This window comes from Eutrema salsugineum, unplaced genomic scaffold (genome assembly GCF_000478725.1).
Source record: "Eutrema salsugineum unplaced genomic scaffold, Eutsalg1_0 scaffold_10, whole genome shotgun sequence".
Classification (NCBI taxonomy): domain Eukaryota; kingdom Viridiplantae; phylum Streptophyta; class Magnoliopsida; order Brassicales; family Brassicaceae; genus Eutrema; species Eutrema salsugineum.
The window spans coordinates 10,472,142-10,692,476 of record NW_006256908.1 but is presented as its reverse complement, the minus strand read 5'-3'; the positions used below and the strand labels follow the sequence as shown (position 1 = coordinate 10,692,476).

General features: G+C 35.7%; 47 protein-coding genes, 1 long non-coding RNA gene and 1 pseudogene across 59 annotated transcripts in view; 24 read left to right on the top strand and 25 right to left on the bottom strand.

Annotated features, from left to right (window-relative positions):
• The first annotated feature begins 1,793 nt into the window (after positions 1–1,793).
• LOC18027507 (putative BTB/POZ domain-containing protein At2g40440) lies at positions 1,794–2,525 on the top strand. The gene is made up of 2 exons (XM_006411214.1): positions 1,794–1,958; positions 2,073–2,525. The coding sequence occupies exons 1-2, from the start codon at positions 1,794–1,796 to the stop codon at positions 2,523–2,525; spliced, it is 618 nt and encodes a 205-aa protein (XP_006411277.1).
• Positions 2,526–20,316: 17,791 nt separating this feature from the next.
• On the top strand, positions 20,317–21,563 carry LOC18027505 (ethylene-responsive transcription factor ABI4). Its single transcript, XM_006411212.2, has one exon. The coding sequence runs from the start codon at positions 20,394–20,396 to the stop codon at positions 21,366–21,368; it is 975 nt and encodes a 324-aa protein (XP_006411275.1). The 5' UTR covers positions 20,317–20,393; the 3' UTR covers positions 21,369–21,563.
• Positions 21,564–22,506: 943 nt separating this feature from the next.
• LOC112081645 lies at positions 22,507–23,004 on the top strand. The gene is made up of 2 exons (XR_002896572.1): positions 22,507–22,597; positions 22,688–23,004. It is a non-coding gene; the product is annotated as an uncharacterized LOC112081645 (long non-coding RNA).
• LOC18027504 (transcription factor bHLH51) lies at positions 22,789–24,420 on the bottom strand. Its single transcript, XM_006411211.2, has 2 exons — positions 24,007–24,420; positions 22,789–23,701 (listed from the first exon to the last, which is right to left on the bottom strand). The coding sequence occupies exons 1-2, from the start codon at positions 24,298–24,300 to the stop codon at positions 23,225–23,227; spliced, it is 771 nt and encodes a 256-aa protein (XP_006411274.1). The 5' UTR covers positions 24,301–24,420; the 3' UTR covers positions 22,789–23,224.
• Positions 24,421–27,960: 3,540 nt separating this feature from the next.
• LOC18027915 (GDP-Man:Man(3)GlcNAc(2)-PP-Dol alpha-1,2-mannosyltransferase) lies at positions 27,961–30,234 on the bottom strand. The gene is made up of 7 exons (XM_006411210.2): positions 29,904–30,234; positions 29,385–29,671; positions 29,100–29,286; positions 28,940–29,008; positions 28,631–28,824; positions 28,420–28,529; positions 27,961–28,320 (listed from the first exon to the last, which is right to left on the bottom strand). Exons 1-7 carry the CDS (start codon positions 30,201–30,203, stop codon positions 28,079–28,081), a joined length of 1,389 nt encoding a protein of 462 aa, XP_006411273.1. The 5' UTR covers positions 30,204–30,234; the 3' UTR covers positions 27,961–28,078.
• A 356-nt stretch (positions 30,235–30,590) lies between these two features.
• On the bottom strand, positions 30,591–31,899 carry LOC18027914 (probable F-box protein At1g60180). Its single transcript, XM_024148402.1, has 3 exons — positions 31,870–31,899; positions 31,573–31,716; positions 30,591–30,863 (listed from the first exon to the last, which is right to left on the bottom strand). The coding sequence occupies exons 1-3, from the start codon at positions 31,897–31,899 to the stop codon at positions 30,591–30,593; spliced, it is 447 nt and encodes a 148-aa protein (XP_024004170.1).
• Positions 31,900–32,689: 790 nt separating this feature from the next.
• On the bottom strand, positions 32,690–34,265 carry LOC18027913 (probable protein phosphatase 2C 30). The gene is made up of 3 exons (XM_024148121.1): positions 33,435–34,265; positions 33,155–33,334; positions 32,690–33,063 (listed from the first exon to the last, which is right to left on the bottom strand). Exons 1-3 carry the CDS (start codon positions 34,263–34,265, stop codon positions 32,959–32,961), a joined length of 1,116 nt encoding a protein of 371 aa, XP_024003889.1. The 3' UTR covers positions 32,690–32,958.
• A 6,340-nt stretch (positions 34,266–40,605) lies between these two features.
• LOC18027912 (em-like protein GEA6) lies at positions 40,606–41,322 on the top strand. The gene is made up of 2 exons (XM_006411207.2): positions 40,606–40,812; positions 40,920–41,322. Exons 1-2 carry the CDS (start codon positions 40,698–40,700, stop codon positions 41,081–41,083), a joined length of 279 nt encoding a protein of 92 aa, XP_006411270.1. The 5' UTR covers positions 40,606–40,697; the 3' UTR covers positions 41,084–41,322.
• Positions 41,323–42,361: 1,039 nt separating this feature from the next.
• LOC18027911 (protein trichome birefringence-like 30) lies at positions 42,362–44,147 on the bottom strand. The gene is made up of 5 exons (XM_006411206.2): positions 43,590–44,147; positions 43,322–43,493; positions 43,045–43,247; positions 42,801–42,962; positions 42,362–42,716 (listed from the first exon to the last, which is right to left on the bottom strand). The coding sequence occupies exons 1-5, from the start codon at positions 43,979–43,981 to the stop codon at positions 42,362–42,364; spliced, it is 1,284 nt and encodes a 427-aa protein (XP_006411269.1). The 5' UTR covers positions 43,982–44,147.
• Positions 44,148–44,672: 525 nt separating this feature from the next.
• On the bottom strand, positions 44,673–46,547 carry LOC18027910 (protein trichome birefringence-like 28). The gene is made up of 5 exons (XM_006411205.2): positions 46,095–46,547; positions 45,830–46,001; positions 45,536–45,735; positions 45,274–45,432; positions 44,673–45,196 (listed from the first exon to the last, which is right to left on the bottom strand). Exons 1-5 carry the CDS (start codon positions 46,433–46,435, stop codon positions 44,815–44,817), a joined length of 1,254 nt encoding a protein of 417 aa, XP_006411268.1. The 5' UTR covers positions 46,436–46,547; the 3' UTR covers positions 44,673–44,814.
• A 1,972-nt stretch (positions 46,548–48,519) lies between these two features.
• On the bottom strand, positions 48,520–51,064 carry LOC18027909 (zinc finger CCCH domain-containing protein 29). Its single transcript, XM_006411204.2, has 2 exons — positions 50,890–51,064; positions 48,520–50,567 (listed from the first exon to the last, which is right to left on the bottom strand). The coding sequence occupies exon 2, from the start codon at positions 50,560–50,562 to the stop codon at positions 48,760–48,762; it is 1,803 nt and encodes a 600-aa protein (XP_006411267.1). The 5' UTR covers positions 50,563–50,567; positions 50,890–51,064; the 3' UTR covers positions 48,520–48,759.
• Positions 51,065–54,863: 3,799 nt separating this feature from the next.
• Positions 54,864–58,950, bottom strand: LOC18027908 (protein SMAX1-LIKE 8). Its single transcript, XM_006411202.2, has 3 exons — positions 57,620–58,950; positions 56,548–56,737; positions 54,864–56,399 (listed from the first exon to the last, which is right to left on the bottom strand). The coding sequence occupies exons 1-3, from the start codon at positions 58,807–58,809 to the stop codon at positions 55,041–55,043; spliced, it is 2,739 nt and encodes a 912-aa protein (XP_006411265.1). The 5' UTR covers positions 58,810–58,950; the 3' UTR covers positions 54,864–55,040.
• A 1,980-nt stretch (positions 58,951–60,930) lies between these two features.
• On the top strand, positions 60,931–61,806 carry LOC112081615 (glutathione S-transferase T3-like). The gene has a single exon (XM_024148401.1). It carries the CDS (start codon positions 60,931–60,933, stop codon positions 61,804–61,806), a length of 876 nt encoding a protein of 291 aa, XP_024004169.1.
• An 834-nt stretch (positions 61,807–62,640) lies between these two features.
• On the top strand, positions 62,641–63,770 carry LOC112081640. Its single transcript, XM_024148473.1, has one exon. It carries the CDS (start codon positions 62,724–62,726, stop codon positions 63,768–63,770), a length of 1,047 nt encoding a protein of 348 aa, XP_024004241.1. The 5' UTR covers positions 62,641–62,723.
• Positions 63,771–76,162: 12,392 nt separating this feature from the next.
• LOC18027907 (serine/threonine-protein kinase ppk15) lies at positions 76,163–79,040 on the top strand. The gene is made up of 7 exons (XM_006411201.2): positions 76,163–76,703; positions 76,860–77,412; positions 77,497–77,776; positions 77,858–77,965; positions 78,049–78,327; positions 78,432–78,575; positions 78,660–79,040. Exons 1-7 carry the CDS (start codon positions 76,433–76,435, stop codon positions 78,837–78,839), a joined length of 1,815 nt encoding a protein of 604 aa, XP_006411264.1. The 5' UTR covers positions 76,163–76,432; the 3' UTR covers positions 78,840–79,040.
• Positions 79,041–80,255: 1,215 nt separating this feature from the next.
• On the top strand, positions 80,256–82,538 carry LOC18027906 (CTD small phosphatase-like protein). Its single transcript, XM_006411200.2, has 6 exons — positions 80,256–80,677; positions 81,366–81,494; positions 81,601–81,721; positions 81,805–81,886; positions 81,980–82,133; positions 82,243–82,538. The coding sequence occupies exons 1-6, from the start codon at positions 80,378–80,380 to the stop codon at positions 82,417–82,419; spliced, it is 963 nt and encodes a 320-aa protein (XP_006411263.1). The 5' UTR covers positions 80,256–80,377; the 3' UTR covers positions 82,420–82,538.
• Positions 82,539–82,729: 191 nt separating this feature from the next.
• LOC18027905 (putative B3 domain-containing protein At4g03170) lies at positions 82,730–83,524 on the bottom strand. Its single transcript, XM_006411199.1, has one exon. The coding sequence runs from the start codon at positions 83,522–83,524 to the stop codon at positions 82,730–82,732; it is 795 nt and encodes a 264-aa protein (XP_006411262.1).
• Positions 83,525–85,865: 2,341 nt separating this feature from the next.
• LOC18027904 (phosphoinositide phospholipase C 6) lies at positions 85,866–88,467 on the bottom strand. Its single transcript, XM_024148090.1, has 9 exons — positions 88,069–88,467; positions 87,768–87,964; positions 87,536–87,671; positions 87,198–87,455; positions 86,914–87,113; positions 86,722–86,839; positions 86,424–86,576; positions 86,247–86,333; positions 85,866–86,159 (listed from the first exon to the last, which is right to left on the bottom strand). Exons 1-9 carry the CDS (start codon positions 88,465–88,467, stop codon positions 85,866–85,868), a joined length of 1,842 nt encoding a protein of 613 aa, XP_024003858.1.
• A 1,134-nt stretch (positions 88,468–89,601) lies between these two features.
• On the bottom strand, positions 89,602–90,550 carry LOC18027903. The gene is made up of 2 exons (XM_006411197.2): positions 90,227–90,550; positions 89,602–90,126 (listed from the first exon to the last, which is right to left on the bottom strand). The coding sequence occupies exons 1-2, from the start codon at positions 90,393–90,395 to the stop codon at positions 89,801–89,803; spliced, it is 495 nt and encodes a 164-aa protein (XP_006411260.1). The 5' UTR covers positions 90,396–90,550; the 3' UTR covers positions 89,602–89,800.
• A 729-nt stretch (positions 90,551–91,279) lies between these two features.
• On the bottom strand, positions 91,280–92,919 carry LOC18027902 (protein yippee-like). 2 transcript variants are annotated; one of them, XM_024147994.1, is made up of 6 exons: positions 92,808–92,919; positions 92,591–92,686; positions 92,012–92,055; positions 91,794–91,902; positions 91,605–91,660; positions 91,308–91,523 (listed from the first exon to the last, which is right to left on the bottom strand). In XM_024147994.1, the coding sequence occupies exons 2-6, from the start codon at positions 92,684–92,686 to the stop codon at positions 91,436–91,438; spliced, it is 393 nt and encodes a 130-aa protein (XP_024003762.1). In that variant the 5' UTR covers positions 92,808–92,919; the 3' UTR covers positions 91,308–91,435. The 2 variants fall into 2 exon arrangements, with proteins under 2 accessions (XP_006411259.1, XP_024003762.1); XM_006411196.2 differs by having other exon boundaries at positions 91,280–91,523; positions 92,591–92,911.
• Positions 92,920–94,414: 1,495 nt separating this feature from the next.
• Positions 94,415–95,808, bottom strand: LOC18027901 (chlorophyll a-b binding protein CP29.3, chloroplastic). Its single transcript, XM_006411195.2, has 2 exons — positions 95,244–95,808; positions 94,415–94,909 (listed from the first exon to the last, which is right to left on the bottom strand). The coding sequence occupies exons 1-2, from the start codon at positions 95,754–95,756 to the stop codon at positions 94,592–94,594; spliced, it is 831 nt and encodes a 276-aa protein (XP_006411258.1). The 5' UTR covers positions 95,757–95,808; the 3' UTR covers positions 94,415–94,591.
• Positions 95,809–96,773: 965 nt separating this feature from the next.
• LOC18027900 lies at positions 96,774–99,094 on the bottom strand. 2 transcript variants are annotated; one of them, XR_002896517.1, is made up of 4 exons: positions 98,727–99,094; positions 98,204–98,484; positions 97,322–97,548; positions 96,774–97,120 (listed from the first exon to the last, which is right to left on the bottom strand). XR_002896517.1 is itself a non-coding variant. In XM_024148025.1 (3 exons), the coding sequence occupies exons 1-3, from the start codon at positions 99,004–99,006 to the stop codon at positions 97,480–97,482; spliced, it is 630 nt and encodes a 209-aa protein (XP_024003793.1). In that variant the 5' UTR covers positions 99,007–99,094; the 3' UTR covers positions 97,131–97,479. The 2 variants fall into 2 exon arrangements, 1 of the variants encoding a protein (XP_024003793.1); XM_024148025.1 differs by lacking the exon at positions 96,774–97,120 and having other exon boundaries at positions 97,131–97,548.
• Positions 99,095–102,192: 3,098 nt separating this feature from the next.
• LOC18027899 (putative ABC1 protein At2g40090) lies at positions 102,193–105,186 on the top strand. The gene is made up of 8 exons (XM_006411193.2): positions 102,193–102,435; positions 102,892–103,046; positions 103,164–103,289; positions 103,395–103,490; positions 103,626–103,726; positions 103,809–103,845; positions 104,012–104,230; positions 104,346–105,186. The coding sequence occupies exons 1-8, from the start codon at positions 102,252–102,254 to the stop codon at positions 105,042–105,044; spliced, it is 1,617 nt and encodes a 538-aa protein (XP_006411256.1). The 5' UTR covers positions 102,193–102,251; the 3' UTR covers positions 105,045–105,186.
• Positions 105,187–105,403: 217 nt separating this feature from the next.
• Positions 105,404–106,304, top strand: LOC18027898. 2 transcript variants are annotated; one of them, XM_006411192.2, is made up of 3 exons: positions 105,404–105,508; positions 105,786–106,016; positions 106,106–106,304. In XM_006411192.2, exons 2-3 carry the CDS (start codon positions 105,791–105,793, stop codon positions 106,168–106,170), a joined length of 291 nt encoding a protein of 96 aa, XP_006411255.1. In that variant the 5' UTR covers positions 105,404–105,508; positions 105,786–105,790; the 3' UTR covers positions 106,171–106,304. The 2 variants fall into 2 exon arrangements, with proteins under 2 accessions (XP_006411255.1, XP_024004200.1); XM_024148432.1 differs by having other exon boundaries at positions 105,421–105,508; positions 105,791–106,016.
• Positions 106,305–107,542: 1,238 nt separating this feature from the next.
• LOC18027897 (DNA replication complex GINS protein PSF3) lies at positions 107,543–109,655 on the top strand. 2 transcript variants are annotated; one of them, XM_024148131.1, is made up of 7 exons: positions 107,543–107,606; positions 107,946–108,040; positions 108,133–108,201; positions 108,310–108,410; positions 108,621–108,713; positions 109,079–109,218; positions 109,301–109,655. In XM_024148131.1, the coding sequence occupies exons 2-7, from the start codon at positions 107,996–107,998 to the stop codon at positions 109,408–109,410; spliced, it is 558 nt and encodes a 185-aa protein (XP_024003899.1). In that variant the 5' UTR covers positions 107,543–107,606; positions 107,946–107,995; the 3' UTR covers positions 109,411–109,655. The 2 variants fall into 2 exon arrangements, with proteins under 2 accessions (XP_024003899.1, XP_024003900.1); XM_024148132.1 differs by having other exon boundaries at positions 107,572–107,606; positions 107,929–108,040.
• A 1,215-nt stretch (positions 109,656–110,870) lies between these two features.
• Positions 110,871–111,589, top strand: LOC18027896 (protein EARLY FLOWERING 4). Its single transcript, XM_006411190.2, has one exon. The coding sequence runs from the start codon at positions 110,969–110,971 to the stop codon at positions 111,314–111,316; it is 348 nt and encodes a 115-aa protein (XP_006411253.1). The 5' UTR covers positions 110,871–110,968; the 3' UTR covers positions 111,317–111,589.
• Positions 111,590–112,861: 1,272 nt separating this feature from the next.
• On the top strand, positions 112,862–116,671 carry LOC18027895 (mucin-5AC). Its single transcript, XM_006411189.2, has 5 exons — positions 112,862–113,508; positions 113,613–113,727; positions 114,429–114,543; positions 114,960–116,090; positions 116,209–116,671. Exons 1-5 carry the CDS (start codon positions 113,319–113,321, stop codon positions 116,467–116,469), a joined length of 1,812 nt encoding a protein of 603 aa, XP_006411252.1. The 5' UTR covers positions 112,862–113,318; the 3' UTR covers positions 116,470–116,671.
• Positions 116,672–116,722: 51 nt separating this feature from the next.
• Positions 116,723–118,478, bottom strand: LOC18027894 (clathrin light chain 2). Its single transcript, XM_006411188.2, has 3 exons — positions 118,075–118,478; positions 117,556–117,709; positions 116,723–117,228 (listed from the first exon to the last, which is right to left on the bottom strand). Exons 1-3 carry the CDS (start codon positions 118,362–118,364, stop codon positions 116,893–116,895), a joined length of 780 nt encoding a protein of 259 aa, XP_006411251.1. The 5' UTR covers positions 118,365–118,478; the 3' UTR covers positions 116,723–116,892.
• Positions 118,479–118,688: 210 nt separating this feature from the next.
• Positions 118,689–128,325, bottom strand: LOC18027893 (DNA-directed RNA polymerase V subunit 1). Its single transcript, XM_006411187.2, has 18 exons — positions 127,590–128,325; positions 127,103–127,199; positions 126,626–126,752; positions 126,424–126,539; positions 126,266–126,313; positions 125,946–126,110; positions 125,319–125,477; positions 123,340–125,220; positions 123,075–123,250; positions 122,901–122,976; positions 122,652–122,779; positions 122,303–122,460; positions 121,764–122,038; positions 121,447–121,620; positions 121,210–121,350; positions 119,662–121,112; positions 119,423–119,537; positions 118,689–119,329 (listed from the first exon to the last, which is right to left on the bottom strand). Exons 2-18 carry the CDS (start codon positions 127,181–127,183, stop codon positions 118,976–118,978), a joined length of 5,625 nt encoding a protein of 1,874 aa, XP_006411250.1. The 5' UTR covers positions 127,184–127,199; positions 127,590–128,325; the 3' UTR covers positions 118,689–118,975.
• A 1,996-nt stretch (positions 128,326–130,321) lies between these two features.
• Positions 130,322–132,484, bottom strand: LOC18027892. 2 transcript variants are annotated; one of them, XM_006411185.2, is made up of 6 exons: positions 132,305–132,484; positions 131,987–132,041; positions 131,495–131,593; positions 131,241–131,417; positions 130,828–131,032; positions 130,322–130,748 (listed from the first exon to the last, which is right to left on the bottom strand). In XM_006411185.2, exons 2-6 carry the CDS (start codon positions 132,008–132,010, stop codon positions 130,558–130,560), a joined length of 696 nt encoding a protein of 231 aa, XP_006411248.1. In that variant the 5' UTR covers positions 132,011–132,041; positions 132,305–132,484; the 3' UTR covers positions 130,322–130,557. The 2 variants fall into 2 exon arrangements, with proteins under 2 accessions (XP_006411248.1, XP_006411249.1); XM_006411186.2 differs by having other exon boundaries at positions 132,350–132,484.
• Positions 132,485–134,853: 2,369 nt separating this feature from the next.
• On the bottom strand, positions 134,854–137,287 carry LOC18028115 (auxin transporter-like protein 2). 2 transcript variants are annotated; one of them, XM_006411183.2, is made up of 8 exons: positions 137,192–137,277; positions 137,045–137,061; positions 136,530–136,672; positions 136,261–136,446; positions 136,068–136,180; positions 135,702–135,983; positions 135,411–135,618; positions 134,854–135,306 (listed from the first exon to the last, which is right to left on the bottom strand). In XM_006411183.2, exons 3-8 carry the CDS (start codon positions 136,662–136,664, stop codon positions 134,860–134,862), a joined length of 1,371 nt encoding a protein of 456 aa, XP_006411246.1. In that variant the 5' UTR covers positions 136,665–136,672; positions 137,045–137,061; positions 137,192–137,277; the 3' UTR covers positions 134,854–134,859. The 2 variants fall into 2 exon arrangements, with proteins under 2 accessions (XP_006411246.1, XP_024003807.1); XM_024148039.1 differs by lacking the exon at positions 137,045–137,061 and having other exon boundaries at positions 137,192–137,287.
• An 890-nt stretch (positions 137,288–138,177) lies between these two features.
• Positions 138,178–140,249, top strand: LOC18028114 (60S acidic ribosomal protein P0-1). Its single transcript, XM_006411182.2, has 4 exons — positions 138,178–138,628; positions 138,735–138,803; positions 139,392–139,883; positions 139,973–140,249. The coding sequence occupies exons 1-4, from the start codon at positions 138,371–138,373 to the stop codon at positions 140,105–140,107; spliced, it is 954 nt and encodes a 317-aa protein (XP_006411245.1). The 5' UTR covers positions 138,178–138,370; the 3' UTR covers positions 140,108–140,249.
• A 163-nt stretch (positions 140,250–140,412) lies between these two features.
• Positions 140,413–142,572, top strand: LOC112081614 (annotated as a pseudogene).
• Positions 142,573–149,762: 7,190 nt separating this feature from the next.
• On the top strand, positions 149,763–151,312 carry LOC18028113 (nematode resistance protein-like HSPRO2). The gene has a single exon (XM_006411181.2). The coding sequence runs from the start codon at positions 149,857–149,859 to the stop codon at positions 151,171–151,173; it is 1,317 nt and encodes a 438-aa protein (XP_006411244.1). The 5' UTR covers positions 149,763–149,856; the 3' UTR covers positions 151,174–151,312.
• Positions 151,313–151,839: 527 nt separating this feature from the next.
• LOC18028112 (eukaryotic translation initiation factor 3 subunit F) lies at positions 151,840–153,871 on the top strand. Its single transcript, XM_006411180.2, has 6 exons — positions 151,840–152,163; positions 152,445–152,524; positions 152,638–152,867; positions 153,114–153,235; positions 153,333–153,446; positions 153,544–153,871. Exons 1-6 carry the CDS (start codon positions 151,918–151,920, stop codon positions 153,631–153,633), a joined length of 882 nt encoding a protein of 293 aa, XP_006411243.2. The 5' UTR covers positions 151,840–151,917; the 3' UTR covers positions 153,634–153,871.
• A 10,672-nt stretch (positions 153,872–164,543) lies between these two features.
• LOC18028111 (uncharacterized acetyltransferase At3g50280) lies at positions 164,544–166,211 on the top strand. The gene has a single exon (XM_006411179.2). It carries the CDS (start codon positions 164,617–164,619, stop codon positions 166,066–166,068), a length of 1,452 nt encoding a protein of 483 aa, XP_006411242.1. The 5' UTR covers positions 164,544–164,616; the 3' UTR covers positions 166,069–166,211.
• A 548-nt stretch (positions 166,212–166,759) lies between these two features.
• LOC112081613 lies at positions 166,760–171,662 on the bottom strand (the record flags this gene model as incomplete). Its single annotated transcript, XM_024148400.1, is given in 5 exon segments — positions 166,760–166,812; positions 166,815–166,886; positions 166,889–166,963; positions 166,966–167,113; positions 171,648–171,662. Coding segments are annotated over 5 exon segments (363 nt in total), but the record flags the coding sequence as incomplete, so codon positions are not given.
• Positions 168,448–171,441, top strand: LOC18028110 (peroxisomal nicotinamide adenine dinucleotide carrier). Its single transcript, XM_006411178.2, has 11 exons — positions 168,448–168,741; positions 168,841–168,926; positions 169,036–169,113; positions 169,265–169,339; positions 169,515–169,645; positions 170,026–170,080; positions 170,263–170,370; positions 170,504–170,572; positions 170,665–170,766; positions 170,860–170,983; positions 171,063–171,441. The coding sequence occupies exons 2-11, from the start codon at positions 168,846–168,848 to the stop codon at positions 171,254–171,256; spliced, it is 1,017 nt and encodes a 338-aa protein (XP_006411241.1). The 5' UTR covers positions 168,448–168,741; positions 168,841–168,845; the 3' UTR covers positions 171,257–171,441.
• A 78-nt stretch (positions 171,663–171,740) lies between the features above and the next one.
• On the top strand, positions 171,741–173,913 carry LOC18028109 (probable signal peptidase complex subunit 2). Its single transcript, XM_024148486.1, has 5 exons — positions 171,741–172,038; positions 172,131–172,282; positions 172,574–172,655; positions 173,418–173,560; positions 173,670–173,913. Exons 1-5 carry the CDS (start codon positions 171,937–171,939, stop codon positions 173,770–173,772), a joined length of 582 nt encoding a protein of 193 aa, XP_024004254.1. The 5' UTR covers positions 171,741–171,936; the 3' UTR covers positions 173,773–173,913.
• Positions 173,914–174,741: 828 nt separating this feature from the next.
• LOC18028108 (myb-like protein U) lies at positions 174,742–178,682 on the top strand. Of its 3 annotated transcripts, none has more exons than XM_024161047.1 (5): positions 174,751–174,782; positions 175,038–175,356; positions 175,440–175,555; positions 176,989–177,232; positions 177,325–178,545. In XM_024161047.1, exons 2-5 carry the CDS (start codon positions 175,249–175,251, stop codon positions 178,543–178,545), a joined length of 1,689 nt encoding a protein of 562 aa, XP_024016815.1. In that variant the 5' UTR covers positions 174,751–174,782; positions 175,038–175,248. The 3 variants fall into 3 exon arrangements, with proteins under 3 accessions (XP_024016813.1, XP_024016815.1, XP_024016814.1); XM_024161046.1 differs by lacking the exon at positions 174,751–174,782 and adding an exon at positions 176,334–176,381 and having other exon boundaries at positions 175,041–175,356; positions 177,325–178,682; XM_024161045.1 differs by having other exon boundaries at positions 174,742–175,356; positions 177,325–178,682.
• A 1,157-nt stretch (positions 178,683–179,839) lies between these two features.
• Positions 179,840–183,061, top strand: LOC18028107 (coronatine-insensitive protein 1). The gene is made up of 3 exons (XM_006411175.2): positions 179,840–180,703; positions 181,361–181,841; positions 181,991–183,061. Exons 1-3 carry the CDS (start codon positions 180,216–180,218, stop codon positions 182,792–182,794), a joined length of 1,773 nt encoding a protein of 590 aa, XP_006411238.1. The 5' UTR covers positions 179,840–180,215; the 3' UTR covers positions 182,795–183,061.
• A 345-nt stretch (positions 183,062–183,406) lies between these two features.
• LOC18028106 (isoamylase 1, chloroplastic) lies at positions 183,407–188,784 on the bottom strand. The gene is made up of 18 exons (XM_006411174.2): positions 188,359–188,784; positions 188,083–188,265; positions 187,860–187,952; positions 187,529–187,681; positions 187,298–187,389; positions 186,792–186,933; positions 186,609–186,716; positions 186,317–186,402; positions 186,137–186,208; positions 185,928–186,054; positions 185,690–185,776; positions 185,498–185,590; positions 184,933–185,088; positions 184,551–184,634; positions 184,344–184,424; positions 184,190–184,272; positions 183,926–184,043; positions 183,407–183,817 (listed from the first exon to the last, which is right to left on the bottom strand). The coding sequence occupies exons 1-18, from the start codon at positions 188,698–188,700 to the stop codon at positions 183,554–183,556; spliced, it is 2,364 nt and encodes a 787-aa protein (XP_006411237.1). The 5' UTR covers positions 188,701–188,784; the 3' UTR covers positions 183,407–183,553.
• Positions 188,785–190,964: 2,180 nt separating this feature from the next.
• Positions 190,965–192,599, top strand: LOC18028105 (uncharacterized protein At2g39920). 2 transcript variants are annotated; one of them, XM_024148516.1, is made up of 6 exons: positions 190,965–191,037; positions 191,123–191,170; positions 191,280–191,368; positions 191,471–191,906; positions 191,980–192,171; positions 192,266–192,599. In XM_024148516.1, the coding sequence occupies exons 3-6, from the start codon at positions 191,305–191,307 to the stop codon at positions 192,429–192,431; spliced, it is 858 nt and encodes a 285-aa protein (XP_024004284.1). In that variant the 5' UTR covers positions 190,965–191,037; positions 191,123–191,170; positions 191,280–191,304; the 3' UTR covers positions 192,432–192,599. The 2 variants fall into 2 exon arrangements, with proteins under 2 accessions (XP_024004284.1, XP_006411236.1); XM_006411173.2 differs by having other exon boundaries at positions 190,996–191,170.
• LOC18028104 (uncharacterized protein At2g39910) lies at positions 192,421–194,782 on the bottom strand. Its single transcript, XM_006411172.2, has 8 exons — positions 194,677–194,782; positions 194,068–194,584; positions 193,876–193,962; positions 193,569–193,759; positions 193,260–193,455; positions 193,093–193,157; positions 192,882–192,983; positions 192,421–192,796 (listed from the first exon to the last, which is right to left on the bottom strand). The coding sequence occupies exons 1-8, from the start codon at positions 194,715–194,717 to the stop codon at positions 192,700–192,702; spliced, it is 1,296 nt and encodes a 431-aa protein (XP_006411235.1). The 5' UTR covers positions 194,718–194,782; the 3' UTR covers positions 192,421–192,699.
• Positions 194,783–195,115: 333 nt separating this feature from the next.
• LOC18028103 (LIM domain-containing protein WLIM2a) lies at positions 195,116–197,281 on the bottom strand. 2 transcript variants are annotated; one of them, XM_006411171.2, is made up of 6 exons: positions 197,066–197,281; positions 196,549–196,786; positions 195,984–196,083; positions 195,854–195,891; positions 195,676–195,765; positions 195,116–195,571 (listed from the first exon to the last, which is right to left on the bottom strand). In XM_006411171.2, the coding sequence occupies exons 2-6, from the start codon at positions 196,684–196,686 to the stop codon at positions 195,326–195,328; spliced, it is 612 nt and encodes a 203-aa protein (XP_006411234.1). In that variant the 5' UTR covers positions 196,687–196,786; positions 197,066–197,281; the 3' UTR covers positions 195,116–195,325. The 2 variants fall into 2 exon arrangements, with proteins under 2 accessions (XP_006411234.1, XP_024004206.1); XM_024148438.1 differs by having other exon boundaries at positions 196,549–196,713; positions 197,066–197,272.
• Positions 197,282–197,653: 372 nt separating this feature from the next.
• LOC18028102 (proline transporter 3) lies at positions 197,654–199,984 on the bottom strand. Its single transcript, XM_006411168.2, has 7 exons — positions 199,837–199,984; positions 199,532–199,756; positions 199,350–199,444; positions 199,075–199,264; positions 198,843–198,967; positions 198,341–198,556; positions 197,654–198,159 (listed from the first exon to the last, which is right to left on the bottom strand). The coding sequence occupies exons 1-7, from the start codon at positions 199,919–199,921 to the stop codon at positions 197,782–197,784; spliced, it is 1,314 nt and encodes a 437-aa protein (XP_006411231.1). The 5' UTR covers positions 199,922–199,984; the 3' UTR covers positions 197,654–197,781.
• Positions 199,985–200,507: 523 nt separating this feature from the next.
• LOC112081422 (proline transporter 1) lies at positions 200,508–208,756 on the bottom strand. Of its 2 annotated transcripts, XM_006411166.2 has the most exons (8): positions 208,433–208,756; positions 202,837–203,037; positions 202,027–202,251; positions 201,836–201,930; positions 201,566–201,755; positions 201,348–201,472; positions 201,035–201,250; positions 200,508–200,930 (listed from the first exon to the last, which is right to left on the bottom strand). In XM_006411166.2, exons 1-8 carry the CDS (start codon positions 208,521–208,523, stop codon positions 200,553–200,555), a joined length of 1,521 nt encoding a protein of 506 aa, XP_006411229.2. In that variant the 5' UTR covers positions 208,524–208,756; the 3' UTR covers positions 200,508–200,552. The 2 variants fall into 2 exon arrangements, with proteins under 2 accessions (XP_006411229.2, XP_024003760.1); XM_024147992.1 differs by lacking the exons at positions 202,837–203,037; positions 208,433–208,756 and adding an exon at positions 203,762–203,768.
• Positions 208,757–214,208: 5,452 nt separating this feature from the next.
• On the top strand, positions 214,209–216,007 carry LOC18028101 (transcription factor MYB25). Its single transcript, XM_006411165.2, has 2 exons — positions 214,209–214,646; positions 215,045–216,007. The coding sequence occupies exons 1-2, from the start codon at positions 214,331–214,333 to the stop codon at positions 215,875–215,877; spliced, it is 1,149 nt and encodes a 382-aa protein (XP_006411228.1). The 5' UTR covers positions 214,209–214,330; the 3' UTR covers positions 215,878–216,007.
• Positions 216,008–219,211: 3,204 nt separating this feature from the next.
• The window catches only part of LOC18028100, a 1,882-nt gene continuing 758 nt past the window's right edge, over positions 219,212–220,335 (bottom strand). Inside the window, exons 3-5 of the mRNA XM_024148005.1 lie at positions 220,047–220,335; positions 219,832–219,939; positions 219,212–219,744 (exon numbers count right to left, since the gene is read on the bottom strand). The exon at positions 220,047–220,335 is cut by the window's right edge and continues 54 nt beyond it. Of these exons, the coding sequence (XP_024003773.1) occupies positions 219,632–219,744; positions 219,832–219,939; positions 220,047–220,335 (510 nt within the window). The 3' untranslated portion in view covers positions 219,212–219,631. The remainder of the gene's footprint in view (positions 219,745–219,831; positions 219,940–220,046) is intronic.

Here is a 220,335-nt window from a genome sequence, read left to right as displayed (position 1 = left end):
TGAAAACTTCATTTCTAAAATTGTATATCATATATTTTTATGGATGAAATTTTTAATGTAGAACATATAAAAACTACTACAAAGACAATATTGTAACAGGCAATGCTATCTGCTTTGCAAGGATTCATGATCTCAATAAAAAGTTATACTTGCACAGTTGCACTATGCTGAAACTCTTAAATCTGCATTAATTTGCAGAAACTCTAAAAATCGAAACTTGGACCATTTTGTGTATAACTTTTAATGAATTTTTGGTGAACCACTGGACCAAAAAGATTTCTACATTTTAAGGGGTGACTTAATTTTACTTTAATTTTTTTCATATTATAAAATATCTTAATATATAAAATGGAATGTTTCAAAGTTACCAACTTATCAGATTGTGATACATTGCGAAATCAATCAATCAGATTTGAACATAGGTAAAAACAAATTTCAATCAGATTTTGACGTATAATATTAACAATACAACAAAATTATATTATAGACTTAATCCTAAATATAAAAACAGTAAAAATTAAAAAGTAAGTTTTAGATTAAGGAAATTAAAAAATTTGTTTTAATATATTTTTTTAAAAAGGAAACAAATTTCAGTTTATAATAAAAATGAAACAAGAGCTAGAAAAAAAATTAAATGGAAAATTTGAAAAAAAACCAAAAAAAAATCCTAAAAGCTAATGAAAAAAAATATTTTTATTTCATTAGAAATTTAATTTTATAGTTTATAAAACTGGATAAAATGAAAAAAAAACAAATTAGAACAGAACACTTATTTTTTTAACAACTATCTTCTATTATTATTTGAGAAAGACAATTTAAAAATAATTTTTATATTATGTATGATTTACAAGAATACCATGCTGATATGTTATTATAAGAGAATTTCTCAAAACACATATATAAAAAAATAATTGTTTTATTAGAATAATTACATCATTTGCTATTAACATTACTTTGGTTAGAGATTAGTTTATATCAATTATATATTTAATACTTAACATTTAATTTATAAATATATTCTTTTGCTTTCTATTTCTTAACAGCAGATTTATAAAAATTTAATACATAATATATTTAAGATTACTAAACACTATATTTCTTTATATCATATTTTTTTTTGATCTTAATTTTGTTTAAAAATCACGTTATCCATTTAATAAAAAATATAATTTTTTCATGTATATTATAATTAATTATTTTTTATTAAAATTTAAATTTCTTATTCTGATTTTGAATAAAACGTATTAATCCAATTTAGTATATTCAAATATGCAATTTTATTCATATAAAAGATACTATTAAAGTTAATTATAAAATCAACAATTATCTAGCATTTATGTAATTATACTACAAAATAAATATAAATATAACTATTATTTGTAATTGTATAATCAGTGTATATAAATTTTTAATTATAAATATCAGTTAATATTTTTTAATCATATATATTATATTTACATATTTATTTAATTAAATTATAAATCCACATATATATACTGGTACTAGGGTTTTTGAGTTTTTCTTTTATGCTGAGAGCCTTCGTCAAATTCTTCTCACATGGCAGCGTCGTTCGTAACCTCCAATCAATCGCAAAGAAGTCTCCACGCACTCGAAATCACTTTGTACATCCTCTCATGACTCTTCTCTATTGTTTGTTTTTCAAATTTTACTTTGTTTTTGCTTGTCGTTAACTTTTTCTCTGTTTTTCTTATAAAAAAAAATCTATTACAAACCCTGATATCTGATCCTTCAACTTCTCCGGTTTGAAAACAATTTATGTTCACTGCTGTTGGATGAGTAGCAACGTAAGCAAGATTTGTAGTATAGTGGATGAATCTGTAACCAAGGTTGGTTTCTTTGGGGGACTTATAAAGGCATTTAAAAAACAAAGGCACGTCGATGTATGGCTCAAAGCAGGAGACGACACCGATGCAATCCCCGCCCACAAACTTATTTTGGTATCTTCTTTTCTTTTGTTTTGAATTTTAAGAATTGCAATATGTATTGTGCGTGTTACTTCGTCTAAATTTCATTAGATTTTTTTTTTTTTTTAAACTTATATGATATATTAGGCAGCAAGATCGAAGGTGTTTAGTAACATATTGGAAACTGATGATTGCAAAGCTTCGTCGAAAGAGACAATCACTCTTTCAGAGATGACAAAGGGTGAGCTAGAGACGTTTCTTGAGTTCATGTACAATGGTTCGCTTCCGGAAACAAAACTGGTGCAGCACGTCCATAGTCTCTACCTAGCTGCAGACAAATACGGGATTCCATACCTCCAAGATCTCTGCAGAAACCAGCTCATCGACTCCATGAACACATCAAATGCATTTGTTCTCCTCGAGATTGCAAAGATTCACTCAGACGAGATCCTCCAAGATTCTATCTCTGAGTTTATCACAAGACACATGGAAGAGATTGCGTTCTCGAGTAAGTTCATGTCGTTTGTGGAAAGTTATCCGGCTCTTACTGTCCAAATGATAAGGGGTCATGTGAATAAAGTCAAGCGCCAAATCGATTGATTTAAATGCGGTTTCGATAATTCGATTTGGGTGACTCGGGTGAGGGAGATGCGGTTTGAAAGCGAGGCGGCTTGTCAAAATTAAAGGAATGATAGCACGATTTAGAAATAAATTTAAGAAGATGGCCATTAGTTGTCTTAATTTTAGTTTATTTGCTTTATATTTTTTCAATTTATAAATTTTTATTTTGAAATAAAAAACCAGTTCTGCCTTTTTCCGTATACACTTCATTCAGTGATTTTACGCTAAAATTATGATTTCATATATTTCTGCTGAAATGGTATTTCACAATTTTCCCAAAAAAACACTATTATGCAATTTCTTTTTCAATTTAATGAAATATTATGGTTATGTAGTTTAATGCCAAAACCTAAATTCCCTAGTTTTTCGCAGAAAATAACGTGATTTATTGTTAAAAAAAAAAGTCAAAGCTTTCATCCACTGGATTCAATTCAAGTTTAGTTTTTTTTTTTTGTATCATGAAATAAAACAAAACTATTTTATCTTAGATACAAAAAATTTATGCTTATTAGTGTACTTTTTTATTTGTAAATTAAACTAAAAATTTGTATTGATTAAAGTATCTAAAGAAGAAGAATAGATTTTAACTATCTTAATTTTTCTTGTATTCTATAGAAAACATAAAGAATGAAATAAAATAAAAACTTATTCACTTTGGTTGGAAAAAATGAGATATAATCATTCAAAATTATTTAAAATTTACCATAAATAATATGATACAAAACAAAAAAAATTTATGAACCGAAAAAAAGAATTCAAATTATTAATTTCTTTTTCAATGTAGTATATTAAATCAGAAATTTTGTATTGATTATATTAGCTAGGAAAGTAAAATAATATATATATATAGATATATTATATTCATGATTTCATAGAAAATATATCAAAAATAAAACTAAAATGTTGAAAAACAATAATTTTTTATTTGAAGAACTGAAGTAGAATTTTTAATTTTTATATCAATATTATGATCATTAAATAATATTTGATTACTTTGTTACTAGTTTTTGTATACTAAATTATAAATATTATATCAAATTATAAGTTTTTTAAACAGAATATATATATATATAGATTTAAAATAAAACTATGAAAACTCACAAGTTAGATATAATTTTCAAAATTAAAAAACTGCAATTTTTTATAAATATGATTACCTTTGTTAGTATACATAAAGTAATATCTTTTTCTTCTTGTGCTTAAGCTTCACTACAAGAAAAGACAGAGTTACCAACGATTTTTTACAACGAATTATTGCCATCGCAAATTAACGACGAATTCACGACGATTTAGCACACAATCGTCGTTAATTCGTTGGCAAAGAAAATCGTTGTAAAACCGTTGCCATTTACGACGTTTTTACGACGATATTTTGTTTTTAGAAATTAATATTAAAAAAAAAAATCAAATCGTCGTAAAATCGCGACGATTTTACGACGATTTTTTTTTTTTAATTTTTAATTTTAATTTTTCTTTTTTAAAAAAAATTATTACTAAAAAAAAATTAAATCGTCGTAAAATCGTCGTATATTGCAACGATTTTACAACGATTTCTTAAAAGATACAAAATCCCACATCGGTAGTTTTGGAAAATTTATTCTAGTATATATGTACATACTCATAACTATTAAACAATCAGTGTATCACTATCATCAGAGTAACCACCGGCCACCACGGATCACCAACGGCGATCAACGGCGATCAACGGCGACCACCGGCGACCACCGGCGACCACCAGTGACCACCGGCGATCAACGGCGATCAACGGCGACCACCGACGAACACCACCGGCGACCACCGGCGACCACCAGTGACCACCGGCGATCAACGGCGACCACTGGCGCAGGAGGAGCCACCGGCGCCGGAGGAGCCACTGGCGCAGGAGGAGCCACCGGCGCCGGAGGAGCCACTGGCGCAGGAGGAGCCACCGGCGCAGGAGGAGCCACCGGCGCCGGAGGAGCCACCGGCGCCGGAGGAGCCACCGGCGCCGGAGGAGCCACCGGTGCCGGAGGAGCCACCGGCGCCAGAGGAGCCACCGCCGCCGGAGGAGCCACCGCCGCCGGAGGAGCCACCACCGTCGGAGGAGCTATCACCATCGGAGCCATCATCGCCGGAAAAATAATAAAATCGTTGTAAATTCGTTGTAAAAATAAAATAAAAAAAATAAAAAATCGTTGTAAAATCGTCGTAAAAATAAAAAAAAAATAATAAAAATCGTTGTAAAATCGTTGTAAAAAATTAAAAATAAAAAATAAAAATATATTAAAAATCGTTGTAAAATCGTCGTAAATTAGTGACGAATATAAATCGTCGCTAATTACAACGAATTTACGACGAAATTTGATTTACGACGATCGATTCACGACGATTTGATTTTCGTCGTAAAATCGATGCAAACACTCATTTACAACGAATTTACAACGAATATGGTCGTTGTAAATGAAATGTTTTCTTGTAGTGCTTCTTGCATCATGTGTCTGTTTATATATCTATGGAGGATCGTAATATCCTGCGTTTTGCTCATGCAGACATGTGATGAATTACATCTAATATCACACGTCCAAGCCGACATGAAGTCTGATTATATCTTTCATCTTGGACTTCCTTCTAAGATATTCGACAGGTATTACATCTGCAAGGAAAAGAAACAGATGGGGAGGCTCTTATTCTGGATTATCTTAAAATACTTGAGGCATGTCGATAACCTAATGATAACTGATATTTGTGCTATCTTGACATTTCATTTTGTCAGCTCTACGCTTATTTATCGTATTTTTGGTTATGTGATGTAGGAAGCTGGTCAAGGAGAGTCAATGACCTATATCAGGAGACTGAGATATCTTTCTCAGGTTTTGTGGCTTTAAAGTTTGCATGTAATTTGAATTTTTCCTTCATGAACTGGACAAGATCCACTCAACAGCAGATACTCTTAACATTTTTACTTGTTCGTCTGTTGTTCCAGATATATATACGATCCAATCGTCTGGCTGAGGCGGAAAGCATACACAGGAAAATATTGCACATGATGGAATTATCAAAGGTATGGTTTTGTTGTACTAAGCTTTCAGTTAGCTATTTCTTATGAGTATGTGTTCCAATGATTTAACATATTACTTCCAACAGACCTGATATTCATGGTGGAGTGCGCAAGTTTAAGCCTCTAATCTATTATATGTAATATGAGAGTTTTCTCTTCATCTAGGGTGTCCACATCAGCAAACTCTTAAAATTTAACATTAAAACATATTTAAATTAAGTATTTAATACATGTATATTTATATTTATTATTACTAGATTTAATACAAATTAAATAAAATAAAAAAAATTTTAGTGTAAATAAAAAGATAAGTGATAGTTAGATAGTTAGAAAATATAATAATAATTAGATTAAAAATATATGTTATATTAAAAATGATATATTATCTAAACTGAAAAAATTAGAAAAATAACGATAATTAAAAAAAAAGATAAAAAACGATGAAAAAATTAAAAGATAGGAGAATTTAGAAATATCAAAATATATAAAAAAGACGCAGATGAATACGAAACAATATCAGAATAAGAAGATGAAGAAAAAATGAAAAAAAAATTAGAGAAAGTAGAAGTCAAGAACCAGAGAAAAATGAAACTAAAAAAATAAAAGAATGAAGAACACGAAGCTAATGAAGAGAAATTTTAGACAATACGAAAACAAAAACATTAAAGATAAGGAAAACAACAAAAAAGAAAACTAATAAATTATGAGAATATAAAGATGGAGAAAGAGTATAAAAATCTAAAAAAAAAGAAAAGAAAAAAAAGACAAATATAATGAATTAGTTGTTTAATAATTCGTAATAATAGGTGATTAAAAATAAAAAAATTTGCAGGGAGTAAAAATAATTAAAAAATTATAATCACACAATAGTAATAAATAAAATATAACAATACATGAAATTTTTTTTATAGAAGTTAATAACATAATTAAGAAAAATATATTGTTATATAAACACACAGTAAAAATAACTAACAGAACACAAGTATTGTTAACAAAATACAAACTTAAAAATAAGACTATTAAACTAAGGAAAAAATTATCAACAAATTATTTCTTAAGAAATAACATCTAAAACATATAAAAACATGAACATAAACTAAAATCCGCGCCGCGGTCTAACTACTAGTGCAATTAGAGAGGTATATAGCATTTTGGTTAACTTAAGCTTAGTTTTATGTTTTTGAACCATTTATTAGGCATCGATCAACTGATGAGATCACTTTTAGCTGTGCTTTTTCTATATAAGCAGATAATTTGGGCCAACACTTCTCATGCATAGAAAAAGCATTTATAAATCAAACTTTGTAATTTTGCCCTAAACAAAATAAGAAGAGGGGTGCACTGATTCAGCGTTTAAGGCTGTTTCTCTTGTTCGTCACCGTTGCAAAATAATCTTATAAGTTGAAAAGTGGTATAATTATTTATTGTCTATATATATATATATATATATATATATATATATATATATATATAGACTAACGTTTTTGCAAAATAATTTTATTAGTAGAAGTTAAAAATGGGTTTTTTTGTACCTCTGTTTTTTTTTGTTACTGTTACTTACCTTTTTACCCTCGCGTTTTGTGGAAGTAATTGTAGACACGACGTCGTTTTAGACTGCACTGTAAATTGCTTTACACGGACCGTCAAGTTTAACGGAAACTACCCGCGTGCAACGACAGTTCCGTTTGTAACAGATGAGGGCGCCAAATTTTTTGAAGCAATCAGCGATTGTTAACACGTGTAGTCACTTCAATCGAACGGTAACGATTTAATGTAATTTCTAGAAATCTTAGGTTCAAAAACGTCTATTTGTTAGTCATCAAGAAATCAAACATTTAGCTTCTCTCTTTCTCTGCATTAATCTCGACTCTCCACTTCTCTCAATTTTCCGGTGACGTCTTCGTTTCCTTCTATTCTTGGTGACTTTTCCGGTGATCCTCTCCGTCGCGTTTCAGTTGGTGAGTTTAACTTTCTCTATTTTTCCGATGGTCTCTGTTTTTTGTTTCGATTGCGATCGTTTGCATTAATACTTCTCTTTGCCAATCGAATATATAGATATCATTCGACCTCAAAATCTAAGATCTAATGGTTGTTTTTAACCTTTTTAGGTGAAAGAAAGTAGAAATCCGGCCAACTTGGGAACGAATACCATGACCGATTCACGTCCGACTTCGAATCAGACGCCGGATCCGCAGGAGGAACAGTCAAATATACTATCTAGGTAACGTCAACTTTCCTATTTTACGACTTAATCTCCAAGACGTATGGATTGTTTGGTATATATGTTGCTTTCTTGATTTGGGGTTTCCTGTATTTTCCTGGTTCATTGTTTAGACCGTTATTTGTTTTCTTGATCGTCTTGTCGTTCTGAAATGTTGGTTTGATAGATTACTGTTTCTAGTTTATGCTCTTTATCTAAACTTCCATACATGAATACTTTTGACGATGTGCGTTCCTTCTACAGTGCGAAGGAGGTTGACTCGACTGGTGGAAAACCCTCAGGACCTGTTAGGGCGTTATATCAAGTATAAATCTTTTCCATACATACTGCTTTTTCTCGATTCTGCTTGCGAAAATATATCACTCAAAGCTTAATCTTGAATTGAAATGCGAGCTGCAGGATTTGTCTCAGTCGGATAAGGAAGGCATTATCGAATCGTTCTACGAGCGTATCCGACCGTCTCTACAAAAGGCAATCCATTGCCTTAATAATTGCAACTGGAATGTAGATGACGCCAGCAGTTATTTCTATAAAAATGCTAACTGGAATGAGTCTCAAGTGGAATTGGTTGACACCTCTAACCAAGTATGTTTTCTGGCTTGTTTGAATTATCTTTTGTTAAGATAAGTTTTTAAAAATGGATCCTAATGTTGATGTATACACTTCTAAAATTTGTCCATTCAGATTCTACATTCCGGTGCGAGTTCGAGACAGCTGCAGTACTCTTCTGAGGATAAAATCAACTCCTTCATTGAAGTGGCTACTGAAGCCTCTCGAGAAGACGCTATTCTTTTCCTCGACAGCTGCAAAGGGAATGTAAGCGACGCCATCAGCAACTTCTTTGGAAAGGCGTCGACTGAAGTTGGTGTATGTAGTAAATCGAACCTATGCACTATTTTACTTGATTTTTTTCTAGAATATTTTTTAACATTGTGTGTTCAGATGGATACAACAGGACCAAATAATGAACCGGAACTACTGCCTGGTAAAGCTGAGGCCAGAGCAACAGCGGCTGCGCAAGTGGTATGTAGTCTTTTCCATTTTGCACTATGTTTTAATGTTGTGTTTCTGAAATAAAAGACTGTATGGGAATCTATTAGTGTATGGGAATCTATTAATGCTTTAATGTTGTGTTTCTGCGCAAGTGGTATTGAGTCTATGCACTATATATGCCCTTGTTAAGTTTAAACGAATGTGTTTTGGATACACTCTTCTCGTTAAATTTATTTCAGGCAAGTACTAGGCCCGCACAAATAAAGAAGAGGGGGAAAGATGGTAAGCTTGCATCGCCGCCGATAATGAGCGATGACGCACCACCACCGCGGCCTATGCTGACCGTGAGAGAAAATGCAGACGATGCCCCCCAATTAACTGGCGACTCGAGTAAAGTATAGTTTCTTATTCTCTGTATTTTAGTTCTTCTTTGTTGTACGTAATGTGATTGGAACTGGTTTCTGTGCTGTCAGCTGGATCAAGCACCGTCACGGGAGTTAGAAGCTATTGTTCATGATGTACAAAGAGAAGCTGAATGCGGGATAGCAAATTACGTAGTTGAGAAGGTTGTCCAGGCATGTAGATACAGTATCAATTCCGGCCAAATTAGCGAGGCACGCAAAAAGGGCGCTCAGAGGATAATGAGGGGTTTCTACAAGTTCACCCCCATGGATGATATGATTGATAACTTGACTGAAGAAACGTTTGTAGGAAAAGCACATGTGAGAATTTGGATCAGACAGTTGTTGACGGAAGGACAACTGAACACCTATGATGCGCATTGTCGAAGACTTGCCGAAGAGAAAAAGGCCAGATCAAAAGTATGTAATTTCTCTTTCTCTGTATTGTAGTTATTGTTTTCTCTAAGTAATTAGAAAACTTGGAACAGGAGATTGAAAAATTGGAAGAGGACAGAGCAAAGCGTATGGTTGCCAGAATTGTCACGGGATGCCAAAACTCTATCGATTCCAGAAATCATAAGGAGGGATACGCAAAGGTTTTTGAGGGCGTTATCAAAGGTTTTTCCAACTTCAACCCCATCGAGGAGATTGTGAATGACTTAGCTGGTAATACTCACCTTGAAAGATCAGGTGCAGAAAGGTTGATGAAAAGTTTCTTTAGGGATGATGATGCTCGTGCCGCCTATGAGGCCTATTCTACGCGTAGAAGGCTTGCGGAAGTAAAAGGCCAGAGCAAGTGAAGTAGCTGCGGAAGGTGACGATGACATTGTAGACTAAGAGGAATTAAGAAACAAATTTCTGTCTATATTTCTTGCCATTTTTTCTTTTTTTCTTTTTTCTTTTTTAAAACTTTTAGTTTGCAATTCTAAAAGACTTCCAAGTGTATTTTGACGTTTGAAACTTTATTTTGCAATTCTAAAAGACTTACAAGTGTATTTTGACGTTTGGAAAGTTTATTCCTTCTCCTCGAATAAATCAATTAATTTCTCTAATCGCTTGGAAATTTATACTAAAAACAATGCGTAAACAGGCTCTATATAATATATGCCATGGTTCTACAATTATTCTGGTTCCGAAGCCGTTTTCCCACCGTGTCTCGAAGCCGTCTTGAAGCCGTGGCCAAGGTGCTCTGTTTCTTGAAGCCATCTCCGACCACCTCACGTGCCTTGATTTTCAGAAAGCTCCTCGGCACGTGAACAGCTGGAGAAAGCTTCTCTCCCTCAACGTCATCGATGTCCTCGCTGGTGCCCCTCCTCTCGTCGTCCAGCTCACTTGGCTCAGAGACGGTGGCGCCACTTTAGCCGTCGGTGTTAACCACTGCGTCTCCGATGGGATCGGAAGCGCCGAGTTTCTCACCTTGTTCGCCGAGTTATCTAGAGACTCACTGAGTCAGACTGAGTTAAAAAGGAAACACCTTTGGGATGGTCAATTGCTTAATCCGTCTCCGGTGCGTGACTCGTTGAGCCACCCCGACTTCAACCAAGTTCCCGATCTATGTGGATTCGTAAACCGATTCAACGCCGAGCGACTCGTTCCGACCTCGGTCGTCTTCGAGAGACAGAAACTCACCGAGCTCAAGAAACTCGCGAGTCGACTCGGTGAGTCCAATTCGAAACACACATCGTTCGAGGTGCTCTCTGCGCATGTATGGAGGAGCTGGGCGAGATCACTGAACTTGCCATCGAATCAAATCCTCAAGCTTTTGTTCAGCATCAACATTCGAGACCGAGTCAAACCGAGTCTACCCAGTGGGTTCTACGGGAACGCCTTCGTCGTCGGATGCGCGCAAACCACCGTGAAAGACTTGACGGAGAAAGGATTAAGCCACGCGAAGATGCTCGTGAAACCAGCCAAGGAACGAGTCGGTGACGATTACGTCAGATCGGTGGTTGAAGCTGTGAGCAAGGCGAAAGCGAGTCCTGACTCGGTCGGAGTCTTGATACTGTCCCAGTGGTCACGCCTCGGTTTAGAGCGGCTTGATTTCGGTTTGGGAAAACCGATTCACGTGGGATCGGTATGCTGCGACCGCTACTGTTTGTTGCTTCCGGTTCCTGAACGAAGTGACGCCGTTAAAGTAATGGTCGCCGTTCCGTCAAGCGCCGTTGACTCCTACGAGAATCTTGTGTTGAGTCCTAACGCTTAATTAGAGAAGGATAAATTCTAATTTTTACCACTTTTTTTTTTTACTTTTAAAAATAAATAATTGATGATGAACTCTCCCTACGTTGACTTGTATAATATTGAGTTTTGACTTTATTTCATTTGTAAGAGTTCCTTTTTGGTTTTCTTCCCTTATTTTAATTACGTCCTACGCTCGCACATCAACCAATTTGGTTATTCATCTAACATAATTCACCATTAAAGATTTTATTTTTACTTATTCTTCGTCTCATTGCACGCCTATTGGCGATCCACTATCACTTCATCGTTTTCTTTACAGAAATTAGGATTTTAGTAGCAATCGAAACAATGCACTCAAATTGTTTTTTTTTTATACTTTTATTTATATATAATATGTATCCTTCCTAGCTATATGTTCTATTTCCACAAAGCGATGTACTCAAATTCTGTCTAAATGACCGTTTTTAGACGTTGAACATTGCTTCGTTAACTAAACTATACTCAATTGGTAATCATGGGCTTCGTAAATAAGCTCATAATGTCGTCTGAGTAATTAAACTCAAACTTAAACAATGCAGTTAAATTTTGTTGCATCACATACCAATTATTTTGGCAATCTTATATCAAACAGGAAAGAATTATTTTTGCGATCCGTGATTTAGTCTTTGATGTTGTTATATTGGTCCCAATAAGCGTGATTGATGCAATAGTATGTGTCGGCAAAAAATAAGCATGATTGGCTATTATTATGTTAAAACCTTTGTTCACGGACTTTAAATCTTATTTGAATATATCACCAAATCTGTATCCACTGTATAATCTATCAACGAAGAATTACACATACGAAAAAATAGAAAGATTGATTGTTACGGTATCTGATAATTGATCATTCTAAATTTCTAAATATCCTGATTTTCATCGTAGCTGACTTCTTAATGGTCATACAAGTTTTTGCCGTTTTGGATGAATCTGTAAAATATCTGAAAATTAGTCTTGTCAAAGATAATCGTATAATCTAGCAAAAGTGTTACTTTTCACACTTTTATCTTTAATATATTATTAAACTAACCATATTTGATACATCCAACATATTTTCAACAAATGAATCCCTTCCCGAAATATTAAATCCTATCCAAATTCGTTTGTTTACATAATTTATTTTTTAGTAGAACATTCTACGAGTCTGTTTTACTTTTAACAATGTTCCCATTATTCAAGATTCTCAAAATATCGTAATGGCTAATGGGCATGAGAATATTACTATTGGAAGCGCCCCATTAAAGATTGAAAATGGTTTGACTGAATTGTGATTAGTTAGAGATGTTTGATTGCGTTTAAGTAGACATGCGTTAATTTTTTAATATAGAGGCTCCCCAAGTCAGACTGACATGTCGCAGCTTGTATGTGGTTCGACGCTAATCATAGAATCATAACTAATCTTTCTGGAGAGTATATTAACGCTTTTACCAAAAATAAAAAAGGGACTACTCTGATAAAATATTTGATGATAAATACGTTATTATTTTTCTTTCGTCAACGATGAATACGTTATCACCTGAGACATGAATCGACTCATTTATATTTATGGTTGGAGGGTATCTCAATTATTTGGTACTAAAAAAGTCATCTCGACCAAAGGGAATGAACTCTGTATGAATTACGAATATCTTAATGATTGACTTTTAAATTACAACTTGTTTTATAGCCAGCATGGAACTACCTACTATTACTTAGCCAACGTATTTATCTACTAATTGATGATTATTATTTTTAATTACTAAGCTCCTCCATAAAAATAATAATAATTATACTTTTTATTATATATTGATCTACTAATCCATATGCATATCCATATTTCTTAATCTATTATGTCTTTTTGTATGTTACGACTTGCAAATATATATAAGACGTATAATGGTAACGAATACGCAAATATAATGGTGAAGTATGCAATTCGAAGAAGGAAGTGTTTGTAAGTTTTTTTTATTTGGTCCAATAATCTAACTGTAATGTACTAATTACATAAAAGACTATATATATTCGAGGTAATATCAATGAAAATCAAAAGGCTAAAAACATCAGAAACATACATCCGAATAACTGAAACCACACGCTGAATCCTTTTATGATTTAAATAGTTTAATTTTCTTGATTGGCGGAGTCAGTGCCCATTCAATGATAGAAGTAAGGAAAATGGCATAAACAAATTATGTTACTCTGCAGTGCTAATTACACAAACTAGGATTTCGCATTTATTCATTTACAAGATTCGAACATCTCAACGATCGATGTACCGAAGAAATTGTTATTTCTCAAGTTAGAATCTTTGAAGGATGCATGATCCATATCATCAATCATGTATGATCGTCCCTCATTAAACAAAAAACAAATATATTTAAACTATCATGAAAACTTGTCTTGAAAATAACTTTTTATAAATAAAAACCTAGAAAAAAAGAAGTTTCAGAATTCTATTGAAACATCTTTGAGTCGATTAAAATGGAGAAACAATTTGATAACATCTTTCGTTTTGATCTCATTAATTGTCAATTTGTCATTGGGATTTGATTTATCTGTTTAGTTTTTGGAATGTTGGAGAGTAGAAAGTAGAAGGAAAAGAGCATCACTGATGAGATTGTATGTATATTTGCGAAAGAAAAAAACATATTTTCTCGACGAAATAAGTCTCATTTTCCCGCTAGAAGCATAGCACTATTGATAAAAAGGAATGGACCAGAAAACAGGCCCAGAAGGCCCAATGAACTCTTCATGATCTATACAATAGAGAGGCTTGATGAGTGATGTAGGTTGAAGTTCTAAATGCCTTTAACAATTACATGTTTCGAACGCACTAGTGTTTTTCTTTGGGTATCAGCTCAGAAGGCAGAACATTCATTCCACTGTTCTCAAACTACTGTTATACTCCGTACCATTACCGGTACCGGTTTAGGATATAACCCCCACACCTATAAATAGTTCGTCCTCATGAGTATCGGTATCTCAACCACCGGTGGTTGAAGTCTTCAGTCAACGACCCATCACCATTTTTAGGCGTATACATCCACTTTCGTAAATCGTATATAGACATTTTAAAAACAAATATTTGACTTTTTGTTTTTGAAATTTGATATAAATTTCAATTACTAAAAATTTTACTTAAACATTCAAAGACTCAAAAAATTTGTGTTTTTATATGTTTTTTTGGATTGATGGAATAATGAGAGAAGAAAGAGTATATATAGAATTTTTTGTTTGGTTACCAACATATTATCATTGCATATTTACATCAAATTTACGTCGAAATAAAATTTACATCACATTTACATTGATTTTACGTCAATTATAAGATAGAGGACAATTCGTCGTATTATCGATGTAAATTTTACGGCAGCATTACGACAAAATAAAATTCGTTCTTTATTCGTTGTAATATCGTCGTAACATTACGACGATTTTACGAGGGTAATTTTTTACGTCGCATTTACGACGAAATTTTTGATCGTCATAAATACGACGTAATATCGTCGTAAATTTACGACTACTACAAATCGTTGTAAATAATTCGTTGGAAAAGCCTATCTTTCTTGTAGTGACCATACTACTTGGTAAGAGTAGCGGATCTAGAAAAAGCACCCATCCAAATGCTTGGCGACCCAAGGATAAAGTCGTGAAGATCATAAATTCGAACACCGACGACAAAAATTAAAAAACTAGTTATTTCAAAATGTTCTATTCTCAGTTCGAAGATATTATAAATGTACACTAACTTCTTGTTTTTTTTTTTAATGTCCAACAGAGAGATATCCTCGTTTGTGAGCTAAAAGCCTAAATCTGATACCTTTTCATAAAAACCGATACCAAGATGTGATCATGGAAATAGATTCTCCCAAAAAGGAAAGTATTTTTGTGAGACATAAAAAAATCTTGCAGCGGCGACTACCGTACATATATAATAATTATTTTATTCGTTTCACATTATTTAAAAATATAAACATGATTTAAAATAACACCCCCTCTATTTCAATTTTTTTAAATATATTTTAAAGAACTTTTTTAACATGAACTACTTACGGAATTTTAAGAATTAACTTATATTTTAAGTTAATATTTTTTTTTGTTAAAGGGCCTGTATTTTAAGTTAATATTTAAAAGTTAATATATTAAAGTTTTAAGTTAATATATTAAATTTTTAAGTTAATATATTAAAGTTTTTAAGTTAATATATTAACTTATATTTTAAGTTAATATATTAACTTATGTTTTAAGTTAATATATTAACTTATATTTGAAGTTAATATATTAAATTTTTAAAAAAATTGAGTTAATATTTAAAACTTTACTATATTTATAAAATATTTGTGAAAAATATAAAATCGATCCGTAGTTTATAATTATTTGTTTTGGTAATTGGTTATTTATTTTGTCAAATGATAGAGCCTCCATGCATTTATGTCGTATAAAGTCGTACAAAAAAAGTCGGACTTAATATTCTTCGATGATAAAAATCTAAAGATATGGTACTTTTAGGACATTGGATAAAACACTAGTAATAAAAAAAAGTAGGGATTAGAGGTCCTTATCCAAAGAAATACGTGCACATATATATAGATGCACACATAATCTTAGCTGTAGTCTAAAGTGTAGCCCACGGTTTATGGGCATGTGAACATTTTATCATCTGCTCAACAATGTTCCTCGTCGCCCGCACCAACCATTATTTGCTTGCTTTTCAATGATTTATTTATTTATTTATATGGATTTGTGACCTTAATTGGTATTTTTATTGTAACATCCTAAACCCAGCCCAATTAGAAGATGTTCAGCAAATTCAGGCCCACTTCAGAAACCCTAATAAGGAATTAGGAGTTAATGAGCCTCATTCTGCCTTTAATTACCCTAACTTCCAAAGAAAAAAAAGTGAGAGAGAAGGAGAAGCTGCACGCCGCCGCCGCCGCCGGAGAAGGGTGCCGCCGCTGCTTGCCGAGAGAATAAGGAGCACTCGCCTGCCTCCACCTTCTTAGAAGTTGCTTGATTCTTTTGCCTCTTCTAGTTCTCCTTAATCTCAGATCTGATTTTAGACCAAGGTGAGGATTAGATCTAGGTCTTTTTTCTTATCCCTTTATCTTCTTCTGGTGTGTTGAGTCTAGATCTGGTAGGACAGGTCTGTCTTCTTGTGTATCTAGGCAGATCCATATATATGTATATAACTAATAAGATCTAGGATCTCATTAGAGTAAGAACCAGCATGATTGATTGATAACCCTGTTGATTGGTTAGTGATTGGTAGAAGTCCTAAAGGTCATAGTCTGTTTCTGGTATAGTGATGTGCCAAATGCAGGCTTGTTTGCTGGGTTATGTGCCGTCTGGGTGACCGTGGCAATAATCCATTCATCCGGTGGAGTGATGACCCACGAGGCTGTCCATGTGGCATGCCGGGATTGGACTGTCTGTGTGACAGGGTCTCTGTCTGTGTGACAGAGCGTCTGTCTGTGTGACAGGGTGAGATGTCGACCTGTGTCCGAGTGACAAGGTGGTTTGGCCTATTGAGAGGCGGGATCGGAGACATCACTGCTTGTTAGTTGTTTGTGCACTTGTAGAGTGCTTGTTTGGTTTCATTAGATTTATTCTTAATATGTTAGTGAAAATAAATAAATAAGCCGGAAGCCTGGTTTGGTTCTCACTGAGTAATTCTCCCAAATTACTCACCTCTCTCTCTCTAAATTCCGATGTGCAGGTGGTTGTGATTGTGAGTGTGATTGTGATGATGTCTAGGAAGAACTAGACGAGTAATTCTAGTGTGGTGTGCCTTCAGAAATTGAGAAAGTTTTATTGTTTTAAGAACTATTTCACCTTTCTTTTTAAAACAATGTTTCTATTTATTTCGGATTTAATAAGTTATTTCATTTCTATTGTAATACTTGGATTTAGGTTTGGATTTGAATAAAAAATATGTTATTTGGAATTGGTTTAGTTTAGATTAGTTAATATCTCGGTTTATTCTAGTTTCCCTTAGAACCAGGAATCGGGTGTTACACTTATTACGTTGGTTTTTGTAACTGTAAGTCTGTAACCCACCAAACAACTTATGAACACTTTATAGCCTACGAAACATAATATGATATTGTAGTTTCAGAACTGAAGTAGCACAGCATCCAAATTCTTTGCCTTCTGTTATGGTCATAATTTCTAACTTATAACTATATGGAAATCGTTGGAAACAAAAATGGTCACCAATATTCTCTGAATGTTATCAATTATTCGTGTCATTGTTAATACAAAATTTCACGTGAATAATGAGACTGGAATAATCAAGCTATATTGAAATATAGTAATAATAAAGTAGATAAATCTAGAAAATTGAATGTTTGGCGCAACTAGTTGGGTTCTGCTGAGACATAAAAAGGTGAGAGTTCCAAGGCAATTGGGCTGAGATCTCAGAAACCACAAAGAAAAAAAGCTTTGGTTCTTTTGCTGTCTTTTCTTCCTTCCGCGCCACCTCATCTCTTACATGCAATATTCCTATTTTTCCTCTTTTTATTTATTTCATCATAATAATTTTTGTGGATGACAAACAAAAACGTAAATCTCTTGGAAAGACGAAGCTCTCTATTGGTATCATCAATGGCGCAACGTTTGTAACTTACCTTGTTATGCTTGAAATTAGCTACATGTTAATATATGCGACCATTGTGCGGTTAGCACCATTCGTAGATAAACATTATTTTGGTTCCACAGTAACTCACCGTAAAAGTTTTGTCTGTCGTTGAATATGAATCATTTTCATTGAGGATTGATCTATACTTTCTTATTATTTTTCTTTATTTTCGATCACTTTCGTTAATCTATATATAATTCCTATATAATTATATCATATAAAACTAATCGGACCATAACATTTTTGATGACCATATTTTACTTACTGGACCGTGGTATATTTTAATATGGGTCCCTTTTAATATTATGCATTAGAATAAAAAAATATTACGATAAAGTAGTTGTTTTAACGGTATTAAAGTTCAACTTCGTTTTCCCCTTTTTACTATGATTTACGAGTCATTAATTAAAGTATTAAAAACTAGGTTATGTTAGCCTTTCTTTATTTTCAAAACTTTGCATTATATAATGACTTCAAAATTCTTTTTCTTCATTAACAAATAGCAAAAACAAGAAATTAATAAAAGAACCCCCGTTGCATCAATTCAGTTCGATAATGAGTTCTGTTATTTTTTTTTTTGTTAAAGAAAAGCCTGTAAGGGTAGGAAAAGAAGAAGGAAAGTTGAAGCATACAATAAAACCTAGAGTCGAAGCATACAATAAATATCTACAAAATATCCTTCTTACAACATATATTTATTTAACATGTGCGAAAAAAAAAAAGGTGTGAGTTTTTTCAATACCTACACAATTTTGGTAAGATTGAAAGTGTACTATACAAATTCTATGGTATTTTCGATTATTATAGTCGGACGAAGTATTTGACTGAAGCCAAGTCCTTCTTTTTTTTCCCAAAAAAGCCAAGTCTTTTTCCAAGAATGGTATTAAGTAGACTAAATGGCGGAATTGCGTTTTTAAACACAATTCCGCAGGTTTTTTGCCAATCAACAAAAATTCGCGTAATGAAAAAATATACACAAAAACGCAGACTGCGTTTTTGCTTAACAAAAATACAAATGAAAAGTCATTCCGCAGAAAAACGACTTATAAGTCGCTTAATCTATTCCACAAAATTTTTTTCGCAATTCCGCAATTCCGCCATTTCGCAAAGTTACCAATCAAAGCCTAAATGAACACATATATCTATGTGTATATAAAGCGCAGAAAAATAATAATACTTCTGTACTGTATTTCTGCCCCTCCAGTGGCTGCAGCAAAACAAGGCACCTGCAACACTCTCCGAGTGCGCAAATTAGTTTTATTTTTCTTCTCCAAGAAGTCAACAATTAAAATGATACTGTATATTTTTTTTACTGAGTATTTTTCTAGCAGATGCTTTTTCTCTTTCTTACCTCCATGTCCATTTAAAAAGAAAAAGATTAATAATCAATACTATTATGTCTGAGATGTATGGAAGTGTAATATACCACCGTTGACTAAATTTAGTATGATTATGATTTTAAAATAAAAATATATGAAAACAGCATATATAAGATTAGGTATACTACGAATGGAAACAAAAAATTCTGACTAGAATTAGTAGGTATAGTATAATCCATTGTTCAGAATCTATAATATTGATACGGACTCTCGTTAAATTATGCCAGTTCCTACATCTACAAATAACACGAGGACTTGTAAATACATACGGAGACCGTCAAATCGTATAGTTCATAGAATCATAGTTATAGAAAAAGACAATTGGGAAACTATGTTAAGTTTACTAAAATCTATTTTTGTTAAGGTAAAGATTGACATGACTCCGCATTCAGGAAAATTAAGTTTACGAATTTATGGATGTTTGGGCTTGCTTTGTATTTTATCTTTTTGTGACATGACCTTCCACATCCTATCTTCGATTAATTATATTGACATGGTCATCTAATTTCTTGCTCTTGTTTCATAACGAATTAAATGGATCAATCCTAACGATTTCAATACCAAACCAACAATGGCCGAATCAAAATTTGATGAAATTGAAAATTAGCTTTTATTCTTGGTTTCAAGCTGGTACATAAACCAAGAATTCAAGAAATCAGAAAACTACAATGTGTTGGTCCCTTTTGTAATTTCCATCTAACATATATGGTAAAGAAAATTTTATTACGAATCACAAAAAAAAACATTTATCCTTAAAAGAAAACTAAAACGGGCGAGTAAAAAAAAAACGAAAGGAAGAAGTGAGAGTGAAGAGAGTGTAAGTATATGTATAAAAAGAAGAAGCACCGCCCTAATCCACCATTCACAACCATGACATTCAAACACCCTTCAGTCTCCCTTTCTTCTTGATTCGTCCTCTCCATTTTTCTCAATTTCTTTAATCTCTCTCTCTCTTCCTTCTTCTTCCTCTTTCTTCATCTATGGACCCTTTACCTTCCCAAAAACACCATCTTGACGACGATAATCTTCATCAACAAACCCTAACCAACAATCCTCAATCCTCCGATTCAACCACCACCACCACCGACTCAACCTCCTCCGCTCAACAACGCAAACGCAAAGGCAAAGGAGGTCCAGACAACTCCAAGTTTCGTTACCGTGGCGTCCGACAAAGAAGCTGGGGCAAATGGGTCGCCGAGATCCGTGAGCCACGTAAACGCACTCGAAAGTGGCTTGGTACTTTCGCCACAGCCGAAGACGCCGCACGTGCCTACGACCGAGCCGCCGTTTTCCTCTACGGGTCACGTGCTCAACTCAACTTATCACCTTCCTCTCCTACCTCCGTGTCTTCCACTTCCTCCTCCTCCGTCTCCGCCTCTTCCACCTCTCCTTCCTCTTCCTCTTCCTCCACTCAAACCCTAAGACCTCTCCTCCCTCGTCCCTCCGCCTCCGGAGCCTCCGCTTTTGGTCCTTACGGTCTCCCTTTAACCAACAACAACATCTTCCTTTCTGGTGGGCCTTCTATGTTATGCCCTAGTTATGGTCTTTTCTCACACCAACAACAACAACAACAACAACAAAGTCAGATGACGCAAGTGGGACAATTCCATCAGCAACAGTTTCAGAATCTTCAACCTAGTAATAACAGTAACAAGATCGGTGACGTGGAGCTCACAGATGTTCCCGTGGTCAATTCGACGTCGTTTCATCAAGAGGTGGCGTTAGGGCAAGAACAAAGAGGGTGTAATAATAAGATGGAAGATTTGAACTCTCTGGCTGGTTCGGTTGGTTCGAGTTTGTCAATATCTACGGCTGTTGTTGATCCGGTTGGTTCTATGGGTATGGATACGATTGGAGATGTATCTTCGACGGTTTGGCCTTTTGGTGGAGAAGACGAGTATAGTCATTGGGGGAATATTTGGGATTTTGTTGATCCCTTCTTGCTTGACTTTTGACTTTGAACCCTTTTTTTTCCATCGGAATTCTATTGATTGTTTTGGGGAATACGATGAGGCAACTTAAAGGTCAGTCAAAGAGCATTGGAGATTCTGAGGATTCATTGTTGAAAGGAATCAAGGAGACTACATTCGTTGAGGAGCTTTTTGCATGCAAAATTTTGGAGGATTTTTTTTTCTTAAACATATAGAGATAATTAAGAGGATAATTTATTATTTTTGAATATTTTTTTTGGTTTTCAGGGAATTCGTAAAGGAGATTACGGTTCCAATAAAGTATATATAGTATGTGGAAGAAGAGGAGATGGTGGAAAGTTTTATGTTGATTTATTGGTTCGACACTTCATAGAGTGCCCTTATGGGATGAAAATTTCGATTTGGTTTGAGTTTGTCTTTCAGAGTTTTAAATATCTCATTTTCTCGGAGAATATTTATATATCTCTCTATTAAGTTTGAATTATAGGATTCAAGGTAAAAACATATTCAAGTATAAGCGCTCATCGCTGGAGGAATATTGGCCATCGTTGAGAAGAATATATACTTTATCTGATTCTATCGATAGTAGGAGTTGATCAATGATCCTAGCGATGGAGGATTTGTTACTTGTATAATATGTTTTAAGTTTTCGGAAGCTCTAGTTCTCTATATTATGTAGCGTTATAGTAAGTAACAACATATGTTACCCTTTATGTAGCTTCTGTATTAGTTTGGAACTACGATCATTACAAGAAATATATAGTTCAGTTTCCGATCTAACAAATTCTAAGATCATATAAAGATTCGTTGGATTAATTTGTCTTTCTCATATAAAAAGATGCTGACATCAGCATTTCCATAAAACCAGGTGTGCTACTATATATTGATCCTTGTTAGTTGTTATACTTATACTTGAATCGTCGTGATACAAATAAATTCACGAGATTATGTACGGTATGGTACAAAATTGCTTAGATGTTAAAGAACAAAATGGACATTTCTACCAATCGAAATATTTTTCTCATCCTAGTGCTGTGAGAATATTATAAGCGTCAAGGCCCAAAAACTTATATGGGCTAGTAAAAGGCCCAAAATCTTATATGGGCTAGTGAAAGGCCCAAATATACCTCTACACTAGGGTTTTCAAGGGTATATAGTCGCAGTTAACGCAACAATTTCTCTCTTGTTACCGTCACCGCGAAATCGCCGATTAGGGTTCTGAGAAAAGCACTTTCTCCGCAATGAGAGCCAAGGTACATTCATCTTTCAGATCTTGTGCAATACATTTTATCTGTTACGTATATTATCATTCGGCTAAGTTCTGTTTTAATCGTGTTTTGCAGTGGAAGAAGAAGCGTATGAGGAGGCTGAAGAGGAAGAGACGAAAGATGAGACAGCGATCTAAGTAGAGACTCCTCCTTTGAAGACTTCGCTTTTCCATCTGCTTCCTTGTCTTTGCTTTTCGCTTCAATCCTAAGTACCGTTGTCGGATTTTTGTTTCAGCTTTTAAGTTTTCTGGGCTTCGTTTTTGTTGGATTGTATGGATCCTCAATCAATGTTAAAGCTTCATCTTTTTAATCAGATGTTCACCAACAATGTTATCATCTTGTAGCCGTTTATCCTCGTAGTGAATTGAGAATATGTCAATTCATCATTTGGATCATTTGACTTGGATCTTGTGGAATAATTCAGATTTAGGTTTACACAATCTTGAAATATATGATCGTGTTTGGTTTAGCAAGAAGTATCCAACATGTAATGCTTATGAACAGATAGAAACCACTACTCCAAATTGCTGACAAAATCTTAGTAATAATGGGATCGTGTTCTATACTATGTGTATATGGTAAAGTGGTAAAATGATATTAGAATATTTTTCATCACGAGTAGTGAGAAGAGAGGAACCATCTTTGTCTTTTGCTTCTGATCCTACAAACCGAAGAAGTAGACGAAGAAGAAGACGTGATTCGGTTTAACGCTGCACAAAGAGATTGCTTCAAAGCTTTAGCCGATGCAGCCATTTTTGTTGTCTCTTTGCAGTCGCTATCTTTCAAGATGAAATTGATTCTTGTTCTTCCTCCAAGACAGATAATCTCAGCTTGGATTGTTTCGAGTTGAAACTTTGTGAGAACCCTAACGATCTCTGAGATGGCCTCGGGTTGATCTTCGCAGCAAAAAGAAGCTTTGAAGATGACTCTATTGGTGTCTGATTCAAAGTCATTGGAGATGGTTTCAGACTGCACAGTTACTTCATCTGCTTCTGTTGGAAGATCTTGGAAGATTTGAGATTCTTTTGCTTTCTGTTTGAGTTCCTTCACTTGTTCTATCACTGTTGCTAAGAGAGCTGCTTTGTCTAACTGTATAGAGACAAAGGTCAAGAAAAAACCGGTTTACTCAAATAAGATTTCATTTCTAAACCGAAACATTGCGACGACAATTTTTGCGAGACAAGTGAAGGAATGTGGGATTTTGATTTAAAAAAGCTCTCTTTTCTAACTGTAACAAACCACCACATATGCTGAACCGAGTCAGGTAATAACCGGTTAACTCAAATTGAAATTCATGACTAAACCGAAAACATTTCAATCTCGCTTTTGCATGACGAGTCAATCAATCGATTTCAGAATTCTGGTGTTTAAGGATTTTTGGATCAGAGACATACCTTGTCGGAATCAGGGACAAGTTTCCGGAGAGCGGAGAGGTGAGAATTAATCCGGTCACGGCGTCTCTTCTCGGCCAGACGGTGGCTTCTGGAAAGGGACTCAGCTTTTTCGATCCCACCGACAAATTCATCTGGCGGGAAATTGCCGGAGGAGGTGGAGGAAGAAGAGAAGCCGAGATTAAAGCGGCTAAAATCTGAATCGGAAGAATCAGTTTGTAATGACCATGAGACCAAACTATATGGACTGTTGTCGGAATCAGACCACTTGGCTGCTGAGTCGTACGAATTCTCCATCGCGCGAGAAAATATAAAAAATAAATTATTTGTTTATTTTATTTTCTTATTTTAGTAATACCTTTTTTGTGTGCACAATTCTGAAACTCAGAACTGATTTTTTTTTTTTTTTTTTGAGGATGTAAGTGGAACTGAGTGAGATAGAGAGAGCTCGAAGTTCGATCTAAATAATGAAAGGAGAAATTAAGGTTGATGGTGATTGGTGTGATACTCGTTCTAGACTTTTGTTGGTCTTTTTCTTCTTTTCATAATTTGTATAAATTTCTCTGTTTTTTTTTAAATAATTGCATATACGTGCAGAGCCGCAAATTTGTGTTGAAATTTCGCTGAAAACTCAACTACATTACTCAACCCTCTTGGATTTTAGAATTATTTGGTTTATCTTATCCGCTCAGCATCTCCTATTCCACTATGCCTAATACCCTAATATTCCATTATACACATACATACTTAATCGTTGAATCAGAATGTTCTACCCACTTGATTACTCGATTACACGCTTTTGATTGAGTTAGCTTTTATTGTTATCCCAAATTTCAATTTAACATTTTAACGTAACTTTGATATCCCCGATTTGATTTAACGTGAGTACCAAACACTTATCCGAAGATCTTAATTGTATACGTATTCATCAAATAGTGTGGAAGAACATTTTACGAGCAATAGTATGGGATGAAATAAAGTGAAAGGGTTTTGTATACTTTATACAAGTCGGTTTATTGGGTAGGATAAATAAGATAGGGATTTGTAGTTTGAAAAATTAGTCGTTCAAATCAAATAGGTATATCGAGCCACTTTAATCATATGGAGGAAGACCAACTGGTTTTAAAGTTGGGGAAAAAAATTAAAATGGAATATAAGAAATAGTAGAAAAGTAGAATCTGACAACGATTAATCTTCAATGATAATTATTGAGGGGAAATGCTTTTATCTTTATGTAAAAAACAAAGATTTCACCGGGATCGGTGGTCTCACTCACATCTCTCATGTTCCAATCATTTTCTACGTTTTTTCTTTATTATTATATTTTATGAACAGAGTTTGGATAGGAACAAATAATACTTTGCCTACCACATCCACAATATTTCTCCGTTTTCTCGATACCTTCTATCGCGATATACTCGATATATGGTATCTGATTTTATTTTGTATACTCAGTATCACAAGAGACTCCATTTCCATGGTGTTTGTTCGTCAATGGTTGAGTGCAAAGAAAAAGAAAGAAAACGAAAGAGATACTGAGATTTGGTGATGTTGTTGCATAGTTCAATGATTTTTGATTAGACTATGTGAAGAGGAATGGCTACAGGAAAGTCCACGAGGAACAGAAGACCAATTCAAAGATATATATATATATATATATATATTTATATCAACGGATTACACAAAGCTGGCAGATGATAAAACATGAGTCTAATTACTTTGTTTTGTTTCGTTGAGAACTCTCTCATTTAATCTTTCATTGTAGGCTTGTAGCTATATAAATGAGTTGAGTCACATGATTGTTGAAAATAACTAACAAGAACTTTAACTATTAACATACAAAATCCAGATTATTAAGTGAGCATCAATTAATTTGTGTGTGTGTATATGAATGTTAAAATTTTTGTTATTGTATACGTTTGTTATTCCTATTAAGGTGAACTGATTTTTTTTGGGTGTAATTTAGGGGAAACAAAACTTTTTACGCGCATCGATAGAAAAAACAAGCTTTAACTTAGATTTGGTGGCGCTTCTTGTCATATATTCACATGCGGAAGAGAGAAGCCTTTATTCAATAATCAATAAATGTGGTTGTAAGTCACCAAAACTTACTATTTCTCCAAATTTTAATTGTAACATATCTATATAATTTGCGTAAATCAAGATATGTAGGGCCAAAAGGAGCACTTCAAATCAGCAGTTTCATACCACACATTGAAATAAAAGAATTATAAAGATTTCAGTCATATTCGAGTTTATCAAGCATTTGACATTGTAGTTCTTATCACCCACTGACACTCCTTTTATTGGCAGATTTTTATCAATCAAACTGATCATGGACTGTTGTGAATTTAAGGTTGGTTAAAAAAAGCATACAAATCTAAGTTAGAATTTACTTCTCGAAAAATGCAGTTCAATTTATAGACAAAGAGAGTAGACTCAATCAGTTTCATATAATATATATATATATATATATATACAATATAAGATACTACTACTATTCATAACAAGTGTCATTTTCTTTTGTTAAAGTTCCTAGTAAGTGTCATGGGAGCATGGCTTTATTTTTGTTTTTTTCAAAGAGTGTTGTTTATTAATAAAACTCCAGCTTTATATATCCATATGGTTTTAGCTTATTAAGTGGAGAAATAAACTTATAAATGTATTAATGATGGATAAAATAGGAATCCTGTAACATCCTTTTTCACAAATGTAACAACTAAAACGAGACCTATAATAAAACGGAGGTAGTGTATTATGAATAACTTAGCTAGTTATATCAATTAACGTGGGTAAGTTAATAGTAAAGGTAACCATTTTTTTCTTTTTTGTTGACGGCATAGTACAAGTTACCATCCAAAACACTAGTTGATCCTAATCAAATAATAGCATCATAATATACATAATTAGTTAATGATGATGGTATATTAAACTACGTTTTCAGAATATTACATAAACACCAACAATTCCAGAACTGTTGAAACTTCAGTGTGGTACGGTGAGATCTTAAAGTAAAGATCAAAAGAAAATCGAGCGATAGACCTAATCATACTCTTTTATATTAAAAAAAGTAGGTCTTTCTTGTTTATACGATGGCTAGTTTCTAAAAAAAATTATATCAGTAAGGGGTTAAAATAAGGGAAAGTGTTCGTATAATACATATGTTTTTGATGCATATTATATAATCTTGCAATCTTCGTAATAATGATAAACTGATAATCATATCGAGTAATCGAGTGCTTTGTTAGTTTCTTTTTGTTTTCCATCGCATATTCCATCTTTTTAGCCTTTCCAAAAAGAACAACTATTGACTACCGACAATGAAGACTTGTCTTCTTCTCTTTTATTTTGGATCATTGAAGGAAAATCTGAATGAATAACCTCACTCTCTTTTTATCTAGTTAGTAAAAGGGATTGTTAATTTGTGTAAAAATCTGAATATATTTGATGGAAATGTTTTCCTTGTGCACGCAGACACTGTTCTATACGGAATTTAAAAACTATTGGTGGGCACTATTGCTTCACCTCGTAGGTTGGTGAACACTTAAAATACAGTCGTTTTTTATTTATATATAGTAAGCTTATTAAAATACGTCTACTATTACTTCCTGAGAAAACCAGTTGATTGAAATTCGTCTACTTTAGTTTCGAACTCATGACCATCCCATATTTTCTTCATGCGACCGTAAACTTGAATAAGATCAAATTGTATGGCCAGGGGGCATTAAAGGTCAAAAACACATAATGCAGTGATGCATGTTGTGGCTCCCTATAAAGCCCACTTCTTTGACATTTTCTTGTCTTTTCTTTTTCAAGTAAATGGTATTTTTTTACATATGATGATCTAGTACCTAACCTCCCACAAAATGAAGAGAAGTTTGTATCTAGTATATTTGACATGAGATTTGATGTAGCATGTTCGATAAGAAGCAAGACTTGAGATGCCGTTGGACCATCTGAAGCAACTCTTCAAATCTTCTTTGTGGTTTTAAGCAAAATTTTGTTTTTTCTCTCTTTTTGGTAAATAAACAAAACAAAAAGGAAAAGCAAGAAAAGGAAAGAAATTTCTTGGTTATTAGACTGGACCGGTGAAAACGGGTCGAATTGCAGTTTTGAAGTCCTCAGAAAACCGTTGTTCAGAGAACCTCGTCGCTCGTTTTCTAGCAAATTCAGCCATCTTAAGCCTCTCCGTTTCTTTCATCTTCACTATCTCAAGGATCGCTTCAGCGTATTCCTCCACGGTCTCAGCAAGAAACCCGGTTCTTTGTCCGTCTTCTTCCAACACAATGTCCATTTTGGGTCCAGCTGAATTATGAGCTGCAATATAAGTAAAAAACAGAAGATCCATTAGGAAAAAATATTGAATGAGTAACTGAAAAAAAAAATCACATATACAAGCCTCTTCTTAAGTCTGACCTATTGGTATCGCACCAGCAGCCATGTACTCAACAACGCTTATCCCAAAGTGTTCATCTATCATCCCATGCATTCCTGCAACTGCATTTCCTAGCAGTGCCACTAGTTCCCTGCAACCCAAAACCATATGATAAGAACAAAATCATGGAAGCTCATAATTGAAAGACACAAGTATGAATAGAGAACGCTGTAAAGAGCTTTGAGCAAACACCTGTACATGGCGTTTTTATAGAATTCCACGTCCCCGTCCACTTTTAGTTCAACTGCTCTGTCTTTCAATTTCTGAAGCCGTTCTTCATCTGATTCGTTTCTACAGCTTCCCACAAATTGGAGTTTAGGTCGAGGGACGTCCACATCTAGCTTCTTTACGGCTAATGAAAAGGCCTCAAGCTGAAGCATATGAGCCTGGTACAAGACTGTAATTAAGTAAGCAGGACGACTCTTTTGTAACTTTGGAATGTGAGACCATCAAAACTATAGTACCTCATTCTCATAAGTCAAATACAAGTTTCACACTCACCTTCTCAGGACGAAACTGAGCAACAGATATGAAAATCGGAGGATCTGATGATCTTTCAAGAGGAAGTGCCTGCATTAAGCACAAGATGTTAAATATAAACTGATATGTAATCAGAAGACATATAAAACTCATAAGATTCGAGCTGTCTGACGGTAATCACCTGAAGTCCTGAAGTATCACAGGGCGGGTAGACCCGTCTAATCCGGTCTGGAATTCTCCAAAGCACTTCGATATGAGACTTTGTCCACGAAGAGTTGACCATAGCTAGATGAGTGCACGAGCCAACCATCCCATACATCCAGCTAAAAGCTTTATAGTAGACTATTTTGCATGTAGACAACCAATTGCTACCAAACACAAGAATAAACATCATTACCCAATAAACGAAAAAAGGGCAAAACTTTCCAGGTTTGAAACCACCAAAGAAGCAAAGCAGAAACAAAACCTCTTCGCAATTGAAGCGTCGTTGTTATACATGGAGTTCCTTTGACGAACACGAGAAATCATATCCAGGCTGATGGTTGGATAATGAGTGTAGCAAACAACTTTGCAACCAAAGAGGCGAGCAAGAGGATACGTGAACGCATATCCACTGGTGTCAAGGAAATACAAAGGAGTGAACTTGCCTAAGGCTTCCCAAGCTAGATAAACCGAACCAAGACTCTGACCTATCATTGTGAAATGTGGGTAAGTGCTCTCTTCAATCCATTTCCTTTTGTTTAGATGAATCACCTAATCGACACACACACAAGACCAAAACTAAATTGCATCAAAACTTAATCTAAAAGCCACCTTCCAGAATTGAAAATCGCCCCCAAATCTGATCAACCTCTATGTATAAATTGAACTACAAATTAGCTTCAGCTGAATGTTCTTTGTACGTTTTCGAATCGAAAACACATAGAAAAGTGAAGTTGTTGTAAATTAGATGGAGAGAGAGAGAGAAAGGAGAGAGTAATCGGACCTTGGGAGGGAATAGAAGATTGACACCGAAGCGATCGACGGCACGGCGAGCTAAGCTATCAGAAGAAGAGTCATGATCTCCGGTGAAGACGACGAAGTCGAGATCGGGATTCTCCTCCTGAATGGCTTTAACTGCGCACCAGAGCACTCTCTCGCCGCCGCCGCCGTCGTTCGTGTACGGATGGAAGAAACCCACCGCTCGTTTCCTGCTCTTTCTTGCATTGATAACGGAAAGAGATAAACTCAGAGATACGGCGAAGAGTAACGTGAGGAAAGCATAGAGAATGAAACAGATCGCCATGGAAGCAGATCGCTGAGTTTAGTTGCATTCCAAATTCTGAATTCTGAAGAAGCATTTTTTGTTAATTCTTAAATCGTCTTTGCGAATATTGCAGAAAATACCCGAGACTATGACTACATCACAATTATGCCCCATATATCTTAATTTCATTAGTTAAAAAAAAAAATTGGGGGGCTAACTCCAAAACATTAGAATTTTCCTTAACTGGTTAATTTATGATATCAAGGTTTATAATAATGAAAGAAAAAAAAAAATCAAATTCAAAAGTTTAATGCAAGAAATGTCATGTGTGTTTCCTAACTAATCCTACCTCAAAAAAAGGTTTTCATCAAGTAGATTTTGTTGTGGAATCTCCAAAAAAAATTTCAAGCCTAATAAACCCTTTGATTAATTCGACTTGGTTGAGCTAAGCACAATGGAGACATTGTTGTCGTGGGAAAGCCTTGGGACCATCTGAAGCAAACCTACCAACCTTGTGACCATCTTTTCTAATGTCTTTGTGGTTTTAAGCATGAGCTCCATGAACGAAGCCATGTGCTTTGGCTCTAGATTCCAACGAAAGATATTCTCGAATTCCCTCTCTTTCAATCTCCAGCATTGATTTGGAAGCAAGCCATGAGAATCCATGTATTGATCATTTAACTCCTCTTGTACCACAATCTGAGATATTGACAATTCATTTGTGCAAATCGATTGTCAATATCTCAGATTCAACAAACTTAAAATAAAATGGAAGGACATGGTTCTTGGATTTTTTAAACTTTGGCAATAGTTAATTAGAATGGTCAAGAAAAATAAAAAGAGGTTTATGGCGGATATACTAGTATTGTCACGGTTCTTGGCTCCATTGTGTATGTACTATTTTTTTTTTGTATGTACTATTAGTATAACATCCCGATTTCTGGTATATGGAAAGGCTTATAAGAATTGATTTGGCTACCTATGTCAATAAAGTGCACTTATCTTTTTTGGTCAAGTGTGCTGAGAGAACTCCAGAGTTAAGCGTGATGATGTCTGAATAATTTCAGGATGAGTGACTTACCGGGAAGTACTCTACGGTACCGTGCGAGTGAGGACAAAGCACAGAGAAAGATCATGTGGTGATTGCAGGGATAGTAGACAAGTCTTACGAGCCTTCCGGATTAACGACTCCCGACCGTTGGACAGTGGTGGGCTAACGGGCCTAGAGAGGGTGTTGGGCCAATGGGCCTAGAGAGGGTGTTGGGCCAACGGGTCTAGAAAGAGGACGTTGAGCCCACAGACCTAGAAAGGGCGTTGGGCTCATTTGGAGGGGCGGTTGGAGGGAGTTAGGATTGATATCGCCGGTCCGCGCCTGGTTCCTAAATGAAAGGTGGGATCGGAATGTCACAATTAGCTTCTTCAATTCAGGTGAGTTTTGTAACACTCTTATTATGCCAGGAGTTACATATTGAGAGATCATTGTCTCCACTGTCAAAGTTTTCACCTTGAACACCGGAAAAGGTCTGCCCCGGAGCTCGGAAAGAGATAAAATCTAACAAAATTCACAGACAGGTAATGAAATACCAATACATATATAGATCTCAAGAAGTAAAAAAAAAATAAGGAGAAAAACAAGACAAAAACTATTGTAGAGAGACTCATTGAAAATCAAAGCCTAATGAAAAAGAGCTGATTGAGTCTCTACGCCGTCTCCATCACGCTCCTCGTCCGCCATCTTAATTTTTCTTATTTAAAGACTAGGGTTAGGGTTATAAACTTATTATGCAACAGCTTTTAAACGTGCCTTCTCATTCACGTATCTTCAAACATGTATTTGGCCCAGAATATTACTAGGTTTTAAAAGCCTTGATACATCAGAAGAGTAGGTGCAGCAGATTTCCTCATGCGAGAGAGGCTCAGTTGTTCCTCGTGACAAGTTACAGTTGATTTAGTGTATATAAAGTTACAGTAGCTGGAGTCGGCAACAGGCGAGAAGACGTTCAAAATATGGATCGCTAATTGTTATAATTGAATATTGAGTTGATGATGCCATCGTCGTCGACAATAAAACCAAAACATATACTGACATTCTCAGAAGTCAGTAAATCCATTCCAAAGAAAGAAAAAAAATTCATTACGTTAAAGACTTTAATTAGTGATAAACAATATACTACTTTTTTCAATTTTATACGTTTAAAAAATGTGATTACGTTATATTTTACAAATCAAAATATTCATTCAAGATTTTGCATTTTCGAAAAATGATTCCAGAATGTGTTAAGCTAGGTATACCAATCAAGTTTTCATGTGTTTAAAAAACAGTCCTTTTATATATATTCCGCATTTCCATTTTTCAGCTGGCATACTAGTCAAACTTTTTCTGTTATATAACAATATGATACTGCCTATTTTGTGAAATAGCATAAGTTCTTCATTCGATCCTCTCATTTGTGTCACTTGAGAACTTAATAGAACACTGATATGATAATCACCGAACGGGTTGATGAACTCGTATCAAATTGTCTGTTATATCCACCTTATTTACATCCAACCCATATATACGAAACAAAGTTGCAAGCTAAAGGCACTTGGATCTTGATATCCCCAAAAATAGTAATAGATTAGTCATGGTTGACCCTTTAGTTACATGTAATACCGGACAAAATTATCAATAGCTTAAGACCTACTAAAATTAATCAAGTTTTAACTTAATATACTAGCTATGTTAATGAATCATGGCACGAAGTGTTGAAGCTGAACTATGATTAGACTAATATCATCCAAGCACCCTCTCTTACACGATAGCTCGGCTAGTTTCTTGCAAGCAGAAAGTGTATTTGGGATTCTCCACACCTACGCAGTACGGTCGAACCACATCAACCGCCTCTTGGTTCGTTACCTATAACGTCCACGGAAAATCCGGTTCAACATTCATACCGTAGACTAAAAAAATAAAGAGTCAATATTGAGACATTTCGAGTTATGCTTACCTTATCCCAAAGACCGTCAGAAGCTAAGATCAAGAACTCAAATTCCGGTTTAATCCGTAATTTTCTTGTTTCCGGTTCAGCTATTACCCACTCCTTGAGATACCGGTCTCCAATTCCTCGTGAGACGGCTAATGTTCCTTGAATTCTCCAAACGCCGTTGCAACAGTCAACATAACCACCCTACACACACCAACCCCAAACATGTAAACCGGACTCAATCAAACACAAACCAAACCAAACCAAACCGAACTAATATACATCATTTGAATATAGAACTCACCAATGCTTCAATCCTTTTGAGTTCATTTGCTTGAGAAGGATTGTGATCGGTGGTAAGAGCCTCCGCAGCTCCACCGCGGCTTATAACAGCACGGCAGTCTCCGGCATTCGAAACCACAATCTCGCCTTCCGATATCAGAGCGGTTACACAACACGCGCCGCCTCTCGAGCCTTGTTTCAAGAAATCCTCGTCTGTTTTAATGTAACCGTCTCTTATCGCTCTCTCGATCGAGCAACCTTCTTCTTCTGATCTCGCCGCCGCAACCGCCGCTTCAATGTTGTTACCGAGATTCATCGCCGCGAATTCCGCCGCTTTTGATCCGCCGTGACCGTCGAAAACACCGAAAAAAGCCTTCTTGCGAGCTCCTTCGTCGGTATCAACCGCCGCGATATACCGATCTTCCATTGGTCCACGTCTTCCTCTCTTGCAATAAACAGAGTAATATCCGTCTTTCTCTGCTTCAACAACCTCTTCTGATTTTTCCGGCGTCTTAACCGGCGTATTGCACCACGATGCGATCGCCGGAGCTGATGTTAGGTCGAGCATCGGTGGTCGCTTTCTTTTCAACACCGTCTCTGAACCCGTCGTGGTTGTCGTCGTCGTCTCCCTTGGCTTCCTTGGAGGACAAGCTACCATAGTTAGCTTCGGTGGTGTCGAGCGTGGTGAAGACGACGGCGTTTTGACCGACGTCGGAGAAAAAACAAGCGGAGGTGGGAAGAAAACCGGAGATTCGGGTGACATGATTACTGATCTCTTCATCGTAAAATCTTCTGTGTGTTTCCTCTTCGTCTCTCGATTTGTTTGTTTGATCGGATTCTTGGAGAGTTGCATATAAAATAAAATAAATTAAAAAAAGAGAGAAGAAAATAGAAGAAATAGGGTTGCGTTTTTGTTTTGTTTTGTTATGGTTTGGATTTATTTATTTCTTGTTGTTTACGTCTGAGAAAGCAAGGACCTTGTGAATAGCGGAAGAAATAGTGGGCGGTTAGATTTTTTTTATATATGACCAAGTTTTTGGTCAATGGTCAACGACGATTATTTCTCTTTCTACATGCTAATTAACACCTTCGTGACCAAGTCTCTCTCTCTCTCTCCCTCGTAATTTAGTCAAATTCACGTCGGTGCCAAAATTACCCGACTCAATCAATTTCTTTTTTTTTTGCATTTGTTATGAGGCTTTTATTATGTTGCCATAACGAGATCTAGAAATATTTGAATAATTGAATTTGTAGTTGGACTCCGTGATCATGTGAAATCTTTGAATAATTGAATCGTGAACTATATATGGTGCCGTCCATTGAATATGATCGTGTCATTAATTTTGATTATTCATTCAAAGTATTTAATTAATTACGGTCTAGTAAATGTTCCGATATATAAGCGCTCATTCTCAAGCGTCGGATGATTTGTTTTCCTTTGAAATTGTTTTTTTTTTTTTAAAAAATCTTATGAAATGGATTGAAACAATTTTATCTGCAATCTAGTTAATTAAAAAACGATTCACGCCAAGTTAATAAACGGAACGCACATACATACATATGATTTTATCCGCTGCAAAAATTCGTAACCCAATGGTACACAATCTTTTCGAACTAGATGTATGATTCTGAGTTTAAGAATGTTAGCTACATAACACAATATAATTAGGTTGTAAATTAAGATTTAGCTGGGGAACTAGTACTTTCTGGTTTCATTCTACTTTTGATCAACTATGTATGCATCAAAATTATTAGTCTATAGCACTAGATTTCTGCAGTCATACTAAATAATCTAGAAGTATAGAAACCATCAAATTTCTTAAAACCTGGTCAATGTTAGTATGTTACCTTATGAATAAATGAATAAGTAAATGATCCGATCCCAAAGGTTTTATGGGATATTGGGATGTACTAATATTATTCGTGAATATCAGTCAATAGACTCGAAGAAGAAAGATACAATTGAAACATATCCATTTCAAGAAAAGCTTCATATTACCAGAGTTTGGGTATTGTGATATACAAATTTTGTGCTTATATGCTTAATCGTTAATTTTGTCTACACTCTATTGAAAGATTAGCTTCGTCTATTCAACTTTCATGAAGGGTATTAATCACCCCGAATGAATTTTTAAGATTTTACTAGTAAGGAAAAAGTCAATCTATCTTACACCTGGCAAAATGTATTGTATTCATTTAAGGAAAGATGAACAAAGTCACGATTTCAGACATCATACAATACGTAAGTGTGTATGTATTAATGTATAGATGATTGGGGAACAGTTGACCCTAACTCGTCATCGGAGCAGAAATAATTTCTATCCGAAGGATCAGCCTCAGGTCGGCCTTTTTTGACTTGGCAAACCGTTTTTTTTGATAAAGGACATAATATGGATATAACTGTTTGAAACAAAAATAAGTACACATTTATGAAACAAACCAAATATGTCACATGTCATACAAAGTTTAACGATTGGATAGTTGGTAACCTAAATACTGCACACATATCCCAAGCTGTGGAGAATGTCACAAACAAATCATTGTGATGGTCAAAAACTGAGGGGCAAATATATTTATTTTATTTATATTGGTTTTGATATTAAGAATGAGGGCCACAGTTGTCCTTCAATCTAATTAAGAACTCGACGAGAGCAAAGAGAAAATCTTCTACCGGTTATTCGATCGTAAACTATTACAATTGTTTTATGTACACTGTTTCCTCACTTTTTCTAAATACATTCATAAGTATAGAACTTGTATCACGAATTATCATTTATTTATGTCATTGCTGCTTTCAAAGAGAAAAATTTTCCAATAATGATCGAATACAATATCTGTATCACCATATTGAGTTGTGAGTATTCTTTTCCGGTGGCATACGTTGTCATCTCGTATTAACGAACTTTCAAATCGAGATTTCAACATAATAAGCTCTGTTATCATATACAACTTCAAAAACCATATATATCTAGAGCCTAGTAGCTTACTAATTAACTTCGACAGTGGTGTCGTATATTGAGTTCATTTTGAGTTGTCATACGTTTATTAAGTTGTAGAAAGCGTACAAGATTTTGGCATTTTTTCATGGCTTTGTAGTTTTCTTACATTGTGCATCACTCTTTTGGTTTTGGGATTGTATTCCCACATCTATTATATTAAAATAGAAGCACATTTAATATTTGCTTCCAAACACTCTTAATTTTTTTAAGTGTTTAAAAATAATTTTAATAATTATTTATATTTAATTTCGAAAATTAGTTATTAATTTAAATATTTTTAGAGTTCCTTAAATATAGGTAATTTAGATTTGATTAAAACTAATAAATCAGATATTAATTTAGATTTGATTTAAAGATTCTAATTTAAATAATTTCTATACTATTAAACATTTTTATTAAAAATATCTAGAATTTTTGAAAAAAAAAAATCAATATTTTCGCTTATTAAAAAATATATTTATAAAATTAATTATATCTAAACTCAAAAACACAAATTATATTACAAAATTCGTTAAACAATAAAAAATAGGAGGATGCACGGGGTTAGAATCTAGTTTATACGTTACATAGAATGTAGTCAAATAATATTGAACTAGGTGTTTAGCCCGCGACTTGCGCGGGCCGAAAATTTTCATTAAAACCTAAAATAAAATTTTATGTCATAAATCAAAAATAGTTAGATCAAGAATTTGATACATACAAAATTAAAATAAAGCTAATCTATGAAAGTAATCATTGTCTAACATTAAAAACTTTAAAATCAATACTAATAAGTGTATGAAATCAATAAACATAAATTAAAATAAGATTAATATAAATTATTCATCTTTTTCTCTTTTTATCCTTTAATTTTTTTTTCTCTATCATTTTCTTCTTTCTTTCTTTTTTGTTTTTTTGTTTTTTTTTCTTCTTTATTTCCTATGTCTTTTTTTTTACTTTTTATTCTGCTGGTTTTTCTTTTTTCACGTCTTCTTCTTCTTCTCTACATCTTTTCCTTTTTCCTCTCATATATTTTTTGATTTTCTTTTCTTCCAGGTTTTATTTCCTTTCTTCTTCTTCTTCAATGTTTTATTATTCTATTTCTTCTTCTTTTTTTCTTTTCCTTTTTCATTGTCATCGTCTTCTTCGTTATCACCGACTTCCTATTCTTTTGGTGTTTTTCGGCTTTTACCTCATCTTCATATTCTTCTACTTTCTCCAATTCCTCATCTTTTAAGGTTTTCATCCAATTTTTTCTCTTCCCTATCTTCTTCTTCTACTTTGTCTTCTATTTTATTTTTTTTCTCCTTCAACAGATTCTTATTCCTCTTCTTCCAATTATTCTTTCTCTCTCCAAATTCTTCATCATATTTTAAAGATCTTTGTCTTATCTGTCTTTTTACTCCTCTTATGGTTTATATTTTCCTCTTTTTAGTTTTTTCCTTATATTTTTGAGTTCTTTTTATCCGTTATTTGTTTCCAAATCGTTTCTTCTTTATTGTCTTCATTTTTTTAACTTCTTATTCATCTGATTTGTCTTCGTTTTTTCATCCATATTTACCTTTTTCAGCTTTGTCTTTCTTCATCTTCTAGTTTTCTTCCCAATGTGTTATTTTTTCTTTCACTTCCTCTACTGTCTACTGGTTTTCTAATATGACTTCCTCTTCTGATTATCTTTTTTCTTCTCCAATTGGTCATTTAATTTGTTGTGTTCATCGTCATCGACCTATCCGACTATTTTTTTATCTTACTTGTTCACTATATTATTTTTTGTTCTTATTATCGTTGTTTTCTTATTCTTCTTCTTTTTCTTTATTTTTTAGCTTTTCTATTCTTTGTTTTTTCCTTCTTATCTTTCATTTTTTTTTGACTATTTCTTCTTATGTATTTTATTCATCTTTTTTGACTTCTTGATCTTTTTTTCACTCGATTTTTTCTGTTGATTTTTTTTTTGTTTTATTTGTCTGCCCCTTCTTCTTTGTTTTATTTTATTGTCTTTGTATTCTCTAAATTCTTATTCTTCAACATCTTCTACTATTCTTCTTTTGGTTTTATTAGCCGTTTTTATCTTGTGCTTTTTACTTCTTCTTGATCATTTTTGTCGTATCCAAACATTTTTTCTTTCTAATTTTTGTTTGTCTTTTTTGCATCTTTACTTTCTTCTTTTTTATTTTCTTTTTCATCGTCGGATTTTCATCTTCTTATACTTTATTTTCTTCATCTACCATTCAGTGGCGGAGCCACAAATTTTCTTCACTGGGGGCATCAATGGAACATACATAACTTTATGAATGGGGGCGTTAATAAATTACTTTATAAATTGCACCATTTTATAAAATTTACTGGGGGCATATGACCCCAACCTAAACTATGTGGCTCCGCCACTGCTACCATTTTTGTTCTTCTTTTTCTTTCAGTTTTCTTCTTCAACTTTGAGTTCTTCATCTCGATCCTTATCATTTTTCTTCTTCACTATTTTGTGTTACCCATCTTGATCTTATCGTTCATGGTCTAGGACTTTTTGTTCATTTTTTCCTCATTTTTTACGTTTTCGTCAACTCTATGTTCTTCTATATGTTTCAATTTATCTTTTTTCTCTTCTTTTTCTACTTCGTTTTTCCCTTTTTTCTTTTTTCTGTTATCTTTTTCGATTTTTTCCTCTGTGCCTTGCTAGTGTATTTGGCATCTCTTACATTATTCCAAAAATAAACAGAATTCAGAAAACCATACTTAAAACAAACAAAAAAAACAAAAGACTTAAAACTTGTTCATTAGACAATGAAGATGATTTATGATATGTTGACATGGTTTTAATCACGTTAAGTAAGGAAGAATAACTGACAACACAAAACAACAACATGTAATCGAGGAACACTACTACTGGTACTGAAAAACGGAAAAAACAATAGAAAAAATCGAAAAATTGATTTATAAAAAAATAAAGATGGCAAACAATACAACAAAAAGCCGACCAATGTAGAAACCAAACCAAAATTGAGCTTAAAATACATTTAAAAAGGTAATATATTTATATATAGCTCTTAATTTAAGTTAGGATTTCCCACATCACATATATATTTTTTCCCAGATAATTTTGCTCAACAGATAATTCGATTAAAATTATCTTAATATTATCAAAATAACTAAAAGTGGCAGCAAAATTGTTATACAAACTACGAAAATAAATTAATTAATTAAGGATAGTTAAAAAAGATTTTATTAACAAATAAAAGGGAATTAGTTACCTAAATTGAATGAGAGACCTTATAGCAAAAAATTTACTTCGCATATATTATATATGATATGATTTTAAATATTTTTTTGATTAAATTCTAATTTTTAAATTTTCGTTATTTTCTATTTTAAATATTTTTTATTAAATTTAAATTTTTTTGATTAAATTTCGATTTTTAACAATTTTTTATTAATTTATTTTTAATATTTTATTTAATTTACGATTTTTAATAATTTTTAATTAATTTATAATTTTTTTATTAAATTTAATTTTATAAAATATAAAGAGGGGTAAAAGGTAATTGGTAATTAGCCATCCTAAAATTAAATGAGAGAGCTTTAACTCAAAATTTTACTATTCCATGCTTATTGGTTTTTTTTTTTTTGGCTAAAAGTTCGATGCTTATCTGTATCAGGACGTTATAAACAATTTAATTCAGAATTTTAATATTCATAATTGTTGCGATTTTGGGGTGGAAGACTTTTCCCGGTAGATTAATCTAAGAATCGCTATCACTATGCATGGACCACCTAATGTCAACGAGTTTTGACCAATTGATATACCTAATTAACCATAAGGAAAAAAAAAATAGAGTGAACGACTTCCAACATTCAAATCAAACTCACACATATTGTCCATATGCGTCAAGATTGTAGGGTTCTCTTTGACGTAGTGATATTCATTCTTCATTTGGCTAGATTGAGATAGTTTATATCTGCAAACACACACAATAAAAATTGGGTTGGGGGTATAGTTAAAGGGCACGCGGTGAAGAAGCACGGCACTTCCAATTTCCAAGTATACGTCAGCTAATCCAATCAGGCACGTGGCATGTCACTAGCAAAGAAGAGCACACGCATGACGTACCGATTGTCCCTGATTCACCACGTCGAACCTCCACGTGGCGACAAGAAAAATGACATCCGCAAAAAAATCGAATATATATATATCGACTCATCTCTTCAAGTCTTCGTGTCATCATCATCAAGTCGTTGGGGTTTATTTAAGTTTTGTTCTGTGATAAAAGAAGCTAAGTTTTTTAAAAATAACTTGTGTTGTAAGTACAAGAGCCATGGCGTCTCAACAGGAGAAGAAACGGCTAGACGAGAGGGCCAAGAAGGGAGAAACCGTCGTGCCAGGTGGCACTGGAGGCAAAAGCTTCGAAGCTCAACAGCATCTCGCTGAAGGTGTCTCTCTCACTGCATAATGTTAATGATTTTTTTTATTTATTTCATGGTTGCGTATGTGTCAAGTTATAGATATTATGTTAATGTTTGTGGAATTTTGTATGAAGGGAGGAGCCGAGGAGGGAATACAAGGAAGGAGCAGTTAGGAACTGAAGGATATCAGAAGATGGGACGCAAAGGCGGTCTTAGCACCGGAGAGACGCCTGAGGTGGAAAACACTGAGGAACAAGGAGACGAGAAGTACGAACCCAAATCCAAAACCAAGACTTAATCCAAAGTTTTCGATGGATGTGTAATAAACTAATAATATGGTTTTAAATCTTTCCACGTAGTTAGACGTCGTGTTTGGTTTCCTGTATTAAGTTCTTTTTTACTTAAACTGGATGATGATGACCATGTGTGTATGGTTTCGTCCACGTTATAAGTTTGGTTCGTGTTTCGTTTGTTTTCAAACAGGGGAGTGTTTAGTCTTTTTGATGAAGAAAGAAAATAATAGATCTTCCTTATTAGATATAGACGCATCTCTTTCGAAAGAACTTGAAAATGTGATGCCCTACAATCGGCGAGGAAAGTTAAAAATTTACAGAAAAATGAAGGTAACACACTTGAGCTGATCAATAAATTTACTTCCATATAGAGAGCTAAAAAGGAAATTAACTGAGCTCTCTTAACTGTAGCTATTCACTCTCTTAAGCGATGAATAGTTGACAGAACAAATTCAACCATGTTTTGGAGTAATTTATCATTGGATTTCATAAGATTCATGTAGCCGACTAGAAAATTAACCGGTGTATGTGTATAATTGAGATTAATATAATAAAATACGGATGATGTAAATTCACTTTGGATCTTCAAAGTGATCCGCTTGATCCCTATATATTTGATGGTTACAAATATCCGATTCCATCCCTTTATACTTTTTTATTTGTTAAAGAACTTTTATTAAATTAGGAAATTAAAGCAAATTACAAACAAAAATAACTTATGATTTAGTCTGATTTTTAATGCATACTGTTTTATGTGCATAGACGTGACATAAGCTAGCATAACAAGTTTTAAAATCCCATTGATTGCCATAAATTATAATCTAATGAATCAATAATGAACAGCAGTTTCTTGTCGTAAGTTGTTGTTTAGTTAACAAGATGATGATGTTTCGCCCACGTTTATGCGTTTGGATCGTGTTTCGTTTGTTCTCAGACAGCAGATTGTTTAGTCTTTTTTAACTTGGCTGAAGAAAGTAAATTATAGCTCTTTGCCTTTAGATGTAGCACTAGTTTTATAGCTCTTTGGCTGAAGAAAGGTCTCCAAAGGGTACTTAAAAAGAAAAAAAGGAAATTGGTATATTTGGTAACCAATCATCCGGTTCAGCAATAGTCTCAACTAGACCGATTGATGATCCACTGTTTAATTAATTTTTGGTTTTACAACTAACCGGTTCTCCACTATTGCCCACAATACTCACAGACACTGACTGCTGTTTTGTTGGCTGGAATTTTGAAATTTTGCGAATGCATTCAATCAGAAAAGCAACTACGAAAAAAATATATTAAGTTGTGTGGATAATATACAGAGAGAGCAACTCGTTCCATGTGTCTGGCAATCCCGGAAGGCACCAGTGATAACAATCGGCGAAGGTTCTCGGATCCAATTTCTGCTCCGGTGTTATCAGTTTCCCACTCCTCGACCCGTAAAAGGAGGTGTGCCCATCTTTCCTGTACTCTGACATTGTTGTTACGTCAAGAAAATTTATCTTCACTCTGCTGGTGGATTTTGTCACATTCACTGCAATTTCGTAAAACCTTCGATTTGTTCCAACATCTATTGGTTTGGACATGTCGAGTATAGGTTCTGTCTCCTTCTCGCACTTGCTGCTTCCTCCATCGACGCTCCAATCTGAACTCCTGTTTGCAGTTCAATGTGTCTTTAATCGAAATTGAAAAAACGAACAGTCTCCGCAAAAAGTTGGAGTTTTTTTTTTGAAGTACCTGACATGAGCTGGTGACATGCTGCTGAAGAAGATTGATGTTCGATTTGAGTCGATGTTTTGTTCTAGCCAGTTTGCCCATGTCCGTAGCACTTGTTCGTACATGACGTAGATTCCGATTTCGTTATACTCTTTTGATCCTTGGCTGAAAGATCCTTGTTTTCTTCAAAGCAACATCATCAAGGTAGAAACTTTTATCAAGGTCTTATAACAGCATTGGCAAAAATTGAAGTTTGATCACTTACAGAACTTTGATCTTGGAGTTTCTGGTCCACCATATATACGTGTTGAAAACGAGAAAGTCTGCGTCTTTCCAGCTCTCGCCGTGCTTGGAGATTGATCGAGGCATGATTATTGGTTCCGTTTTGCCATCTCTCTTGTCTGGAGGATCAGCATTTGATTCGACTAAGAAAGGTGCCCAGTAAAATGCTATGGTCGTGTTGTACTCCTACACATTCAAAGAGAGATCAGATTTGGATTTCTTTTTGCTTCTTGGATTATAACATTTACTCCTTTTAAGACCTCTATATTGAAGATTGACATTTGTGCTGTGTGGTTTAAAGTCTTTTTGCCTGAGGGAATGTTGGACTGGACCATACAAACCATGGACTGCCATTGATTATAATGTATTGAATCACCAATGAACATCAGTTTCTTTCCCTTGAGTTTCTCTAGCAGCAGCTTCGCGTCAAACCTAGAAACCCAAAAAAACAGAGTCTATTTGAGAGAAGAAGGAGAAGAAAGTGTAACTCAATTTGCTACTCTTTGTTCTCAGATTTCTAGAACTGACTTTGGCAAAGAGCAATCTCGTGGTTGCCATCTCCATTTCTGGTACTTTGAGTCTGGCCTCCCGTTTCTCGTACATGCCACCCACTCTGTGAGAAATTCACATTCGTCTTCTTTGTATAAAGGATGTGTTACATTATCCAGAACCCATTTTCCTGTGAAAACATCACAGGCTTCTAATGGCACCAGATTAATCTTCTTGTCTTCATCTTCTTTAGTTTGTTGTGGTGGACTAATGTGTTCTTGTAGGTTATGTGTCTTGAACTCTCGAAACTGGCTAATCCTCAGGTTCTCATTGTACAGATAGCTTCCAAGAAGGAACACGGGAAGAACAATGACTGCTAAGTACAGAATTGGAAGGTAAGCATTCCTCTGTGTACCACCAAATTGTTTCATCTTATTAGATTCTTTTGTTTCTGAGACATATGAGAGAAATGGTTGAACAATCCTGAATGTTGGGTCGTTTTTTGTTAATCAAAAGCTCGTAGCTTCAACTAACTCAACATCTTTTACAATCATGGAGCTGATGATACACACCTGCTTTATTTTATTTTGTTTTCCCCTGATAATACAACACCTACTTATCTTGTCATTTATTGTATATTGTAAATTGTAATATACTCCATGTGAAATGTTCACTTTTTTTTAACAAATGTCTTGAGACATGTGTGAAAAAATTCTTGAGATTGTCAATTTAGTAGCAGTTGGCTTTGCAGCAACGATTTTTTTACTATTTTTTTGGTCAACCTTTAGGTGAGCCCTCACAGACGTAACATGCCCTTCTTTTAATTACCTCAAATTCCAATTTGCTTTGAAATGGGAGTTTTTTTGTAGCATTGATGAAAGACATGGACATTAAAGGTAGAGTTCTTTAGTTGTTTAGTCATGTATCTTCAGGAGACAAAATTGTTTAAAGAACTTCGTGTTAAACCGAGAGCCATGTATCAATTGTTAGGTTTCACCTGAAATTATTGTTTTGGTTTAATGTTAAAAAAAAAAGTATTGTTTTGGTTTTGCATTCTTCATTATTCTTTGCCTATAATGTTTGAAATAACGTATAACCGACTTGAATAAAATCATGTGGGAAACATTTCAAGGCTTAAATTAACAAACATTCTATGGCATACATTTTGGCTCCCACTATAAATCTGTTTTGATTTTCATCCTATATACATCACAAGAATGTTTTTTGATTAATGAGAGAATCTAACGAATGTCATGTTTTTTGGTCATGACGATTTCGAAATAATATGCGTATAAAGAAACTCATTCCAAGTATCGGGGAGGCCAGGTAAGCACCAGTGGATACAGTCGGCAAAATTGGCCGGATCGTTCTGCTGCTCTCGAGTCAGCAACTCGCCTTGCCTGATGGTGTAAACCGAAGTATGTGCATCTTTACGATACTCGGACAATGCAGTGATGTTGAGGAAATGAATAGGAACTTTGAGAGACTGCGTGACGTTTTCCACCACCGAAAACAGCCTGTAGTCCGTCCCCACCTCTGAATACAGCCTGTAGTCCGTTCCAACGTTGAACGTCATCGACGTGTTTAAGATCGGTGTCGTCTCTAAAGCACACATTATACCCTCAGGATTCCCCCAATCCAAACTCCTAATTAGATCATATGACGATTAGTCATTAACACAAAAAAAAAGAGATTAAATTAATCGAGGGAAGAAATTAATTACTTGATGTGGAGAGGAGACATGCTCATGAAGAAAACGGTTGTACGTAGAGGATCAATGTTATGGTCCACCCAATCTCCCAATGTCCTTAACATCCTCTCGTACGCTATTGGCCGTTTGATCTCATCATATTCCGTGTCACCTTCATCGAACGATCCACGTCTATATCACCATTCACACAATCTTTAGTCCTCAAATTCATTATTACATGACATAGACACATGGATATGTGTGTATTAGTGATTTAGTGTATAGTAAAACTTACAAGACTTTGATGGAGACAGTATTCATCCACCAGATGTAACTATTGAAGATAAGAAAGTCAACGCCTTTCCAGTTGACTCCATGCTTCTCGATGGACTCTGGCATTATTATACGATCGATTATACTGTGCTTTTTCGGATCGTCTGAATTCGATTCCACCAGAAATGGCGCCCAATAAAACTCCACAGTCGCGTTATAGTCCTTTTTTATTTTTATTTTCAAAAAACCCCCAAAAATAATAAGAAACTATAAAATACAAATGTCATTAGTGTCAGTGTCAGTGCTATTACTTTACCTGGACTTGGAAAATGGTGAGAGAACCGGTCTGGTTCAAGCTTTTTCTACCGGGAGGAACCACTGATTGAACCAAACAAACCATTGATTCCCATTGATTCCGGTTAAGCGAGTCACCGACAAACATCAATCTCTTGTTCCTCAGCTTCTCTAGCAACAATCTCGCTTTGAATCTTTCAAAACCAATCAGAAAAGCACTTATTGAAAACCAAATCGATCAAATCCGAAGAAGTGAAAACAGAGCATTCTAAAACAATTGGCTTTACTTTGGCAAAGAACAGTCTCTAGGTTGCCATCTCCAATTCTGAAACAGAGAATCTTTCCTTCCGTTTCTTAAGCAAGTTACTTGCTCCGTCAAGAACTCGCACTGTTCCTCTTTGTACAATGGATGCGTCTTGTTGTCGAAAACCCATTTTCCGGTGAAGAGATCGCACTCCTCTGGCGGCAACTCCACGTCGCCTCCGTCTTCAAATAGATTATAGAATGGGTTCGAAGATGTCAAGAAAGCAATGGATTTGACGTTGTCATTGTACATGAAAATACCGACGAGGAAAAGGGACAAGACGATTACGAAGATTGAGAGATTAGTCTTCTTCCTCTGCTTCATGATCGCTCCTGTTTCCAACTATGGAACTCTTGCTTTTGAGGGTTGCTTCTGATAAAGAAGTAGAAGAAGAGTAAAGGAGAAAGAAGAGGACTTAAGTCAACACTTAAGTAAGTGTCGGTATGTGGCTCGGAGAGAGAACACGGATGAAAGAGAGACTAGAGAGAGAGAGAGAGATGGACATTAATCATATAACAGAAAAGAAGAAGATAAGGATTATTAAACATTTTATGAGTAATGCGAAATAGACGTTGGTATGGTATTGGTGGATTTGGTGATTTTGGTCTTAAAAGCCTAAATGGTGGCCACATAATTTTTCCTTTGTTTCCTCGTTAGAATTAAAAATGAAAACTCTCTCCTCACATCATAGACTTAACTAATTATGGAGTTTGGCAACCTATTTTTTTTTTTTTTTAAAAATAGTTATTGTATATGAGTGAACTTGTCTCAATTCACCCTGGGCATAAAAACCGGAACTGAAATACCGAATCGGAACCGACCCGAAATTTTCAGTTTGGTTCGGTTTCAGTTATTGCTTAAATACCCATTAAATCTCATATCTAAGATTCATGGATATCGGTTCGGATCTGGTTATTACCCGGAACCGAAAATACCGAACCGAATACCCGAAAATTATGTATAAATTTGGGCCATTACTCATTAATATAAAACAATTAGTTTGCTACAAATCTAATATTAGCCTATTAGTAATTCAAAGTTATTTTTACTTGATCTAACCCATTACCCACAATTCGACACATATACAAAGGAAAAAAAAAAACATACACAAAACTATACACCTACACATGCAACTTATCGTTGTAAAAAAAACAGTTTCTTTATCTTCTCTCGTTAATACTTAAAAAATTAACTCTAATCATTCAGAAAAACTGAAATCCCTATTTCCAGTCATTGTAACATTTTTTCGTCGGCACAGCCATCTGCTACGTTAAAAAGTCAGTCGGGGGTATGCTTCTTTTCCATCTCCTTCTCATCTTTGAATTTATTTTGGGTTTGGGGTTTACTGTTTATAGCTAAAATCGATTTTGGGGCTAACTATTTCTGTTTGTTTAAATTTTAAATTGATCTCATTTCCTCTTTGTTTTTTCGTTTTTACAACGAATTACTCTTGAATAATCGAGTCTCTAGAGTCTCTTCACTTAGAAATAGATTTAGGGTTTACTATTTATATATGAAATCCATATGGTGTTAACTGTGAGTCTAATATCTGAGATTATGAGTGCTAACTTCTTCTTTGTTAATGATTCTAATGATTTTTTTAACTCTTTTTGTTTTGTTTTTGCAGTTTCAGGTCACAAGAGTCGCAAGTCATGCTTCTTCTTTGTTATTTGGTTATTTTTGTTAACAAAATTTTTTCGGGTATTTAAGAACCAAAATTTTTTGAGTATTTTACGGTTCTCATCCTTCATATCCGAACCGATCTGGAACCGAGAGGTACCGAACCAGAACCGAACCGAAAATAATTCGGTATCTATATGGATCTAAAACTTGAGAACCGAAATATCCGGAACCGTTCGGTTCTTATCCGGAACCGAACCGAATATCTGAAAGCCCAGGACTAGTCTCAATCTCTACCTAAAGATTAAATGTAGAAGCAGCTTAATATCAATTACTTTTCCCTCGTCAATTTTAGAAGCATTCTATTCTAGTACCATTATAATTTCTCAAATTGTTGATGGTACAATTGAAAATATAAAAGCTGCTACAAATCTGAATCTCAAATCCATGTATAGTTTATATTTTAGCAATCTCGATGATAGGTGATCAGCATTAATACACATCGATAACACCAAGAAACGAAATATTTTATGCGATATTGACACATAGTTGGAATTTCCTTCGTAGTATAAAACAAATAGACCACATTTTCATATCGTTCTTACTGAGACAAAGAATCAATGGACTAACGTTGTTAGCTAGCTCTAATAGTTTGAACTATTTCTGGCTTTCAGTACTTTGTTCTCTTTACTAATCTTCTAATCTTCCCCAATCTAAAATATTACCACTGAGATTAAGCTATCACAAAAGCATAAATATCACAAACAAGTGCAAAGCTAGTAAGATCCTTCAGAGAACATTTGAACTCATTCATCAATTATTTGCTTTTAATCATTACATAGTGTCACAAAAGACAAGAGAATGACAAGAAATATATAAAAGAACAAGAGAATATAATCATATATCATATACTACTAGCAAACTGTGGGGTCAAACACAAATCAAAAAATTATTGCCAGATTTGTTAGATTCTGTGTAGAGAGGCCCTAGAGGAAAAGCAATCAAATCTCATTCTTTCTTTCTGCTTCTTATGCCACAATCTGCTGCTTCTCATGGTCTATGTACATTTGCTCTGCCCACGAAGGCAGCTTAAACCTGTCTCTACCTTCTGCTCCATTCACCGTGTTCCCAACCCTCTCAGTCATTCCAAAGGCTCTCTCAGGTGCACTCTCTTTCACCAGTGAGTTCACCCACGACACATCTGGCTCGTCGCTGTAGTCTCTAGCAGGACGCGACATATTGTTGCCGTTCCCGTGAATGCCAAAGGAGGCGCTTCTCCTAAGCTTGTTCAGCTCCTCTCTCTGCATCCCCCACTCGAGCTTCCCGTTCGGTGAACCCCAATCCGAGACATTAGAAGAAGTTACAGGAGCTGGTTTGAAGCTCAAACTCCGTTTTGCAAAAGCAGAGGATCTTGCTTTCATCACTGCAGCTGCCATGGCTGCAGAAGATTCAAACCCTTGCCTCACAGGTGAAGACGGATAGTGGTTCATCTGAGAATGCCTGCTTGGAGATTGAAGCTGCATCACAGAAGAAGAAGAATCATAAGATCCGAAACTCTCTTCGAGGTTTGATGACTTGTAATCACTGAGCCTGCGAAGCCTAAGCTCCATCTCAACGTCCATATCTCTAGCGCTCAAACTCGACTTCAATCTGCTACTGTTAAGCTGTAACGGTGGTGGTGTAAGGCTATTAACTCTGTTCTGCCACAACCCACCATTGTTCCTTGGAGACAAAGGAACACCATTATTAGCCATAGGAGAGTTCATCGGCGATGAGCCTAGAGTCAAAGGAGACATAACAGGCATCTCAGGAGACTGGTTACACGACCTAGGTGAAACCATTGCAGAGCCAGTGGAAGCATTAACAGGTCTCAGCTCATCTCTTCTATGCGCAAAGAAACAGACTCTCCTTGCACAACCTGTCTCATCTTTACAAAGCCGTGTCCTATACTGCGCTGGGTGAAGCCAAGACTCGAAAACACCATGTGCATACTCGCAAGAATCTCCTTTAGGACAAGACCCTTTACGAAACTCAGGGCAAGGAACACAAGTGTAAGGATACTTCCTTGGATCTCTCCTTCTCGCGTTCTCACCTGGATGAACAAAAGGACATTCGGTCCAATCATGCGAGTAAGCTCTCGAACAAGGCTTAACCTTGAAGCTATACATCCTAAACTCGTCTGTTCCGTAAACACCTTCGTTGATATCAGGAAGCGATGCATCAGCTGGATACTTAGTCATAACAACACTCTTCACTTCCTCCTCCTCATCTTCCATCAAACTAACCGAGCCATGGTTTCCGGTTAACAGAATCTCAACCGCTTTTCTACTCTGGTTAGGTACAAACCGGGAAGCTCGAACCAATAGATCGACCGGTTTGTTCCCATTAGCGTCAAGGCAATTAGGCGAAGCGGAAGCATCAAGCAAGATCTTGATGACTTCAACGATAGAGACAGAACAGCCAGAAACCGCACAGTGGAGAGCAGTGACTTTCTCGTCGCCGAAAACTCTGTTCACATCGGATTTTCCAGTGGCGATTATGTAATTTAGAACATCGATGCTTCCGTACATAGCAGCGACCATGAGAGGTGTTCTTTCTTCGAAACCCATCTTTTTCGACCCGACCCGTCTGCAATACCAGAAACCCGGCTCGTCGATTTCCAGAGATTTCTCTTCGATCTCTCTCCTGAACGATGGAAGATCGTCGCAGGCGGCTAATTCGAGAAGACACGTGGCGGCGGCGACGCCTTCTTCTTCCTCTGATTTTCGCCTCATTAATTCGGCTTCGGTTAGTGTTTTTGAAGAGCAGAGGTTGCTCTTTGAGCCGCACATCTCTCCTGTGAGTTTCAAAGGTGAAAACAACCGTAAGGAGAAAGAAACAAGACAATCACTGAGGAAGAGAAAACCGTGCAATAGAGTTTGAATCTAAATTTCTATTGAATCAAGCTCTGCTCAAAATTTGTCTTCTTTTTAAATTATCAAACAGGAAAAAGGTAAGGTTTTTAAGCTGAAGAATCTTGAAGAGTTATGACTAATGAAACCAAATCTTCAAATATGAAATAAATTTTCTTAAAGAGGGATGAAAATATCAGAAAAAAACTAAAATGAAATCAACTCAGAAATGGATAACAGGGAAGAAGGAAAGGGAAAGGCGCATACCTGGAGAAGAAGATGACTTGCAGGAGGAAATCAGTAGACAAGTTACAAACTTTGGGAATTGAGAAGGAGAAGTAGAAGAAGGTTGGGTTTTTGAAGAAGGATTTAATTGAGAAATGTAAGGCTCCTTTTAAAAGAGAGCCTCGTTGCGAAGAAGGAGAGAGGAAGGTGCGCTCTTTCTTTCGTCTACCTTTCTTGGTCTCCTTTTCTTTGATATATATATATATATGTAATATTTACTTTCTTTTTAAAATTGTTTTGTTTTGTTTTGTTTCCTTCTCTTCGTTGAAATGGTTTAGGTCAAAAGTCAAAACTGGGGGGAACTTTTAAAAGGTAAGGATGTCGCTGTTTTGCTGACTGTTATACTCAATTTGTTTAGTCTTCTTTCTTCTTAAAAATATTATAATATCCTCCTGTCTCATTGATTTTTGCAAAATGTCATTTTTAATGATCTAAAAAGCAAGTTTCTTGAAGGATATAAACAATACCCATTCTAAAATTTACAAGAAAAAGTCTCAACCGGATGTATTTATCATTTCTAGATAATTAACCTTTTGTAGGTTGAGTTTTCTAGATTAGAGTTCATGTACTTGTTTGTTTTTTTTATGACTCAAAACAATTGTTGATTTTGTATGTTACCTACTAAATTTCTAATCAAATAACTTTGTTTTGATTATAGAAAAGAATCAAAATCTCCAAGAGAATAACCTAACCCATCGAGTTCAGGCGCTCCTATTGCTGCTAACTCACCATAGAAAATAACCAAATATACATGAATAGCACCAACATTATACAGTTATTCGTTCTCAATATTTGTAGTGTATCTATAATATTATTTTGGTTAGAGAACCTAGACAATCTTTAAGGTGGAAAACAGACTGCCAATTACATAATAGTTTAGTATAATATGGGAAAGATAGTTCAAATTTCAAAAGACATTTAATTTTTACATCTGGCTAGATCTACTGTTACTTATTTATTTATTCATATGCACGATTATTTCATATAAATGCATGGGTGTGCCGTGTGCGGGCGTGTGTGTGACCAGAAAAATGTATGGGCAAAGATCCCTGAGATATTAATAATTGTTTCCAAATATAGATCCTAAAGAAAAATTTGTATTAAGTAAATTATTCAAGGAGTAGAGATAGTCATTAGATATGTGGTGTGGTTGATAAGTGGTAAATGGAAGTTGGGGATGTGTAAGGGACCCACCATTCGACTAATTGACCGACTTAGCAGGTAACCCTTCCACACGCGTGTGAGTGTCCATGTACTGTTACACGCGCTTTCATTAGCACGTGGGGGCTACTGCGACTACTCTTTTACAAAGACCTCTGTTCTCTTCTTATCCGCTTCACCAAAACAAAACAATTATTTTAATAAAAATCTACAAATAATACACTAATAGTAATTTATATAAATTAAAGTATTAAACCACTACAAAAAAATGTGTTCAAATCTTAAAATACATATTTTTAAGTTTAAGAACCTTCATAATTTTCTTATAAACCCAAATCTGAAGGTAATTTTAGAAAAGAATATAAAACTTTGAATATGAAAATTATATAAAATTCAAATTAAAATAAGATAAATAAGAAAGCTATTAAACTAAAATTTATATAAAAGTTAGTTTACCAAGTACAAGATTCTTCTTTTTTTTCATAAGAAATATGAATACTTTTAGACACAATTCTATAACGAAGTACTTTACTAGTATTTATGTTTACTGCAGTGACTATATAAGAAAGTGATATTGAGTGCTTTAAACAAATTTTATAAACAAAAGTTAAATATAAAAATATAAAACATTGAAACTAGATATAGAAAATGTTAAACACGATTATTTGATTGTGTAAGTAAACATAGACATTTAATTCCTTACAGTTTTAATTAAAACCATTGCAGATGTAATTATAATAGTGTAAATTTCAGTGATATAAAAGTTTAGACTACAATTTTTTCATGTGAACAGGTTTCACCATATCGAAAATTACATATATAATTTTATTTAAATGTCTAGTTTGCTCAACTTTTACATATTCCATTTTTGTTAAAATGGGAGCTAGATTTGTTTATTATTATGTTAAACTCATTATAAAGACAACAATCTTAAAACCATTTTTCATGATCTCTTAAGAAAACACACATCCATACTAAGAATGATACGAAATCCAAATCAAGACTAAACAATCAATAAACAGAGATCGAACTCTATCTCAAGGCTCTTATAGATAAGCTTGTGTTAGTGGTGTATCAATTAAATTAAATTAAATTGTTACAGATAAACAGAGATCAAACTTGTTGGTCTTGTAGTAAGACTAGCAGTTGTAAATTGTAAAGGTAGTTAGGGAAAAGCAAGTGAGAAACACGCGCGAAAGAAAGAAAGAAAAAAGAGAGAGAGAAAGTGAGGCACGCCTTCTCCTCTTTGGAGTTTGGGTGGGCGACAGAGAATGTCTTCATGTGGCCGCCCGATTCCACTTTTTTTTCATTTCCTAATTTTTTGTTAATAAACAAAACCTTTGAAGACTTTTACCTTTTTTTCTTCAGAATATCAACTTCTCTTTCTCCTCTTTATTTTTAATTAAATGGTCATACAAAACGTATAATGGACTAATAATCCGTTCGATTTGATCATTTGACTTACTCCTCATTATTCTTTACTTTTCTATGATTCTACCTTCTGAGATTGCCTAGTCCAAATCAGTCATCACAAACTTTGCTATTTTGCGAACTGAGTTATACTATTCCACAAAAATGATCAAACCAACGGATTACAATATATCATCTAGACCAAAACCTGTCTTTCTATGTCATTTAGGAAATAACATAATCAGTTCTCATAGATTATCAATAAATTACAAGGAAATGTTATTGTCATTATTTACATAAAAACATAAACATACACACAAATAACATGCATTCTATTTCAAAAGTACCTATTATATAACTCACAATTACCTCAAAAAAGAGGCTGGAATGTTGACCACATAGACAACCTCTAACTACCTTAACATTATGCGCATATAGTTATGTTTCCACGAAGAGGTATCACCATGCTTTGAAAAATTTGAGCAAGTGGTGTCAGATAGTGCTGATAATAATTTAAAAGAGTTTGAAGAGAAACTCGGAAGCATAAAGATCCTGCTACGCTTCTTCTGGTCAAACTTTGTTCTTTATTTATATGGTCAACTTATTACTATGGTAGAATTATTATACGGATGTAATTTTATGTTTTGCCTCTCAAATATTTTTCCCAAAACTCGTCAGCAAATTAGATCAGATTGTGGACCGAGTCACCGAGTGATGTACAACAATATTTTTATGACCGACTGATCCTAAGTCATTCATCCCTAACAGAAAAAAGAATATCAATTATTTAGTGATGTTTCATCACGAATAAAACCTTCGTAATTGCCGAAGACCTTAAGAAAAAAAAAACGGAACCAGAATTTAGTCAAGTGGCTAGGTGATCGACATCGCTCAGGTCAGTGAGGACTCTATGCCCCTTATCAGTCTTTCCTGCATCACAAGATTTTTTTTTATTTTTGTTCTTTTCAAATTCAACATTTTCTATGTGACATAAAACGGTGGGCTATAAGCCCAAAGCTAGAAGAAAACCTTCGTAATCAGAACTGTAGACGCTATGTAACTGGACAAATATGTTATCTATATAGTCTAGTTTATTATTCAGATGACAATGTTACTTTTTATATCTATTTTATAATGATGACAAAAAATAATATTTTATAATTAAATTGTTATAAAGGAATATTATAATGTCTTAGTCAATATTCTCGGACGAACAAAGACAAAGATAATGACTAGAAGAACGCATACGTTTGTGCATTCCAAAACAATGAGACATAGTGAGCTATATCATGTGTAGATTTTCCAGTTGCTTTAGGGAGAAGTTCGTCATATGTATATTCTGATTTCTGAAAGTCAATCTGAGGACTCTATGCGAAAGTAGTATCTGATATAACACACATTATATTATAGTATAGCAAACAAGGAGAAATATCCACTCACAACTTCATGATCTAACACACATTATATTATAGTATAGCAACACAAAAGGACAGTAAAAATCTATTACTAACTCTACCTTATATTATACACTATCCAAATAAATCTCACAACTACCATTTAACCTACTGAGATTTTACAAGGAACAAGTCCGTTTGATCCTCACGATTAATGTCAAGATCTCGACCAACCAGTTTTACTACGCAACTAGAAGTGATTTCATACCTTTCTTTAACAAGCAAGAACACTCGAGCCATTACTTTCTCCACCAACTCTTTGGTATTATCTTTTCTACTGTCAGAGAAATAAACACTCGCTAGTAATCGTTCAATGATCTTAGGGTCAATTTCCAGCAAACAATCCGATCTCACGCACTTGTCGAAATTTTCTTTTACGCTCTTTTTTATTCTTTCTGCTAATCCTTCAAAATCGAAAGGCTTGAAAGGAACCTCAATGAGACGGTTGTGTTTCTTCAAATTCACTAACCAAAGAATTGAGTTCTCTTCACTACGATCTGTTTCCTCGGATTCGGTTTCTTGTGCCGGAAGATTTAGATCAAGAACTCCATTAGTTGTTCTGTTCAACCGTTTTACCGTCTCTAGACTCTCATTCTTCTCCTTAGTTTCTCCCAAGCCCATCACCTTCCTCTTGTTTACCGAACTCAGGCTGGAAATCGATCTCACAAATGGTAACCTTGACACAGTTTCAATCCATATCTCCACTTGCCTGCCTTTGGCTCTCAAGAGTTGCTCTTCCGAATAGGAGATTCTTGCTCCGGAATCTTCTGGTAAAGATGACGTCATAACAAACATGGTGTTTCCAATTCCGACTTCTCTTCCATGCGAATCCATAAACTTTCCAGTTTCAATAGCCTTTGACAAGCTCATTTGCAGCTTCTCGTCAGCTTTTTCAATGTTCTCAAGGAAGACTACACAGAAAGGATTCCTACACATCACTTCAAAGATATGATCCACCATTGTCTTTCCTCTCAGCCGCATCACATCACCACAACCGCCCATTCCATGCTCCGCAGCTCCAAGATCAACGGCCATAAATCTGTGTTCACTTTGATACACAATCTCAGCAAGCACAAGCGACAATCTCCTTTTCCCTACTGTATCAGGACCAACCAAATTAAGCCAAACATCTCTTCTAGTGCTACTCTTAGGCGGTTGAGACAATGCGCAGCTTATAACTCTAGCAGCTTCATCTTGCCCTGAAACCCTTTCGGTTAGTGTTCGGTATATAATCTTGAAACTCTCTGTGTTGAGATCCCTTGGATTATCCAAGCAAGCAGAGCTCGCAGATCGTGTCTGAGGAATATCTTTGTTATCCAAATTCAAATGCTTCTTGAGACCAAATCCTGTGGTGACCGGACACATCTTCAGATTCAGATCAGTCGTGACCGATTTAGCTGAACCGGTAGACGCAGAAGCACTGCTCGTCGACTTATTTCCACAAAATGATTCCAACCCTTCTTTGGTCTGCACTGAGGAGATGTAAATCCACTTTAAAATTAACATAACACAGTGAAATTACACATTCGGCCGAGAAAACTTGTAGTCCAAGGAAACGCACTTTGACGAGTATGAGAGATTACCAAAAAGTAGGAGAAGAGAAAAGTGCACGGACCTTGGAATCAGATTTTTGGTTTAAATCGGTTCTTGTGGTAATCTGTAACCAAGGTGGCAAGGTAGATTGGGTCTGATCGGATACGGAAGAAACCGGTCCGGTGATTTCCTTGTTAAAACCGGAGAAGGGTAGTTTCAAGTCAGAAGGAGTTGAGAAGAATCCACCAAATGGAATAAACGATCCCATCAAACTGTATTCAATTACAACATGTCAACATCATTAAAGAGAACGGTACAGAGAAAAAGAAAAAAAGGTAAATACAGAGTCATAAAGTTAGTTAGTGCAAGAGAGGAATCTAGATTTCAAATTGTACTTCAATGCTCTGATTCTAATTAAATTCAAATAACTCTCTGTTTTTTAGCTTATGCCATTTTTTTTATCCTATTGCTATTGCTGATATTTTACATGTTAAACCATTGTGTTTGTCATTAAAAACAAATGTTTTAGTGCTTCTATCAAACACCATTTAGAAATTGTAAGCACAGACGTTAAAACAACAAAGAAATAACTAGAATATGATATTTTTATTTTCTAAAATAAGATTATTTTCTCCTTAACAAATATTATGTAAATTATAAACACACACAGGGAAATGGTAAACAAATTACGGGAAATTAGTCGAGAATGTTAACAAATAGCAATAAGCTATTAATAGTCATATACCAGATTAAAATGTTTTGGATGTGACTGGTTACATGTTTTTCAAAGAAAATAATGTTGTCTTAATAGAAGAGAATGCTTGTTAAAAATGGTTAAACATGCGGTTGATGATCTTCTCAGGTTTTTAAGATATATTATAAACATAATATATTTTTTAAAAATGTGACTTTATGATGGTCGAAATATCTTAGTCCAAAAGATATTTTAATTCTACGTCTAATAAACTGAATATACTTGATGTCTAGATGATAAAAACAAAAATTATATACTAAATCCCGCGCGAATCCCCAAATCGTGATACAAAAACTCTCATTAACGACGCGTTTAGTATCAACAAAAGAAGCGATCAAAGCGTTTTACAATCTGAAACGCGCGCGAAAGAGAAACAGAGAGAGAGGAGAGATAGTCAAACCTGGATTTGTGGTGAGGCAAACAAGTCCTAAGAGAAGTGATGGTGAGTAACTGCAAATCCCAATCTTTCTCCACACTCGGAAACTTCCTCAACATCTTCTCATAAACCTCATTGCTCGCCGTCGCTCCGATCAACCACACTCTCCTCCCGCACCTCCGCAACAAATCCGATACACGACTCACGATGTAACTCGCCGCCGATCCGTTTCCCTCGCCGTCGTCGGTGAAAACTCTCAGATCTCCATAGTTCAAGACTAAACCAGGCCCTGAACCTTGCTCAGCCACCGTCCCGAGATCACGAAACCTCGTGTCGGTGTAGGTTTTATCGAATTTGCCGGTTATCTGATCGGAAATCTCTGAACCGATGTTAACAACGGTTAAACCGTGGAGCTTCGTCGGTAGAATCTCGTCGGTTCGGTTTTTTAAGAAATCGGTTAACACACCATAAGCCGATACACCCACAAGCAGAGGGTTCCTTCCTTTTTCCCTAGTGAAAACGGCGCTGATCCTCCGGTGATCGGAATCTCCGACGACATTCCGGTTCGGTATGCCGAAACCCCAACGAACCGGCGGTTGGGGATGATTGCCGGTTACGTTGCAGAGGAACAGAGGCTGTTGTTGTTGTTGTGCAGCACGAGTGGATGATGAGTAACGGAGAAGGTGAGGAATGGGTCGGATAATCGAGAGCTTTAATTCGGAGCTCCGAAAACCCGCTTCACCGAAAACCCGACTCACAACCGGATCATCCAAAATCGAGAGAATTAGCTGACGAAGTTCAACTTTGACGCAGGAGAGTGTCTGGTTCTGATTATTCTGAGACATCTCTTGGTAAAGCCTGAAATTCTCAGGGAGACGACGCTGGTGAGCCTGAGAGCGTTTGATAGCAGCCATGAGAGAGTTGGATACGGGCGGATCATCGGATCCGGGTAGACCCGATTGGATCCGGTCTAAAGAAACGCTGAGGCAGAGATCTAGAGCTTTGAACTGGAGACGAGGAGAGTAAGCGGAGTTTCGGACACAAGCGCATGCGTCGCGTAAGACGGAGGTTGGGAGAGAGAGTAAAGCGGAGACGGCGTGAAGCGACGTCGTTTGTGAGTGTCCACGTCGACGCGCCACGTTTACGGCTTCTTCCAGCGCGTAGGCTGATTCCGCCGTTAAGCATTGTTTCGCCAAATTCACCGCCGTTGGCATCGCCGTCGACCATATAAATATATAAAATAATTACACGCAAAATCAAATTCAAAAAAAATGAAAGAAAAATTAAATGCGATGTTTTTTTTTAAAGAAATTGAGTCTCAGGTACCAAATTAGTTTTACTATTTTCAGGGGATCTTAATTTTATTTTTGGGTTGTGAGTTATGAAATGGGAAAAATAAATTTATTTATGGAAGGAGAAGGAGAGAGAGAGAGGGGATGTGATACTGTTGGGTTGAGTGGACACAAAGGTGGGACCCAGAGTTGGAGTACAAATAAGTGGGACCCAGACACGAGGGGGCAGGGAAAGTGAGAGTTTGGAATCCAACAGAAACAGGTGCTGTTGATACTCAGATTATCAAAAGATTCTTGTTGCTTCTCGTTAGATCATTCTTTTTTCTTTTTTCTTTTTCTTAATTGCGTCTTCAGGTCAAATTATTTTCTAGCATCAAATAATTATTATTTTTGTTATTTTATTCTTATAATTTTTTGACCACATATCAAATATCTCCAACTACTCTACGAAAAAGATCTCCTTGATACAAATACTCTTAACACGTAACCCTACGATGTGACTATTCTAAAAACTGTATTTAACCCCTCTATTTCACACACACACATATGTTAGCTTTGAATTTCTATTGGATTTGAATAATATCTATTCGTTGTTACACTCTTATGTTTTTTTTTTTAAATGATAAACTCTCTCATTTTAGCTAAAACAACATAAACAAATATTTCTTATATCAAGTGATAGTTATATTTAGACCATGTTTATCAATGGTTTCTGTGTGAGTTTCTATCATTTTTTAGCATTTTTTTAATTCAAAAAGCATGATTAAGAAGGAGGATCGATCCTAAATTTAGGATTAAAAGGATCGATCCCTCTTTGTGACGTGGTTACTTTTCATTGGTTAAAGAAGAAAGAGAAAAAATGTGTTTGGAAAAACTTTTTCGTTAAAATCATTTTTCATCTCGCCTGAAAAAAAAACCCAGAAGCCACCACCGATGCGATTTCTTTCGCCATGTTTATCTGTCATCGGCGATGACCGTCATCCGGCAGAGAAATCGGCTAACCGGCGGCGTCTTCTGTTCCAATTGCAGCCTGAAATCGCATCATCGCCGGTGTCTTTTCGTCGACGACCTCTCGTGAAATCGCATCATCACTGGAATCTTGGGCTGCATCGAATCGACAAAAAAGGTTAAGTACAAACCAATCTAATCTATTTTGTTGTGGTAGTGATGTTTCTCACCTGTAAATCGATTTGGGCATAGTTTATAGATGTTTTGATTTGGGTTTTGATGTGGTTTGTTTTTATCCTTGCATGCATATGAAATGGTTATAGATGTTTATAATCGATTATTTGTTGAGATGATTTGGTTTTAGGTGTTGTGATTTGAGATTGATATGGATCGATGGTTGTCTAAATGATATGTATTCGATTATTGCTTCAGATGTTTTGATTTTGTTATTGCTTGAGCTTGATTCATGCTCGAGGTTATTGCTTGACTATTGGTTGAGCTTATTGCTTGATATTGGTTGACATTTGAGTTTGTAAATATGATTTTGTTTAAGGTTTTTTTTTAATATGAGTATGATATGGTTTAGGTGTTTGAGAAGTCATATGTCTCGGTTGTTGTTATACTTGAGTTTTGGTTCTGATATTTTATTTGTTTGTTTGAAGCTTTGATTGCAGGGTACCTCTTCATGTCTTTAAAAACACCAGAGTCATGTCCTCCAGTCCAGCCAATATATCAGGTTAGTATTTGTAAATGCGTTTAGGTTTGTCAATAATAAATGTGTAATGGTAGATTAATGGTTAGGTTGACAATAATAAATGTGTAATGGTAGTTTATCGGTTAGTTAGGTTGTAATTGGATTAGGAAAAGCTGGTTAGACTGAGCTGCATATCGACATGAATGCTTGTCATGTCGATATGGTTGTGGGTGTTGAATGCAGTTGTTTTCTTTTTGCATCTCTTTCTTGTCAATTGTACTTAAAGGAACCTTCAGGCCACTTTCTTTTGTATCTCCGATCATTCAAAGCAAAAGATCATATCTTCTTTGTTCTCTATCATCTTCTTTGTCTTTCTTCCTCGCTATCTTCTCTTTCTGGATATGTCTTCATATCCTTTCAGCCAGTCTTCTCCTTTTCTTGACCTGTTGAACAGTCAACAGCCACTAGAATCTTCGCAGCCTCCAGTCTTCTGTTCTCAAGGGTTTCATGGAGATGCAACCCTCGGTGAAGACAAGGAGAAGGAGAAGGAAACAAGCTCCAGGAGGGTGTGGACGCCGACTGAAGATGTGCTTCTGATTAGTTCTTGGCTCAACACATCGAAGGATCCTGTCGTCGCAAACGAGCAGAGGTCAGGTACTTTTTGGAGGACAATTGCTGACTACTTCAATGGAAGCCAAAAGGCATCAGAGAGTGTAAACCGTGAGCCCATTGCGTGTAAACAAAGGTGGCAGAAGATAAATGAAGCAATTTGCAAATTCTGTGGTGCCTATGAAGCTGCAACAAGGCAGAGAACATCTGGCCAAAACGATAATGATGTTCTAAAGCTTGCACACGAGATTTACTACAATGACAATAAGAAGAGATTCACAATGGATCACGCCTGGAAGGAGCTCTGTAGTGATCAAAAATGGTGTGAGCAGAACAGCTACAAGTTCGATGGAGGTTCTAAACGACGAAGGGTTGAAGATGGAGCTCAGGCGGATCCAGCTGAAGAGGCCGATGAAGTGCAAGCAGTAAGCAGGCCTCCGGGTGTTAAGGCCTCAAAAGCCAAAGGGAAGAATGCAGGCTTTGTGATCGATGAGAAAGCTGTTTCCAGTTTTAATGATATGTGGGGCATAAAGGAGAAGGAACTGGCCATAAAGGAGAGAATGTCGAAGATGTCATTGCTTGACCGTCTCATCGCCAAGAACGAGTCCCTGATAGAGTTCGAAGAAGCTATGAAGCAGAAGCTGATAACAGACTTGTTGAATGAATAATTTTTGTGTCATGTTTGTTTGTCATATGATGTTTTAGTTATCTTTTTTAGTTATCCCTTGTTGTATGGGTTTTTAAAACCCCTCATCTTTAATGAATCTAGCTGGTTTTACTTTAATTGTAGTATTTTTAGTTGTTGAGGATTTATGTTTGTTCTTTAAATGAAGTCTGTTTAGTTGTTGAGGGAAGCCTTCAATGAGAACTGATGTTTGTTTTAATGCATGTTTATGTTTTAATGTACTCTGTTTTAACAAGTCTGTCCCTTTTTTTGTAGAATTGGTGTTTCATGTCTCCTCGTGACATTAAAAGACAAAGGCATAAAGAGACAATGTTTTTGGAGAATATGCCCGTGACACCAGGAAACAAAGATATCAATACAAAGATAGCAGAAAAATTGTGTGGTCTATGGACCTTTGTAAATTTGGTGTAATATATTTTGTGAATTTGACAGCCACAAATCTGAATACAACTTTGCATATAAATTTGACAAGCGAGCTCTATATAATTCACACCCAGAACATTTTCTTTTCCACCATCACTCCAAACGTATTCTCTATCCCAACTCTATTGTTTTTTTCCTTCATCTCACGATTTTCAGATTCATAAATCCATTTCTTTTCTTTGAGTCATGGCTTCCTCGTCTTCCAATAACAATTATGAGGAATCTGAAAATGACCCCTTTGATCAATTTTTCGAGCAAGCCTATACACAAAATGTTGATCAAGCTTTTAATCAAATTTATGATCAAACGTATGAAAATCTCTACAATGCTTATGTTGCTCAGCAGGAGACAAGCAATCCAAGGAAGAAAAGAGCTTATATTGAAAGAAATCGCGAAGATGGCCACAACCGGTTGTGGAATGATTATTTCGCAGAAAATGCAACATATACCGATAATCTCTTCCGCCGGCGTTTTAGAATGAACAAGCCATTGTTCATGCATATTGTTGAGAGGCTTAGCAATGAAATTCCCTATTTTCAACAGAGGAATGATGCTTCCGGAAGACCTGGTCTCTCAGCACTTCAGAAGTGTACAGCAGCTATCCGTCTCTTGGCGTATGGTACCGCTTTTGATACGGTTGATGAGTATCTCCATCTAGGTGCAACTACGGCTCGTAAATGTTTGGAACATTTTGTAGAAGGAGTAATTGTTCTCTTTGGGGATGAGTATCTAAGACGACCCACTCCAGAGGATCTTCGAAGACTACTTGCTGTTGGAGAGTCGAGAGGGTTTCCCGCGATGATAGGAAGCATTGATTGCATGCATTGGGAATGGAAGAATTGTCCCACGGCTTGGAAAGGACAATATACTCGTGGTTCTGGCAAAACCACCATCGTTTTAGAGGCTGTAGCCTCATATGATCTGTGGATATGGCATGCATTTTTCGGACCTCCAGGTACTCTAAACGATTTAAATGTTCTTGAACGCTCACCGGTTTTTGATGATATCATCAACGGTCAAGCTCCGCAAGTAACTTTTTCTGTCAACGGAAGGGAGTACCATATGGCTTACTATCTCACAGATGGAATTTATCCAAACTGGGCTACATTTATACAATCCATAAAAATTCCACAGGATCAAAAAGCAAAATTATTTGCTACCAATCAAGAAAGTGTTCGGAAAGATGTGGAGCGTGCTTTTGGAGTACTGCAAGCTCGATTTGCCATTATTAAAAATCCTGCTCTTTGTTGGGATAAAGCTAAAATTGGGAAGATTATGAGAGCATGCATCATTCTTCACAACATGATAGTAGAGGATGAACGGGATGGATTCACGCTACGTAATGTCTCTGAATTTCAACAAGGAGATGAAAACGGAAATGCACAAGTGGATCAAGATTATTCTACAAACATGCTTACAAATATTGCTAATATGTTCGATGCTCGGAATAGAATTCGGGATAATCATATTCATGCCCAATTGAAAAATGATTTGGTTGAACACATATGGCAAAAATTTGGATAATATTAAAATTGAGTTTTATTGTTAAATTTGTGTTGTTTCATATTTTATAAATATTGTATTAAGTTTGTCTTGTTTTCACATTTTAAAAATGTAATATTACTAGTTTCTTTTCAAATAATAGTATTTTTTACATTTAAAAAAAAAATTGGAAACTCATCTCAGTTTCTCCAATGCACATAAAAAAACTAAAGTTTAAGTTTCTACTTCCAATTTTAATAATAAACTATTCAAGTAAAAACCCACAAGGGTTTCTCTGATAATCATGCTCTTAGAGCTACATACTACTCAAACATTAAACTAAATTTATGTTGGTTTTCGATATGCATAAACAAAGATTTGAAATGAATAGGTGGGCTTCACATTCGATCACAAATAAGGCAGGAAACTGAAACTTCCCGGCCTCAGTTACGGAGACGGTCACAGGTAGACATCCTGTTACAAGAACCAGTATTGAAAGAATAATAGCATGTTTCGAGATTCTTTGAGAACACTTAAAAAATGCAGATTAAACCAGAGGCCAAACGAAGAAACAGACCTGCAGAGTCAGAAAGAGAGCTTTTCTTGGATTCGTGTTTAATTATATTCAGTTTTCTTTATTTTGGTTTCGTCTATCTAAATAGAGTACTTATAAAATAACCTTGCAACCAAAAAGGAATTATGTAGCTCTATTGATTTGAACTATATCGGACATCTTTTGTCACGATTAGTACCAATCTAAGTTCCTTATAAAAGTAGAAGTTCCACAACAACAAAAAAAAGTAGAAGTTCTATCGACCTAGAGCATGGGAACACGTCTAGCTCGACCATGTCTTTTACGAAATTATCCTACTTTTATAATTGTATATGTCAACGAAATATAAAATAAAATACAGTGATGTAATCTGAAAAAGGAATCCAATAACATTTATTACCGAAAGATATAGGAAAGATCGGTGTCGGTCCTGTCAGAGCAAAATAAAAACAATGGATACGATCATACGACTTTATGAAATTAATATAAAAGAAAGCGACACTAACGATAGCAATAAAAGGAGAAAAGAAAGAAAGGTCGCTTTGCATCATAAAGTTTGAAAGAGACGAATGAGAAGAAGGAACCCTATTTTTTCACCACATACTTCACCTTTCATCACTTTCTCTAATCTCTATCACTTTCTTTTTCTTTTAAATGTAGAAAATAGAATATTTCTCCTTTTCCACTCTTTACAATATTTTGGAGTCTAGAAAACATTTGCAAATCCATATATATTTATGTATCATATTCATTCTCCATATGTCCTCTGTTTTTGCTATCGCTTGGATTACTACAGCATCTGATTTCTCGATTTTCAATGTCACTACCTGAACCCATCCGAATTTCAATACATATATATTATATAAAGAAATATTACTATGCTGTAAATTATAATTTGTTGTAGTTTAATTTCTGGAACTACTCCTGTCTTTTGTTTCCATTGATAAAAACTCATGACCTTTGAAAAATACATGACCTTTGAGAAAATACATGACCTTTATGGAACCCACATAAAATGATAGATATGGATGGGCTAGCTGTCAACTTACCACTCGCTAGGTCGTTTGCCCTATGAGATTTTGACAACTACTTATCTTTTATAAGATGTATATATATGCCAGACATTTTTGTACTGGATACTGATCATATTATGTAAGGGAACATCAACAAAAATAACTTAAAGAATATTATCAACTTTTTTTTCCATCAAATATTGGCGCGAATAAGAATCTTTTCTTTGAAGATCTACCGCTGATTGGAATCATTTTTATTTTCTATAAGGTACCTTTTTGTGTTCTTTGAATAGTCAAGTCATCCACATAATTCACGTTAATTAATCTGCTCATACAAAGTTTCATATTAGGAGATTACCGTAATCTTTTCTCCCTCTTGTGGTTATATACTTCTTTTCATATTAATACTCATTAATTTTGTTGGGGGTTGAATTTCTGAATGAAATGAATAGAATACTACTTCAAGTAAAAAAGTCTAGACGGTGAGAAGGAAAAAAGTTACTCGTAAAAGCATTAATCCATTACGATTTCCAGCTAAAAAATAGTAAAATATAATTTGTCAATCACCAAAAAAAAACATAACTTAATTCAACTAAGTATTATTTCGAATAAATTAGCTGCACTTACAAAACAGAAATAGATAACTACCGTACAATCTGGTTCACGCCATTTCATTAACCTCATGGATAGCTTCAGACACTCAAGTTATATTTCCTGAAATCTTTTTCTTCCTAAATCAAATTACCGCTCTAGCTTTACCTTTAAAACTCATTTTGGCGCAGTATTATCAGTTAAGCTTAAAACTCGTGCCGAAAAGATGAACGTAAACATTTAAAAAGCCAGGTTTTTGCCACTTGCGCTAACTGGTTAACTAGATATTATAGAAATCAGTTAATCTAAAATTAAGTTGATTTTTAGCAAATGATTTTCATCAAATTTATTGTCTAATAGTCTGGAAAAGATTACTGTTTTCTTGTTTTTTTTGTCAACAGTCTAAATTGATTATTGTTAAAGAGTATGAATCTGAGGTAAATTTATAATGGAATTTTATACTTAGGTCAATCCTTTCGTATTTGATCCACTGTTGCCATAGAGTATACATTGTTATCTAAAGTAAAACAATTATTCTTTTTTTCACAATCATATAAATTCGTAAAGGACAGCTTTTTACATATCAATGAATGTGTCACACGAGAAATATTTTTTCAATAAAAGTGAAGGTTTCTTCTTTAGGGAACCAGTATACTCGTTGACGTTTTCCGACCATACTCAAGAAGAATACGACATTGATAAAACGAAAAAAAAAAAAATGTGAACAAAACTAAATAAAAATAGTTTTCGTGAAGAATAAAGCTGACTTTATTCAAATCGAATATAATACAACTTAAAATATAACAAAAATCCCAAATTAGACTCACAATTCGAAACTACGGGACTATTTGCTCTAACTTTCTTTACTCAAAAACTATAACAAAAATCCCAAATTAGACTCACAATTCGAAACTTCACTGGTCACAACATATAGACGAATATATCGAAACCAAACCATTCATAAATACTAAGCCCCAATTGTAGACTGGCTACCTATAACTGGATATTACAATTAAAAAAAAAAAACTAAAGTAACTACAGTTCTTTCTACGTTGTTTTTTCCAGTATAAAATTGGTTGTTTCATAATCTACTAAGAAAAGATCGTCTGTTTTATGTTGATTTAGCTTGTTTGGGGTCTAGCTTTGAAAAAAAAAAATTGGGGGCAAGCTACCATAAGTTTTGAAACGTTTATGTAGTAATTAATTGTGATAGGATAAAAACTTACGTTCGAAGCATTCACGAATACGTTGCATATGATTTTTCGGTTCTCCTGTATTTTTAAATTTGGGCTGGGTAAGAAAAGGGTTAAACCAAGTAATCCTCATTAAATTTTGATTTATGCATGCACAAATCTGTTGTAGTTTTTTCAGGTAGGTTCTATTGCATTTGTTATTTGTAGTGGCAAATATATGTTGAAGATTATTTAACAAACAAAAAAATATGTCAAAGCGTAAACTACATTAAATTTTGATGGTCTCGCTTTATTTCCTGCATTCGTTTCATATTGGTAACTTTAAAATGAGGGCTAACTTTAGTGATTTTTTTCTCAAAAAAAAAAAAACTCTAGTGATTTTAAGTTTTTACATAGATGTTTAATGGTATATAATCATCCGATCAGTTTATAGTTCATTTATAGGCAACATAACTATGCTCATTTTAATCTTAAGAAATACATAACTATCATCACTTATTTGGATCTAGCCAGAGTGTAACATAAAGAGTTAGAGTTGACTATGAGTCAACTGACGTCGTCGAATCTGATTTGGAGGCCAGATGTTCAGGTCCAAACGTATCTCGTTAAGATCATCGTTGAACTGACAATGAAAAGGCTAACATGACTAATCGAATATAAATTAATAAATAAAGAATGGACCCATTTTGCCAATCGAGCTTGATTCAACAATTCCTTTTGTTATGTGTTCCATCTTCAAATGTGTCGTTTTTTTAATGGATGTCGAATTGGTGACCTCTAATGTTTTATCCATCTTTAGATGGTACATCAAACATTAATTTGAGACACTTTCCTTGTAAATGTGCATCACATCAGACCTTTAATATATATATTTATAACCATGGAAACCGCATCAAAATCCACATGATAAAACTATGTAAAACTACTTTCTAGTTGCTATCATGATAATTGACCAATCAATATGGATTTCTTCCGGTCTATCTGAATATACAATGACTTTCTTGTCCAAATTGTGGTAATGTACTGATGAGTGTCTTTGTTTTCTTGGAATTTCAGACGAGTTAGTAATTCATCTTAAATTAGTTGATTATCAAACCCTTTGAGCCAGGAATACTACATCAATCAGCCGACAAAATAATTGTAACACATACCAAAAAAAGACAAAACAAAAATATCAAAAGGACGAAAAAAACAAACAAAAAAAGGGAGAGGAAAGAGTAGCATTTTGAAAAGTTGAGATTTGAAGGGTCGGTCAATCCATTAGGGAGGGTGGGGGGCAATGCGAGATAATAATAGATTATAGAAATGATTTAGTTGCCATTATATTGTAAGCTGTATATTTTTTGTAATAATAGAACTGAAGAAACTATTAGCATTTGTGTGGGTCTTTAGTGTCCAATTTAATTACAAAGCTAATCTTAAAAAAAGATTCGGAAAAATAATGAATCAAACAGGAAGGGGCAAGATATGTTTGTTCCTTGTTTAAAGTATAACGACGGGACTTCACTCTTCCTTTTGCTTTCCAACATTTTGATTCAAAGTTATTTCTACCCAAATAAATATTATAAGTATAAGACGAAGGTTTTTAATTTTTGTTGTTAGTGGCTAGACGTTGTTGTTATCATGTGCAAATAAAAAGTTGAAGCAAAACCGCAAATAATAGGTTATACATATTTGTTTGGGGGCACGAGTACTCGGGTATTCATATTATATCTTTCATAGGTTGGTAAAAAATCGTGTAATTGTATTCTACATAATAGTATCTATATAATTTTTAGCTTTCATAGGTTGATCAAAATGTTGCTTTTCTTGAAAGAATCATAGAATATATAACGAGTTACCGCTTTGATAGCGACTAGAGCGGACTACTAGTCTACCAATTATTTGGGTGATAATTTTCATGTTGTTCTTGATTTGGAACTGATAAGCGAGAGAGAGAGAGAGAGAGAGAAACTGAGACAGGACACCAATAACAAGGGCCAAAGCCACTACGGGCAGCATCAAGACGACTGTTAATAGACAACCACGAGGACCCTATAATCACGAGCCCTAAAGAACAAATTCTCTCTTCCTATCATGCTCCACTACTTCCACTTAGCATCATTTTACTTTTCCCATTTATAGTACACTTATGTTCTCTCCTTTTTCTTCTGTGCCTTTTCATATTTGGTAAACTGTGACCCTAAGATATATATTTACTACACTCTACACAATGGGAACATTTGCTTAATTCAATGTCGGTTTAAATATTATCGCATAAATATTCGCATTTATTTGTACACATCAGTTTCCCCATATACCGTCTTAAGTATTAAGAGATATCATGTCGATTTAAGTTGATAATACTGAAATGACAATATCGTGGAAGAAAAAGTATCTATCAGAAGATAGTGAAACCTGTGAACGGGAATTGCTATAAGAAAGAAAAAAATTGTACGCTTGGATTAACGTTCACTATCCCACAAAATATGTGTAAAATTGATGTACACTGATTTTTAATCCTTTATATTGAAAACGGTGACATATGAATATATGATGCTGCAAAACGTGCCGCGAATAGCTACACAATATCCTTTTATTATTTCACTGTCGTATATCGGAGAGACTGTAGATGTCTACACGTACGTATATTATGTATTATCACATGGTCCACTGGCCTTGTAGTATTTGATCAGCCGTGAAAATACATTACGACGCATTCTGTATTAAAAAAAAAAATTACAGCGCTGATTTTAATAAATTCAGAGTAAACTAGGATCAGTTTCGACTTTCGAGGGGATTTCGTGAGATCTTTAATTTCACTTTCAGAAAAGCAAAACCTGAATTTGACTAATAATACGATATCATATCAAAATTTCGATGATTTTTTTTGTTTTTAAATAACATATCACATTGTGGATGGATTTATTTTCTGCATGACACGTAAAAATAGTTTGTTCCATGAGTGGCGCCCCGTAGTGACTTGACACAGACTATTTTGCTTAAATATTTGTATTATGATGACAAAGAAAAAAAAAACGATTTAGCAAGAAAATGGGGCAAATGACTACTGTCCTTACTGATTTTATTCCCATTATTTTATTTTCTCTAACAGTTCATTTTGGTCAGACTTATATTTAATGTGTCGTCTAGTGGTTAATGGTTTTGATTAAAAAAATATAGAATATATGATTACTGTGGAATTCACATGAAAGTAATTCTGTCTTATATTTACCAGCTCCAACCTTATTTTACTTATTCTTCTAAGGCTTCGACTATCAATCGTGTAACTTAAAAGTTAAAACGAACAAGTGGAACAAGGGAAATATCTTGTGGGCCTGACTCATAAATCTTTTATCAACTAATATAAGCCCATAAGTGTTATATGGGCAAGAGTGTTTGATTGAATCCCATAGACTATGGGGTTTCTCACAATTTCATTGGCTCACTTTTCCAATGAAAAACTAGATTAAAGTTTTCACTTTCTCAAATTATACGAGGCATCGCTGAAAAATGATGTTCTACTATATTCTATATACAGCTCGTTTCAGATTTTCGTTAGGTAGAATAAGAGAAAAAATATATATTAGAAAGATATTTAATGATATTCGACCAAAAAAGAAGGATATTTAATGAGATTGTTACTGTTCATCTTCTCTCTTTTATCCATGGAAAACCCCAAATTTCATACTAAAATAATCTCCTAAAACACGAAATACATATTTTTTTATATTAACATGTTTTCTTTCAGTATTTCTATTCTGCAAGAAACTCGACTTTGTGGAACACTTAAAAAAAACTCTGAAAGAGAAAATGTTTGTAATCCAGGCAAAACGTGATCTATGGACCCAAGTGTCAACTAAATAAATCCGATGAACTTCTCACAGTCCTTGTCTTCATAAATCATAACTCACATTTTGGTTAATATCATCACCACCTTATTTTATTTGGAAAATCCAATATGTTCAAATCCACAAATCATAGGTCACACATCAAAGTGAGACTCCGTTTGAACGATACCATACGAAAAGTCATGTTTACGCTGACTGAAGCAAAAAAAAAAACCTTTAATACAATACTATGTTTAAATCGTCTAATTAAGGACATGGTTGAGTTTTAATCTAAATTACTTATCCGAAAATACATTGTTATATTGTGCTGCATTAGTATACAAGGTGCTGAACCATTAAAAATCAAATTGTTTTTTTTTTTTGGTAAAATGAAAAGAAATAAACCCAAATTGTTGCACAATAGATTCTCGATATATTGAGTTAAGCTAGATCAAATCAAGTTGGTTGTTTTGGTTTTCGAACTACTAATTGATCAAACAAAGAGCTAAATTAAATACCGGAACAAGTAGGCAAGCAATTGAGCAACAAGAAAAACAAACAAGTGAAATATTAATCAATTTCTAAGAAGTGGATCAAAAGGATTAATCTCAGGGAGCTGAGAACACATGATCATGTATTTCTGTTAATACTCTCTCAATATACTTACCGTTTTACCTTGAAATACTAAACTTTCATTTGCAATCAGCCAATCACGATAGCAAGTAAGCATTATAGAATTTAAGAATGCTTAAGAACTCAACTTATAAAGAATAACTCTCTTTATTAGCTTAAGAAAATAACTCAAAACTTAAGCTCTCTAAACTCTAACTCATAAGTTATGCAACACTTTTGCATCTCCTTATATAATGACCTATTTCCTTTTCCTAATTAGAACTATATATTTCCTTATAGATAACTCTTAACATATATTAGATAACTCCTAACATATTTCTAATCCTAATAGGAAATATCCAAACTCATTCTAGAATGTTCATCTTCAAGCTTAAGTCAACATTCTCCCCCTTAAGCTTGAAGTCTTTACTTGAAACTTCTTGTACTCCAATAAGATCTCGCATCTCCTTGAATCTGATTCTTCCTAAAGCTTTTGTTAAGATGTCCGCCTTTTGCTCACTACCAGGAATGTGCTCCACTTCAATTTGCCCATTCTCAACACATTCTCTTATGAAATGGTATCTTGTGTGAATGTGTTTGCTTCTTCCATGAAACACTGGATTTTTTGTAAGTGCAATAGCTGATTGGTTATCAATCTGAATGAGAACCTTTTTACTTTCAGATTTAGTGATCTCACCGAGTAAGTCCTGAAGCCAGATAGCCTGTCTTGCTGCTTGTGTTCCAGCCATAAACTCTGCTTCACAAGAAGACAATGCCACGGTTTCCTGCTTTTGAAAGCACCAAGATATTGGACTTTTACCAAGATAGAAGATGTGTCCAGTTGTGCTCTTACCGTCATCAGGGTCAACATTGTGGCTGCTGTCGCTGTACCCTATCAGTCTTGGTACTCCGGTGGTTGAGCGCTTGAACACAAGACCAAACGTAGAGGTTCCCTGTAAATACCTTAGACAATGCTTCATCGCTGCACCGTGTGACTCTTTCGGTTTTTGCATATACCGACTTAAAACACCTACACAGTAGGATAAATCAGGTCTTGTGTGAAGCAGGTATCTGAGACAACCAACTTTCTTTCGATACTGTGTGGCATCAATGTCCTTTTCAGCTTCTGATTTTGACAGTTTGAGTCCAGGATCCATTGGAATGTGAGCTAAGTTACAACTTCTCATCCCAGCTTCTTCTAGGATCCTTAGTGCATAACGTCTTTGACACAGCGTGATCCCTTCTTCAGTTTGACACACCTCTATCCCGAGATAATACGTTAGCCTTCCGAGATCACTCATTTCGAATTTCGACGCCATCTGCCTTTTGAATTCATAGATGTTCTTCGTGTTTGTTCCTGTGACGAACAAATCATCGACATAAACTGCAACCAAAAGAAGATCCTCTTTTATCATTCTCCGATAAACAGAAGAAACACTAAGTTCTTTAGGTTTAGTTATAGGAACGAGGTCTCCCATGGTTTGATAGCTAATGATCTTCGTGGTCGTTGATTATGAGATGTTGTGGTCGCCGATTTTGATCCTTTCAAAGCTCTGATACCAATTATAGAATTTAAGAATACTTAAGAACTCAACTTATAAAGAATAACTCTCTTTATTAGCTTAAGAAAATAACTCAAAACTTAAGCTCTCTAAACTCTAACTCATAAGTTATGCAACACTTTTGCATCTCCTTATATAATGACCTATTTCCTTTTCCTATTAGAACTATATATTTCCTTATAGATAACTCTTAACATATATTAGATAACTCCTAACATATTTCTAATCCTAATAGGAAATATCCAAACTCATTCTAGAATGTTCATCTTCAAGCTTAAGTCAACAAGCATTAGTCACAAATTATACGTTTACAAATTTTTTTAACATCAATTATTATTGGCAGAGTCAGTAATACTCATCTACAGTTGGTTCATGCATTTTTCTGATCCTTTTTTTATAAGCACAAGTTACCTTAAATCCTTCAACTATACAAATCAATTATAGCATTAAGAACTGAATGAGTTTAAACTTAATTTTGCGTGTAGATACGAAAAAAAAAATTCTCAGTACCGGACTAGAATTTAGGCTCTGGCGGAAAAAAAAAAGAAGCTCTCAAACTGTGGCCACGTGAAAAAGCTGATGTAGGTCGTCACAATAGTGAGTGGCTTTGCTGAGGAAACGAAATAATTGGAGTCGGTGGGGTTCATATTAATGATAGCAAAAATATGTAATAATTATGATTATTTACTGTAGAGCTACTAGTAAAACCATGATTAGTCACCCACCACATGGACGTCGTACCAAATCCTTTGTTTTTATAGTTTTTCAATTTTTTTCTTATTATATTATCACTCTTCTAAAAATCTTAAATTTTCAAGGCTGGCTCTAGACTTATGTAAGTCTCATGAGCATAGTTCGGATTCTTTAGAGCCAGTTTTAAATACGAGAAAATAATAGTAACTTTTATTCTTTTACCAAATTAAATTCCATAAGAAACAAATAGCGTCTATAAACAAAAGTTAAAATAAACTTATTATTGGTATCTTCATGTTAATGTTTATGTTCCTATGGAGTTTTGTGAACTATCTTCGACTTAAAGCAAATTATTTATGATTTAACACAATCCATAATGATTGTCGCTACTCCGTTTGGTGCGGGCATTTATAAAGTGATAATTAAACTTAAGATATAGATTAGTCCAAAATCAAATTGCTAATAATTTGCAAGGACGAGCTGCAGTTCTTTCGTTTTTTTTTTTTTGTCAAGGACAAACAACCTACATTTCAAATACTTCGGTTTAACTTGGTTTTGGTCTAATATGCTTCTTATAACCATACTAACCATTTCATTTTAGACTTTGTTTATAGTTTCAGTTCGAGACTTTCAGCCATCCATGATATTGTTAGTGACTTCTAACAAATAATACAGAATATTCAAAGATTAATTAAAGTCAAAAGACAACATATTTACATATTATACAAAATTTTGAATATACAAACGAGAAACAAAACTTAAAATGGTAAGAAAAACTAATTAAGAATAACCGTCTACTCCAAGTCTCCAACACTCATTAGCCAAAATCATATGGGATGTAGTTCCAAACCGAGCCAAATTGTAACTCTTCAGTTTCCTAATTCGAATAGATAGTTAAACCGGGTTTTCTGAAATTATAATTTCGTTCAGCTTCAAATGTTTTGTTCTTTTACTGCTACTATGGGTCTTGTGACTCAAATGTAAAGACATTTGTGAACACTCAAATATTTGTTTCGTTTAACCAAATTTGGTGGCTGTGTACAGTTTCTACAGCACTTAGCAATCAGGGCCTAATTGTTGATAATCTAAAAATCAGATTAGTAAAAGAAAGGTGATAAAACATTATTCATATATCGTTCCACGGATTTTCAGTTTGCCTTTTAGCTGTCAACTTTTTCGATATATCCTCCTGCTTTACTTCAATTCAATTATACAACTACAACGTTCAATTTTTGTAGTAATTGGCTTAAAAAGGCAAGAGGAATTACTTTAACAGTAAAAGGGCATGGGTCAAAGCAAATGGGAGTAAGAAAAGTAAAAAAACACGATCTCTTATCCTCTCATAGTGCATTATTAAAAATATAGAGATTTATTATCAACTTAATTTTTGATAATCGAGTGAATCATGAATCCAAAACCAGATTAATCTCCAAAACTTATACTTATACTCCCTCTGTTCAGAATTATTTGATGTTTTAAAAGGTTTTTTTTGTTCAGAATTATTTGATATTCTCACTTTTCAATACAAAATTTAATGAATTTTTATAGTTTTTGACCTTTTATATTCTGCAGATTGTTTTCTTATTAGCTGAATGATATTTAAATGAATTATAAATAATATTTTTAGTATAGGAAAAATAAAAATTAAGTGAATCTTTAAACTGTGTATAAAAACCTTAAACATTAAATAATTCTGAACAGAAGGAGTAGTAAACTACTTATTCATAATATTTTTTTTAAATGTAGCATTGTAAGGGAAATCTGGAGTAATCTTCAAAACCTATAGCAATTCAAATATTCATATAATTTAAAATTTTTATAGTGGCTTGGTATAGCTGCTAAGTGAGATTTCATGATGAGGAAATTTGTTCTATGATCTGATTTAATAGGACAAATCTTTGCAACACGGCAAAAAATTGACGACATCTTTTCTAGAATTGATCTCCTGTGTAACATTAATTTCTCACGCTAGCAACTACAACTCCTTTAGTAACTTTGAAAAGTCTGGAGAAAATGAGATTTGGTAAACTGATGATGGTGTACGATTGATAGATTCGATCTTTAATAAAGCATAATAAATAATATCTATAGTGGAAGATTAAGATGTTTAATTAAAATAATAACAATCATCTGAAAGATTCTTCCTTTTTTCATTATTTTATTAAACTTTTGAATTCGATTTATTCCCAATATACAAGACAAAAAAAAAATGTTTAAAAATCCGTCGGTTCAAACATTAGAGTCAAAATACGCCAAAACAGTGATATCATTTACACATGTCAAAACATTATTAGTACACGTGTCAGTAAGGTAAAAATGAGAAAAAACCTCGACGTTGAAACCAATCAATCCCGTAACCTGAAGAAACCTTTTCCTCCAAAAAAAACCGGTAAGACAAGACATCGCACCATGTCCGTTATTGTTAGCTTTGGTCCTACAGAGCCAACAGAGAGTAGTAGAAGAAGAAGATGAAGATGAAGATCAGAGGTTTTTAGAGCTATACCTAACTTTAGATTAATCATCAGAGCATGCGAGAGACTTGAAGCTATCAACAACAATGGGTTTTACTCGATTCTCAATCACGTGATTTTGAAACTTTCTCTTCTATTTTCTCTCTCTCTCTCTCTCTCTCCGTCGTGTCTCTCGTTGCTCTGAAAAAACTCTCGTGACGGTGGTCCATGGAGGTGGATGTGGCATCTGTGCTTGAGTTTCTCCGGAGGAACGGTTTAACGGAGGCGGAATCTGCTCTGAGAGACGATATCAACGAGAAAAACCAACTCGCTTCTTTCGATTTCGAGAAGTTTCTGTTCCCGATTCCGCCTCCGATCAGAATCACCGCGGGTACTCTTCCTCCTTCTGTTACCGCCGGTGAAGATGCCGGCGATAATGGGTCCAAGTCTTCTTCCGACGACGAGTTCGTCAGCTTGGACTCTTCCACTTCATCTTCCGGTAACATTATATTCAATTGGCTAAATGTAGAAACCTTGATTCGTAATGTGTTAAAAAATCCGGCTTCAGTTTCTTGATTCTTGATCTGATTTCAAGAATCGAAGCTCAAAATCGACTTATTTAGCTAATTTGGATGAGATTTTTGCGTAAATGCAGGGTTTGTGAATCCGTATGGAGATGGTTCGTCATCAACTGATTCTCAGTCTCAGTTTGGGACGGCTCGTACATACCCCGAGTGGAGTGAGTTTTACTTGCAGACCAACAACAACGTAGAGACAGAAGATGAAGATGAGTTCATGTCTCCTGCATTTAGAGAATCTGATTTCTTCATCTTCCCTGCACTTACACAAGATAAGTTCATCACAGATAACCAATTCGAAGATAAGCTCGGTGTCTATGATAAATCATCCGAAGGATCACAAACCGAAGCAAGTCTTGATTACTTAGATAAGCCCTTTGTTCTCAACAACAATGTGGAGGACGACTCAAAAGATTACATTGGTCTGGATGATAAAAACTCTGAGCTCGAGAGAGAGTGTTTCGATGGGGAAATGTTGGGATTTAGTTTTGAAGAAGATACAAAAGATGATGATGATTTGAAGACCGGTGATCAAGTGAATGTAACAAGTGAAGAGATCGATGTTGTTCATGAGCTTGAAGAAGATGAATATGAAGTATTTAATCTTAGAATCATTCACTGGAAAAATAGGTATGATGATGATGCTTTGAAGCGATTTGATGAAATGAAATGTGTAAAAAGAATGTTTTGTAATCCTTTTTTGTTTTTTAACAGGACGGGTTTCGAAGAGAACAAGGATTTACCAATCGTGCTGAATTCAGTGATTGGAGGGAGATACTACATTACGGAATACATTGGTTCTGCTGCATTTAGCAAGGTGGTTCAGGCCCATGATCTTCACAATGGGGTCGATGTTTGCCTTAAGATTATCAAGAACGACAAAGATTTCTTTGATCAGAGTTTAGACGAGATCAAGCTCTTGAAACATGTCAATAAGCATGATCCTGCTGATGAACACCACATCCTGCGCCTCTACGATTACTTCTACCACCAAGTAAGAGATCATCTGGAATGACACGAATATCGTTTAACTTTTTTATCAGAGTTTCTAATTCTTGAAAAAATTGTGTAACAGGAGCATCTGTTTATTGTGTGTGAACTTCTACGAGCAAACTTGTATGAATTCCAGAAATTCAACCAAGAATCCGGAGGAGATCCATACTTTAACTTGACCAGACTACAGGTTCCTTGTTGTTTCCCAGACCCTAGAAAATGTCTTTAAAAACAAGGTTTTTATTATCTCTATTGATGTTTTTGTATCCTCAGGTTATAACGCGGCAGTGTTTGGATGCTCTTGTGTTCCTTCACGGATTAGGAATCATACATTGTGATCTCAAACCTGAGAATATACTGATAAAAAGCTACAAAAAATGTTCGATAAAAGTCATCGATCTTGGAAGCAGCTGTTTCCGCTCTGATAACTTGTGCTTGTATGTACAATCACGTTCCTATAGAGCTCCTGAAGTGATTCTCGGACTTCCATATGATGAAAAGATCGATTTGTGGTCTCTCGGGTGTATTTTAGCAGAGCTCTGCTCTGGTGAGGTACTGTTTGGTTTTCATTAAAAGTTTGTCTCTATGTTTTATTCTATATACAGAAGAAACTAGTGACAAGAATCGATCAATGTATATGTGTTTGATTTCACCAGGTTCTGTTTCCAAACGAGGCAGTAGCGATGATATTGGCTCGGATTGTGGCGGTTTTAGGTCCTATAGAAACGGAGATGCTAGAGAAAGGTCAAGAAACACATAAATACTTCACCAAAGAGTTTGATCTCTACCACCTAAACGAGGTAATACCATCTTGATTTTAACCGAAAGACCAAAGACTTGTTACTCGAATCTGATGCATTTTTTTTTTTTTTTTCGTGTGATAGGAGAGCAATGAGATTGAATACATAATCACAGAAGAATCTAGCTTGGAAGATCAGTTACATGTTAATGACGAATTGTTCGTAGATTTTGTAAGAAGTCTACTTGAGATCAATCCATTGAGACGTCCAACGGCTCTCGAGGCACTTAACCACCCTTGGCTCTCTTCTTTTTCTTACAATTGATTTTACGTTTTGTTTTCCTTTTTGGCGGCTTCTTGTGTTGTCTGGTTCTGTCTGTTTCTCCTGTTTTTTCCCCCTCGTGGAATCATGTCTGTGATTTTTTTTGGTCGCTTTGATTTGGTAATTGTGAGATTACATGTGTATAGAACTGTTTACATTGATTTCACATTGTAAATAGAAAGTTTGTGTTTTACAATAATAGACATTTGGTTCATAGTTTCAGTTACCGGTTGTTCTCGATCGAAACTTAACAGCTAAAACTAAAATTTGGACCAACGACCATAATATACATTTTATGATGACCAAATATGATACATCATTCTGGTGTCTACTCTCTCTGTACCAAATACCAATAATGGATTGTAGTAGTTGGAACAAACTTCCAATGTAGCATATGGATGGATACTAATACATTATACATATCATAAGAAATACTGTAAATACAAATCAAAAGCAAGTCGGAAAAAAAAAATACTAATCAAAAGCAATTATTAGTAGTTCTTTTTATAGCATCTGAACTGATACATTGCATAATGTCAAAGGTATAACTGTATAAGAAAGTGATGTGGTTCACAAAACAAAAACAAAATACGTATTGATGATAAAGATTGATCATGTCATTATGATAATTTTCTTAGGTTGCTATTGTAGATAGATTACCTACCAAATAAATAAAAAAATCTGTTAATATATGAATAGAAATCTAAAATTTAACAAAAATCTAAAATCTTAAACATAGACATTATCTAAAATATAAAATCTAAAACATAGACATTATCTAATTATGAAATATCATAAAAATACATTAAATTTTTAGATCAGTGTATTTAAAATAATTGAAATAAGTAAAAATAAAAACATAGATGGCATGAAAAGTAAGATATCATTTTTTTGGTCATGAAATCTTGTTTTATATATGTTGAATTGAAGATTCATACTTAAGATGATTGTTTTCAACTAATTAGTTTGCTATGTATTATTTAGTTTAATCAAATTTTAATTACAAAATCTTGTTTTTAGTGTTTTCTTCTTCTTAATCTATTAGTAATAAATGATTACTTAGTTTCAAATTATGTACCGAAGTGTAAACCGACTCTAAATCAAAACCAAACCGAAATAAATCCGGTTCAGCACCATCATCTACACTGGATTTAAAAATGGGGCGGGGGCCCAAAAGGAAAGATCCAAGGGAATGAGCGCAGCGCTTTCTTCTCTTTAAAATCTGTCTCTTCCTTCACCTTTCTCCCACCTTCATCTCCTCGCGCGTGTCTCCCACCTCCACTCTTCCCTCTAACCTGTAATAGACGTGGCTCTCACTCTCCTGAAACGGCGAGTGGACCATAGAGATCCTAAGAAATTAAAAAATTTGAAAAGACGTATTGCTGAAAAAGAGAGGAAAACCCAAAGTGAGAGCCCAAACTTTGATTGCCTCCTTTTCATCTTCTTCAGCTTTGTGTCGGGAACAAATCGAGCCTAACGATCTCAGCTTCGTTAGTCTTCGTCGTTCTCAAATAAACTGGATTGAAAAATCGGTCCGAGTCATGGCGGAATTGACTCAGGCCGATCTGGTTTACTCACCTCGGTCGCTTCAACTGTGGACTGTTTTGGTGAACTGGCTCGATTTTTTCTACCAATCATTTCTTAAAATCCTCCGTGCAATCTCTCGCCATCCTCTACTCTCTACCTCTTCCTCGTCCTCTGCCAAGTCCATCGCCGATGGTTTTAAACCCTTGCCAGTCATCGAGTTACCGGAGGTGGCGCCGGAATCACCCGTCACCGTGGGAATCGCTTCCACGAGAACCTCCAGCGAAGTCAAATTCGGTAGTATCCAGAGACTCACGGTATTCTTCTTCTTCTCGATTTTCCCAAGTTTTTGTTTTTAAGCTCTTTTATTAGTTTTGCTTCTATTAACTCTAGCTCTGTGTTATAAGAGAGGGAACGAAACTCAGAATTCGAATTAGGCTGCGTTCTGTTAAATTGTGTTCAATCCCTTACCAAAGCATAGATCCATCACTCTTACTAGCGTCATTCATAATTGAAGGCTTTTTGTTTGATTTGAGCTCTGCCTGAAGCACAACTCAATGTCTGTTCTATCTGCGGAATTGTCTGAGAATTGTAAGCTGAGTGTGGAAATCAAGTCAAAATCTGGTTTTGAGATGTTCAACGACTATGAGCTGATACCGTTTAAGCTACTGCTTTATCAAAAGAAACAAAAAAAAAAAAAACGACGGCTGCGATTGGAAATAAACTCGATTTATACACTCAGTGTAAACTTAGGAAATGTCTTTATCTACATTAGACTTGTATTTAGTTGGAATTTTCATACACTATTACTCACGTTGTAAGTAATAGTGTGCCTAAAACTGTAATTCGAGTTATAGACCTTGAAGTTCTGACTTTATGTTCATCATCACTGACCTTTATGGGTGCTCCCAATGTTATTTAGATTATGGTCAAGACAATGTGGAAAGTCGTTTAAGAAAGTAGCTATTGGTAGTGTTTTAAGTAGTCTGAGACATGGATTTGCAGGTAGTTCTCGACTTGGATGAGACATTAGTGAGTGCGTATGAGACGTCCAGCTTACCTGCCACTTTACGTACACAAGCTATTGAAGCTGGATTGAAGAGTTTTGAGCTGGAGTGCATATCATCAACCAAGGTTTCTTATTTATCACAAGTTTTTTCTTTGTTCTTAAGTTAAGTAACTATTGTTATGTTTTGCTTTTGGGGATGATTTTCAATAGTCTCACTTTATCTTCCTGAAGGAATGCAATGGGGAGCCTAAAATCAATTATGTTACAGTGTTTGAGCGTCCAGGGTTGCACGAATTCTTAGAGCAACTCAGCCAGTTTGCAAATCTCATTCTTTTTACCGCTGGTCTCGAAGGTCACTTGAGTTACAATTACTTCTCAGTTTTCTCTATCCTCTGTTCTCCGTCAAGTGGTCTAATACATTCCTTACATCTGCAGATTATGCAAGGCCGCTTGTGGACATAATAGATACCAAGCATGTGTTAGACGACAGGCTTTATCGACCTTGTACTGTCAGCACGTAAGTTTGCTTGCTTGAATGGGATGATCTGATCTGTCTTTTCCCTTGTTAGAGATTATTGTGATCCATATCTTGTGCTTTCCATAATATCAGGCAATATCGAGATCACGTGAAGGATCTGTTATGCGCATCAAAGAATATGTGTAGGACAGTTATAGTGGACAACAATCCTTACAGTTTTCTATTACAACCTCTAAACGGGATTCCATGTGTTCCGTTCACCGCAGAACAGCCAAATGATACTCAGGTATTTAAGTCCGAACACATTTCTTCCTAATAGTATTGATCAACGTTTTTTTTTATCCTCCCTTGGAATCTAATGAGATGGCACTATGCAACCATTAAACATGATGAAGCTGCTGGACATTATTCTTCCACTTCTTAAGCAACTCTCAGAGGAAGAAGATGTAAGATCAGCTCTTTACGATAGATTTCACATGCCTGAATGGTTTGAAAAGCAAGGCATACCAAGGTCATGCTGGACATCATCATCATCATCATCATCATCATCACAAGTCCCTGGATCCAGATAGTTGGAATCTCTCATAGCTCACAGTAATGGAAAGTGTTATTATTGGACCTGACTGTGTTTTGATGTTTTTGGAATGAAAATTCAAAGTCAAAGTCCGATCCGGTGTTACATACTGATATGATCGATTCATTCTTTAGGAGCTATTTTGCTTTATATTTATAGATGATTAACCGCGGGTTGGTCTACATGACCACATGTCCAGATCAAAAAAGAAGTTAAACAAACGAAAACCACCTAGAGTTAATATAAAAAAAAAACTTGAAAGCAGCCTCAAGCAAACCCTAGTAAAACTTAAAACACACGCAAAAACCCTAAGTTGGATTCGGGAAGACATCCTTGACGATCCTATCACTCAGAGGTTTCGTTATAGAAGGAAACCTAGTCTTGTGAATAGCGAAGCAAATCTTGCGAGTTATCAAGTGCCTAAACATCCTAATGGTGAGAATATCGCAATGCATCTGGAAACCATAATCCGTAAAGAATTCCCTCCATCCCGAAGACAAGACAGGCGTGTCCACACTCCACATCTTGAACTTCATCTCTCGAGCATTCCCGTCTGGTCCGTACACCGAAACATCAAGCCATCTCGTCCCGCTCGGAATCTCAGTCTTTTTCAGACGAGGAAACAGCCACTTCTTCACTTTCTCCTTCCCTAACATGAGCCTGTTTTGACCGACCTTCACGTCGCTCTCACTCATCTGCTTCTTTATCGGTTTGCCTAACCATTCCGCCACGTCAGCAACGCGGAATATCTCTCCCGGGTCGAGCTCAGTTTGGTTCCATGCCATGAGTCTATTCCTGGTTTCTTCGGAATCGTCTTTCTCCACAAATTTTCTACTCGTATATTTTTTTTTAATCTTCTTCGACTTTTTATTGATCGTCGTCTTTTGCTTTTTTTCAAGAGTTTTTCTATTCGTACACAGTTTTCGAGTAGTTTGACTTACTTGTTGTACTATTGGAATCGAAGGAACCTCATCTTTTATAGCGTCTTCTTCTTCTTCTTCTTGTGCCTGTTCTCGATAATCTCGGCTAAGTTGTAGTAATATGTACGCAGCTTCTATATCTTCTGGTGTATAACTTGTGGTTTCCTTTGTTGGAGTTGCCATGATCTCTCGCGTTTTCTCTATTTTTCTCTGTTTCTGCTTCGTTGCGACAATTTTTTGCTAGAGCTTTTTTCTTTTTTCTCTCTCTATTATATACTTTTATGTAAGACGTTTTTTACTTTTTCTATTTAGTTATTTTTTCATTCAGATAAATATTAACAATATGTAAAAAAAAAAGTAGAACAGTTTTAACATAAATACCGCTAATATTATATATTAATTTAATTAAAAAATAGGTTAGATAATAATATAAAGGCAACCGATCAGTGGAAGTAAAAAACGATAATAATAAGCGGTGTGTAATATCCATAATAATATAAAGGCAACCGATAATAATACTCTCAACAGGGTATTCTCTATTGTTTTAATTGAATTGAGGTTAACTGTTTTCCTAACCAAAAAAAAAGAGTCACGTAAGGAAAAAAATATGAAATTAAACAGGAAAAAAATTAAATTCAGGTAAACTGTATAAAAATAATTTACCAAATGTCTCATCATTGAGGAATATGCACGAATAGTTGGTCTGCATTAAGTGAAAAATGAGGCCTTTCTTGCAAATGTCCACAAATATTTCATACCCAAATGTCGAAAACACACAAATGTTCTGGATCGACCGAGTTTCGATTTATTGAATTGGATACAACAAAGTGAGAGAAACTCAGAATGAAGAAAATGTTCTCCAAAAAAAAGCTACTAGACAAAGTTCGGTGCGGTTTTGGCGGACGCTTCTCTTATTGAGCGGTCTTATTTGGGCCCATAAGCCCACTAGAGATATTAGCCTCTCCAATCGCTAAAGCCCAATATAAAAGTGTTAAATTACAAAATATGGAAGATTACTTCCCACATCGGAAACATTCAAGAATCTTATGTGGTATATAATAAGCTTGAGCTATTGCATTAGTTATCAACTGGCTTTGAAGTGGAATGCTTATGAATCTTCTGATAGAATCATTATCTATTACCCAATAGGGTACATAACCATTTACCCAATAGATTACTTGTTAACATGTTATGTAACACAAGTGTAGCTTCGTTAACAGAAAGTTTTGAGGACCAAGATCCAAGATTTTAAGAATCAGAAGTTTGCAAAACATGACCTTAGCTTCTGTCTCGAATCTTTCCTGATCCAAATAATTGTGAATAGGCTCCATGGATCATATAAAGAAGACTCTATGGATCATATAAATCCCTAGAATTCGAATCATTAATACACGATTCTTTCAAAACCTTAATATAATTTAGTTACCAACTGGCTTTGAAGTGGAATGCTTATGAATCTTTTTGTAGAATCATTACCTATTACCCAATAGGGTACATAACCATTTACCCAATAGATTACTTGTTAACATGTTATGTAACACAAGTGTAGCTTCGTTAACAGAAAGTTTTGAGGACCAAGATTTTAAGAATCAGAAGTTTGCAAAACATGACCTTAGCTTCTGTCTCGAATCTTTCCTGATCCAAATAATTGTGAATAGGCTCCATGGATCATATAAAGAAGACTCTATGGATCATATAAATCCCTAGAATTCGAATCATTAATACACGATTCTTTCAAAACCTTAATATAATTTCAAAATCAATAGATTGGTCAACAGCTTTTAATTGTTGGATTCGTGTAACACAAGTGTAGCTTCGCTAACAGGATTGAATTGCATATTTATAGTCTAATGCCTGAAAGAACCTAACAAATTCATAAATAAAGATGTCTCTGTTGTAGATGAAAGTTTTGAGGACCAAGATTCAAGAATCAGAAGTTTGCAAAACATGACCTTACCTTCTGTCTCGAATCTTTCCTGATCCAAATAATTGTGAATAGGCTCCATGGATCATATAAAGAAGACTCTATGGATCATATAAATCCCTAGAATTCGAATCATGTTTGATTTAATTCTTGTTTATTAATTTTAATAATAAGATATATATTATACAGTTTTTGGCAGGTGCTGGATTGGTGAGGTAATAAAGTTAAAGATGTTGGACTAGAGATTTGAATTTTTCAAAATAAAAACAGATAGTTTTATTAAACAAAAGAAGAGAAGAAATACTGTACGAGAGTATAAGGTGAATATCGTCGCCCTGATGCAAAATTCTATCATGAATTAGTGCAATAAGTAACAACTTTGCAAATTCCAAGTTGGATCATCTTACAATAGATTTTACACACTGAAAAAAAATGTAGACTATAATTTCATTTTCTTCAATATGTTAGGTATAAAAACACTATTGGAGATATCAGAGCAAAGATCAATTTGATCTTCAAGCTACATTATACAATACTTCAAAAGCTTTTCTAAAATGGTGCAAATTTTCTCTCGAACACATCCATTACTATTAAACCAAATCATTCGAAGATGAAACGCATCAGAAGCCGTACTGATTTCATTTTCTCCCCCTTCTTGTCATACAAAGGCACAGATCGAATCCCCGGTCTTAGTTCTGACACAGGCAAACATGTTTGTCCCCCAAAGTCATCCTTCTCAGACATATCATACTCTCTGACTTCGATCCTAAGCAATGCAAGCTCTGGAACTGTTAATGGAAAACTGAATTCCTCATCCCAAATTGGATACCAATTGTCTTCGATTATTTTTGTCTTCCTCTTTGCATTATCCGCTGGTACACCCACTATGAACATCTACAGAAGCTCACAAATCCGTAATCTGGAAAGGTTTTTCAGGTAATTTGAAGAAAGACCCTATTTGGTGAAATTGATTTATATTACCTTAGTGTAGAAATCAGGAGGAGAATATGCGTCGAAATGAGTGTGACTGAAATCTAGACGCCATCCATCTCCCATATACACTTTCACCTATTGAGAAACCGCGGCAAAATGATAAGCCATATGACATATGGAAGTTTTAAAATATCCGTCAAAGTATGTAGATTTTTGTTGGCTTGCCTTTAAAGTTTCTTTCACAGGGAGTTTCTTCTTAGGGTCAAAGACTTCGTCATGAAACCCTTTCTTCATCAAGAAGTTAGGTTTCTTGACATATCCGCAACCTCCATTGGCTCTAAACATGCCGTGCATCAACCACAGAGATTTCCCATATCCCTATAAACACAAATGATTTGTTATGCAGAGATATATCAAGTGTTTGTAAATGGAGATTGAACACTTAGGCTAAACCAACGCCAAAAACGGTAGCTTATGAGTCAATGTATCCTTAGACCTTCTAAAGCCTTAGTTTATTAATTACCTGCATATTGAATGCAATCATTTGTGCTCCGTGAGTCCAACCGATAAGCGGTTTGTAGTTTGAGGAGTTAAATCTTGTCCCTTTCGGGTATATCCGAAGCAAATTCCGCTGTGTAAACCTATAAAAACAACATAGAGAGATCATGTTGTAGCCCAAGTCTGTTAAAAGATTAGGATTATATTTTAGTATTACCTTACAACATCCTGACTGTTGGATGAACAAGTCCTGTCAAGTTCCTGCTCGCTTAAACTCAAACGTCTCACTTTATCAACCACAACTTTCATCTCTTCTTTCACAGTTCCCTTTGGTTTCCCGGCATGAATCGTGATCAACCTTTTGTATGCTGGTTTCTGATCTTCACTCGCTTCTTCGTCCTCTTGATCACTATCACTCTGATTCAAAACTGAAACTCAATTACAAAACAAACAAACAATGTAAGAACTTTCTTTTTTCCTGATTTCAAGTTCCGCTTTTACCTTGTTTTCACAATCTTGGTAAAACAACATACTTTCTAGTGTCTGAATCTCCTCTGTTCTAGGTGTTTCGTCCTCTGAAGACGGAGATGCATTACTATTATCCTTCTGTTTAACAATCGGGTTCCTCGATTCAAGATACTCTTTAGGTGGTTTAGTCGAGATGATTATCCGATGAAGCAATGAAGCAGGAGAAGGAAACTCTTCTAAGCTATCCGATTCAGGGTAATACAACATCTGCCCAAATATCTGCGTAGCCATCTGAAGAACGAAAACAAAAACCCGATCAAACAATATCGAAAAACAAACTGAAACTGATTCACAAGATAGAATTTTTATACCTCAGCGACTTTGGCTTGAAGATCAGCTGTAAGATGATCCTCTAAAGTGATGATAACCGGATAAGGCGAGCTAGAAAACGCGTAATCTCTAATCGATTTCAAGCATTTGATCAGCGGCACAGGCGTTGTGAGCGTTCTGATAAAGAAACAAGAAACCCGCGATTTCAAGCGTTTGATCTGAAAATGTTTTTAAAGAGAAGGAAGAAGAAGAAGAAGAAGAAAAAGGTTTGACCTTCCGTGAAGGACATTGATGTCTGTTCCAGTAGAGTTCGGCCAAAGATCAAGCTCGATAACTCGAACTCCTCTTTGCAAAGCTTTGATCACAGGGACTTCGCTGCAATCGCTGCTTAGTTGATTCCCTGTAAGATACGAATTGTGTCCTGTGTATATAAAGTAATGCGACAATGGAGCTGTCATGTCTTGATGCACCTGTTTCAACACAACACAAAACTTTCAACACTTTCGTACAAACATAAAGTTTCGATTTTTATTGGTGGGCAAGAGAAAAAAATTGAATTTTTTTGAGCATTTACGTGAGGCGTGATGGGAGGATTGAGATCGTCATAGAAGAGGAAATTGAAGAAATCGTCGAGGTCGAGCCCTTGTCGCGTGAAGCGCGTGGCGTGGTGTCTCCGTCGTATGACCTCGTCGATTAACCGTTGAGCCTCCGCGACGGTGGTTCCTGATTCGCCTTGGTGGTCATCGAGGAAACAGCAGAGCTGCTCTGCACCGATTACACCGGAGGATCCGTCGCCGTCGCTGGAATCTCCGTCGCCTCCTCCGCCGCTGCCGACGGCGAATTGACAGAAGGCGTCACGGACGTCGTCGGTGGGTTGGACTTCGTTGATCTTGAATTTACGGTTGAAGCATTTGAACATCTTGTAATTGTAACTCCCATTGTCATACGACTCTGTTTTCTTCTCCTTCCCCATTGTCTAAATCAAAAAATTATTAAAAAAAAAAAAGTTGAAAACTTTTCAAAATTTCGAATTCCGATTATTACTAGGGTTCCTTGGAATCCAAAAATTTGTTCTTCGGAATCGAAGAACTGAGATTTGGGGATTTGCGTATTGAAGATGAGGAGAAGGAGAGTCCCTATAAAAGAGGAGGTTTTGAAGCGGGATCGTTTGTCTTTTGTCTTCTTCTTTTATTTCGAGTCTTTTTTGAAAATGTTCCTACCTCTTCGTTTTTTATTTTTATCTAAAACTGTTTTCATCAAAAATCAATATTACGTATCTTTCTTCTTCTTCATTTCTTAGTGAAAGAAAAAGATATCTTAAAATTACTAATAAGAGATATTCTTAATTATAGTTTGTTTTTTTTTTAGATTTTTTTTAGTTAGTAAAGGTTCTTTTCTTCTTTTTTCTACTCTTTTTAGGTGGGAAATTTTGTATTAGTCTAAGAATAAGATTACATTCTGTTAGATATGTCCAAAAGGGGGTTGCTTCCATGATCTCATAGTTCATATGTGGAGTGCTTTACTTTTTACTCAATGACTATTTTTTTACTTAAGTTCGGTTATTCAAATATGTATTTTAATAAATTCTAAAAATCGTATGCAGGACTCGTCAAAACGAAATCATGCATACTTCATCTACATCACGTCGACCTTGGATCTGATTTTATAATATTGAAAATTTTATTACGTTTCCCTTTAAATCCACTTTGTGTGTGTGATTAGAGAATAATGTTTTTCCTTATATGTAATGGATTTATATGTAATGGATTTATGCATAATGATTTATTCTCTAACGTTAACATCGTGGTTTAGTTTCTTAATTGTGAATTGTAATTGTGATTGGTACTAATCCGTATTAGAAAAGGGGAGAGACGTTGTTTTTTATATATAAGATTTATTCACTTATGTTTACCCCAAAAAAGAAAAAGATGTATTCACTTTTAATGGAAATACTCAAATGCAAAAGTGTGGTTAAAAGAAAGAATCCAGAAAACAGAGTTGGTGACAAGCTTGTGTTGCTGCTAAATTTTAAAAAGATTAAATTTGTTTTTCAGTGCTTCTAAGCATTTGCTCTGATTATATGCCAGTGTGATCAATATTACTGTATTACCAAAAGTATGGAAGATATGTTTTAAAAAAAAAGTATGGAAAATACGTTTATGTTCTTACACTGTGAATATGATAAACAATGTAGAGAGACTCAACATAGTTCTGTGACTAGAGCGCCAGCTAAACAAGTGAGGAACATAAAATGTTAACACATGCTTTTTCCACAAGTATCAGTTGTTTCTTATTAAATCTTGTGTTTACATGTCGGCTTTACGAGATTGGGATAATCTTGAACTGTAACCATGTAACTTGATACTCCCTGAGGTGTAGACACGGAAGCCATTTCTGGACGAAACAAGTTTGATACCTTTGTGTATATTGGATTTGGAAAAAGTCTTATAGCAGCTCTGATAGTGCTTAGGCACATGTACTGGTTTGATGAAACATGCCTTTTCCAAGTGAGGAATTGCGTGAAGATGAGAAGGAAGATGGATAACAAATTCTCCAAAGTCATCAGTAACAGCTTTTACCCATTTTGATCTCTTTTTGAATCCAGTATGGCACTTGATAGCAACAGTGGCACCTTTGTCAGATCATGTAAATTAGTTTAGATGATGTTTAATTATGTGTAAACATGAAAAACATAAGACTTAGACGCATAGACATATATATAGAGAGAATACCTGAAACAGGGGTGTTGCAGAGAATAGAGCCGGTGATAACTACGGAGGAGAGTTTGTGTTCCCCATAGCCATTCATCTCAGCCATTTCTATTCTGCTCCAAAACTTGCCTGCAGCTGCGAATGATCCTTTGAAGAAGATGAAGAAGAAGAAGAAGAAGAAGCTCCTCATTTTTAAAAGTCTCAATACGTTACTTTTCTTTAAGAAATGAAAATAAGCTTGTGAATGTAGATATGTGTGAAGAGGATGGATTTTAAAGAAAGCAAATGGTCAATATGTAAGACTCCATTTGGTTGGCCTTTTTCTGTGAGTGATCTCAATGTGTTATCTCAGCTAACTACATTTAGGATATAAATAAAGTGGAGTAGTTAGCAGGAAATGAAGGAACAAGCCTACCATCACCGAGAAGACTGATCAATATTGACTTTTGTGGGTTTGGTCAGTAAGCACTAAAGCAACCATGAGTTAAAGGATTTGTTGACCTATACCAACATTTTCTCAAAAGGAAGAGATCTCAGTCTGTTACAGGTCCATCACCTTTTATGGGCCTCCAAACTTGGAGATTTGACAACTTTTTGGCCCATTAGCCAGTGATCGATGCAGTCTGACTGTGGTTAACTCTTTCCGACCCAATAGTCTGCTGCAATTCCAACCGAAATCATTGTTTTGGTCCAGTTAGACAAACCGGAGAAAGACATTTAACTGTAGACATTCAAGTCTTTGCCTTGACTTGTAGAAAGGAAAGAATAAAGTCCAAGTCTGTCTCCTTGATGGTCTGGTCTGACTTTTCTCCCATAATTATTCTGTTGTATACTAGTAATGTAGTCAATCAATTTGTATAGTCGTTAAAATTTAACTGAATCAAATTGTTTTCTTCTTTTTTTGTCAGCTCAGTCTCTGGATTGATTTCTTTATATAGTTTTGGTTTGTTTCAGCCGAATTAAATAGTGATACCTCTTCCTTGGAATACTTTGTTACAAATTCATCCGTAATATTGAAGTAGATTTCATTTGATATTAGAATGTAAAGAAGCATATTTATGAGATAAGATTACATTACATAGAACCATGACTTTATTTACTGAAGAGATTCCAGATAATGAGGCAAGAGAAGACAGAGTTATTGTTAGTCTTATGATAACAACAAATTGGAATGGAGGTTGAAGAATTTACATTTACAAGGAAAGTCAAATCAGAGGATAGAGAGATGATTCAAGCTTCATCTGCATCACTTCCACCTATATGCCTTCCATGGCTACTCACCCAGTAGTTGCTACCATCAGGTCCCGATATCTTAAATCTGTCACAACAATTACCATATTTTATGTCAAACGCGATGAAAAATTCATCTTCTTCCTGAAATGTTGGAAATATATATAACCTTTCAAGCACTGATTTTCCTTCTTTGTACTTCTGACTCTTCTCATGAGCAGTCTCCTAATAAAAACAGAACACACAACCAAAAGACATAAACCAAAACTAACTATATCAAGAAAGATATCCGATGTTCTTTCCACAAAAGAATCGAACACGGATAGGTTCTTTTAAAATATGTGATGTTCTTGCTTACGTATCTCCATCCAACGATTGATCCACACGAGACACAGAAAATGTCAGCCACTGTATGTTTTCCAGTCATCATCATTCTTTCCTCAGTCACTCCAGTTGAAACATTCGCACTAAACCAGATCATCATCAGCAATGCCAGCTCAGTTTTAGGAGTATATGATCATCATCAGTTGACTTTTAGAAATCTTTAGGTGCCTTAGAAATCAAATAAAAACTTACACTTTATTGAAGAGATATGCTTTCCCATGCTTGCAGTGAAAAGACTGAAACAAGATGGATTCTTTAAGTTTCTCAAAAAAGACTGAAGCTACTAAACTAAGCTCTCACTGATCAGCTAAAGAATAAAAGAAATCTAATCTTGTTTCGCTCATATCAGCTAAAGGGAAGCTAAATGTTCAAAACTATGATTGGAATTATACAACCAATGAAATTATTATTGAACCAATTATAGAGTGGGCAGATAAATACAGATATTAAACCATAAGCTCAACAATGTAGCAACTTAAAACTCAAGGATCTTCTTCATATCATGATCCAGTTCCCAGAAATAAGATTACAGAAAATTTATCTCAAGTCATAACTAAAGCTAATCAATACATAAAAACAACTCTTCTAGAGAATCTTGTGTCACTGAAAATCCTCTCAAATTCAAGGAGCATGCAGAAAAAAAAAAAAAAAAAAAACAGATTGATCACAAACACCACAAACCCATAAGAATATTTTTTATCCAGATATATCATGAATTAAGAAAAAAAAAACAGATAGAGAGATTGGGAGAGGTGAAAAAGAGACAAAAACCTTGGAGATGATGTCTTCGTATAAAGCAAGATGAGTCTTACAGTGTTTGCAGCTATAGATCTTCCCCTCCAGGTTCACCACAAAGAGCCTCCCCATCTTTGATTCAAACCACCAATTGAATCGAGTCAATATAAAAAAAAACAACCAAAATCAAAACAGAGTTTTCGATCTTAACAAGAAAACTTTTTTTTTTTTTGCTTTATACGAATCTCAATACTTTATTGGGTTTAATTGATGGTTGTTGTGTAGTTAGCAAGGAATGTGGATGGGCAAGGTATAACGTCTGCTCTCAATTATTCACTTTTTATTTTCTTTTTCTTCTTCAACCCAGAAAAGTGGAACAACGTGTACTCTTCACCAATTGCATTTTCTATATATTCATATTCTTTTTATTTTATTATAATACACTTAAAGGGAATTATTACAGCATCTTTCTTACACTTTATACACTTGTCTATTCTATTTGGAGATTTCCTTTAAATTGTCAATTGTTTTTGCATTTCAATTTTCAATAGTAAGAGTGCTGTAAAAGTAACAAATAATCTACTTTTTGTGTACATGTATATACTAACAGATAAGTAGATAACTGAAGTTTTGGAGTATCATGCAAATTTGAACAGTATTTTATTATTATTAATATTCAAGAAGTGACAAGCCCAAGTTTGACCAAAACTAAGTTTGCGATTACGTGACGAATAATCACAGAAATATTCTTCTCCCTTCTATTATTTCATTATCAAGAAAAATATCATATCTTCTCAAGAATACGACAAAATCATTATTTCCTTTCAAATTTCTTTATAGGCCATTATTTGTATGTTCAAGTTAATCGAATCTCGCGATATCATAATATTTTAAAAATGTTGAATATCCACAGTATACCATATCGTTGGGGTAAAATAGTAAATGATTCTAAATAAGCTTTGGATTTTGAAAAAGAGAAGAAAAAGATGATGCAGTGCTATATGTATGACTTCATTACATTTTGCTTGGTATAAAAACTTATACAATTTTTCTTTTTTGGTCAACAAAAACTTACACAATCTTACAATATACAGTATAGGTAATATTGAGATATAGACTTGGAATCCTCTGTATGAGAATGGAATGATAAACCCTGAATTCATAAATATCTTAACACTCCAAAAAGCAAATGTAACCAATAGCTAGAATGAAATCAGACCAGCTAAAGTTACTAAACCATACGATGTACTACATTATATAAATATACTCATATTGTTAATATTAGGATCCGAAGTCTCGCGAAATCACGTAAAAAAATAAATAGCTTCTATTTTATATTTCTTCATATCCACTTTCTTTTTTTCTTTTTCTTTTTTTCATATCAACTTTCTACATAGACAACAAACCTTACATGCGTAAATTATACGTGAAACCTCATCATACTCATCATGTTGTTGAAATCCTCATTTATTATGGAATCACATCTTTGCTACTTGCTAGTGGAATGTCGAAATATGGACACAAAAGCCTTGGTTATAACATCGTCTAATTGATATTCGGTTTTTTTTTTTGGCTAAATTTTGATACTCGGTTTCGACGTGCGTTAATGACCCACTTTGCAAATTAACATATTAGATGTTCAATATTCACTAGAATACTAATAATGTGTAATGTACTAATGTAGCTGAATTGTATATCAATATCATCGTGTCGTAAGATTGTTAAAGACGAATATTGATTTGTTAATGCAGCAATATGGTCAAGCAAACTTCTTTAATTACAAACAGACAACAATTGAGATCAGCAATATAACCCGAAAAGATATTTGCATAATTTGGATTCTTCTTACTATACTACTAGTAACAGACAAATCGACAGATCTAATAATCCAATTCGAAAAACACCAAAACAATAAACAAACTCATTTAGATTAACACGGCTTGAGTACATCTCAACCTCTTTAGTCTTTACCATAACATGCATTATAAAGCTTTCATTATTTAAGAAAATACTATAATTTAAAGATAGAAAGGCTCATTAATTGTTAAAAGTGGCGATGAAGCTGATAGGGCCTTTACCGGTAAAGGCTGCCTGAAGACCAAAGATGAGAAATGCGACCATAGCGAGACGAGAGTGTTTAATCTCTGCCAGCTTCAAAGTATCCAACTTCTCTGGGTCAGACCCGAGTCCAAGCGGGTCAAAATACCCACCCGGGTAAATTCGTTTCTCAGGATCCAGCTCAGCGTTACGCTGGAACTCGATGTACCCGACCACTAACACCTCAATCCATATCAACGTCGTCAACGAAAAAGGCAATGGCTGTCCCAAATACGACGAACCTTCCACCAATTCCACCTATATAGTACGTGTTTCATCAAGTAAACCAACCAAACCGAATTTTCATCAACTCTAAACCAAACCGAATATCATATTACTCGAAACGGTACCAAATCTAACTCAAACGGTGCCAAATAAACCGAAAACTATTATTAGTTCATTTTCTTAATTCAGAATCGAATTTTCAAAACCAAAGCAAATTGAAAATATTCACACTATCTGAACCCGGATAAAATCCGATTTAAATTTAAGCCTAATTTCAATGACTACTTGTCAATCATGCAGAAACTTGTATCTTAGTTCAACGACTGACACGTGGACAACTATGTCCGTAACGAATAACTGAGCGTACCTTTCCGGCGTCTTGCCAGGCGATCCCGGTGAGAGCTTCGACGGCGATGGCGCCAAGCGTGCCAAGCATGGCCCACCTTCCATGGATCAACTCGCATTCTCTGAACCGTTGGATCCCAAAGACTTCAGTGTACGGCTGAAACGGCGTCGGGTTAATCTCCGACGAGTCCTGGATGATCCCGATGACTTCACCGGCCACGTTCTTGGCAAGGTTCTGATCGAGCCCGTCGAAATCGTACTGAAGATACTCCGCCGGTTTACCTAAACCGAACGGATCGAATCCACGGTCTCCGATCATCGATCCGTCTAGCCATTCCGGTGGTTTTGCGCCGGGGAACCAAACTAGTCGGTCTCCGTCGTCTTGGACCTGCCTCGATTTCTTCGGCGGTGGGGCGGGTTTCTTTTTTCCGAAACTGAACCCGAACCGGGCTTGGACTCTACCGGTTCCGGGTCTCGGATCTTGAATCCGGATCCCAAAGATACCCGAGGCTGCTGCTGCAGTGGTGGTGGCCATATGAATTGTTTTTGTGTCGGTGTGATTCTTTCTGCTAAGTGACTGATGAATGAATGTTATAACATATAGTTTTTTTTAATAATAATAGATTTTGGTATAAAATAAATGGTAATGTTTATATGTGATGGTAAATGTAAGAAGCCTTATCTTAGCGTTATCTTATGAGAGTCACGTACTGGTCTCTCTCTTGACCTTTTATTCTTTTGTGGTGGCTCTATTTTCAATGACGTTTCACTTTTTCTCTGTGGTCCGAAACTCCGAATGGTTGGTGTCTCCATTTAAGGTTTTCCTTTGTTTTGTTTTTATTTGTTTTTAAGGATTTCTTTTGTCGATTTCACAAAAAGAGAAAAGATTGGTCCCAGTTGAAAATTTCTCTTCACTAAGCCCATTGGCAATAAAGCCCATTAGTAGACGACTTTACAAAGGAGTACAGAATCATAGAATTATACAACCCTTCTTAATTCAAGCCCCTTAAATTCGTGTGCGCTCCAATCCAATTGTTCAATATGGTCTAGTCCTACACTAGTTTTGTATAGAACTTTGGCCTCGGTTTTTCTTTGTTTGGCAAATACTTCGGAATCGGTTTGTGTTTGGTTTTCATATAACTAAAATACCTTAATATGAATGATTTTCAAAGGATATTTAGGTTTTGATTTGATTTCTTCTATTTTCATACAATTCAACTCAATTTCCAAAGGTTTTTTTTTAAAAATAAAATTTCCTAGATGGACCTAAAATTCCTTACGGTTTTCAAATCGGTGTTTAGATCGATCGAATCAATCAAACCGAATTGGTGTCGATAACTCTCTATTTACGGTAAGGTTAGTTTTTTAATATCACTAGGTTTTTAATAAGAGTTTGCAGTAAAAAAATACGATAAGGATAAAGAAAATTCAGTGAACCTGAAGTTTCACAGACTTTCTTATTCACTTATTAAATAGATTGAGATATCGTAAAATAATGTAAATATCTAGATTCTTGACTATGAATTAAGTATATGATCGTAGAAACTAGAAAGGTTGCTTTATAAATTTTGGTGACGTATAAAGGCATTCACGCCTGCTCGCAATTACAAACACAAGATTTTAAACCAAAAAAGTACAAACATAAATAAAGCGGAGAGAGGATTTAAACAGATGCCTTGGGCCTCTTCCCATTGATCAACTCTAGGGTAACACAAAATAAACAAAGTATACTATATCATTTACAAATTACCCTGACTAATCTAACATTAAAGCTAACCACTGCTAAATCATCGGAGTTGTCTTACATTTTTTTTTAAAAAGTCGTTAGGTTATATAGGCTCCATTCCCTTATCTGTTCCTCCCGCCTGTTACAGACAATCCTGTGGATTTTTCTGTTAACTGAAAAAACGAAAGACAGATATAAACAATATTATCAGCAAAACAGCTCTCAACTTGGTTACCTCCACATATTTTTATATCATTCCGCAACTAATAATACTTACAAAAAAACCTTATAGAAATCATTTTTATTCACGAGAATGTGTATATATATTACGTAAGCAAGAAAAAAAAAGAGGATTATGAGATTAGGTTGGTTACCTGAAACTTAAAAGCGAAGGAGTTGATGAGTCAACACCGAAAGGCAGAACAAGCTACATTTATACGTCGTATTTTTATATTCACATTTACATAGTATGTGTCATGTGTGTGTTATATACATATATATGTACAAGTATTAATTCTCTTGAAATACGTCTCTATTTGAGTCTCTCTTGTTGGAGGATCTTTTGGTATCTCGGGTACACGTTCTTATTACAAGCTGAAACCTGAAATTGAATTTAATCAAACAAATAAACCTGATTACTTTTCCCACTGGATTATAATAACTATTTAACTTATAATTTAAACAGGATAGGTTTTGTATCCTTTTATGAAAAAATAATCATGAAGCATGCGTGACGTGTGACGTGTCATGTCAGATTATTTGATTAAAAAATCTTTGTTTTAAAGAAAAAAAAAAGGATTAGGTTACGTGCCACACGGGCACACGGTTTTCACATGAAATTCTAACGTATATTATACAAGAAGTCTAAATTCAAATTCAATTTTGTTTTCTGTTAGAAAGTTAATACGGGAGCGAAAATTCAAAAGCTTCAAAATCCAACCAACAAGTTGGAGAGAAAGATGATCTCGTTGAGTTTCTAGAATCCCAAGAGGGCCAAATGTGTCAAATTAATTTATGTTACATATTCAGACATTTGACTATTACACCCATCCACATGCTTTCTCTGACCCAGTCTGGTTTGGATATCTTAGTGCAGGTAAAAAATCTAAAATCTAATTCATCCTAGATTTGAAAAATAATACAACTTGGTATTATTGGGCCCTATCTTTCAATGTAATCAATTAAAAAAATAAATAAAAATAAAAAATAAATATTTCTGTAACGGCGAAGAAGAAGAAAGACGAAAGTGGACTTACGGCTTCGATGTCGATTTTGAAGACGAGGAGCTTTCTTCTCTCTCTACAACTCGTTCGATACGCGACAACGATGTGACCGATGGCTAAAACCGACGAGCAGAGGAACAGAGCCACTTCCGCCGCCCTGAAGTAATTACCTCCGCCGTCTCCGATCGCCGGCTCGCCGAACACGAACGCCGCTTTTAACGACACGTAGATCAGAGACGAAACTGAGCAAATCATCGTTATTGTCAGATACGGTCCTCTCGATAACTTGGGTCCATCGCAGAGCCCATAAACGCCTGTTTCACAAAAAATTAAATAAAAAACAAGTCTTTTCAGTTTCTCGGTAAAAGTAAACTCCACAAGATCTCGACTTTAATGAAGAATGTGTGAAACAGAGTATATTTCGATCTCTGGATTCTTCAGAAACTTAACACCAATCCTCCCTAATTCAACTAAGTCAGAGTTGTGAGCTTTTAAATTGAACAGAGCAATTGATTCAGAGTGATGGGCTCTTGCAAAGTTTGAATCTTTTACTCACAGAGTATAATGGCGGATCTAACGATGGAGATTAAGGGAATATCGATGAGGGAGTGACGGAAATCGTAGTTGGTGAGATGAGAAGAGAGATTCGTCGGCGGAGAGAGGCGGTGGAGGAGGGCGGAAGGTAGGAGAGCGTCGGCGACGGCGAGGAAGATGGGAGCAGAGACAAGGAGAAAAGAGAGGAACATTGTGAACAAAACGAATACAGTTTTGATTCCTCTCCATAGTGATGACCAAAACCTTCTGCTTCTGCTAATCTCTTCTTTACTAAAACCCATATCGAATTAGATTGCAGAAAGGATTTTGCTTGGAGTGTGGATTGTTTTAGAGAGAAGGTGTTCGGAGACTTTTGAGGGGGGTTTTAAAAGGTGGACGATACAAAGTGACGATGACGACGAGGATGATGGTCAGATAAATTATATAATAACAATTTCCTCGGTGGACTTTGGAAAATTTAAATGAATATAGGAATTATTGCATTGGTTTGGTAAAAAAAATCTTTTTTTTGGGCGTAGGTAATTTCTATCTTTCTATATATCAATCATTATTAGTAAATTTGAGTTTTCTCTATAAACGTCTATTTAATTCAATTATAATTTTTTATTTATATATAATTATATACATATATAAAAACATTATTTCTTATCGACGTTGTCGTGTGTGTAACTTACTATAGTATGATATGAATCACATTTTCCCATTTTTAAAAAGCCAACGAGACGAAAAGACAATGGGGTAAAAAAAAAAAAGACTATTGTGATCAATCTTAGATGAACAGATAAATACTACAGTGCAACCGTGCAAGGTTTTTTCTTTTCCCAGGTAATTAATTTGGTGTCCGATTGAGTTTATCCAAATGTTTAATTAATAGAATATTTCCAAGTAAAAGGACAATAATTGTTTCCAAAAAACTGGAAAAAAAAAGAATATAGATTGCTGGAGTATGCTGATTTTTTATATTTCTCTATTAAAAAATCTTGATGGTCATTTTTTTTCATTTCTTTGTGTATATGTGTCTTTACACAATTTCATATCATCTTCTTTAAGATAAATCATAAATTATAGAAGGTCGACGAAGTAAAATGAGATGATGACGAGTCACATTGATGAGTAAGCTTTAATAGATAAAACTATATTTTGAAATCATATAGTAAAAAACTCGATTAGGATACATTTCGATTCATTTTATCTTAAGATAAGATTAAGAAAATTAGCTCGCTGAAATTTCTGATAACAACAAAAAAATCCGGAGAAGATGTTCGAAAAACGCAAAACAAAATCCTGAATAATTAGAAACTGAAACATGCTAGAAAGAAAATGTTGACAGAAACTTCCTGGTCTTGGAGTCCTTTGACTAGTGGATTCAGGATTCTCCAGAGCTGACTATGACTTATATTAAATTTCTTAAAAAAATGTATTCTAGTGTTCAGGTTTTAGCTTCCGTGTAATAACGGTAATACCTAAATAGCGTGAGGCATAGAAAACTTTCAAGAGTTGGAACATTTCTTAGTTGCTTTTTTTTTTTTAAATGAACTTTCTTAGTTTCTTCTTGTTTTCATTTGATATGGAGTCGAATACTTTAAAAATGACAGGTTAATGTTTATCGTTTTTTTGGAAATTGTTATTAATAAAATAATGTTAGGCCCATCCTCTCGCACCGAAGAAAATGAACCGAGACTCGTTAACACAAACAAAAACGGGAATGGAGGAACCGACCGATTTTAGCCATGTGACCACATGCCGTTTATTGCCCAAACGTCGTATATCGAGGCGCTATTTACTTATTTTTTAATTTTTGTTTCATTATACATTTCACATATAAAAACGAAAAAGTGAATCGAATCCAACTTTCAATAACCATTTTCTGTTGGTTGAGATCTTCAACGTTTTCTCGTCTAATGCTACTAAATAAATATAGGGAAACGAAATTTGTGATTGCTTTTTCTAATCAAACTTATTTTGTTTTTGTCGTCTCTTGTCAAACTATTTTAAACCGTTAATATGAATTTGCTTGTCAATTATATTGCCAATTTAGTATTACACAAATACACTATAGAAATCCATTATAATTGATGGTAATTGGAATGTATATATGGTAAGCCAAACATATTGGGAGATTTCGCAAAGGGATCAGAAATTTCTTTTGAAACTCTTTTTATAAACCAACTTCTTTTGTGTAAGCCAAACATATTGGAAGTTTTATTTTGCCAGCTGATAATTCTAAATCAGACTAAATATAAATATATTCTTACCTGGAATACTATCAAATTGTCATATTCTACAGCTCAAACTCCATAGATGAGGATAACCGAACAATAGTAAATTGATTTGGTATGTATCAAATAGCAAACTCGTGTAATATATGCTATATTTCTTTGAATGTGTGTAGCAAGTAGGAACAGTCAGATTTACGAAAAAAAAAAGAACAGTCAGATTTACATTTCAACAATATATGAGGATATACAGTATGCAGGAATGCATGCATGAAGTTGAAACCTATCAAATGTAGGACCAACCAAAAAATAAATTTCCATCTATAAAAAGTAGGAAAGAAAATAAAAATAAAAATAAAGGAATAAGAAATAAGGAGGAATTAAAAGTCAATAAGCTTAGGCCTAGGAAACTGACCGGATGTGAAGAAAGATTTACCAAAGTCAAGACATCTCAACTCACCAATAGACACCATAGTAATAAATCACTTCCACAGTTAAGGAGAAAATCGCGGGGAAAAGAAGATGTATACACCAACATAGAAACTAGAAAGCGTGCTTCGCAATTATCTCTTCTTTTTCTACACAAAAACCATCTCTCTCTGACTCACTGTCCTTATATTTTTCGAAATTCCATTCTAACCAATAAAGTGCATCTAATTTGGTCCCACTGCCATCACAATTTAACAAGCATAAGCAAATAATATTTTAAGTATTTAGTTTAACCGAGTTACAAAAATGAGCTAGAGACTATATATACTATATATGAGATTTGAGTTTCTTCTTGAATGGAAGGAATTTTTTTCCTGTTAAGAAGCACATTATAAGCATTACGCATGCGTCCTAAGAAACCCACTCGACGCAGATGGCTGACCCAAACGGAAAAAAGGCGCCAACATCCCAAAATTTAGCATTATCATCTTGATGTTATTGAAATAAAAGAGAATGAACTTTTGCCTTTGTTAGCTTGTTTATCCTTTTAAATATAAACTGGTCTGAAGAATCTAACTTCTTTTTATAGTGTAGTCTTGGTAGCTAATAACTGGTCGCAGAATGTGTTCCATTTTGTATGCCATCTCAAAAGATCACATGTTATATAGCACAATTATGACCGAAGAGAAAAAAGCGTAAGATCTGTCCTATGTAAAGACCCATTAAAGGCCCATAAATGAAAGCCCAAAACAAAGAAAGACTCGAGTCGCGCATATGAACAAATTCACGCGAATTTAGTTAGCGTTGTCGGATCATTTGTTTTCGCTCGCTCTATTCTTTCTCCCTTCCGATCTGCTGGGTTGTTCGTGCTTGCTTCCTCAATGGCGGCACGATCCCTGTGGAGAAGCCGTGCGAGGCTCCTCGTTCTTGGTACCGCCGTATGCGGTGGTTCCGGCGCCGCCTTCATTGCTTCCTCCGAAGACCCGTCAGCTACTCTCAAGCTTTGCACCAACATCCCCGTTCGCCTCTTCCGCAACACCGTCACCGCCGCCTCCATCGCTTTCGGTACGAGAAAATGATTGAGAACCAAAATTATTGTTTACAGGATTTGTGTTGCTGCAATTCTCTTTCCTTTCAAATATCAGTTTTTGTTTGTTTTCCAATTGATTTTGATCTGTTGCTTTGATTGAGTTTGTGAATGAGATTGGTTTTATCTGAGCTCTCTTATCTGGGAAATTCCAACGGTATTGGAACGGTTTAGGGAATGTAATTCCTCGAGAATCCTAAGGCTCATCGAAGCAAATGTTAAATTGCATCTAAATGCGTTTTTATCTATGCATGGTGTTTGTTTGATATTTACGTTTGATTCTGTCGAGCTTTTTAAGTTTTTTTTTTTTTTCAATTCATGACAGTTGGGATTTGCATAGTTTTTTTCAATTTATATGATTTTAGTCATTTTCTTGCGAAGAACCGTTTTGCTACCTAAGAAGTAACGTTATAGTTTGTGGTTTGTGCTGTTAGATTATGAATACTCGTTGTCGGGTTTGGCTGAGGGAAGCAAGGAGAGAGCTAGGGTCAAACATGCAGTCCACCTAAGGTCAGCCCAAAAGCTTCAAGAGCTCTGTTTTAAAAATGGAGGAATCTATATCAAACTCGGCCAGCATATTGGACAATTAGTATGTAAAGCTATGCTTTTTTTTTTTAACCATTGAATGTCTGAGATTGGAAATGTTCAGTTAATTCCTTGGATGTTAAGAAAAGAACCGTTTTTGTTTTTGCTTTTGTGTTTCAAGGATTATCTTGTGCCTGAGGAGTATGTTCATACTATGAGGGAGTCAATGTTGAACAAGTGCCCTGTTTCTTCGTATGAGCAAGTATGTGAGGTTTTCAAGAAAGAGGTTGGAGAAACGCCAGACAAAGTATGCGCTATTATCCATTGCTTTTATCTTAAATTTGTACAACCACACTTCACGCTTCATTTATGAATGCATCTCCTCATTTTGGCTATGGTATTTTATCTGCAGGTATTTGCTGAATTTGACCCTGTTCCAATTGCAAGTGCTTCCCTTGCTCAAGTTCATGTTGCTCGCACCCATGACGGAAAAAAAGTTGCTGTCAAGGTCCTCAATGGAACTATATTTACTTTATACGATGCGGAAAAACAAGTTTTTGCAAATCCTTAATTAAAGATGTTGAACTTGTTAAGAGTATTTGTGTACTTACGCTATTTATTATCTTGAATTTATTTTCTGCAGGTTCAACATGCGCACATGACAGACAGTGCAGCTGCGGATACTGCAGCTGTAGGAGTTATAGTGAATACCTTGCACCGGATATTCCCGTCATTTGACTATAGGTTCAGTCTCTTTCTCATTTCCAATAGACACGGTTCATTGTCCATTTCTCTTACAACAGCTTATTCTAAGCCATGTACGCAGGTGGTTGCTAGATGAAATGAGTGAAAGCTTACCAAAGGTTGGTGTCTTTAGTTGATTCATAACATTTATGGTTTGCTTCGATGTGTTTTATACAGCTTTCTATGTTATATTACTGTCTATTCTGGATCATTTATGTATAGTCCTTTACTTTTTGCTCACTGGTTTGATATTTTGATTTCGTTATTAATGTATTCTTTCATCAGGAACTAGACTTTTTGGTTGAAGCGAAAAACAGTGAGAAATGTCTGGATAATTTTAGGAAGCTATCTCCCCATATTGCAGAGTATGTTTATGCCCCAACGATTTATTGGAACTTGAGCTCCTCAAAGCTGTTGACTATGGAGTTCATGGATGGTGCTCAAGTGAATGATGTGGCTATGATCAAAAAGCTTGGGATTCAGCCCTATGAAGTATCAAAGCTAGTAAGCTGTTTAACCTTTGATCTTTTAAGACATTATGGATTTCTTGAAAAGAAATACCCTTTATAGACTTGTATGGAGAAACAAATTGTGATATGCGTTAAGCTCTTCTTTGCAGGTGAGTCAAGCTTTTGCAGAGATGATGTTTAAACATGGGTTTGTGCATTGTGATCCACACGCTGCCAATTTGATTGTTCGTCCAGCTCCTTCTGGTAAAAGGAACATATATGGCAAGCAAAAACCGCAACTGGTGCTTCTTGACCATGGCTTGTACAAGGAGCTTGACTTCAACACAAGATTCAACTATGCTTCACTATGGAAAGCCCTGGTCTTTTCGGATGCTAATGCCATCAAAGAACACAGTGCAAAGCTAGGCGCTGGAGATGATCTGTACGTGCTTTTCGCCGGGATTCTTACAATGAGACCATGGAAGCAAGTCATTGACACATCTGTGGATCATTTAGTCATCCAAGGCACTAAAGAAGATCGGTCAGAGCTACAAATGTACGCATCACAGTATTTCCCTCAAATCTCAGAGCTTCTCAGGAGATTGCCACGCGTAATCCTTCTGATGCTGAAAACAAATGACTGTCTCCGGTCGGTGAACAATGAACTGTTGCAAGGATCGTCGCTTGAGTCGTTCTTGATCATCGGGAAAGTGTCTTCAGAAGCGGTTATGGAGGCAAAGTGGTCACAGAAGAAGTCGTTTATGAAATGGTTGAAGGTATGGCTTGAAGGATTCTCTGTGGAAGCAAGGCTCTGGGTAATGCAATTCGCACTTTGGGTCTTACAAGTCAGAAAAGCCTTGACTCTATAATATAATAGTATCATACGAAAATGTTACAGCCAATTTATATACACATCTCAATTCTTTTGGTCTGGGGATTGACATTTATCATTCTTTGTATACACAAGCTGTTGTATTATGTACCATTTAAATCAACTTATATTAAAGAAACCATGAGATATGGTGGGAATACACTTCTCATAACCATTAAATTTAATTGAAAGAAAAACGACAATATTTAGTTCTCATCGTACTGCTTCGAAGTAATTCATATGCTGTATCATACACTTCCGGTATAAACCGAGATAGTACGGTTCGGTTCGGTTCTGATTTTGTTTTGGTTTATTCGAGACAACCTTAATTAATTAAGCAGTAGCCATCATCTTGTCTTTTCAGCTTGTCGACACTCGAAATCAGTCTCTCCTGCTCAGCCGCGTCTCCTCTGTCTCCACCGCTCGGAAATCTCCCGCGGATTGCTAATTACAGCATCTTCGGTAAACTCTTCTTCTTCTTCTTCTTCTCTCTCCGTCTCCAATGGTTCGCTTTTTGTGTCCCTTAGATAAACCGTCAAAAGAAATCGAGTGCTTTCAAATCGCAAGAACATTGTCAAAATCTGATTGATGGCTTCTGTGGTCTTGATTTTAGGATATGCAATTGATTTCTTTTGATGAAATTTGGGTCTCAATTTAGTTAATTTATAGTGTTTCTATTATTGGCTCTCTCTAAATTTTTTGATACACATTTGTCTTGAGTTCTTGAATTGTCTTGTAGGTTAGATGGAAGACAGTGATGCTGTCCCAAAACCAGTTGTTGTTGACCCTCCTTTACACAACGAAGCTCCTCCGTCGGCTTCTCAGCGCCGACCGGTGATTTTCGCAGCCGACGCCGTCGCAGCTCCACGGGCGGAAAATCATCTCATTCAGCGAATTCAAAGAGCTCTTGTGGAGTTGCGCGAGTTGAGAAACCAGTTTAATGCGATTCTTAGGGAACTAGAGCTCGAAGGTTCGTTTTGTTTCTGCTTCCTATGTGTTTTGTTTCTCAGTTTATATACTTTCTTTGTTGTTGAAAAAAGCAACAATTTGATGATACAGTGGGAGGAGAAGAAGAACAAGCGGAATCATCAGTAGAGGATCCAGAGGACGACTCTGATTCTTAGTGTTATTGGATGTTTTTTGTTTCTTGTCGATCTATCAAATGTTTCAATCTCTGCCCTGATGATTTTAGTGTGTGAATTAGTTTTCCAACTCATCAAACTACTAACCTTGTTCCTTTTGTTATTTTGATTGAAACCGAGAGAATCTTTGTCCAGAGTAAACCGAACAAACCAAAGTCAAAATCCGGTTATTTGGAACAAGGAAAACCACACACCAATAGAAAAAGAAAAATTATTCGGTTCAATATTCGACACATGAAACAAGGAAGTTTGAGGGTTGAATAAAGAATTTGGAAGGTAGAACAATCGAAACCAAAACCAAACTGCAAACCGTTTTCAATTAGAAAGGAAAAGAAAAAACAAGGCTTTCCAATGTTCAAGCTATTGAATTGGAATATCGTAATCTAATGCTGAAAATAGTGGATAGGTTTGCAAAGAATGGTGAATTGAAATCTTTTTCTTGATTTTCTGATACTTAATCATTGTCTATTTGTTGTTAATTGTGACTGCCATTAATTCCAGAAAGTGTTAGTAAATTTGAAGATTCCACAGAACAATAATATAATCATCTATTTTTTTAAAATGGCATAAGAAGAAGAGCCTAAAGAAGTCTCAAGTGGATAGCTCTATTGTGACTTCCAGTAAAAAATTAGGATTACTTATGTTGTGTAACTGAACGTAGAAGCTCATCTACAAAGGCCCAATAGATAGAAATAGCCGACGGTATGGTTAAAGTGAAGATCTAGGCTGCATCAAAACGGTAACGAATAAGCCATGAACGTTTTGAAAAATAAAAACGAAATTTGTGAAAAATATGAATACGGAAACGTTTTAAGAAACGATAAATACTCATATTGCATTATACATATTTTCACATATGTAGTGTACTAGTGTTCAAATATTTTGATATTCAAAAAACCCAAAAAGCAAAGATATCAAAAGCTATACTGAATCAGCTCAAAGTTGGGTATGACTTATGAGAGCTGTTCTAATAATATAAACAACATAGTTTCTTCAGAGTTTTCTATCTTTGATTTGGTTTGTGACGATCGGAATAATTGAAACTAGTAAAAAATGTTCAAAGATAACAGCCGTTTTCTTTAACAAAAAAAAAAAAAAAAGAAAGATAACAGCCGTTTTCTTTAACAAAAAAAAAAAAAAAGAAAGATAACAGCCGTTTTCTTTAACAAAAAAAAAAAAAAAAGAAAGATAACAGCCGTTTATACTTTATAGGTCTCTAAAATTGGCGGTAGAAAGCAAAAATTCACTTGAAAGATTCCCTCTCTTTAAATTTCCCGCCGTTAATCTAATATTTCAACATTTGGAAATAAAAATAAGAAATTAAATATAAATTTTTTCACTACTAATTAAATTTGTCAAGTAGAATTAGATATCCCGTCGGCAAAAATACTCACTAGTCACCACACAGACGCCGTCGGGTAAGCTCTCTCTCCTCCCCGCTCTATCGATTCCGGCGAATTTGGCCGCGGTATTGACGGTGCCGCTTCCTTATGAACAGATTTAGGATTGCTTTTCACATCGATGCGGGATCTAGAAAATTTGGTTTTCAATTAGAAAGTCAAATTCGAATAAGGGTTTTTTGCTTTTCAGATGCTAAAATTGAGTAGATTAATGGTAGGGCTCATATGGTTTAGGCATTTGGAGATTTTTCGATTTCTGTTCCCAGAATTGACCAATAACAAAAGGTTAATTCATTTGCTCTGAAGACTGGAATTTCTGAACCGACTTATGTATGCTTAGCTTATATGCTCCTGCAGGCGAAGAATCCAAATCTCAAGCTTGGCTTGTGGAAATTAGCCATAAGAGCATGGCCAATTACTATGACATTGACGACATACTTATAGAGGAAGAGGTTAACTTCTTCTTTCCACTAGATTCCTTGAGGCTTCTCTTCTCTTCTATTTGTCTGACAATCATATCTTTTTTTTTTTTTTTTGCTTGTAGTTTGTCCCGGTATTATTTCATAAACCAGCAAATGGAGTGACTATTGATCCAAGTGCTGAGACAAACTGTGTCAGTGTTCTTTCTCACTTCTGGAGCAATTTCAAATGGGATAATTTGGCTTGTGATATGAGTTTTTTACTTTATTTTGTTTTAAATGTAATCTTTGTGCTGCTGCAGGTTGAACAAGGTGCCAAAGTGGAATTGCCCTTCTGGCTTGCCCATGAGTTGCATTTGAGACAAGCTGTATCCGTAACCCTGCCTGCCTGTTTCGATCAAAAGTAAGATAGCTTACTGTGATGCGTTGAGTGTATTCAAGTCACCAATGATGTAAAATTCTATTACTTAGCTTTGTTAAGTTAATTTTTCTTTCCCTGCCTTCTTTCTTTGTGTTTGTTCATCTGTCTCCAAGAATTGTTGCAAGTTCAGAGTACTGCATGTGTTTCTCTTTTCTTTTAGAAGTATTTTCATAGCTTTATTTGTATATGCAGGACGAGGCTGGAAATACAAGCTGATGCAGCATGTGTCGACCTTAGATCACGATGTCCATACTTCTACGAATTCGGGTGCAAGTTACAGCCATTGTGAGTCCTCCCCCTTTTTTTTTTTTATTGTTAATCTTTCACTTGGTTTTAAGAGTGAAACTCCTGGTTTCGATATGCTTTTTGGCGCTAAATTTAGCTCGTATACTGCATGAATTCATTCTGTTTCAAATGTTCAGCTACGTTTAATCTGTCACATGATATTTCATTGTGAGACGGTCTGGTAGAAATTGCCAAACAACTTATCGTTTGTCATCATCTCTCACTGACGCTTTATGGAAACCATATCACGGTTTTCTGGAACATAAAGCAATTCATCTTCAAATCTTAGTCAGTAATAGGACCTGTTTGGTTGGTCTACATCTGCATAATTTCACAGTTTGTTTGTCGCTTTGATTTGGGAACAGGGTTACAGATAGAACGCTAGGAATTTTGCTATCGACTGCGTTTAAGCTGAGATACAAGGAGAGGCTCACAAAAGTATACACTGCAGCTCATATAACAGCTTCCAAGTTCTTGCCACTCTTAACAAAAGAAGAAACAAACTGTAATTAAAACCTTCTAACTCTTTTTTTTTAGTTACCATCTTCTTCACCTGAAACCGCTACTGATTTTTGTCTGTTTTGCAGTGTACGAAGCAGCTCACTTGTCTATGACAGCCTTCAAGAAATGGAGAACAGGAGGTCCTCGTTTCCAAAGAGCTTCAATACTTGGAAGAAAACGCAAGGAATCTTATTAAATTGAGGTCCCTAAACTTTTATCTGCTTCCTCATCTTTATTCTCTTTGATGATTCGATCTGTTTGTGCGTCGCCATTGTCGTGATGTTTAAAATCATTTCATCATTATCATTATTACCATACAATAGTGTGATTGTATGATATAGGTGATGTGACATCATAAATTAGGTTCTCTTTTGCTTATTGCGGTTGAGAACAAATACATTTTGGTAAGATATATTAATGAAATTGCGATATGTATCGAAACTGATTGAAAGTAAAACCTAATCATGTGGCCATTCGTGTTCTTGAATGGCTCTCAGTAAGTTCTTCTTATCGAGAAGTGAATCTCGAATCTATTGTTCTTCCATTACAAAAGAACACAACTTTACTGCACTTTTTGGCCCTTCACTTTTCATAGCTTACCCTCTAAAATTTTTGTTTTTCATATTAAAAAACGAGCAAATTCCGACGGCCAATTCTGCCAAGTAGTATTTTTGAAAAAAATTTCGCAGTACTCAGGTTTTGAAAACCAAATTCTGATTACTGAACAGCGTGAAATTCCACGGAAGATTAAAGCTTGATTTTCATTTCCCATTAGAAAAAAACTTGATAGATTTTCTAAGAGTTCAAATAAAATGTTCGAATCAACGTATTATTAGTGAGGTTCAAATATGAGGCTGTTGACCAACGGCCAAAGAAAGATAACTTTGTTTCAACAATGAAGTTTATTTGTAGTTCGAATATGAAGCTATTGGAGATTATATGACTTTAATGGATATTAAATGGTCTTTATTGGATACTAAACCATTTTATTTGACGACAAAAAAAACATTTTTTTGTAACAACAAGTGTAAGTTTCGATGGAAACTCGTTCCGAGACGATGATTCTCCTTTTCAATGTCTTCTGTCAAGTTAATATTTTTGTAACGTCTTGCATTTTCGGATATCAGATATTTGGTGTGTTATATTACAGATATCTTAACGAATAAGATCTTAAAGTGTTAAAAAGAAAAAAAAACGCTGACCAGATCAAAGACAAATTTTAGATGAAATGACATCATACGTATGGGAATTTGGTTCTGCATCGTGGCAAGTATTACACCATATACCTTTTTCCCTGTTTTATTCATATTTTAAACTATTTACTTATAATAAAATATCTTGAGATATTTCTCAAGTTAGAGAGAGAATCAGAGATCCTTATCTCTCTCCCATTTTAAAATTCTAAAAAATTCAGAAAAGTGCAGAAAAAGCTCTGTGCTTTATTCCTCTCAACCAATCACTGCACACCTTCAACTTCAAATGTTTCCAGTTTTCGCATGCGCGTGTTCTTCAATACTCGATAGATACGTTTAACTGCTATCCACGCGCTAATTATTCGCGTGGTAATGAAACAGAACTACTTGCCTCCGTGTCCATTTTCTCTCAGATATTTTCTATAAATATCTGGTTTCTCTTGAGTGCGTAAAATCCAAAAAAATCATAAAAAAATAAAAATAAAAACACAAGAAAGATAACAGAAGAACATTTTCGGCGATAAAAACAAAAGTGTTAAAAGTGTTTTTTTTTTTAAAGGAATGAAAAGGAACGGCGAGACGAAGCGGCGGAGGAACGTGGCGGAGGAGGCGGAGCAGGGAGGAGGAGGAGAAGATCCGGCGATGTGGGAGAATCTAGATCGGAATTTCAGACAAGTGCAATCGGTTTTGGACAGAAACAGATCACTGATCCAGCAAGTCAACGACAATCACCAATCGAGAATGGCTGATAACATGTCTAAGAACGTCGCTTTGATTCAAGAACTCAACGGAAACATCTCCAAGGTTGTTTCCATGTATTCTGATCTCAACACTAATTTCTCATCGGCGTTTCACGGTGCTAAGAACGGTCACGACGGTGGTGGTTCTGCCGGAACCAGAGCTAACTAATCAACCGGATCAAATTGATCTTTATTAATTAGTTGGACCGTCCGGTTTGGAAACTCTGAATTATAAGTCGGTTTAAGCTATGGTCTCTTATAATGTTAGTTTTATTGCAATGATTGTCGTTAGAATAATCCGTGGGAGAAAACCCATCATTTGGGTTATTTTAATTATGGTTTGAGTCTTTTTCAATGTGTCTCTACTGCAATTTCTCTAATAATAATAATAAACTGATGTTACTTATTAGCTTAATCTCGAATGATAACAGACGTTACATTACTCATACTTTTTGTTTTGATTCTACTTTAAAGCCTCTTCTTATATGATCTCGACATTAATGAAGGTTGTTCGGTACAGCGTTACATTAGTCTCGTTGTTGCAACTTGGATAACTTTCGTCACCTAATGAAGTAATGATGCAATTTGATATGACATGTAGATTGAGAATTTAATGCTCTATAACCGAAAAAAATAAAGAAATGAAAATGAAAACCGTGAGAAAAATAAAACTGTTAATGAGAACAATTTGTTTAAATCCAAGCTTACTTGTAATCAGTCTAATCCTAGACAATTCAGATAAACTACCAGAGATCTTAATAAGACTAAAGAGCTTAGTTTTTGGAAATCCCATAAACATATACTACAAACTTACTAAATCTGATTAGTGAAAAAGGTTGAAGGTCCAAATAAAAGATAAACAGAATACAAATCACATTACTGTGAAACTAAACATTATAAGGAAAACTATTTGGACAACTAGACCTGATGGGCTTTAATAGATAGAATGGACTTGCTTTCGATATATCGTGGATTGACAACGGGCTCGAACTATATTTATTTTCGGTTTTGAGAATATATAATTTCAACATAATACTTTATATTTAGATTTTCTTATCTCGCTGCTAATCTCTCAACAAATCATCAACTAAAATTATATACGTATATGCAATATGTACCTAATCATTAGGTGATTAATGACAAATTGAGGACCTAACACTACACTTTGACCTCAATTTAATAAATAATTTACATCAAACTGTATTGAATTTAATAGTAGTTATCTATATTTATAAAATTTTAATAATCGGGATTTAAAGGTCTTACTCCAAACAATATTTCTATATGTTGTTCAACAAACATATTAAAGTACCACCAATCTGAAGATCATAGATCGATTACAAGTAGTTATTCAATAATACGGTGATTATTGGACATATAAAACATGTTTCAATGGTCAATGTCAGGAGTCTTACAATTTTAAACAAAAAAAAAAACATTGTAATAATCATTGATTGAGTAACAAAATTAAAAAAAAAAATAGAAGATGCAGTGTTGCAGAGGGAATCCTTAGGCTTGAAGCGATAGAAACAATTGAGAGCACATTAGGTACCAGTCCAGATGTCCCGTCCCGTCAACAATGAAACTATACTATTGAAAATTCTTCATCAAACCCCAAAAAATATTATTAAAAAAAAAAACTTAAAGGAGTTTCCAATTTAACCGATCTCAGAGCTCAATAATTACACTTGATGCCACTCCCTCTAACACTTTCTCTCTCCCAGTTCTCAATCTCTCTCTCGATCTCCAAAATCTTCCATTTTCACTTTCTCTCTGCCTAGGTTTTTCTTGCTGCTGGGTTTTTTTCTCCGTTTAGCGTTAGTGACTTGGGTCTTGAGCTCCGTTTCTCGACAATGGCGGTTTCTTTGTGAGAGCTCGTGTCTTTGTTCTACAAAAAAGTTAACTTTCCCCCTTTTTATTTTCTTCCCATCCTCACTTTCTGTTTTACTTTCAAGCGGGAAAATTTGTGAGAATGTGTTGCAAATTAAGGTTTTCAAGCTTGTGAAGTTCGATTTTTCGTTTTGGGTTTCTTCAATTTTATGACTAATTTAGAGTTGCTAGTACAATAATTTAACTTTTAGATTAGGATATTGTTTCCGTTGTCGAGGGAGTAAATTGGAAGCTAAGTTAGGTTGTAGTAATCTTTTGATCTGTAAGTTTGGTTGAGAGCGATGAATCGAAGTTTTAGGGCACAAGAGTCTCTATTGCTGGATTCAGCAGAGAGGCAGAGGCAACAGCTTAGGGCTTCTATGATGGCTGAGAAAGATGAAGAGCTCTCTTTGTTTCTCGAAATGAGACGGCGCGAGAAAGAGCAGGATAATCTCCTTCTCAATAACCCTGATGAGTTCGAAACTCCATCAGGTAAATACAACGTTTTTTTGGTTTTTGTTTTTCTCTAATTTGTGGAGACATGCTTTGATTTGGTAAAGGAGCTTAATTAGTAGTCGATGGTTTTGGTCCTGTAGGTTCAAAGCCTGGAACTTCACCAGTTTTTAATCTCTCTAGTGGTGCTCCAGCTCGAAAGACAGCTCCTCCAGATGACTTTCTCAATTCCGAAGGCGACAAAAATGATTATGAATGGTAACTTTTTAACCACAATTCTTTTTGAAGCTAACATTTTTACATGTTGCGGCGGTTATGGTTCATAACTTCAGTTTATGAACACATTCACCGGTGATTCTTTAGCAATCTTAGGTGCAAGCAGTTTAATTTTTAGACGTGAGGTTTTAAAAGTGATATAGCTGTGGTCGTAATGTTTGTAGTTGCTGCATGTAAACCTCGAATTGCTTGGTTTCTTCGCATTCATCATTGTCGTTATGGTTCATAACTTCAGTTTATGAACACATTCACCGGTGATTCTTTAGCCATCTAAGGTGCAAGCAGTTTAATTTTTAGATGTGAGGTTTTAAAAGTGATATAGCTGTGGTTGTATTGTTAGTAGTTGCTGTATGTATACTTCGAATTGCTTTGTTTCTTCGCATTCATCGTTGTCTATATTAGTCATGTGTGGAATCTAATAGACTCGTATTTGATGTCGGAATATGGAACTCTTCGTTGGTGAGTTGTGTGAGTCTTGCGTAACTGAGAGAAGCGCCAGCATTGAATGCTTACCAATTTGATAACTTCACTGTGTAAAGTGTTCTTGATACTGAAAAAAGACGTGGAAGAGTTAGTTGTAGCGTACCTGTTATCTCTCTTAGACATTCACTCCTAGTTTCTAAAAAAAAATATCATTTATCTGTTAACCTTTTCCACCCTAACTTCTCTTTTGTCTTTCGAAGGCTTCTGACCCCTCCAGGTACTCCTCTGTTTCCATCGCTGGAGATGGAATCACATAGGACTATGATGAGTCAAACTGGTGATTCAAAGGCTCGCCCGGCTACATTGACTTCTAGGGTAAGAATGTTATTGCTCACTGTTTAAATCAAATCCTGGATATTAGATAAACAGCCAAAACTAGGGCAACCAGTGTTAAGAGAAAGCTTCATTGATATTGGTTTTTATATGTTTTAGAGCTACTGGTTAAACCTGCCATGCATCAGTTTGATGCGTTTACATCTCAAGTTTATATTTCATGTTTTCCCCAGTAAATCGCAGTTATCCTTATTGTTATGTTGGATGTTGTTCTGGATTTTCTTAGAGTAGCACATTTTCCATATTATAAGGTTGATGCAAAGATATACATTCCAAATCAGATTCTTGTATTTTTACACACTTGAATTGAACAAATAAATTCCATTGTTTTATAAGTTTTTTTCTATATTTGGAATCATTACTTCAATATGGTAACCTATGAATTGTATTTTTTGTAGCTGGCGAATTCCTCCTCATCAGAGCCTGCTGGAAGGAACCATCTAACATCTAGACAACCAACTTCTTCTCCTGGATTAAGCTCTTCTAGTGGAGCAAACCGGAGACCTTCATCATCTGGAGGACCTGGATCAAGACCCGCCACGCCCACTGGAAGATCATCATCACTGACAACTAATTCAAGACCCTCAAGGCCTTCAACACCCACTTCGCGAGCCACCGTCTCCTCAACTACTCGACCTTCCATGACTAACTCCAGGTCCACAGTATCTGCAACAACTAAGTCTATGCCTATGACTAGGTCAGCAAGTTCATCTAGGCTTACACCTTCTGCATCTAAACCTACTATTACAACTGCTAGATCTACTGGTTCAACAACTAGATCTACCACCAGCACGGCCACAAAATCTGCAGGTCCTTCGAGGTCCACCACACCTCTGTCAAGATCTACTGCCAGATCTTCAACACCAACTTCAAGACCCACACTTCCTCCACCTAAAACAGTATCAAGGTCAGCTACACCGACTCGCCGTCCAATCAGTTCTGCAAATGCTGCAACCACTACATCAAAGCCAACAATATCCCAAATCAAGCCTTCCTCTCCAGCGTCGAAACCTATGCCAACACCATCTAAAACTCCTGCTGTATCACGTGGATCTTCTCCTACAGTAAGGTCAAGGCCATGGAAGCCATCAGACATGCCTGGTTTTTCACTAGAAACTCCTCCAAATCTAAGGACAACATTACCCGAAAGGCCACTTTCAGCAACAAGAGGCAGACCCGGAGCTCCAAGTCCTCGTTCTGGTTCAGTTGAGCCAGGTGGTCCGACAGGTGGAAGACCGAGAAGACAGTCATGTTCACCATCAAGAGGTAGAGCACCAATGTACACTAGTGGTAGCTCTGTTCCTGCGGTCAACCGTGGGTATTCCAAAGCCAATGACAATGTTAGTCCTGTGTTGATGGGAACAAAAATGGTGGAGAGAGTAATAAACATGCGGAAACTGGCTCCTCCAAGACCAGATGACAAGGGTTCCCCACATGGTAACTTGTCTGCAAAGTCTTCATCACCAGACAGTGCAGGATTTGGAAGATCACTCTCCAAGAAATCCCTTGATATGGCAATAAGGCATATGGTGCGTAATATCATTCTCTCTCTCTCTCTCTCTCCCTTTCTATCTTCCCCATTAGTATTACAAAGACATTTGCGGGAGTGTGTAATAACTGGTGAATCTGACATTATGATGAAAACAGGATATACGTAGAACCATACCAGGGAATCTGAGACCACTAATGACGAACATTCCAGCATCATCAATGTACAGTGTGAGATCTGGACATACTCGTGGCAGACCTATGAATGTTGCAGATTCTCCACTAGCAACAAGCAGCAACGCAAGCTCAGAGATCAGTGTGTACAACAACAATGGAAATTGCTTAGAGGCAAGCGAAAAGGAAGATGACGCAGGCAGCGAGAGAGGTTGCAGGTCCCCTGCAAGCTTACAAGGGAGGTGATGGAATGCTGAAAAAGCCTTTTGTAAAACGTTGACCTTTGAGATCCTACTTGTCTTTATTATTATTATTGTGAGTTTCTTTCACACGAGTTTGATGATGATGATGATATGTGAAGTAGCGTTTTGATATTTTATGTAAACCTCTCCACTCTCGTCTTTCTACTTTTTAACCCTAAAGTCGCCTCTGGCCCTATGGATGATGGATCCATTAACCAATTCATTTGAGATTATTAACACTTTTCAATGACTCCTGATTGAAATTTAAACATGAATGTCATCAAATATCATCCGATACGACATAATTATGTTAATAATAACACAGATGATCCCTTACAAATCTCAGCAGTATATAACACACCAAATGAAAGGCAAAAGACCGAATCACACAGAACTAAGCAATGAATAAGAAACCAAAGAGGGTCTCTTAAGCAGTAGCAACCGCCTCGGTGGGCTTGGTTTCGGGAACATTCTTTGGAGGAGGAGTAGCCGCCGCCTCTGATGGAGGTTGAGGAGCGAGTTTCAGGTGAGAAGGCGGATTCTGTTTGAGCTTCAGCAGAATCTGTCTCATTCTTGCAAGATCGGTTGGCTTACCGGGCTTTGGACCTTGAATCACAGAGATTGATGGCTTCTTAGGGTCTTGCTCTTTCTTCCCTCTTCTTTTCTCTATTGTTGGAACCTCTTTGGGAACTAGCTCTGCTATTGCCTTCCAGTAGTTCTTGCTGGCTTCCGCATAGAACTTCTCTTGGGTCTCCACAAAGAGCTTAAGTGATCAAAGACAAAACAAACGTGTGAGCAATAGTTCAACCAACGCTGTTTAAAAGGCAATATGCAGCTAAAATAGGCTCACATTAACTAACTACACTAGCGTAAAACATACTAGATCAGTTGGGAATGGACAGTTGTGCAGAATAGGAAAAAATCGCTAAACTAAGAATGCATCAAGATAATCTACAACAGTCGACTAAGAATAAGATGGCCACCTAAGTTGAAAATCTTAGTTTTTACTAGCCATTGCTAGAGGGCAAGGATTTTTTTGTGTGTGTGAGGAAATAGAAAAGAGTAATAAATAAAAAGAAGAAGAAGACACCTTTTCCTTCTCCCTGTTAGCAGCTTTGTTGTTTTCACAAGTTAATTCCCTCTTCTTATGGAAATCCTCTTTGAATTGATTTGCTTCCTCAATTATTTGGTTCCGCACTTCCTTTTCTTTCTTCTCCTTCTCCTCAAGTTGAATTGCATTTTGTCTTCAGATAAATATAAACCATAGCACGATATATCACTCACCAAAACACATTGATCGAGTAGCTAATTTTGCAGGATACAGATAATATGGAACACGACATCAGATCTATAATTCCGATCAACTTAACAAACCATTACAAGACATGAAAATTGTAGATCCGATCTAATTACTTCTTAGAACAATAGGACACTAAAAAAATGATAATTCGAAGAGCAGATTAGCATCAACTTACAGAGTTATGCATCAAGATCAAAAATTGAAAATCTCAGATTAATATACAGATTCCAAGTTTTCTAGAGTGAATCATCCAATTTCCCAGGCAGAGAAGTAAGCCTAAAGCGAAACAAGTATTAGATCAGATCTAACCTTCTCCATTCTCTAAGAGCGTATCCCTCATCAGATTCCATTTCCGACGGGGGTGGCAAGATAGGACCGTCGTGTCCACCGTTGGATCCGAAGACGCCGTCTCCGTTCGAGTAACCGCCGTAGTCCGAAGACGGCGCCGCAAACACATCATCGATGGAGTCATCGACTGGGACTGAGCCTTCGTAGGCTGAGAAGGAGTTGTCAGTGGTGTTGTCAAAGGAGGCTGAGACTGGAACCGATTCAGACGCATCATCTCCGAGTATAACGAAGGAATCCTCAAAGACAGACATCTTTGGATCAGAGCTCAGAGCAAGTTTGGGTTTCTTCTAGAAAAAGCACAAGAAATCAACTCGCGAAATCTCAATCTCAATAAGCTCGTCAAATGGCAAATGGAAACGGAGATTAAAAGATTGAATTGGGTCGGTTTTCGGATTTGAGAGTGAGCATTTCGGTTTAAATCAAGCCTTTTTTGGTTTATTTGTCAGATTGAATTGGGACGGTTTATCCAATTTTAACTCTCGTAAAAAATAATGTTCTTTGTGTGTTATATAGTTTTGGTAGAGACAGATATGCATTGAAGTCCAAGATTCAAGTCAGAGAAGCAAATGAAATGGCAAATGCATTGTCTAATAAATTAGTCAATGTCAAGGCATCACCGGAGAAAATTACAATGCCGCAAGACTCCAAAACTAAACCAGTCACTGAAACCTAAAACTTATTTCCAGACAATAAGATCTGCAACTAGACAAAACTGCAATGTACACATTGTTTTGCAGTAGGACATCAGAGTCTTTAAATGAAAAATAACCGAGACATTCTCTCCACTCTTTATGTACATCTCAAAATAAAAGAGTGGATGATGTTTAGAGGAGTCTTCACCTCTCCTACCAATCGACTGGGCCTATTCCTGAGGCTGAGTCTCAGCCTGTGTCTCAGAGTCTTCACCTCCATCACCAATCGGCTGAGCCTGAGCCTGAGGCTGAGAGTCTTCACCTCCATCACCAATCGGCTGAGAGTCTTCACCTCCATTGCCATTCGGCTGTGACTGAGGCTGAGTGGCGTCTTGCTTGCTCCTTTCTCTGTTTGCATCATCCCGCCTTTTGTAGTACTTGCCGATGAATTCTTCAGCCAGGTTGGGGAATTTCTCCATCACATAGTTGATGATGCATTTCCTGTATGAAAAGTCTTGTTTGGCCCCATCGGTTGAGACAACAAAGAAGCACCTGCTTTCAGTAAACGTCGTGTGCTTATCGACCTACATTGTTCCACCAAGAATTTTTCACATCAGACCTAAGACTTATCAAAGCTTTAGAAGAGATGCTCAACTGTAAAGGAGAATGCTATTTACCGTGATGAAATCAACACCGGAACCAAGCTTGGAGTCTTTGTCAGGATGGAAGTTCAAAACGTGCTCCAGGACATATGACTTGTCAGCATCCGAGATTGGTTCTCCATCAGGGTACCTTTATCGAAACAACACAGTTATACAAATATGAAGCCTAACGTATATACGGAATATGTAACTGCACAAAATATACTTAGAACTGGAAATTGGATAGGTTGAGTTGAAGAACTAAAAATGCATACCCGGAACGATGCAATATGTTCCTGAGTTTCCTCGTGACTGGCTCGACATCTGAGAGAAGCTCTTGCTCCTCTGAGGTGAACATGTCCAAGCGCTGTCCTGTTGCTGTAAACATGGGAGCCAACTTCATCTCAGATCCAGGGGTCCTAGGAGGACGATTCTTCTTCCCATCTGCACCACCACCATTGGACCAGCTACCATGTGAGTCAGAAGATGGATATCTCTTGGTTGGAATTCCCCACTGTCTTGTCTCAGTCTCATCCTTCTCTCCGCTATTGGTCGCCTTCAAGGATACCCACGGATTTCCATCATCCCCATTAGTATCCTTGTCTGAAGAAGTGGCACTTGGCTGTCCCCAAGAATCCCAAGCAGCAGGACTTGGGTCAGTTTCAGAATTCTTCTTACCCCAAACAGCAGAGCCGGATCCAGTGTCCGAGTTCTTTCTTTCCTTAAAACCCCAATTAGTAGCACCTAATTCACCTTCTGAGTTCTTGTTGTCCGGGGAACCCCAAGCAGCTGGACCTGACTCAGTTTCTGAGTTCTTTTTGTCCCAAGTACCCCATGTAGGCGTACCTGATCCAGTGTCGGAACTCTTTGTGGGCTGAGGACCCCAAGCACCAGCACCTGATTCAACTTTAGAATTCGTATTGTTTCTAAAACCCCAACCTGCATCACCAGACTCAGTTTCTGAGCGCTTTTCGCCCCAAGAACCCCATGCAGCTGATTCTGTTTCTTTGTTCATTTTGTACCCGGCACCCCAAGCAGCAGCATCTGTTTCTGTTTCTTTGTTCACTTTGTCCCCGAAACCCCAAGCAGAAGCATCTAATTCAGTTTCAGAGTTCTTCTTGTCCCTGGAAACCCACGCAGCAGGAGCTGATTCAGTTTTTGAGTTCTTTTTTTTCCAAACCTTTTCTGAAACAGATTTGGGTCCCCAGACGTCAACAGAAGGCTCATTGTTTTCTATGACCATAGAATCCTTCTGAGCTGGTCTTGTTTCCCAGCTCGGTGTTGTATTTGCATCGTTATCTTTTGGCTTTGAGCCCCAAGCACGCCATGAATCTGACCTGGAAGATTCTTGAGCATCTTTTTTACTGTTCCAACCAGACGAAGCATCTTCCTTTTCAACATTTGTAGTCTTTTCCCAACCAGACTGCGGGTTTTCCTCACCACCTGTATTTCTCGAGAGATCCCATTCTGAGCCACCACTGAAACCATTGTCCCACTTGGATTCTGATGGCTTGCCTTCATCATGTATATTTTGGAACTCGGCACTGTCCTCAAACTTGAGCTCTCCAAGAGCAGAGTCTCGCTCGGGCGATTCAGCCCATTCAGCCATGTCTTCCTCTGTAACATCAAAACCAGGGGAAGAAGCATATGCATCTGCATTTGTCGTGGATCTTACCATTTGGAGAAAGCTGTACACATCTGTTTCATTTTCATTTTCTAGACCAGTCTGCAAATAGGTTGACAGTAAAGAACATCAGATTAAAGAACAAACATATATGAGACAAACTCAGTCAATTGGTATGATTTCTGGCGAGAATGTCTACCTCTTTTTTGTTCCATAGGAGCTCAAACTTTGAACCTGTACCAACATCCACACGTTTTCCCCAAGAACAAGACCCAACGACTGTTGATAGAGAATCTGTATGACATTTCTCAGCCGCTTTCTCAAAACATTTCCTTGGTGTCTAAAAACACAAGAAGTAACTCCCGTTAATATGGACTACTAGTATATAGTCATAGAAACTAATTTATATCTAACATTAAAGCATCGGACTACTTACAATCAGAGTTGCTTCTGTGAATGGAGCCTTGATGTTCAAGGATCGGGTCAAAGCCTTGTAACCTCCAGAATTGAAACCCAACATATTCCCTGAACAGGTCATGTTGTTTGCTACGAGAATGATATGTTCTTTCAAGACTCCTTTCGAGACCATTCTCACAGAAGCTGAGAGACGCTGCAAATCAAATCAACAACTTACAGTTAACTTCCTTACACAAACAATGAGCAAACATGATAGCATACATGAAATAAGAATGAACTATCATGATTTAAGTGTAAGATCAAGTGCACGGATCAGGTTCTGAAATCATTAAGTACCTGAACTGCTTGCTCAAAAGCACAGGATAAACCAAGCAACTCTTGCACTTGCTTTATAGAGTATGGGATTGACCGTGTTGTGTCTATTAGATGAAGCACTGAAAGACAAGAGTCCATAACAACTCTCCATGCATCACCACTTTGCTTGACAGCAGATTTTTCAACGGTGACATCCAAAACCCATTCCCCCCGGCGGGACGCATGTCGATTCCAGATCCAGGTTGTCGTTTCTGGACTATTCCAGGTTATATTTGCTGAGAAAATCCGTGGATCACCTGCCCAGTTTAGAGACAGAAGTATTATCACAAACAGTTTTCTAGAAATCGATTAGTGCAAAATTTTAACCACAACTTAAACGACGAATCATTTAGACTAGTTGAGAAAATGCTTTTAGTTCTTAAACCTTCTGGCAATACATCTAACTAGAAAGATTTGAAATGAAGACTCTATGATATACACTACAACCCCATCGAAAGAAAAATCAAAATGGTAGGGGTAGACCGTAGACGAATTGATAATAATGAAAGCTATTCAAGTACCTTTGATCACTGTTTCCAGCAGGACTGGGTAAATAGTGTGGCAAAGAACATCAAGAGTTCTTTCTAGATCAGGATCGGTGGCATTGTAGGAGGAAAACATCAAGCACGGCATATCAGAATCTTTGCTCGCACATGGATCACGGAAAGAGCAGCACTCACTGTTCATTCGAGAAGAAATTAGTTATAATCAGACTATAGTATTCAAAAAGCTAGACAAGTAGACATAATAAGACGAAGACCAAAAAGAACTAGAAAGCTAGAAATCAACATCAGAGCTGCTTTCTGGAGAATTTCTGCGGTTCATTCAACCAGACACGACATCCAGTGGAAAAGCGAATCATGTACAAACCTGAAAGACAAATTCGTTCTTTTGAAGTCGTCAGCTTTCTTCTTTTTCTTTTGTACTAGTGAGTTAATTGCATCCTCACACTTTTGAAGTATATCCTGCATACTGATGTTCCACTCTTGCAACAATGTCTAGTAAGCCAAAAAACAACAATAACAAGCAAAAATTAAAAGGATTATTAGGCGTAAAGTATTTCTATGACAGGTAGAGGCTTCCAGATAGTATCAACAGTACAGAAACCAGAATATAAACCTTATTAAGATGAATATGGCCACGTAGGGATGAATCATTGCCAAATATTTCTGAAATGGCTTGTTGCTTTCTGTATCTGCATGCGAGTAGAGACAAAGCAGATTGCAGGATAAGTAAAAAGCGAAACAGCACACACACTAAAAAGTTCAACATAAGTTAAAAACCTATACTTACTCCACTAGGAATTCCACTGCAGTTTCTTTAAGACTAACTTTCTTCAGCTTGTTCCTAACTGTGTAAGCAGCATTTTCCTGGCAATACTTTTTACCACAGCGGCATTCATTCAAATACAGAATTACACGCCGATCATTGGCAGAGTTTTGGAAGTTGACTTTGCAGAGTAGAACTTCCTGGGAAAAAGACAAAGACAGAAAAACGTTTAGGATACAACAATACAGAAGATCAAAGCTTTATTGAGGCAGCATCGAGAATAACGTACCTTCATTAGCTCCCATGATGAGTTGCTACTTGGAGTGGAATCAAGCACTGCTTTATAAGCAGGATTTGACATGGCAGTAGCTGCCAATACGCCAACAGGTTCTCCAGCTTCAAACAACCCTTGATGCCCACGGTCTGAATTCCCTTCATAGCTGAATTGCACTATCGAGTTGCTGCAAGTGTTTCTCACGGTGCCATCGTTAGTAATCACAATGTCCCGCAGAACAGCCATCAGGTTCTTGAAGAGTGTTCCAGGCTCAGCTAGCCCTCTGGAAGATCGAACAATGACCTCCCTTGCAGCTATTGAGTGAGCCATCTCTTCATAGGCATCCAGTCCGTGAAAGAAGCAGCCCTTCACAATGCCAAAATCTCCAGAGGAAGAGATTCTGCCATATTTTCTCTTACAGAACTGAGCCATGTCTTCCACCAGAGTCTTCGTGTAGAACTTCTTTTTGTCTGAAAGTTGAAGACCCAGGAAGCCTATCTGCTGCACCAGCTTGTTTATAGCTGAGTTGCTCTTGATGTCAATCAAGTTCCGCATGGAATATGACTTGAGCATAAAGTTAGCAGCCACTTCCTTCACTTTGTGGATGCTGTTCTCTAGTTGCAATTCATCTTCATATGATAATCTCAAGCGAGACACCATAGGAGAAATCTCTCGGGTGATAAGATTGTGAATAACATTCATGTCTTCCCTAGACATGGATAAGTCTTCCAAACTTACACTAAATCCCTGAGCAGATAGAAATTCCATCAATAGAGGCTGCAGTGAATCAAAGAATCCCAGAGCCTCCTTTGGACCCTTCTCCAGCATGATTGCAGTTACGATTCCATTGATGATAGACGGCATCGCATCAACCCCAAAATCAAAGCACAGCAAATCACTTTCACTAACTATGAACCTGTCCCCTTTACTACTCAGACGCTCAGGAAAGGCAAGCTGTAGAATTTGGAAAACTGTCCAAGCCGGGCCAGATTCATAGGACTTTCTTACTGCTGGTGGTGACAAAGACAGAGAGCCATACATAGCTAACTGTTGAGCAGTTGCCTTGTCCAAATACATCTCCTCCAGCATGACCCTTAGAGAAAGGAGGGAATCGCAGCCTAGCTGCAAAATCAGCTGCCCAGTATGTGAACTACGCAGTTGCTTATCCACAGAGAAGAGTTCCATAACCTCGGCCTTAGCGGTAAGTGACTGTGGGTAGAACAAATGGACACAATCACCATCAAAATCAGCACTGAGGGGGCCACACATCAGAGGATTAATCTTCACCGTGTTGTCTTCATGAACATACACCCGAAGTGCTTGCAGAGAATGCTTATGTGTTGTCGGGGGTCGGTTGATAAACACAACATCCCCATCCATGACCCTGCGATGAACAATCTGCCCGGGCTTAAGCACAGTGTGCCCCTTGGAACCATCCCTCAGAGAATAGGTTGTAGAACCTTGAGTGTAACTCAAGCACATCTTGTTGTCCACTAAATCTTGAAGATGACCTACATTGTGGACACTAACCCTCTCCTCAAAAGTGATTCTCTGAGCAATCTCCACTGGGATCCCTACCTCGTTCACATTCCTGTATGCATCCCCAGTGATGACGCTGCGAGAAGAGAAGCCTGAACCCTTTCGAATGAAGAGTGTTCTCATCTTTTCTGTCCAAGCTTTCGAGGAGGAACTGTCCGAGATCTTCGACACCCCGTATCTCACATCAATATTCCTTGTCGGTTTCGCAGTACCCCTCACCCGCAGATAGGTATCCACCACTCTAAACATGTCATTGGCTTCAATCTTATGCGACTCAAAGTTTGTCTCGCCAGATCTGGAGTTCTTTATAGCTACCACTTTCTTAAGAACATCTTTGAGCTCAATTCTGGAAGGATCCTGAAAACAAGAATGACATAGATGCATGGGTCACTTTCTAAACAAAAGCCAAAGCATTCAATAAACTCAAGACAGGATTTTAGTTTCAACTGGCTTACCACTGACATGGAGCTGAAACCATCAGAAACATCTGGCACTGACAAACAGTTAGGCGGGACTGGAAGATATTCTAGTATGTATCCTTCTTGAGGAATATGTCCCTTTGCTGTGAGTTTCTTTCTTGTTTCTTCGGGCATCCGTCTTATAATTTCCTTCACCTGTTTTTTTCCCAGCATATGGAAAAGGACATGGAAATAACGTAATCATCAGTTTCCAGTTACAAAACATCACCAAAAATACAGAATGTTTTCAAATAAACAAAAAGAACGTAAGACCACCTTCGACATTAAAATCCTACAAGATCCAGTAAACTCTAGTCTAAAATCACATAACATGAGCCAGTGACACCTTGCAGAGACTTACAAAGGTATATTTATTGTTTCTTTTGTTCAAACATTCACAGATGAATTCAAAAGTATAATTACTTAGCTTAGATTGCTTCTAACCAACTATGTTAACTAATTTGAATAGGAAACGTAAAGTATATCAAAAGCTTGAATTTATTAAAAAAAAACGTTACAGATGATTCTGCACATGTTAAATAATTACAAAGCTAAGTATTTTTAAGGTAACACAACATTCTATGATAGAAACAGAATTTTGAGCATGCAGAAGAAAGTAAAAACCTCTCTTGCCAGCAAGGGCCGTGTGTAGTCGCTTCCATAGCGGTAACCATATCTTTCCAGGAAATTCCAACAGCCTTCCTGGAGTCTTGATCTAGATGGGAACTTCAGTTCTAGGTATGAAGCTCCATCTGATGCTTTTTCTCTGATTGAGATGTTCGAAGCTTCCTGAAATAGTAATTCAGTAGTTAAAAATCCCAGAAGTTCAGCAATAATATCATCCAAAATCACATATAAGCAGTGAATGTTCCAGGATCCCATAAGAAACATCTATCAAACTGCTCTTTAGGTGGAAAGGAAACAATGTGAATTTCATTACTCACCTCACAACAGACACCTAATAAACGCTCCGCAAGCCCACCACTTGTGCTCTGTAATCAGAACGGTGAAAAAAATTGGTCGAGGTTTTTTATGGTTTATGATAGATCTTATCAAATTATATGTGTAAGATGGAATTTAAGAAACCTCAATGGGGTAATACCTTGGCCTTCTTTATATTCAGGCACTTCAAGCACAGAAGGCTCAGCATTTGTTTCAGCTCACTAACATGCGCAGGATGGTATATTGGCACTGGCAGCTCAATGTACCCAAAATGACCTGAAAATGTAGAAACAAACATGGATATCTGAAATTCCGGCAAACAATGAAAGAACAAATATAGAGTAAAAACGGAACTGGTTTACCTTCACACTTATCGGGCTCTGTCGCACCGCAAGATTCACATCTACCAAATTCCAGAGGTAGCCCCAAGAATGAGTTAGACAGCTGGCTGGAATGATTGATAGCGGAGTCACTAATTGATGCTGTACACTGCAAGAAAGAATCATAGCCCAGTGAGAGATAGAAGAGTGACAGAAAATATATCGCAGAACTGAACATAGCACTCTAGCTTTAGCACTATAGAGAGCTGAGTTCACTTATACTGAACTTCACAAACTTGGTGTCAAACTTAACCAAAGCATATAAAGTAGAGTGTTTTGGCTATTCGCAATCCTTACTTCTTCTGTAGAACTCATTATGAACATTCTAGCTTAGAACTAAATAACGCCGTACATGCAACTTTTGATCACTCATCGAACCACATTCATGGATTTAGTGGAGGGTGTAAAGATGCCAAACAAAATGTAATTAGTCCAGGGAGGATAACTCTAGTAACTTACGATTTCATGGGGAGTAGCAAGAGCAAATCTGATTCCAACAATCTCTCCTTCTAGAATATCTGATGAAGCTGCGTCTTCCATGACGAAACCCTAAAATCTGAATCCAGACAACAGCGAGACCGAGTAAGCACTTAGCAGAAACAACAAACAGAGAAACGGAGACACTGTCGAGTCCACTAACTTGAGAAAAAACCCAGAAACTTCCAAAGAGAAACCCAGTTTTTGAACAAAACCCACGAGTCAGAAGAAACACTTCGAAAAAACTGTGAAAGGAACAATTTTTCTGCGTGTTTCCACGAAATCGAAAGCAGTAAACGCACGATAAAGCGAAAGGTCCTAAATTTCGAACGGAGAGAAATCTACATTTGAAACAACCATAAACCCAGTACAGAGAAAAACCCCAGAAACAAACGGCGGAGTAAGTCATGATCTCGACATCTTTTTCTCGGACAACATCGAAAGATAGAGTTGGGTAAGACGAAAATACCTAAGAATCGGCGAATGATTTCTCAATCCAGCAGCGTGTTTGACCCGTCCGATTCCAGAAAGGGAGACGAAACGAAACAACGGGACACAAGGGTTTTGCAGGTGGAAAAGAGGGAGAATCTGAGTGAGAGGAGAGTGAGAGTGAGCGAAAATGGCGGACTTTTCTTTAAAAGAGAGAGAGACCCAGGAGTTTGTGTAGCGTCAATGTTTTTCTCACAAAATCCTTTTCTTCTTCAGTTTCAACCTCTAAATAATACACATTGCATGCAAAGGGGGAAAATATCATATGTATTAAGCAAATGAACCAATGTGATTTTCTCTCTGTTTTCTTTTTTTTTCTTCATTGAATTTTTTTCTTCTATAATACAAAGATGGAATACAAAGTTGGGATACAATTTTTATACATAAAGCCGGCGAAAAACAGAATTTCCTCGGAAACTTTTCCCGATACACAGAAAACATATGACGGGATACTAAAAATAAAAGTAAAATTCTCAAAACACGGAGAAATTGGAAGAGCATAATAGCCGTGAAACTATATAACTCAAAAGGTAACTGATGAGTGATTTACAACCGCAAACAGAAGATAACAAAGAATTGAGAAAACTGCGAAGAAATAGCTGCGAAAAAATAGCTCAAAAGGTCACTGACGAGAAATTTACAACCGCAAACAGAAATTAACAAAGAATAGAGAAAACTGCGAAGAAATAGCTCAACTAAAACGATTAATCCGAACATAAAAAGCAAAAGACGAGAATCTAACTCCTACACACCTTATCTTCTAATTTAAAATAATTTTATCTCTGTTTGCCATTTGTCACAGTTATATTTGATAACAATGGTTATAAAAAAGGGAATTTACATATTAAAAAAAAATAACAGCCATTAACAGGATAAAAATAAAAATTAACGGATCCCAAATCCCTAAAAAATCATTATACAAAACAAATGATAATACGATTAAACTTATTCATGATTTGATTTCGGTATGGTATATTGATTAGATTTGTACTTTTAGATTTTTATTTTAGACTTATTTTATAATTTGAGTTAAGATTTTTATTTTAAACTTTTTCATGTACATGATTTCATGGTTTTTGTTATAATTAAAACAAAACCGTCTGATTTATCATTGTTAACTAGAGAATAGAGAGATTGTAACCATTTATTAATACAGCAGAAATAATGAAAGCTTCAAAAACGGACAATAAATTTCTTAAATGATTGTGCATGTGTGGCTGGGTTGATGAACTCACAGAAAGAGAAAGGAAAATTTTGATTTGATTTGATTTCGGTATAGTATATTGGATTGGTAGTCATATCTAAGTTATAGCAAAAAATTTAATCCACACAAAGTGAAAGGAAAACTTCAGAAACGGACAATAAATGGTTGTGCATGTGTGGTTGGGTTGATGAACACACGCAAAGAGAAAGGAAATTTTTGATCGTGAAACCAAAGCCTAACGAAGAGTGGCTACTCTGTATACATGAGGCTCGTAAAACTTTTCTTAATGGGCTATGTGAGAGCTGTTCCAATGATGTTGGTCTCGGTTCTATGTTTGATTTGTATCTTTTTTTTATGTTTTCTGTCTAGCAATTTCATGTTTTGTTAAAAATATCGGTGTAACTGTACTTGTTGGTGGGTCTAATCCTTCTGCTTCATCTTAGCTTAGTTTCATTCATCAAAAAAAAAAAAAACAAATCAAATATTCAAGATTCACCAACCAGTTGATCAATTTTCCTATTAGTTGTGAATTGTTAGGGACATGTGACAACATGCCATATTCCTATGCCTGTATGAGTTGCAACAGCAATACGTGACTATTTACTCGTACAAAGAAATTCGGACAGATATGGAGTGGTCAAAACCGGATTAGTATCGATTTAAAATTTTCATAAAAGTAAAGCCACATTATAAATATCTTATGACAGTGTATCAAATACTTGTCTTATGACAATGTATCAAATACTATCATTTTAAGTAGATTATTCAAGGCTGGGTTGAATTTAGATTTCTTTCTTCTTTTATTGGAATTTAGATTTCTTTCTTCTTTTATTTTTGGTCAAGGTTTGAAGTTAAATTCTTAAAAGAAACAAATTCAGAAAATTTGTATATGTAAAACAGAACCAAAAATGAAAAATAAAACGGAGTTAATTATTTGAATCGAACAAAAACCAAAAAAAATTCAAAGCAATCAAAAATTTGTCAAAGCAATCAAAAATAAGAATTGTAAAATAAGTTTGGCTACAACCATAATTAAACCAAACCAAGTCTGAGATTTTCTTTGAAGGGACGAGCCTCTTCTCATGCTCATATGTCTTTCAATACCAGAGAAGTTAAGACTTAAAGATTAATTGGGACTTTTTGTCTGCTCCACTTATTGTGAAGTTGTAATTAAGTGAGAGCGTTACACAGCGAATATGGTTAAACTTTTCGTGTAATGTTATACAAACTCTCTCTCTTGCACTTTAAAAAAACAAAAAAACGTGCTCGGCCACATTGTTTAAGATGAATTGAAAACAGATAACAGTAAATATATCTAGATACTCTAAATAAACGATAGTTGTTTTGTTTAGTTACCCAATCATCTCGTTAACTGCAATAATTTTGGCATTTACATGTGAAAATCAAGTTCATAAAGGAAAATTCAATTTCACATTGGCTATTTGGTTAACTTCGTATAGAATTGGTTTTTGGAATTTAGATAAGCGAAACCGTGTATTTAGGCAGGCTTTTGTAGGTATCAATTATTATATAGACATATAGTAATGATGATGCACCTGTCTGATATACAAAATATACTTCAGCACAAACTACATCAAAAACTAATTTAAAGTTTTAGCCCACACAGAGATGTGAAGATGGGTCCTTTAACCCTTTTTACTGCTAATACTACTTAACTCTTTCACTCTACTTCTTACTTTCTTAACTTTAACTACGGTTTTTACTAACAGGAGCTCATGACTCCTTAGTTGTCCCACCTCGTAAGTTTCTTCCTCTTCTTCTCTCCACGAACTTCCCTGAGCAGCTCTTCTAGTTCTTCACATAGAGGTTCTGGAGTTAGCTGAATTATCTCATCATCATCACCAGCACTAGCCGCCTTTGGATCTGTCTCCTCCTCCTCCTCACTTAGCCATCCACACTGAGAATTCCTGGAACCTATAGAATGATTTTACCTCAGTAAGAGAAGTATTCATGTAGTGAGATTTTTGTGGCGACGAGTTTGTTAGTTTGTTACCTCGAACAGAATGGTGTGCATAACCTGCTGATGCATCTCCTAATTGAAAAGTTGCAGGTGATGAGTCCAAGATGACCGTCTCGCTAGTGATCGACAAACAATCAGTCTGGCAAGTCTGTGTTCCTGTCTCCGCACCACACCCGACCAAAGATGTTGAGTTGCTACCAACATGGTCTCTTCCATCCTCAATCTGCTGCTCCTGCTCCTGTAATACAAAAGACAAATCGTGCTGCAAGTTAAAGTAGCATTATGGATAAATCAAGTTCAAAAAAACACAGTCAGTGATTTATGATACTTGATCACCAAAACAAAATCTTTGACTAAGGGTTTAGGGAAACAGTTGTATAGTTGCTATGGTTAAAACATGAGGAACAAGTAGAGAGAGAGATAGAGTAGGGAGAAAATGAAATCACCTTTTCTTCTTCCTGAGCCGTTTGTTCATGTTCTTCTTCCGCTATCTCTTCGTTTTGTTCCTTAGCCATTTCTTCTTTCTGTTCTTCATCCAATTTTGTTGCTTGTTCAAGGCATGTATCTAGAAGCACTTGGTAACAATCCCCTTCGATCAGGAACCATCCTTCCTCACCATACACCTGAAAATCCAAAGTGGGTAAAGCATGAAAGTGTTTTCAGAGTAAGTGAAATCAGAGGCTTAAATCCTAGAACATACCTCTAGCAATCCCTTGATAGACACAGTGATGATACGCTCCTCGAATCCAAGAGCTCTCATGGCATCTCTTGCTGCGTCCTCTCGCATCAGTCCAGCCTTCTGCAAAAAGGGGTAGCAAAAATAGCAATTTAAAAGGCTGGATAATAGATAGAAACCATACAAGAAAAGAAAATAACACACAAGACACTGATCTCTTCTTCTATTTCTCACTGAGAATCAACCGGTAAACGAGAAAGTCAAGAACAAAAGAAGCAAACAAAAACGTAGGAAGGAGTTCTAGAGCATCTCCTACTCTACCAAAAGCCCCAAACATCAGTTCAACCTCTACGTAACAGAACCATTCTGCTTCTATTAGTCACTGAGAGACAACTGATAAACGAGAAATTCAAGAGAAAGAGAAACAAACAAAAATCGAAGGAGGAGTTTTGGACCATCTCATCCTCTCCCAAACCCCAAACATCTGTTCAAACTCAAAGTAAGAATAAAGCTCACCCTTTTTCTTCCTCTAGGCGCCATTTCTTTAATCCCTCGCGATTCTCTGTGATTTCTGAAGAAAATGAAGGAGAAAAAATGTTAGTTTCAGTCTCTGGGATTGACAATCAAACAAACGTAAGGCAGACCAAGAGAAACGGAGACATTGTCGAGTCCACTAACTTGAGAAAAATCCCAGAAATGTTCAAAGAGAAACCCAATTTCTTTAAAAAAAAAAAATACAAGAGTCGGAAGAAAAACTTCCAAATGACGAATTTTTTTCTGCTCGTTTCCAGAAAAAGTCGAAAGCAGTAAACACCGCGATAAAGCGAAAATGACCTAAATTTTTGGTTCTTTAGGGTCTGATAGGGAGAGAGAACTCACGCCTGGAGAAGATTAGCGGCGACGGAGGAAGTTTGGGAGCTGGAAAAGTTTTTTTTTTTTTTTTTTTTGGTCGTGAGCTGGAAAAGTTAAAACGGGAAAGAGAGCCGTCAATCGCCTCGTCTCCCAAAAAATCCTTTCCACGACAAGACTGAGTGAAGAGTGAAAGAAACAAGTTATCAAAAAATACATAAGTTATTCAATATAAATTATTAATTGTTAGTCAACTAATTTTCTGTATTAGTTTACGGTTAGGTGTGAATGTCAATAATTGAATAAACTCTTCTGTTTATTTAATTAACCATCTTCCTCTTAAGTAAGTAAATTTGTTACATTGCCATAAATCCTTCTTTTAACTTTTTTTTATCTATTTCGATTATAAAACAAAAAGAAGATTGTCAATTAGTTGAATATATATAAACTTATTGATTATTACTTGCAAGTGTCAAAAATGAAAATAATTTTTTCTTTCAACTCTTGAGATTATAGGGTCTCTTATTATAAATATACGGGTTTGGAAAGAAAAGAAAAATATTATGATGTATACAAATGTGTGTGAGTAGGTCTATATACTAGGAGTCTAAGACCATAAGGAAATTCCATAACAATGTTTCAAGCGCATATGAGACGCGTGTCAGGCACGCCTCCAAATCTAGACGAGGCAAAATCGAGTGCACATTTGAAGATTTGTTAATTTAGTCATGAAGTTGGATTAGTTAGTTAAATACCCTAAGTTTCAATCTTAGCCGTCAATTGATCTCCTTACAAGGATCTTCCAATTTCCAACGGTTTTAAATGCGCCACGCGTGGTCTAGCAGTGTACTAGTACTAGTTTCAGGCTAAACTAAAAGCAAAACTTCATTTTACTGGAATATTGCTCGAATTTCTAAGTTAAGGGGCACAGTTAGCGGAACTCTATTCATTTTTATGGACTATAATGGCAATTTCAAAAATATTAGTGACAAAATTAAAGAAATACAAAACTACCGGGAAATCAAAGCAAAAAAAAAAGATTCTGCTATAACCGTTTGCTGATACAACCCCTGTTTATATGTTTCTTTGATCATTTGTTTCTTTCACTCTTCTGTCTTCACCTTCGTGGAAAGGATTTCTGGGAGATGAGGCGATTGACGGTTCTCTTTCCCGTTTTAGCTTGACCGGCTCTGAAACTTCCTCCGTCGCCGATAAGATTCTTCTCCCGCCGGTAAGCTCTCTCTCTGTCTCTGTTTCTGTCTCTCTCTCTTAACCAAACAACGCCGCTCATTGTCTTTTCTATCGCATCGAATAGGGATTCCCTCCTTCATCCGTCGATTACGGTCCTTCATCCGTCCATTACAGTCATTCATCCGTCGATTACGGTGAGTGTGTGTGTGTGTCTCTCTAGCTTTCATAGTGTGGTTCCTTGTGAAGTTGACAACTACATTGCTAATTAAATCATATATCTGTAGTTGGAACCATCAATATTGTCTCTTAATTTGATGTTTCTTCTCTTTTGACTTCTATCGAGCAGCGAATTAGGGGTTTTCTTTGGACGCAATGATTGTATATTAGCCTCCGTCAGTTTGTCTCGAAATATACAATGACGTAAATTCTTGCCTTCGTTATTGTTTGTGTTTTTCCCTATATGTCTTTATTGAGATTGCTGATCAACTAGCTTTGGATCCTATATGTCTTTGTAGAATGGATTCAGCAGCTCTTGATGAGGTTTCTAACTCTGATGACATACTCCACATACCAGATCTAGAAGAAGATAACGCACATTATGAGCATGTAAGTTTAGAAGTTCAATGGTAGAAGTATCTCTGATTGAAAATATTTTCGGCCGTCAGAGCTACTTCCACCAATTGATGACTTTGGGTTTTCTTAAAACATTGATTATGTGCCTGCAGGGCCTTGCAGGGTCTTGCAGGGCCTCGCAGATGATCTTTTTATAAGTCCGGAAGATGCGCATGGTCTAACCGAATCTTCATGCCGTCCTTCAAATAAAGTTGATAAAATAAGGTTTCTCCTAAAAAATCTGAGAAGCGTGCCAAGGAAGCATTGGGGCTCATGGATGGGCTATTTGAGGACGGCTTGGACGGCTTGGATGGCTTGGACGGCTACGACATCTTCAATGCGGATTCAGATATCAAAAAAGCGATGAAATCTCTTCAGAGAGCCAGCACTTCTGTGATAAAAACCCTTTTGCGTTGGAACACTGTGCCTGAGAATATGCTAAATCTAATGCATGGGATAATAATGATTAAAACAATTATGTTATACAGTATATAATTTTGATAAAATGCTCAATTATAAAACTTAGATGATGTATTGATGTTAATATATGGTGTATGTTTGCAAAATATGAGTATACCGAAAAAGGTCGAGAAAATAACAAGTTTTCAAACTAACAAAAGCAATTATAAAAATGAAGATCTGAGGGAAAAATATATATATATATATATATATATATATATGTCCAACAATTTGTGTTTATTGGTAATTAAAAAAAAAAAACATTAGCGGACCAAATGTTAGCGAGGAGGACACTGATAACATTTAGCAAAGAGGCCAAAAGTATCAACTTGTTTAATGAAATTAGTCATACTCGCCCATCCTCCTAAACCGAAACCAACCACAAACACCCAAACCACCACCACCACGTTCACCACAAACGCACCTCTCCAACCGCCGATCAAGGCCGGTGGTTTCTCGGCGGCGTTTTGTCGGGAAGAAGCAGAACGGTAAGTGAGGATGTGAGCGATGGATGGGATGATGTAGACGGTGAATGTGACTAGGAGTGCACCAACGGCTGAGTTTATTGGACCGAAGAAAGGGAAGATTATGGCTAATAACCATATTGGAATCACCACCGGTAATCTCGTCACCGCTCGCACCAAAATGCTATTTGTGTCATGCATTCCCACCACTTTCTCCCACACGAAATATAGCGGCGTGCACGCGTACCCGAACGTTATAAACTGCACTAGATCATATTTTATTGCATACATGAAAATGACCATAAAAACCGAACCAACCCAAAATTGATAGAACCGGAAACCAAACCAAACGTCCAAAAACCTACCTGGTGGATGAGCATGAGGATAACTGCGGCGTCGCGCCACGGTGAGTTTGGAAGGAGGGAGAAGGCATTAGAATGAGTGAGAAGCTCATCTCCAAAGGCCCAATATACGGAAATAGCCGATGGGATGGTTAAGGTGAAGACATATAGTGTAGCCATTAGATATATGTACTTAAACTTTCTTGGTTTCCACATTGCATGCATTATCTCCCTACAAATTCAAATAGTCAAAAACATTAAAATGCGTGAAAATACAAACTCACTAACAAAGACTCGAGGTCTAGGAATACTTACACGGTCACAGCATGGCCACCAAAAGTGTACAATATATTAGTCGCTCCGGTGAAGTACAGAACCATTTTGGTTGGACCGGAATGAGTCACTCCTTCGACCTGACCGTGGACAAGAGCCGCGATGGTAAGGTACCAAGCGGTGTAAGTGGTCATGCCAAGGCCGAGAAATGACCATATTCTATAGTTGTGAAATGACGGTATAAACACTGTGGTTGCACAACATGCTCCGAATATGTATGTCCATGTCCTCTTGTCCAGCTTGTCGTTTATGTAATATATGTTACTGCCCATTATTGTTGTTATAAGATTGGGAAATATAAAACAATATCAAGATACCGAATAAAATTGAGATCCTATAATAACCAACCTTGCACAAGCGATGAGTTGGATAACAGAACCAAAGAGGAGAAATGTGCAGTTGAATGTTAATCCTATTGCTTTCCAATATGGACCAAGCAAACCATCTAACACTTCGAACCACTGCGATATCAATGGTTTTAACGATAGATCTGTAGTCGTCAAATGAAAGATCTAAAAGTGGAGATAGTTGTGAGTGTGACCTGAATGACATGGTTGTTGAAGTTAACATTTTGTCTCTCTTTTCGACTTCTGTACTCAACGTAGAGAACACTGATGAGATAAGCTGTCCAGCTTCCCATAAAACCATAGAAGATCTGAAGAATTACACCTGATGCCATTCCCATTTGTGAAAATGAATAAGGTAGCGTCAATAGAACTTGAGCAACCTGCCAACATAATTAGAATTATCTTAATCCATAACAAGACCTCATGTTATTGGTTAATAAGGTGAAATTAATTGAATTATAACCTGGTTTGATGCACAGCTAAACCAAGCATCATAGACAGAACCACCATGCCATAGAAAGCTCTTCATGTTTAACTCAAATCCTCTCTCTTCAGTCTCATTCTCCATTATTCCCTCTTCTGTTTCCTTGATTGACATCTTCCAATCTGCTTCATAATTTAAAGTAGACAGGAAAAAACTTTTGAAGAACTATAGTCTTGACTCTCGAGTCCTATTTTAAATATCGAATAAAATTATCAGACTTTGAGGCTAGTGAGGTGCCGTTTTTACTCTGTTTCAACATGTTTTTGGACTGTTTTGCAGTCTACAACAAATGAAAGAATGATTTCGCTGTTTTCTGGGAATGTTTGTTAGTCTGTTACATTCCTTTGGCTTACATAATATATAATATTTAAATCAAACTCTTTTAATTGAAAAATCACGTTATAGGTCTATTACTCGAAATTATCGATAGTATTTGTATGGAGATGAGATCATGAGATTGATAGTAGCAATGGAAGAGAGTGAAGAACAATTACCTAATTATTTTTTCCACCTGCAAAAGTTATACAAATCAAGGAATAAAGAAGTAAACTACATTTTTAAAATAAAACCTTTTATGAAACTTACAAAAAGGACTTGTAGAGAAACGATGAGGAAATTAATGGGTCAAAAATTATTGGAACCTTAAGACAAAGAAATAAGAGAGGGAATCTGTCTTCTTCTGTGTTCTTGTCTCTGTAACTCTTCTTTGTATTTTCTTTTTGTTAACTTCTTCCCAGTCTTTATTTGACTGAAACTAATAAGAGCATTTCAGTGAAGGAATCAAATATAACTCAAGATTTATGGGCTTCTCTCTCTGGCCATGCTGATTATCCTCTTTCTCAAGGGGGTCCCTGAGTCATTTCAAAATTTTCGGAAAAAAGAAAGCAAACGATGATAATTTTCGTACATCATAAATTATAGATTTCATTATACTTTCGTAATCCAAAAGTTGAATACACCATAACAATTGCAATCATGGCTTATAAGTTAAACGAGTGTCCTATATATATACATATCATCATGCTCTTCTTTTTAAAAAGCGAGCCTTCTCCTATTTGGACCCTCCAAATATTGATCTCTACAAATTCTTCACTAGTGTTTATAATCTGACATACTTTATCCCAAAAAGGTGTATAAAGATGAACATATGCAAGAAAAAGTAAAGGCTTTTCTTAAATCATATCATTGATTCTCATATCCTTTCGCATGGGAATATTACCATTTATTAGATATGGCCAAATGGTATGACTTGCCTACCTAACTCTGGTATACCACACAAATAGCACTAAAAATTATACATACATGATAAAACTCGAATAACTTTGTGAATGATTAAGGCAATAAAAAATCGATTTAAGGTAAACTAACCTCAATTAAGAGATAAAAACACTCTTAAACAAGAGTGGGAAGCCCAACATGTTTTGAACGACTGACTTTTATTTTATGGTATATTGGGCTTAAAGCTCATTCAGGCCCAAGTCTCAAGCCCAAATTAGAGATGATCGGATTGCCACAGATCCAACAAATATAAACCGTTAGATCTAGGTCATCCCCAGAAACCCTAAACCGTTATTCCTTTCTTACCCCGGTAACTATATAATCCATGAGTCTTCTTCCTCAACTCTTTTTTGTAATCCTTCGCAGCTTTTCTTTTTTAGGTTTTTTTTCTCTCCTTACTCAAAAACACAGTTGCAGAGGTTAAAGTGACGGCGCCAATTCGCTGTCCGCCTTGTACGAGCTCGAGCTTCGTCTAGGCCCTCGATTTTCTTACCCTTTTTTTTCTTAGATTTCTTTTTCTTAGTCGAACTTTTCGAGTAGCAATGGCGGTGAAAGCAACAAAGGCGGAGAAGAAGATCGTTTACGACTCCAAGCTTTGCCAGCTTCTGAACGAATACCCTCAGATTCTAATCGTTGCAGCTGATAATGTCGGATCCACTCAGCTTCAGAACATAAGGAAAGGTCTACGCGGCGATTCCGTTGTTCTCATGGGGAAGAACACAATGATGAAGAGATCTGTGAGACTCCATGCCGAGAAAACTGGAAATGATTGTTTCCTCAGCCTCCTTCCTCTTCTTCAGGTTCATTTCTCTTCTTTCTGTTGATCTTCGTTTTGCTTCATTGAAACCTGTGATTTTGTTCTGTTGGAGAATTTGATTAATTTTGTGTTTTCATTGTTTGTGAAAGGGGAATGTTGGGCTGATCTTCACAAAGGGTGACCTGAAAGAAGTCAGCGAGGAAGTTGCCAAGTACAAGGTTTGTTCGACTTGATTGATCTTATGTTATTATGATGTCTGGCTTAATCTTAGAATTGCATTTCACGATTGTGCAGTATGGATTGATAAGTTGGGTAGCTTATGCTTTATCTCTAACCTAATGCTCGAGATTACTAGCTTGGAAAGTGAGAGTTTGCATCTGGGTTTGAAATGGAATAGTGTAGATACTTGTGTTATTGGTTGAAACGTAGACACAATGATGAAGGTATTGAGAGTATTCTAGACACTTAGGTTCACTGAGTTTCCAGGAGACTACATATTGATGCTTCACTTTGTGTTTCGATTGTTTGATTTATAACTTTCCTTGTGCTGTTAATCGTTATTTTGGTTAGTTATGATTTCCATTAACCTATTTCTCAAGATGATCTAATTTGTAAAGTGAAAAAGTATGCATCTTGGTTTAAATTGGAATTCATATATTTTTAACCCCTTTATGTTCTGTTTTAAAACGCAGCTTGAGTATTCTAGTATCTTAGGTTCAGATTCTGTAACTTCCCTCTAGTGTTTTGATCGATTGTAGTGTTAACTGATTAGAACTTTCCATGTCCTGTATTTATTTTTATTACAGGTTGGAGCTCCAGCTCGTGTGGGCTTAGTGGCTCCGATTGATGTGGTTGTGCAGCCAGGCAACACCGGTCTTGACCCTTCACAGACCTCTTTCTTCCAGGTGCTCAACATTCCAACCAAAATCAACAAAGGCACGGTTGAGATCATAACACCTGTGGAGCTCATCAAGAAAGGCGATAAGGTCGGTTCATCAGAGGCTGCGCTTCTAGCCAAACTCGGAATCAGGCCGTTCTCTTACGGTCTCATCGTCGAGTCAGTCTACGACAATGGCTCCGTGTTTAGCCCTGAGGTGCTTAACCTCACTGAAGACGACCTCGTTGAAAAGTTTGCAGCTGGTGTCTCGCTCATCACCGCGCTTTCTCTTGCAATCTCTTACCCAACCTTGGCAGCTGCTCCTCACATGTTCCTCAATGCGTACAAGAATGTTCTTGCTATTGCCTTGGCTACTGAGTATTCTTTCCCTCAGGCTGACAATGTGAAGGAGTTTCTAAAGGTTAAAAGACCGTTTCTTTTGAGTTTTTAGATTCTGATGATTAGTCTTGAAAAACCTTTTTTTAAACTGTGGATTATTGTTTGATTCAGGATCCAAGCAAGTTTGCTGTTGCGGCGGCTGCACCGGTTTCAGGAGAATCTGCTGGAGCTTCTGTGGCTGCGGCTGTGGAGGAAGAAGTTGCGGAAGAGTCTGATGAGGACATGGGATTCGATCTGTTTGGCTAAACTACGCCGTCTTACAGTTATCTTTATGTTTTATCAATTATAGTTGAACCTTTTTTTAAAAAAAAACACTTTCAGAATTTCTGTTTTGCACGTTTATGGATATTTTTCCTTATATCTATGAAAACTCTCTTTCTGGTTTTAATTTTCTCTCCGTCTAGATATTCTTCCTGATCCCAATTATCTATTATATAAATACTCAGTTAAGCTTCACCAGCTTGACACATAGCTTCTATCTTTAAAACACATCATTTGCCACATCAATTTAAAATGATAAAAAAAAATTGATTATTTTTCCTTTTCTTTTTTTTCCTTCGTCATTTTTCTCACTCACGCGCCGTCAATCTCTGAAGAGTTTCAGCTTTGCCGTGAGTTTCCAAACACCGGGTAAGGACCACCACAGCGCCGTGTTCTACTTCACCATGATGAACCAATTCACTCCGGCTCGCTTCTTCACCGGTTTATCAACGGCAGCGACTCGTTCTGGAATCAGAGGTTCAAAATCGTCAATCGGATCATGAAAGGACTCTGGGTAGTGAAAGCCGCGGTTGGCAACTATAGTGTGCCTTCTATGCAAGGCCATGGCGTGCAATTACCATAGAGGTCCTAACTGCTACTTTGAGAATTGAGATCGATGTCGACATAAGCAGCTCGGCCATCGCAACAGCGATTCTGTGGCTGGCTTTAAGGTATGTCACGAGTGTGACGATTGACATGGGTTCTTAGCGGAGGCGCATACGGAGGATGAGCGGCCGGAGAGATTAATCGGAGCTGTTAGGGTTTATTGGTGCAGGTAAATCTCACAACTATCTCCTCTCTAAGCTGCAGGGCTTTTACTCTCAACCTTCTGTAACATCAACTTCTTAAACAACTTAAAAAAAAAAGGAAATCTGGAATGAAGTTGGTGAGAGCTATCTCAGCATTGTAAGTGCTCTCACGTCTAAATGCAATATGAGATGACTATGGACTGGTTTGATGTATCTGTCTCCATTGCAGCCAGATAAGACTTCAGGAACCATCAAAGAACAACTCTCTGCAACATGCGCTTGAACAACTTTGGCAACAGAAAGAGGAAAGGGTCTGAGAATTTTCTGATTTAAAGTTTTTTTCTTTTTGGGTGCAAATGCAGGTCTTTGTCGCTGTTTGTTTTTGATTTTACAATCTGATTAAAGTTTTATCTGCTTTTATTAGTCGATTATCTTCTTCTGCAATGAATGTCGAATAAAATCTTAGTTTTGCTTATGTTTCTCAGACTGAAATTTGTGGAGATCTGGGACATTGTTGGGTTTTTGATATGAGAATTCGAGGGTTTAAGAGACAACGACTGGAATGTCATTTGGACTTCGTTACCGAGAGTTATGACAGACGTGAATGTTGGACATATATTAGCCATGGGACCGACGTGAATGTTGGACATATATTAGCCATGGGACCGACGTGAATGTTGTTTTGTTAACTTATGATCAAAACACCTTCCCTATTTAATAACCACTGAAATAGTTGAACCTTTAGACGAAATTAATTGGTAATAGCTTTAGTGCAGTTATATGCTAATTAACATTTTCTTTAGTGCTAAAAGAGCGAGTAATTTTGTTATTGAAAATACTTTCTGTGAGTACAAAAACAATAACAGGTCCAACAATCGATTTTAATAACAGCAATTCAAACTAATTTTAATACATTTCAGCACTGAACTTTCATTTCAAGATTTTTTCTCATATTATAAAGTCCCGAGATAAATTAAATGTCTGTCATTGGTCCACAATTAATTAAAATAAAAACACTTTAAAAACGTTACAAATTCTTTTCATGCACGTTCATCTTTCTAACAATAATTCCTTCAAACTTACAATAATTACTCCTTTTAAATAAAATACATTGTATCTTAATCACAACGTAAACTTCAAAAAGAAAGACATTACAATATCCATTGTTGAACAAAAAAAAAAACAGAGAAACAGAAGAGAGTAAACAAAAAATGTCTGCAAGTTGAAGAAATTTCAAGTTATAGTAAAAGTAAGTTATTCATTACAAAACGAAGACTGTTATACTGTTTTTTCATATATTGTAAATACATGCAGATATCAATAGACAATTAGTTTTCACTATTTTCTTAAAATTATGGGTTTTGCTAATTGTTGTATGTTTTGTTTTTAAAAACACTTCAAATCAAAGTTCATTTCTCTGTCTTTATAATTTAAAATAACGTCTTACAATTTGAAGTTATATTATTATAAATATTCAGAAACTAACGGTGAACTAATAAGATAGATTCAAAACAACTGAAAGACTACCAACCAAGAAAGGTTCAAGAAAAAACGTCAAAAGCTTTCATTATGGATTCCCATAAACGGAAAAAACCAACAACTACTCCAGAAGAATCAAGATCAAATAGGTCCAAAAGAGCACAGTACAGATCCAAAAACAACAAAAAAAAAACACAGATACAGTCACAAATCCTTCTTTAAAAGGAAAAAAAACTTCTCATTGTCTACCAAAAAAAATCAATTTCTTTTAACAAAAAAAAACGTCCATTTCACATTGATCATACTCAGAGATTCGTCCACGCCTGTGCAACAGAATTAGCCGACAGCAATACTATACGCAAAGGTTAAACCATTCTTTACCCAATCAAACGTCAATTATTATATTAATTTACAAGATATTTGCAAAAGAGCAAGAGATCATAGACGTGCAATTCTTCAAACCAAGATATGGTACCAAGCGAACAAAAGTAAGTACCTTACTATATTGGCAACACATCTATATTTAGTAAAATTGTTCATAATGTAATATATCAACTCCAAATACAATTCTATAACAGGGATAAATAAAAAAACTCACGGCAAAGAGAATATCTAAAGCAGAGGCGGAGGCAGTAAGCATGCTATGGAGTCACGTGCTTCCTATTAATTTTATTTTTTAAAATAATTTAGTTAAATTAAATCTTAATAAATTTTAATTTAATAGTAAAAAATAAAATGTTGTTCCTAATTAATTTTTTTTTTATTTATCAAAATTTTGCCCCCAACCAAATTTTTTTCTAAATCCGCCACCGTTTAAAGATGCATAATCTATTCATGAATATTTAAGTAGTACCATCTTCTCATTTAAATTTCAAATATTTATCAATATGAAAAAGTATATGGAAAAAAGAAGAAAAATACTCTACTCAGATTAGACTTCTACAATTAATTATGAAAACCTTATTATAAAAAACTAGATACAATAACAAATATATCAATAAAAACAAAATAAACGTTATTTCTATTACACAAACCCGCGTGTATACGCGGGTCTCCTCCTAGTATTGGTTAACAGTTTCATTGTTGCACGTATTTACATGATGAAAATTCTGTGGTCCAAATATGGATAATTCTTATTAATAAGTATTCCAAATCGAGTTATTTGGGGCCCAAATTATAATTTATAAACTTATACAATCTACGAACAGGGCTGGTGCTGAATTACCAAAACCTTTCTAGCGTTTCTTTAGTACAATTTTTGGTGTATTGTTTAAACATCACTATGCCCTGAAATGTATCAACAGTATAGCATCAATCAATAAACACTCTCTTACAAGATTGCATGGTAAATTTATTAATTTTTATTAAAATTTTACGTGCTGTTTTTTAAAAAAAATAAAGGGATAAGCATGCCCTTTATATCTGATTGAAGCACAAGCATGCTTTTGTTGATTATTGATTTAGACCAAAAAAAAAATGATGAAAATGGATCAGAAACATCCAAGTCGTTCCCCTGAGAGGAAGAAACATAAGAGTGGGAATTGCGGAGTTAAAAGAGGAATATGATGTGCCACTTATAATAATCAGAATAAAACTAGAAAAAGAAAAGAAAAAAAAAACAAGCGGGATGTGGTGCTTGATTAACGTCAATAAAATTAGCTTTTGTGTATTTTAGAAGAATAAAAGAAATGAAGATGTGAAGAAGCCTTTTTGTGGATAAGGACTTGCTCTGCGATACCGTTTGTGGTGATATCATATTATTCCAAGTTGCATCCATTTTCTTTGTCAAGTAAAAGTCAAAAAAAGAGTCCGACATAGCAAGAAGAAAGCAGAATAATGTTTTCCATGTTCCACAACGGATATACATCAAAATTGGTACGATTTTTTCAATATAACTATTGCATCCTAAATCGTCGCAGTTCATTACGAGATTTTTCAGAATTCGTTTTAAAGTATGTTTGGAAAGATCATATAGACGGATGAAATATGGTTCCCGGCTATTCGAAAGCAAGTGTAATTAGCACGAACATATACATATATATACTGTAATTAGCTCCAAATAAATAGAACGAGTGGAACAACTACCGTAAAATTAGTTTCACTAGTTATTTTAAAATGATAAACTGCCAGATTTTCGGTTAGCCTTTTTTGTTACATTTAGAATTTCAAAATATAGTTTTTTAGTCATATGCATATATTTGTTTCTAAGTTTTAAAATTTTCCATAAACCAAAAAAAAAAGAGATTGACAAGTATTTTCTTTAGATTACTAGTTGGTTTAATCGATAAAATTTACTTATACAATTATTATTAATATTTTTCCAAGTTTTCCATCTATAAAACAGATCAAACTAGGTAACCAAATTTCTTTAGCAAATTGCGATGCGAAATGTATTTTTCAAACTCCTGCCAAGACCACTGCATGCTCCACCTTACCATCTAAATAATTAATTACATATTTTCTGGTTGCTGAGATAATTTCGATGGCTAGATGATTTTTTATTTTTAAATGAGAAGAAGACGAAGAAGAAGAGAGGCTTATAGGGAAAATAGAAAAATTAAGAATGTCCCATCAAAGACTATGTTATGTTTGTTTATTGGCGTTAGATCTCAACCACATGCAAATACAATAATAATGTCCTCTCTTCTCCGGCATTTATTGAGCATTAGGCAGTGTGATGTCCTCCCATACCAAATTTTATCCGAATCATGCCATCTCTAAGTTTATTTAACCAAAGAACATAAAGGTACTCATAGTTAATCAAATATATATCCAACGAAATTTGATTGTTCAGGCATCGTTGTCTGTTAAATTGTATTTAACTATTTTCGAAAGATTGATTTAATTTTTATATCTATTTAATCATGTTGTAATTTGAAAATTGAATTACTAGAGCGTAGGCAAATTATGTTAAGTTGAGGCTCAACTATAACTAAAAACTGTAAGTTTTGGTTTTGGTTTGAGTTTTACTTGTTGGAGTACCTACAAGCCTACCCAGAATAATTATTGTTAATCATTTATTAAATTAATTGGTTTCTTGATTTAAAAGAATAAGAAAGATAGAGAAGAATGGATAATGGTCGGATAATGCGGCCGGAGACATGCTTCATTCCCAGGAAACCTGTTTTTTTTATAGCTCAACCTTTGTTGACTCTCCTCCAACTCTTTTATTTTAATGTTTTTTAATATTGATGGCTATATAATCATGAGCTTATCCACAAACAATGTTATAACCAGACTCATTGTTTGCCCAATGATGTATACAACTAATGTAAGTATAAAAATACTATACAACTTTATTTGATTAAAACGACCGAATCCGATGAAAACAAAACATACAAATGTCCAAAACACAAACACAACTAACGCACTTGATCACTCTACATTTTTTTAACAGCAATGACAAACCCACTTTAAAAAGGATAAAGATAATTTTGGTCTAAGGTACATGTCTTTTTCTAGACATTCCGAAATTTATATTGTTCTACTCGGTGCTAATTTTCAATTTTTTTACTAATGAATACTCGATCAAGATGATTTGATAAACAAATAAATCTGGTCACTAATAGTATTTGAAAACAAAATAAAACTTAGTTGATGTTTATAGCTACTAGTTACTATACCATAAGAAAAAGTGGTGATTGGTGGTGAATGGTAATTATGTGAATTGTTAAGAGAGGTAAAAATAAAATAAACTGAAATAATAATAAAATAAAGGTAGTTGGTGAGGGCCCATCCAAATGGATTAATCAGCGGCGAAGATAAACTGAAAGCCAATCAGCATTCCAGCTGTCTTGCCACGTGGATAATGTCTTGGAACCGTTAACTTGCTCTACTCCGACCACGTGGCAGTTGAAACAGATAGAGTTGGACCAAGTTGGTGATGCACATGACGAATCCCACGTGTCATTTCCTTACGCGCGAGACCGTCTGATTGGTTGCAAATGGATGGAAGCCGGTTCCCGATTTGGACATTATTTCAAAAATATTTGTTTATGCGACTATCAGTTTTTTTTGGGTAAAAACTATCAGTTTTTTTTTTGGTAAAAACTATCAGATTTTAAAATCTTTTTTATTATTTTTGGTTGCGAGAGAAGTACAATTAAAATGTTCATATATATCCTACCGTGTAGTAGACGAGCAAACATTTACAAGTCAACAATGAAGAAAAAAAACACAAGAAATAGTTTGTTACAGAGTGTACGTTGATTTTTCTAATGGCATTATGCAAGCGTGAAAGGTGAAACTACAAATGTTTGCTTTACTTTTTAGAGTATTTTACCCGTTCTGTTTTGCTAATACTTTTTTATTCATGTTCATATATCAAACATGCAATGATCTGTTTTCTGCCAATTATGTATGTTGATATTAAAAAGAAAACTAACAAACAATATATATTGTTTATCTCTTCCAACTGGAATAGACGATGTCACTGTTTCTTTTCGTCTAAATAACGTTTGGAGAGAAAACAATGTATAAGGAAAAAGACTATGGGATTATAAAGGCGAACTAAACTTTTTAAAAAAAGTAGGAAAGACTTATCGTAAACGTGAAAGGAATTCTAACAAGTAATACATCTCTTTTTGATAATTTGGTTTTCTAACCCATCCTTCTTCACCATATATTCATTCCTAGAAGATTAATTGTGCATGTTTTTTTAATTAAACTGTTTTTCCCCCATAAACATATAACACGAGAAATTTTAAGAAAATAAAATGTCTCAAAAATTTTTTTAGAGAAATCATATTTTAAGAGTGACAAAAGAAGCAAAAAAACGTTTAAGAAATTTCTACTCGAGTATGGGTGAATTTTTAACTAACAGAAAAGAAAGAGTGTAGGTGACTATTGAAAAATCCTTTTTCTTTCCTTTTTTGACAACGATTTTATTTCTAAATTATAATTTATAATAATATTTTTTTTTTCATTATATATATGTGTACACGTGAAATAGAATGCAAGTCCAAATCCTATAAGACGTATTATGTAAGATAAACAAAACTAGGAGATGGATATTTTAAAACTATAACATTATTTGACCATGCATAAAATGTTTATAGATTGTATAATTATATGGACCGGTGGTTGCTTGAGTCACATGATCATATCATATTGATGGTTTAGAACAAAAGACGAGATCATAAATGGAATAAATTTCGACTTTCGAGTCTTTATTTATCAGAGTATCATTAACCAAATCCGTGGATGAGATATATTCTCCTCAAAGGATGACTTATTTAGTTATTTGAATTCAAAGTTAAGGATCGTTGAGGAAGCATACAAGGAAAGATACGATAAGCAGATAATCTACAAATTCCTTTCACATACTTTTCATATATATGTTCCTTTTTAAGTCTTAAATGTAACAGTAATGACTACTACATCTAAACAGATTCGGTTAAATATCACCCATTAATTTGTAGTCTTATTCAATAAAAAACTTAATCATCGATAGTATGTATAAATATCGATGAGATGGAAATTTCAACTTGAAGAAAGAATTAAAAAAAAAAAACAAAGTCAAAGGGAACAACAGCTTCGAAGTAGTAACTATTCGAAAGGGACCGAGACCAAACTCCAACCTTCCTCGTATTATTTTGGATAAGCTTCGCATCTATATTCCTCCTACTTCTTCCCTCCATGTGCCCTTACCTTTTCTTCTTCTTTATTCATCCCATTCCCACGGCACCGTCTATAGGCTTATCCACACTAAAATAATCCCCTTTTATATGATTTTTTATTTTATCGTTTTGTAAACTAATGTTTATAAAACTCGCCGCGTTTAAAATATTAATTATACGTTATGAGATAACGAAAACAGGGAAACAATACAATATTGTTTAGTTAAGTTAAGCAAATGTATCTCACAAAAACCGGTGGACTACATTCTTTTTCAGTATCTAATATTTTAACAATAACTCATCTTTACTATATGCCTGTGTAGAAGTTTTACGTACAAGTGTAACCTGATCTGTTGAGCTGATTAATTCAGTCTTTAATTAGATTTTTGTAAAGAACCATGTTTTAATTTTGTAAAACTCGGAAAAAGGAGGTTTCTCCATTTTGTTAGTTTTCAGTGATGCTCTTAGAATCTACTGCCTTCTAGCTATCTAATTATTATTATTTTCTTTCGTTCTTTCAGCTCTGTTCACAACGCAACTAAAGAATTTGATGTAGTTTTGTTTGTTTTCATGTTTAGATATACATACTGCTTAAGACTAGTACAATTAAGAATCTAGGATACAATTGATTTGATATAATAAATATATTTCAAAATTACTTGTTTATATATACAGACAACAACTTTGTCTCCATTATAACACATACGTGATTTGTTCTTTTATTAGATGAACATTTTCATTTTCTGTATATGTGCATCTTACAGTTACTAAACTTACACTAGCTTTCTTTTATGTAATAGATTACATATGTTATAATTCTAGTTTACTAATATAATATTTGAAACGCTATGTGCATGACTTGTTGACAGTGTTGCTCTAGATATATGTGTAAATAAATACCAATGCTATTAGTAAAATTTACAGTTAAAAAACTTAATATTATTTTGCTTTGAACAAAAATATACAGCTTGTAAACCACACATTTGTGGTCTTCGGAAAGAAAATATTATGAACAATAAAATAGAATTTTAGTGGGATCTACTCATAAATAAGTGAACCCATAACGTATGATTGGCTTTCAAATTATGTAACTGCAGAAAATTTTGTTTTCTTATTTGTATAGTATATCGCAAATTCTAGTCAGAAGTGTATGTCATATGGTGTAACAGGTTACGAACAATATATGAAATTAGCATATATATATATATATATATAAACTGCAACAATGTTGCTGTTGTAGATATATCCAAATATATATTTTTCTTTTTGCGGTTGTAAATGACAAGAGATAATACTGAAATAGTGAAATTTAATACTCCCTATTAAGCTGTTTATTTTTGTTCCTTCGAAGGATAATTTCGTACCAAATACTACTACATTTTTTTGGTTGTGTAGATGAATGCACATTCGTTTAGTTAGGGCAATTATTTGACTTATAATGGAAACAGTACAAAAGCAATAAAACGATTATCTTATTATTAAATATAGAAGATTAAAGATTATCCTCGCCTTGCAGCCCAAAACAAGAAAAATATTATCCTGAAATTAATCCACAGTCCCACGACTGAATTTTTTTTCCAATTTTCTAAATAAATAAATTAAAATTTGAAAATAACCTTAAGGAACTAAAAAAAAAAAAGAGACCGCGTCTCTCTACGCTGACTTTGAAAATAGTCGCGTCGGTCTAATTCCACACGCCTTTTCCCCTTCCCCTATCCACTTCCACACCTCCCTTCCTCTCTCTCTATCCATTTCTCTCTCTATATATATACTCTCACCTCGTATCATTCCACTCATCGAAAATCCAATTCAATTCTTTAACCAAAACTAAAACAGAGTTTCGAAAAGATATAGAAAAAAAAAAATACAAAACGCAGAGAGGAAGAAAATGGTTGATATGGATTGGAAGACGAAGATGGTATCATCGGATTTACCAAGCAACTCACCTAAGCTTTCTTCAAAGCTCCACGTCACTATTCCGTCTCCGTTCAAGGTCCCTGTCTCCTCCTCTCCCATCTCCTGCTCCGCACCCGCCGCTTGCTCTGCCTACGAGCTCTACCTCCGCCTCCCGGAGCTTAGAAAGCTCTGGTCATCTCGTGATTTTCCTACCTGGACGCCTGAACCGATTCTCAAACCGGCTCTCCAGGCCTTGGAGATCACTTTCCGATTGGTTTTAGCCGTTTGTTCCGACACCAGACCGTACATCAACCACCGCGAATGGAACCGACGGTTGGATTCGCTTCTCACGAACCAGATCCAGCTCGTGTCAGCGATCTGCGAGGAGGAAGAGGAGGAAGAAGAAGAAGAAGGTGGATCAGCTCCAGTCGGCGATGGACGGAGCTCGCTTAGCCTGCTCCCGCAGCTAGCCACGTGGCGGAAATCGGAGGCTATTGGGAAGAAGGTCTTGTGTACGATCGATAACGAGATGCGTCGGTGTAAGTACACGCTCGGTCTCGGGGAACAAAACATCGCCGGTAAACCGAATCTCCGGTACGACGCGATTTGTCGACCGGAGGAGCTATACCGGCTAAAGGATAACCCATTCGCGGATCATATCGATAACCAGGAGAATCAAACGCTCTATATCCTTCACCAGATCCTCGAGTCGTGGATCCACGCATCTGGGAATCTCCTAAACCGAATCGTCTCGAGTATCGAGGAAGGAAGATTCGGGAAAGCCTCCAACGATGTGTTCATACTCGAGAGGATCTGGAAGCTTCTCGCGGAGATCGAGGATCTTCATATTCTAATGGATCCGGAGGATTTTCTCAAATTGAAGAAGCAGTTACAGATCAAATCGACGGGGAAAAACGACGCGTTTTGTTTCAGATCTAAAGGATTGGTGGAGATGATGAAGATGTCCAAGGATCTGAGACAGAAAGTGCCGGCGGTTCTGGAGGTTGAGGTTGATCCCACCGGAGGACCGAGATTGCAGGAGGCGGCGATGAGGCTGTACGCGAGGAAAGGAGATTGCGATAAGATACATCTGCTTCAGGGGATGCAGGCGGTTGAAGCGGCGGCGAAGAGTTTCTTCTTCGCGTATAGGCAGCTTGTGGCGGCGATGATGGGAAGCGCGGAGACGAACGCGACGGCGAGTCAGGAGTCGTGTGACTCACTGAGTCAGATATTCATGGAGCCGACGTATTTCCCGAGTCTTGACGCGGCTAAGACGTTCCTAGGAGAGTTTTGGAGCCATTTGGGATGAAGAAACGAGGAACAAACAATTTTTTTTTTTTTTTTTAATTTTAAATCCCGCTTGCTATTTATATAATTTGATTAGATGTAATGTAAGTTACTGAAAATTTTGGAACATCATATTTGAATACAAATTCATTTTTATATAATCTTTCGATTTTTTACTTAACAATCCACATTTGAGAAGTATACTTGTGTCTTAATCCCGAAAATGGATGGTCAGTCAGGTAACGAGTAACGACTAATCTTATGCTGATTAATCGTCGTCAACGAATCAGCACCTACCGTTTTTAGATGTAAGTATAAGATGAAAACACATTTTCACTATTATTATTGTTATTAGATGATAATCAAACAAAAATTAAACTAAACTAGTCAACTAGATGCGGTGTAACACGGAAATATCAAACGGATGATGACTAAACAAAATCCTCAAATAAAAAACATGCAAGTTACGTAGGATCAGTACCACTGTATGAGACGACATTGTCTTAAACAAACTGTGAGGTTATTGTGCACGTGTAAATGGTTTTCCCATAATTAACACCTTCGTAATATTAGAGGAATGTTTTATTGAGACTTTTCGTTTGTCCAAGTAAACATTAAATGGGCTAAGTAAATAGGCCCATTAGCTGCTAACTTATCTCCGCAGAATTACATGAGTCTTCTTCTTTCCTCCTCTTTCGCTCGCATCGAAAGCCCTAAATCTCCACTCTCGCGCCTTTTGCCGTTCTCGGTTCTCAGAATCTCAACCATGGCGGCGGCGAGCGAGCACACCGTCTTGCAGTTCGTGGCTCCGTCATCGACAGCCTCCGCGACTACCCCTGTGCTCACGGCGAGGATCCATCCTCTCGTTATCTTTAACGTCTGTGACTGCTTCGTGAGACGTCCCGACTCGGCCGAACGAGTCATCGGCACTCTGCTCGGATCTATCCTACCTGACGGAACTGTCGATATCCGCAATTCATACGCCGTTCCTCACAATGAATCTTCCGATCAGGTTCGACTTTTGACCTCTGATGCTCCTCCTTCCTCTCGAATTCTAGATCTGTTTAGTGATTAGATATGATTTTTGCTTGTGAGAATGTGAGGTAAATAAGAGATGTGTAGACGAATTTAGTCAGTTTCAATACTGTTCGATACAGCTAGCAGATGAGATTATTTTAAAATTAGCGATTCATTTTAAAATTAGCGATTCAATGTTCTTAAAGATCATTACATTTTGTGTATTTTGTTTGATTTAGCTTTTCTGGGTTTGTGAATGGTCTCCTATGGATGCAGGTTGCTGTGGATATTGATTACCACCACAATATGTTAGCTTCGCACCTCAAGGTGAATCCAAAGGAAGTAATGGTTGGCTGGTACTACTCAATTTCACTCATAGTCCCTTAACTTATTAGTATTCTGTTTGGGATAGAGAATTAGTTCTCAATTTGGAAAGCTGATAAAAACAACTTACTTTATTGATCTGCAGGTATTCTACTGGTTTTGGGGTCAATGGAGGTAGTGCACTGATTCATGATTTCTATGCTAGAGAAGCTACCAACCCAGTTCACCTAACTGTGGACACTGGTTTTACAAATGGTGAGGGTACCATAAAAGCTTTCGTCTCTTCGAACCTTTCACTTGGTGATAGGCAACTCGCTGCACAGTTTCAAGAGATTCCTGTTGATCTCCGCATGGTTGAGGCTGAGAGAGTCGGATGTGAGTATTCACACTCTGATTTATCTTCGATATCGGACTTTATTAGTAACCAGTTCCATATACGTATATGTCTTAGTACTTCAGATTCTTCATGCTTGATTACAGTATCTAGAGATTGTCTCTCGAATGGTTGTGAATGAGTGAATTAAACTGAGGAACTTATTAGTCTTTGTGTGTTTCAACCATTTATGGATTTATCGTTTCTTAGTTCTGACTGATTAAGAAAACAACTATTTGATTCTGCAGTCGATGTCCTGAAGGCAACATCTGTTGACAAACTCCCAAATGACTTGGAAGGAATGGAGCTAACAATGGAGAGGCTGTTGACTTTGATCAACGACGTCTACAAATATGTCGATAGTGTCGTGGTGAGCTTATTATATCCTTTTATGTTAAAACAGTCTGTCAAGTAATCCAGCATAGATGAATATGATCTTTGATACATAGTTTGATGAAATTTCTCAGGAAGGTCAAACATCTCCAGACAACAATATAGGACGATTCATTGCAGATGCAGTAGCCTCCCTTCCCAAACTACCCCCACAAGTGTTCGATAACCTCGTGAATGATAGTCTCCAGGTAAAATGATCGCAAATCTCAAAGCCATAGTAAAGCACGTTATAAAAAAATGAAAACTAATGGATGTGTATTGGTTTTTTTTGGTCTGTTGTTACAGGACCAGTTGCTTCTGTTGTACCTATCAAGCATAACAAGGACACAGTTAAGTCTAGCGGAGAAGCTAAACACAGCTGCTCAAATGCTGTAATAAGCTTTTTGAAACACAAGGGTTTTGCTAAAAAAGTGGGAAGGGTTGCTTTTAGTTTCAACTTTATTTTTGTTGTTTTCACAAGCTTGTGTAAGATTCAGTCTCTTGTTGTAGCTTTCCTAAATTGCAATTCAGAAAAGAGACAAAAGGCTCAGTTTCATGAGTTAAAGAAGGAGATTTAGTGGGTCTTAAAGAAGATACATGAATATGAGCTATATATTCTTCTTTTTTTTTCAAAGAGCTCTATATTATTTTTTGTAATTTGCACCATCGCTAATTGATAAATTAACCTATGCTCAGAATTCCGGGTCCTGGGCTGATTATACAATGAAAAATTTACTCTCTTGGGAATGTTACGTTGAAGAATGGAATGATTTCAATATGTTACCCACACCGACGTCTAGTGAAATTTGTGTAGTCACATGATTCATTTGAATAAACATATAAAAAATGATCGTTAAGCTCAAATTTTCGAACGACATGGAATCAAGAATGTCTCAAAATTATAAAAGAAAAATTGTCGATCCTATTCTTACTTCTCATCCTCTTCATCGTCCCTATAACTTCTAGAACCTCGTCTTCATCAGAGACAAAATCAATTTCAAGAAAGCTTGTCTTTACTTTGCGAAAAAACTAAATAAAACGAGCTCGTACTAGATATGATGTTTACAGAAAGATAATAAATAAATAATAATAGACTACATAGTTATGATTTTGGATTGTTTTGAAAAGCTTTTTAAAAAACGATGTTTAAGCAAGCAGAAACCGTATACGCGATGCTTAATAGTCATACAAAACATATTTGCTTTCTCAGTAAAGATACAATACGGTTTCTCAACATACAAACCATATACAGAGAATATGCGGATCAGCGGATGTATATATCAAATTTAACAATATGTGTAGGCCGGTGTGTAGATGGGTCAACATTAAAGGCATGCATGCACTTGTAATGTAAGTGAGCAACTTGCATACATTGTTCACAGTAATCTAACTTATCATTCCACTTCACCAACCTTGACTCTATGGGTTATTGGTCGTCTTAGCCCCAGCTTTTTCTTTTCTTTATGTCGACGCAGAATCATACGTCTTCTTGTCTGAACCAATCTATTAATATTCGAATCATCTTATTTACGATCATTTCCAATTAATCTCACGATTTTATCAATTGAACTTTTTCCCTTTATGACTCAGCGTTTAGGATATCCCAAATAATCCAGCTCGGTTCGAATTTTCAACACGATCGACCTCATATTCTGACCTTAATAGTTCTAGAAATGAACTTTCATAAATCATAATACAGTAAAACCTCTATAAATTAATACTAGATAAATTAATAATCACTATAAATTAATAAATTTTGTTGGTCCCAAGTCGGGTCAATGTAAAAATACATCAATTTCGATAAGATAATAAGATAATAATTTTTTTTAAAACTTTTATATAAATATATGGTCCCAATAAAAATATAAATTAATAATTATATAAATTTATGTAAATATATGTAAATTTATTATTCTAAAATATGACTAACGCATTCTTTTTTAGTTAAAGTTGAAATCTCATTGGTTCTCATCTATCTAATTATCATATCAGTAGCTCTTATTGCTGTTTTACTATATACAATCAAAATTTATGATGATTTTTTGATGTGATAATTGATTTTCTTACATGTAAATATTTTAAATGTATTGTAGTGTTATCTTCAATTTTATCATCAATAATACTGATAGTAGCCATAGGTTTTGATAAATTTTAAACTTATGAACATGTATATTTTTTATATGGACAATCCAATATGGTGAAAAACTATTTTATTGTGATGATTATAATTTTTAATCGTAATTTAAATTATGAAATTTGTTAAAATTTTAAACTATAATATTATTCCAAATAAATTTGTAGAAAATTATATGCGAAAAACAACTTTTCTCTATAAATTAATAATTATTAATTTATAGATCACGACAAATTAATAAAATATCATTGTCTTAACATTATTAATTTATAGAGGTTTTACTGGTGTAACTAAATGAACCACCCAGTCCCTTACGTGAAATATTATCACATGATCTCTCTATTCACATTAAAACATATGGTCCCGTTTTAAACCTAACGATTCAAACAAATTATTTTTTGAGCTACATAGATTGGTAATATGTATTTAAATACGTACAAGCTAGATTATCGAATGTCTCCATATACTTTCGTGCAGGTACACAAGACATAAACGACAAGTATACGGAGAGACATAAAAGAAAACTGAAAAAATAGGTTTATTTTAAATTAGTTTATAGGAAACATATCATTATTATTTATCCTAGGTAAGTAGGTATGGCTATTTTTTAATGGTTAGTTGTTTTATAATGTATATGTCACAATCAATCCCTCGTATAGTACTAGTAGTAGGAGTAGTAGGACACTAGCAGTATTGGTGGTTATGCAGCTGTCCTGAACAATTTCGCTTTGTATTCATGTATTTTGGAAAAACAATTATATACTAGCTAATTACAACTTACCAGAGGGTTGGATTCTTTCTTTTGTCACCAAATTAGGTTTGGGTTCGATGCATTTACATGATGTGATGGGTTTCAATATATAAAAAGAGTATTTTGTCGATTAATTACCAACAATACCAATACTAATTTTGATCATCCGTGACAATAAAATATGCAGAGGGTATAAGCACGTGTAGTCAGTCCATACGAACGGGTTTTTCAACCATTTCTTCTTTTGCCATATATCAATTATCAAATGTTCCATTTCAAATGATTTGAAGAGAGTTTATTATCTTTTCTTTTTGTGTGGTAATAAAACACGACAATTTGGAGACAAATTTATTACGCTGATGAATGAACATAGCTGAAAAAACGGAATTTGAGAAAGAATGAAAAGAAAGAGATAAATTTTTTATTTTAAGTTATAGCTGATGTTGAAGGAAGAATAAAAATGAATTGGACGAACAATGCCTTGGTTCAAAGTATGTTGTTACATGCATTTAGTTAGCGGTACATGAACCCATGTTTTCAAGTATATATACATGCTATTGCTACTAATTATAAAATATGTACAAAAATATTTTGTGCACCAATGGGGTCTTGTCAAAGGTTTGACTTATGTTCGTGATAATAATAAATTATGCGAGAATCTGAAATTCCTATTTTAAATGGGAATATATATTATTTATGTTCAGGCGTGAGATAAAAATCAAGGCCGCAGAAAATGGTACCATTTTAAAGGTCATCCCCACAAACGATCGTGCGTGGGTGCCCTTTATGCATAAAAAAAAATATGATTTTATATTTTATAAAGGTAAATAAATTATGATTCAGAAAAATATGATTTTATAAATTTTTGATATATATATATATATATATATATTTTGTGACATCCCGATCCGCCCTCCTTTTAGGGACCAGGCGCGGACCGGCGATATCAATCTTAACTCCCCCAACCGCCCTTTCCAGTGAGTCCAACGCCCTCTCTAGGTCCGTAGGCTCAACGTCTTCTCTAGGTCTGTTGGCCCACCACTGTCCGACGGTCGGAAGTCGTTAGTTTGGAAGGCATGTAAGACTTATCTACTGTTCCTGCAATCACCACATGATCTTTCTCCATGCTTTGTCTTCACTCGCACGGTACCGCAGAGTACTTCCCGGTAGGTCACCCATCCTGAAATTACTCCAGCATCAGCACGTTTAATTTTGGAATTCTCTCAGCACACTTGACCAAAAAAGATAAATGCACTTTGTTGACATATATAGCCAAATCAATTCTTATAAGCTTTTCCGACTACCCAGAAATCGGGATGTTACATATATTGTAATGTTAAATTTGACTACAACTTGTATATGATCTCTAGACAAAATTAAGCATTACGGACATCTAATTTTTAATTATAAATTCAAAATATAGTACAAACTTACCGTGGATATATATTGTGGATGAAACTATTTGTGGAGAGGTTAAATCAATACTTTGAATATTAGACTTCGAATTCCCGAGTAAGAAGGACAAAAGATTGAAACTTATCTACTTCGAATTTTTCTACAAGAACTATAATGGTGAGATGAGGACGTGTATGTTTTTTTTTTACGTTTTAATGAGTTTAGATGGTGGCCATTAGGAGATGCGCGGAGGTGGCACAACTGCATCAAAGGTATTGGTTATCATCCAATCTTTTCTATTTTCATGATCTGTCGTCTGTCGATATTGAGAATCTGAAAAGATTACATCAAAAAGAAAAAATTTGTAGAATATAAAGAGAAAAAAGATGTATTGCTTTCTGCCTGAAATTAATCTAATCTGGTCCATTAGAAGAGTACATCAGTACAGCACCGGACAGTTGTAGTGGGCGACGAGACATGACGAGAAACTTTTTCTTTCCCTTCATTTTTAGATCATTTTTTATTGGGCCAATGTCAAAACAATAATTTCTTGCCTTTGGTGTTTATTTGTGATACTTTTTTCAAAATATGAAAATAAACATTTTTCTTTTCGTTTAGAAAATGCACTTGCAGCTCATAAACGCTAAATGCAAACATGAAGTCTGTTCTGTTTATCTTTATAATTAATACTATAATTTTGATTACAAGGCTAAATATTGTAGTTTAGTATGAGGGAAATTAATTATCTAGTGGTTTAAGAAGATTTGTCATGTGTGGCAAAACCATATTTTGTTGGAATAAGCTTGAAAGAAACTTGAAGTGCAAGTTTTCTAATCCTAATCAAAAGTTAGGATTAGAAAAGAAAATTTAGGATTTATCTAAAAGGAAATTTAGGAGTTATCTAAAAGGAAATTTGTTTATCTATTGGAATTAGGAGTTAGCTAATCCATTCTCTATATAAGAAGTTGCAGAGTTGTTGCAAATACTTATGAGTTGAGAGAGAGAGATTTGAGAGCCTTTAGTTTTTGAGTGATTTTTTTAAAAGTTAATAAAAGAGAGTTATTCTTTTACAAATCTGTGTTCTTAAACTTCTTTGAATTCTATATATTTGACTGTTTGCTGTGATTTAATTATACTTAATTATGTAAACCATTTACATGCTGAGATTCAAGCCTTTTGATTTGTAAAAAAATGATTTTTTAAAAATGAACAAATATCAGATTTTAAAGGGAAAAAATATAGTCATCAATCATTTATTGGCGTTTTATGATTATGTTCTTGTTTGTTATTAATTAATGATTTACTGTGAATAGTCTATGGATAATATTTAAAAATCTTTGTCGTTAATAAAATTTCAATGAGCAGGATGTGACCAATTTAAAAAATGTAAAAATCACAATCATGTTAATGGGGTTTGATGTGATCAATGGAGAAAAAAGAAGAAGTTCTCTAATTGGAAAGGACAATTTCTTTTTCGCCAACAATGGGAAGAAGTTTTAAATAATTAAACAAACAAAAGTATCCAACAAAAAGTATAAATCCAATAGATTAATAAATAAATTATATTATAGTTAGAAAGCGGCGCCCTTCGAAATGGGTGGATAGCCAAGTGTGGCTTGTCTGTTGTTTTATTATGTACCCAACAAACTTAATCGTCAAAATGGTCTGCACAACACAAGTCTACAACAGTAATTTTGGTTTAGCCTTTTCATCCCTTTCGATTATTTCCTAAACCATATTCAAAATTTATGAGTGTGTGTGTGTAATTTACTAATTGTGTAGCCACGTCCCGTTCTTACTTCCTTGCTTCCGATTATATTTCTCTTCTCACACCACAACCATATTTTACAAGTTTATTGACTCGCTAATTATATAAACTCCTACTTATGAGTTATGACATAAATATTGTGATTGATTAGTTCTGTTCTTTTTGTAATATAAGAACTGGTTCAAAATAGGTCATGATTTGATGGTCCAATTTTATTAATTTACAGGTTATTCCGAGTTTTTTGTTTTTAATCAGCCAAATATGTTTTGGCCCCATCGGGTTTGCAGCTCTATTTGCTGTCGTATAGTTTCGAATTCTCAAAACCTGAGTAATTCCAACCTTAATAGTTTATATCGATCTACATGTTTCAACTCATCAAAATATCCCAAAATGCACCAAATTGTGTATTAAACTCCAATGATCTTGACTTTTGAATATCCCACACTTAACAGTTGATATAGACCAACGTGTATAAATATCTAAAGTTAAATTGGTTACGAGTGCTGATTTGTAATTTCATACATATTTTAGTCTGTTATCCCGTCGAAGAAACTAGCTAGTTTCTGTTATATACGCAGTATACTACTCTTTTAAAATTAAATGACAAGATTTTTTGTTTGTTACCAATAACCTATGGACTTTTGACTCGCAAAGTTTCTAGACAGGAGACCAAAACAATATAGTTTGCGAGATTTTTTGTTCATTAAACTAAACAGAATAGTATAACAACCATTTTAATTTACCTGAATTCACACATTTTTCGTAGAGAACATCTTACTTTAGGTATTAAAACCCAATACAAAATACATTCAATATTCGGAAAATAAAAGCTTGGCTTGAACTGTCAACCTGTCATACACGTGGTAGATCTCAAAGCTACGTCTTAATCTTGCGATAGAGAAACTAATCTAACAAAATTAATATTTATTTATAGAGAAACTAATCTAACAAAATTTATATTTACTTCTATCACCGGACAACTAAATTATACTTTTGATCAACAACTAAATTATTTATAGTTTCATATATATTCAAGACAATTCTTAGTGTTTCCAAAGGACGAGGGATGATACAAATTTTGTAATGTGGCGCACATATATACTAATAAATCAATCCCGATTAATTACGATTTTTAATAATCCTGATTGATCATGGATTCAGATCAACTTTCCCGAATAGTACAATGTTATTTTTGTAACAATTTGTATTATTGCTTTGTAAAAATAAAACAATCTGTTTTATTTTGCATTTTTTGTTTTGTCTAATTCGCATGTTTTATACGCTCAAAATTTATTCAGTAATATTCACCCTGTTGTCACTATTGGAACCCTTAGGATATATATGTATTTATTATGTATTTGTGATGTAGAATTCTTTCGATCACAACCACATGTATTCAGTTATTACAAAGCAAAATTTGGATTAGTTTCATTTTCTTGTGGATCGATGTATACTCAAAATACCTATTAAATAAATGAAAAGGACATATACGAAAGATCTTTTTGAGTGAAGATATTAATCGAGGACAGAAAAAAGATGTTGAGGCACTTCCCCAAATATAATATCGAGGATGATATATCAGATCAGCTGTGGGGGCGTCAAGAAGGTTCCGAGTCAAACACTTGTGTATTTTGTAATGTGTGACGACAAACTCATGTACTGGAAACTATCCGTCCGATGAAAATAAACAAACGACGGAGCAACAATCCAACGGTCAAAACGTAGCATTGTGTTTGAAGCTTTCGTTTCTTGCATCGCACATGATCACTTCAAGTGGCAGTTTTGTAATAATACAAAATATCGGGACGCCGACAAAACTGAAAAAGACGGTTAACGAGAATCTTCGTGTAATAATTGCTGAAACCGACACTTTATGTCAAAGTTAGTTCAAACATAAGCCATGATTAGTTTTTTTGTTTGTTTAATTTCTCTCACAATAACTTAATTAGTTAAATATAGACATTTGAAGTGTTGTGACAGTGGCCAAAGCAGTTGGAACTAGACTGTATCAGTTGAATATGAGATTCTTCATGCCGACTTTCCTCGGGATTTTAGGAATGCCAACCCATTAACAGAGTGATTTATAGTGTTTAAAATTAATCACACTTGCTAATGATCTCGAATGACTTGATTGATGATAGTTTATTATTTGAAATATAATTTAATGATCTTTACTATATCTAACAGTTTCATTTGTATACAATCATATAAGACAAATGCTACAAAAAGTGCATTACAAGTCTTCGTTGTTCACAAACCCCATGCAAATCTCTTGGAATTCCAAGGGCGTTGTTTTAGAAGCTTTTCTTTTACTATGGAAATAAAATCTTTTGGATTTGAGAATCCTAGTCTCTCATACGGTCAAAGATTTATGCAATTTCCATCTTAATCTTACCTCAAATACACCAAACCAGATTTTGCTAGATAGTGATATCTATATCATATATGTCGCTATGTGATATCATATCATCCTGCCAAATAATTATATAAAATGTTGTATACTGTTTATAATAATTATATAAAATACTAGTGTGTGATCCGTGCTACGCGCAAGCGTTTACCATTGCTTTTATATTATGATTCTTCGCTATTATATTATATACGTGTTTTTTTCTTTTTTATAGTTTTATATCTCGAGGACTTATGTCTCTTATAGAAGGTATTATTCGGGGTTGTTTTTTTTAATAATTTTTTGGTTTATGTTATGGAAGTGTTATGTTTATTCTTGTTAATTTATTTTTGTTTCTGAAGTATTTGTTTCTTTGTTTTTTTAATTTGTAATTGTAAAAACACTTTCTCCGTTAGTATATTTTGTATAAGACCTTGAGTCAGTCGAAGTACAATATATCTATATTGAAATCGGGTTTGGATGGTTAGTGTGAAAGAGTTTTTTTTAGTCTGTAATTTTTTGTATTATTTTATATTGGCTCATTTTTCTGCTATATTTCTTTGTTCGTTCGATGTTTATGAAATCCCATTTTGATTATACAAAGTCGTGTCCGTTTTTAGCCCTTCATAATTGTAGGTATTAATCGATAGCTCTCTTAAATGTTGGCAAAACCCTTCTATTGTTAGAATTTTGGTTTAATGATAGAAGGTGCTTCCATTGAAAGAGGGTGATTGAAATTTTGGTCGGACCAACCTTTTGTTCATATCCATTCCTTTGGTCTCTAATTGAGTCATTTTTCCATCCTCCTTCTCTTTCTTGGTGATTCAGTTTAATTTCGGTATCCTCCACTCTTGCGGTGTTTTTTTCTAGAATCGGTGCCGGTCTAACCCCTCCCCATGATTTCTTAGATATACCTCTATTTGTCATCATCTTGGAGAGCTGATCGGTTTCTCAACTTTGGAATTGGTTTTTTGGGTGTGTCGTAGGTGACTCCAATTTGGCGTGGATTTCATGGATCATTTTTGGAATTGGTAGAAAGTCCAGCGTTTATGGTTAAGCTGAGCTGAGTTGAGTTTTTTTTTTTCTGGAAAATATCACTTTCGTCGAAAAATCTGTTTATGCAATTCCTTTTTGATGATGATTCCATGATTGTTGTCGTTCATATGATTTGTTTAATTTCAGTTTATGGTAGTGTGATATTTGATTTATTTAAAGTGTCTCATCATTTGCCGTAATTAGAGAAACCGAACAAACCAAAAAATTTTAAAAAAAATAATTGTACAGGTGGTTGCTGAGGTGGCAGCACCAGAAGAGAAAAAAGCTATTTTTATATATATAGATTATAAATAATTATTTGTTTTCACAAACTCAATATCCGTAAATATTATAGTCATTCATTCTGAAGAAAATACTTGAACCAATAATTAAATTCTTACAATAACAACTTAAATTTCAGCATTTTTTTACAAACAATGGTAAATTCTTAAATTGTATTTGGTTTCAGTAAATATTTAAGGAAAAATATGCCAAAAAAAGATTATATAAAATGGCTGCTTTATTATGTACTTTCTTCCGCGGATTCGGGTTTTAGTTTCCACCACATACCGTTTTTGTAACCGGCAAGGAACGTTTTATATAAGTTTGATTGAATACACAATTTATTTTGTCTTTTAAATACACAGTCGTCCGTTACGTTACATGTTGATCCTGCAGGCGACCATACCTTTTGGTTTGCAATTCGTCTCACACACTGACTTGTGCATGTATGCCATGTATGAAATGAATCCGTGTGTCTGAACGCCACGTGGATTCATTCGGCTCGAGAATCTGCAATAAACTTGGGGATTCCACACCAATATTTGTGAATTCCAAGGTAAACCTCTTTCTTCGGATATTTTCTTTGATATGAAGCAATACATCTTACAGTATTATATAACAACTCGTTATGACTATAGTCGTTCTAAAATACGTTCCTCGTCATTGGTACATAACCTTTTTATATACTTTGGATTATTGAGATTAATAGAGATCTCTTTTGAAACTAGTGTTTTAAAACGTGATCTATACTTGTTAAGTGAAGAATATGTTTTTCTATACTTTGTTCATATAATTACTAATAGATACACTTCACTTTACAAACACAAAATTGTAAGTGTTTAATTACTCACATAATCTTAGAGTCATAACTTCAAATTAATTAATATAGATTTTCTAACTTAAAAATATTTATTTCGTAATGGTGACAGCAAAGACGAACAGTATGAATTCAAATTTATGTATGTAAAAGAGAGTCAAAATTATGTTTTTGTGAATAAAAGAAATATCATAAATATGATCTGACTGAGTTATCCTTTAAATGTGGTTTAAAATCATTGCTTAAAACCACTGGTGATCATTACAAATTGAAGAATATTGAATGAAACCTATAACCAAAAAATTGAATGATGGTCCATAATCTTATCTTACGTCTTAACCATTGGTTTTGTTTTCATCTTCAATTTTTTTTTTTACAGGTGCCAAAAAAAGGGGTGTGGATTCATTCACTCTTGATTTTCTGCCTTAAACTCTCTCATATGTTACATGTGTTTCAACACCCTTTTACACAAACAAAACAAAACAACAAAAATATCAAATTACTAGACAAATTCATTATTCAGAAATAAAGAAACACTTTTCCAAAGTAACAAGGCGACACAAGTTGAACAAAGGGCTCCATTTTAATAATTTTAAAAATAAATAAAATAAATGCCAAATGATATCCACATCATCATTTGATTCATGAACCTCTTCTCCTCTTTCTATCTTCCACTATATAAACCACGTCCCCTCTCTTTCTCTTCTCTCATCACTCTTTCTAGTCTCTCCCCATCACACACAGATAAACTCTTTGAGAGCTTATTAAAAAAAAAAAAAACAGAGAACGAAACAACACAAAACAAAAAATGCCTTCTCTCGACAACTCTGTAACTATAATCTCCAGAAGCAGAGTCTTTCCAGACCAAAAGTCAACTCTCGTTGACCTCAAACTCTCCGTCTCCGATCTCCCCATGCTCTCTTGCCACTACATCCAGAAAGGTTGTCTCTTCACGCGCCCTCACCTCCCCACACACGCGCTTCTCTCTCACCTCAAACACTCTCTCTCTCTCACCCTCTCTCACTTCCCTCCTCTCGCCGGCCGTCTCTCCACCTCCGAAGACGGCCACGTCTTCCTCTCCTGCAATGACGCCGGCGCAGATTTCGTTTTCGCCGACGCAAATTCCGTCCACGTCCGCGACGTTATCGGCGGAATCGACGTTCCCGATGTCGTGAAAGAGTTTTTCTCTTACGACAGGGCGGTGAGTTACGAGGGACATCACAGACCGATCCTCGCCGTTCAAGTGACGGAATTGATCGACGGCGTTTTCATCGGCTGCTCCGTTAACCACGCCGTCACTGACGGAACCTCGCTGTGGAATTTCATCAATACGTTTGCTGAGGTGTCTAGAGGTGTTGAGAATGTGACACGTAAGCCTGATTTTACGCGGGAGTCTGTGCTAATCTCACAGGCTGTGCTCAAAGTACCCCAAGGTGGGCCCAAGGTGACGTTCAACGAGAACGAGCCGTTACGGGAACGGATTTTCAGTTTCACTAGGGAACAGATTCTGGAGCTGAAATCGATGGTGAACAAGAAGAGAAACTGGACGGTGATTAACGGCGTTGAGGTGTTGGGGAAGCAGAGCAACGACAAACTTAACGGAAAAGAGAACGGTAAACTGACGGAAATGCTGGAGAGTTTATTCGGTAGAAACGACGCCGTTTCGAAAACAGTGAGCAAAACCGTCGACACGGTGGAGATATCGTCGTTTCAGTCTCTCTGCGCGTTGCTCTGGCGAGCGATCACTCGAGCGAGGAAGCTTCCGAGCTCTAAAACGACGACGTTTCGGATGGCAGTGAACTGTCGACACCGATTGAGCCCGAAATTGGAACCGGAATACTTCGGAAACGCGATCCAGAGCGTTCCGACGTTTGCGACGGCGGGAGATGTTCTGTCTCGGGATCTCCGATGGATCGCCGATCAGCTCAACCAGAACGTGGCGGCTCACCAAGACGGGAAGATTCGAAGCGTTGTGGCGGATTGGGAGGCGAATCCGAGGTGCTTTCCTCTCGGGAATTTCGACGGAGCTTCGGTCACGATGGGAAGCTCGCCGAGATTCCCAATGTACGACAACGATTTCGGGTGGGGAAGGCCTGTGGCAGTTAGAAGCGGACGGTCGAATAAGTTCGACGGGAAGATCTCGGCGTTTCCGGGGAGGGATGGAAATGGGAGCGTCGATTTGGAGGTGGTCTTAGCGCCGGAGACTATGGCTGGGATTGAATCTGACGGCGAATTTATGCGATATGTTTCAAAAATTTGACGGCGTTAATGAAATAACGTAACGGTTTGCCTCTTTTTTTTTTTTTTCTGTTTGGTTTTCTTTTCTCAAATAACTTAACGGTGTAATATTGTTATGTAACTCTGTAAGTTGACCCCATAAAAATGTTATAGCATGAGAATTTAGTATTATTCTCTAGCGTATAAAGATTTTCGATTTGCCGAAAAAAAAAAAAGATTTTCGATTTAAGACCAATGGAAAAAAAAATTAAGTTGCAATTTATATCAATCAACCAAACGTTGCTAATTCATAGAAAACTGAGTTTAATTTTTAAAATACAGAAATATACTGTTCCACAATTAGTTGTAGTAGTGTGTAAATTTATATTAACTACACTAATTTTAAGATCTTTTAACGAATGTAATGTTTTATCATAAGAAAAAAAACAAAAAACAAACAAAAAGTTTTAGACATCTGTATAAAGTTTTAGACATCTGTATAAAGTTTTAGACATCTGTAAAAAAAAGGTTTTAGACATCTGTAAAAAAAAAGTTTTAGACATCTGTAAACACGATATTAGCACACAATGCTGTAGTTCAACTGGTCGTTTCATCAAAACGTAACAAAATGGAACAGACTCATTATATGTATGATTAATTGATTCACACGGACATACGAATATACGATTATAACGCTAAAGCATTATCTATAAAAGACTACGACTAGATCAAATTCAAAAACAACATTGGATCTCAAGGCCAATATACACTTCAAGATAACCAACACAATATATCCATTTGTGTCCAAATTCTCGAGTTTGACTTTCCAATATTCATAAGCATTTGTTTTCATGGGCAGCTTGCTCTCCCAATAAAAAAGAAACAAATGTCGGTCGAATTCTCACTGAACAAGTCAAGATTCAAAAACGACGCAGGCTATCATGAGGAATACGCAAAACTTCACGAAACGCAGGATCTTCGTTAGTTGTCACAGCCTTATAGTTTCGTGTGGATCATCTTTCGTTTGCCCAAGCTATCACCTTGTAGTTGTATCTGTTCTCACCACCGTCGCCAATTCCTGATGCTCCCTAGTTTTACTACCACTACGAGTAAGTCATTTTTTTTTTTTTGTTTCTTGATTTTCTCTACACATGCAAGAAATAAGGGTGTAATGGTAGAACGAAAAACGTTAAATTGGTTTCACAATACTATAAGAAAGATAAAACTCGGATGTAAGGTTTTCTTTAACCTCTTCCTGTTGATGATGTATATAATTTTTTGATCATTATATGCATATTTATAGGTTAAATTAAACTTGCATGACATATGCATATTCTTCCATGAAAACGTCTTTAAAACAAAGGAAAAAATGAGCAATTTGATAATATAACTAAAACTTTATCATACTATCCTAAGCTAATATCCATGAAAAGTGTAATGATTTAATTTAACACCAGTCATATTATTTCAAAATATCAATGAACATTTTAAATTAGTAACCCGCACGTATTACTATTGCAAGTGGAGTACAATTAGTCAAATTATGCACAAGCTCTCTAGGCTCTAGCTCCAAAATCCACATGCTTCACGCAACTTATACTGAACAACACGCGACTATCAGACGTGGGCTGATTCTTTGTTGTTATACTAAAATGGGCCTAATATCTTTCCGATTATTTGTGTTACGTTCAGTAACGGTGTTTTCGATCTCCCAAACACTTCCTTCATCGTACATCTAAAAATAACCTTGGAGCATAAGAGAAGAAAGAGTAAGGAGAATCAGAAGAAGACAGAACATGACTTCTTCAAATCTGAATCTCCGAATCTGAATCTCCGTGAAGTGACATCTCGAATCCAGCGAGAGACAGAGTGTTGAGAATTCATGTGTTCTTTAGACAGAATTATTTTTTTGATGCGTGACATTAAGTGTTTTTGCATAAGTATTTAGTTATTTACTTACCACTTACTAACCCAAAAGGAATAATTCTCCCCAACTTAGAGAACCTCAAAAACTAGGTGTGTTTGTGTAATCGCATAGCCAGGGGAATCAATTGTTATATTTTTCTAATTTAATTTAGTTTATTTGTTTCCTATGTTGGCAGTAAGAAAAACATGTGAAGTTTCCTAAATATTTTCCTTAACATACATATATGCATTCGAATAACCATTGATGGTAAAGTATTATCAATCGGATAATCACATTCGCTTCATTATAAGTTCATATTAATCTCTCATACATACTCAAATCTCTATGGCACTTGAATGATTGCTATTCGAACCCTGAAAAGCAAATCAAAATGTCATCACCATATCCGGCCAAAAATGTAGAAGAGTTAAAAATCTTTCAAAAAAGATATTATTGGAATGATATCATAAAAAACGCAGAGAAGAGAGAGCTTCTTTCCTTCCCTCTCCCACATCATATGGACCGAACACGCAATTCAAGAAAAGATGGCTTATCCAGCTAGCTAAGTTATAGGGTAAAGTCTCGTAATACCACTCAAGTAACAGGGGTATATCAGTCAAAACATCCATACACTCCTCAACGTCAACTCGCGTGTTTTCTTCGAATGAACATCTGAAACGAAAAGAATCGTTTTCCATTGGGGATGGAGAAGAAGCTCTGCCAACAGCTACCGACGCCATCAACGATAGCCTCATAAGCTCTCTTTTGATTCTCCTTCGTCTTGTGACGATTTCAATTTGAACCTCTGAGGTAATCTCGATCTCTTCGCCTTTGGCATTAGTTCCGATTCCGATTTTTTATTTTCCTGTTTCTGATTTTTATTTTTGTGTGTGTGTGTGTGGAGGATAGAAATCATGTCGGATGCTTTGATCAATGGATTGGCTGGAGCTGGTGGTGGGATCATTGCTCAACTCCTCACTTATCCTCTCCAAACTGTACGATTCTTATTGTGGCCAATTTTCCAATTTTTTTCTTCTTCTTCTGGATAATCGTATTCTTGTTTTGAAGCGATGATGTTTGTTTTTGCAATCGTTTGAAAATTAGGTAAATACGCGCCAACAAACGGAGCGGGATCTGAAGAGGGAGAAGAGGAAACTTGGAACTATTGAACACATGTGCCAGGTTTTCATTTTTGCTTTTTTTGTCTCTCCTGATTCTCAGGATCAAACGAAGATTTGCCTTAATACTTGTGCGATTGTATATTTCGTTTAATAGTCTTTCCCTTAGACAAGTTTCTGAGAGCTTGATTTGCTGTATTGCTTTTGTATTGAAGGTTGTGAAACAAGAGGGATGGGAGCGATTATATGGTGGATTGGCGCCGTCTCTCGCCGGAACTGCGGCATCACAGGTTACATTCCCTCACTTCTGTACTAATATATCCAGAGAATCTGTATTTTTAGCCATTTTGTGATTCGAGGTTTAGAATAGAGGAAAGAAAGTGGATGTTTTATACTTTTATTTCTCATTTTGGCAAGATGATCTTCTCTAAGCCTTTTGATTGCTTCTCTTTTTGGATGAGACAGGGTGTGTACTACTACTTCTACCAAGTGTTTCGGAATCAAGTTGAAGCTGCAGCTCTTCGACAAAGCAAGAAAGGGTTGGGTGACGGATCTGTTGGGATGTTTTCTTCACTTCTAGTGGCTGCCTTAGCTGGGTAAAACAGCAATCCTTTATGTGATATTTGTATTTTGCTAGATTTTTGGTCTGTTACAGTGCGGATTATCATTTGTTAGCAGTGCCATACATACTTTTTTTTTTTTTTTTATCAGTTTCGATGCAAAATAGCACTTAGGTGGTTCAGCATTTTATGCTCTTATAAGTGTCATTTGGTTAATGGAGCTTCTAGGTGGATGGTGTAACTTTAACTGTTAGGTCTTATAGTCATAGTTGTTTTGTTATTTGATTGGGGAAACTTTGAAGGCATTCCAGCCAAAGATTATTAAACATCCATACTTCAGTAATGTTATCTTCTGTTTTTTTTTTCCATTTCTTCTGCTGTCTCATTTGAAGTATGATAGCTCTTTCCCTGTGCAGATCAGTTAATGTTCTTATGACGAATCCAATCTGGGTGATTGTTACACGCATGCAGGTATTAATGGCTTCATATACACCACCTAAAATTTATTCTCAGGGTGTTTAATCAATTTCTCTGTATTTTCATACATTTTAGTTTTGCATTTAGTAGTGGAATCTATGAGTTTTCTTGTCCACACTCCTATTCCCCCTTTATTTCTCCCCCTGATTCTTGTTGAATACTTGTATGTAATGCAGACCCACAGAAAAATGCCAAAAGATCAGAGGACTGTCTCCGAGTCACCTTCTTCTGATGCAGAAGCTCTGGTTCCAGTTGAGCCGCGTCCTTATGGGACCTTTAATACGGTATGAGGCAGCTTCACGTATATACAAACCAGAATAAGTTGGTTTGACTCGATAGAATCTTAATTCAAACTCTATAAACCTCTCAAGACAATATTAAGACAGTTTTTGTGACACATAATGAATGATGTTTCAGATTCGAGAGGTTTACGATGAAGCTGGAGTGACTGGCTTCTGGAAAGGTGTAATTCCCACATTGATCATGGTATGTGAACTTAGGTGTTTTTTTTTTATATTGTCTGTCTAAGTGCATCTTCTGACTGTTAGGTGTGTTTTTTTTCTTTCTAAAACTTACAGGTAAGTAATCCATCAATGCAATTTATGTTGTACGAGACAATGTTAGCAAAGCTGAAGAAAAAACGTGCCTTGAAGGGTAGCAGCAACGTAACCGCTTTGGAGGTCCGGACTCTTAACATTTTGCATTTGTTGTTTTGATAAGATGTTTCTTGCTCTCCATTGCCAATTTTTCACGTCTTTTTTTTTTCCTCATAGACATTTCTTCTTGGAGCTGTGGCTAAACTCGGAGCTACAGTCACAACTTATCCTCTCTTGGTTGTAAAGTCTAGACTTCAAGCCAAACAGGTCACAACAGGGGACAAAAGACAACAGTACAAAGGTTTGGCCACAAAACTCATTTTCCCAATTCATGGATCGATGGAAAACTGAGAGTTTCTTTTTCGGGTTTGGAATTACAGGAACGCTGGATGCGATTCTGAAAATGATTCGTTATGAAGGGCTTTACGGGTTTTACAAAGGGATGAGCACAAAGATTGTGCAGAGCGTCTTAGCTGCTGCGGTTCTGTTCATGATCAAGGAAGAGCTTGTCAAGGGAGCTAAGCTGTTGCTCTCCAATGCGAGCTCTAGCAGAGTCAAGTCCAAGCCTTCTTGAAACCAGTCCAACTATAGGATTTAGAAATAAGATTGAAATAAATAAATAGATTAAAGTATACTTCCAATAATTTCTTTCATTAGTTATATCACTCTATTGGATTCCTGATGATTGCAATTGATTATTGTATTTTCTGCAAGAATATTGGTTTCGACTGTTTTATATCTTTAATTTCCAGTATGAAATCTCTCTAAAATTTATAGTATGGCAAATTGATTTTTGTTTGGCCTCTTATCTCTACAAATTAACTATCCAATCTGATTGTATAAAGAAAAAAACTTTAGCTTTTAAGTTGAAAATCTTTTAAATAGTCCAAATATATGATGAAAAATATTATTTTGATAAGGAAGGTTTAATTAGTTGTCAAAAGAGGATTAAAATTTTAATTGACTATCACAAGGAATAAATTAATTAATTAACTTTTTTTTTGCATCAAAAAAGAGTGTCACATTCTTAAGGCCCAATATTTCTCATAGTTGAAACGACATCGCAGTATACCAGTTTTGACCGAAACGTCTCCAAGCTCCATCAATATATCGTCTTCCTCCTCGTCGAACCAAAACAACAGTCTCTCTTAAGTCTTTGCGGTCGAGAAATTACTACACTCTGCGTTCTCGAGAGCACGAGAATTTTTGCAGAACCCTAGAGATCTGGAATTTTCTGGATCTGATCTGTCCGCCATGGAAGAGAAGAAGGTAGAACCGACGAAGACGAATGTTAAGAAGGCTAATCTGTTGGACCACAACTCGATCAAGCACATCCTCGACGAGTCCGTCTCCGATGTAAGGCACAGAAAAATATTCATAGATTCTCCTTGGCTTTATCTGATCTGTGTGAATCATGATCTTCCTTTTTGTCCCTTTTTGATGCGTAGATCGTAACGAGCCGTGGATACAAGGAGGATGTGAGGTTGAGCAACCTCAAACTGTTCTTAGGTGTGATTATCATCGTGGATGCTCTTGTTGCCCAGTTCTACAACAAAAAATTCCCTGAGAACAGGAACTTTTTGATTGGATGCATCATATTATATCCTTTTTTTTTCGTCAGCTATTGCTTCGAATTCGCTTGATGCGTTATGCTTGAGCCCCATTTGGCTCTCCAGAATTAACAGTTACGAATTATAGGGTGTAAGATATAATCTAAGACGATGGAAAACGGCAATTGCAGTTTGGAATTCTAGTCTTTTATTGTTTAGATAGATTGCTGTAATGTGGCTGAAATGTTGTTTGAAACCTCATTGTCTCTAGTATGACCATATAAGCCGCTCGATACATGTTGTGTATTTTGAATAAGATGTGTGGTTCTTGACTATGGCAAGTATGTAGTGCTGAATGCGGTGTTGCAGCTGATTCTGTACACTAAGGAGAAGAATGCGATATTGTTCACCTATCCTCTTGAGGTTTGTTCTCTGACTGTTGAGAATCGTTTTCTTTTTGAGAAGCAATCTTGGATAGACTAAATTCTTGGCTTGTTTATGGCAATGTAGTTCTGTGATTAGGTGCGTAATGTACTTCCCCCATTCAGTCGTTTTTAACTGGAACTCTATGTTAATTTCCGTTGTCAAACTTTTGCATTCCTTCTGTTTTGTAAGGAATTGGTGTTGTGCTTCTACTAGCCTGACATGTTAAGTAATTCCTTCTGTTTTGTAAGGAATTGGTGTTGTGCTTCTACTAGCCTGACATGTTAAGTAGAGTTTGCATATTTTACGGCATCTACATTTCCATTTCAATGTATTGTTCGGTTGCTTAAATTCTTGGCAATATGACTGTGGCAGTTCTTGTATCGTTTGGTGTTTGAGAGATCGGTGCAGTGTTGTTTCATTTTTCAGCTAACTGAATGATTTTGGAATGTAGTATGGGTGGTTTTTCCTTCTCATTCTCACCAGCTTGAAGAAGATTACTCTTCTCATTTAGGTTGTATTCGTTAGGATGAGATTTACATTTCATTCTCTACTCATTGGTTAGGTCTAGCATATACAACAGAAAGAGCTCCTACATATTGTTTTGCTGAAACCATTTCAGCAATAATTTTGTTAATGTCAAAAACGCGTAAGGAGTCTAATGTTCTCTGGTTAATCTGTTTTGCTATGGTTCAAACATATTTTGTTTAGCTCACTTATCATTTGCTCCTCTATCCGAAATCTTACGTGTTTAATACGCAGGGATCATTCACCAGCACTGGCTTGGTGGTGTCTTCAAAGCTGCCCAGATTCTCTGATCAGTATACTCTCACCATCGACAGTGCTGATCCAAAATCAATCTCAGCTGGGAAGTCAGTCCAGCTCACCAAAAGTGTCACCCAATGGTCACTCTCTCTTTCTTACTCTCTCTGCATTTTATATTTACAGGCGCTCAACGCTATATATGTGCAGCATAAACTCGTGCCTCGTTTTCATGGGTTTTGTGTTTTTCAGGTTCACGAAAGATGGAGTTCTTGTTGAGGGTTTATTTTGGAAAGATGTTGAAGCATTGATCAAGGACTATGCAGAAGACAAAGAACCAAAGAAGAAGAAATGATGATATTTTGGAGAAATATATGTTCCCAAAACTCCAAATGTTGCGTTTAGATAATTTAAAATCGATTGCGACTTTTGTTAGAGATGATGATTCCCGATAAGAATATTTGGGTTTTTCTTATAACCAAGATTTTTGAATTAATTTGAGGTTTTATGATAACCTTTGGACAAAATAAAAGCTATCTTTAGCAAAGCCAATGGCTCACATCTTAAGTTCATGACATGAGTGATTGGTTCCTGTTTTTATATTGTAATTTTGTGTTTCATATTCCACTCTTATGCTGTTGTCGTTTAGTGTATTTGTTTGATTTCACACATAAAATACAGGCCAAATGCAACACGAATTGTGTATGATTTGGTTTGTAATTTTGTATGATAGCTGATGAAACATACAAAACGATGAGTGGCTTGGATTACTCTAGGCTTTCTAGGCTGCCTTTTCTTCTCTCTATGGCCTGAATAAGTTCATTTGTTGATTGTATTTGGAATCCACCCTTTTTATACTCCCAATTTGGAACGAGAGATAAATACATATCAATATTCCTAATCCATACATTTATTATCCATCCATCCCATTTGTCACAAAATTATGATCTGTCCGTCATCGAGAAAGAAGAGAAATAATCAACTTCAACTAATTTTTGTTCCCTTATAAAAAATAGAAATATATTGTTCTGTAATAAAAAAATACAGGCCCATTCTCTGTTGGGGCCCATTTAATCGCAGCGCACCAGACATTACTCAAGTTGACGTGGCACCTGGTCGAAGTCGGTTACAATGAGGGACCCATCACTAAACTTGTAGGACCTACCGATCGGGCTCATGGCTTGAATTTGTGTGCGTGCTCAATCAAACGGAGCCGGATCTCAAATGTAATCGAATAACCACGTTTAACTAAATCGTTTCGCATCCGCCACTACGTTCAATATAAGTATATATATATACAGACGCTATTTTGTTTTCTTATCTTTCCATTTCCATCTTCCTCTACGCGAAGGGAATCAAAAAAAGGCACTCGTTTCAATTTGTTTGTTTCTCTCTAGAGATAATATTCAAGAACTCACCGTCGTCTCTCTCTCTTAAAAAATTTATAACAAATCCTCTAATTGCATCGAAATCTGTGGATTGATTCTTTGAAGCATTAATCGTTCTGTAGGGGTTTTGGACGAATTTTTATTTAGCAATTTCTGGATCGACTTTGGTTTTTTTCCTTTGTATTACCATCTAGATAAGTTACCGATCCGATATTGATATGGCCGATTCTAGGAAGGGAGATGCCGGAGACGATCACCACGGTCGGCCTAATGACGGCGAGGATGTTTCCGATTCGTCGACCATCGATTCTCGATCTAACGATGCCGCTGGATCCGAACCGACGAGGGTCGATAGTAGAGTTTCAGATCCGTTGACTGACGAAGGCCGACGAGACTTTTTGCTTGGGGAGGATAGGGTTTTGCGGTGGTTGCAGGCTTTGGATATGCAAGTCCTGGGAGCTTGTCGAGGTGACGAGAGATTGAAGCCGTTGTTGAAGCTGAATGTATCTAACGGTATGGCCGAAGATCGATTGCTCGCGCATCTTAGTCAGGTTTGAATGATTAAATCGAATATGATGATTTTTGGCTTCTCGTTTTGGCGTGAGATAATCTGATTGATTGTTCTTTTGAATAGCATTTCGAGCCGGCCGAAATTGGTATGCTGGCCAGATGTTTTTGCATACCTCTGGTTTCACTACGCGTCGGGAAGATCAAGAAGGAGGGGACCCTAATGCGACCCACTCACATAAGGTAATCAACGAGAGACTCAATGTTTCATGAGTCCTGTATTTTTTTCTGGCACTGTTTGAGCTTTGGAACGTGATGTCTTAGAGAATATGTGACCGTGATGAATTGTTAGTTCTAGGTGTTTCTCTCTAGTTTGGTTTTACTGGCTATGAAGATGTTAGAGCTGTAGCATAACAGAAAATAGTGTTACATTAATGATTTTTGAGCAATGAGGCATTGATTATGCCATTTTATAAAACAATGCTCACTTGTAGGCAGATTATCTATATCAATCGTGATTTTGAAATTCATCTGATGATTCAAAGTAAGTTGAAGATACTTTTGTGTGCACACACACACAATGCATGTTGTAGTCTTATGTTCCTTCTTATGGCATATTTCGGAAGATGTATTTGAAACTTGAAAGTACTCTCTCCCAGTTTTTCTCTATGTCTGCTCTCATGGTTCATGCACGTTTTTAAATTGCTATGTTTGTTTTCATATTAAATGTTGCATCTCTGTGTTACTGACCTTTTGTAGTTTTAACTTGTGCTAACACTTTGGAGGTTAGTGTATTACATAGTTTTTTATTTCTATCATGAAGAAGTGGAAAAAATATAACTCACCCCGTCAATCCATTTGGCTGGTTCTGTTTGTGTGTCTATGTAACTCGTAGTAATCAGGTCTATTCATGACTGACTGGTTTGGTTTAAATCAAAGGCCTTTATAAATCATAGGAACTCAAATAAGTCATATTGTGATGCTGTTCATGCTTCCAAATAAAATGTATCTTTTATTGTAGGTATTTGGGCGTAATCTGTTATGATCTCTGGTAGATGATGAAGTAAAGGTAGCTTCGTCTCCAATGTTGTGTAGCCTGCTCTTGATTTTTAGTAATATAGGGCATAACGGTTCTCACTGCTTGTCATAACATCACTGACTATATAGTTTTTGTTTGATTTCAATTCTTTGTTATTTCTTCTTGTTACTACTTAGCTGATTTAAAAGGTTTTTTATTGTGTGTTCTACCATTCTGTTCAAAGATATGATAGTGGATATATGTTAAGTTTGTTTCGGGAAGCTCTTAGACAATCATCATCTTGTCATATTTTTTTTTTGACAATCATCATCATTTCATAGCCAGTAAAACCTAACTAGAGAGAAAAAAGCTCGGGGTGGGAAATAACTTTTATTTGGCTTTACTCTATGTCGTGTGAATAATTAATAATAACACAGCTGTTATGTAAACAGTTTTGCATGTTTATGTCAGTAGATTCTATTCTTGTAATTGAATTCGGGACAACTTGCAAATGTTGAGAGAGCATTTAAAAGCTACTGGTCTTTATCCATTTTCTTGTCTGGTTTTCAGCATCTAGTTTTTATTTGTTAGTGGGTTTTCTATTGATATTAGAGATTTGCTGACTTAATTTTCTGTCATTTTCTCTCTCATTGGCCAGGGGTAGCTTGAGCCTTATGGTTTTGCCAACATCGGACTTGCGACTCTCATTTATCGGCGACAATGGTCACTCAGAACAACTTTTTACTTATACCAGCAAAACTCAGTGCTCCGCGGTGTCAATTGAGGAGATAACTGCAGACAGCTCTGGTAGATCGTTTGTTATAAGGATCGCAGATGGCAATGCTTTTTACTACTGGTGCTCAGAGAAGTCAAAACTTCTGGGAACTGAATTACGTCAGAAGGTTTGTGAGACAGAGATGATCTCGTTTTTGCAAATACTTGTCTTTACACATATTCTCGTTATCTGATTTTTTTTTTTTCCTTTCCTGTGTAGATGGAAGACCTGATCAAGAAGAAGCCATCAATCTCGGAACTAACTGGAATTGAAGAATCGCGTCTTGGCTCTGTGGCTTCTCATCTCCGTTTGTATCTCATGGGCTCTGTGGTGCCTAATATGAAAGGTTGTCCCGTCCCAACTCTTGATTCATTATCGTCTTCTGGATCTTCCGAAACTGGTGATTCCTCCTCCTCTAGTAGTGCATCATCGAAAACTCTTAGAGCACGCCACTCTGGGACTCAACTGACAAAGGCTCAAGAAAGCCTCAGCCCTAGATCAAGCTCCTTTAAAGAAAACACACTGAGAAACTCTTCTACACGTATCTCCTCTAGAGATAAATCAAAGCGACGCAGTGAAGGCCATTTCTCAGTCTTTGAAGATAATTCACCCATCACCTCCATCCCCACGAATGTAGATGGTTTTATCAAGTCAGAAGGAGAAAGTGAAGACGCCGCATCGGATAATAACGGAAGCTATCATCAGATGATCGATTCTTCTGAAGCAGCGGAGTTAGCAGCAAGTACAATGACCTTACCACCCGACTTTCCATTGAAGAAGATGGGTCCACCAGTGTTTTCTCCTTACTACTGCTGGTGCCCTCCAAGCACCTCATCGCTTCTTCACGCACCATCTGCCTCGTATCAGTTCCCTCCACTATCCATCGAGCTACCTTCGCTTCCGCCTCTTTCCTCCTTATTACCTGCATCAGCATCCGATGGGTTCTTGATCCCATCATCACCGCTCGATCTCTCTGACATCCCTCCGTTGCCTTTAGTCCACCACATACCCATTCCGGGTGGTTCATCATCACAGCAGATGATGATCCCTATAATGTGCGACCATCCTATTGTTCATATTCCGGTTATCGATATATGCTCGTCCGGGCAAGCCTATCTTGTAAGTGCTGGACCTACCGGGATGATACCCACGAGCATCACTCCGCTCCCAGTGGAGAATGATTCGCTGGTTGAGAAAGGCGCAAGAGAAACACTGCGATTGCTCATAAGCGGAGCCAATGCAACAACCTCCTCTGCTCCTTTGAACCATCACCATGGGAGCAGAGGTCTATACAGTGGGACTCGGGACGTGAGTGGTGTGAGCTTGTTTGCTCCTATCGGGCTACAACAGCCGAGTGCAGGTGATGGAGGAGATGGTGGTAGCGAGAGTGTGAGTTCAGGCGAAGCAGTGCCTCTGCCTCCAAGAGAGACTTCTGGTTAGTTTTTTTTTTTTCGTACGTGTTTCCGAAATGGAATTTAAAAAAGTGTATAGAAACAGGGCCGTGCCGATGTTAAGTAAATGGAAACAGCTTGTGAATATATTTTTCTTTTGGGAATATATTTTGAAATTAAAATGTAGTTATAAATTCTGAACTACTAGCACATAAATCTAATTCAACATAAGATTTTTTTCAGTCAAAAAGAATTTTTACACGTTATATGCTTAGAAAAAAAAGGATAAGAGATATGACAATAATAATAAAAAAAGTGTTTCGCACATTAACATTTTTTGAAACTTACAAAGAGGTAATATGTTTTTGGGAAAAAATGATGGAGGGGTACATATATAGATGAGTATAATTATTAAGAATTATACGTTTATGACAAGTATAACGATTGCACATGTGTACGTCTGCCAAGTTGAAGACAAAACAGTCGTATATAATAATATAGTGTTATTTTTTCTGAAATCAAAAATTTATAAAATGCTACTCGTACAAAGAAAATTGTGGAAAAAAGGAGTAGTATTTCTTACACATTTTTTTAATAGTATTTGTAATCTGACACCGAGAGAAACTCTTGAGAGATATCCTATATTCCTATGCCTTTATCAAAGAAATGGAAAATGAGAATATCTAATCCAAATTCGTGTTATCGTTTATGATATCTTAAATCTGATATGATATTAATAGCAATGTTTGCAATTTTAAAGCTTCAAAAAAGTACATGTTGCTCCGTAGAGAGTATAACTTTTTTGTATCCTTAAAAAAGAAATTCATTCTCTAGTTGTAGCTCTGTAACTTTAGCTCTAGTTCCTAACCACTGGGTTAGTGATAAAATCCTATTTAAGTAAAGTGCCTGACGAGAAATTTTTAGAAAGGTCAAAGGAAAAAAAAATAGGTATGATCAATCCATTGATTCGCACAAACTGTATATAGGTTATTTTGATGATATCAGCTATTGTTTGCTATTTAAAACACTTTCCACATAATATTTCTCTGATCTTACGTGAATATCATTATGCAGTAGCCTATAATTCATATAATTTTGTTAACCATGTTTTTTTTTTTTTTTTTTTAATGTTCAGGTCCATACTTAAGCAGCTTATTACCTTGTACTAATTGTCAATGGATAAACTAACACCTGGTTAGTGGTTATTACTACTAATACTGTCGTTTAGCGAGATCTGGTTATTGCAAAAAAAACATTAAACAACATTTGAGACGATCGCATCTCGACCGTCTAAACATCAAAATTAATTATTCTCTCTCTCTATCTCTCTTTCTTTCTCTCCCACTTGATCCAAACAAAAATAATAACCAGACGATATTTGATTCCTCTCCCACTTTCTTCCTCCCAATCCTGACTCTTCTTCTTCTTCCTACGCTTGTCTTCATCTCCTCACTCTCATCCATCTTCCTCGTCTGTTCTCAGGATCTCCTTCTACTCTTCCTCCGATTCACCCTCCTCCTTATCGGATCTCTGCCTTCTTCGTCTCTTCTCTTTCACTGTCTTCTGTGTTACTTTGGATTTGCCAGGTTTCTGCTGAGATTCGTCCTTGATTTCAACAGTTTTGTTTGCTCCAAGCTTGGCCTCTCCGAGATTTGACGGGACAATCGAATCTTCAGGATTTTAGTTTTTTTGGTTCTCGATCTTAGCGTTTGTTCGACGATGGAGGATCCCGATATTAAGAAGTGTAAATTGAGCGCCGTGACCGTGGATGACGTCATCGAGCAAGTGATGCCGTACATAAAGGACTCGAAAGACCGAGATTCCGCTTCTCTGGTGTGCCGGAGATGGTTCAAGATAGACTCGGAGACGAGGGAGCACGTCACCATGGCCCTGTGCTACACATCGACTCCTGATCGTCTGAGCCGTCGGTTTCCGAACCTGAGGTCTCTCAAGCTCAAAGGGAAGCCTCGAGCCGCTATGTTCAATCTGATCCCTGAGAACTGGGGAGGATTTGTAACCCCTTGGGTTCACGAGATAGCTGTGTCGCTGCGTCAGCTCAAATCTGTGCACTTCCGGCGAATGATTGTCAGCGACTTGGATCTGGATGTTTTGGCTAGGGCGAGGTTAGATGAACTCGAGGCTTTAAAGCTCGATAAATGCTCTGGTTTCTCCACTGATGGACTCTTGAGCATCGTTAAGCATTGCAGGTATTGATTTTCTTTGGTTTATCACTTACTTTTGTGACTTCTCTTCTTCTTCTCTACTTGACGACCAGTTGTCCATTACCTACTTTGACTAGATCAAGGTTGCATTTTGGGTCTTTTCGTTTGTTTACTTTATAAATATTAAGATTGTTTCTTTGAAGATCTGATGTATCTTTAGCTCAATTGGGTAAGTAGAAACTTTGTGGAGTACTTTTTCTTTTGGTGATATATTGTTGAATCTTACTATATTTGGTTCTCTTACTATACGTTACACTTGTGATTACATATGCATAAAGCAGACATATTCATTTCTTACAGTCCAGTTTTGAGGATTTTATATCCATCATACCTTTCTTGAAATCTCTAATCTCTTTGGTGCTGTTGTGCCTGCAATTTAAGCAGAAATTCCTATATTTTCCTTTTTGGTGAAGCTTATTATATTTGGTTTCCCGCTACAGTTTACACTTCTGTTTATGCATAAATATGGCAAAAAGATTGATTTCTGAAATCTGAAGTCTCTGGGAGTTCTTGTTTATTATGTCGCTCTTGCATCCTTGATTCGGCTGCTGCTATTATGCATATGCAATTTAAGTTGAAAATCCAATATCTTTGTGCTGTTTCTCACTTTATTCATGCTTCTTGCTGCTGTCTTTTCTACAGGAAAATAAAAACATTGTTAATGGAAGAAAGTTCATTCCTTGAAAAGGATGGTAAATGGCTTCATGAGCTTGCTCTGCACAACACGTCTCTTGAGGTTTTAAACTTCTACATGACTGAGTTTGCCAAAATCAGCCCCAAAGACTTGGAAACAATAGCTAGAAATTGTGGCCGCTTGGTTTCTGTGAAGGTCGGTGACTTTGAGATTTTGGAGCTAGTTGGATTCTTTAAGGCCGCAAGTAATCTTGAAGAATTTTGTGGTGGCTCCTTGAATGAGGACCTTGGAAGACCTGAGAAATACATGAATCTGACTTTCCCACCAAAGCTATGTCGTCTGGGCCTCTCTTACATGGGACCTAATGAAATGCCAATACTATTTCCATTCGCGGCCCAAATCCGGAAGCTGGATTTGCTTTATGCATTGCTCGAAACCGAGGATCATTGTACACTAATTCAAAAGTGTCCTAATTTGGAAGTTCTCGAGGTAAATTATTATATTGCTGTCTTTCCTTATCTGGTGCTGCTTCTTTAGTGGTAAATAATGCTCGTATTGAATACTTACCTTATTTGTTCACGAAAGATTTCTAAGCGAGTAATTCACTTTTTCTCTTTTTTTTTTTGCCTGTATTTCAGACAAGGAATGTAATCGGGGATAGGGGTCTGGAGGTTCTTGCACAATACTGTAAGCATTTGAAGCGGCTGAGGATTGAAAGGGGTGCAGATGAGCAAGGTATGGAGGACGAAGAAGGCTTAGTCTCACAAAGAGGACTAATCGCTCTGGCTCAGGGATGCCAGGAGCTAGAATACATGGCGGTGTACGTCTCAGACATAACTAACGAATCTCTTGAAAGCATAGGCACATATCTGAAAAACCTCTGTGACTTCCGCCTTGTGTTACTCGACCGGGAAGAGAGAATCACAGATTTGCCTCTGGACAACGGAGTCCGATCCCTCTTGATGGGGTGCAAGAAACTGAGACGGTTTGCATTCTATCTCAGACAAGGCGGCTTAACGGACGTGGGCTTAAGCTATATCGGACAGTACAGTCCAAACGTGAGATGGATGCTCCTGGGTTACGTAGGTGAATCAGACGAGGGTCTAATGGAATTCTCAAGAGGTTGTCCGAATCTACAGAAGCTAGAGATGAGAGGTTGTTGCTTCAGCGAGCGAGCAATCGCTGCAGCGGTTATAAAAATGCCTTCTTTGAGATACCTCTGGGTACAAGGTTACAGAGCATCGATGACGGGACAAGATCTGAGGCTGATGGCACGACCGTACTGGAACATAGAGCTGATTCCGTCTAGAAGAGTCCCGGAAGTGAATCAGCTTGGAGAGGTAAGAGAGATGGAGCATCCGGCTCATATACTTGCCTATTACTCACTGGCTGGTCAGAGAACAGATTGTCCACCAACTGTTAGAGTCCTCAGGGAGACATGATGATGATCCAATCAGAGGTTTGTATATAAAGGTTTGGTTTATCTTTTTTAGTCTCAAGATTTTTGGGGTTTCAATGAACTGTGTAATGAATTCTTTTTTTTTTTTTTTTTTTTTTCTGTTGTATCGTCGTCAATGGTTTTGAGAGATTTACATAATATCTTGTTTGTAAGGGCATATCACTATTTTTTTTTCCACGGGGGGTACTCTCTACTCGTTTCTTTTTTTTTTTGAATAAAAAACCATCGAAGATTTTGAGAGATATATCGTCAATGGTTCTGACTTTTGAGAGATGATATATTTGATGTGATTGACATGGAATTTGACCCTACTAAATCGATTCGTTGTTGTAAAGATTAAAGTATACTAGAGTGTGAAAATTTCTTTTTTGGCCGACAGTAGCATATATAATGGAGCCTCAAAATTCGTACTTTTTGAACAAGCTTTAACTAAATAACCAACCGATAACGCTGGAATCTATTGTTGCCGACAAAAAAATAAAGGAATCTATTGTCAATGAGTGGGCATACCTGATACACATGGCGACCGAAGCCCCATTCAGATTCTTCTAACCAGACATGGACCTTTATATTACAAATAATTGTCGTATGTGCATAATGCAAAATGCATCTCGTTTGCATTACAATTTATAAGAAGATAGACACTAGCCTTCAGAAATTTCCACATGTTTTGTGATTTCTCTAATATACAGAAAATGGTATATATAGTTTATATACAATACTTTTGAGGAATCAAGCAGAGTCAGCTATCGTCAACTGGTGAGAGAAGAAGAATGATGGAAGAGTAGCTGAGCATAGGGTACATATTAGCATCTAAGAAGTGCCTGTATTGCTTCATCGCAGTATCTCTCTCTGGGAGATCCGGTGTTATGCAGTCGAAAGGGCTCGGTTTGCTCGTGTCTACAAATGGCTCCCATCGGTATCCTGGCCGGTCAGGCAGTGAGACAAGTGTGGCTAAATGACTTGCGTTGAAGGCCACGTAGATTTCTCTCTTCACTGAATCCACCTGCAAAAAGAAAAGAAAAAAAAAAAATGGTTAAAATCCACCAAGAGCTGTCAAACAAGAGACAATGGCTTTAGCAACAAGGAGAAGCAGAGAATGAGAAAATGGTACCAGTGAAAATGCAACAAATCGACTTGTTTCAGACCAATCTGGCATCCCAGGAGCAAGACCATGCCATTGCAGACGCTTTGCTGTTGGAAAATCGCTCAGGCCAAGTGATTCACATTCACTACAAGACAATCATAGTCCCCATCAATCAAAGAAAACCCAAAAGGAGGGAGATACAGAGGATTGTAAGCATGTCAATTATCGGATTTAAAAACCATATGAAGCGATCATCGAATCGATTAATTCTCATAAATGAAGATTACATACTCGCGAAACTTGATCAGAAGACGGCAGAATCTGAAGTAGTCAGAATGTGCTTCTTCCTTTTTATCCCACCGGAAATAGTTCAGCTGCATTCTAATTGTGTCAATATTATTTAAAAGCTAAGATTGACATCAAAGAAAAAAAAAAAACCCTTTACATAGTTGTCATGGCAATAAGTGTTGTTGTTTCCCCCTTTTGTATGGCCATATTCATCTCCCATGTAGATCATCGGGACACCCTGGTGATAAACAGATCAGATAAAAACGAGGTTGCATCAAATGTTGCAATTTCAGAAATGGAAAGGAAATAATTTTTTTTAGTCAAAAGAGCTTAAGCAATCAGCTTAACAAATGGTTAGTTTTACCTGGGCAACCATGAGGGAAACAAAGAAATTTCGCATCTGTCGTTTCCTTAATTTCTTCACCGAGAGACTCACAAAGTCTCCCTCCTGCAGCCCAATACCAATTAAAGAAAACCATAATAGTTTAGGTGAAAGTCTAATAGCCATTTCAATTCAGCTTTTAAATATTCTACAAAATGTCTTCTGAGACTGAATTACATATTTTTGCACCAAAACTACCAACTTCGATCCACTCTATAGTCTTTTTAAAGAAGCTGAGAGCTATTCAAGAGCAATTATCTCTAGTATTACTTCTAACGAATATTTTAGCCATTATACTAAAAACATTTGTGAAAAAAGAGCAGAAAGCAAGTTCCACACAATTGCAAATAAATTAGTATCTCACCTCTCCACAGTTCCAGCTGCAATTGTGATTCTCTCCATCATTATTCTCTTCTCCGTTTGCCAAGTTATTTTTATTGTTGTAAGTTACTAAATCTGCCAAAGTAAAACCATCATGCGCACATACAAAATTGATGCTGTTCCAAGGTTTCCTACCTCCCTGATACACAAACACAATCGGATATTATACAACAAAAGTATATAGTATCTGACACTCTTATCTTGAGACACAAGTAATCTGGGCAGTGTAAAAGGAAAAACGAAAGCAGCATGAAAGGCATAGATTGAAGACAATAACAGTTTCGTGGGATCAGTGAGACTGCCCTCCTGAGAAAGATCAATCAATAATTTACAACCGTTTTCAACAGAACCACAACAACTACCTACCTGGTTACAAAAAAGAAAGGCAAACCTTTGAATCGCTGAAAGCCAGCCAAAATATATTCATAAATAAGAGCATTCCACAATACCCTAATTTTCAGCCTTAGAAGCACACCAATTGTAAAGCCTGCCCTACTTAGATATAGGGTGTGTGCAGATACCTCAGAATAATAGAACTTAACATTTACCTGATACAAATTTGGGCTTCCACAGAGACATTCAGCAAAAGCACCGGAAAAGCCATCGGTGCCTTTTATGAAGTGTCTCACAACATCTCGGAACTGAAATGGACAAGACTGCCACTGTTCAATATTCTATTCACAACAACGATAGATATCATGCACATACGAAATGGAAACTGCCACGAGAATTATCAAGACCTTTCCATTCCACTCAGACCAAATGCCCCAGTGCGGAAACATGCCAACTTGGTATAGCCCACCCGCATCCCATGCTTCAGCTATTAGCTGCTCGCAAAGAAGAAACATAACAAATAAACAGACAATAATGCTTTAACTAAAAATTGCACGCAAACAAGGCCAAAATAAATATGATATGCTCTAAACAATGAAAATCGAAGTAACCTACAGAGGAAATATTAAGGAACTAGTTGATCACCTTAACACCACGAAGTATTGGATCATTACTTATCATGTCAATCACTGGAGGGCAACTAACTGGGGTACCAGTTGTCAGCAAGTCACCTTCTACATCAGCCCCATAAACATTGGCTGCATCCCAAAGGCTAACAAAAATAGAACAATAAATATTCCAGAAACACACAAACGAAAGAAACACTCATTTGACGTACTCTAGAACATTTGCACCTGCTGCTCCTTGACATGATTGAACCAAGATCAAAGCGGAAGCCGTCGACATGCATTTCTGTTACCCAATATCTGTTTTCAAGAGAGAGATATCCGCAGGCTTAGGACGAATTAATTTTTGGAAATCACTGTTAATTTAAAAACAGCCAAGCAATACGTTTACACTATTTTGGGAAATACCTAAGGCAATCCACTATGAATTGACGCACCACAGGATGATTGCAGTTAAATGTATTACCACAGCCTGAATAATTATAGAACTCGCCCTGTCAAACCACAGCATATGCATAAACTTTAGATTCTTTACTAAAGAATCATATCGTAATCATCAGTATGAGACTACAAACTAGAAAACCAAAGCATTATGGGTATTAATTCCAGTATCAATATTGGGTGGAATGTGCTCTACTTTTTTCAACCTAGTGCAGTGAAACTATTAAAAAGATACACATGACTGCTTGGTGAGCATTACCTTTGGAGCAAGCATGTAATAGACACTGTTATCAACTCCTCTAAATGAGAAAATGGGTCCTTTTTCATTGCCTTCAGCTGTGTGGTTCAAAACGACATCCATGATAACCTGCTTAAAATCTATCAAGAACTGCATCTGTAAACCTAACAACATATATTTAGCGACCTGGAAAATAGTTGTCACCTCAATTCCTCGCTTATGTGCCTCTTTAACAAGAATTTTGAACTCATTTATGGCTCTTCCGGCAAAGTTGTGAGAGCTTCCCGATGAGTATCTGATCATGGGCGAAAAGAACCCAATGGTAGAGTAACCCCAAAAATTTACCCTGAACACGCAAGACAACCTGATTAGACATGCTATATGCAACAATTAACCAATTAACTGGGTTATTTAGTGAAGGTTAAAGATGGTAGGTTTCATGTAAGTGAGCAAGCTCAATCTATGTATTCCAGATGTATGTTAAGCTGTTTCACCCTTCACTAATCGGACGTTTCTTGAGACAACAACAATCCTAGTTCAAGAATTTCTTGAGATTAATTGATTTATTCTAGCACCCACAGATTTCAACCACAAGTGGTTCTACTATATAGTTTGCTCATCCCAGAAGGCAGTCGATAAAAAACTGACAGAGCAAATCTATCAGTCGGAAGTATTGTCACTAATCAAAGGCATCTGGTCAAATGGCATACCTATGGTCTCCCAATATTGTATTGTAGCTGTAATACTCCAGCTCATTAAACTCGTGGCATGGCATTAGTTCTATGCAATTTATCCCAAGCTCCTGTCAGTATTTAAACAATTTAAAGTTGGCAGCCATAATTGCTATTTGATTAATTATTTTCTTTGTAAAATCTTGATGACTTCGTGTAAATTAATCATGTGAAACTTTGTTTCAGCAGTACATATTTGATAGTCAGTACCTGCAAATGGTCAAGCTTCTCTGCAACACCCTGGTATGTGCCAGGGAATTCAATTTTGCTAGATTCATGCCTTGTGAAACCTCGCACATGCGTTTCATATATGACAAGATCCTTCTGTGAAAGCTTCAGATGCATATCCCCCTCCCAATCAAACTGTATAGCAGCAAAGACCAATACCATCACATGCTAGATTTTACTAAACAAGTAACTCATGTAAAGAAAGAATAACTTGTATCAAATTTACTAATAATAATTTTGTTCCTTCGAAACAATATCCAATGAGTAGATCACCATGAATATCATTATGTCATTCAAATAAATACAATGGTACCTCTTCATCAAGAGTGGGCACCATACACGCCATTTGAGGCCAACAATTTTCATCAGCTCCCAAAACTCCAAACTCATCTCTGCTTATAATTGCCTACCAAACCAAACGGGAAACCAATTATAGCAAGTAGAATTAGAAAAAAAGAAAAAGAGAAAACCAAGCCAAGCGATTATCTCATACTTCTCTATGTATTTACTTAGAAATAACTTCAGTTTACAGCTACCTTTGCGTAAGGATCCAATAAAATATTGGACGAGTCATAGTAGTGACCTTCTTCAGGAGAAAACTTCCCGTCAAATCTGTAACCATACAACATATCTTTGAAATTCCCTTCCAAGAACACATGCCAGATATGGCCGGTTCTATTCGTTGACGGATCGAGCTCAATCTCCTCCGTCACTTTGTTCTGCAACGTGTGAAATCAAACCCAAACAAGAAAGGGCTTTCAACAAAAATGTCGGTTGAATCGAATTGTAAAACACTCGCGATAAAAGCTAACCTGACGGAGATCGGAGAGAGAAATCAAGCAGATAGTGGCGGAGACGGAGTTTGCAGAGTAAACAGAGAAATTGACGCCGTCGTTTCTTACGGTGGCGCCGAATGGGGAAGGAAGTCCATCGGAGATAAGAAATCTCTCTGATTTAGGAGGTTTCTCCGCTACGGCGACATTTTCAGCTTCGACGCTTCTTCTGTCCTTGGCGGAAAGCAACAGTGGCTGAGCAGCTGGCCGGGAGAGGCGCTTGAAATTGGGCGCGCGGATTTTAGGGAAGTTGTGGTTAGAGAAGAGAATGCTTAGCTTGTTGCGATGGAGTAAACTGGAGCTGCATTTGATTGCATCCATGGATGCTCTCTTCGAGCAATGAAAGAGAGACGACGAAGTGTTGACACTCAAAGAGTGATCATTTGATATCTACTTTTTCATTTTTTTTTCTTCTCAGAATTCTATGAAAGAAAAGAAAAGAAAAGAAAAATAGAAAAGCTAACTTGTTACAGGTGGCTATAAAATGGGCTTCGGGCCGGGCCGGGCCGGGCCTCCATGCATATAATTGGATTTATTTATACATCATCTAAATGAATTCTGATACCAATATAAAATATTAGTATATACGTTGGATGATATTAGTGTGGTGGTACCATTAAATATAATTGAAGCAAAAATGAAAAATAGGTGAAAATTGTTAATTTGTTTTCAAAACATATGGAGCACTGCATGCACGTGATGTTATAAGAGCATCTCCAATGGTTGGCTTTATTTTTGGCTCTAAATATAGAGTTCTTTAAAAATAAAAAAAGGATTTACTCCAATAGTTATCTTTATATCTGATTCTAAAAATAAATATTATATTTTATTCTTTAGTATTAATTGATGATAAGACTTTATACTTTTGAAAATTTAAAAATGTTCTTTCTATTTTATTTTGAGTTAACGTAATTTTAAAATTTTAAAATATATATTGTTATTAAAATTTAAGTTAAAATAATTTTATAATAAATTATTAGTAGTATAAATTGAATTCAGTGTAATATTGTTATTTATATTATTGTTTAGGTATAAGATGAAAAGATATTAAAACTAGAGGATTGTTTTGTAAATAAAAAAGTTCTATTCTAAAAATAGAGTCATGAACAATGTTACTCTATATTTATAGAGCAACATATATGGTACTATTGCAGTTTATTTTACTCTAAAAATAGAGTTTAGAGCAAGATATAGAGCACCATTGGAGATGCTTTAAGTGACACAACTCTATCATTAACCAAGTAATTAGTGTTTCTACGAAACCCTATAACAAAAATAAAGAAAGATTAATTAGTGTTTCTACATTAAGAGTTGTCACAATATTACATAATTTCTTCATCTACCGTTATAGGTTATTTCATAGAATCAGGAGACTCCATTTCCATATACATATCCTATATCTTCAACTCCAATATTATCCAACAAAACAAACTTTCCTAGTCGTAAGATATTTTAAGCTGAAAAGTTGGGGACCATAATAAATCTACAAAAACAATAAAAAAAAAAATCTAAGAAAAGATGAATGATAATTATTTGGAAACGTACATTTGCATTGTTGTCGTATAAGCTGTAAGCATACGTGACAAACACATACATATACACATATCTAGCTAAATTAATTATAAAAGACAAAACTCATCATACTACCAAACACTAAAGCCATATTGGTTTGTATGGATAGAAGATTATTATCAATTTTTTTACCAAAGATTATTATCATCAAGTTGTGTTACTAACTCTTTCAAATCATTTCCTCCACGAGATTGGAAAAAGAAAAAATATATATATGTATCAAAGTAAAGAGACGAGTTTTCCATATAAGGAGTGGCCATACATACTGCTAACGCCGGGACCCGTTTCCAAATTCTTCAATAATACAAAAATAGCTAGGGATAATAAATCGTTAACGTACGTTTAAAAAATTGTCGTCGTATACGCATAAGAGTCAAATACATTCGTATATGGTCCCAACGAGATACTTCGATAGAGATACTATGCTATATATTCTGAAACAAAAATTAAAAGACATAAATAATAAAATGAAAAAGAATAATGAATTATGAATGAAGACTATATAGAATCATCAACTGTCTTTCATGTAATTGAGAATCTATATATATTTCTGTTTAATTAGTTAGGAGGTGATTTCAATTTTTAACATCCAACTAATCTATTAAGATGAATATAGACGTCCAGTAGTTTACGTACCAAGTTTTCTAATGTGTTGGATATAGCCGTCGTTTGTAGGTTAAAAAAAAAAGTTTTTTAGGTGGTTTATTCCGGATTCAAAAAGAAAATTGGTGGATCTGAATAATTGGATCAGTTTTTATGTATTATTTTAATCAAAGGTGGTGCGTTTATATATTTTTTCTTATAGTCTTAATTATTGGATTAGACCAAAAAGGCATATGAATAATCGAGAAAAGGATTGATCTGTCAGCTGATAATTCAGCTTATCCATGTTTAATTCTATAAAGAATGGCGCGATATACACATTTAAATTTTAGATTCATTTTATTTTCATGTCTCCACGAAATTTGGAAAATGAAAAAGAAAAAATTAAATTTGAAAAAGAACAGAAGACGAGGTTAAGTTGATCGGGTTATACAAGATAAACTGAGAAGATCAAGTTGATCAGATCACACAACAGTCACGTGTGTATGTCTCTCTGTTTTCTTGTGACGAAGGGGCAGATTTTCTTTTCAGCTCTTTTTTTTTTTTTTTAAACCAAGTTTCTTTTCAGATCTTGATCGAACAAAGATTCGTTTTGGCTGTGGAGCTTCTCTACAAGGTAAATAAAAGTGTCAAAACAAAGAAAAAACAAATTCATGAAATCTGCAATATTTTGTTTTTTGTTCTGAAAGTATCAAATTATCAATGATGTTTTATGATCATCACAGCTTTTGCTAAAATAAGTTTAAGAAAATGTCGGCTTATGCGCATCAGATGGAGAGGGAATTTTCAGGTCTCTCCAGCCGAGGCAATTCCGGTATATATATATATTCATATAATCTTCCAAACATCTGGTTCTCGAGTTAAAAACTAGTTCTTGCAATAATCGTCTTCTTGTCTTTTGTTGTTGTTTTTACAGAGATGGGGAGTCGCTTTTCGATAGAATCTGGATGTTACATGACATCTTTAGCAGCTACCATCTTTATTGCTTCTCTTGTAACATTCGGAGTTCTGATGCTTACACTTCTTGTAGCTATATCAACCATGTTACAGAGCTGTGAAAACCAGAATTCTGGAGTCGTCGAGGTTCAAAGACTTGATGACGAGAGTTTCAGTTACTGCAAAATCTTGTCTTTACACTCGCAGCTCAATAGATTGGAAGAAGAAGAAGAAGACACTACTAGTATCGAGTTACCATTGTTATGCAGAGATGTTGCTTTACGCAGAATCAAACAAGGAATCTACTTGAGAGACTTAAACTTCACTATCCAAATGGCTCTCAACTATTTCCAAACCATTAAACCGGTGAAAGATAACCGCGATGTTGTTGTAATCGATATCGATGAAATCAATCTGTAAGTTTTCAACTCTCAGTGTTTCTTTTTCAGTAAGTATTTGTTAATTTTACTTCTTCTTCTCTATATGTAGATTAGAACAAGAGAGTTACATTGAAGAAGCAAAGCACCAGAGAAGCAAACTAACACTTGGACTATATTATAAGCTAAGATCACAAGGCTATTCAGTGATTCTGTTTTCAAGAAGACCCGAAAGAGAGAGAAATTCCACGGCTGAGCAGTTAAAATCTAGAGGATACAGAGATTGGTCCCATTTGGTCATGAGGTTTGCAACAGACGTCAACTACTAATTTCATTCACATCAAAGTAGCAACAAACCAGAGATTATATAGAACTTATATATATTCTCTTATATGCAGGGAAGATACAAGACAGAAGGAAGAGTTAGAAAGAGGATACCGCGTGATTGGAGTCATTGGTAATCATATGGATGTGTTAAGAGGCCAGTGGAATTGGGAAAGCAAGCGTCTGTTCAAGCTTCCAAGTCTTACCTATAATGATATTCTGGATTACAGCGAAAGATGAGTTCGCAGAGTTTTTGATGTGCAGCGACTCTACTTTTCAACTTCAAAATGTGTATATGTTTTCAAGAGTTCCTGTGATATAGTTCTATACCACTCAAAGATAAGGTAGACACATTGTAAAATTGATCACATTACATGTACCATTTGTGATATACCATTCTACATGCAACATCTAGATAAAGTTTAAAAAGAGTGAAGAAGCTCTATGTTGCTCTTTTAGTCACGACCCCTAAAAACTCTTGAGCGGAAGAGAGGCTCTCTCTCTCGGGTCAGCTAGAGCTAGTCCATATAAATTCGCCAACCGTGCTCAGATTTGGATCCTCCTGATACTTGCTCCACGCTGACTCAAATTGCAGGCTTTTGCACCTGTTAAAGAGAGAGATAGAGAGCTTAAAAAAAGGGACAGATTTGAACTATCTTGGCAGTGTGTCTGATAAGCATAGAAACATACTTGCGGAGTAGCGTCAAGATACGGAGGATAAGATGTCTGATTTCATCGCGCTCTTTACGCATCGATGACTGTTTGTACAAGGTAACAAGCTCCTCCACCAATCTGAAGGGGTCCAAAATCAAGAAAATGACTATGATGTTAAAGACTGGATTTAAGATAAAAGAGTTTATCTTGAACCACTTCTAAGTCATTAGTGTTTAGCGGCATAAACCTTGGGATCACGGGTGAGTTTCTAATCCACGTCAACTTTACGACCGTCTCCAGTCTCTCAAGAACCTATACGGTTATTGCAGGTAGTATAAATTCCATGTTTAATCTTATAGAATATCAGAATGAGAAGGAAAATCTAACATTCCTACAAAATGAGAGTGACTATACCAACAAAACGGTTTCGGCGTCATCTGAATGCATCCACTGAAAGAAAAGAGGGAAGATTCGTCGAAAATGAGCAAGTAAGAATAGCCCAAGAGCGTCAAAAAGTGGTTCAATGAATCTTAGCCAAGCGATACGTCGCTCTTTATTTCTTGGTTGGCGTTCCAGATGGCCAAGCATCTCATTCATGATCCTTTCGTACCTTAAGGAACGAAAAAAAAAAATATTCAAAATGAGCAATGGTTTGAAAAAAAACTTTTTTCTTAATTCTTCATCTTCTGAACATATGCAACTGTAAGAGAAGGAATCAATTACCACGGGCTACGGGGATTATTTTGGTGGATTTTAGTCACAAGAAGCACAGATAACTCTACCACATGTATCCAAATCTCATCATCCGAAACTATGTTCTGGCAGCACGCATCAAGAACCACTTCTCCATACAAACTGAGATCACCTGAACTCACATTTCTAGCGAGATGTATAAGGCTTATCATACCCTGCCCCTATTATCAAGCAAAGAGAGAACATCAATCTCACTACAGCCTTAAGCTACAAGTAGAAAAAGCTTGCATCATGTTATAACTAATAAGACAGAAACCAATTTTCAAAAGGGACTTACTTTGACTTGAGGAGACCAATGATCAAGTGCTGTCAAAGCACAAGGAATCACCAAGTTGCAAAATTTCGCCAAATTCGGTTTCTCAACCTACCAAGAACAAAAGACATCAAACACCTCCAAATTATACAAATCTCTAAAAGGTTAGATTTTTTACACAACAGAGCAGATTTATTCCTAAATTATAATTCAGACCTGAGTCACAAACCACCTGAGCTGGTGAGCCGCCAAGATCGCATAACCAACTGGTTTTCTCGCCATTGCAGCTGAAACATCCTCTGCATCACTGTTCTTAGCAGTTGAGCTCTCTTCGATTCTACCTTTCAAATCCGGTAACACAATCGGCAACAATTCGATCACCAATCTCGTCTTCCCACTATCCACCACTGATTCCTCGAGCTTCTCATCGTTATTCTCGGGAAAGTCACTGAAATGCTCCCGAGAAATCTCGCAAAATGCCGATTCCCCTGCGACTGAGAGGTTTTCGGGGATCCATGAGAGGAGTTCGTGAGTGGAGGATCGAGAAGAAGAGAGAAGGGCACAAGCAAGCGCGAGATTCTTGATCGACGCGTGACTGTCTTCCTCATTGATTAAGCGAGGAGACGAACTGTTTGGTAACAGGGACAAGAGTATATCTTTAGTTGAAACTTTGCTGCTCTCTTGAGGTGTGTACTGTGTGCATCTGAGAATCGCTGCTATTGGTTCAGATAATCTGAATCCTCAAACAAAACAAAATAAATTAGGGTTCTTCCACTAAAGGGTTCGAAAAGCAGAGAGAGATACAGAGATAACTAAGGCACGCACCGGAGAAGACGGCTTCGGAGGTCAGAGGTTGTGTTCGACATTTTGAAAACCAAACTTGGGCTCGTGACTGAAACAGAGTTTCACTTAAAGCTTCCCTCAATCTAAGACGAGAACATCAAAAACGGCAACAGTTCATGCGTTTTGGATGATAACAGCACCTTTTGCCCCTGATAGAAGTTTTAGGGAAATACTTCCGGAAGAAAAGTGTTTTGTTGTTGCAAAGTTCTTATCTTTAGCCTTTATACTGTGTAGTTTCAATGAAAGTGTGTTCGGGTACAATTCAATCTGGGGTTTTTGTAGCTTTCTTAGCTCGATATCAATCTGTTTTACAAAGCTAAAGCTGCTTTGTACTTTGTAGTTTCAATGAAAAACCTGACCGGCCATGAAAGACAGCGATTCATCCGGTCCAACAGGCCGGTCCGCTCAAAGACTAAGACCAGAACTGGAACCGAGAGTTATAATCATAACAAGAACAAACTCAAGAGAGACCTACGAGAATCTTATGTCTGGTTCATTATGGAACACAAGAAGAGCATGAAGAAGTGAATACAGGTAAAAACAAAACATTACACACACCAAAGACAGACACAAACTGAAACCTGGTTGGTAGAAACTTTTTATATTTTTTTTAACTTAAAAATGGGCGAATTCAAGATTCGGAAATGGCTTCTACAGCAGCTACAGCAGCTGCAGCTGTAGCAGCAGCAGCAGAGCGTTTGATGGAAGCAGATTTGATGAGGTGATTGTAACTTCCTTTCTCCTTGAAAAGCTGAGCGAAATGGTGTTTGCAGTACAAAATCCCCTCGAGAGCTGCATAGTTCGATGGAGAAATCGGGCATCCTCCATGTGAACACTTGAAGCAAGATTTATGGTAACACTGGCTCTCCACAGTTACCTACATGATTATTAGAAAACAGAAGAAGAAGACATAAGAACTTACTGTGATTTTCCCGACAAAGAAACATCACAGAGTGAAAGTGTTCAAATGTATATATTAACCTTTTCGATAGGATACACGGTTTTACTGCAAGTAGCACATTTGTCTTGAGTTCCAGAGAACATTCCAGCAACTCGGCTAGGTGTCCTTGTCTGAGAACAACCAAGAAGAGAATAGAGTCATGCTTTTCAAGTCATGTAACTAAATCAGAACATGGAGCGTTTGTTAAGAAATGATTACCAGCTCAGGGGTTGGCTTGTCAGTTAATGGCTTTGCAGCTTTGAAAAGAAAGAAAGTTGAAGATAAAATTAAACACAAGTAGAGCTGAATCCAAAGTTAACAAAAAGATGAAGAAACAAGAGTTACATACGTGACTGAAAGTTCTTGTTGAAACTACCAGTCTCCTTGAAGAGCTGCTCAAAATGAGGCTTACAGTACAACACACCTTCCATTGATGAATAATTACTCAGCTGTAAGAACCAGGAAAAAAAAACCATCAACATATTTTTTACTTGAACATATAAAGCAGACCAGTTTAGATAAAAGTCTTTCTATCTAGAAAAAACTCTTCATGAATCACAGAACTAATAACTATACTCAGGAATTGCTTTTGGAAATTAATCATTCAAGCTTCCTTGGTGGATCTTCAAACTCAGAATGTCGATATCCAGGAATTGATGAAACAGAGTGATGAGGGAAAGCAAAAGAGGTTAAGAAAAACCCATAACATTCTCTCGCTATCTAGAAATTGCCCTAAACTTTTCACACAAATAGGAATTGCTTATGGGAAATTTGGCCATTCAAGCTCTACTGGTTAAGCTTGAATCTTGAATACAGAATAAGAACATCAATGTAGATAGTGTCGATAATCCAAGAAATGATCAAACCTTCATTCATAGAGAGATGAAGGGGAAAAGCAAAAGAGCCGAACTCACTTGAAGCCTGCTTTTGCAGTGAGAGCACTTGAAGCAAGACTTGTGAAAAGGGACTCCATCAGCTGAGAGAAGCTCCATAGGGTACACTGTCTTCTCGCACGCCCTGCATTTCTGTTGAGTTCCTGTAAACGACATCATTTTTGCTTTGGCTTCTTCACTATTGTCCTTCACGTCGAAAGATCACACATTAAAGAGGTTTAAGAAAAATCTCTTCGTCTTCCTCACTCCCCCACAAACCCTATAACATTTCAAAACCAGTACTTTAAAGAGGTTTAAGAAAAATCCGATCACACATTCTTGATTTTTGCACATTGATGGTGCTAGACTATTCGCATCAATTCAAGATATTCAAACAAATCGATATGGTGGATTGGATTAATAAGAATTTCCATCAGATGATTTAGTGACTCAATCAGAAAAAAAAAAAAAAAATCGGCTTTTCTTCTAAAAGGAATTACAAAAAGCCAATTTTAACAGAATGAAATCGCGAAGAATTAACAAAATGCGAATTCTTTACCTCTCCGTCGATCTGATCAACGCAAAATTGAGGATAGAGAAATGCAGGTTGAAACTGGAGCTGAAAGGGAAAGGGAAATCGTAAAGATCAAGGCGGCGAAGAAGAAGAAGAAGACGACGACGAAGATGAAAGGTAATGATTATTGAGCACGATCGACAAAATAATGAGATTTTTATCTAACGCTTTAGCTCTCTCTCTTTTTTTTTTTTTTTCCTTTACGTTGAACTTTGGTGGAGACAGTGGGGTTCCACTTTGGCCGGTCTAATTATTTTTATTTTGAAATGTAACAGCAAATCATTGGTCAGGTTTATAAAAAAATCCATTAAACAAAACAACAAATTCTGTTTTTGTATTTATTTTACCTTCTCTACCTCACTAAATTTAGGCTTTTTAGTTATCTTATCTGTTTATATTCTTCCCTAATATGATTCCATTTCTAATAGAGATGATTAAGTAACTGACTATTAGAAGTTTTTAATTTGATAGAGATATCTATCGACCTTTATTAATTAGATATTAGAGAAGGAGTTTCGTTAAGATTACGGAACTATCATTTTTGTTTTATTAATTCATCCAACCATTTTTTGATTGAAACTTTGAAACTGATATCATCAAAGTAGTTTGAAAATATTTTATTTAACCCATAATGGTCAAACAAAAAAAAGGGATTACAAGCTTAAGAATAAATATACAAGGAGTCAGTGACTATATATGAATTACAAATCTGCAAAAACGTGGAAGTTCTTGGAGTCAACGGTTATAAGCCTGAGAGCTGCAATAGCGGCAGCAACAGCCATCAAACTGAAGAAAACAACGTTAAGCCAATGCCATAGCTTTTGCATAGAATTGAGCTTATTGTTCTTGGCCTTATAGTACATGTGGTTGGCTAGAATGAATGTGAGAGGGATTGTGCTTACTGCACCAGTAAAGCTCATGAAGTCCCCGAGGAACGGCAACAACGCCGAGAGAAGCGTACTAATCGCGATGTACCCGCCTCTCGCCATGATCCTAAACAACAAGTTCTTTAATGCCAACGTGTTTCCTTTGATCCCAAACTTTGTGTCCATATACTCATATACTGGACTCGCAAAAATCTACAAACAAAGAATTAAGTTATATAATGGGTTACAAAAGATTAGTAGGCAGCCTTTAGATTTTTTGTTTTTACCACATTTTTGTTGTTAAAGGAACTTTTTCTTTTTAAGCATTTTTGTATTCACAACATCAAATATACGTTGCAAATAGTTTGAAAGGGTCAAATGCAAAGAAACTTACGTGCAAACAAATAACGGACTGAAGGAAAGCGGAGATGTTAGCGAGGGCTTTGAGCCATATTGGGCCATTAACGTTGTTTAGCAGATAGGTGGAGGTTGAGGATCCGTAAGCCCAATATCCGATGAATGTAACAACGAACATTGGTAAAACTCCGGCTGTGAACTGAAAGTATAATGCCTTCATCATGTTTTTCACAACTGGTTCTCTCACTGTCGCCTGCCAAAGCCAAAAAAAAAAAAATATTTATGTGTCTGCATTTGCATACAACAACAACAACACAAAAATCACATTTTAGAAAATATTTGCTAAAGGTGAATGCAAACATAAGTTGTTTTTTTCATTCGTTTGTGTTTACAACTAAACAAAAATGATGCTCAAGATAGTAATTGTTGTAGACTTTATTAAGAAGTACAAAAATACGCATTCCTAAACATCAAAGAAACCCAAACAAACGGTTGAAGCCTAAAACATAAAAATGAAATCTCAAAGAAAAATCGATCACCTGAATTTCTGGAAGCATCCCAGTGTTGAATACGAAAAAAAGATTTGCAGCCGCAGCTGTGATGGTAAAGAGTTTACTTAATGATGATCCTTGTATCTCGTAATCTCTAGAATGTGTTTTCACTCCTTCAAAGAAGAAGAAACAGAAAAAGAGAGTGAAAAATCATGTTTATCAGTAGCAATAAAATCCATAAGTATTTGAAACTGAAGCCTGATCATCACTTAAATTATACCATCTTTAATCGATAGCACAATTGCCACAACAATGAAAATGAGACTGAGGATGGTCGAAACTACAAGCCATATCCCAAGAGCCGATAAGTGAGGAATCCCAATCGCAAAAACCGCACAAAACAGACCAGCGATGGCAATAAAATCAGGTAGTTTCATGGCATGATCATCCCTAAAAAGCACATAAACAGCCTGCAAAACAGAACACGCCTCAAAATTAACTATCTCGGCTCACTGAATCAAGAACCTGAGAAAAAAATGGTTACTACTTAACTACCTTTAAAGCAGAACCAGCTAGGATGATAAATCCACAGTTAATCATGAAAAGATTGACATATTGCAATCCCCATGTAAGACAATAAGCCTTTCTACCTGATTCAAAAATAGAGAGACAGATCCATGTCAAAACAGAGAAGAGAAACAGAGCAAATTAAGCGAGCTGGTTTGGTTCTGTTATACCATAAATGAATCCAGCGAGGTCTCTATAGCGAATGTGTCTTTTGCCACCAAACTCATGAAGCTTAGCTACGAGAATGTTTGCATAGAGAGAGATTGCAGTAGCAAGAGTAAGACCAACCACACCACCAATCCAACCTAAAGGAACCATGATCGTTCCCGAATATCCCAACACATACGCGTTGTTTATACCAGTCGTCAGGACAAACGCCACTTGAAACCATGAATCTGCACATTCCACAAAAGCATAAAAAGGGTCAAATCATATAACAAGAGAGAAAGTAGTGGGGAAAAAACGAATTACAAACCGCTGCTAATCTGATGAGCAGTGTCAGGGACTTCGATATCAAAATCTTCTCTGCTTATGCGATTCTTGTCTCTTGTGTCATTCATGGTTTCTTGCACTTGTAGTCTCTGCAGCTGTATTGAGCTCTTTTCCTTTCTTCTCTCCCTCTTTCTTCTACCACATAAATATATTTTGAGAAAGGCAGCTTTTATAATGATTTGCTACTTTCTATTTTGAAAGTAGTGGTCAATGGCCATACACATTGATGATAGAGTTCAAAATACGGTTGAACATTGTTTTCTCGCACATGCATTATTTAGACTCAAAATTATTTTATACATGTACTGGTCCCAACGAGCTGCCGTCGAGTGTGAACTCCACTACCGACCAGTTAAAGTGGTTTAAGCGATTGGTCACGTCTAGTCATGAGGTTTGGCAATAAACTTTAACTACTAAGTCCACCTCAAAGTTATTGCAGAAAAGATCCAAGACAAAAGGGATACTTAGAAAGTGAATACCGAGCAGTTTGAGTCATTGATATAATCATTCTTCGTTGGTAAACTTTTAAAGTACTATCATGGAAATGGTAATTTGTAAACTTTTTTTTTACATTATATAAGTTTTATTCAGGATCTAATGGTTAAAAACGAAACAAAAAAAAAGAGTAGGAGAAAGAAACATATTGCCTAAGAACAAAAATACAATGACTATGTAGATATATGTGTGTGTATAAATGAATTACAGATCTGCAAAAACGTGGAAGTTTTTGGAATCAACAGCAATGAGCCTAACAGCTGCAATGGCTGCAGCAACAGACATCAAACTGAAGAAAACAACGTTAAGCCAATGCCATAGCTTTTGAACAGGATTGAGCTTATTGTTCTTAGCCTTATAGTACATGTGGTTGGCTAAAATGAATGTGAGAGGGAATGTGCTCACTGCACCAGTGAGGCTCATGAAGTCCCCAAGGAAAGGCAACAAAGCCGAGATAAGCGTGCTAACCGCGATGTATCCGCCTCTTGCCATGACCCTGAACAGCAAGTTCTTTAACGCAAATGGGTTTCCTTTGATCCCAAACTTTGTGTCCATGTACTCATATGTTGGACTCGCAAAAATCTACAACAAAAAATTGAGAAAGAAGGGCTTGAACACATATAGTTTGAGAACAAGAAACATAAAACTTGATGTTGAGAAGCTGTTTTCTTTGAAGAGAAACTTACGTGCAAAGAGATGACAGATTGAAGGATAGCAGAGATGTTAGCAAGGGCTTTGACCCAGAGTGGGCCATTAACGCTGTTTAGCAGATAAGTCGAGGTTGAGGATCCGTAAGCCCAATATCCGATGAATGTAACCGCGTACATCGGTAAAACACCGGCTGTGAATTGAAAGTATAGAGCTTTCATCATGTTTTTCACCACCGGTTGCCTCACTGTCGCCTACCAAAGCAGAACATTTAGTGTCACACTCACAAAAACAAATGATCATTTATGCGTCTGTGTATACATACATATGAGAAAAAAATGAAATAGTCACCTGAATTTCTGGAAGCATCCCAGTGTTGAATGCGAAAACAAGATTTGAAGCTGCTCCTGTGATGGTGAAAATTTTGCTTAGTGATGATCCTTGAATCTCGTAATCTCTTGAAGGTGCTTTCACTCCTACAAACAACCAAAAATAAAGAGCAAAGGAATCAGATTTATCAGTAGCTATAAGTATAAGCTAAAGCCTGATCATCATTTTGAGTTATATACCATCTTTAACTGATAGCACGATTGCCACAACGATATAGATGAGGCTGAGGATGGTCGAAACTGCAAGCCATACTCCAAGAGCCGATAAATGAGGAATTCCAATAGCGAAGATAGCACAGATCAGACCCGCAATGGCTATACAATGAGGTAATTGAAGGACATGATCATCCCTGAAAAGAACATAAACAGCCTGCAGAAACAGAACACGCTCCAAAATAACTAACTCAGCTCACCAAAATCAAGAATCAAGAGAGGAGATAATGACTAAACCTTTAAGGCGGAACCAGCTAGTATGATGAATCCACAATTGATCATGAAAAGATTGACATATTGCAATCCCCATGTAAGGCGATAAGCCTTTCTACCTGATACAAAAAAAAAAAAAAAGAAGATCAATCATTTCAATGAAAGTAACAACAGGGAAAGAGAAACAGAAAGCAAACTAAAAGAGCTGCTTTTACCGTAAATGAAACCAGCGAGGTCTCTATAGCGAATGTGTCTTCTGCCACCAAACTCATGAAGCTTAGCTATGAGAGTGTTTGCATAAAGAGAGATTGCAGTAGCAAGAATAAGACCAACCACACCACCAATCCAACCTAAAGGAACCATGATTGTTCCCGAATATCCCAACACATACGCGCTGTTTATACCGGTTGTCAGAACAAACGCCACCTGAAACCATGAATCTGTACATTCCACAAAGCATACTTAGCTTTTCCCCATAATGTGATCTCAAATTATAAATAAGACCATTGAAAATAGAGTTTGGCAAAGCAATCTTATCGTTGTAAAACGTTTTGAGAGGCAGAGAGAGAAAACCCATCAAGGAAATTGAACTATAACATTCCGGAATCAACAAAGACAACATTTTGATGAAAGGGCCGTCGTCAGAACCATCAAAGACAACATTTTGGAGATAAAGTGTGGCCGTTAAAATAATCAAAGCCAACAATTTGACGAAAGGGTCGTTGTCAGAATTATCATCAAATGCAGCATTTTCAAGTAACCAGAGTCATCAAAGTCAACATTTTTACAGAGAAGCCATTTTAGCTCGTAAACGATTCCGTTTAATATCTCAAGACTACAGAAGAGGCAAATGTGATTCTTTTAGGTTTAATTTACTCTTCCTGGTAAAAAATGTTTCTCGTAGTGAAAACAAAAGTATTAAAGAAACTGAAAATGGGCATCAATCCCCAGATAAGAAACCATTAATAAAAAAACAATTTTGGATTAAATAACAAAAGAAAAAGAGGGGAAAACGAAATACAAACCGCTGCTAATTTGATGAGCAGTATCGGGGATTTCGATATCAATATCGTCTCCGACAATGATTTTGCGATTCTTAGCTTCGGTGGCGTTCATGGTTTCTCTGACAAACGGCTCTTGTGTCTCTGCAACTAAGAGCCTTTCCCTTTCTTCTCCTCCTCCTCCTTCTTCGACCACATGAAGAAATTCTGAGAAAGCCAGCTTTTCTGATTTATATAGAATTTGCCTTTTTTAGCGAATTGTTCCCCTTCACTGTCTTTTCTATTGTTATTCCGCGAAAAACGAATTTAAAAAAAAAAAAAATTTCTCTGGAAGAAAATGAAGCCAAGAATCTAGCTCGATTCGCAACTGAAACAGAATCTATTCGGTCAAAGAAAGGAAGATTAAGAATCGATGAAAACAAGATGAATCACTGTCTGTATTATTAGCGCTCGTTAATTACGACACAAATAAAAAAATCTGGTGGGTCTGAGCTTTTGAGGTCTCAGGTCTCTGGTCTGAAATTTTGTTTTGCTTGAGATCCAATAAGAATGGCCAATGTTATGAAAAAATTAAAAAAGAAACATATTTCGGCCTAATGAATGTCTTTCCAATTGATTTGAGGTTTTTTTTTTCTGTCAGCAACTTTTGTTTTTTTTTTTTGTTTTTGGTCCAGTCAGGCGATCTCGAGTTCTTAACGGTTGACAATATCTTCTTCTTCTATTTTTTTTTCGTTTGCTTATTTTATTTTATAATAAGAAGGTTATGAATTCATCCTTTCGAGAAAATACACTTTTTTAACATAAAAAATACATTTTACTGACATATAATAAGAAGTTTATTTGTAAGGAGAAAATATGTTTTGTAAACAGATTTCATATTTTAAAATATGGATTCATCTATATACATTAGATTTGTTTTGTTTTTTGTGTAGCTATGCAAGTTGCTAACCGCTGCTAATTTGTTGATTAATCATCCGCATTAGTGCTATTTTTTTTTTACCTCACAATACACAAAACTAAATTTAGATTCGGATGTTTGTAACTGAATTTTTGTCTTGATTTTTTGGTTTTCCTTACATTATTTGTATAAACTTTAGCAAGGAGAAAGAAACACGCTAGGTAAAATATCAAATGTTGATAGCGATTTGCTTTATAGTTTAGATAAATGTTAGGCTGATATCCGGGATTACAAACACTGTATAATATAGGAAAAGACAAGTATGGAAAATCGACTTTACATTTTAACCAAAAAAAAAAAAAAAGATAAATCGACTTTACATATTACTATGTTTGTTAAAAAGAAGTTACGTATCTAGAGATCGAAAAGGATTCCATAAGAAATAATTATTTTTCAAAACAAAAGACTTCTAAATCAGTTTAAAAATACATTGAATGTACCTTAAGACTAAAACATTTATCACTATAAAGTTTATATCAAACTTTTATTTTTTTTCTTGTTACAGAAAACTTACTTTCTTCTATCTTTTTGAACAGAAAAGAGAACTTCAATATCTAAAAAAACATTATTTGCGGACTGCGGTGATACTTTCTAGCTAAAAGAAAGTCTCTTGACTAGATCATTTAGAACTTCAACTCCTTTCCTTTTTCACAATATTAACTTTTTTCATATAAAAAAGTTCTTTTGTCAAAATAAAGAATAATTTTGGAGTATGTAAGAATAATCACTGGAGTATTCATCGAAATAAATCATATTAATTAATAAAAAATCATCTTTATTATATGGACACCTATTCTGGAGAGCAAGTTGCGGCCATGCAAGTTACACAACTTACAATCTATTGGGTGAAGTAATGGCAGAATGTCACACCTTCCCACAAACATGAAGCCAATTGGAACTGTAATTACCAACTGTTTTCCCAACTCAGTTTTTCTGTATTCTTCAACTGTACAAATTAATTAACGGACTCCATAAATTATAGTATTTCTTAACAATGGTTTATAGATACCAAAATCTTTCTTTAATAAAAATTAATTTTAGATAACCTTCAGCGATTACGTAGACGCAAATACTTCTGCATTGTTTTTTCTTTTATTTTCTTGTCAAAAATATACATCTGCATTGTTTAAAGAAGAAGAGAATAGACAACATAGCAAAATCTATCATTTCTGTCTTTCTGGAGAGACACTCTTGATTGAAAAAGAAAATGTTCATAAGAAATTATCATAACAAAGTTGCTGTTAATTACTTTTGAGATGCTCAAACCAGTGTTTTTTTGTTGTTGCTCAAATCAGTATTCTTCTTGTGCTTTCTCTTAGGTAAGCTAGTGTACGTCATATAACTTTCAATTTTAACATTTACCTAGAGACAGAGTTACCCAATATGCTTGATTTTAAGAACAAGATCCGAGCGACTTGGATTACGGAAATTATATGCCACTCACTGACAATGACAAAAGCCAAATTCTTTGCAGAGAATAGGACAGATGGTGGATATTAATAACTTTTATTAGTGAAGTTTCCTTTTCTCTAGCAGTGTTTTATGTTCTGTGTGGGGTTATGGACGAATATTGTTTTTATGTTCAAAAATAATATGTATGATGATTTTAGCGAATCTATTTTAAGTGAATGTATTATCCTGTGACAAAAAAAAAAAAAGGGATGATTTAAAATTAGTTATTTTTTTTTATGTCATCAGTTATTCTTTCAAAGTTACAAAAACATGTTTTCCTACGTTTTCAGTAAATACTCTAATTAACATTGTATGATATTATGTAACCGCTCGTGTAGTTGCTTACAAGTTTTAGATATTGAGTAACACTGTAACAGGAATATGTATATTATATGATAGTTGAAAAAAAAATTATGAATAACAACAAAATAATTAGGAATAAGTATATATCGTTATATCCTAGATGCTTTGTAGTGCCTTAATAATGGACCTTAAAGAATTCTGAAGGCTGTGGACGCAACAAATTTCAAGGTCACTTTATAACAAAGTATAGATTTATTTGATTCCTATAAGCAAACTTTGAATTGCTTTAAATACGCTAAAAGAAAGGAAAAAGAGAAAACGTCTTTTGGACCATCTTTAGTTCGGTAGGAATATAAACAATTGGTTAAAAACTTCACTAATAAAAGTTTCATGAGAAGAACAATTAATTTATAGGATATCAAGATGCAAAAAAAAGACATCTCAAAACACTGTGTATCCTTATGTTAAAATTTGCAAGAAGAGAAGGTTTTGGATTCTTCTACAACGGTTCAATCTGGCTCGCCAGACACAGAACCATGATATGGTCATGAAGACGAGAGCAGAAATGACATCGGTGCAATTTGGTCCAAGCTGGATTATCATAAACCGGGTGTGATGCTTTTGCGCCAGGAGGAGAAATGGCACGTGTGGAACCGTAATCATAGTAGTTATACGTTAGCTTTCATGGGCTTGAAGGTGGCCGAGCTGAGCGTACTACTAATGGGCTTTTTTAACTGAGCCCATGAAGACGCTGAAATTTTTTTTTTTTTTTTTCAGCGAAGACGCTGAAAAATTGCAAGTCTGTCTTTTATACAAGTTCAAACTTAAAATTTTCTAAAGATTCTTATAAATTAAAGAATGTTAGTAAAGTTTTAATACGACCTAAATTTATACCTGATAAATCTAATCTAAGTAGTTACTTATTTATGTTCAACGATTAGTTTGCTCAAAACTAGTTTTAGGCACGTTTTGACTTTTTTCGGTCTAGGCACTAGATATTAGAACACCACCACACAATTGTCTAGCAGTTCTTATAACATAGGCTCTCATAGGCTCCTGAATTTACTAAAACCGAGTGAGTTTTGATCCCGTGAATTTCCATGGAACAGCAAGAGAATTTCACCATGAGAAATTAAGACCAATGTGTAAAATAATGAAACTTGGTCTCGTTTCAGCAATACACGTAAGCTCACATTGGCTCACGTTTAGGAAGAGTGAGAAAGACAGTGAGCCATATTACAGGTTCAAAGTCCCATCGAGAGAAATATATCACGTGCCTTACAGGCCAGGCTACTAATTGATCATATAAATTGAGAGACACAATCGGTTAAATATTAACCGTAGAACTATTTAAACCGTTTTAACAACAAAAGCAAATTTTACAAAACTTTTTTTCTTTTACTTTGAATAAATCAGAGAAATTTCTTCTATCAGCAGACCGGAAGATACAAAGATAACAAAAATAACAAAAAAAACAAAGATACAAAAATTATAAGCTTTGAGTCTCGTAAAAATAACCGGAAGCATGCGAAATAGCAAAATGTAAAAAAAAATGTAAAAAAAAAAAAAAAAATAGCAAAATGTAGGGGTAGAAGGAGACAATGAAATTATAAATCTCGCATATGAATAAACACATCGTCCTTCTTCCATATCCGCCGGTCCACAAGCAATATCTTTTGCAACTAAACAACATCAATTTCAATGCCATGATTCTGCTCCCATTTTTTTGTTTTTCTAATGGTTTAATTTGATTTCTTCAGATATATGTATATATATATATATATATTGGCTCCTTCCTTCTTTTACACAAACTACTTAATTAGTATTTTAATTTCGATAAAGATATGTATATTGAATGTACGATATGCGTATCCATGCTTGCAAGTCAACCATGGAACTAATGATGGTGTCCTCAACTTAATCGTGAGCTGTTATTTTCAGATAGCATGTCAAAATTGCGATAGAGTTTGTGATGTAAATAGTAAAAGAAAGTTGTCGTAAAATCGTTGCAATTTTTTTGATATTGGATTTAAATAGCCACAATATTAACTAGCTGCATAGCTTATGTGTTCGAATAGTGTTATTCAGATATTTCACGCCATGCTTTCTTTCTGGATAGAAATTATTTGTTTGTTCGAAAATAAATTGTAATATGTATATTTGTTGGTAACTAAGTTAAATTCATCTCTATTCCTTTGTAATTTGCGATAAGATTTTCCATAATAATTACGTTTTTAATAAAATTTTTTTTATGTGTTGTAAGGTTCAATTTTTCTCGTCGTTTAATTCTTGGATTCGTCGTTTATAGTTAATTCTTTATTTTCAATTTGAAGGCCAAATCTTCTCTTTTCTTTTAGTAAGAGCATCTACCATCATTGAATTACATGTACGTACTCCTCTAACGGGATCCAACGACTTCGGGACTTGGGATTTCAAAATGTAAGCATGAGTACAAAGTAGTTTCGAATGAATATAAAGTTGTACTACCATATATTTGGGGAATAAATATGAAAGATGACAGATATATATATATATATATATCCATCAATATGAATCAATATACACCATGTACATAACTGAGAAAACTAAAGTGTATATCCATCAATATGCACCAATATAAACCATGTATATAACTGAAAAAAATAAAGTTCTCAGAAAATGGCCATGGAGGTACTTTCAGGGAATTTTTTTAACTAATTATAAGATAAATTTCAAGTGACTTCTTCGAAAAGGTCACTTGAATTTCATAGAGTATATATGATATCGATATATAGTAAATATTTCAAGGTTTTCTGCTAACTTCAATTGGAAATACGATCCCAAAATTTCAAATAACAATAAAGACAAAAAAAGACAGATAGGTCTTCCTAGCATGATTAGCTTATGTCAAAAATCTTAAAAACTTACTTGTAAGAAGAGAGTTAACTATATTGGTGTTGTTAGCCTGAGACCAAAGCGTCGAAGAATCTTTACGCCAACAAGGTTTCTGGCAAAGCATCTGGCTGGTTTATTTAGTTAAAAGTTAAAACCATCTGATCGAAGAGGAAGCTGCCAAAGGAAGAATCCAAAGGGATAGCATGATCCAAAACCAAGCAAATTTTTGGGACTTTTTTTTTTGCGAATGATTAAGAAAAGAATGAGGAGAATTCATCTTACTTAGGATCAATGCGATCCCTTTGGATCCATCCTCTACTTGCTATAGGGAATTTGCTCTCTCTCTCTCTCTCTCTCTCTCTCTCTCTCTCTCTCTCTCTCTCTCTCTCTCTCTCTCTCTCTCTCTCTAAAAGTTGGGAGCAATGTGGTTGTATCAACCCCTTGGACCCTTGGTATCCTTTTATCTTTTAATTTCCACCTTCTTCAAGTTTGTTGTTCGTTCTATTGTCATTATTTTTCCATTTTTGGGTTTCCACACTTAAGGGTTTAGTAAAGAGGAAAGAATAGAATAAGCTGTAAGATTATACAGTATGGTGATTTTGTGTTTAAAATATAATTTATTATCTTCAAAAGAGTGCATGGTCCGTATGATTTTGGCGGACGGAAGCAACCATGTTGCGGTAAGTCCATGGTATGTTGATTGTTTGAGTCTATGAGATCGTAGTTGTAGATTTTGATTTTAACATTTTGTATTTTTCAAAAAATAAATTTCTCATATATTATAGAAAAAAAAAAAAGCAGAGCAAAATTGGCAGTAATATTTTTAATCTGATTGGATAAAATGACTTCAAATAATACAAATAAAATTGAAGCTCGGAGTTTCGACCAAAAAAGATATTAGAAGCTCAGGGCTCCTATAATCTTTTTAATTTTCTGACATACTATTTTCTCTAAATTTCAAATCTGTATGCAAATAGAGATATAACGTAATGAAGAAGATGTATCAACTAAAATCAGCGCCATAATGGAAAAATTGATCTAGCATCTCTTACCACCAACTCAATACTAACTAACATAATCACAAAATTATATTTTTTTCTTTCATCGACTCTTATAATACAACTTTCTATTTATGATGGGAACTGACTAAATGTTTATCCCTTTTTTTCTTTAAAGCAAGAGATTTACTTGAGAAATTAACCACCCAAACAAAACACGCTATCCCAAAATTATATATCCCCCACAAGTTGGGTGACACTATTAATTGTTTTTGTCTTTTATTTGCTTATTTTGATAATACAAAAGGAAGTGTGGTCCATCAATGTTCCCTTTCTCTTTCGGCACCAGAACCCTTCGTATAGATTCTTTTGGTATGGTTTCAATGGTGAATGCCACATTGATTCACAAAGAACGTCGTCAAATGATACCTGATTGGCTGATTTTAGTAGCTGTTACATTGTATGATACTTTGAAACCTAAATTATTCTCTCTAGTACGGTATAATTATACTTTCAAGTTACAACCATACGAGCAGGTTCAGGTCAAAGATACGGTCATATGATTAATGACCCCTAAAAATTTTCATTCTGCATGAATCATGCATGGATCTAATGCAACATCTACATGACTACATACATATGAAATGTTATGATACAAAAGTAGCATTATGCATGTCAATAATTAACTGGCTGATAGACGTCACATGATTGTCATTTTCACCATTCAAAATTTTCACATGCAAAACAGTCTACTGTGGAATCTTGGCTTTCTGGATATTTTTTTTTTGACAAAATAGTAACAAAAAGTTCAAGATTATATATGTATTATCATTAATACTATTAAATTTGTCCGATCGATCAAGTTCATTCACGGCATATTTCTAATATTCCAGTGGTATTCGATATCATGCTCTCTAAAATTGTTTTTTTATGAGTTGCATTTTGCGATGTCTTTCAGCAAAGACTTCAAAAGTATAGGGATTTTCCATCACAAAGAAACTTATAGGATAATTTGAACATCTTTTGTCTATGAATGTGCGTTGCGGAAAAGCGGAGGACTACAATCACTAAGTCATTATGAATCAATATGTTTTCAATATGAAAGAATACTATGAAATGAAAATTATGTCCTCTATAAATTTAGTCACAGTCAGAAGTGATCGTTCGTATATAATGTGCTTGTAGACGCAGACATGCATATAGAGCATGCAAATTGGTAGGGTAAATAGGGCATGCGTGGTCTGTCGATATATAAAAATCAAAATGACATTGATAATGTAAGAATCGAAAACAAAAGTGAGTTATCTGGAAATATGTAAGTGTGGAGAACATACAGTATATGTAAATGTTGGCTCTTCGTAAGACAAAAACTCCAGTTCTACAGTACTGCTCTTGTCGCTCACTACCTCTCTTTCCTACTCTAGAACATTACCCCCACTATATATGATACATTATGTATAATTGAAAACTCATTACACTTTAACATATATTTTAGTTTGTTATTTATAAAGATGATTGTTTCGGTCTAGAAGTTTAGATCATTGATTTCAAAATGTTGAAGCTGAATTGTTTTTTCTTTTGTTAAGGAAAGTTCTAAACATGATTTGGTTAAGCACCCAAAGCTGAGACATTTGTACTTCTTCTCAATTCTTCAATTTTTTTATTTTATTCAATACAATTCCGAATAGTCACATATATTGTCCTTTTTTTGACATTACAAAAAAAAAGTTGTAAACATGAGAAAGATTTACCGGTTTAACCATGGTTTATATCGTCCTTTGTCTTCTATAGTTTCGCGTAACCAAAATGTTTTTGGCAGAACGACGATTCTACAACAAATCACTAAACTACATATATCTCTCAAATAAAAGATCCAGATATAGTTTTTCCTTACTTTTTCATGTACATATCTAAAGCTAGCAAACTAATCAAAGAAAAAAAAACGGATGGTTTGCCGGAAGACGAGGAAATAGCAATTATGATTAATGACTTTGGAAAAAAGATACATATGTAAAACTACCTTGGAAAATTATCAAATAATTCATTCCAGAAAAGTCATGATATACCACTTTCATTGACGATATTTTTAATACCATTAAGGTATAACGTACATATAAAAAATACTTAATAGAAGTCCAAAACAAACATTATAGTTTTATGATTTTATAAAAAGAAAACTGTGTAATCATGCTGTAAAACTTTGTAAAGTTTAAGACATTAAAAATAAGTAAAGTGAATTGGATGTAATACTTGACTTCTAACTCTTAACTTCCAAACCTGAAGTGTTGGCGTACATACATACATATACATACATGATACATATGTCTCTTTAATTTTCTGTGATACTTTCCAAAGATGTTCTCTTCTTATCTGCCTCCGGAAATTATTCTCAAAATCCTCTCTCTTCTTCCAGGCAAAACATTACCAAAACTCCGATTAGTTTCAAAACAATTCAACTCCGTAATCTCCGAACCTTACCTCCTCCGTCTCCACCACCAAACTTCTCTAAACTCCTTCTCCATACTCACCGTCTTAACCGCTCTCAGATCATCCCTTACCGTAGAGCTCAAACTCTTCCTCTTCACAAAACTCAACCATGAGCAAACACAACAACCAATCACAAAACGCTTTCTTGGAGACAGAGTCAGAGTTTTCTCTTCTAACCATCAGTTTCTATGTTTCGTATCCGACAACAAGGAACACTTTCTCTTTGACCCTATTAACCAAAAAACCCTAGAAATACCCATATCCTCCTCTTTTTATTCTTCTACTTCTTCCCCTAATGTTATCTCCTTCGGATTCGTTTCCTCGACGTTACAATACAAAATCATCAGATTTTTCCTTCCTTATTACCCAATATGCAAATTCGAGGTACTCACCGTTAACATCAGAGGAAGTAATTACAAACATCATCTCGAGATCTCTCCATGGAGATCACAAGAACAACAATGTCCTTACCTTCTACAACCATACCCTCCGGTTCAAGCTGATGGATTCGTTTACTGGACAACAAAAGATGTTCCAAAGATAGTGTCATTCTCTCTAGAGCAAGAGAAGATCTCAGTTCTGCCTCCACCACCATGTTTTGAAGACAATCCTAATCACGACTTTAGCTTATGTGGCATCAGAGGGAATCTCTCAGTAATAAACTACAATTCAGTTGAACCAAGCATGGAGATTTGGACGAGGAATGGCTCAACTAATGGATGTGATTGGGTTAAAACGCACCGGATCGGGCTTAAGGAAACGTTGATCCGTTACTATCCTTCGTTTCCGATCAGGGTTCATGATATACAATCTGATTTTGTGCTCTTCCAGGTTCTGTTTCCGAGTCGGATAAAGATTTATTACACGTGCAAGAATGAAGTCGTTGACTTTGGGGAATTAATTGAAGAGTTACAGTTTTGTCATTATACGGATGGCCTTTTATCTCTCTGAATTCTACTTGTTAATTAGATGTTTTAATCAAAGAACTTTTAATAAATTCTATCTTTCTATTTGATCTAAGCACATGTATATTCAACCAAGCATGGTTTTGTGGTTTGAGAATTTGTCTTGAAGGTTCTTACACAACTTTTAAATACGCTTAAAATTACCAATGGAGATCATGAATGCATGCCTTTACTAACTTCTGACTCTTTTTTTTTGGTTTTATTAACTTATCACTTATCAAAGGACGATTCTGAAATATTAATCACGATTAATCAGTATCATTATAGGGCGTGTTAATAACTTTGATTAAATTTTATTTGTTCAAAGTTGCTCCAACTGACTTGGCCTCATTTGTCACGCATCAATGTATGTTATGTACGCACACACTTACTAACCGCAGGATTAGATAATGAAATAATGATTATATTTCTAAAGCATGGCATGTTTCAGGAAGGAGATTATGCTTTGCTTGACCTGTGCCATGTTTTTAATTATTCTTGCAAGGACCACGCAAAAACTTCGAGAGTGAGCAACTCCAAAAATTACCATCATATATACATAAATCTCATTTTTTTAAATGATTATTTTTCTAGTCTCATAACATTAATGGACATCTTGGGCATTTATTAACGGCTTTTAAAAAAATTTGACAGATGATCTTGGTCATGAAAAAAATATATATGTTCCGTTCACTTTTCAACCACCTCTGGTTCCACTATTTCTCTATTGAGTGATCAACGCTTGTTGGCAAAAGAAAACCTAAAATATTTATTGATCAACTTTTTTTAGATGCAAATGCAATAAATTTCTTTTGTACTACTAAGTGGAAACATATTTAGAAGAATTAAATTGAAATTTCGAAACTAGAGGAGATTATCAAATTCTTGCCGATCATTAATGGCGTGGATTAGAGATTTAGCGGATTGATATATAATGATCTTAACCACCGTTCAAATCCGTCACCATTTAGAATTTTTGAATTGTCGGTGCATATTATTCTTTCATCATTCAGAAATTTTGTTATGGTGTGTAGCATACTAGAAATATGAAAAAAAGGATCTTTTTGGGGGTCATTTTTCATGAAGAAAAAAAAACTGATCCGCACTAAAACATACTACAGTCCGTAATGGATTGATTGATATGTTTTCTATTTTGTTAACATTCAAAAACTATATAGTATTAATTGTTTATCTTTGGTAATTATGGATATATGTTTAGGTGGTCATACCGTCAAATTTCGTTTTTACTATGTAAAAAATTTAATGGAGGTGAAAAAGGTTAGCGAACGGTTTTGGAGGAGGAGGTGAGTAGAGAGAAAAGGGTAAGAATGTAATTTCGAGTGACCAAAAACGAACCCCACTCACCTTTGCAGTTAGGCAGGTACGGACCTTTCTCTCTCCCGAGAGAGAAGACAATCGACTCACATTTTTTTGAAATTCAATTTTGTTTTTCTGAACAAGACAAACAAAAAAAGTTTAGCTTCCGATAAACGCTGAAGACGATGCCGCCGGAGAATCCGTCTACGGCTTTCGATGGCTCGGTAGAGACGATAAACGCAGCAGTTGACGCAGAGCTCGCCGAGTTAGCGGCAGCTGGAGGTGGAGGAGGAGACTCGAACGGCGGCTGCGGCGGAAGGAGCAAAACGAAGGGACCTTGGTCGGTGGATCAAGATGCGGTTCTCACGAGGCTTGTGAACAAGCTGGGGCCGAGAAACTGGACTCTCATCTCCCGTGGAATCCCAGGTCGCTCTGGGAAATCTTGCCGATTACGGTGGTGCAATCAGCTCGATCCTTGTCTCAAACGGAAACCTTTCACTGGTAAAAATCTATGCACTGCTCTCGAATCATCTTCGCGTGTTTCCATTAGATTCCTGCTTCCTGGGTTTTTGATCGCGATGGATTTTTCTGTGTGTTTTGTGACTTGTGGAGCTAAGTTGGTTTTGAGCTATCCTTATCTGTGTCTAATGTTAGCTTCAGTGATGTGTATTTATCATCTTCATTTTCGCATAACTTTGATTGATTCAGGATCTTTGTGGACTTGTTCATATGAATTTCTCATGTACGAATAAGTAATGGTTAGCTTTTTCAGAACCAGATAGAGATGCTTTAAGCTTTAGCCTTTTCTTGGAGCAAACTGATTGTGTTATCATTCTATAAAGATTTGATCTTTTGCTTATTACTATCTGATTTTTGTATGAAACTGAACTCAAATGCAGATGAGGAGGACAATCTGATTATGTCTGCACACGCGGTTCATGGGAACAAATGGTCCGTGATTGCAAAACTCTTACCTGGGAGAACAGATAATGCCATCAAGAACCACTGGAACTCAGCTCTTAAACGCAAACAAGCCGATCTATGGACGAATCATCAGTTGATGTCTAATACAGCAACTCCTTACATCAACGAAACAATGGTCAGACACATATCAAATGCATCCTCCAAAGAGTGTTTGCATCGAGAAGAAATCATCAGATCATCTGACCCTCCGATATCAAATGATGTTAAAATGGATGATGCAGTCAACGAGCCTCCTCGGGAACAAAAGTTTAAACCTCAGGTTTATCGCCCTGTCCCTCGAATTGGTGCTTTCAGTGTCTATAAGCCGGGATACATGAACCCTCATATGGCTCCATGTGAGGGACCTTTGGTTCAAGCATCAAGACCTGACTCATTGGCCGGTAAATTTCTTCAGTCTCTTTGTTATGAACCTAACATCCCTTCGAAATGCGGTCATGGCTGCTGTATCCATCCAGACGAGAAATTGTCATTATCATCCAAGTCGTTGCTGGGACCAGAATTTGTGGATTTTGAGGAAACTTCTTCTCCAGCGCTAGACCAAGAATTGGTTTCTATAGCAACTGATCTGAACAATATTGCTTGGATAAGGAGTGGACTCAACAAGGGCTATCATAGAGAAAGTGAGAATTTGAAGGCAGATACTCATTTTCCTCTTGAATATGCTCGAGCTCGATCGAATTTTACGGGAACGGTGAACAATGGTGTGTCAAGTCAGATGCTGAGACAAAATTTAAGGGCTTTGAGCTGATCTAGAGATTAAAACGTAATCATTCGATATTACTCTGTTGATTCTATTTTCACCAGATCATAGAATATCGAAACATTACAAGTATAAAGCTTGCATTTCCTAGGAAATTCTAATTGAAAAAAAAATATTCCCTCTGTTCAGAATTATTTGATGTTTTAGAAGGTTTTTTTTGTTCAAAATTATTTGATATTCTCACTTTTCAATGCAAAATTTAATGAATTTTTATAGTTTTTGACTTTTTATATTCTGCAGATAGTCTTTTTATTGGCTGAATGATATTTAAATGAATTATAAATAATATTTTTAGTATATGAAAAAATAAAAATTAAATGAATCTTTAAACTGTGTGCAAAAACCTTAAACATCAAATAATTCTGAATTTTAGGCTAATGATTTCTTTGCGGTTTTAGTGTTATATTAGATAATAAAGTGCATGATTTCAATGTTTTTAAGGCATTTTTGATTCAAACTTTCCTTGCAATTGGGTATCTTTATCGAGGAAAGAAGAGCCTGTGATGATAATTTTGACTTCTTGAATGGGGATATGTGGAGAGATATGATTTAGAACAGACAAAACGGGTTGTAACCCTGCCTGAACATTGGGCAGGCTTGGGTCTTCGAAAGCCCAAGAGAAAGAAGGCCTCTGGCTTCAAAATCTCAAAATACATAACACCAAGAGCAGATGTGGGAGCAATTTAAAAGACTGAGAAGGAGTAATTTTGGATTCTTTCTGAATATTTCTCCGTTTGTAATTATAGTTCTAGTGCTTAATTTAGCCCATTCAACATAAAATACAAATAAAACAAAATTATCCAATTGCGTAGAAGGGAATCCAAATTACCCGATGAATCAGATAACGAATATTGATTATGGCTTTTGCTTTACTCACACTGCTGCCATATTTATAGACGCCTTGTCGTCCTCTGAGAGACATAATGGTTGAAAAATAATTATATTTTCGAAAATTATCAGCAATGATGACCTACCAAAACATAATAATAAGCTCCCACCGTCATAGACTTATAGGAGTGGCTATTTTCACTACTATACTATGGTATTGGTTTTTATGTTTGTTTGGTTCGAAACAAATGAAGGATTCAAACTGATTATACAAAAATGAGTATAGTTTAAAATTGATTTTAAAACTGATCATACAAATATGAGTATAGTTTAAAATTGATTTTATACGAACCGAATATTATGAATATATATTTCAAGATATTTTTTTTCTACAATATTTTTGATGATTTTGATTTGAACAATATTCGGTTAGGTTTGAATAAACACTCCTAATCATATCTCCCCCATTTTGGTGTATATCTAGATAATACATGCGTGCTTCCAATTTGGTTGGGAATGATTTTGCATGAAAAGTTAACTAGGATTCAATTGAATTTACAGCAACTAATGATAATTGACGGTTAATGTAAAGTATTGTAACATTATTATTTGAAAAGTAACAGTATTTCAGGTATAACAATATAAAAATCAAACATAGTAAACTGTATTACATTAAATTCGAAGATTGACCGAGTCAAATGAGAAAGCTGCGTGGATTCACATCTCCCAAACCAAACACATGTTTTCACTCTTTTGTCTTTAGATTTTTGTGGCTTCACTTCTTTTGTTTCTTTCCCGACTCCATCTTTAAAGAGAGTTGAAACTCCGTATATGGATGTAGGCACATAAAGGCATTATGGTTCAGTGTTGAACAAGAAGTGTGATTGCTGTTGGCTTTTTGCGGATTGTGTGCAACAATCAACGCTCTCAAAATGTATATAAATTTTTAATATTATTATTATTATTTTCAAGATTTGAAACTAACAAAACGCTGTTTAAATTAATCGTACACGTGAAACCAAAAACAAAAAAAAACAAAGAAATACCACATACGTGAATATTAAACAAAATTACTTTTGCCTGGTGCCATTTAAATGCGTTCAACGAGGGTTTAGAACGAAATGTTTAGTACACTGAGATTACTTTCAACGTACTACTCAACTCTACTATTTATTTTTTGAATTCGAACCATGAAATCCTTGAATATCAAGGGATAACAACCTAAATGGGACCTATACAACCCTACTGAGAACCACCAAGCATTGAAACTCTTTCAAAATTTGAAAATGAAATAAACTATGGATAGTTATAAGGGGTTTTCCAATAACTATTGATATCTTTGCAATTCTAGCTTTGCTTTGTTTACACAAGTATATTTTTGAGCCTACTTATCACCACTCCAATGTAGTTCTGATAAAAGCAATGAACCAACCAGCTAAACACATTCATTCAATATTAATGAATCATTAGTAAATTATGTCCAGGGTCTTTCTTCTATTATTTTTCCATTTTATAGTGTTGGTTTTATTCTGGTTATTGACTTTGATATTCGTTATTAAGTCTAACCATGTATTTTTCATTTGTTGATAAGTCCTTGTAGTGTTATAAAAGTGCTCATTAAAAAAAAAAAGTGCTCATTAAAAAAAAAAAAAGTGCTCATTAAAATATAATAACACAAAATTATTTCCATATTAGGAATGAGATGAGATGGACTTACATACTGTATAAATGGACATATCACAAAAGCTGTTGCATATTTTTCTTCTTCTGGTTAATATGATCTGTTATTTGGATCCAAAAGTCTGTTGAATGACCCTTTCATTTACAGCAATTCGCAACATTATATTTCCTAAGTTTCTCAATCCAGTAATTTTTAAAAAAATCCAGTAATTTTAAAAGAAAAAATGTACTAAATTACAGATCGTATGTTCATAACGTTTTTTACAAATCTTTAAGAAATTGAAACTTGTACTTATTACTAGGCCCGACTATAAAGTTAACAATATATCAAACAAAAAAAAAAGAAGCAGAATTTATTAGGAAGATTTTAGAGGACATACAATCTACATCCCACACATATACAGCAGATAATAGATCAGATTTATAGAGAGATGAAAAATAAAAAGGTGTGTGTTCTGTATTTCAAAGTCTGTGCATATTAATCCCACTGCTTCACGCCTACGCAACCTTTCTCTTTTTTTTTTCCTTTCCAGATCTTCTTTTCCTCTTTCCATGTTTCCATGTCATAATCCTTCTTTCTTTTTCAAAAAAATTACGTATCTATCCATTTGATTTGATCCCAGTACTCGACGTATCATTTTCTCTTTTTTTATTTGCTTCTTTTTTGAATTTTCACATTTGAGAAGTACAAAAATCAAAGCACTCTCTCACTAATTAAACGGAGAAGTAAAGGAAGAAAATGTGTACTTGAAAAAAAAGAAGAAGCATACCAGCATAAGTCGATAAGAATAGAGAAGCTGCTTCGTAACAATTATTGAAAAAACAAAATAATTCCGATGTTTTTATTACAAACCCCATTAGATCCTCCAAAAACTAGGAGAAAACAACCATAAAAATTAATACAGATAACAAAAAAACCCCACCCAACACATTTTGAATTTCTTCAGTCGACTAAAGTGAAAAAATAATACTACCCCACTCCACTCAACTCCATTAAACACTCCCAAGGTCAACAAAAAAATTACAGAGAGCTTTGTCTTAGTAACTAAAAAAAAATACATAAGTAGTATATAATGCAACACACTTATAATATCCCCTAAACTTTATTCTGACTACCCATGTTCTTATTACTAGTAACCATGACATAACAATCTCAATTTATATTAACCTAAAACCAAACAACTTCTAACTACGCTCCTTGTGAGTTTCAAACTTTTCAAACAGAACAAGAGTTTCAATACATCCAATCCTGAGGAAGACGTCTCTCTTGATTCAGACAAGCAACTCCACCGACTGCTCTGAAATTTCCCTGACGAGCAACTAGTGTTCTTCTCGCTAACATGCAATCTGCTCAAAATCATTACCGTACAGAAATTAACATTTTGCTTAATACAAAACCTCAGTTTTTTGGGTTTCTAGTTTAAGAAAAATTACCGTAATCGAACTGGCTACGCCTTGAGCAAACGTTGGTGAACTCATCAAAGTTGAGGCTACGCGGAGGATTGACTTTGGATTGCAATACAGCTGTTGTGTTGACTGACACTAGAGAAACAAAAAATTGAAAGTAAAAGTCAGAACATTTGAAGCATAAGAAAAAACATTTATTTAAACATACAACACAAACAGAAGACTTGAAACTGTAACCGTACCAGGTTTTTTAAGTGAATCAGAAGGGGTAGCTGGATATCGCCGGGGAAGGAAGACTCCGGTGCCGGCAGAAGGACGTTTCAGGGGAGTTGCGGCGTGCTGCGGCAGCCACGTGGCGTTGGATAAAGCATTGTGCCTCATGTACCTCAGATTCTCAAGTGCGACTTCTTCGTTCATCACTCTCTTCTGGACATGGCACTCTGAAGAAGACTTGATTCTTGACTGTGAACAGAGCCACATCTGGTCAAGGAGACGCTGCTGTTGGAGATACTGGTCGGTTTGAAACGCCAG

What these genes read in the sequence shown, in the direction of transcription:
- LOC18028112 (XM_006411180.2), top strand. Translation starts at nt 151,918, where the DNA reads ATGGCGGCGGCGAGCGAGCACACCGTCTTGCAGTTCGTGGCTCCGTCA. An exon ending in AATATGTCGATAGTGTCGTG is followed by an intron (nt 153,236 to 153,332) that starts GTGAGCTTATTA and finishes GAAATTTCTCAG; the next exon opens with GAAGGTCAAACATCTCCAGA. An exon ending in TCGTGAATGATAGTCTCCAG is followed by an intron (nt 153,447 to 153,543) that starts GTAAAATGATCG and finishes CTGTTGTTACAG; the next exon opens with GACCAGTTGCTTCTGTTGTA.
- LOC18027901 (XM_006411195.2), bottom strand. Translation starts at nt 95,756, where the DNA reads ATGGCCACCACCACTGCAGCAGCAGCCTCGGGTATCTTTGGGATCCGG. An exon ending in CCTGGCAAGACGCCGGAAAG is followed by an intron (nt 94,910 to 95,243) that starts GTACGCTCAGTT and finishes CGTACTATATAG; the next exon opens with GTGGAATTGGTGGAAGGTTC.
- LOC18027904 (XM_024148090.1), bottom strand. Translation starts at nt 88,467, where the DNA reads ATGGGGAAGGAGAAGAAAACAGAGTCGTATGACAATGGGAGTTACAAT. An exon ending in AACAGTCAGGATGTTGTAAG is followed by an intron (nt 86,840 to 86,913) that starts GTAATACTAAAA and finishes TTGTTTTTATAG; the next exon opens with GTTTACACAGCGGAATTTGC. An exon ending in TGATTGCATTCAATATGCAG is followed by an intron (nt 86,577 to 86,721) that starts GTAATTAATAAA and finishes TTGTGTTTATAG; the next exon opens with GGATATGGGAAATCTCTGTG.
- LOC18027914 (XM_024148402.1), bottom strand. Translation starts at nt 31,899, where the DNA reads ATGGCGGACGAGGAGCGTGATGGAGACGGC. An exon ending in AGGAGCGTGATGGAGACGGC is followed by an intron (nt 31,717 to 31,869) that starts GTAGAGACTCAA and finishes GAATTTTGTTAG; the next exon opens with ATTTTATCTCTTTCCGAGCT. An exon ending in CTGAATTGAAGAAGCTAATT is followed by an intron (nt 30,864 to 31,572) that starts GTGACATTCCGA and finishes TCAATATCTCAG; the next exon opens with ATTGTGGTACAAGAGGAGTT.
- LOC18028115 (XM_024148039.1), bottom strand. Translation starts at nt 136,664, where the DNA reads ATGTCAATCAAGGAAACAGAAGAGGGAATAATGGAGAATGAGACTGAA. An exon ending in TCAACAACCATGTCATTCAG is followed by an intron (nt 136,181 to 136,260) that starts GTCACACTCACA and finishes TTGATATCGCAG; the next exon opens with TGGTTCGAAGTGTTAGATGG. An exon ending in CAACTCATCGCTTGTGCAAG is followed by an intron (nt 135,984 to 136,067) that starts GTTGGTTATTAT and finishes AATAATGGGCAG; the next exon opens with TAACATATATTACATAAACG.
- LOC18028106 (XM_006411174.2), bottom strand. Translation starts at nt 188,700, where the DNA reads ATGGATGCAATCAAATGCAGCTCCAGTTTACTCCATCGCAACAAGCTA. An exon ending in TGCCCACTCTTGATGAAGAG is followed by an intron (nt 187,682 to 187,859) that starts GTACCATTGTAT and finishes GCTGCTATACAG; the next exon opens with TTTGATTGGGAGGGGGATAT. An exon ending in CTTCTGATCAAGTTTCGCGA is followed by an intron (nt 184,044 to 184,189) that starts GTATGTAATCTT and finishes ATTGTCTTGTAG; the next exon opens with TGAATGTGAATCACTTGGCC.
- LOC18027894 (XM_006411188.2), bottom strand. Translation starts at nt 118,364, where the DNA reads ATGTCTGTCTTTGAGGATTCCTTCGTTATACTCGGAGATGATGCGTCT. An exon ending in GCTCTTAGAGAATGGAGAAG is followed by an intron (nt 117,710 to 118,074) that starts GTTAGATCTGAT and finishes ATTTATCTGAAG; the next exon opens with ACAAAATGCAATTCAACTTG. An exon ending in CTAACAGGGAGAAGGAAAAG is followed by an intron (nt 117,229 to 117,555) that starts GTGTCTTCTTCT and finishes TGATCACTTAAG; the next exon opens with CTCTTTGTGGAGACCCAAGA.
- LOC18027905 (XM_006411199.1), bottom strand. Translation starts at nt 83,524, where the DNA reads ATGGCAACTCCAACAAAGGAAACCACAAGTTATACACCAGAAGATATA.
- LOC18027911 (XM_006411206.2), bottom strand. Translation starts at nt 43,981, where the DNA reads ATGAAACAATTTGGTGGTACACAGAGGAATGCTTACCTTCCAATTCTG. An exon ending in CGAGATTGCTCTTTGCCAAA is followed by an intron (nt 43,494 to 43,589) that starts GTCAGTTCTAGA and finishes TTGGGTTTCTAG; the next exon opens with GTTTGACGCGAAGCTGCTGC. An exon ending in TGTCAATCTTCAATATAGAG is followed by an intron (nt 43,248 to 43,321) that starts GTCTTAAAAGGA and finishes TTGAATGTGTAG; the next exon opens with GAGTACAACACGACCATAGC.
- LOC18027898 (XM_006411192.2), top strand. Translation starts at nt 105,791, where the DNA reads ATGGAAGACAGTGATGCTGTCCCAAAACCAGTTGTTGTTGACCCTCCT. An exon ending in TAGGGAACTAGAGCTCGAAG is followed by an intron (nt 106,017 to 106,105) that starts GTTCGTTTTGTT and finishes TTGATGATACAG; the next exon opens with TGGGAGGAGAAGAAGAACAA.
- LOC18027892 (XM_006411185.2), bottom strand. Translation starts at nt 132,010, where the DNA reads ATGGCGCCTAGAGGAAGAAAAAGG. An exon ending in CGCCTAGAGGAAGAAAAAGG is followed by an intron (nt 131,594 to 131,986) that starts GTGAGCTTTATT and finishes CCCTTTTTGCAG; the next exon opens with AAGGCTGGACTGATGCGAGA. An exon ending in CTATCAAGGGATTGCTAGAG is followed by an intron (nt 131,418 to 131,494) that starts GTATGTTCTAGG and finishes TTGGATTTTCAG; the next exon opens with GTGTATGGTGAGGAAGGATG.
- LOC18028111 (XM_006411179.2), top strand. Translation starts at nt 164,617, where the DNA reads ATGCCTTCTCTCGACAACTCTGTAACTATAATCTCCAGAAGCAGAGTC.
- LOC18027505 (XM_006411212.2), top strand. Translation starts at nt 20,394, where the DNA reads ATGGACCCTTTACCTTCCCAAAAACACCATCTTGACGACGATAATCTT.
- LOC18027507 (XM_006411214.1), top strand. Translation starts at nt 1,794, where the DNA reads ATGAGTAGCAACGTAAGCAAGATTTGTAGTATAGTGGATGAATCTGTA. An exon ending in CCGCCCACAAACTTATTTTG is followed by an intron (nt 1,959 to 2,072) that starts GTATCTTCTTTT and finishes ATGATATATTAG; the next exon opens with GCAGCAAGATCGAAGGTGTT.
- LOC18028109 (XM_024148486.1), top strand. Translation starts at nt 171,937, where the DNA reads ATGGAAGAGAAGAAGGTAGAACCGACGAAGACGAATGTTAAGAAGGCT. An exon ending in TTGATTGGATGCATCATATT is followed by an intron (nt 172,283 to 172,573) that starts ATATCCTTTTTT and finishes TGACTATGGCAA; the next exon opens with GTATGTAGTGCTGAATGCGG. An exon ending in TGTTCACCTATCCTCTTGAG is followed by an intron (nt 172,656 to 173,417) that starts GTTTGTTCTCTG and finishes TTTAATACGCAG; the next exon opens with GGATCATTCACCAGCACTGG.
- LOC18027504 (XM_006411211.2), bottom strand. Translation starts at nt 24,300, where the DNA reads ATGGAGAATTCGTACGACTCAGCAGCCAAGTGGTCTGATTCCGACAAC. An exon ending in TTGTCCCTGATTCCGACAAG is followed by an intron (nt 23,702 to 24,006) that starts GTATGTCTCTGA and finishes GTCTCTATACAG; the next exon opens with TTAGACAAAGCAGCTCTCTT.
- LOC18027893 (XM_006411187.2), bottom strand. Translation starts at nt 127,183, where the DNA reads ATGGAAGACGCAGCTTCATCAGATATTCTAGAAGGAGAGATTGTTGGA. An exon ending in CATCATGGGAGCTAATGAAG is followed by an intron (nt 123,251 to 123,339) that starts GTACGTTATTCT and finishes TCTTTTTCCCAG; the next exon opens with GAAGTTCTACTCTGCAAAGT. An exon ending in AACATATTGCATCGTTCCGG is followed by an intron (nt 119,538 to 119,661) that starts GTATGCATTTTT and finishes GTTTCGATAAAG; the next exon opens with GTACCCTGATGGAGAACCAA.
- LOC18027913 (XM_024148121.1), bottom strand. Translation starts at nt 34,265, where the DNA reads ATGCAACTCTCCAAGAATCCGATCAAACAAACAAATCGAGAGACGAAG. An exon ending in TCAAAAGGATTGAAGCATTG is followed by an intron (nt 33,335 to 33,434) that starts GTGAGTTCTATA and finishes TGGTGTGTGTAG; the next exon opens with GGTGGTTATGTTGACTGTTG. An exon ending in CTGACGGTCTTTGGGATAAG is followed by an intron (nt 33,064 to 33,154) that starts GTAAGCATAACT and finishes TGGACGTTATAG; the next exon opens with GTAACGAACCAAGAGGCGGT.
- LOC18027900 (XM_024148025.1), bottom strand. Translation starts at nt 99,006, where the DNA reads ATGGGTTTTAGTAAAGAAGAGATTAGCAGAAGCAGAAGGTTTTGGTCA. An exon ending in TAGATCCGCCATTATACTCT is followed by an intron (nt 98,485 to 98,726) that starts GTGAGTAAAAGA and finishes TTTGTGAAACAG; the next exon opens with GCGTTTATGGGCTCTGCGAT. An exon ending in TCAAAATCGACATCGAAGCC is followed by an intron (nt 97,549 to 98,203) that starts GTAAGTCCACTT and finishes ATTCAATTTCAG; the next exon opens with GTTTCAGCTTGTAATAAGAA.
- LOC18027895 (XM_006411189.2), top strand. Translation starts at nt 113,319, where the DNA reads ATGAATCGAAGTTTTAGGGCACAAGAGTCTCTATTGCTGGATTCAGCA. An exon ending in GACAAAAATGATTATGAATG is followed by an intron (nt 113,728 to 114,428) that starts GTAACTTTTTAA and finishes TGTCTTTCGAAG; the next exon opens with GCTTCTGACCCCTCCAGGTA. An exon ending in CGGCTACATTGACTTCTAGG is followed by an intron (nt 114,544 to 114,959) that starts GTAAGAATGTTA and finishes TATTTTTTGTAG; the next exon opens with CTGGCGAATTCCTCCTCATC.
- LOC18028110 (XM_006411178.2), top strand. Translation starts at nt 168,846, where the DNA reads ATGTCGGATGCTTTGATCAATGGATTGGCTGGAGCTGGTGGTGGGATC. An exon ending in CTTATGGGACCTTTAATACG is followed by an intron (nt 170,371 to 170,503) that starts GTATGAGGCAGC and finishes ATGATGTTTCAG; the next exon opens with ATTCGAGAGGTTTACGATGA. An exon ending in TAATTCCCACATTGATCATG is followed by an intron (nt 170,573 to 170,664) that starts GTATGTGAACTT and finishes TAAAACTTACAG; the next exon opens with GTAAGTAATCCATCAATGCA.
- LOC112081422 (XM_006411166.2), bottom strand. Translation starts at nt 208,523, where the DNA reads ATGCTTTGCCAGAAACCTTGTTGGCGTAAAGATTCTTCGACGCTTTGG. An exon ending in CGTGCTATCAGTTAAAGATG is followed by an intron (nt 201,473 to 201,565) that starts GTATATAACTCA and finishes GGTTGTTTGTAG; the next exon opens with GAGTGAAAGCACCTTCAAGA. An exon ending in AATCTGTCATCTCTTTGCAC is followed by an intron (nt 200,931 to 201,034) that starts GTAAGTTTCTCT and finishes TTTTTGTTGTAG; the next exon opens with ATTTTTGCGAGTCCAACATA.
- LOC18027915 (XM_006411210.2), bottom strand. Translation starts at nt 30,203, where the DNA reads ATGGCGATCTGTTTCATTCTCTATGCTTTCCTCACGTTACTCTTCGCC. An exon ending in ATCTTCTATTCCCTCCCAAG is followed by an intron (nt 29,672 to 29,903) that starts GTCCGATTACTC and finishes TGTGTCGATTAG; the next exon opens with GTGATTCATCTAAACAAAAG. An exon ending in GACGCTTCAATTGCGAAGAG is followed by an intron (nt 29,287 to 29,384) that starts GTTTTGTTTCTG and finishes TGTGTTTGGTAG; the next exon opens with CAATTGGTTGTCTACATGCA.
- LOC18027897 (XM_024148131.1), top strand. Translation starts at nt 107,996, where the DNA reads ATGGCCAATTACTATGACATTGACGACATACTTATAGAGGAAGAG. An exon ending in CCTGCCTGTTTCGATCAAAA is followed by an intron (nt 108,411 to 108,620) that starts GTAAGATAGCTT and finishes TTGTATATGCAG; the next exon opens with GACGAGGCTGGAAATACAAG. An exon ending in GGGTGCAAGTTACAGCCATT is followed by an intron (nt 108,714 to 109,078) that starts GTGAGTCCTCCC and finishes ATTTGGGAACAG; the next exon opens with GGTTACAGATAGAACGCTAG.
- LOC18028107 (XM_006411175.2), top strand. Translation starts at nt 180,216, where the DNA reads ATGGAGGATCCCGATATTAAGAAGTGTAAATTGAGCGCCGTGACCGTG. An exon ending in AGCATCGTTAAGCATTGCAG is followed by an intron (nt 180,704 to 181,360) that starts GTATTGATTTTC and finishes TCTTTTCTACAG; the next exon opens with GAAAATAAAAACATTGTTAA. An exon ending in CTAATTTGGAAGTTCTCGAG is followed by an intron (nt 181,842 to 181,990) that starts GTAAATTATTAT and finishes CCTGTATTTCAG; the next exon opens with ACAAGGAATGTAATCGGGGA.
- LOC18027906 (XM_006411200.2), top strand. Translation starts at nt 80,378, where the DNA reads ATGGCGGAATTGACTCAGGCCGATCTGGTTTACTCACCTCGGTCGCTT. An exon ending in GTAGTATCCAGAGACTCACG is followed by an intron (nt 80,678 to 81,365) that starts GTATTCTTCTTC and finishes ATGGATTTGCAG; the next exon opens with GTAGTTCTCGACTTGGATGA. An exon ending in AGTGCATATCATCAACCAAG is followed by an intron (nt 81,495 to 81,600) that starts GTTTCTTATTTA and finishes ATCTTCCTGAAG; the next exon opens with GAATGCAATGGGGAGCCTAA.
- LOC18028104 (XM_006411172.2), bottom strand. Translation starts at nt 194,717, where the DNA reads ATGTCGAACACAACCTCTGACCTCCGAAGCCGTCTTCTCCG. An exon ending in TCAGGTGGTTTGTGACTCAG is followed by an intron (nt 193,963 to 194,067) that starts GTCTGAATTATA and finishes TGTTCTTGGTAG; the next exon opens with GTTGAGAAACCGAATTTGGC. An exon ending in AATAATCCCCGTAGCCCGTG is followed by an intron (nt 193,456 to 193,568) that starts GTAATTGATTCC and finishes TCGTTCCTTAAG; the next exon opens with GTACGAAAGGATCATGAATG.
- LOC18027902 (XM_024147994.1), bottom strand. Translation starts at nt 92,686, where the DNA reads ATGGGGAGGCTCTTTGTGGTGAACCTGGAGGGGAAGATCTATAGCTGC. An exon ending in ACGAAGACATCATCTCCAAG is followed by an intron (nt 92,056 to 92,590) that starts GTTTTTGTCTCT and finishes ATCTTGTTTCAG; the next exon opens with TCTTTTCACTGCAAGCATGG. An exon ending in GGAAAATCAGTGCTTGAAAG is followed by an intron (nt 91,524 to 91,604) that starts GTTATATATATT and finishes TTGTTGTGACAG; the next exon opens with ATTTAAGATATCGGGACCTG.
- LOC18027907 (XM_006411201.2), top strand. Translation starts at nt 76,433, where the DNA reads ATGGAGGTGGATGTGGCATCTGTGCTTGAGTTTCTCCGGAGGAACGGT. An exon ending in CTCTTCCACTTCATCTTCCG is followed by an intron (nt 76,704 to 76,859) that starts GTAACATTATAT and finishes GCGTAAATGCAG; the next exon opens with GGTTTGTGAATCCGTATGGA. An exon ending in ATCTCTACCACCTAAACGAG is followed by an intron (nt 78,576 to 78,659) that starts GTAATACCATCT and finishes TTCGTGTGATAG; the next exon opens with GAGAGCAATGAGATTGAATA.
- LOC18028103 (XM_006411171.2), bottom strand. Translation starts at nt 196,686, where the DNA reads ATGATGTCGTTTACAGGAACTCAACAGAAATGCAGGGCGTGCGAGAAG. An exon ending in ACAAGCCAACCCCTGAGCTG is followed by an intron (nt 195,766 to 195,853) that starts GTAATCATTTCT and finishes GGTTGTTCTCAG; the next exon opens with ACAAGGACACCTAGCCGAGT. An exon ending in CCGTGTATCCTATCGAAAAG is followed by an intron (nt 195,572 to 195,675) that starts GTTAATATATAC and finishes ATAATCATGTAG; the next exon opens with GTAACTGTGGAGAGCCAGTG.
- LOC18027910 (XM_006411205.2), bottom strand. Translation starts at nt 46,435, where the DNA reads ATGAAGCAGAGGAAGAAGACTAATCTCTCAATCTTCGTAATCGTCTTG. An exon ending in TCACCATTTTCCAAGTCCAG is followed by an intron (nt 45,736 to 45,829) that starts GTAAAGTAATAG and finishes AAAATAAAAAAG; the next exon opens with GACTATAACGCGACTGTGGA. An exon ending in ACTGTCTCCATCAAAGTCTT is followed by an intron (nt 45,433 to 45,535) that starts GTAAGTTTTACT and finishes ATGGTGATATAG; the next exon opens with ACGTGGATCGTTCGATGAAG.
- LOC18027909 (XM_006411204.2), bottom strand. Translation starts at nt 50,562, where the DNA reads ATGTGCGGCTCAAAGAGCAACCTCTGCTCTTCAAAAACACTAACCGAA.
- LOC18028105 (XM_024148516.1), top strand. Translation starts at nt 191,305, where the DNA reads ATGTCGGCTTATGCGCATCAGATGGAGAGGGAATTTTCAGGTCTCTCC. An exon ending in CTCCAGCCGAGGCAATTCCG is followed by an intron (nt 191,369 to 191,470) that starts GTATATATATAT and finishes TTGTTTTTACAG; the next exon opens with AGATGGGGAGTCGCTTTTCG. An exon ending in GATATCGATGAAATCAATCT is followed by an intron (nt 191,907 to 191,979) that starts GTAAGTTTTCAA and finishes CTCTATATGTAG; the next exon opens with ATTAGAACAAGAGAGTTACA.
- LOC18027899 (XM_006411193.2), top strand. Translation starts at nt 102,252, where the DNA reads ATGGCGGCACGATCCCTGTGGAGAAGCCGTGCGAGGCTCCTCGTTCTT. An exon ending in TTCCCGTCATTTGACTATAG is followed by an intron (nt 103,727 to 103,808) that starts GTTCAGTCTCTT and finishes CCATGTACGCAG; the next exon opens with GTGGTTGCTAGATGAAATGA. An exon ending in TGAGTGAAAGCTTACCAAAG is followed by an intron (nt 103,846 to 104,011) that starts GTTGGTGTCTTT and finishes TTCTTTCATCAG; the next exon opens with GAACTAGACTTTTTGGTTGA.
- LOC18028102 (XM_006411168.2), bottom strand. Translation starts at nt 199,921, where the DNA reads ATGAATGACACAAGAGACAAGAATCGCATAAGCAGAGAAGATTTTGAT. An exon ending in CCTCGCTGGATTCATTTATG is followed by an intron (nt 199,445 to 199,531) that starts GTATAACAGAAC and finishes TTTTTGAATCAG; the next exon opens with GTAGAAAGGCTTATTGTCTT. An exon ending in TAGCTGGTTCTGCTTTAAAG is followed by an intron (nt 199,265 to 199,349) that starts GTAGTTAAGTAG and finishes TCTGTTTTGCAG; the next exon opens with GCTGTTTATGTGCTTTTTAG.
- LOC18027903 (XM_006411197.2), bottom strand. Translation starts at nt 90,395, where the DNA reads ATGAGGAGCTTCTTCTTCTTCTTCTTCTTCATCTTCTTCAAAGGATCA. An exon ending in CTGCAACACCCCTGTTTCAG is followed by an intron (nt 90,127 to 90,226) that starts GTATTCTCTCTA and finishes GATCTGACAAAG; the next exon opens with GTGCCACTGTTGCTATCAAG.
- LOC18028101 (XM_006411165.2), top strand. Translation starts at nt 214,331, where the DNA reads ATGCCGCCGGAGAATCCGTCTACGGCTTTCGATGGCTCGGTAGAGACG. An exon ending in CAAACGGAAACCTTTCACTG is followed by an intron (nt 214,647 to 215,044) that starts GTAAAAATCTAT and finishes ACTCAAATGCAG; the next exon opens with ATGAGGAGGACAATCTGATT.
- LOC18027896 (XM_006411190.2), top strand. Translation starts at nt 110,969, where the DNA reads ATGAAAAGGAACGGCGAGACGAAGCGGCGGAGGAACGTGGCGGAGGAG.
- LOC112081615 (XM_024148401.1), top strand. Translation starts at nt 60,931, where the DNA reads ATGTCTTCATATCCTTTCAGCCAGTCTTCTCCTTTTCTTGACCTGTTG.
- LOC18028108 (XM_024161045.1), top strand. Translation starts at nt 175,024, where the DNA reads ATGGCCGATTCTAGGAAGGGAGATGCCGGAGACGATCACCACGGTCGG. An exon ending in ATGCGACCCACTCACATAAG is followed by an intron (nt 175,556 to 176,988) that starts GTAATCAACGAG and finishes CTCATTGGCCAG; the next exon opens with GGGTAGCTTGAGCCTTATGG. An exon ending in GAACTGAATTACGTCAGAAG is followed by an intron (nt 177,233 to 177,324) that starts GTTTGTGAGACA and finishes TTTCCTGTGTAG; the next exon opens with ATGGAAGACCTGATCAAGAA.
- LOC112081640 (XM_024148473.1), top strand. Translation starts at nt 62,724, where the DNA reads ATGAACAAGCCATTGTTCATGCATATTGTTGAGAGGCTTAGCAATGAA.
- LOC18028113 (XM_006411181.2), top strand. Translation starts at nt 149,857, where the DNA reads ATGGTTGATATGGATTGGAAGACGAAGATGGTATCATCGGATTTACCA.
- LOC18027908 (XM_006411202.2), bottom strand. Translation starts at nt 58,809, where the DNA reads ATGCCAACGGCGGTGAATTTGGCGAAACAATGCTTAACGGCGGAATCA. An exon ending in TTGCCTCACCACAAATCCAG is followed by an intron (nt 56,738 to 57,619) that starts GTTTGACTATCT and finishes AATTGAATACAG; the next exon opens with TTTGATGGGATCGTTTATTC. An exon ending in ACCAAAAATCTGATTCCAAG is followed by an intron (nt 56,400 to 56,547) that starts GTCCGTGCACTT and finishes TCCTCAGTGCAG; the next exon opens with ACCAAAGAAGGGTTGGAATC.
- LOC18028114 (XM_006411182.2), top strand. Translation starts at nt 138,371, where the DNA reads ATGGCGGTGAAAGCAACAAAGGCGGAGAAGAAGATCGTTTACGACTCC. An exon ending in GCCTCCTTCCTCTTCTTCAG is followed by an intron (nt 138,629 to 138,734) that starts GTTCATTTCTCT and finishes TGTTTGTGAAAG; the next exon opens with GGGAATGTTGGGCTGATCTT. An exon ending in AGGAAGTTGCCAAGTACAAG is followed by an intron (nt 138,804 to 139,391) that starts GTTTGTTCGACT and finishes TTTTTATTACAG; the next exon opens with GTTGGAGCTCCAGCTCGTGT.
- LOC18027912 (XM_006411207.2), top strand. Translation starts at nt 40,698, where the DNA reads ATGGCGTCTCAACAGGAGAAGAAACGGCTAGACGAGAGGGCCAAGAAG. An exon ending in TCAACAGCATCTCGCTGAAG is followed by an intron (nt 40,813 to 40,919) that starts GTGTCTCTCTCA and finishes TTTTGTATGAAG; the next exon opens with GGAGGAGCCGAGGAGGGAAT.